Raw genomic sequence first — 245,539 nt, 5'->3', positions numbered from 1 at the left:
AAGTCATTTCGTCAATAAGTTAGATAGCACCATTAATATTTTCTTATAATTAAATTCGTCATAATCCAATAAAACTTACTAAGTAAGAATATTTTTAGATTTTAGAATGATAAAATGAAATAAGATAATTATTTCACAGTAATTATATTTTCATTGCTTAAATAAAACCATAATAATAAATTCTGGTTATTTAATTTTAATAAAAATATTATTATTTAAGGTTTAAAATTAAAATAATTTAACCACCATTTAAATTTAATTTCTACTTTATTTAAATTATATAATATATATATATTATTTCAACAATATAATATTAAATTATTTGGTGATTTAATAAAAGCCCTTTCACGCCATTTTCATAAAATAATAATAAAAGAGTTATAAATTCAAAATCAAAATAAGATATTATTATTTATGAGAGATTTTTTGGCGTAAATCACATGATATTTCATTTGTCAATGGGTTTCGAACCAACCAGTGTGGTTCATCGTCAGGACAAGTTGAAGAATCAGATCTAGATTGCATTTTAAATAGTCAGAGGAGAACCTCCAACGGCTATAATTTTTTACGAGGCAACGGCTATATTGACTAACTAACGGTTATATTAGACTAGGAAACGGCTAGTTGGACCGGACTCAAGGAAAAGGGGGGCAAAACTATATTTTAAATTAAGTTAAAGTTATGGATTTAAATAATTATTAAATTAATAGTTAGTTATATTATTATTAAATTAAAAGTAAATGGGACTTATGAAATTACAAAAGGTATTAACTATTCTATATTTATTTTAATTTTTAATATATATATATATATATATATATATATATATATATAGATATATATTAAAATTAATTAATTTAAGTAACTTAGGCTTCTTAAGGATTTCTGCTCTACCATGGGTATGACTGTTAACACTGACAAAACAAAAGTTATGATTATCAAATCCAAGAAGGACACTCACGCTAATTTTATGTATGACAATAATAACTTCGAGGAAGTGTATTCTTACAAGTACCTAGGAATTCATATTCATCACAAGCTCAACTGGAACCATAGCATTGAGAAAATGATTAATGGGGGGTGGAAAGCTTATTTTGGTCTTGTAAATAATTGTAAAATAGCAAACTTCGTAATGTGGGATAAAAAGAAGTTCCTCTTTGAAACTTTAGTCACTCCTGTTATCTTATATGGCTATGAGGTTTGGGGTTGCAGCATCTCCAGAGAATCATGGAGAAAGATTGAGCAAATCCAGAAGCGTTTTATAACTTATAACCTGAAAATTAAAAGTAATACACCCTATCCTATTCTCCTTATAGAAGCAGGTCTTTCTCAATAACATAGACGATCACAGACTTCCTAAGCTAGCTTTAAATTCCAGCCAAAACCACTTAAGGCTCAATCTGGGGTGGCATAAAGACACAAGGGCCTGGTTAAACTATTAGGAGATCAACGAGAATGATGCATTGCAAAACATAAATAACATCAAAGATATTGTTACTTCTAAGTTCAAAGAAAAAATGTGGTGTAAGGAAGATTTAGCGCCTAAAAGAAAATTAAGTTATTATAAGAAGGTCATCAACCCCACCCTAGAAGATCAAAAGTATCTCTCTATTTTAACTAGCTCAAAGAAGAAAATTAATATAGCAAAGATTAGAATGAATTCTCATGAGCTCCATAGTGAAACAAGTCGTTGGGCAGTTCCTAAAACACCATGGATGGAAAGGATCTGCCATATATGTGAGAATAGGAACATCGAGGATGAAAACCACTTCCTCTTAGAGTGCCTCACGTACAACCACATTAGATCTCAGTTTCAAAATATTTGTTACAATACTGACCTTCCTAGCCTTTTACAATGTCAAATCTATAGTGAGCTCGGGAGGCTTCTCTCCAAGCTTTTTGAGCATAGGAATAAAATCTTAAATTAAAATAAATAATTTGTTTCTTTAGGTCCAATAGACCAATGTTTGGTCTCAGCGGATGTTAACTATCATCATCATCATCATCATCAGTAGTAAGAATAAATCTTTAATATTTTAAATTTTAAATATATTTAATTCTTTATTTAATTGTTAAATTGTTTAATTATTTTAATAATAAACCAATAAAACATATTCTCATAGAACAATTTCAATATTAAAGAAATTGTTTTTTCTTATATTAATTAAGTTGAATTATTAGTATATAGCATAAATTAAATGCTATTAAAATATTTATATAATCAACCCATTAAAAAACAAAGGCAAAAGAGAGAGGGGATAACAAGGGGAACCTAACTAATAAGAAAATTAGAAAAAGCTATAAAAAGAGGGAAGGGAGGAAGTGAAGAACGATAGGACTGAGCAACTACCCATCTTCCAGTCGTGTTCTCTATTGAGATTACTTGGCCTTTTTTCAATCTCAAGGGCTTCCCTAAGCCTCAATTCAACAAGATATTATTATAATAAAGATATTTTTTGCAGTATTTATTGGCAATAACATTAATATGAAATTTTATATAAAATATGTGGTTCAAGGTTCAAATGGATAGAATTAATTTTACGGACAATTCATGGGTTCACTTAGACCTTATAGATGTAGCAAATCATAAGAGTAAAAAAATTATAGTAATAATAGTTGGAAATGACGGGATATCATACAAATAAGAGAGGTTATGATAGTAGTAATTGGAAATGACCCAATCTAGCCGATTTCATCTCGGAACTCAAGGAGCCCTCTCCACTTGATGGCTCCTACATCTCACGTTCCTTTGCGTTTATAAGGCCTTCGTGGCATGTGCTTTGCCTCAATTACTTGCTCTCCCATCTTTAAGAATTCTATGCAAGTGTATGGTTCGTACTGAGACACGGTATTGTTTGAAATTCGTTCACCCCCCTCCTTTTCTACTGTGCAACCTAGCTGACCTTTAAGGAATCTATTTAACTGTATGGTTGGTACTGAGCCATGCTGTTGTTTGAAATTCGTTCACCCCCTCCTTTCCTACTGTTAACCTAGCTGACCTTAAATATAAGGTTTTCTCTAATTTTTTGCTTGGTTTTACCAGGTGCCGAAGCTTTCGATTCACATATTGTACTTAGTAAGCTGCTCAGTATTCAGAAGCTTCGAATCAATAATATAACCGAAGGCCACAGTCGCTGAATTTGACTTAGATATCAATAATCTTATCATAATATCAATGGAGATGGATGAGATAACAGTTGTGTTGGGCCAGGCATCAGAACTGCATGCGAAAATTGAGGACGCCACAGAGAGGGTGTTACAGTGTGACACTGCAATCAACGGCGAAAACACACCACCTTCTGTGGATGGTGATAAAATAGGATGTGTGAATGGAGGTAAGTTCTCGCAGTCTGAAGTGGGCGTCGATAGATCCATGGAAGCGAGGAGCCTCTCCTGTAATCGAGAAGCTTTGGAGGTTCTTGAAGATCAACTCCATTGCTTGCAGGTTTCGATAAAGAAATTTGAAATAATTATGAATGAGATGCACAATAGACGCGTTATTATATCAGATTACTCTTCATGTTGAATCTGCTTTCAGTAAGTACGAGAACCATTTCCCATTTAGCTATCCATCCCCGACCATCTCCTATTTGGCTCTCCCTTCCCAATCCCATCCTTAATGTTATAGGTTTATCACATTTTTAAATATTTTAAAATTTAGAGTTAACTTTTCCATCTTCATAATATATAGGCTACATTAGCTCATATATATGAATATCCAATTTCTCGTAATACGCATTAAGAATATATATATATATATATTTTTTAAAATATGATTTTGACGTTTACTCACATGTCTTTTCACTATTACAAAAGGTTTATTATTATTTTCTTGAATGCTTTTTATTTATTATTTTCTTGAATGTTCTTTATATTGGTATGGATTCATTTTAATTTATATTTATTAATTATTAAAAAAATTTTTTATGGATATTTAAAAGATATATATATATTTTGAAAAATTAAAATTGGTGATCAAATTGGTTTACTTAATAAATTTGGTTTCAAAATCAACGGGTTAAAGGGAGACTTGTTAGATATTAATGAATAGGTTTTGGGCTGGTTAGATCTTAAAGAATAGGTTTTGATTCTGATTAAAAAATTGTAAACCAATAAACTCATGTTAAGATTTAAAAACATGATTTTAATAAATAGCTTAATTGTAAACCTAACTCATGTTCTTAGAATTGTATTGCTATAGGGTTATTTGTTGGAATACATTCTAAATATCCATGAGGGATAAACTCAATGAAGATGTTAGGATTTAAAACCATGATTACAATCCAATAGACACAAAATATGCACAGTTTTCTCTTATATATATACCATGTAAAGGTGAATATATCAAAATGGCACCAAGTGCAATACATATCAGCAACAAAACATATAATCAATGAGGCTCTAAATGGCCTCTAGAGTCCAAAAACAAAAACTACAAGCTATGGGCCACTAGCCTACTACAAGTCTACATATATGATATTAGTGATCAACATTATCACTTGAAAGTTGAAACTTCTCATCATGATCAAGCTAAGTTGGTTGAGTCTGGACTCCCAAACTTTGCAACTGAAATACTCTCCTTGTTCAATGGCTCATTCTCAAACTTCAGAAGGTACTTATGTCCTATTACTTCATTTGGTGCCCCACATGGATTTACATGACTTCCTATCCTAGCCAAGTGTTGCTTGAACCTGTTAATACCCCCTCATTCAATAGATTTGGCAATATTTGTAGATTATTTTTCCATCAATCATATGATAATGAGCTCATGCAGTATCCTTGGCTTGTGGAGGCATGATGACTAGTACTTAGCTCAAACTCTCTATTGTTCCACTACTGAGTAAGTAGGAAACCCATTTCCTATATCACTCTCCCTCTACTTGGTAAGTAAGAGAACCATTTCCCATTTTTCTCTCCCTTCACGTTCCCAATCCCATTCCTAAAGTTATCTAGGTTAGGTTTATCAAATTTCTAAAATATCCAAAATTTACAGCGAATATTTCTATCTCCATAGTACATTATCATATTAATACATGATATTTATGATATATCTTAAAAATCCAATTTCCATTTTCTTGTAATATGAACCAGAGATATAGCTTATTTTTTCAAATATGATCTTGATGTTTACTCACTTCTTGATGTCTTCCTAGAACTACAAAATATTTATTACTATTTTCTTGAATGCTCCTTTGGTATGGATTCATTTTAATCTACATTTATTAACTATTAAAAAGAAACTCTCTAGATATTTAAAAAATCCAAAATGGTCCACCTAATAAACCTGGTTCCAAACTAGGACTGGTTAAAGGGGCACTTGTTAGATCTTAATGAACATGTTTTGGATCCTGGCCTGATTCCAAAAGTCTAAACCAATAAACTCTTATTAAGATTTAAAACCATTATTCCAATAAATAACCTAATTGTAAACCTAATTCATGTCCTTAGAATTGTATTCCAATAGGGTTATTTATTGGAATTCATTCTAAATATCCATGAGGGTTAAAATCAATGAAGAGGTTAAGATTTAAAATCATGATTCCAAACCAATAGACACAAAATATGTAAATTTTGCTCATATATATGCCATGTAAAGGTGAATATATCAAAATGGCACCAAGTGCAATATATATCAGCAACAAAATATATAATCAATGAGCCTCTAAATGGCCTCTAGAGTCAAAAAATAAAGCCTACAAGCTAAGGGGCCATGAGCCTCTAAATGGCCTCTAGAGTCAAAAAATAAAGCCTACAAGCTAAGGGGCCACTAGCTTACTGCAAGTCTACATATATGATATTAACTATCAACATTATCGCTTGAATGTTGAAACTTCTCATCAAGTTCAAACTAAGTTGGTTGAGTCTGGGCTCCCAAACTTTGCAAGTGAAATTCTTTGCTCTTTCAATGACTGAGTCTCAAACTTCTGAAGGTATTCTGCACTAATATGCCCTATTGCTTCATTTGGTGCCCTTTATGAATTTACATGGCTTCCTTGCTTGAACATGTTAATACCCCTTCATTCAATAGATTTTTGGCAATATTTGCAGCTTATTTTGACATCAATCATATCACAATGAGCTCATGAAGTATCCTTGGTTTTTGGAGGCATGGTGGCTAGTACTTAGCTCAATCTCTATGCTATTGGACTATTCAATAAGTAGGAGAACCATTTCCCATTTTTCTCTCCTTTTACTTAGTATGTAGGAGAACCATTTCCCATTTTGGTTCCCTTTTACTCAGTAAGTAGGAGAACCATTTCCCATTTTTCTTCCCTTTTACTTAGTAAGTACCAGTACCATTTCCCATTTTTCTCTCCCTTCCGATTCCCAATCCCATTCCTAAAGTCATCTAGCTTAGGTTTGTCAAATTTCTAAAATATCCAAAATTTACAGTTAATCTTTTTATCTCCATAGTACATTATGATATTAATACATGATATGTATGATATATCCTGAAAATACAATTTCGAGTTTCCTGTAACATGAGTCAAAAATATAAATTTTTTTTCCAAATATGATCTTGATGTTTACTCACTTTTTGATCTCTTCCCAAGACTACAAAATGTTTATTATTATTTTCTTGAATGCTCCCTACATTGGCATAGATTCAGTTTAATCTACTTTTATTAATTATTTAAAAAAAACTTGTTATCTTTAACCATTTGAATATATATATATATATATATGATCTACTTATAAATATCATTTAATCCAAATTCATTCACATTTATTTGTAGATTACATTTAGATTCTCTTTCGAGAGACATAAACAGTTATTATAGAGTTCACAGAAGAGTTATGGTTATTCTATGACCCTACCATGTTGCATAATCAGGCTGGAAAAGCTGCACCCAAGGTGATCACTCTGGTTAAATTTATTTGGTTACCATATGTAGCTCCAAATGCAGAGTGGTCATTTTAATTATTATTTTGTGGAATGTTTAATATAGATGGTCATTTTTATTTAAAATTTCAGAATTAAATAATAAATTTTGAAAATATTTAGGAATCAGATAGAGGAGGGATAGTTATTTTTATCTATAATTTTAGAATAGAGACCAGATATTTGAAAATATTTTAGAATCATATAAATAAGAGCCAGGCGGGACGTAACTCCTGTCCTTAGGAGGGAGTATCGACTCATTGACACGGAGCGTGGTGCTTTGTTGATTTTTAAATCTTACTTATGGGCAATGGTTCCATGTATCCCAGCGGATTGGGAAGTTCCATGGGGTCTGCAGGTTTTCTTGCTAATTTGTTAATTTCCCGGGACATAAGTTTGTCCAAGATTTTAACATATGGGACACGACGGGTTTGGAAGGGTGATTTAATAGATTGTGTTTCTTAGGGATATGTTTCATGTTATTTTTTCATTTCCCGTGATCTGATTTCGATGTTGTGATATCAGTCCACTCTATCAGCTTTTTTTTGTCATTAAGGAAGGCATGTGGTTCGGATGCAAAGCAGCCCATTGGCTTGGAGAATAGCCTGGTTGAATCCTCGGCCTGTTTAATTTTTTCAACACATAAAACATTAAGTAAGTAATTGGAATAACGAAACCGATGAGATTTCTACTAGCTTGTTCAATCTTTTCAACACAAAAGACATTAAGCAAGTAATCGGAATAACAACAATGATGAGATTGGGTTTACGTGTTGGACCCATATAAATGTTTAAGAGGTGGTTGGAATAAGAACATGATGAGATTGGATTTTCGTGTTGGACCAATATCCATGTTTAAGAGGTCGTGTCCCCTCTCTGTCAGTTGTATGGTGTAACATAGAGGAAATATCATCTTGGCAATGGACTGCCTAAGCCTGCACATAAAAAGAGCAGTTATGGAGGAACATTTCCGGCCTCTGATGATAAGCAACAACAACAGTATATGACATATTGATTTTGGGTATGCTCTGCCACTTCTCTTGGTTATGTTTTTTTTAATATTCTAAAGAAATTTACAAGACTATAAACAAATGAAGGAAAATTTGTAATTTATTATGCGGAATGCGACATGGAAACCACTAAATATATTGAAGGATTATATTGTATGAAAGAAATACCTATTCAAAAGGGAATGAAGTATCTGGATACCACCTAAAACCTTGTTGCTATAATAGAGCTGACTGGCAATGGATCATTGATCGATATTATAAAAGGATATCTGGATGGGAGTTCAGATGTCTCTCAATGGGTGGGAGAGTTATTCTTGCACAAGCAGTCTTAGTACACCTAACTGTATATTAGGCCCACCTATTCCATATCTCTGCAAGCATTATCAAGGAGCTATATAGCCTCACAACAAATTTCATTTTGGGAGGCTGCCATGAAAGGAAGAAATATCATTAAACCAAATTGGCCAACATTACTCTTCCAAAAGCACTAGGGGATGGGGAATTATGGATCTCTACAGATTTGGAGGAGCTTTATTGATGAAAGGGGTTTATTTGCGAAAGGCACCTAGAGTAATACCATCCAAAAAGGTACTTTGGTAATAAAGACTTTGGATACTGGTAGAGGAAAGGAATCATAGGCATTTTTTCTTTCAACAACTTACATGGAGATTTCAGAATGGAAACAGTATTCTTATAGCACTGGATCCAATACTTGGAGCTGGGGAGGAATGCTCCATACCAGAGAACATTAAAAATATCCTTCATGGATTGGGCATATTTTTATGGGGCCAAGCTATAGTGGGCTGGCAAGGCCCTTTACTGATTTGGAAGGAAGCACACATCATTGGCCTATATGGTCAAGCGGTCCTACAATGGAACAAGATCATAGCAAATATAAAAAAAATTGGTATCTGCCATATGGAACCCTGAGATTATCTCACATGGAAAGGTAAGATGAAGACTGATAATATTATTGTAGCTGATACTTATCTCTCTCTCTAGAATACCAGCACTTCAATCTACATTTCCCCACAGTTTTTTGGAAAACAAGTATTCCAAACAAAATTATCATCTTTTCTTGGCTAGTTTTTCCAAACAAGAACTTCATCTCGGAGAATCTACAGAAAAGACACTGGCAAGGGCCGGGTATCTATTCTATTTGTAAATGCGAAGCTGAAAACAACAATCACATCTTCCTGCAATGTAAACTCACCACACAGGTATGGAAAAATTTATCTAAATATTTTGGCTTTCGTTTTATACTGCATTCATCCATCAAGGATTCACTGGAATGGTGGGGTACACAGAAGCCCTCCTAGAGACCCATTCCTTTAATCAGTATATGGGCAATCTGGAAATGGTGGAACAACTTCTTGTTCCAGAACACGAGAGAGGATTTCCAGTAGGTCTTTCACAGAATTGTAACAAATTATAGTGTTTTTTCCCCAGCCCAAATGGCCAAGTAACAATCCCCGTGGGCACATTAACTCACTGCTAATGTATCCAATGGGCTTTTTTGACAACGCACTGCACAAAAAGGGTTATGTGCTTGTGGGGTTTGGATATCCATAACTGAACAACTAACCTGCTTTTTTGACAACACACTGCACAAAAAGGGTTATGTGCTTGTGGGGTTTGGATATCCATAACTGAACAACTAACCTATAGTATTCTCTGGAATGGAGGAAATGGCACCAACAATAAGGCGGAAGAAATGGCTCTTTGGGGCCTATTGTGGTTCAGCAATTTCTTAAATATCCCTTTCCTACATGTATATGGAGACTCCAAGATCATAATCGACCATGTTTTAGGAAAGGCTTCCATCAACACCCCTTCTTTACTAGGATGGATGAAGAGAATAGAGGTCCTTTGGCAACTTCAAAATGGCTACACAATCCAGCACATAGGCAGATCCCAAAATATGCAAGCTGACAGCCTATCAAAAAAAGGTATGTTCCAAGAATCTGGTAAATGGTACATGGAAATCAACTGGGAGAACAACACCTATGTCATGGAGGACCTTCTTTTTCCAGGAATATAGGCTCTCTCCTGGGCACTACTGAAGTCTGGTTTTGTTTCTGTTGGAGATTATTCGGCTGCCTGGCCACTGGGCATAAAACAGTGTCCTCTACGAGGAGGGATTTTCTTCCCCATCGTAGATGGTGTATTTTTCAACAAGACCATACAGTATCCTAAAACAGGCATACCACTGCTGGCTGTAATTTTGTGTATTTTTGTATCTAGCTTATATCCTTTCAGTTCCCTATACATAGTTTAATCAGAGAATAGCTGTATCACTTGCTATTTCTTATTGAGGTTTTGAGGTACCTGCAATTACAGCCTGTTTTAATTAACAGACAATGCCAAAATGGCTTATGCTTTGAACAACAGATGACTTTTGTAAATTTCTACTCTGATATTAATACAAATTGTGCTTTTTTTGTACTGAAAGAGGAAATATGTGCTAAAACAAGCTAGGGAGCACAGCAACCTCTTGTTTCCTGGTTTCGAAATCCTGTTTTACTGCACCTTAGAATAGTTTCGTTGCAGATTCAGAAATATTCAGGAAATTTGAGCAAGTGAAGTTAGCTTTGTTCATAACTTCAAACAGTTAATTCGCTTATGTAAGCTTATGTCCACCAAATTTATGAATTTTACCTACAAAAGGTTTGCAACTTGCATCGTTGTCTGTAGCAACCAAACTATTTAAATTTCGGAAATTTTCCTACAAAAGGTTTGCATCATGCATCTTTCCCTGTGTAACATGCATCTTTGTCTGAAGCATCCAAACTATTTATAATAAGCAGTTGTTGCAAATTCATGAATGACTGAAAATGTGGGGGAGCAGGTATAAAGTGAGTTACAAATAAGATTCAAATTGAATATTCAGTTGTTGCAAATTCAATATTCAGTGTCTGTACATATGATGAAAGCATTGAAATGGACATACGAATAAGTCAGATACGGGAATAAGATTATGGAGTGCTCACATATCAATTTATGAATTAACAGTTCAAGTGGATTGCTGGATTATGCAAATAATATATATTGTTTCTTTGTAGATTTTTCTGCAGCAGCAGCAAGCTGATAGGGAGGAAGCATTGTATGATCTTGAGGGATGTAAGAGTTTTTTCTTGGAGCGGTTGAGGCGGCATCAGGGAAGTGAACGGGAGTAGTGTACTTGTGGTTTTACCTGAATTTCAATTCTTCCTCACTCGTCAAATGATGTTCACTAATAGGGTAAGCTCAAGTTGCAGACTGGCAACTGTATTCCTACTTTTTATCTTTTCAATAAACTCTCAATGACCAGTGACAGATTCCTCCAATGTTCACAAATATGTCAGAATTTCGAGTAAAAAGTACTGTATATGGGACATTATAATCAATGGACACGGGTCGTCTTTATCAGGTGCGATGGCGAAGGCGTAATTAAGTCTACAACTGAATATAGCTGTTAACATGCTCGTCTTCACAGATCGATCTGAAGTACTTCAATTATTAAACCCTTTTTTTCATGGACTAAGCGATGGACTAAGCGAATGAACAATCGTCAACCGTCGACAGTGATGTTTAACGTTAACTAACCTAAATTTCTTTAAACCCTTTTGATAAACTCTCTTTCCTTTTTTTAAAGTATTTGATGGGCCTTATCATAATCTCTTATTTTTCTCTCATATATATATATATTCAAGATTGTGGAAATTTTATATTATGAAAGGTTACTTTTTAGAACTTAATTTAAGAACAAAGTAAAAATATATATATTTATAACTGATATTAGGGAAATTTAGGAATTATAAGAGTGTTGCTTTGGGGTTACCTTCGAAGTACATTATTAGTTTTTTTTTTCCCCGCCCAATTTTATATTATGAAAGGGTTACTTTTTAGAACTTAATTTGAGAACAAAGTAAAAATACATATATTTATAACTGATATTAGGGAAATTTAGGAATTATAAGAGTGTTGCTTTGGGGTTACCTTCGAAGTACACTATTAGTTTTTTTTTTTTTTTTTTCTCTGCCAATTCTATAAAAATGCAGTTGTATTTTAAGAAGTGTCTTGAAAGTATGGGTAAGGATTGGACATAATATATTAAAATTTAATTATACAAAAGGTTTGAGGAGAGTATAAATATGAAAGTACATTTAAAATTTAGGAGGAAGAGTCAATTATCACTAGTGGGTCTCATGTGTTGAGTTAGTAGTCTAGACATCCACCAAATGATAAAGTATTTTGGTATTCTTTTATTACTATTACTCATTATATTCTTTGGACAATTTCTCCATTTGAGTGAATAAACTATTAGGAGGACATCTTGATGTCGAGGGATGAAATTTGGATTGATTGATGGATTGTGTGAAGTGTTGAACTTTCTTTTCGATAACTAAAATGGATGAAGAAACTCATGACAGCTTCATTTGTCATGATTTTGAGTCACTAAAGATGAAGGTTGGCTACCAATCCCTCAAATTTTATAGAAATATTTTCCCAAATAACATACACCACAAACCAAGACAAGATAGTTAAATTAGATAGCTATGGAATTAGTTCCTTGGAGTGTAGAGGTGGTTAGAACAACCACCAATTTGAAGACCGACCCACTCAGTGTATTGTGAAAAAAAAATGAAGAACATGGACCTAATTCAACAATCCTAAAACTTATGGAAATGAACTAAACAGATATCGTCTTGCCACCAAAACAAAAACTCTTGTCAATTTTACCAAAGGAAGGAGCCAAGCCACCGAGACATGTTGAGTGTATCAGAATAGAGAACTATAATGATCCAGGTGGATATTGGTGGCCACCTACCTATTCCACTTGGACCCCCAACACTCTCTCTTTCATTTTTTCAGTTTCCCTAATTGTAGCACAATTTACTATTTTTGGTAGCTTTTCGGGTCATGAATTTCCAGAGATGTTTTGAGCCCCTAAACAATGTTTTTTGGGAAACCCAAGAAAACCAAAGTCTCTCATCAATGTGTGCATTCAAAGTTGTAGTCTTCAGATAAATATTTTTAGTGAAGTATTGTGCGTGTCAAGTGGAGATCGTATGCCAATGTTACGACCCTGGGAAGTTGATGTACCAATTTACCCAAATGGGGCCCATAGTTATGGTGCTTCATTTCCTAGGGTTAGGTTTTTGGATTTTTACTGTTTTGGATTGTTTATCAATAATAAATAGGTCTTCGAGCCTCATTGTAACATAGTTCAAAGGCATGTAGCCACCACATCTCTTCTTAGAGATAAGCTACCATCGCTTGAGCTACTTTATTTCCATTATGTTTGTAAGCATATTTCAGTGTTTGATATTAATGAAATGAAGTGTTATTTTTGCTACATCTCTAAATTTATGGTTATATTTTTTATTTGTTGTGTTTCTATTTAAGTTCATACCAGTGGTATCAAATTCATTTATTGTTTCTCTATTTTTCTTTGCATGTTCCCATCGAGGTCGGGATATATGGAGTTAGGGCTCGAACTGGTTGAACCTTTGCAAGACCATCATCACAAATCTCGATGGCCTCCCATGGAGGAAGAGAATAAAGAAAAGGGGGTAGGAGATCCTTTCAAAATCTTGCTCGAAGAAGCCCTTGAACGACAGAGGAACGCGATGATGGACAACTTTGCCCAAATCCTTCAACGACTACCCAAAGATGACACATCTTCTTCCAGCAGCCACTGTGGAAGCACCACACCCTTTAAGGTACAAGTTAACTTTGAAATCCCCATATTTAAATGTTAGATAGATGCAGATGCCATAGATAAATGGTTAAATATGCTAGAAGGATATTTTTTTGTTCATGAATTTTCCAACCAGGAAAAGATTACTTTTTCACTTCTTAAAGTTGCCCCCCACATCAAGGACTGGTGGAAAACCTACTGTGAAAAGAAGGATGGAAGTACACCCTCACTATTTTCAGTGGCACCCACTTGGAATTAGTTCTGGGATGCCATCAAGGAGTAATACTACCCCGTCAAGAGTTATGAGGATAAACACATAAATTGGACCATGCTGTGACAAGGAAAGGACCAAGACATTCTGGAGTTTACCAATGCTGTTCATACCCTTCACACAAAGTTGGGTATTAAGGATTCTAAGCGACATTTGGTACTCAAGTACCACATTTGTCTACATAGATACATCTAGGAAGATATGGAGTTCCTCGACATATCCTTGCTCAACACAACATACTGATATGCTGTTAAGATTGAGCAGAAGTTTAAACAAAAGAAGCGAGACTTTGGATTTGTGAATCCATAGCAAGGGAAAGGCGCCCCCAAACCACAGAGCAAAGGAAAAAGGCAAGGCGGGGTGACCCAAGAAAACCCTACGAGGCTGCAAGCAAAGAGCAACACCCCAAAGACAAAGAAGACACGTGAAAATGGTGTGAGTTTCATAAGAGCTCCACTCACAACACAAGTGAGTGTCGGGAAAAGCATTCACTAATGGTTGAGTTGAAGCCCTCCGTATCAGACACGTGTTCCGACTCTGAGTCAAAACCCTACAATGGGAACGTAAAAGGTAAGTAGATCATTGACACGAAGCCCAGTGTCACTGTGGACACCACCAAGATCCAAAAGAATGAGACTGAAGATCCACAGGAGTGGGAACACCTCTTCCACACACATATGTGGGTGAAGGGTTCTCTACTATAGTTCATTGTCGATAGTGGGAGTCAAAAGAATCTCATTTCAACACAGGTTATGAAGCGGTTGGGTCTACTGACTATAGTACATCTGCAGTTGTACGCCATCAGGTGGCTTCACCAAAGATGAGATATTTGTGTCAGCTAGTAGTGTTGCCTTCCCTACAACATCAAGCCCTTCACAGATGAGGTATTGTGTGATGTTGTTCCTCTTGAAGTTTGTGATGTATTATTAGGACAACCATACTTCTGGTAGTGGCATGTTGTATGTGAGTTTAGACCTTGATCTATGATTATTACTTTGGGAAATAAGTTGTACAGGATACCTCAAGTAGCCTTGCCTACCGCCATCTCTTTGATCTATCCAAATCAATCCAGTAAGATCATTTAACATACCAGGAAATTTTTTTCCTTATGGAATGATTAGTCATGCCTTTCGAGTTGACGAATGCACCAACAACCTTCATGAGGTTGATGGATGACATCTTGCGACCCTTCACCAATGCATTCATGGTGGTATATTTTGATGACATCTTGATCTTCAGCCAGACTCACGAAGAGAACCTCCACCATATTCGACAACTCGCTCAAACCCCATGTCAACACAAGCTATGTGTCAATCTGGAGAAATTCATTTTCCGCATGACCCAGGTTCAATATCTGGGGCACATCATTGATGAGTAGGGTGTGCATGTGGACCCAGCCAAGGTAAAATTCATTCGGGATTGGCCAACCCCAACCACTCTAACATAGCTCCACAGCTTTCTGGGCCTTGCCAATTTCTACTGTAGGTTCGTGTTAAGGTTCTCTCATATCACTTGGCCTTTAAGTCAAGTCACCAAGGGTGGAGTGAAAGCAAATTTATTTTGGTCTGAAACCCAACAGAAGGCGTTTGTTGAGTTGAAGCAACGCCTCTGCTCTGCAACAGTGCTCACATTACCAAACCTACAACAACCATTTGATATTGAGACAGATGCCTCTAACTATGCTATTGGTGCAATTCTTACTTAGTAGGAGCATCCAATGGCTTACCACAGTGAGACACTTTTAGACACAATATGAAAGTATCCCACCTATAACAAAGAAATGTATTCCATTATGTAGGCCTTCCGTCAATGGAAGCATTAAATTATGGGAAGGAAATAGTCATCTACACATACCACCGACCCCTACACTTCATACAGACACAAGGGAAGTTGGAGAATGATCGCCATCAGAAATGGTCCACATACCTACAACAATTCCATCTGAACATTAAGTACAAGAAAGGCAACACCAATAATGTTGTATGATGCCTCAGTCGATCATTAGTCATGGCGCTGATCATTGTACTCGACTCCCATGGGCACGATACTTTGGGGTGGCCACATATTTACAAGAGTGATCCAAAATTCAACAACACATACCAGACAATCTTGGAAGGTAAGAAAGTTCCAAATTTTCACCTCTATGATACATTGTTCTTGCAGTTGGGACACATTTGTGTTCCTTCAAGTGAGAATTCCAATATTATTTGGGAGGTGCACTATAGTTGGGTCATTTCACATTTCAGAGTAGAGAAAATAGTGGCAGTACTTCAGGAGTATTTTTATTGGTCAAACCTTTGTCGTGATGTTCGGAGGTACATTAAATATTGCACTACATGCGTCGTTTCCAAACCAACCATCAAGAAGCAAGGCCTATATTCTCCTCTACCTACTCCTAGTTGACCTTGGGAATCTATCCCCATGGATTACATGTCGGGCCTTCCTTCTACTAAGCACAACAACGACTGCATTTTCATTATTGTTGACAGATTATTTAAGATGGCCATTATGGCAGTGAGCAAGAAGAGTATCACAACAGAGGCCACTGCTAAGATATTCATTAAGCGAGTGTGAGTACACTTTAGGATCCCATTGTCCATTGTCTCAGATTGGGACAACAGATTCCTAAGTGAATTTTGGTCAAGTCTCTGGTCGATGCTGGATACCAAACTTAATAAGTCCATGAATTTCCATCCCTAAACTAATGGCCAAACATAGGTCATTAACATGATGATCATACATATTCGACACATGTACAACTCAAAGCATCCATGCACATGGGATGAAATTCTCCCGTATGCCTAAGATAGATGTTGGAAATAATACTGAGAGGGGGGGGGGTGAATCAGTATTATCAGATCAATCAAACTTTTCAATTTCATACTCAGAACCATATACGCTACTTTAATTAAGTGAAACCGCGTGTACACGCTACTGAGTCTAATGAAACTCGCGTATATCCAGAGATCTTATAATTCAGTTAGCTTAATCTTCAGTAAATGCATCAGATCATTATTAAGCATATTAACAGTAAACAGGTGCAGAATAACAGAACAGAACATCACACAAGAGCCACACACATGAACACAAAGATATAAGGTGGAGACCCAATGTGGGTGAAAACCACCTGCTGCAAGTCATCTCAATCTTCTTCTTAATAAGAAAATCCTTTTACAATATTTGTACTGGTGCAGTTTTATACCAGTACGGGAGCTACAACCCCCTTTGCTCTTGTACTAGCCGATCCATTTACTAGTACGCAGGCTGCTACCTGCTACAATGCTCCAAAGATCTCCTTTAGCTTTTGTACTAGCTTAGATACTAGTACGTAGGTGCTTGCCTACAATCTTCTCACCTCCAGGTACCACGTTTCATCAATTTTCAGACTGGATACACTGAAGCACAACACATAATCTGTAAGGCCACTTTTCATCCAATTTTCATACTGGACCCATAACTATCATTGAAGCTCAAACCAATCATCAAACTCTGAATCACTGAAACCCTGTTAACAACAGTCACCAGAACACAGAGCAGACACAGAACTCTGTAATAACCATCTGACCCATCTGCAACTTCAAATATCAAGCTTTACAATGTATACGCTACTTCGATGAATCAAATCCGCGTGTATACGCACTTTTACCAAAGACAACCCGCGTACAGATCTAAAAATAATTTCTCATAACTTGCAGCTGTACCAGACATCAGTTATACTCATAACACTTATAGAACTATACATGCGTCAGTATGTAGATCTAGAATAAGCATCATAAAGATAGTTCATTTCAAACCATTTGATCCCGATCTCTCCTTAGATCTAGTTCTCCATCAACTGGTGAGATCTCTCCTTAGCTCAGATCAAGCAATGCATCATCAACCCATAACCCTGTATATTGGATCTAATGCTTCATCAGATATTCAAGACATTTCAGATGCACTTGCCTAATGATTTCCTTCTCCTTATATAGCCTTAGGCCTTGTTCAATACCAAGAGCCAAAACCATAGAAACACAATACCATCAACTTCAAAACTAGGGATCGACACGCCCGTCGAGACACAATGGTCCGAAACCATAGGCACAACTTCCAAGGACTAACCGCCATGGACCAAAGGTACTTTTCCACATACACGCGCTTTTGCTGAAGCCAACCTGCGTGTACACGCGACTTGGGCTTAACGAACCTGCGTGTATGAACTTTCTCTTCTTCTTATAGTCTGATCATCAATTCCTTGCTGCTGACCTTCTGCACTATGATTTGTCATCAGTGTGGTTTGCCATCAAGGACAACACTTATCTCATAATGCCAACAATCTCCCCCTTTGGACTTGATGGCAAAGCTAACTTGTCACACTTAGAACTATCATTTGATTCCTTTGAGCTGTCCTCCATCAGTCACATCTGATATCTCTTCTGAAGATTCATCATCTGATTCCTTTGAGCTATCCTCCATCAGTCACATCTGATATCTCGTCTGAAGATTCATCCAGTTATACATAAGTGAGATATTCTTCCATCAGTCACATCTGATATCTCTTCTGAAGATTCATCATCTGATTCCTTTGAGCTGTCCTCCATCAGTTACATCTGATATCTCGTCTGAAGATTCATCCAGTTATACATAAGTGAGATATTCTTCTATGAGAGGGTTGCCATCAAGTACAACACATGCATCATAATGCCAACAATCTCCCCCTTTGGACTTGATGGCAACAACACCAAATCACTCTCCCCCTTTGACATCAAGGGCAAAGGGTGGACCAAGATATTCTCTTCCTTTGCTGAATCATTCCACTGTCCATACTCCCCCTGAGTACCTGCTGAAATCTCTGAATAATCTCCCCCTTTGTATATGCCAAGGTGTACCAATCTGTCAATGCTCCCCCTGAGTACATGCCAAGTCTCTGTATTGCTGAAGTGTGCTGTTCATGCTCTTCCTGACTATAGGCAAGATCTGCAAAAGATGTTCTTCAAGAAGAACATGACTCTATACATCATAAAAGACCTTCCTATCACCAAAGACTCATACATACATCCATCTCTCAACTAAGTGAGGATATACAAAAATTGACTCATCCACCCAACCAAGTGGGGATACATCAAAAGTTTACATATGACAACCAATCATATTGCATCAATCATCCCAGGCATAGTGGGGAAACCAAAATAGGCCGTTACATGACCTTGACACCATGAAAGAGATACCACAAAAGAGAAATATGACATAGAGACGAAATAACTAGACCAAGACTTATGAAAGTCACTAGCAGCATCTGATAATCACCATTCAGATCAGCAACCAAGAGATCCTTCTGTTCTTCTTTCGCCTTTGTTCCTCCTGAAATCAACACCAAATGTGAACTAGAACCAAAAGCTTTAAGATAATGCCAACAATGCATCATTGGAAGATTATCTGCTCCCCCTGAACCTGTGCCAGATGATCTCTGTCAGACCTATATCAGACTTTCTGCAACCAACATCTGTCCCTGCTGATTTCCTTCAAATCTCCATATACGCGTCTGTATACACATAAACTGGCGTATATACGCAGATATCCCTTACGCAACACGCGTACACCATATACGCGACTATCCCCTTGTAAAACGGCGTATGCACGCGGATATCCTTTAAACAACACACGTACACAAATTTCCATATCAGCAACCTGTAAATGTCCTGTAGAGAATAGGTCATCAACCTATAACAAGGTATGTATGCATCAATTCATCCCTTTGAACAGAATTCAGAGTCATTCACATTGTATCATGTGTGAAACCACCATAGCCATTTCATCAAGCTCTACATGATCCAAGTATCATTACTTGGGAACATCTGCATCAATTAACATATGTAAGTATAAACCTATCATCATATAGATAAGAACTCATCACCATGTCTCCAATAAAGCAACTTTGAGTAGTCATCCATGTATCAGCATTATGTATCTTGAGCTCAAGCTCATTTGACAAAACTTCTTGATATCATCAACAGCAACAATCCTTATCTACAAGAGTGCCTGCATCATAACTGTATGATTTTTATGCATATGACAACAGCAATATATGAGTGACCCATCATCAAGTGAAGATGTATATTCAAGCTTTGTACTTCTCCTTGTCCTTATGAAGATCACCATGTAAGCACCATATAGGCATCATCAAAGAATCAACCATAAATCTGATCTGATCATCAACTATGTAACCTCAAGAATCATATGAGATTTTATCATAGACAACTCACAACCACATCATAGCAAGGTATATCATTTAGCCATATAAGAATCATCACCAAGAATTATAAGCCATAATGCCAACAATGAATTACTAAAGGCATATGCTCCCCCTCAACCTGTGCCATCTGTTAGATTTGATCATGCATATATCAGCAGTAAGCATCAAGACATCATCATCATCATCATCATCAAGTTAGGATCAAAACACTTCTAGACATCTTACAAGTATCAAAACATTTTTCACACATCCTCAGCCGATTGTAACTATTAACCAATAGAGAAAATAATGGACTGAATCATATCAAATCCCTTTTCTGAGCCTGTCCCCACTGCTTTTCCTCAGACTGACATATACGCGACTTTGCAGTGTCTAACTCGCGTATATACGCGACTTCCCTTTAAGGAACTTGCGTATGAGATTCAGGATACTGAAGGTTTACACTTTCGGCTCCCCCTGAGTCTGATATGTCTGTGCTGTGCTGTGTCTCAGTACATTGTGCTGACTGTACTTCCTTCTTCCTCCATATCTTCAAGTGTGATGAGGTTTTCTCCTTTTGGTGTGATGTCCATCCTTTGTTCCTGCATTCCTTTGCTATATGTCCAAGCTTGTTACATGCATAACATCTTACATGTTTCATATTCCTCCTGTAGCAATTAGTAGCTTTGTGACCATACATATTGCAAGCAAAGCAATATCCATTAAAGTACCTTGATTGAGATGACCTGTCCGCATAATAGTCTTGAACTCTTCTTCTTCTACTTCTAGCTGCAACATGTCCAAGATTATAACATTCAATATTATTCATAGGAGGAGTAAAAGATTTTCTTTGAAGACTTTCTTTCCTTGGTTGATGATGAGATTGACCTTTCATCTCCTTGTTGATCATTTTGGATTTCTCTTTAGAGTTCCTTGCCTCACCTTGTGAACTAGATTCACCTTCAACAGATTCATGGAAACCAAGACCAGTCTTGATAGCAGGAGACCTTTGACTACTAAGAATATCATCCAAGACTTTAGAACTATCTTGAAATCGTAAAAGCTTATCCTTTTCTTCTATTTTACCTTTCAAGATATTTACCTCAACTTGAAGTTGTTCCTCCTTTTCTAGACATTGCTTATTCATGTCTTCTCCATCTTTCCTTCCTTCTTCCAACTGATGCCTTAGTTTGAGAATCTCCTTTTCTTGTTCTTCATTCAGATCCTGCTGCATTTGACGAACTCGGAAGGCACATTCTAGTTGAGATTTTAAGCTGGTGACTTCGTTTTCTTGTTTTGCAATAGCTTGGAGTAGATCTGTATTCTGCTTCTTTGATTCTTCAAGATCTCCTTTTAGTGAGGGGATTGTAGCTTCAAGATTTTCATAGTAGCTGGATCTATCTTTGAGTTTCTTGATGGTTGTGCTTCTTTCGTTGACTTCTTTTCTTAATGATGTCACTTCATGCTGCAATTTTTGACATTGGTCTTCCTTGTCCTTGAGTAGCTTTCTTACCTTGTTTCCTTCTTCTATTTGGGCCTTTAGTTTGGTAACTTCTTCTTTGAAAGCACATTCCCTTTTGTTCAATAGATCTTGTTGATCTTTAACTTTGTCTGCAAGCCTTCTAAACACTGCCTCTATTTGACACTTTTCTTGCTCACCCATAAAAGCATGTTCAGTAGTTTCACTATCACTTCCATCACTTTCACAAGGAAATATAGCAGGAACATCAGAGGATAACACATTCATACCTGATAATGATTCTGAATCTGATTCTGAATCTGAAGAGCTTCTTATACCTAATCCCCAATCGACTCTCCCACTGTCATAGTCCTTCTGAGATGTCTTCTTCTTCTTATGAGCTTTCTTCTTAAGCTTCTTTCCCATTGTTCCACGGATCTCCTTCAAGCGATCAAGCTTCTACCAAAGGACCTGCTCTGATACCAATTGTTGGAAATAATACTGAGAGGGGGGGGTGAATCAGTATTATCAGATCAATCAAACTTTTCAATTTCATACTCAGAACCATATACGCTACTTTAATTAAGTGAACCCGCGTGTACACGCTACTGAGTCTAATGAAACTCGCGTATATCCAGAGATCTTATAATTCAGTTAGCTTAATCTTCAGTAAATGCATCAGATCATTATTAAGCATATTAACAGTAAACAGGTGCAGAATAACAGAACAGAACATCACACAAGAGCCACACACATGAACACAAAGATATAAGGTGGAAACCCAATGTGGGTGAAAACCACCTGCTGCAAGTCATCTCAATCTTCTTCTTAATAAGAAAATCCTTTTACAATATTTGTACTGGTGCAGTCTTATACCAGTACGGGAGCTACAACCCCCTTTGCTCTTGTACTAGCCGATCCATTTACTAGTACGTAGGCTGCTACCTGCTACAATGCTCCAAAGATCTCCTTTAGCTTTTGTACTAGCTTAGATACTAGTACGTAGGTGCTTGCCTACAATCTTCTCACCTCCAGGTACCACGTTTCATCAATTTTCAGACTGGATACACTGAAGCACAACACATAATCTGTAAGGCCACTTTTCATCCAATTTTCATACTGGACCCATAACTATCATTGAAGCTCAAAACAATCATCAAACTCTGAATCACTGAAACCCTGTTAACAACAGTCACCAGAACACAGAGCAGACACAGAACTCTGTAATAACCATCTGACCCATCTGCAACTTCAAATATCAAGCTTTACAATGTATACGCTACTTCGATGAATCAAATCCGCGTGTATACGCACTTTTACCAAAGACAACCCGCGTACAGATCTAAAAATAATTTCTCATAACTTGCAGCTGTACCAGACATCAGTTATACTCATAACACTTATAGAACTATACATGCGTCAGTATGTAGATCTAGAATAAGCATCATAAAGATAGTTCATTTCAAACCATTTGATCCCGATCTCTCCTTAGATCTAGTTCTCCATCAACCGGTGAGATCTCTCCTTAGCTCAGATCAAGCAATGCATCATCAACCCATAACCCTGTATATTGGATCTAATGCTTCATCAGATATTCAAGACATTTCAGATGCACTTGCCTAATGATTTCCTTCTCCTTATATAGCCTTAGGCCTTGTTCAATACCAAGAGCCAAAACCATAGAAACACAATACCATCAACTTCAAAACTAGGGATCGACACGCCCGTCGAGACACAATGGTCCGAAACCATAGGCACAACTTCCAAGGACTAACCGCCATGGACCAAAGGTACTTTTCCACATACACGCGCTTTTGCTGAAGCCAACCTGCGTGTACACGCAACTTGGGCTTAACGAACCTGCGTGTATGAACTTTCTCTTCTTCTTATAGTCTGATCATCAATTCCTTGCTGCTGACCTTTTGCACTATGATTTGTCATCAGTGTGGTTTGCCATCAAGGACAACACTTATCTCATAATGCCAACAATAGATACAACCCAGCTCTTCACAGCTCAATGGGCCATAACCCCTTTCAGGTAGGACTAACGTCTTAGGTTTCTTCCATTATATCCCATTGACATGGCCATAAAATTTGCAGCTACTCAAGCAGATTCATCTCAAGTCCAGTCTAAAGCCAACATGGCTAACAACTTCACTGATCACATTCAAAAAATCCGCCAGCATGTCCATGATATATTGGACAGAGCCAATGTTAAGTAGAAGGAGCACCATGATCAACATTGGGTTTCACACAAGTTTTAGGTGGGCAACAATTTTTGGCTACATTTCCAGAAGGAGCACCTTGCTGGACCCCACTGCAAGCTTTGCCCATTACGATATAGACCTTACACCATTACCAATATTATGGGAGACAATAATCTTGATCTCATCATTTCCCCATTCCTTGGCCTACACCCAGTGTTCAATGTGGACCACCTTTGACCATACTCCCCACCATTACTGGACACATCAGACATTGCAGAACAGCTCACACCAACAAAGTTAAAGCCAAACTACATGGAACATGCAACAACTAATCAGATCATGGAAAAATAGATTAAAAAACTCACCAACAAAAGATCCAACTATATTTATTTGTCAAAGTTTGGCAATTCCTGCACTAAGATAAGTGGGTCACGAGGTACCAAGTTCAGCAAAAGTTTCCCCACCTCATGGAGGCACTCAACACAATGCGAATCATTATTTCCTAAGGGGGGGAGGACTAATCCACGTGGATATTGGTGGCCACCCACCTATTCCACTTGAACCCCTAACTTTGTCTCTTTCATTTTTCAGTTTCCTTATTTGTAGCACAGTTTACAATTTTTGGCAGTTTTTCGGGTCCTAAACTTTCAAAGCTCTTTTGAGGCCCTAAACGACATTTTTTTAGGAAAATTGGGAAATCATGAGACTTTAATTGATGTTTGCATTTGAAATTTGTAGTCCTCAGGTAGATACTTCTAACGAGGTATTGTGCACATCGAACGAAGATTGTATGCCAAATTTATGACCCCGGGAAGTTGATGTACCAATTTACCCAAACGGGGCCCATATCTTTGGCACTTCATCTCCTAGGGTTAGGTTTTTGGATGCTTGTGGTTTTCCATTGTTTCTCAATAATAAATAGGCCTTCTAGCCTCTTTGTAACATATTTCACAGGCATGTAGCCGCCACATCTATTCTCAGAGATAAGCTACCATCGCCCGAGCTAGTTTATTTCCATTCTGTTTGTAAGCATATTTCAGTACTCGATATTAATGAAATGAAGTGTTATTTCTCCTGCATCTTTGCATTTATTGTTATATCTGTGATTTGTTGCATTCTTTTTTAAGTTTAGATCACATAAGTAGCAAGGTGAGGAGGCCTCCTGCCCACCACCCCAGATAACATCGTACATTTACCACCCTTCAAATAACTCCATGCATTTATAATGAGAGGACGTGAGTTGATGACCTCAAGCAAGATATCATTTTTCATGACACACCAAGACCAAGAAGGGACATGTGTTAATCACGACACACATTTTGAAAAAAAGATTCCTCTCTTGGCTCATTCACTTGTTAATGAATACATAGGAACTGTCAAATTCACCAAAGGTTGGAGCCAATCTATCCAAACATACTTCTCTCATTGAAATGGAGAAAATATAAACCATGATGTGATAGATAACATCATACCTATGCCAAAACTCAACTACCCCCATGCATTTATAATGAGGGGATGTGAGTTGGTAATTCCAAGAGAACGGTTTCCATAACACGTGAGGACAAGGAAGAGACAAGTGTTGCTTGTGGCACATATTTTGAAATATACATCTCGCTCTTAGATCACACCCCCATGAGAGAGTGGTTCATGTTACTTTCAATTACATTAAAACTTGACGTTAAAATATTTTATAGTTAATATTTAGATTTTCTTTTGTTATTAATATATTTTTGAATGTCATATGTGAAATCCATAATGAGAAGGGAAGGAATTACACATTTCCTTCACACTAAATTGTAGAAATAACCTTTTATTGCAATAATCAAATAAATTACTCTAAAGAGAGACATGTCTTTTAAAAGACAAACAAAAGAGTTTTTTTTTTTAATCTTAATATTATTAAGACAAAAATTGATATTTTTAATTATGCATTTAATTAAAATAATAAAAATAAACCATTATAATACTATATAGATCCACAACATTGATCATTTATTTTCGATTGACAACATAGTAGCATAATCACATTAATAAAAAAATTAATATGCATTGATCACCATTATTTTCCAGCTTTTGAAATTAATGGCATCAATTGGTGTACAAAAGCTGGAAAATGATGTTGATGGGTGTATATCAACCATTTCATTAATATATGGTTGCAGTAGTTGATGGTTGAAGCCCATGAGGAGGATTAGTAGACCATGGTTAACCTTAGTTTACTATAGTTAAATATGATAAATTTATGGCTCACAAGTGTAGATTATGATCAAAAAATGGTTTCCTATGAGTGTCCATGACTATTCATGTTAAACTAAAGTTATTTATTATAGATTAGAATAGACAATGGTTTACCATGATTGATCATGTTGCGTATTGTGATTGTGGTTAAGCATGGGTGAAAATGGTTGACCACGTTTTGACAATCTTTGTTCGTGGTTAATTATAGTTATCCATGTTGATCGTGTATGAGCATGGTTGACTATGTTTGGCCATGTTGACCATACTTCAACGTGATGAGGATGGTTGCTAATGGTTTGAAATTTTTTCTCATGGTTCATCTTCATTAACTATGATTAAATATGGTCACTTTATAATGGATAATGATTGCAAATTTGTAGTTATAGTTGACTATGATTGGTTATGGTTCACTATGGTTGATCACGGTTGACCATGCTTGATGATATTCGACCATGGAGACCATATTTGGCCTTAGCTTGACTATGCTAACCTTGGTCGACCATAGGTGACCATGGTAGTGCATGTTGACCATTTGTGTCCATGGTTTGATGATGTTTGGCCATGGTCAATCATTTTGTCCATGGTTGAATATGGTTGACTAAGGATGAAAATGGTAGATCATGGTTAGTCTTGTTTGGTCATACATGAACAAGGTTGACCATGTTTTAATTTGATGGGAATGAGTATCATGGTAACCCATGGTTGACCATGTTGTCCATTGTTGATTATGGGTGACCATGTATGAAAGTGGTCAACCATGGTTGCGATTGTTTAACCATAGGGAAACAAGATTGACCATATTTGACCATGGTTAAGCTTATTCAACCATGGTTATATATGGTCAACATATGACTAACTATGGTTAAATATGGTGAAGCTATGCTTGACCATGGTTGTACTTGTATAACTATAGTTGACAATAAATGACTACTTTGGAGGGTGGCTGGAAATGCTAACCATGCTTAATGATTTTTTACCATGTAAACCATACTTTTCCTTGGTTTGAACATGTTTGACTTTGGTTGACCATAGGTGACCGTTGTTGTCTTTGTTGACCATAAGTCCATGGTTTGACAATGTGACCATGGTTAAGCATGGTTGACCATCTTGTCCATGGTTAATTATGATTGATCATTGGTGAACATGGTTGACTATTGTTGAGCTTGTATGGAAATGGTTAAACACAGTTGAAATTAGTGACCATGTTTGACCATGGTTGAGCTTATTCAACCATGGTTGAATATGGTCATCATATAGTTAACTCTTGTTGAACATGTTACTCTAGGTCTGTTAGCATTTACTTATAGATGATTGTGGTTGAGAACAGTTGACCATGACGCCCATGGTAGTCCATCTTAACCATATTAACCATGGTTTACCATAGTGAACCATAATCAACAACGTTGATCATGTACACAATTGTTGAATGTGGTTTTACCATGTTTGACCTTGATTGAACATAGTTGGCCATCTTGACCATGTCGATCAAGGTTGACTGTTTTGTTTATGGTTGACTATTTTCAACCATGTATGACCATGGTTGACTATGTTTGACCATGGTCAACCAAGAATTGGTCATGATTGACAATGGTTTTGTTGATCACATTGAGAAATCATTTTTTGTCTAATTGTGATGATGTTTAAAGTTTTTCACATTCTAATGGCATTTATTGGTCATCACATTGCAACACCAGTTATTGTTTGTCATGTTGTGACATTTTACATAATTTATCACATTGCAATGCCATTCATTATTTGTCAAATTGTGATGTCACTTGTTGTTCATCATGTTGTGACATTATTTGTTCTTTATCTGTCAAAATAATTTTTTGTTCATCACAATGTGGCTTTACAAGGTGAATCATTTATTATTCATCACACTATGTGATCAGATATTGATCAATGACCTTAGTGATAACTCAAATTTCAAAGTGTTCGAAAGAGTGTCAAACCTGAATGACCGGATAGATCTCATCTTCCTAATTTCGTCGCTGTGAATGGTTCGAAAAACCGACACCGTATGAAGGAGTTATCGCAATTTTAAAAGTCCAGTAAACTGCAATTTTTGGACATTTGACCAAGATTAATTTGGTTTTTGAAAATATTAAAAAAAGTATATTCCAAGGAATATTCCTTAGAATATTCCCTAGAATATTCCCTTTTGGGGTAAGCGCTAAACCTTTCCTTAAACGTCTTTCTTTAAGTTCCGTATTGAGCACGTGGGTAGTATTCAGAAAGTGGGAAACGATATCTTGTGCGGACAAAAAGTTGTAAATGGTATTCTATGATTTCATGTGATTAACCTTTCCGGTCGACATGTAGCACGAGAAAACTACTTTTCTCGCATGCTCTAGACCTGATATTGATCATGCAAGAATCTACACAAGATTGCGTGATAGCCGTTCGATTGGACTGCTCACATCAACGGTGGATATTCCGCTCTCTGAAATGCTTCTGATGCCAACGTAACCGCCAGTTGCAAACGGTTGACACACGGTTGCATGACCTCCAGCTCTATGGAGGATTATTGCTAACAGTCGGGATTATACCACCTCATACCGTTCCCAAATAGTTATTGTAACGGATTACCTTCGACGGTCAACCTAGCGGAGTGGAAAAATTTAGGTAGAATGCTAAGTTTAACTGGAGTTAGGGGTAGTTCACCAAGTTTGGTGGAGTATCCCTGGGGGATATTGATTAAATGCACTCAAGGAGCCGTTTTCGACCAAGGGGAGAGAGAGTGAAACAAGAGGCTAACTAGGCTAATTGGAGCCTTCTAAAACTAATGGAATAGTCCAGAGAAGCTGAAGAATTCATCTGCATAGAGATTTCATCTAGGGAGATGTTGGAGCTTAAGGCCACTAGGATTTGGAGGCAGTTGTAGGAGCTACCAGTACTCGTTCTTAGTGAACCAACAACCATTCTTGACTGTAATGAGCCTTATGAATCCATTATAGGGATTTGTGGAAGAATTTGGAGACTTCTAAAGGCTGAGATGCTACAGGGAAGTTTCAGGCAGCGTAGTGCGAACCGTGGAGGAAGGCCTAGTTTGGGGATACAATGCTCATTTTGAGCAAATGATCAGTCTATTTTCAGTGTTTGATATGTTTTGGAGATAGTAGATGAGGTTTCAGTGACAGTTAAAGTATTTTGAAGGAGTTAGTGCCATTGAGAAGCTCAGGGTAGCTCAAAGCACTAATTGAAGGAATCAAGTCTAAGGGAGCTTGGATCGGTTTTCAGAGTGATTACAACCATGATAGGGATATAGATGGTATTCTAAGCCCATTGGTTCAGTTCAGTAACCTTTGGAGTTAAGTGTGGAACTTGTAAAAGAAACTTTGCCATAATCCCAAAGAGCCAAGTCAAGATGACAAAAGCTCAAGGAGACATAGCCCACGATATTCGGGTGAACTCCTATATTAAATTTGTTGTTATGTGTGGTTGTTTATTTGCTGCATTATATGGCTGTTATATGTGTTTAATATCAGCAAAAAAAAATTGACTTAAAGCACTTAAACAATTAAAAGAAAACATACACCTGTTTTAGGTATTTAATTATGCAAATGTCATATATAAGCTAGATCATTTATTTGTTTAACTAAGTGGGAGGTTCTTGTAAGCAGAACAAGTTAAAAAACCCCCATTTCGGGTCAGGTTGTATCAGAGCGGGTTTCTTGATTGACAAAGTAGGTTGCTTGATTGAGAAAGAAATAGGTTTCTTGTTTGACTTGAAAGGTGTTTAAATAGTATAAAGAATTTGACTGTTTGATTGTTTGTAAACTGATTGTTTCTTGAGTTTATGAAGGAAGGGCTGACGGAATTCTTCTTACACAAAGGACCTCAAGGAAACCCTTGAAGCACAAGAGGGTTTGTTTGCAAAAGGCTGCTCAAATAAGAGTTTGACTCTATAGCCATTAGTTATTTGAAAGCTTTGTGAATTTTGTTGAAGTTCTTTTGTTCATTTTGATAATGACAACTTCTACAAGTGAGTTTTCAAAATCCCCCTCCTTCATAAGATTCTTTGATGAAGAAATTAAGCGATACTTTTTCATCATGATGGATATGGTGAAACAAATGTATGAAGATGAAAGGAAGAGTACAAAACTTCAAGAGAACTTGAATTCCATGAAGGAAGAGAAGCAGTTGCTTTTTGACAAATTGCAAGAAATGGAGAGCCAAATTCATATTGCAAATATGAACCTAGAAACGATGCATGAGTTGGATACACAACTCCTTGTTGCCAAAGAAGCCTTACTCAAGCATCAGTTTGAAGAAGAGGTAAACAATTCTAGTTTGTGTTCATTTCCTCTAAGAATGTTTATGTTGGTTCTTTTGAAAACAAGAGGTATAGGGTCCAAGTTGATGTCAAAAATGGGCTATGAAGGAAAAGGATTGGGAAAACATGCACAAGGCATTGTTGAGCCAATAATGGTTGAGGAAAGGCCTAATTATTTGGGTCTTGGCTATGGACAATCTTGTGGAGAAAGTTCCATGAAGGCAATTGAAACAGTTCCTAGAAGGAGTTTCATTTTAGGTTCTCTACCTCAAGTTTGCAAAGATTTTATTCATGGGGAATGAAACTGTTTGAAACATACTTTGCAGGAAGAAGGTGTTCATAAGCATGCACTCTAACAATGGAGTTGTGAAAGCTCTAAAATCATTGAAGAGATTGATTGTGTTCTGAAGGAAGCCACTTCTTCATTCGATTCACCTTCTCATGAAGGCAACAAAGGTGAAAGAGGAAGGTATAAATATGATTTCGATCACATTTATTTTGATTATGTTAAGCATGGTAAATTTCCACATAAGCATTGCAAAAAAGTTTCATGTTCCTTTTGTGGTTTGGTTAACCATAGTTTTCTAGCTGTTGGAAGAAAATGGCCACATACAGGAAACTTCTGAAGAAAAGGATGCAAGAAGCCAAAAGTCCATTGGAAAACGCAAATTATGTTGTAAAGAGGATGAAAATGTGTTGCACTTATTGCCATAAGCAAGGACATATTGCTGAAAAGTGTTAGATTTTGAATCCAACAATGCTTCCACGAAATTTGAAGAAGGTGGGAAAAGAAAATGCCAAGAATGGAAAGGAAGTTTCCATAATTGATGTGTTTCAGGATGACTCACATGTTGATTTCGATGTGCAGTTAAAGGAAGTGCCTTTGATGTGGATTGTTAAGAAATGGTCAGAAGTTTTATCCAATTAAAGGTTTCATGTCTTTTGATTTGATACATTTCTTTCCCAATGGAATGCAAGTTGCAGGGTTTTACCAAAAAGGTGAATGAAAAGTTGAGTATGAGACTCACTTTATTGCAGCAAAATTATGTTCATTTCAGATTTGTAAGTACATTTTTATATGATTGAGGATCTTGCATTGAGGATCTTGTACTTATGATTGTTCTTGAGAGAGTTGAAGAATGGAATACATGCATGAGAATGGTATGTATGAACAAAGGAATGTTCATGATTTCATTGTATTTGAACATGTATGTATAATTGACTTGATGGTCGATTGCTTTGTTTAAACATGCATGCAATGTCATATCGACTTGGAAAAGTTGATTTTGTCTCAAGATTAGAAAAGGGAGATAATGGTGAAGTTTTTCACAAGAGGTGGAATTCTTTCTAATTTGAAGAAAAATCGTCAAGTTCTTTTTGTACATGCTTGACTTGGAGAGTGAGTTGTTTGAAAAAGGTATGTTTTTGTCAGCTTATGATTTAGTCGAACATTTGTACACAAGATGTAAGAGACATGATGATCATTTACATGATGTGAATTTATGTCGTCAAGTTGTTTCATGCATTATGTTGTTTTTGACAAGATGTTAGAAGAAGATTTGTAGCAGCAAAAGTCGCCATAGAAGTGGCTTGGTAAGAAGTGGTTTGACTTCTTAACCTAGTAAAACATACATTCATTGGTACATATGCAAATTTTAGTTAAGTATGCATATATTTATGATGTAATTTCACATTTGTTTGAGCCACCTTGGGTCGATGATCAAGGAAGCGATGTTCAGTTGCCTTCTATAAACTTAATAGAAATTCTGAATGAGTTCAAGGAAGACAGTTCTTAACAGGAGGACAAGCGCATCCAAGAAGGGAAGTGTTGACTACCTTTGAGTTTTGGTTCAAAGGCACTATCCATGCAAGGCAAGTGTATGGAGGCTGAAAGAAGGGGGTGTTGTACTCTCATCTACTGTATAGATCATCATATCAGTCTTTTGGGGTCCAAAAGATTCCTAATGGGGAGGAGTGATCAGATATTGATCAATGACCTTAGAGATAGTTCAAATTTCAAAGTGTTCAAAATAGTGTATTTCCTGAATGACCAGATATATCTCGTCTTCCCAATTCTGGTGCCACAAACGATTTGAAAAAATGACACCATATGAAGGAGTTATCGCAATTTGAAAAGTCCAGTAAATTGCAATTTTTGGACATTTGACCAAGATTAATTTGGTTTTTGAAAGTATTAAAAAAAGTATATTCCAAGGAATATTCCTTGGAATATTCCCTATAATATTCCCTTTTGGGGTAAGCGTTAAACCTTTCCTTAAACGTCTTTCTTTAAGTTCCATATTGAGCACGTGGGTAGTATTCGGAAAGTGGGAAACGGTATCTCGCGTGGACAAAAAGTTGTAAATGGTATTCTACGATTTCACGCGATTAACCTTAGTGGTTGACACGTAGCATGGGAAAACTACTTTTCTTGCGCGCTCTCGACCTGATATCGGTCGTGCAAGAATCTGTGTGAGATTGTGCGACAACCGTTCGATTGGATGGGTCACATCGACGGTGGAGATCATCCGAGTTAGTTGGTGAGCAGACGATGCGATATCCGTTGCATTGAGCGGGATAGATCGATAGTGGATATTCTGCTATTTGAAATGCTTCTAATGCCAACGTAACTGCCAGTTGCAAACGGTTGACACCCGTTGCATGACCGCCAGCTCTACAAAGGATTATCCCTAACCATCAGGATTATACCGCCTCATATGCGCGCCCAAATAGTTATTGTAATAGTTCACCTCCGACGGTCCACTTGGCAGAGCAAAAAAAATTAGGTAGAATGCTAAGTTTAACTGGAGTTAGGTGCATTTCACCAAATTTGGTGGAGTATCCCTAGGGGATATTGATTAAATGCACTCCAGGGGCAGTTTTTGACCAGGGGGAGAGAGAGTGAAACAAGAGGCCAGCTAGGCTAAATGGAGCCTTCCAAAGCCAATGGAACAGTAGAGAGAAGCTGAAGAAGTCATCTCCATAGAGATTTTCATCCAGGGAGATTTTGGAGCTCAGGGCCACCAGGAGTTGGAGGCAGTGGTAGGAGCTACCAGTACTCGTTCTCAGTGAACCAACAATCATTCCTGACTCTAATGAGCCTTCTAAATCCATTGTAGGATTTGTAGAAGCATTTGGAGAACTTTAAAGGCCGAGATGGTAGAAGGAAGTTTCAAGCAATCCAGTGCCAACCGTGGAGGAAGGCCTAGTTTGGGGATGCAGTGCTTATTTTGAGAAAATGATCAGTCTATTTTTGGTGTCTGATATGTGTTGGAGACAGTAGATGAGCTTTCAGTGACAGTTAAAGTATTCTTAAGGAGTTAGTGCCATCGAGAAGCTCAGGGTAGCTCGGAGCATTGATTGAAGGAATCAAGTCTAAAGGAGCTTAGATATGTTTGTAGAGTGATGACAACCATGATAGGGATATAGATGGTATTCTAAGCCCATTGGTTCAGTTCAATAACCTTTGGAGTTAAATGTGGAACTTGTAAAAGAAACTTTGCCATAATCCCAAAGAGCCAAGTTAAGATGACAAAAGCTCAAGGAGACGTAGCCCACGATATTCGAATTAACTCCTAGATTAAATTTGTTGTTATGTGTGGTTGTTTATTTGCTGAATTATATGGTTTTTATATGTGTTTAATATTAGCAGAAACAAATGGACTTAAAGCACTTAAATAGTTAAAAGAAAACATACAACTCTTTCAAGTATTTAATTCCGCAAATGTCATATATAAGCTAGATCATTTATTTGTTTAACTGAGTGGGAGGTTCTTGTAAGAATAACAAGTTAACAAAACCCCATTTCAGATCACTATGACATCTATTATGTTTGTCACACTACAGTGTTGGTTTTATTTGTCAACATTTACATATAGTTGATGCCATTGTGATCTAATGATGGCTATGATCACTATGGTTCACCATGTCATCCATCATGGTTATGATTAGCTATGAAAACTATGTTGATGTCATTTAAACATGATTCCCACATTGACTACGATTGACTATGATTGATCATGTTGAGTATGGTTGACCATGTTAACTATGTGACATCATTTTCTTGTCCAATTCTAAACTTGTTTGTTATTTTTCATAGTGCAACATCATTTGTTGTTTATCACATTACAATAGCATTTGTTATTCATCACATTCCGACATTGTGTTGTTGTTCATCACATTGTGAATAGTATGAAAGTTAAAGTTAAAGTAATGTAAATGTTAATTTAGTCATTTATAATACAATTATTAATAATATGAATTTTTTAATGTTATAATATCATTACAAAAGTTACATTAAAAATTAAATATTGAATTTTTTTATATATCAAATAATATTAAAATTACATTAAATATTAAGTATTAAATTTATTAAAGTTAATAACTTCAAAGATTGTATTAATGTCTATTCCCATGTTGACTATGGGCATGAGGGTATAGCTGATTATGGGAATGTTGAAGACGATGAGTATGGTTGACTATGGGCATGTTGATGATGATACTTATAGTTATCTATGGTCTAACATGATGCCCATGTTGACTTCCATTGGCCATGTCAACAATAGTCAGCAATGTTGAGTACGGTTGACTATTGTTTATCGGTGTTTACTTGTAGATGATTGTGTCTGATCCATAGTTTTAAAACCAAAATCGGTGATTGGATTGGTCCACCTAATAAACTGGGTTTCAAACCGGATCTAGTCAAACCGGGACTAGTGAGGTCTAAATGAACCGGTTTTTTAAAAAATGCATTAAATAAATAATTTTTAATGAAAAAAACATTTTTTAAGATTTTAAACCATTATTCCAAGCCAATAGAGACAAAATATGCAAAGTTTTCTCATTTATATACCATGTAAAGATAAATATATCAAAATCGCACCGAGTGCGATACGTATGAGAAACAGAATACATAATCAATGAGGCTCTAAATGGCTTCTATAGTTTGAAAGCATTGCTCTAAGTTATGGGGCAACTGGCCTACTATAAGTGTACATATTAGTGATCAACAACATGATCACTCCTCATCATGATCAAATTCATCACCACTACTAGACAAGAGATCATCAAGATGAGCTACATAAATAATATGGCTAAGAGTTTGAGGATTCTTAAAACACTACAACTTTAGTAGTACTAGTAGTAGAAAAAATAGACATAAAAACTACAAATCACTTATCAACATGGTCACTCATGAAACTCATCATTGATTTAGCGCTACTAGAGATGGGAGCATCAACAAGAGATACATAAACATCATGTAGATCAAAGTCTTCAGACGTGATCGCTCAACCTTATAACATGATAGAAATTTAAAAGATTTAACATGCCTAACCAATGATTTTGGTTTGAGTGAAGGGCTCATCTCCTCAACCTTCTAATGTTGTAGAAAAACATTAGCATTCCTAACCAGTTGTTTTCCTTTGAGTGAACAATACATTCTTGTTAAGGCCATGGAAGAGGAGTTCAACAATTAATACCACCAACTTCAACAAAGTCCAACAATAAATGCCACCAACATCAAGGTTCTTAAAGGGTTGCATGCTCTTGATCAAATTCCAATCTCATACCACCATGCATGATAGAATCAAATGGAAACATTGTAAACCCCCAAACCATGAAATCCTGAAAACCATTAAGTCTGCTGAATTTTAAGTGAAATCTAAAATTCTAATTTCTCCATATCAAATCTAATGTTGTCGAAACCACTCTCAAACATCGTGAGTCATTTCATGGTAATGTTAAAAGTTTAAGTAAAAGGATGAAAATGAAAAATAAAATAAATGTTACTTTTACTTTAAGAATTTAACATTACCATTGATTATCAACATTACTAGGGTTATGCAGCGCCGGACCAGTGGGGGACGATCTATTTCATTGGCAGGCCACGATTATGGGTCCAGTGGACAGCCCATATGCCGGAGGAGTTTTCTTCATCGTCATCCATTTCCCTCCTGATTACCCCTTTAAGCCTCCGAAAGTTACTTTCAAGACTAAGGTTTACCAGGATAATTTCTGCATGCAAAGGGAAAAACCTAGCGGATCTCTCGCAGTTCTGGCTCGCCGCCTTCTCCCGCCAATGGAGAAACTCCCCAGACTTACCCGCAGCAAGTCTCACAAGCTGCTCTTCGGAAAATCGCTGCCAAATCGCTTGCAGAGGCACAGCAATGGCGGATACAAGAGGAAGGCGGATTTTCTCCCCCTTAGTGAAAGAAAGAAGAGAACCCACCGAAATGGCACCGAACCCTTCACGAACAGGTGCCCTTCTTCTCCCGCAGAAAGCACGAAGAAGCTATCGGATGAGAATGCCCATCTGGAGAACGGAACGCCTGTTTCGCCATCACTATCCTTGGATCTGGAGATTGTGGTGGCATTGCCTCTGACTCAGCCTTCAAGTTCGACACCTAATACTTCCAAAGCTGTTTCAGAAATTTCACATTCTGAAACCCCTGATAGTGTGAACCTGAAAATGAGATCTCTGTCAGAGTCTCCGGCTCGAGAGAATTCCTTTGCAGCGGATCTGGGCTGGAGCGAAAGCTTCCATCGGCAGAAGCCTTTTCCTCCCCCTTTGCCTCCAGTGCTTCAAGAGATAGGAGACCCTAAAGCCTCTGGCCCTGTGCTGCTTCAGAAAGCTTCAGAAAATTTCTCTGCCCCCTTTCAGGTTCAAATCACACAGATCTCAGGCAAGACCACTCTATAATGGGTACACCCTTCAGATCTGGTGCAGAATCTCAAAGTAAATCTAGAACGTCGATTCGGGATCCCATCTGCCCTACAGAGACTTATATTTCAAGGTAAACAACTCGATGATCCTCTTCCCCTCTCTTCTTACAGCATAAAAAATAATAGCTCTTTAGTGTTTTCCCTTCGTTTAAGAGGTGGCGCTGCAGGGCAATCTTCTTCTCCTCCTCCCTACTCCTACAAAGCTGCAGTTCGCTCTGAGATACCCATCTCCCCTGAACCTCCCAAACCTAAGCCTTTTCTGGTTGACAAGTTAGAGGAGGTCCCCTCTGTTGAGATCTCCCACCCTGACCTTGCAGATGACATTCAAAGATTTGCTGAAAGGGCCATCATTTGCAGATTCAATGGGCTTTGGCCTCGCTCTAAGGACCTTTATGACTGGATCAATGACAACTGGACTCACCATTGCAAGGTTTGCTTCTGCTCAAAAGGATATTTTATAGTTTTGTTCGACAGTCTTAAGCACTATGAAAAGGCCTTAGAAGAAGGTCCTTGGTTCATGGGTACAGCAGGACTCTTCATAACTCCATGGTTCTCAGACTTTGACCCAGCTTCCACAGTCATTACCAAAGCCCCTGTTTGGATCAGACTTCCAAACTTTCCAGTTCACCTGTGGCATACAGCAGTCTATAGAAGCATAGGCAACACCTTGGGCAGCTTTTTAATGGGAGATTACACGCGGGAACAACAAGGTCTCTACACATATGCTAGAATATGTGTGGAGCTAGATCTAAGCAAGGGACTGCCAGAGCAAATCAATCTCAAGATCAATGACTCTGTCTAGACCCAGAACCTGGATTACGAAAACACTGCCTTCCACTGCCGCCACTGTCACCTAACAGGGCACCTGCAGAATTCCTGCCCATCGCTGCCAGCAAAATCGAAAAAGGGCAACTTTGCAAAGTCCAAACCCAAGCGTTGGACCCCTTGCTCTCCGCCGCCAGCAGTAAGCTCGGATTCCTCAAGCTCGGAAGATGAGGAGAGCGATTCAGAGCCGGACCAGGCGCCTCAGACGATGGATCCGTCCACAGATACTCCTGCGCACAACTCTGTCACAGCAATCTCCCAGAAACGTGTCCATGAGACCTCCTCTTCTGAATCAGATAAGGAGATCCCCCTGATGGAGAATTCCAGTCTTCAAGTTGTTTTAGCTCATACTCCCCAGGATGGCTGGATAAAAGTCAATAAAAAGAAAGGGAAAAAACATCGTGCTGAGGTTACTGCCCCTGTGGGGTAATAGTCAGTTTTTTCTTTCAAGTTATTTGTTGTAGCTCTGTGATTGGTTTACTCCTTCTCCGGGACCGAGGTTGATAGCTTCATCATTTCCGGTCTGTCGGTTTCTTGTCTCTCATGATTGTACTATATTTTACTAAATAGAAATAGTTTAATTTTACTGAGAAAAAAAAAACATTACTAGGGTTGAGATGTGTCAGGCAAATGAGAGGTAGGCATGCTTTTTTCGCAGGGACTATTTTTGGAGGAAAACAACCACAAATTTCCCTCAAAACAACTCAAAAACTCAGAAAATTGCATTCTATGGGGTCTATAGCTTCCCTGGTAATAAACTGGTTGGTTTATGATGGAGCCGATTAGTTTGACCATAAATTGGCTCGTTCCTTCATAAACCAGTCGATTTGGTCTGGTTCTTGTGAAATTTTACTGAAATGGACCCTTAAACTGGGTTTTTTGGCTAGTTTGACCGGGTCACCTAATGAACCGGCAGGTTTGACCGGATTCGAGTTCAAGCCGACTGATTTTTAATAATATGGTTTGATCATGGTCGACCACAATGGCCATGGTCACTATAGTTTACCATGGCCCCAATGTTTCCTATGATTGACTATGGCAGAATGTAACGTACCTCTTGAGCCTACCCTGACATTTAGTTGTTAGGCTATCATCTAGACTTAATTTTTCCTTAATAAGTTAATACGTGTCCATTTCTAACTGTATATTTGGTCCTTCAAAGATATAAACATTGTTGTTATACAACTGTATTCATATTTTATCAATTGCATGACACCATAAGTGGGTCCACAATGTAGAATTGTATTTCAGGTTGACTATTACGCATAATTTATATTTGGGAAAGGATTTAATCCTATCATGCAAACATTCCATGAAACATTTATCAGAACTTGTATCTAGCATGGACATGAATCATAGTTATAGTATTACAGGCATAGCTAGAAGATGTTATTTTCATAACCTTTATGCATCATGCACTAGTAATTAAACCAATTTCATTGGATTCAATTCTTCGAACATGCATGGCATCCAAAATTATGAATTATCGACAATAGTATTTAAATCACCCCTCCATCACTGTTCCACATGCCTAAGTAACTAAATTAGCCTTGCTTGGAACAAATTGTTAGGACATGCATGTTGTAGATATCCTGAACCGTTGACTATGCATATTAGAAACATTAATTCCTAACTTTTATGTATGCATCAATATTATCATGTTGAGGTCAATCTCATACAGATGTTTTTGTAGAAGCATTAATGAGTAAGATGGCTCCATGGCCTCAATCAATATCAGCTACCTACTATACGTCTACTTCTTTGATGTAATAAGAATGAAATGCATAAAAATGAAATCATTCGTCATACATAATCCAGAAATCCTACTGCCACCATTTCACGTAAGGCTACCTATATTTAAATATTATGCACATAAATTTTCATAACAGTCACTATTGTTGAGCCTTAATCATAGCTAACCAAATTGCCTAGCTGTTAAGTACAACTAGTCTCCATTTTGTCAAGAGATAAGTTCACACCACTACAACATAAAAAATACATGTATCTTGTAACTAAAATCAAATCCATATAATCATCTCAAATATGTCCTACACAAACTAACTTTACTCATATATATAACGGCCACATGCATAATAGATCATGAGTAATATAGCTCTTTTATACAAGTAATTACTGGGATTCCATCACATGATTTAAAAATGCAAAAGTAAGAAGTAAAAATAAAAGTAAGAAACCACATACAATACATCTCATGCGAGAGTATCCCACTAGGAAAAAAGAAGAACATCACTTGGATAGCGGAGCACCACCACCCAACCATGAATCACCTCTGATTCCCCTCGAGCCGAGGTTATTACCATGGATCAACTGCCTCCAATTGATCTATGCAATGGGTATTTAATACCCTCTTTCATGATATAGTTTCCATTAGCGCAATCCCTCTTTTATGGATTCTTCCATTTGTTGGGTTGTGTTATATTCTTTCCATGACTAGCTCACGTAGTTAACCGGGGTTTAGAGGGGGGCCGAAGCACCCCCTTCGTTGCGTCAATTGTATAGCGAGGGGGGGTCACAGGGGGTTTGAGGTGTACCCGTAACCCCACTTTATGGGGTATGAGGCAGCGCCCCAGAAAATTTTGGTTTTGGACCCTATGTTAGGTTGGGCGGACCCACCTATGGTTTTGTGCATGAGTTTCGCACATGTTTTTTGGACGCGATGGTTTTCGGTCCATGGTATTGGATGCTTTGGCATGTATAAATATGTATTATAACATTGAAAGGAACATAATGAAAAATCAAGTTGGTAGTCTCGGTTTTGGGATCCCGAGGAAAATCTTTGTGTATATGTGTTTTATGTGTTATGCTGTCGAATTGTTTATTTTCTGTGTGTTTAGAATTCGTATGCAGGTAATTCTGTACGGGGTTAAAACCTACATTTGGTATTGGAGCAGATTTGGCTTCAAGGGGACGCCTTTGTTGTTGAGGGGTTTCGCTCAGGCCTGTGGTAGACCCTGTTCAGTGGGAGATCTGTGAGATCGATTCTAGTGGTGAAAGAAGATGGCGAGCAGTGGAAAGATAGAGATCGAGAAATTTAATGGTCAGAGTTTTGAGTTGTGGAAACTCAAGATGGAGGATCTGTTGGTGGATAAAGATTAGTGGATCGCGGTAGATCCGTGTACTAAACCAACGGTAGTGTCCGATGAAGAATGGAAGAAGTTGGATTAGAAGGCAAAGAGCACAATATGATTGTGTGTCCCAGATTTAGTATTGCTGAATGTATCAGGGGAAGCTACGACGAAGGCTTTGTGGGACAAGTTAGGGACTTTGTACTAATCTAAGTCTCTGGTGAATAAACTATTCCTGCAGGAAAATCTGTATAACCTGAGGATAAAAGATGAAGACTCAGTGACAGAGCATCTGAATGCATTTAATACTGTGGTAAGTCAGTTAGCATTTGTTGATGTTAAAATTTCAGATGAAGATAAGTGCATCAGTTTTTTGTGTTCTCTACCAGATTCGTGGGATAGTCTGGTCATTGCAATAGGTAGCAATGCAACTGCCTTGCAGTTTGATGAAATAGTCTCAGCCTTGCTGACGGAGGAGATGAGATGGAAAAATATGGAGAGCCAGAATGGTGATGCCTTGTCTATATGAGGATGGTCCCAGAACAGAAACAAAAATAAGTCATCGAGTGGGATATCTAAATCTAGAGGGATATCTAAATCTCCAGGAAAACCTGTAAAGGTGGTGTGCTGGAAATGCGGAAAGGAAGGCCACTTTAAAAGGGACTGTAAATCTAAATCTCCTGACACAGGAAAGGGATCTGATGAGGCTCCTTCTGCAGAGGCAAAAACCACATCAGATGAAGGTGGGGATGTGTACTTGGTTTCTTCAAGTACACATGTAGATCATGAGGCATGGTTGATTAACTCAGGTGCATCCTTTCACTTCACTCCCCATAGGGAGTGGTTCTGCAAATATGAGAAATATGATGGTGGTGATGTCTTCTTGGGGGATGACAGGAAGGCTAGAATCATTGGTCGCAGAAAAGTAAAGTTGAAGTTGCAAGGTGGAAGGGTTAGAACGCTTCCAAGTGTTCTACATATTCCTACATTAGCCAGAAATATGATTTCTGTAAGCAAGCTAGATGATGCATGTGTAAAAACAGTGTTCGAGAAGGATACCTACAAAATGGTTCGGGGAGCACTGGTATTGACGTGGGGAGTTCGGATTGGAACTCTGTACAAGATGCAAGGTAGCACTGTTCTTGATGGGTGCAATAGTTCTATGGTTCGTGAAAGTGGAGCAGAAAATCTAGTGGTCTCTGGAGAGAAGACCATGTTGTGGCATCAAAGGCTTGGACATATTGGAGAGAAGGGCCTTCGAATACTTCATGGTAAAGGTATGGTAGAAGGTATGAGTAATAGCTCTCTATATTTTGATTTCTGTGAAAATTGTGTTTATGGGAAGCTGAATCGAGTGAGTTTCCCCTCTGGTGGTAAGAGGGAAAAACAGATATTAGAGCTTGTGCACAGTGATGTGTTTGGACCTGTGAAGGCTCCATCACTGGGTAAGTCTGTGTACTATGTATCATTTATCGATGACTTCTCAAGGAATACATGAATATATTTCCTTAAGAAGAAATATGAAGTCTTTGATAGGTTTAAAGAATTTAAGGCTCTGGTGGAAAACCAGACAGAGAAGAAGATAAAGGTGCTAAGGACAGATAATGGTGGAGAGTTTTGCAGCAAGGAATTTGAAGAATTCTATAAGAAGTGTGGTATATCATGGCAGAAGACTACTCCATATACACCTCAACAAAATGGAGTTGCAGAAAGAATGAACAAGATGTTGATGGAAAGGGCAAGAAGCATGCTCAGTGGTGTTGGGTTAGGATAGGAATTCTGGGCAGAGGCGGTGGATACTGCATGTTACCTGGTCAACAGGTCACCTTCATCAGCGTTGGAGGATAAGACTCCACAAGAGGTATGGACTGGTAAGAAACCCTCTCTTTCACATCTAAGGGTATTTGGATGTGATGCATATGTACATGTTCCAAAGGAGAAATGAACCAAGTTGGATAGTAAATCTGAAAAGTGCATCTTTATTGGGTATAAGGATGGTTTAAAGGGTTATAAGCTTTGGAACCTAGTAACAAGGAAGGTTGTGTACAGCCGAGATGTGGTGTTCAGAGAGGTGAAAGATGTTATTAAACATGAAGTCCAACCAAAGGAACCTGAGAAGATAGAGCTTGAGCTAAAGGAGGAAGAATCAGACTCTACAGCAAAGGAGGAATCAGAAGATGAAGAGACACAAACTCTGGTTGTGAGAAGATCAGTTCGAGAAAGAAGGCAACCTGAAAGGTATAGTCCATCTACTTTCTATTCAAATTTTGCTTTATCTATTACCGATGATGATCCCAGAACTATGAAGGAAGTAGTAGATTCAAAGGATGGAAAACTCTGGAAAGAGGCCATGGTTGATGAAATGGCATCTTTGCACAAAAATGAGGCTTGGGATCTAGTGGAGTTCCCAGCTGGAAGGAAACCCATTGGTAGAAAATGGGTGTTCAAAAAGAAGAAAAATGCAGAAGGAAAAGTGGAGAAATACAAAGCTCGGTTGGTAGCAAAAGGTTATTCCCAAGTGTCGGGAATTGATTTTGGTTATATTTTTTCTCCTGTTGCCAAGGTAACTTCTATTAGATTACTTTTATCGGTTGCTGCTGCTTTTGATTTTGAGGTAGAATAGATGGATGTGAAGATAGCATTTCTTCACGGGGATCTGGAAGAGGAGATCTACATGAAGCAACCTGAAGGCTTTGCGGTGAAGGGTAAGAAAGAACTGGTATGCAAGTTAAAGAAGTCTCTGTATGGGTTAAAACAGTCACCAAGGATGTGGTATCTGAAATTTGATACATTTATATGGGGACTTGGCTTCACCAGAAGCAAAGGAGATCACTGTGTGTATTTTAAATTAATTGGTGACCGTGTTATTTATCTGATCTTGTATGTGGATGATATGTTGCTGGTTGGAAATGACAAAGAAATTATCCAGGATTTGAAGACCCAATTGTCCTCCAAATTCGACATGAAAAATCTTGGTGTTGCACACTATATTTTGGGCATGGAAATTAAAAGAGATCATACAAAGAGGAATCTCTGGTTAAACCAGAGGAAGTATGTCGAGACAATATTGCAGAGATTTAATATGCAGGATAGTAAACTGGTGAAGGTTCTTATTCCTATAGGTGTGAGGTTATCTGCTAAACAGTTTCCCAAGACATAAGAAGAGGAAGAGGACATGTCTTGTGTTCCATATGCAAGTGCAGTTGGTAGCCTAATGTATGCAATGGTTTGTACTAGACTAGACATTGCACATGCAGTGGGAGTATTGAGCAGGTTTATGTCAAAACTAGGGAAGGAGCACTGGATTGTAGTGAAGCGGGTTTTCAGGTATTTGTGTGGCACTATTGATTATGTTTTATGCTACCAAGGAAGACCAACATTGGATAGAGTGTTGGATATTCATAGCTTTGTTGATGTAGACTAGGCTAGAGATCTGGATCAGAGAAGATCTACAAGTGGGTATGTGTTTAACCTATTTGGACGTGCAGTCAGTTGGATGAGTAAGAAACAATATGTAGTGGCACTATCAACTACAGAGACAGAATACATGGCAGCCACTCATGCAAGCAAGGAAGCAGTTTGGTTGCAGAGATTGTGTTCAGGTATGGGGTTAGTACAGGAAGGTATAAGGATAGATTGTGACAGCCAAAGTGCAATTTTCTTGGCAAAGAACTCTGCATATCATTCAAAGACCAAGCACATTGATGTTCAGTATCACTTTGTGAGGGATATGATAGAAGACAAAAAGGTGTTGCTGGTAAAGGTGGACACTTTGAAGAATATTGTAGATGCACTGAAAAAATCTGTGACCTCTGAGAAGTTCTCTTGGTGTAGAGAAACAATGGGCGTTTTAGGGTTGGAAAAATGACTAAGCTCTCTTGTGGTCCCCTATGGAAAGAAAACAACAAGTGGGAGAATGTTGGGTTGTGTTATGTTCTTTCCACAACTTGCCCACATAGTTAACCGGAGGGTTAGAGGGGGGGCGGAGCACCCCCTTCGTTGCACCAATTGTGTAGTGAGGGGGGGTCATAGGGGGTTTGAGGTGTACCCATAACCCCACTTTATGGGGTCCCTATGTTAGGTTGGGCGGACCCACCTATGGTTTTGTGCATGATTTTCGCACATGTTTTTTGGATGCGATGGTTTTCAATCCATGGTATTGGACGTGATGGTTTTCGGTCCATGGTATTGGATGCTTCAGCATGTATAAATATGTATTATAACATTGAAAGGAACATAATGAAAAATCAAGCTGGTAGTCCCGGTTTTGGGATCTAGGAGAAAATCTCTGCGTATATGTGTTTTATGTGTTATGCTCTCACATTGTTTATTTTCTGTGTTTTAGAATTCGTATGTAGGTAATTTTTGTACGGGGTTAAAACCTACACCATTTTCCTAGCTCTTTTTTCGGAAAAGCTCGCCTTTATCTCCCACGAGGCTTTTCCTCATAAAATCTTGCCTTTATCTCCCACAAAGCTTTTATGTTTTTTCCTTGATGGATATTTATCTCCAATCCATCCAAGCTTATCTAGAATCACATCTAGATGCTTTATCATGAAATATATATCCCTATCCCATTCCTCATTAGGATTTCGCAAGAATATCATCTCTTGGTGTCTCGCTTTTCCAAGTGATTTATTAATTAATTAATTTAATAACATAATTGTTTTCCATATTACATATAACCCCTAGATTTTCTTAGCTTAGGTCAAAAATAGTTTAACACACAAGGGAGGGGTGTTACATACTCCCCCCCTTAACATTTACACCATCCTCGGTCTATCACTATATCATGACCTCATTCACAGGAAGATGGCTTATGAATCCACAGCTCTCATAGGCTTTCCATCTTATGCAAATATACCAACATATGTGAGTTACAAGTAGTGATCCCAGCACATCTCCTTCCATAACCACCTATAACATTGTTTTCAAATAATATGTAAGAAATATTAGATGCAGAAATTCAACTAGGTTTACCATGAGCAATATCATAATTTGTTAATCATATTATTACAGCAGATATGGCTTATATTGCCCATTATTCATTTTATTTTAAGAATGCATGTTCTCCCCCTGCATTCTTCCAAGCCTTCGTGTTCTTGCTGAACACTTTTTTTTTCTGTAGCTCCTCTACATATAACAAATCAATTGGCATATTTGCATAACATATCATAACAAGTTAGATTATATATAACCATCCTAATCATATTTTTTCATTGTAAACATATGTATGCCAAACTGAAATTAAACCATGGTTACTCATCCTTGAACCACTTCTTAATTTTCTTCCTCTGTGCAACCTTTAGGATGGTTGTCCTGTCAAACACCCACCTAGTGTCTTAATGCATACCTACACACAAGGTCTATTATACACATGGTTATACATATCATATTCTAATCATGTAATATATGTAGTCATAATGGTACCATATGTACTTCTTGTACATGGTACAATCTGTGCTACTGCCCATCATACCATGCTCATAGCATCACCTACATGACATAAACTTAATCCACATTTTTCCCACCATGTTAGTATCATGCCAACATTCCTTCTTCTTAAACTGGTAAATAGAACAACTATGCTCAATTTATAAGGAATTCTCATGAACATGGTTCAGTTCTACAACCAATGAATGTTTTTATATCCTACTGTTCAAGTGCCATTATTTAGCAATTTTTTCCTATGCTATGTGGTTGCAACAATATTAACATATTAGTATCATAACAAGCATCCTTCCCATTATTACTCAATCATACCCATAACTCTTAGTTTTGGGATTTGGTCTTTCACGTATACCAGGTTTAATAAAAATGAAATACATCATAAAGAAGACTATGATATTCAGCCTCTCATGGATACTTGAAGTCTCATGCCCATCAGAAAATTTTTGGTTAGTTCTTACTAATCATTCCATACTTAAATAATCATATCATAGAGTTTCTTTCTTCCAACACCTTGCTCGTTCATGTAGGCCTAACATTATGGTTAAACAGTATGCACCTGCATACAACTCCCATGTAGGAGTTATAATTGCAATTTATACTATTCTCCACTTCACATACTTAAGGCCAAGGAATTTGTTATCCTCTTTTACCTTGCATGTGTTATGTTAACATTAGATTTTTAGTTCGTTATGAGCGGTTATTTGGAAAAATATGTTTTTCCTCTCCCATTTTCTACTTACTATCTCAAATGCATTCTCGGAAGTAGCATCAACCTCAATTTTAGATTTCCACTATGTATGTACACTGGATGTGCTTTTGAGGTTAGTCCATTGACCTCCTTCTCATATTAAGTATGTATAAAATAGGTTGCACCATTTTTTTAATACCCACTTGAAAATCTCATTCTTGATTTAGGTTGTTTTAAGAATAACTTAATTTACTTGAGCTATGTTCTTTCTTAGACAGTATACACTCATAATTTGATTTCAGATGTGGATAAGATAAAATGACTTATCTCTATATTCCATTAATGAGTTGGTATTTTAGGATTTTCTCTTATGTGGCAACCCTACAGTCTTTAATTTTAATATGTTAGGTTGATCATGTCATCTATCAACCAATTAATGCTTACTGAATTAATTGTTTTTGACTTTATTTCAAATAACTTTTTTCAAGGGAGTCTCTCTTCCCCATACTATAACTAACCAACAACTGGTATGGTATCATTGGTATAATGCCTTTCTCATATATTCATTTAATGATTGTTGAGTCATTGCGGTTTAGTTCTGGATTTCTTATCCAAACTATTTAATTTTATTATAGTTTAGCTATAGGAATTTGTGATCCTTTCAAATACTAAGGCACATTCGTGCATCTCATTGTATCTCCCAATGAGTCCTTCCTATAAGTCACACTTGTGTATTATTCTCCTATATGCATTAATTGTTTAACAAGATTAATATTCTATTAATCTAATGACTATGTTTTGTTCATGACTGTCAATTATTAAATTATCACATTATAATCCTCTCCTTCCAATCATGTCATTGTATCCACATAAGAATGTTTATCCATAGTTTAAATTTTGTAAACTTTTAATATTACTAACCATGTTATTTTCCCACTTTAGCACTGCTTTAGGTAACACATCTAAGTACTTTCTGGTACCCATATACTAGATATGCTCCTTCCTAGAGAATCATCTTACCATCAATATAAAATCACAACAAATTGTGGATTGTTCTATATGATGGCAGTATTAGGTTAAACAATACCTTCATGAATTAATATCATCGTCATTCTCAAAGCAACAATATTATTTATCTAATCTGGATTGTTGGCATTATGACACAGAATTGGCACTATGACACAAGTGTTGTCCTTGATGGAAACTCACTAAGATGACAGATCACAGTTCAGACTCACAGAATGAAGAAAAAGAGGTATATGCAGGTTCTCCATTGACCATTTTGCATGTACACGCGGGTTCACATACCAAAAGGCACGTATAGTGTACACACACACTTTCACGGAAGGAAGGTGTGTACATGTTGGAAAACTTTGTTTTGATCCATGGTATTTGGTCCATGGTATTTTGATCCATGGTAGTGGTCCAAGTTATCTTGTCCGAAGTGTTGACCCCAGGTATTTGGTCTAAGGTATTGATTCTAAGTGGTTTTGGACCATGGTATTGAGTAAGTCCTAAGACTATAAAAGGAGGAGAAGATCATTAGGCAAAGGCACTCATGAATTGAGTATCTAATGAAAAGCAAGATCTAGAATACAGGTTATTGGGTTATGGTGCACAGCTGGATCTGAATCAAGGATGAACCTAAGCGCTTGATGAATGATAAGTTCTATTGATGGGTCAAGATCTTAAGGCTTGAAGAGAAGTATCTTTGTGTGGTTTTGATCTTTTATCTGAATAACTGGCGCATGTTGTAATCTGTAAATATGATGATGTGGGTATAACTGATGTCTGGAATTTTCGTAAAGATTAAATCATCATTTACAAATCTGTACACATGTTCACTTTAGTAGAGGCGTCTATACACACCGGTTCTACATATCAAAACAGCGTATCGCAGGTTCGCCTTGAGAAAACGACGTATGTATGCAGGTTCGACACATTGAAGTAGCGTATACCTAATAAAATATACTTTAGCTACTTCTGTTTGTTGTTGCAGTGTTCTGGGTTCTAGCTTGGGTTCTGGTTACTGTTACTGTATTCTAGTCATAGCATTCTGAGAAGTGACTGATTGATTCAGTTTTGTTTGGTGCAAAGGAGATTGATTGATGTAGATATATTTGATGTTTGATTGATGTTATTGATGGATCCAGTCTGAAAATTTATGAAACGTGGTCCTTGGAAGAAAAGAGAAGGTTGTAGCCTTCTATAGGCCAGCACCTATGTACTAGTAATCATATCAGCTAGTACAAGAGCTAGGGGGTTGTAGCTCCCTTCCAGGAGAAGCTAGAGAATGAGAGAAGGTTGTAGCCTTCTGTAGGTAGAAGCCTGCGTACTGGTATAAGACTGCACCAATACAAAAATTGTAAAAGGAAGTTTCTTATTAAAAAGAAGATAGAGACGATTGCAGCAGGTGGTTTTCACCCACATTGGGTTTCCACCTTATATCTTGTGTTCATGTGTGTGTGATTGTCTGTTCTATTTTACTGCACCTGGTTACTGTTTATATGGTTCTGATGCACTGATTAAAGATCAACATATGAAAAATTAACTGAATCAAAAGTTTGCAGGATATATGCTAGTTGCCTTAAGAAAAGTTGCGTATACATGCAAGTTCCATTAACTGAAGTAGCATATATGAATCTGAGTATGGAAATGAAATATTATTGACTTGCTAATACTGATTCACCCCCCCCCCCCTTCTTAGTATTATTTCCAACAATTGGTATCAGAGTAGGTCCTTCAGAAGAAGCTTGATCGCTTGAAGGAAGATCTATCATCATGAGTAACTACGATAGAGAGGGATCCATTAGACCACCGATATTTGGTGGGAGTAACTTCATTTTTTGGAAGGTAAGAACTACAACCTATCTTCAATCTGTTGGCACAGATGTCTAGGAAATCATGGAAGGAGGATATACATTTCCATTAGCAATTCCTACAGATACGGCAGGTGAAAAGCAATATGAAACCAATGCCAAGGCTTTCAATACATTATTTGGGAGTCTATCACAATCATAATTTGTCAAAGTTATGCAGCTCAAAACTGCCAAAGAAATATGGGACAAGAACTGCAATATCTCAGAATTCAATATGAAACTCTCAAAATGCATAATGATGAAAGTATAGCTAATTACTTCTTACGTATAGATGATATTGCTACATGAAGAACCTGGGTGAAGAGATAAAAGAAGTTACTTTAGTTGAAAAGGTTTTAAGATCCTTGTCTACCAAGTTTGAATCAAAAGTTTCTGCCATAGAAGAAAAGCAGGATCTTCAGAGTATCACTATGACACAGCTACACGAAATCTTAACTACTTTTGAAATGAGAAAAGGAGGTCCATCAAACATGAGAGAAGCCGCATTCAAAGCTTTAGGAAGAGAAGAAATCAATGAATCAGGACATATTTCAAAAGAAGAGAAAGAAGCAAACTTTGTCAAGAACCTTCAACGGGGTTCTGGAAGATTCAAAGGTAAACTACTTTTCAAATGTTTTGCTTGTGGAAGAGTCGGTCACTATGCTGCCAAATGTCCTCATAAATATAAGCTTGATAAAGGTAAGGAATCAGCAAAATGGAATGGAAAACAAAGTGTAAGTAAGAAGAGCTACTATATGGATGAAGATAATGATGGTTTATCAAATAGTGATGAAGATAATAATGACTATAGAGTTCTGATGGCTTTTGAAGATGATGATTTCTTGGATGCTTTAGATGAAGATAATCTTTATGAAGAAATCTCTGAACTCAAAATCTGTTTAGAAAAAAAGAACATGATTATAGATACTCTGACATTCCAACTTGCTGAAAGAGAAAAACATAATGAAAAACTAGAATGTGAAATTGTGGGTCTAAGGAAAGATATTGAGAAAACAAAAGCTCTCAATCTCAGATTTGCTAAAGGATTAGAAACTTTAGATGAAATTATCAAAGTTCAACATTCTCCTCTGATAAAGATAGGTCTTGGATATACTAAAGAAGCATCTCAAGCAGAAAAGCCATCAATCTCCACTAAAAGATATCTTGATGCAGCAAAGAGCAGTGAACAGTTTGACAATCGTCAGTAAAGGCATAAAGCAGTTCACCAAGTAAATCGAGTTCAATCTACTTCAAGGATGAACAGAAGTTACAACCAACCTCAGGTAAATCATACTCAATTTGCTTCAAGAATGAATGTCAATGGAAACTACAATCACCAGGTCAATAGATTCGATAATCGCAGGATCTTCTTTAATGGCCAATGTTTTTCATGTCATAACTTTGGACACAAAGCTGCTCAATGTGTTGCCTACAAGACCATCATGAATAGAGAAGCATGAAATCAAACGAATGTGACAGGGATCATGAAAATGACCTACAATAACTTTTCTCTTCTTGAAAATGAAATAGAATGCTCTATTTGTAACAACTTCAGTCATGAAGATTTTGAATGCAGGAGTAAATTTCAGGAAACATCTTAGAAGGAGCAAACTTCATTGAGTCCCAAAATATGGTGAAAGAAAGAACCACAAACAGAAACATGTGTTATAGCCTTGCATGTAGAAGGACAAGAAAATTAGTGGTACATTGACAGTGGATGCTCGAAACACATGACAGGTGATAAAGAAAAACTTTAGTCATACAATGCCTTAGAAAAGGAAAAGAAGGTCTCATTTGGAAATGACAATCCTGCTGTCATAAAAGGTAAAGATTTTGTTCTCTTAACAGAAAACGTTAAAGCTCCGAATGTTATGTATGTTGATGGTCTAAAGCATAACCTATTGAGTGTCAGTCAAATGTGTGATCAAGGAAATGAAGTAGTATTTCGATCAAATGGATGTGTTGTTCGTGAGCTTGATACAGGAGAAACCATGATCAAAGGCATAAGAACTCCAAACAACTTATACATACTCAAGGGAGGAAAACAACAATGCTATCTAAGAAAAAATGATGAACACTGGCTATGGCACAGAAGATTGGGGCATCTAAGCTTCCCACAAATAAGGAAAGCATGCAAATTCCAGGTTGTTTGTGATCTTCTTGATATCAACATTCCAGAAAATACAATATGCAAATCATGTCAATTTGGTAAGAAAACTAGAGCACATTTCCCTGAGAAGGAAGGATCAACTAGTAAGCCTATTGAACTTGTTCATATTGATTTATGTGGTCCATCAAGGAAAAAGTCACCTCGTGGAGAAGAATATTTATATTGTTTATTGACAATTTTTCCAGAATGTGTTGGATAGGACTTCTAAAGCATAAAGGTGAAGCATTTTAAAAGTTCAAAGCCTTCAAACCTTTGGTTGAAAATGAATCAGATCGCAAAATCAAATGCTTCAGATCTGATCGATGAGGGGAATTTACCTCAGATGAATTCTTCAACTTTTGTGAAGAACATGGAATAAAAAGATAATTCTCCACTATAAGGACTCCTCAGCAAAATGGAGTGGTAGAAAGGATGAACAGAACTGTTCAACAAATGGCTCGTGCCATGCTAGATGAGTCTGGAACTCTTGCAACCTTTTGGGGTGAAGCTGCATTTACTGCCGTCACTATCCTCAATAAAGAAAACGTACGGGTAAACAGCACTCAAACTCCACATGAACTTTGGTATGGTAAGACTCCTACTGTAAAATACTTCAAAGTTTTTGGAAGCAAATTTTACATCAAAAGGACTGATGAAAAACTTGGAAAGTTTGAACCTAGAGTAGATGAAGGCATTCTCCTTGGTTACTCTTCCCGAAGTAAAGGATATAAGTGTTATAATAAAAGACTTGGAAAAATTATTGAAAGTATTGATGTTGTGGTTGATGAAGTAGGAAAAAATCCAAAGCAGGTAAAAACCGAAGAGTGTGAAGAAGATGAGGATTATCCTTCCACTTTAAATCAGACTAATTCTGAAGAAGAAGTACCAATGAAGCACCAGAAGAACAGATAACGGTAAAAGAAAAGACTCCATCTAGGTATGTTTAGAAAAATCATCCAGAGACTCAAATTTTGGGATAGAAAGAGGGAGGTGTGCAGACAAGAAGCACTATTACAGAAGCTTCAAGCTATCTAGCATTGATTTCCTCCATCGAACCTCAAAATGAAAATGAAGCATGCAAAGATGAATGGTGGGTCAAGGCCATAAATTAAGAACTTGAGCAAATTGAAAATAATAATACTTGGGAATTAGTTCCTAGACCTCATGATAAGAATATCATAGGAACCAAATGGATATTCAAAAACAAGCTGAATGAAAATGGTGAAGTTATTAGAAACAAGGCCAGACTTGTGTGAAAAGGATATGCTCAACAAGAAGGTATAGATTTTGAAGAAACTTTTGCACCTGTTGCTAGACTTGAAGCCATAAGAATGTTCCTTACTCTTTCTAGTTTTCAGAAAATCAAAGTATACCAAATGGATGTACAATTTTCCTTTCTTAATGGGGACTTAAAAGAAGAAGTATATATTCAGCAACCAGACGGATTCATCCTTGGAAATGATCCAAAACTTGTATGCAGATTCAGAAAGGCTCTCTATGGTCTAAAACAATCTCCAAGGGCCTGGTATTACCACCTTGAAAAATACCTCCATCAATAAGGTTTTACAAAAGGATCAGCTGATAGCAATCTATATACAAAGATTGACAATAATAAATTGCTAATACTTGTTGTGTATGTTGATGATATCATTTTTGGTAGAAATGAAGAAGCCATGAGTCAAAACTTTGCTTTGGTAATGCAACAAGAATTTGAAATGTCCCTACTTGGTGAGCTCACATATTTTCTTGGTTTACAAGTTCAACAAAATAAAGCTAGTATTTTTCTATCACAAACCAAGTATCTCAAGCAGATCTTGAAAAAATATGGCATGGAAGATTCTAATCCAATATGTACCCCCATGGTAACAGGATGCAGTCTCAGCTCAAATGATGAATCAACAGTAGTACATCAACCAACCTACAGATCCATGATTGGCAGTTTGGTTTATCTAACAGGTACCCGACTAGACATCATGCATGCAGTGGGAATAGTTGGAAGATTCCAAGCAAATCCAAAGGAATCACACCTTCAGGCAGTCAAAAGGATCTTCAAATATCTTCAAGGAACTCAGAATTTTGGTTTATGGTATCCTAGGGATACGGATCTTACACTTCATGCATATATAGATGCATATTGGGCAGGAAGTGTGGATGACAGAAAAAGCACTAGTGGTGCTACATTCTATATGGGTTCCAAATTAGTGTCTTGGTTTAGCAAGAAAGAAAGTTCAATTGCATTATCTACAACTGAAGCCGAATATGTGGCTGCTGCATCTTGCTGCACACAACTCCTTTGGATGATGCAAACATTGCAAGACATTCAGATCAAATGTACTCCACCCATCTCCATTCTATGTGATAATACAAGTGCAATCAGTATTTCAAAGAATCCAGTCATGCATTCCAAGACCAAGCACATACCCATCAAATATCATTTTCTACGTGAACAAATGCTTGAACAAAAGGTCAAATTGGAGTACGTTCCCTCTAAAGAACAAGTTACTGATATATTCACCAAACCACTACCCATAGAGACATTTGAATATCTCAGACAAAAGCTGGGAGTAGTTGATGCATCATCTTGCTGTTGAAACTTATCTGTTTTAGAGAAAAGTGGTTATACGTGAGTTTCATGAAGCGTATCCATGTTCATACGCAGGTTGATGTGGATACAGATGCGTATATGTTGGTTTGAGGAAAAATAGTGGGCTAGACTTAGGATGAAAGGATTCTGATATGGGTCTGACAGTGATCATCTAGCATAGGTTTAGGGGGAGCATATACTTCTAATAATGCATTGTTGACATTATCATAGAAGATCTTGGTACAAATTCATAGTTTTTTTTTATTCAGGTGGAACAGGTTTAGGGGGAGATCATGGTTGCTGGTCTAGATGGTGATTGACAGATGCTACTGATAATAGTTGCTGATAACTATCATAGTCTTGTTTCAGATATTTGGACTCTATGTCATGTATATCTTTTAATGTCACGGTCATGAAATGACCTATTTGTTTCCCCACTATGCATGGGATCGACGATGTAATGCTCTTGTTTTGACATGTATAATCATTTGGTATATACCCACCTAGTTGGGTGAATGAGTCAAACTAGGCATATCCCTACTTGGTTGGGAGATGGATGTATGTATGAGTCATTAGTGATAGGAAGGTCATTTATGATGTATGTATACATTCATCTTTTTGTAGACCTTGCTTATATTCAGGGGGAGCATAACCCTTTTCCCTTGATGACAAAGGGGGAGAGTGACTTGAGGTTGCCATCAAATCCAAAGGGGGAGATTGTTGGAATTATGACACAGATTTGGCACTATGACAGAGGTGTTGTCCTTGATGGAAACTCACTCAGATGACAGATCACAATTCAGACTCACAGAATGAAGAAAAAGACGTATACGCAGGTTCTCCATTGACCAAGCCGCATGTACACGCGGGTTCGCAGACCAAAAGGCGCGTATAGTGTACACACACACTTTTATGGAAGGAAAGGTGCGTACATGTTGGAAAACTTAGTTTTGGTTCGTGGTATTTGGTCCATGGTATTTTGATCCATGGTATTGGTCCAAGGTATCTTGTCCGAAGTGTTGACCCCAGGTATTTGGTCCAAGGTATTGATTCTAAGTGGTTTTGGACAATGGTATTGAGTAAGGCCTAAGAATATAAAAGGAGGAGAAGATCATTAGGCAAAGGCACTCATGAATTGAATATCTAATGAAGAGCAAGTTATAGAATACAGGTTATTGGGTTATGGTGCACAACTAGATCTGAATCAAAGATGAACCTGAGTGCTTGATGAAGGATAAGTTCTATTGATGGGTCAAGATCTTAAGGCTTGAAGAGAAGTATCTTTGTGCGGTTTTGATCTTTTATCTGAATAACTGGTGCATGTTGTAATCTGTAAATATGATGATTTGGATATAACTGATGTCTGGAATTGTTGTAAAGTTTAAATCATCATTTACAGATCTGTACGCAGATTCACTTTAGCAGAGGCGCATATACACACCGGTTCTGCATATCAAAACAACGTATATGCAGGTTTGCCTTGAGAAAACAGCGAATGTACATAGGTTTGACACATTGAAGTAGAGTATACCTAATAAAAAATTCTTTAGCTACTTCTAGTTGTTGTTGCAGTGTTCTGGGTTCTGGTTACTTTTACTATATTCTGGTTACAGCATTCTGAGAAGTGACTGATTTATTCAGTTTTGGTTGGTGAAAAAGAGATTGATTGATGTAGATATGTTTGATGTTTGATTGATGTTATTGATGGATCCAGTCTGAAAATTTATGAAACGTGGTCCCTGGAAGAAAAGAGAAGGTTGTAGCCTTCTGTAGGCCGGCACCTACGTACTAGTAATCATATCAGCTAGTACAATAGCTAGGGGGTTGTAACTCCCTTCCAGGAGAAGCTGGAGAACAAGAGAAGGTTGTAACCTTCTGCAGGTAGAAGCCTGCGTACTGGTATAAGACTGCACCAGTACAAAAATTGTAAAAGGAAGTTTCTTATTAAAAAGAAGATAGAGACGATTTCAATAGGTGGTTTTCACCCACATTGGGTTTCCACCTTATATCTTGTGTTCATGTGTGTGTGATTGTCTGTTCTATTTCAGTGCACCTAGTTACTGTTTATATGGTTCTGATGCACTAATTAAAGATCAACATATGAAAAATTAACTGAATCAAAAGTTTGCGGGATATACGCTAGTTGCCTTAAGAAATGTTGTGTATACACGCAAGTTCCATTAACTGAAGTAGCGTATATGAATCTGAGTATGGAAATGAAATATTATTGAGTTGCTAATACTGATTCACCCCCCTCTCAGTATTATTTCCAACATGGATCACATTCTAATAGCCATATGCATCATCGCATAGCATCAATTCTTCATGCCATATATGTATATTTAATCATACTTAAACAAAATTTAACATCATCAATTTAAATCAACTTATTCATTATGGCAGATAGCCTACAATAACAACTTATTTATATGATTTTTCACATGACAGTAAGGATTAATATCCTTTAGTTTCCTTATCTAGTCTGACTCTTAAACATAATCATAAGTTGTTCATGCATACTTTGCATGTTTATCATCGGCACATAACAACCCATGCATGTATGCTAAAAAATATAACCTCAAATATAGTTCAAGCAACTCAAATCCCATACATGGATGAAAAGGTCAAATATCTACATGCTATGCATATTTGTAACCATCACTATTCAAAACTTAATTAATTTTTGACAACCTATAATAATAGATAAAAAAATTTGATTCCTCATTTATGAGGAACCTCCATAAAACTACTTATTAGCATATTAATTCACATGCCACTACTATCACCACATGGTATTACAACACCCATCTCATGGAGTACAAGTCTCTGAATGTTATTACCACAAGTCCTAATTTTCAAGCAAGGTTAAAGAACTATACATCAATTTAAACAACATTGATTCTATAAGTCACAAACCATCAATCCTCCCACAAAACAAATCTGTCCAACATCTATGCAACAAAAACATACAGTCTATCACAACAGGTTCTCATAAATACAATTTTTTGAACACAACAATATGCCACCCTCAACAACTCAATGACTCCACAGTATACTTTACCAACATAATCATTTTGTCAATCATGCTCTTCCCTTTTGCAGAACATACTCCCCCTAAATAGGCATTCGGTTGGCCACCATCTTCATGGTTGTTGTAAAATGAGTCCTATATAAGAGAACATAAAATTGACTAATGAATCCAAGACCAATAGAGGGCATATGGTTAGTACATAACATTGATAATCCCTCACTCCATAACAAACTCTACATTAAGATTCTATTACAAAAACACAATAGCGAATAAACTATGTTAAAGGAGTCTTATTTCAACACACAATTACAATTTGTGTACAACCTTTGGCATGATGAGAATTATCAACCATTATACCATGTTATCTTCATTGTATCTACAACTCTTATGCTATGGGACATTTTAGAGTGGATGATGATCACACCATCATCACACATCCCATACCACAATCATCACACACCAACATACTATGTCATTTGCAAAAATCTTAACGTACCACTAATTACTTGATCCATTGCTCACTCTTTCTTTTGTGCACACAAGATATCACACATTTTCAGAATCTATTATCGACTAACTAGCTTTGTAAGCCATGCACACTTAAACACACTCATCCTCTCTCCATCGTTTTGCACTTTTGAACATTATGCGCACTGGTCTCTCAAATGAAAATTTCTAAACCATGTTGTGTGTACTAACTCTACAAAACATCTCTCTAATCACTCCATTACACCGACAACTTTCTAGCCATCATAAGTTTTTCAAGGAGTTGCAATCTTGTCCATAGTGATTTGTTGAAGCTCTCATCAATTATTTTGTAATTTTGTATAACACTGAGTTCTCTTTCTCTTCAACTCCAAGAATTATAAACAATCATTATTAATGTTGAATTGGCCATTTCAAAAGCAAACTCTATGAAAATTAGTGGACATCGTCAAATTGGATGCGCAGATGTAGAAAATAAATCAAAACAGCCTAGACAAAACACTCAAATCCTCAACAATGAGTGATGCAATGCTGAAAATTATGGAATATTTGAAGGCAGAGGGTGTAGACCAAATGAGAGTCTAGCATATCCAACACTATTCCATGAGCTAGATCAGTTACAGATCGACGATAAAAATAACATGTTATGCCAGATCGAATCAACCACTACAACAATCAATGCGGTTTCAACTTCTTGGACTAGATCGAAAACAACTACGTAAAGGATCTCAACACAATATCAATGCCATTATCTCCAAAATTAATTCAATAGTTACTCCATGATTGAGTCCATGCAACAAACCAATGACTAAGAAATAAATTCACTCACAAGAATTGGTATGATCTAGCCGATTTAATAAAGAGTGGAGTCTACGAATGAAAAACTTTCGTCAACAATAGTCGTTCTACTCTCTGCTCACGAGAAACGTGTTTTCATTTACAAATTTGTTATTGACAGTCATAGTTACAGGCATAGGAACAAAGGCTTTATGGGCTTCTTCTTTGTCTTTGACAGGTTTGAGCCAGTGGCTCTGCTAGTATGTGTAGGATACTGGAAGTTTGGTCGATCCACCATGGTTTGAAAACAACCCATTGGGCCCGGCTAACGAAGAAGTGGGACGATCCTATACTTTGAATTTGGAACTGTAAAGAGTAGGAGTTACTTGAACATGATGGCATTTTATTGAGTCTAAAATTTTGTGCAAAGCCAAGGCTCACAAGAAGAAAGTATCTAACTCACATTTCTCATTCATTCAGACTGCGATTTTTACTTGCGCGTCGAGTGATGGAGCACATAGTTAAGAGTTTGGATAACATTATATCCAGGCTTTTCTCTTATAAATTTATTGTATGGATAAGGCTGAGCATCTTCCAACTCATCTATGTTTTTTAGATGGATAAGATGGGTAAATTAATCTGACTGAGGTGATGGATAATCATTATCCCAACGTTTTTATCACACAGTAAATAAAAGGAAAACAGCTGAGTCCTTTTTTTTGGCTTTTTTTCAATATTTTGATGGGAACAGTGTCGTTGGCATGTAGCCAACTAAACTACCTCCAACTGGTGATAAATCAAGCACCCGCAGTGTTGCGGCCCCTTTCCCGTGACTTTCAGTATGTATTTCTTCTTTTATTCATAAACATGATTTGTAGTCACCCCCAAGCAACATTTATTCCAATCCTATTGAAAAACACTATTTTTTTAATAGAGCATGGGAAGTAAGACATCCCATCATGGATGACAACCAACACATCCAAGCTAATCCACAAGGAAGGAGCCTACACATACATGTGATTGATCTCTTGTCAGCATCTAATTCGAGCCATCATTCGCAGAGCATCATTCTCGTGCCTCAATGAACAACTCCAATAACCACTCTTGCTTGATTTACATCCTCTTTTGAGGGAATGAAAAACATTGTTGGACTCGGTCACTGTAAGAGAGTCTTCCTTCGACCATTCTGATTGGATAACCTATGGTTCCACGTCCTCACCATGTGCGAGGAGAGGCAAATATTTGCATGACTTAGAGATATATGATGTTATGTGAGGGAAACAACCAGGTTCTCATCTTGAACCATATTCAAATCATATACAACAATAGTCGAATACTACAGAAAGGTTTGGTAATGGGCTAAACCTAGAAATAATAGAGCCAGGTGTAAAACGACATGCCCAAAAAAAAAGGGTCCATCAATCGATTATGCAATGTTCCCAATCGGTCTCTTGTCCTTCAAATTAGCAATTTGCACATCCAAATTTGGAAGCGTAGTATTAGAAATCTATATATTTTTACCCTGATATCAATTTTGAGTGAAAAAAAGGTCGAATTGACCTAATACTAAAATTTTGAACCCTAAAGTCTTTAAAGAAGTCATGTTTCGATACATCATCTAGAAATAGTCAATCTCTTCCCATAATAAATAGAATTCTCCATTAAATTTAATTTCTTTATTCAATTAAAATATCATACATATGTTATGATTCCTCCATAAACCATGTTAATAATTGGAGTTAGGCTTATGAAATCATAATTTCAGAGATCAGTATGATATTAACATGTTATAAGTTTGAATATTCAATTTCATATTTATGGATCTTGGGTTATTTTCCTTATAAATATTTTATAATTAAAATCAGTCAAAAAATGCTATGGAGGTGGATTAGTCCATAGGCCTCAGTGTTTAAACTGTTTTCTCATACCATTGGTAATGAACCTCTTGATCCTACCTTGACATTTAGCTGCTATGCTCTTATCTACACTTAAGTTAATACGTGTCCATTTCTAACTATATATTTGGTCTGTCAAAGATATAAACACTAATGTTATACAACTATATTCATATTTTATCAATTGCATGACACCATAAGTGGGTCCACAATGTGGAATTGTATGTCAGCTTGACTATTAAGCATAATTTATATTTGGCAAAGGATTTAATCCTATCATGCAAACATTCCACGCAACATCTATCAGAACTTGTATCTAGCATGGACATGAATCATAGTTACAGTATTACAGGCACGGCCAGAAGATGTTACTGTCATAAGCTTTATGCATCATGCACTAATAATTAAACTAGTTTCATTGGATTCAATTCTTAAAACATGCATCACATTCAAAATTCTAAATTTTTGACAATACTATTTAAAGCACCCCTCCATCACTCTTCTACATGCCTAACTAACTAAATTAGTCTTGCTGAGAACAAATTGTTATGACATGCAGGTTGTAGATATCCTGAACTGTTGACTATTCAGATTAGAAACATTAATTCCTAATTGTTCTATATGCATCAATATTATCATGCCAAGGTCAATCTCAAACAAATGTTTTTGTACAAGCATTAATGAGTAAGATGGCTCCATGGCCTCAGCCAATGTCAGCTACCTACTATACAACTACTTCTTTGATGTAATAAGAATGACATGCATAAAAATGAAATCATTCTTCATACATAATCCATAAATCCTACTACAACCATTTCATGTAAGGCTACCTACATTTAAATATTATGCACATAAATCTGCGTAGGAGTCACTATTGTTGAGCCTTAACCATAGTTAACCAAATTGCCTATCGGTTAAGTACAACTAGTCTCCATTTTGTCAAGAGATAAGTTCACACCACTACATCATAAAAACTACATGTATCTCGTAACTAAAATCACATGCATCCATATAATCATCTCAAATATGTCCTACACAAACTAACTTTACTTATATATATAATAGCCACATGCATAATCGATAATGAGTAATCTAGCTCTTTGGCACAAGTATTAACAACTAATTACCATGATTCCATCACATGATTTAACAACACAAAAGTAGCAAGTAAACATAAAAGTAAGAAACAACATGCAGTACATCTCATGCGAGAGTATCCCCCTAGAAAAGAAGAAGAACATCACTTGGACAGTGGAGCACCACCACCCAACCATGAATCACCTATGATTCCCCCCGATTCGAGGTTCTTGCCATAGATCAACTGCCTCCAATTGATCTATGCAATGGGTATCTAATGCCCTCTTTCATGATATAGTTTCCATTAGTGGCATCCCACTTTTATGGATTTTTCCATTTTCCTAGGTCTTTTTCCGGAAAATCTCACCTTTATCTCCCATGAGGATTTTCCTCATAAAAGCTTGCCTTTATCTCCCGGAAAGGTTTTGTGTTTTTTCCTTGATTGATATTTATCTCCAATAATTTTTATCACTTTATTTTCCGATGTCTTAGTACACTCATGCAAGGGGCCTATATAATTTCTTCTTTCACTTGAAGTGAAAGAATCTCTTTCAATCAAATTTCTATCAAAACATTCTGTCACAAGCAATGGAACCAACTTCCATGTTATTGATAACAAAGTATATCAATAGTTTTCTTCTTTTTTATTTTTTCAGTAAGAAAAAAACATTGTTTTTATATATGATAAAAAAATAGTACATATATCTAGTAATATACATAGAATATACCTTTTTGCTCTAATTTCTATTCTGTTCAGTATCAGTACATACATTTATGCCAACTGTACATAGACATTTCTAATGTAACTTCCTCTGTATTGAGAGGAAATTTAAAACATACAAACCTGCAACATTTTTAGATGTCCCATTTTTATCAAAAACATATTCAAACCATCTATAATCTTATAATATAAACTATGTAAATACAAAAGACAAAAAACCAGCCTCAAAGCCGCCTTTTGGAGAAAGTAAAAAAACCAAATTTCAATTGATAAAATCCCATCCATGATGGAATGTTATCCCGAGAGTGGAAGGATCCCAGCATCCACTATGTTGTCATCCAACTTAATCTCAATACGCATCCCGTTTAGTGCATCCAATAACCCCTTTTTTGACATGTTGTCTTCATTTTGGTTAAATTCCCATCCAATGTGCTGAATCGTTGAGTCTCTGAGAGATCCCCAAATGATCTCAATTTGTCTAAGCCATCCATGTAGCATTGGTTGATTTATTTTCGTGGTTCCTCATACATGGTCAATGATAGTCTGTGAGTCTCCATAATGTGGATGGAGGGAATGTTCAGATAAGAAGAGAACCAAAGGAGACCCCATAAAGCCATAGGTTCTGCCTTCATATTAGTGCCCCTACCAAAACCCAAGTGGACCGAGTATTCATGCTCCTTTGATATAATGATCTAGAAACCACACCTGCATGTGCCCCTTTGTGTCGCGCCATCAAAGAAACCCATGAGGTAATCATTTCCTGGGCCTATCTTCCTACTTATTGACCTATTGGGGCCACTTTTGTGGTCATTTTCAATGGTATACCGTTCAATAATGTGGTCAATCACATGTGTTTCATTTTCCTTATAATCCTCAAAAATAATTCTATTGTGCCATCTCCATATTTCCAAAAAAAAGATAATAGGATTGTCCTCCATTGGGATTTTTGTTTGCTCCACCAACACAAACAGTCAATAAATCTGCTATCATATTGATTATATGGAAAAACCAATGTTCCGAGAAATATAACTCCAGATTTGAATAGTTACGAGGCATCTCATAAATATATGGACATTGTCTTTTGTCACGTTCCTACATAGTACACATACCCCCGGCCCCTAACTATTCCTCTTTCGTACTTTTTCCCATGTTAGGTTGTTGTCTTTCCAAACAATCCAAAGACATAAAATGAACTTAATAGGAATTCTAGATTTCCAAAACTTATAAAACCAACATACCTCTGAGTTGTGTATCTTTTGGTTACAGAGAGTATTATAGACATCCACCACCACTACGTCTCCTTCCTTAACTTTTTCCAAACTAGGCAATCTGATCTTGACCTGGCTCCTGACTGACACCAAACAATTTAATCTCTGACCATATATGCTCCCATTCCCGTGCCATCGGGCCCTCCAGGCCCATCTCCCATGATCTTTTCGAGATAGGTAAATAAACATGCCATTGCCTAATGGCTTAGTTCCAATAGAAAACACCCTTTTGTTTATAGATTGGATAAGTCCATCAGATGGACATACTTCCATTCCCATAACCAGAATATCGTCTTCTCTGATTAATATCTTGTGTGAAGATCCAAAGCCCCAACACAAGTTCTGCATAAAACTATGCCTGATTTTGTATAAACTGAGCCATATGGCCGATCCCAAGGTAGTCCCAATGGGCTCCCTACGCATCTAAACAATAAAATATTTATATTTGAAGTATTTATGTCTAATAGTACTCCCCCATATGCCATCCCCAAAAATACCTTTCCACAATGTTTTTTGTAGCAACGCCCATCCAAAACGGATCAAATCCAGGATCCCCCAACCACCCAGTATTTTTGGAATGGTAATGGAGGCCAACTTAACCAGATTGTATTTGTATATGGTAGTCAATCCAGACTAGATATATTTTTCCATAATCCGATTTATATATTTGATAATGGTACCTGAGAGATAGTATAGATGGGCCCAATACACTCCCAACTATGTGATCACTGATTGGGTGAGAGTAATGCATCCACCCAAGGATAGAAATATGTATTCCCACCCAAAGATCTTTTTATAGTACCTATCCACTAACCACATCAAGTCATTTATCCTATATTTGTTGGGTTTGATATGATACCCCAAGTATTTCATGCCCCCCGCCAATATGTCACTCCCCACCCCAAATAATCTTTGGATGTATGCAATGTCCTCCGGATCACAACTGCCATATAGAATGATAGACTTCTATAGATTCATGATTTGTCCCGTGGAATTCCAAAATTTGGCGAAGATGTGCAATAAAGCCAACCATGCAAACCTATTGATCATGCCCATAATCAGCACATCATCGAAAAAGAAACTGTGTGAAACCATGATTTCTTGTCCCAGAACCAAAGAACAAAAATCACCCTCCTCCACCACTTTTTTGATATGTAAACTAAGTCCATCCATTGCCAATATGAATAATAAAGGTGAAAGGGAGCAACCTTTTTTGAGCCCCCATCCAACCCTAGAAAAAAAAGTGAGGTATCCATTTATAATAACAACATACGTGACATTAGTGATGCAAGCGATGATCCATTCCGCATTTCTCACCTGCAGTCCAATTTTTTGTGATACCATCCTCAAATATCCCCAATCTAGGTAGTCATATGCCTTATGTAGATCGACCTTCATAACAACAACATTTAGTTTTTTTGTATGGATCGAATGTATACATTTTTGACAAATAGCCACAACATCATGGATCTGTCTGTTCTGTAAAAAGTCGAACTGTTCAGGAGATATATATTTTGATAGGGTGTGCTTAATCCTTCTCGCAGTAATATGGGATATAATCTAATATATAAGATTACAAAGTGAAATGGGCTGATAATACGAGAATGATTCAGAGGATGCCCTTTTGGGATGAGGGCAATGTATGTTGAATTTATATGAGGATGGATATATCCTCTGATTCTCGATTCTTCCACCATAGCTAGGAGATTCCCCTGAAAAATGTCAAAAAAATGTGTAAATAGTTCGACCCTCCATCCATCAGGTCCCGGGCACTTGCCTCATTTAAAAGATTTGAGCACCCCCATTATTTTCTCCCCTGTGGCCTCCTTATATAGGGCCACATTTTCATCATCATCAAACATGGTGGTATACACATCCACCCCCAAATCTGATCCTCAGCATAGTCTGTCCCTTTGCAACTATAAGCCTTTTCAAAACGTTGAACAACCGCTTTACATATATCCTGTTGAGTTTGTATCCGGTTCCCTTATGAGTGACCAATCTCCCATATGGAATTTATCTTTCTTCTGTGATTGGAAAATCTGTGGAAAATTTTTGTATTTCTATCCCCTTCCTGGATCCATATGGCCCTACTCTTTAGGCGCCATGTAGTCTCCTGAATTTTTAGAATATGTTTTCCTTTTTGTTCTAGAGAGTGTATTTCAACCCTTAGTGATGATGGGGGATTATGCATTAACAATTGTGGACTTAGTATATCCAATGCCGCAGATATATCTTTTAAATATTTTTTCATTTGGGATTTCTTCCTCCTATCCCATTCTTTTACCACCACATTTACGGCCCATATTTTTTCCAGAATATTCACCATGGGCGAGATATCCTATGCCTTGTCCATATTCCAAACATCCTACACCATAGTATTAAATTATGGGTCCTCGAACGACATGTGATTGAATTTGAATGGAATCCCATTCCGAGATCCCCTCACCTCCATTGGAGAATAATGGGTCTGTGGTTAGAAATAAAATTATTCATGATGCCCGATTTGATGGATTCAAGCCTCTCAACTAATTATTCATGCCGAAGAAATCTATCCAGCCTTTTTGCCACATATCCATCACCCATCCTTCCATTGTCCTAGATAGGAACAATCTTAGAGGGACATATATCCACAAAATTGTAATCGACAATGATTTCTTTTATCAAATCAGCCACGACATCTAATTTTTTTGGATCTCCCTAAAACCTCATCCATTGCAATCGTATAGTTTAGATCCCTAGCCATGATAAGGGATTTTGGTACCAAAATCCCATATGCCACCAGTTTTCTCCAGAATGTGTTTCGGTCTCTGTATGGGGTATAAATATTTAGTATATGAACTTTTCCTGGGAGTCCTCTGATATTTCCATCTAGTAATATGCCTGCAAAACACAAAAAAGCCTTCATATAGACCCATTTTGGGTCCCATAGAGTAACCAAACCCCCTGAGAGGCTTGCAACATCTGTCGCCGCCATATGCCAGTTAGTGAGCATCTTCCTAAAATATATAATCACCTGTTGAGCTAAGTGCATAGTTTCCTGAAGAATGATGATAGAGGGATGAGTCAAAAGGAAGAGTTCTTTGAGGGCCAAGTATTTTGGAGCAGCCCTGAGACCCTGAATATTCATAGATTAAGGAAAACTCAAGATACTATCAAATCATAATCCCGAATATGATTTGAGCTTTTCCAATTCTTCTTCCACCACTTCCATTATAAGATACTTCTCATTTAAGTTATTTTACCATAAGGGAAACTCAAGATACTATCAAATCGTAAGCCCGAATATGATTTTAGTTTTTTCAATTCTTCTTCCACCAATTCCATTGTAGGATGCTTCTAATTTTTTTAAGGAGGGTAGATCCCTCTGGTTTTTCACAACAACAACTACATTGAAGAATAACAAAATGGTCCTATATGCCATTTTTTCATAAGTGATAATCAATTGCTACAATATGTCAAATCAATAGTATCATCCATGTCAATTTTTTATCCATTGTTGGATGGAAACTTTCCTTTTTTTCCTTTTGTGTTCACCCATATTAATGAGCTTTCCTGTAAATATACAAAAATGAAGTCATCATCAAAGGAGGTATCCTTGAATAAGTACTTGAGATAATGAAATTATAGAAAGCGTAGAAGCTCCATCTATTATTTTTGACATTAAAAAAAATGACATTGTTCATTTTTTAATGTTAGCAGCAATAGTTGTTCAAACTCCCAACCATAGCTAGCCACTTGTTCTCAGTAGAGAGTTTACTCTCAAGAGACACGTACGCGTAGAGGAAGTAAAGAGAGCTAGCCTGATAGGCCATGTCTGCTTGATTGCCTAATATTCGATGAATCAACAATCGAGGTAAGGATGCCCAACTGATAGTCCCCCACCAAATCATTCAATTAGGAAGGCAGGATATGCACGAGTAGGCGACACCAGAGGAAACACGATTGAGTGAAGGAAATAAAGATGATGGATGGAATAATATGAAATGCATGAAATCATCGATGTGGCTCTATCAAAATGTGAGTTATCGAACACACGAGGTTCTTTCTTTCTTAAATGTGTGAGTGCCATTCAAGAATTTCTTTGGTATATATTCATTATTAGTAACATGATCTTTGCTCGAAAGAAGCTAAGTGACGTATGGCTCAAGATTCAAGGTATCCTCTAGCTTAGTAATCCTCCTTTACAACATAATATTATTTTATTGCTTCCTATACACAAAATGTGCTAATACATCTCTAGTTGTATGTTATATTTTAAGAGCTCAAGTGAATTATAATCCCTTGATGTCTCAAAAAAACATCCTATTTTTATAAAATAGTTTTTCCTCTAACTTGATCACTTCATATTTGGAGTTTTTTGGATTTTTTAATGTAAGGAATATGATGTAGGGTTACATAGTTGTTTTCTATCTCTACTTCTCTCACTTCCCCCTTTTTATTCTCCTTTTTCTCTCTATCACTCTCCCTTTGTCTTTTTTTTATCTCTACCTCCCTCACTTCCTCTCCCTCTCTCATTTTCTTCCACGACATGCCATCTCGTCATCTATCACTCTTCCTTTCTCTTCAACCTCCACTCTCTCCCTCTCTCTTCTTATCTGCCACCACTCTCACTCATTCTCATAATGTCTCTCTCTCCTCCCCCTCTCCGTCTATCTCATTAACAATATCCCCCTCCAACTTTTTCTATCTCACGTTTTTACTCTTGCTCACTCTCTCTCCTCACTCATCAAGTTATTCTTCCCCATCCCCTCTCTCACAAATAATAATATTAATATAAATAATATTAAAAACATAATATTAACATTAGCATTAATATGCTTATATCAGTACTATTCATGTTAATAGTATTTATTAATATTATTAGCAAATGTTACTTGTTTTGTTATTATTATTAGCAAATGTTACTTGTTTTGTTATTATTATTAACACTACTAATATGTTTATATTATTATTATTAATGTTAACATGATTAACAATAATATTAAGATGTATTTTAATAGTAACATTAATAATATTTGCATTTTAATAATTTTTATCAAACATGGTAAAACAAACTCAATCACGGTCAACCATGGTTCACCGTGGTCCATCATGATTAACCATGGTTAACCATGATCAAGCATGGTCATTTTTGGTCAACCATAGTTAACCTAGAACATTCCATCCTCTTTGAAATTGACTTTCGGATTAATCACATCATCAATATTTGTTGGTGAAAGTTTCAAACCCTCTAATGTGGTTCATCCAAAGGATCAAGTTGAAAAAACCAGTCTAACCCTTAGGATTAAACAACAGAGATGCATCTTGTTCCAAAATTAGCACTTAAAAAATATAAATTATTTTAATCAACATAAGAATGTGGTTCATCCAAAGGACCAAGTTGAAAAAACTGGTCTAACCCTTAGGATTAAGCATTAGAGATGCATCTTGTTCCATAATTAGCAGTGAAAAAAAATATAAATTATTTTAATCAACATAAGAACATTAAGTCAATATTTAATAAAATATTACAAATATTAAAAATAATCTGGTATATATTACAAATAATTATATAATATTATTATATAGGCTCCTAACTTATAAAGAAAAGATTAATAAATTGAGTAAAAGTTAAAAATAAAAATAATAAAGTTAATATAAAGATAAACAAGATTAAAATATAATTAAAAGTTAAACTAAAATATAATATGATCATTAAAAAACCAAACTATATAAAATTAAAAAAAAATAATAATAATAATAATATCATTAGGGAAAAATTATAGTAGGATATTATATATAACTTGGTCGTGAGGATGAACCACATTAGAGGGTTCAAAAGGTCGGCAAACAAATATTAATCATATGATTAATCCGAAAGTCAATTTCAATGAATCAATGTGGATCACAAAAGTCCTAAATAAAAAATTATCAGAAATTCATGCTCTATTGTCTGTTAATGGCCAACCATGGTCAACATTGGTTAGAATGATCAAACATAGTCAACCAAGGTCTCTATGGGTGAATATAGTCAACCATAATCATCAATCAAGATCTCTATGGTTAAATATGATCAACAATGGTCAACCATCTTCAACCATGGTTAACCCCATCAACCATGTCAAACATTAATGATAACCATTTTTGTAACATTAATGTAACATTAGCACTACCATTATCATAAACTTGACTATAGTCAATCTCGATCAACCTCGTCAACCCTCATCAACCATGGTCAACCACGTGAATAAATCCACCCCACCGAGATTAGTTGTAACTAGCACAACCACGTTTACTAATTTAGTTGATGTACATTGATTAGCGACATTTTCCACCATTTATATGCTAATGAACATATAAAAATAAGATTAATCCACATTTATCAACAACATTAATAAATGTAATTGTGTTTATTAAGTTAAAAATAAATGTTGTTACACCATATAATAGTTATATGGTTCATATTAACTAATTCAATTGACTAGTTGAATTTGCTCTTAGTAAAAATAATAAAAATCATGTTACCAAAAGTCGTAAATAAAAAGCCCATTTCCCAATTCATTCATGCTTTAGCTTCTGTTACCATTCCCATCTTGACATGAGTGGTGATTGGATTCCCATTCTCATCTAACCGCTACATTGTAAGTTGGTTCCCATTCCCATCTTGATATTACATTGCATTAGTAACTTAGTAACTTACAAATTACTTCCATATTCATGTTATATCCTAAAAATCCAGTTTCTTGTTTTTCGTAACATGTATTAGAGGTATGTCTATTAACTAGAAGAATGGCGTTCTTTTTCCCAAAACAGATAGCGATATTTACTCACAATAACGAAATGTTTTTAATGATTCTCTTAAATGTTTCTTATATCATAATAGATTCAAGTTAACTCATAATTATTCAATGAAAATTCTTAAATGGTTCTATGTGTAAATCTTCGGATATTTAAAAAATATTTGGCAATGGTCATTTTACTATCAATGTATGGTGAACCGAGTTACCTATATCATTTCAATAGATTAAAATTAATTCATATTTATTAAGCAATGAAAATTCTTAATTCTTAAATGGTTCTATGTGTAAATGTTTGGATATTTAAAAAATATTTGGCAATGGTCATTTTATTACCAATGTAGGGTGAACCAAGTTACATATATCATTTCATCCATATTCAACTGCAAAATGTATTTCATTACCATTAGTTATATCCCAGTCATACGAGTTGAACGTATAAGTAATAGTGATACTAAACTATCTATCAGTAATGAAAGGTTAGCTAGTACTACCTTAAACTATCTGCCATGAAAGGTTAACTAGTACTAGCTTAGTGATTCCACTTCCTTAACCCATTCCTTGTAAGGTACCATGAAAGGTTAGCTATTACTAGCTTAGTGATTCCACTTCCTTAACCCATTCCTTATAAGGAATATATTAGAAAATATAGTATTATAAAATATAACAATTTTGATTATGAATTATATAGATTTATTTTAAAATTTGGATATATTAAGTACGAAGAGGAATCAAATTCCACAAAAGTAGATTTTTTTTTTTTTTTTTTAATACGGAGAAATGTTGACTTGATTTTATTCCTCTTTAACTTTTGGTAAATTCAATGCTATATATGTATATATATAACGGTTTCGGAAAATCAGTGACAACTATATCCACAAAATATTTGTACCAAGCATATCTATCACTATGGGAACTACCAGCTAATGGATCAACCACAGAACTTGATATTAAAGATGTTTTAATGATGGAAACTCGACCATTTGAACTAACTCTTGAGGCTACCAATTTTTAATAATATTATTTTATATTTTTAAAATTTTATATCTCTATATATAAAAATATTCTTGTTTTTAATTTTATTAAAATCCATGTAACATATATATATAACACTTTTCTTTCACATGTTTTTAATTTCTTTTCAATTTAACTGTTTATTCTTTATATGTTAATTAATTACACTTAAATATAAATCTTTCAATTATAATAATTGCAATTTTAATTTATATGGTCAAATGAACATATTTCTGTGTATCTGTGTTTTCACATTTTTATATTTAGAAATAGTTATATTAATTAAAGTTATTAATTATTTATATGTTTATTTACTATATGTTCTTAAGTATTATGATTATGAATCTTTATTGTTTAAATTTATTTTAACATGTATTTGGGAAAAAATGTTTTAAATTTTATTAATTAAAATAAAATCACAATATAAAAATATAAAATATAAATTGAGTGGATTTATTAATTTTATTATCTTGTCTTTTTATTACATTTTTAATTGAGTCTATATTATATTTTATTATTATTTTATTCCTTATTATTTTTTATGGACACAACATCTCTTTCATATTGACCTGATAGCACAATTAAAATTGAGCATCTATTGGAGGTTCTATTTTTATGAGCAGATGGCCTTGCATAATAAGGATCTGTGTGCCTTAATTTATATGGCAACAATTTTTAATAAATTGTAAATTATGAGAATATTTTCGATTCTGAACAACAAAAATTAAAGTCAGTTGTTTGACCCCACTCATATTCATCAAATTCTGGAATATTCTAAAAATCTACAATCCAGGTAAAGTTGACCCTTTTTATTAGGATTAATACTTAAATTAGTAGTTTTGGTTTGTTGGAGATTGTTGAGACATTCTCTCAATCTCTCTCCTCCCACTTTTGAAATAGTTGGATCTTGCTCCAACTATATAAATGTATTGTGTAGAAAATTTAATATATGAATAATTTTGTGTGTTTCTGCAAACAAATTTTTAAGTTGGTAGCTCTCGGTTTACTCCCTCATGGGAGGGATGATGGACATGAGAGAAATTCGAGAATAGGAAAGTAAATTAATTTTTTGTGAATAAATTATTAGTGTCGTAAGATTATTTTATTTTTGGGTCAATTGTTTTATGCGATAGTTTGGTGTTGTGTAGAGAATCGTTGTTTAGTGGATGATTGTGTCATTGTTGAAGCCCTCATATCACTGTTTTTCTTTAACCTGAGTACAAACCAGGTGGATATACACTGTGAGAATTTGCTGAGCACTGAATCTCGATTACTCCTCCTTTATCCAATCATGTTGATGACTTCGATGTCATTTCCCCTTGGATCAGCTGGTTCCAACTTCAAACACATTCCTTTGTCTCAATTTGTTTATGAGAAGACTTCTATCTAAGTTTTCATACATATGGTGGAAGTCAAGTGGGGATGCACACATTATACATGTGTGCTTGTATTTTATCGCACTTCCTGTTGTTGGCTTTTGAGTGCTTAATATCAAGGAACCATAATGTGAAAGCAACAGAAAATAAAGATTCCACGCGAACATGTTCATAGGCTTGGGGAAATTATCAATTATTCGTCACGTGGAATATACCTAAGAAAAATTATATAGGAGAGGCGATATTTAATCAAGGACTATCAGTTTTATCTGTACCCGGGAGCACATAATACAAACCCCTGTTCACTTTTATCCTCAAATGAAGAGGAATGGAAAAATGATTTTACTTCACCTCTCAAAGATTTTCAGTTCTATTTAGGAGAGATCGAGAACAGTAGCCAAGAAAACAAATTTATCTAAAAGGAGACCAACCAGAAATCCAACAAGACTAGCATCATAATGAAACTATTAAATATAGAAGACAAAGTTTCGAGGCAATGATAGGAAGGTTTTGTGATGGTTGGTTTCAATGTGTTATGCACTCATTTCATGTTTAGCCTCAATGTGCTATACACCCATTTCATGTTTCATGTTAAATGTTGATTTCGATGAACATGAAAGCCATGACGATTTCTTCTTCGATGATGGCTCTGCTTAGCTAACAATAAGTGGAATATGTATGCTTTCATAATATTTCAATTTATATTTGGTAATTTATTATATTCATTTTGTAAAATTATATAAAGAAGAACCAATCATTGAACAATGTAACATAATTTAAATTAGTTGTTCTTGGAGCTCAAAAACCCTAAAATATGTTATTAGTTTGATTATGTTTATAGTCTATTACAATTTATGGTACTTCGAATTTGGAAATCCAAGAACAAAAACAACTGGTGATTCCTATGTGTTAGTAAGATTGTGTAAAACATGTCACTTTTTAAGATTAATTATTGGACACATTCATTATTCATTGCTTTTCTATATAACTAATGAATGTAGTGCACTTTGTCTTCGTCGGATCGGAGTTCGAAAATAGAGTGATTTAGTATTGTGACTTCCTCTTCGGCATAACAAAAGATGAAATTAAGTCAATAACCATAGATCCTACATATAAGTCAATGATGGTGAGAAGCAATTGTATTGTAAATGGGTCAAGTTGTAGCTAAAAGTTGGTGCCGAAGAAAGAGTGTATTCTAATAGATCCTAAAGTGGATAAAAGTGTTGATGAAGACTAGACCAACTAAGATCAAAGTGAATTATGGTCATGTGATGTAGTATTTTTATTTGTAATGTAAGCATTAAGGGAGGGTGTTAGAATTAATGGTTACATTAGTAGATTTGACTTGTTGATTTGGTTTGGGTTTGTTGGAAGCTGTTGAGATATTTTCTCAATCTCTCTCACTAAATTTGGAAATAGCTGGATCTCACTCCAACTACATAAATATATCATATATTAAAATGAATATATATACATAATTTTATGCATATGCAAACAAATTTTTAAGTCTATTCAACTCCAAATCTGGTGTAGACATTCTAATGATTATGTTATGTAGACTAATTTAAGTGAAGTGTGTTTTTTTATTGTATGGATCTTACGTGTGGACCATGATTCCATATATTTCAGAAGATTTGGAAGTTATGGGGACTTTGAGGCCAAGATTTGAAATTTTCGTGGAATCTGATGTTATCTTTGATATCTCATATGGAGAAAAAGATGAGATATTTGTTCGTTTGTGATAGACTCCCCCAATCCCTTTATGGTCATTTTATCTTTTTGCAAGGTTTATTGATAATTTTTTTCGTCGAGAGGCATTCTACAACCCAATATAGGGGTCGATGTATAGGAGTAAATGTTTAAAATTTAACATAAACATTTAACATTTATATGTTAGCTCAATTAAAAAATAATAAAAGGTTAAAAGTAATATAGAGCCAAGTATGGTGGATATGTTGTAGTGTAAACATTTAAATATTCACTCTACTAATAATTAAAAGTGAAAATTTAATAAAAATAATAAAATAAAATTTGTATATTGTAATTTTGTTTTGCAAGGAAACTTAGCCCCTCTAACTCAAGTTAGAAATTATGCTCTAGAAAAAATTGCATAATTAATTATAAGTTACATTGATCAATGCTAAACAAAAAATGGTTGATAGATAAATGATCCTATATTCTTTCTTTGGAAGTAACTAATAAATTGAGATGTGAAGTGGATAAGTAAATTGCTTGTTGAAGCAAGAAATTGCATAAATTTTGATGGATAGTAACCATTAGTAAGTCTAGACATTTTAAATTTTTCTCCTCCATAATTGTTGAAGAAAACACAAATAATGGTGGGAAGTAACTCCTCTAAGTATATTATCCAAAGACATGCCTAAATTATGGTGGGAAGTAATTGATGGTAAATATGTTATTTACTTGAGTATAATTTATTTTCAAGTCTTTTATTTTTGGATGGTTTTCCTGTAAATCTTAAAATAAATATCTACAAATAATGCATTAATGTTGCAACCATATCCATAAATTATGGCATAAAATATGTAAGGTAGTTATCCACATGGTGTGAAAAGACTACAATGAGACCTTCAAGTTACAGTACAATCATATGTTCAAAAACTATTTTTTTAATAAGATTGAAAAATAAATGTTTCTGTTTCAAAATTAAACATTATAATTTACATTAGTGAATGTTAAACTAATAGTGATCAACGGAAAAATTGCTTTCGAGAGTCCTGCCTTACCAGGGACTAATAATGATTCCATAACCATATTTAAATTTAATTAATCACTACATAAAAAATTAATGCTTACAATAAATTTACAATATAACAAGTTTCTTAATCATGGATATCCAACCCCACTTGTAAATAGGTTTGGTTACAATAACGTGGATTATCAATACCATGTGTCTAACAACCATAACTCATTTCACAATAAAAAATTAAATTGTAAAATATTTTAGACAATACATATAGCATTGATTACATGGAGTGAAATTTTTTCATCATATGGAGAGAGAGGGAGATATAGGCCTGGAGGGGGGAGAGAAGAAGAGAGGGAGGGAGATAGTGATAGAGTTGGAGGGTAGAGAGAGAGATTGGGGGAGAGACAGAGGGAGGTGGGAGAGAAAGGGAGAGAGAGGACTTGAGAGAGAGAAGGAGAGATGGAGGGAGAGAGTAGAGTAAGAGGGAAGAGAGAGAGAGAGGAGAGAGTGGTAGAGATGCATCTAACCTAGATATGGTATGTGTGTATATATAAACTAGCTTAGATCCATCTTAACCCCAGATCTATGAAGCGCCGAGAGGGATCAAATCTATTTTTGCTTTTAAAAAGGTTTATATCTTAAGAGATTTTATCCCTCCAAATGCTAGGGGGTTAAATTGGATGTAGGATGGTTAAATTATAGCACCAATTTTCTCTTATATGGACATCGGGTAACAAAGAGAGTTCTAGAGCGATGATTTGATAGATTGTGTTTTCTAGGATATGTTTCTTGTCATTTTTTCTTTTCAAAAATCTATTTTGACCAGGGTCATTGTGATATGAACATCCATTCTCAAGTTGTCTTCTCCCTCACTATGGAAGGCATGTAGCTTAGAGTTGTAAAATCCCACTGGGACGGTCTTGGATAATCCTTTTAAATCTTGTTAACCCTTCAACATTGGACAAGTAATTGGAATAACAAAAACTAATGATATTAAATATTCATGTTGGATTCACATTAATGTCTGAGATGATGTTTGTCTCTTTTTTTAGATGTAGTACTATACCATAGTATAGATTAATGATAAATGTTCTAAAAGAAGCAAAGGAAGACCACAACCTTTCATTCTCTGGTTTCCAAATCCCGTTGTGTTTTAGACGAAGAGTTTTCTTATGAATAAAATATTGATATAAATAATACATCATATATAATGAATAATTAGTAATTATTGAATAAAGAGGTATGTACCTAAGGACATGACAATTCATAAAGGGACACCTGCCTAGGATATATAAGAATACCCTCACTCTCATTTGTAACATCATTCTCATTCATACGTTTCTATATTCTTGTATCTTCAATGGTGATCTACATATTCCAGGTCTTTTGGAGTGCTTAACCCACTATAATGAACCTTGTTTGTTATATTGGTATTAGAGAATTCATTTGAGTATACAAACTGTGTTCGTTACATTGGTATTAGAGTCATTCAATCCTCTGGTTGTTTAATCACTGCACAAAGGCACATTCTCTGATCCTAACCTTTGGCCATTAATATTCGTCAACCTTGTTGCCTTTGAAGTGTTTTGCTACAAAATTTGGAGTTTCTCACCACAAATTAGTAACTAGGCGACTAAAAAAGTTAGTCACCACAAATTTTCCAAGTGAAATACTACCAAAAATGAGCAATCTTAAGTGACCGAACTAACAACAACTAACATAAATCACTATTTTATTCATGGGTTAAAATATGTGACTAGCTAATACGTAATGCAACTAAAAATGACTAACATGAATAAGTAATTTAGTCTAAGAACAAAAATACAACTACCTAACAAGTACTACAATAATATGAATCATGTTTTTATGTTAGGCATCTGAATTGTGTCAAGTAATCTAAACTTACAAGTGATAGGGGATTGAAAGGTTGTTAAAGATTGGTTGAAAGGTTATCCTTAAACGTTGCAGAGATTCCTCGGTTATTCTTGCAATATAGCCGTTGGAGTCTCTGCACACTCTATTTAATCAAGCTTAGCCAGATTAGTTCTTCAACTTGTCCTGACGATGAACCACACTGGTTGGTTTGAAACGCGTCGACAAAAGATTGATTATGTGATTTTGCCGAAGATTATCTAAACAAGGTTATCCTTCCTTAAACACTTCTTCATCCTCACATGGTGTATAGGTGAGCCAACTTTGAATTATTTATCTCTAATATCCCTAAGATATGTAAAAGACCCTGTTGATCCCAAGGACATGAAAGGTGTTTATGTTATTCCTTGTTCCTGTGGGACCGCCTATGTTGGTCAAACGGGGCGCTCTGTTAATTAGAGGATTCATGAGCATGTCGTCAACATCAAACATGGGAGGACCTGGGCTTCAGCCCTAGAAAAACACATGGAGAAGACTAAGCATCATATATGTATTGAGGATGCCTAGGTTATTGCTAAGATTGCTCCTTTTCATCACCGAAAATTTTGGGAGGCCATTGAAATTGAAACAAGGTCAATCAATCTCAATACAGATGATTACTGGAAGATTAGCAGTTGTTGAGATGATGGCTGGAAGATTAACAACTATTGGATCCCTACCCTTTCCTCCTAGGTGCCCCTCCCCACTTTCTCCCCCTGTTTGGTTCCATTTTGGCCCTTTTTCTCTGGTTTTTACTCCCTCATCTTCTGGGTTGTTTAATTTCCCCTTTATTCCCTTCGTTATTGATTTTTTTTTCCTTTGGTTCTCATTAGCTTTTTATTAGGCTAAATTTCTTAGTTTTAGTTCTAAAATAGTTTTACACTTTACCTAGTTTTTATTATTTATGATAGATATAAAAATTTAAATATAAAACATATTAACTAATTAGTTGATTAATCAATAAACAATTAGGATTAATCCCTATTTATCCCATGATACCTTTAGTAAAGGAAAATAAATAAATTCAATATTTAAATTAACTAATTAATTATAAACAATTTATCCCATAATTATTCTTAGAATTAACACTTATTTTATTACATATTTAGTTACATATATAGTGAAAATGAATAAACTTAGTAATCAAGTTAACTAATTAACAAACTATTTATTCTTTTTATAAATTCCTATAATAATTCAAATATTTGGGTAGTTTATTTAGTTTTAAAATAATAAAGAGGAGATTAAATTATTTATGTTTTAGATTCTGAGCTTATGTTCATTAAAACAATTTAGTTAAATATAAAGAAATTTATTTGTTTCAAATAAAAATAATAATTAATTCATTTAACAAACTAATTGTTTAATTAATTGGAACTTTTCTAAGAGGTAGAGGGTATCCGCATAGATCGAAAAAATGGCGAGCACAGTGGAAGATGCCCAAGTTTCGTGCCCCGCCATGGCCGTAGCGGTGCAGGCCTCAGCCGTTGCAAAGGTCGTGGAGCTTCCAGCTCCTAAAGGCTGGTCAAAGATGCAAGCTGTTTTATATGGGGAGGAGGCGAGAACAAAACGTAGAGCTCGTAACTCCACAGGCGGGAAGGTGCCGAGGAAGCAACTGGCTACCAAGGCGACTCGGAAGTTTGCCCCGACGACGGGAGGAGTGAGAAAACCCCACAGTCTCAAGCCTTGCACGGTTGCCCTTCGTGGAACACGAAAGCACCAGAAGAGCACTGAGCTGCTAACGCGGAAGTTGCCCTTCCAGCGATGGATGCGGAAGCTCGCCCAGGACTTCAAGACAGATTTGAGGTTGCCGACGTCAGTAGTTGCTGCGCTGCGAGAAGCGGCGGAGGCATATCTGGCTGGTTTGTCTGAGGACACTAACCTGCATGCAATCCAGGCCAGGCGATTCTCCATCATGCCCAAGGTCATTATCGGAACCAAGGAGGATGAGTGGCATCTGTTTGACAAAATGCCACTTCGAGACTTTTTCCCAAACAGAGCCCTAGGCTCTGTTTCAGATCAAACGGAATGCGCTGATAGTTGCGTGCATTCAAGTATTCTTGGCTTTCAGGGTCACAGCAGCCCGCAGAGTACAGAAGTCTCAAAACCATTCCAGGTTCTGATTGTACTTTTTTCCGGCAAGACATTACTGCAATGGGTGAGATCTTCAGATCTGGTGCAGCACCTCAAGCTACTCCTGGAAAATAAGGCGGGGATTCCTACAGGGTTTCACCGTCTCATCTATGAAGGCAAACAACTGGAGGATTCCTGTCCCCTGTCCTATTATAACATTCAGAGAAATGCATCCATCACTCTTTCCCTTCGACTAAGAGGGGGAGCTGTTGGACAGTCTTCCTCTACTGTAGCATTTTCTTATAAGGATGCCGTCCATGCTCAGAAGCCCAAGAATAAAATCCCACCAGCTCAAGTTCCTAAGCCTTTCTTAGTAGACAAGCTGGAGGAAGTCCCATCCATTGAAGTAAATGATCCTTCGCTGGAAATAAATCACCAGGTGTATGCAGAAACAGGCATCATAGGCAGGTTCAATGGTCTCTGGCCTCGCACAGCAGATCTGTATCAGTGGATTCACTCAAATTGGACCAAGAATTGCAGGATCATTCTTTGTTCAAAAGGATTTTTCATCACCCTGTTTGGTGAGAGCGCGGACTACCAAAGAGTCCTCACAGAAGGCCCTTGGTTTTGGAATTCTGCGGGTTTATTCCTAACTCCATGGTTCCCAGATTTCGATCCATCCACAACAGTCATTACCAAACTGCCAATCTGGGTTAGACTTCACAACCTTCCAGCGCACCTATGGCACTATGCTGTCTTTGAAGGAATCGGTAATTCTTTAGGATGTTTCCTCAACGCAGACTACTCAAGAGTGGAAAAAGGAATTTACACCTACGCCAGAATCTGCGCAGAGATAGACATAAGCAAAGGACTCCCCGATCAAATCATTCTTAAAATAGGAGACTTCCATTGGACCCAATCCCTGGATTTCGAGAATACAGCCTTTCGTTGCCGAATTTGTCATCTCACAGGGCACCTTCAAAATTCGTGTCCTTCCATGCCCCCCCAAAAAAAGAAGGCCAACTCCAAGCCAAAGTCAAAAAAATGGATACCTCATGATCCTCCCCCATTGGATGTCTCTTCCAGCTCTGATGAAGAGGATGAGGAGCCAGATGAGGAAATCTTGGCCGAAAAGCCAGCACAGGTCTCAACTTCAGTTTGTCATAAGGAAGTCTCAGTCCCTCCTATTTCTCAGAAGCGTTCTCATGAGACTTCTCCTTCGGATTCAGACAAGGAGCTTTCTCCCTCAGCCCAACGCAGTCTACAGATCATCCCAAACCAGCAAAGTCCAGGTGGCTGGGTCAAAGTAGGCAAAAAGAAAGGGAAAAAAGGACGACCAAATGATTCCACCCTAGTTGTGTAGAATCTTTGGTTTTGGCCGGTTCTCCCTCTTTTTCTAGTTTCTGTTAGCCTAGCTGTAATCTTTTCTCTGCCTCTCCTGGGAGCCGAGGTGGATTTTTTATCCTTTCCGGCTGCCCTTTCAGCCTAAGTGTTTCTCTGCCGCCCTGCGTGGTGGGCCGTCTTTTCCTTTAGTCTACTGTGGCTAGGCCTGCTGTTTAGCGGCCCGTTTTCTGCAGCTGCAGAAGTCTTGTACTATATTTTCTTTATAATACATATTCTAACTTACACAAAAAAAAAAACAAACTAATTGTTTAATTAATTAATTAACTAATTAATATTCCTTTCCCTGTCTCTTGGTCCAGTCAAATGTAGTTGTTGCACAGTCCTTTGTAGCCGTTTCCTTGGTCAAAAGTAGTTGTTTCTTTATAGTCATTGAATGACGGGTCTCACTATTTAATGTGTTTCCATGATCTGATTCTTCATCTCGTCCTGACCATGAACCACAATTGTTTGTTCGAATGCATCGACAAATAAATTTTGATGTGATTATCGTCGAAAACCTTCTCAATAAAATTGATCTGGATCACAGAAGCCTAAATTCAATAAAAAAAATTATTATATGTATTTTTTTAAATTCTACTCATTGAATCCAATTGGATCTAGTTCCAATTTGAAATTAATTTGAAGAGAAATTTTAATTTTTAAGACTATCATATCAAATAAAAACTACTTTAATTTCATATTAACCGACCTAGATCCATATTAACCCCCAATATATCAAGTGTCGAGGGGGATCCAATCTCTCGAGGTGAAAACATTTTTTCTAATGCAAAACTTGAGGAAATGTTTGCACCTTGAGAGATTGGATCCCTCTCGGCACTTGATAGTTATAGGGTTAATATGGATCTAGGTTGGTTATATAATACTATATAATATCTATATCTGTATTCGTTTCTCTTTGTTGTTCCCTCTCTCTATCTCACCCCTCAAACATACACACACTCTCTCTCCCTCTCTTCTCCTTCTCTCTCTATCTCTCTCTTCCCCTCCTCTTCCTCTCTATCCATATCCTTCTCTCTATTTCCTCACGCTCTCATCTCTCCCACACCCTCTCTCCACCTTTCTCCCTCTATGTTTTTCTTGTTCCCTTCCTCTGCTGCCCCCTCCAATTCCATCTCTCTCTTCTCATCTCTATAACCCTTCATCTATATCCCTTATCTCCCACCCCTTCTATCTCTCCCCCCAAATCACTCTCCCTCTCTCTCTCTTTATCTTCCATCCAACTCTATCACTATCTCCCCCACTCCGTGTCCTTCTCCATATCTATGTATCCATCTCTCTCCCTTCCCCTTCTATCCCTATCTCTATCCTCTCCTCTTCTTTCTCTTACCTCCTCTCCTCTCTCCCTCACTCTCTCTCCATCTCTCCCTTCTCACTCCTCTCTCTCTCCAACTCTATCTCTCTATGTCTTTGTTCTTTCCTCCCTCTCTCTCCCACTCCAACTCTCTCTCTCTCTCTCTCTCTCTCTCTCTCTCTCTCTCTCTTGCTCTCTTTCTTGCTCCCCCTCTCCCACCTCACTCTCTCGCCCCCCCATCACTCTCTCTTTCTCTCTCTCTCTCTGCCCTCCAACTTTTTCATTATCTCCCTCCCTCTCTCCGCCCCCTCCCCAACTCTGTCTTAAATTTGATCACATTGTATTGTGTTTAAGAAATTATCTAAATTAAAAAAATTTAATTGGTTGTAAAATATTAAACCTGTATTTTGGATCAATCACATCAGAGAAAATAAAATAATGAAAAACTTTAAAAAATCATGCACTATATTTAATATATCATAATTAGTCAATTTTCTTTCTCTCATCCATTGGATCCTTTGCTAAGATGGATATCTATATATATATATATATATATATATATATATATATATATATATATATATATATATATATAGATATATATATATATATATATATATATATATATCTAGAATCGGCATAGATCCATCTTAGATTAATTTTGTTAAAACCTTAATTTAATTTCTATCGGAATATTTTTAGTAGTCGCGAGGATAGAGGGTTTAGATATATCTCAAATTGTAACATTTTCCCTTTTAGGTTTAATTTAAAAATGTTGTAAAATAAAATATTTTTACTATGAAATAAGTTTTGGTTTTTTGGCATGTGGTATTGATAAGCCATGGTATTGTAACAAAGTCGATTTACAAGTTAATATCCATGGGAAAGTGAGGGTGAATATCCATGGTTAACAATCTTGTCATATTGTTATAAAATATTTTGATTGTGAAATAATTTATGTTTTTTTGTGCATGTGGTATTGATAATCCATGATATTGTAACAAAGGCTATTTTTTACAAGTTAATAATGTCTACGGTAATGTGGGGATGAATATCCACGGTTAAGAATCTTGTCATATTGTTATAAAATATTTTCGTTGTGAAATAAGTTATTTTTTTGGATTTGTAGTATTGATAAGCCATGATATTATAACAAAGCCTATTCACAAGTTAATAACAAAATCAAAATATAACAAATTGAATTTTATTATTTTTATTAATTTAGCTTTTTATTATTAATTGAGGTCATATTTAAATGTTTACACTCATCCCAATATCATATTTAACTTCTTATTCTTCTTTTTAATTTAGCATCTTACAAAAAATAACAAATTCTTATTAAAAATAAATCATTTAAGCAATTACAATTTATATATTTTATTTTATATTATAAATATTTCTTTTATTTTTTCCATTATAAATATTTATTTTCTTTTTCATTTCTAGTTTAGCACTAGGTTCAAATAAAATATTCACAGATTACAACATCACATTGTAGCACTGCATTTTTCTCTTCCTTGTTGATATCTGTGTGGAAATGCTAGAAGAAGGAAGACCATCAATGTGATCTATGAATTTCATGGGATTCAAACCCTAGATGAAGTTTGCATGGGAAACACCTTACGAGAGCATCAACGATTAGAGGGAGGAAGGGCAAGGTAATTGGGCATGGAGATTTTGGCCATTTGTACATGGGTATGAATTTGGACTCTGGAGAGTTCCTTCTTTCTACTAAAGATGATTTTTGTTCTTATAGGTAAACAATTTCGAGGGTTTATATGATCAAAGCATAAATTTCATCTAGGGTTGAGGGTTTAATGATTATGATAATGCAAATCTCGATTGGAGCCAACAATTCATCAAAAGACAATGCACAAGTAAGCATTTTTCATGTCCTTATTGTGAAAAGGGTTTAATGATTATGATAATACAGATCTTGATTGTGACCAACAATTCTTCAAAAGACAATGGACAAGTAAACATTTTGCATGACCTTATTGTAGATCAGTTTTCTCATCCCAACCTTTTCTAGGGTCAAAATGCATGAAAATTTATTTTTTCTTTTCTCCTTTTTTTTTTAGTGGTCATTGTTCATGTAATGGAATCTACCATGCCAAAATTCAAAGGGCTCGAGTGATGAAAGCAATTTTTCTGGTAGGATGCAAATACTAGAACTTCCTCGAACTTTGTTACATGAAATTAAACTTTCTTGTAATCATGAACATAAAATATTTTATGTTTCATCCTTAGATTTGGATCTCAATACCTTCAATTTTAAACCATGTTATTATATTTTAAGTAGAATATACTTAGATCCAATAAAGCTTACAACTCTCCAAAGCTTAGGTTAATTTTAGCTAAAAAGAAGGAACCTGAATGGATTTTGCAATTTAGACTCAATGCTTACAGACAATGATTAAAAATGGAAAAACCCAAATGGTCTGATAACTTTTACCCACCCACCAATTTCCAAGACCTTTGCTAATATTCTAAACCTAAACATATAGAGTAGAAGAAGAAGAAGAGGAGTCTGGATGAGGTGGACCCTGACCTGCTTGATACTTTTCAAAAGTTGGGCATGCCCTTGACTAGAGGAAGAGATTGACCAACTCTGTTGTAGACGTTATTTTTGACAATGTTTTCATTACTACCATGCATAGGTAGACTCTATAGACAGTTGAGGTTATCTTCTGTTCGTTACAAGAGGTAATTCAGGAGTATCTTGATCTAGTTAGGAAGGAGCTTGGTAGGGTTGTTCCTCCTACTCATAACTATTATACATTGTATTTTTTTTTAGTGATAGTTCCTTCTATTAAATCCCCAAGCACAATTTGTCACCCATGGAAATATCCACTTATTTCAGGATGAATGAGATAGATACTAGGCAGTTTCAGAGGACTCTTATTATTGTAGATGAGAGGAGTTTTGTGATGTATACTGAATGATGCACTGCACCATTTTATGACACCAATCATATCCATGCCATAGTAGTGGATCTCTATTGCACGAGGGATCAATGATAAATTATTCCACTATAAATAATTGGTATGTCGGGGATGAGAAATGCAGACATGGGATTTATAATTTTATTACGAAAAGAGGTTTGTGTGATTGAGATAAATCAAGGTTTTCATGGACCTAGGTAGAGATTGGTTCAACAATAATCTAGAAATACTCAAGCATTGTTTTGAAAGGTGATGATTCAATTGGAGAGTTTCATTCTGTTGCCTTGAAAAATAACTATCAATAAGGGGGACAAAGATGATCCATATAGGGAAGAATTGCAGGAGTAGGATTGTTTCTAAAATTATATCTATAGGCAAGTCAAGGAACTACTACAGAGGATTAGTACAGGTGCAACCAAATTCTCATAATGCAAGGAATTTTTCACAGTGTGATTCGATGCTCATCAATGACCAGGTAGCTACAAATACTTATCATTTCATTCAGGTACAATTTGAGTTGCATTATGAAGTCTCTAATTTCATTTATTGATAGCCCTTATTCTGTCCTTGTCTCTCTTAATTTCATTGTGGTAGAATTGGAATGGGTTAAAAATAAATCATATCATTGACTAAAATAGAAACCCACATGTCACTACATGTCATTATCCGTACTCTTTGTTTTTCATAAAATTAGAAGTGAGAAATATGATTTGTGCACACCTAAAAATCCTAGCATGCATGATGAATCCAGCATGGAAATCGAAACCAAGAATCATAAAATATCAATAAGTTTGTGAGACAGAGTAACAAAAACAATAAAACATTTTATGACAACATTGTCTATTTAGTGCAAGATACCACTAATATTTCATGATTTTCAGAGATGGTGGATGTCATGAAGATTCCCTCAAGCAAAGTTACTGACTTGAAGATAAGATGGTCATTGCAACTATTTACTTTAAATAGGCTAAATTTAGGTAATTAAAACAGGTTTGAAAACAACTAGAAACACCAGCCATGTTTATTTTAAATAGGCTAAATTTAGGTAATCAAAACAAGTTTGAAAATCACTAGAAACACCACCCCACATTATTAAAACAAGTTTGAAAATAACTAGAAACACCACCCCTATTTATTTTAAATAGGCTAAATTTAGGTAATTAAAACAAGTTTTAAAATCACTAGAAACACCACCCCCACATTATTTTATTTCCAGTTGTACAAGATAATATTTAATAAAATTATGAGTACGTCCATTAAAATTGACAGTACATAAAATAACAAATAAGGTTGACGCTTTTACAAGCTATATCCATCATTAAATATAACATATGACAAGGATGACTCATAATTTTAAAGCCTATATCCATCACCAATTATAAGATAAGTGTTAATGAGATGAGAAAAAGTTTGTCTTGATATAACATCTAAGTGTCATATTACTTATAACTCATGTATGTTGTATCTTATTGTGCATAGAAATATGTAAGGGGAATGAGTAAGAATTTTCATAGTGGTTTAAAATTTCCCCTTGGTTGGTGAAAAACCAATTCAATGCGATTTTTGGTGGAGTATTAAGTTATTAACCAAATATAAAAAGATGTTAGTCTCTTAAATGACTGAAAAAGTATATTTAGAATGTTATATAGAAGTTACATTTCGCATAGCTCTATCTACCCTGGTGTAACTATAATATTCCAACTCTATTTTTTATGTAGAAGTTACATTTCATGTAGCTATAGAAGTTACATTTACGTGTTTTAGATAGAAGTTACATTTTACATAGCTATATCTACCCTGACATAACTATAATATTCCAACTCCATTTTTTTCACACTTTTCAACATTTTAAAGATTTGTCTATTTTAGTGTGATTATGCAATTAAATAGTTGATATTGTTTAAGACATCTCCTATTTGCAACATTTTGAATTCTTAAGTGGGATCTTGGGTAGGTTTTTGTTACTACCATATATCATTTTTTAAGTAGATGATGTATTATAATTCACCCAAGAGACTTTAGGAGCAACCTTGAATTAAATGCTTGTTTCCATTATACATCTAATATTTGCAACCTTTTCCACGTGAAGAACCCAATAGTCCATGTTGAACATGAAACAAGTACCTCAAAAATTGGGGAATATCAGTTATTCTATTTCCAAAGAGGAATAGATCCAGAGAAGGCAATGACAACTATCATAAATGGCTTTTGTCAGGTTGTCTTTAATGAAATCCCACTAGAATTTGCTACTAAAGTAAATCAACTGATGAATTTGAAGCTTGAAGGTAGTGTTGAATAGGTGTTGCCAGGTATCTCTATAACACTATCTATCTACATCATTCTAATGTTATGAGATGATATCTCAATAACAATACTGTCCAATGACAAGTGCTAGATGTAGATAGCTTTCTCTTGTCCTACAGGTAAATCGTATCATTATATTTCTATCAATTCTCAGAATTTGTTCAAAGTTTGTCTTAGATAAGGAAATATGTATGCACTCTTGGATTTATCTCTGTTGTAATAAGATCAAGAATAAAGTTTTCATTGCAAATAATTGGGATCTACCATGTAAGTTTACTTTACTACATGAAATTCTTGATTTGTTAGATCCCAACTAGTTAGGGTTGGATTTATTTTTGTTGTAATCAGATTAAGAATGAAGTTGTCATTTTAGTCATTGAAATCTACCATGTAAGATTTATTCACTACATGAAATTTTTAATTTGTTAGAGCCCAACCTATTAGGATTATGAAGAGTCCTCTTTGATGACAATATTTAAGAATACTCTATTCTTTCTCAAAGAATTACATATTACATAAAGGTGGAAAATAAATGAGATGCAGCTAAATGGTTTCTGTTTTAAAATGTGTCGAGGGAGTATAAAATCATTTTCAGTTGCATTCAAATATTTTGGAGCACCCATTAAAGTGCTTCATTTTCCTCCTAGTTAATTCCATTTCTAGTATCCCAATTCTTCTAGAAGTCCTTCTCTAGAGTGATCTCTTAACTATCTTGGAGGGAAATTGATTACTTTATTTGAACCCATGGATTACAATTTGATCAGGAGAAAGGGATGAGAAAGCTTCATATTCTTCAATATATTTCGCAAGTTAAAAGCATATCGAATGATTGCCTTTTTATTTAATTGATACGACAATCACTCGAGCATTTTTAGGATTTTGATACCTTTTTCAATGAATTTTCAATGAAGAAAAGGTGAAAATGATGCAATGGAAGGATTTTATGTTTTAGTGCCTAAGCATGCCTTGCTAATGTGAAGGGCTTGGTATTTTTTTGACTCAAGATTAGTCGCATTTGACTTCCTAGCATTTCTTTTAATTTAATGTTTGTTGTGTTTATATTGTTATCCTTGAAGTTGGTGATCTACTGTGTGTGTAATAGGAGGTATTAACTACTAAGCGCTCTCAAAGGTGATTTTGATGGATGACTAACTTTAAATTTCCCTACTTGACACTTTAGTATTACATGATCATGTAAAGAAATTATTAATCAATACTAAAGGGAAGATGATTAACGTTCAGTGTTTCTTGGCTTGTCATATAATTAATGCATTTTTCCCCCCAATAATATAGTTGAGGCTACTTTTTGGTTGTTACTTGTGGAGCTTCCCTTTGGCTCAGAAAAACATTGAGGATAAATGTCCATTGCATGGGCATTAATTCACCAAAAGAATTAGAGGACATGGGAGCAATTGGTACAATGAGCGGATAACTGCTAGAAAAAACCAAGGAACTGTAATTTCTTGTGTATTTAGATTCACTCGAAATTAACTAGTCACAAAAAGTACATTTTTTTTCCAAATGTTTTCATCTATACAAAAATACTAAAAACGCAATTTTAGACTAATTATTCAAACTAATAATTATCTGATAGTGATAATTTATACTTAAATAGTATAATATGGTTCATATTATGGGACACAACTATAGGGTCTGATTGTGAGGGGAATTGTGACAATATATGTACACTTCTCAGTGTATTAGACAATCATCTCTTAGAGTGTGATATCCATCCAACGAAATGTACTCCCAAAGGCCATTGTGGGATTGAAATTATTTCTTTTAGTGGATAACTGGTGATATATTTTCTTAGGCCTTAGTGTTCTTCTTCCCTAAGGTTTTGACACTCCTCACAACTAGCACCTTCATTCAACCAAGTGAGGTACTCATCTTGGAATGTTGAATCATTTTGTCTCCACAACCCAATATGATGTTGGATCAATCTCATGATCCTAAAAACATAGGTCATAATAGCAAGGAACTTTTACTGTGGGCAAAAGAATATCCAAATTTAAGGAACATGACTCTTTTAGAATAAGCAATAACGATATTTTTAACACTGATCGTTTTTTTTTACATTTGTTTTCACAAGTTATCTATTTCCTGATATTTTTACCATGTAACTTAGTTGGTATGATTTTTCCTAAGGTTTTGTTGAAGGTTGAATACTAATTTCCTAACGTTTTATTTTCTATGGTGATCTTTTATTTGCTTTGTTTATATAGGTCATCTAGCCTCATAGTGGCCACTATCGAATGTTGAGGTATATGTCGTATAAATATTTTATAGTCTACTTTATTTTATATTCAAGTATTCATCATTTTTCATGTCTTATACGCTCCATTGTATCTTCTTTCATTTTCAGGAGAGGAACTCAATATTGATGATACGAAGCAGCAATTGAAGAAAGAGGAGAACAATAACATTGAAGCGACAAATGCAAAATGAGAGAGAGAAGATAATCTATCTAGTCATACCCTTAGAGCCAATATCTTGCATAAGACAGACTCATAGAGACTGATGATCAAGCCTTCAGAGTTGGTGAATTCACTTGCAATGATTTTGTAACACAGTGATAATGTTTGGAAATGATGAAATAATATTTCATGTTTAAATTGTAGTCCAACCGATATTAAGTTAGAAGCTCATATTGTAATACTTGATATTTTATAAAATAAAATTTATATGGTTGAAATAATTTTTATTTGCACTTGATATTATTTAGTTTTGTAATAAACATATGTAACTTTTTGTTATCATATTAGATAAACGTGCACATTGTATGGCATTTTTTTTTTAAATTTAATTGAAAAATCTTACTAATTAATTTATGTTGATTAATAGTGAACACATAAAATTAATCTAAAACTAATAAATTAGTAGTTTATATTAATTAATGATGAACACGAATAAAATCAATATATGAATAATTAGTCGTTTATAATGATTATGTATGAAATTAAACGAAATCAATAGAAGCTACTAAGTCAATCGTTTATATAATGAATACAAAAATAACAAAAAATTATAAATGAATAATGCAAATGATAATTTTTTTTATTAAAATGATGACTAAATTTTGCATATATATGACTATTAGTAGCTAATTTACAGTATCTTACAACACAACTAAAATTTAATCATATTTCTTTGGTCATTAATTGGTTTCAAATGATGACTAAAATTTGCATATATATGACTATTGGTAGCTAATTTACAGTATCTTATAACACAACCAACATTTTGGTCATATTTCTTTGGTCATTAATTAATTTTCTCGAGGATTCATATAGTAATATATTTTGTTGTATATTTGGTCATTAATTGCGACAATTAATGACTAAACCAATGAAAAATTAATGACCAAAATTGTGACTAAATATACTACTAGATGATAAAATTGAGGAAACTAATTAATGACTAAGCTAAAAATGACTTAAAGTTGGTCACATTATAAGATACTATAAACTAGCTACTATTGGTCACCGACTGAAAAATAATCATTAATATGAAAATTTGAGTTTTTTTAGTAACTAATTATTCATTTTGTACTAGTATTTAAAATAATAATAATAATAATTAAAATAAAAAATATTAAAATATATATATATATATATATATATATATATATATTTAAAAAATAATTAATAAAAAAAAAAAAAAAATTAAAAGAAAAGAGAGGAAAAAAGATATATAAAAATATATACCTATAAAAAAGAAAAAGTTATATATTAAAAAAAATAGTTGTATATAAAAAAAAAGCAAAATCAAAATATATAATATAAAAATAAATATAATGTATATAAGAGATTAAAAAAATATAAAAAAATTAATTAAAAAAAAAAAAATATTGCTGTCGTCCAACATCAGATTATCGTAAGCAGCCACCATCCCTACTATCTACCCCTGCAATCACAGCGCTGTTCAATACCCTGCCCCATACCACTCTCTTTCGCAATGTTTTATTCCCACCTGTTGTTTGCAACACTAGCCGCAACTAACAAACTGTCATTTCAAATCACTTAGTGATTGAATGATATTATTGTCGTTTATACAATAATGATGTACTAAGTAAGGTATTTTTTATTGCTTTTCTTTGGTGCTGGAAAATTAAATTACAGCACTGCTTCTGTACGGTTGTACCACCAACCCATCTGTCGCACCATTGTGGTACAGTCAAATCTTTTTACCATCATTTTATATATTATATTAATATGAAAAGTAATGTATTATCATACAATATAAGGGAAAGAAAAAAAAAAACGATATTACTTAAATTGTTATTAGAGTTTCTTAGTTTTAATTAAGTTATAAAAGGTAAATACTACAACAAGATAAAGGGTAGCAACAACCAAGATAACATGTGGGATTTGAAAAAAATAAAATTCAAGTGATACATCTTAAATTGGGGTTATTATAAAGTAAAAAATAATATTCAAATTTAAAAAAAATAAAAAAAATGAAGAATTAAAATAGGAAGGAATGGAAGCAATAATTTTTCAAGAAAAGTCAAAAGTTAGATTTGAGGGTTTTGTTTTTGGAGTTAATTAAAATTATTATTATATTAAGTGAGGTGATAAAGGAATTTTGAGGTCTTCATTAAAAGGGGAAAGTGATATACCTCACTTCATAAAGACAAATACATCAAAGTGGTATGGTATTACAAATAAGGAAAAAAATAAAAAAGTATTTTAGGTTGATAAGTTGAAGATCTCAAAATTTATTAAAGGAAGAGTAAGTTACAAAAAAGTGTATACTTTACAATTTTAAAAGTCATAAAAATCATAGAAGTTGGAAAAAGGGAAATTCCCAAAAAAAAAAAAGAGATATGTAAGCTTCATAAAGAAAAGTATAATTTGACGAAAAATAAAGTCAATCATTGAAGGGGAAAAAAGAGAGAGAAGTAAAAGGATGATTTCCACAAAGAACAATGATTTCTTTTCAAAATGTCATTTTTTGTTCAAACGAATATTCTAATTTTCAAGAGTCATTCAGAAATCAAAATGTGTTTTGCACAAAATGTTACAAAACTTTTACCTTAGTTGAATCTTTAAGTGATGCACAAAAACAATCAATAGAAAGAGATATAAAACAATTAATGACAATATATGAGTAACAACAAGCAATTTTTAATAAGGAACTGAAAAAAATGGAATCCAAATTACAATTTGAATGTCTATCATCACTCTTACAAAGTGATTTAATCCAGTGTACCAAGAAATTATAGCTAGAAGATCAAGAGAAAGACAAAATAGCTAAACTTAAGAAAAATAGGAAAGTGTTACAATAAGGATATAAATATATTGTGGATATGAATTACAAGGAAGTTATGGAAAGGGATGAGGAACTTTCTTGCCTTAAAGATCGCATTGAAAAATTACTTGCACAAGTGAAGAATACTAAGGTCATAAAGAAGGAACTGAAAAAGCACTTATCAGAATAAGAAGAGGAAAATTTATGTTTAAACAACTTTACAAAAAACTTATTAGAACAAATCAAAAGTTTAAAAGATGAGGAGAAGAATATTAAGGATAAAGTCAACAATTCAGAAAATGAAAAACTTTAATGTCTAAGGAATTATAATAAAAACCTTCTTACATAAATAAATAAGCTTAAAAATAACAAGAAGTTGCTAAAAGACAAGTTAGAACAACTTACTCAAGAAGAAGTATCGAAATCTCTAGTTGTAATAGTCCAAGTTGATGATAAGGGAACAAGCACCGATCCAATCAATATCACAACTCAAGAAAATTAAAAACCAGTTGAAGGAAAAACATATTCAAATGTTGCAATTCAGACAATGGAAATTCTTAGTGAAGATTTTGTATCCAAATTAGCAGCATTGGTACCAGAAGTAAATATGGAAATTGCGACAAACATGATAAGGGAAAGTCAAAACAGAAGAACCCTTTATGGACATCTAAAACAAAAGACCATACCCTTAAATAAATTTATGTACCAGTATCACGCAGAACATAAAAAACAAACTTATATTCCAAGGAATACTAAAGTTTGTACAATCGACTCATGTGATAACAATTCAACACAAGTTTCCAGCTACCGTAAGATTCCACAAAAAATTAACTTAGGATGGTCTGATCCCTTCTCAGTGTGATAATTTTGTTTATCACTTAGAAGATCATATCAACTTGTATCAACAAATATGATAGTTCCAAGATGATAAGACATTCGAAATAGAAAAAGAGATAAATCATTTTCATCAACAAGCTTTGACGACAAATCTTTTTTTGGAGTAAAGTAATGTTATGAATAAAATATAGATATAAATAATGTCAATAAAAATAATAATAACACATTATAAATAATGATTAATTAGTAATCACTGAATAAAGAGGTATGTCCCTAAGGACATGACCATTCATAAAGGGACACCTACCTAGGCTATATAAGCAAGCCCTCACTCTCATTTGTAACATCATTATCATTCATACATTTAATATATATTCTTGTATCTTCAATGGATATCTACATATTCCATGTCTTTTGGATAGTTTAACCCACTATAACGAACCTTATTCGTTACATTGGTATTAGAGAACTCCTCTGAGTATACAACTTTGTTCATTACAAGTTTACAACGTGCATGTTTGTCTGAACCATCCAAACTCTTTTTAATAAGTAGTTTTTGAAAATTCATGCATTGGTCAAATCATGAGGGAGTAGATGTAAAATGGGTTTCAATCTTCAGTGTTTTTAGAGAAGAAGAAAGGACAAGCAAGGGAGTTAACAAACAACTCAGATCTAGGACTAGGATTAAACAGTGCTCACACATTCATTTATTAATTCACTATTCGTGCAGATTGCTTTATTGTGAAAATAATATATTTAGTTTCTTTGTAGATTTCACAATTGAAGAAGGAACCAGATAGGGAGTTCGCATTGTCCTCTTCGTAGAATTTTCTTGTAGCGATTGAGGCGACATTAGGGGAGTTTTACAGGAGGCATCTACATTTGTAGGGGAGCAATTGCTAAAAATCATAACTCACATGAACCATCCTCTTACCATAAAGTCCCTCATTCACTAGATCATATGAAAAGTATGCCAAATACTATAAAGATCTTGACCTTTTTAACTATCATCATGATAATATTATTAATTTTTTTAATTTAAGGTCCTACTCTAGTCAACATAAAAATTGTAATTTGTCCTTTCTCCTAGACAAATATTGTATGTGATGATGTCTGGAATATTTTCTGATTAGTCTCTGCAAGAATTATATCTAATTGCAGATTATGTTATTATGCCATCTAATAGAATGTTTATGAAGTTTTCTGTTTAGATAGGTGATCCTATTTTCACGCATTATGTATGATTTGGACGTATAGGGTTTATATTAACGTATCGACTTGAAATATATGGCTAGTCAACATGCTCTTTGAAGTTGTTATAACATGACATGCAATGTCAATGAAATCATTCATTTCAAGGCCGTCTGTAATTCAACACCTTCAAAAAAGAAGTAATGTATTTTTCTTTTTCACTTGATTATCATATAGTTTTCACTAAATGAGGAAGCTTAAAGTTGTGAAATATACTCCTATGGTTCAGATCCTTCTTCTTGACATGAAGAAACCATAAATGACCTGTGACAGTTTCCTCTAGAGTTACCCATTATGTCAGCTTTTCGAGAATATAAAACTTAATTTTAGCACATTATGGATTGACCTCGAGATTTTCCATCGAGCGGGGTTTTAATTTTGATATGATGATATTAATGTCATAGTGTAACAAGGCTTCATTTTTGCTTATAAAACAATGGAAATTTCAAAATGATTTTGATAAAATATGGCAGAAATTTTTGGAAATCCAGGTTAGAGTTGTCAAGCATTCAGATTTTGTGTGCAACAAGGATTTTTTATTGTGTGAATATATTTCCACCATCAAAAACATGATTCAAGCACTCCTAATGTCATATTTTTTTTTAAAGGTTAGATTCCAACAATTTTTTACCATTCAGGCAAAACTAACCCTTAGATAATGTCAATATGAATTGTATCGATCATATTGATAAATATATTATTTTTTAATTTATTTCAAAGTTTTTTATATTCTGAAAATTTTCAAAATAAATTGGAAGATAATTTTTATGTTGATTGTAGATTTGAAAATATTTTGAAAATTTGATTAATATTAATGGTTTGATTTCAATCATGTTCATCAAACATTTTAACTATTTAAAATTTACAATTAAATTTACTAGCATATTCAATATTAACTATTTCAAATCGGTAGAAAATACAAACATGTTTTCAAAAAGAAAATTAATTAAAGTTTATTTTTTCCACCAACATTATAACTGTTGAATTTAAGCTTATGTGATCCATATCAAGTTTTTGAGAAGATTTTTCGGTGGAAATCACATTATAATACTTTTGTCGATGTGTTTCGAACCAATGAGTGTGGTTCATCGTGAGGACAAGTTGAAGAATCAGATCATGGCTGCATATTAAATAGGGAGAGCAGATCTTCCAATGGCTAATTTTGACTAGCCAACCTGACTGGACCAAGGGAAAGGAAAAGCTATTTTTGTTATAATTTTTACCAAAATTATTGTTATATTTATTACCAATATTTGAATAAAAGGTAAAGTTTGTATTTAAAAATCAAGAGAATGAATAAATTAGTTATTACTAGGCCTTTTTTCCAATTATAATCATATAAATAAATGGTTAGTTAATTATTATGAAAGTTAGTTTTTGTTATATTTATTACCAAAAATTGTAAGCACTAAATCAAACATAATCATTAATAACCTAAAAATTACTAATATGGAATACTAATTAAATATCTATGTATATTATGAAATAGCTATATATCAAAAACCTTAAATCATTAATATAATATGTAATAATATGTAAATATATATTTTCCGAATTAAATATAAATATATAAATAAATAGTTAATTAGTTATTATGCAAGTTAGTTTCTTGTAATATTATTATCATAAATAGAAATTGTAAGAATTAACTCACAAGACCCTAATCTATTAATAGACCTATCTAAAATAAAAACAAAAATCAATGATATATCTATATATATATATATATATATATATATATCTATATATATATATATATATATATATATATATATATATATATATATATCCTAGAGGCTTATTAAACCTAATAAGTTAAATAAAGGACCAATAATTAAGATTAAGGAATCTAAAAGAATTGAGAATTGGAAAAATCCTTAAAAACCTTAAAGAAGAATAGGGTTGGTTAATTCCTAAAAAAGGGGAGGGGCAGAGGGATTTACAGTTAAAATCAATGACTAGGAACATAAGAAATGTTCATAATTCATTTGTTCATACAATAAGGTTAATGAAAAGGATAATTCATCAGGAGGGAGAGAAAGAAACTAAAAATAGAGAGATGAGAAGGGAAAAAAGGAAAACGATCGGTCAAGGTGAGGAGAGGGAAAATAAGGAAGATCCGAGGCGGGGACAGGGGGGAGAGGGCGAAAGACGACGGGGAAGTGGGTAGGAGGAGAGGGAAAGGATCCAACAACTACTAATTATAACTCTTTTCATAAAATTAAATCAAATAATAATAATAATAATATAAATCAATCAATCAATAATTTTAAATATTCTAATTAAATAATAATAAAATTATTTTTAATACTATATATGTATTTTTTCTTTTCATATTTTATCAAGTATTAATAAAACTACTATATAGATCGATAATTTTTATCTAGTTTCCCTTTTCAAAATTTAATATTTACTAAAAATTAAATATCTGCCTCGCAAGCATTCAGCTAGCCATCAAAGTGCATTGACTTCCCATTATTTTCCTAACTTTATGCAATTTTAGCCAAAGGAAAATGTTGAATATCTCTATTTTCGTGTAGACTTAAAAATCATTTTCTAATTTATGAAAATATTATTTCTAATTTTCCATTGGTTGAGCGGGGCTTGATGGCTCATAATTACCTTGGAGGAGGGAGATTTATTTTTTATACAAATCATTTAGAAAAAAAGACTAATATTGTAACTGGTCATTGCATTGGTGAGTGGTCTGACACTGTTGTGTTTGACACTACTATTGCTTTGTCCAAATATGTCAGAATTGACGATGTTGTGGGTCTCTTACGTAATTCAGAGCGGGGGGGCGGGCGAGGAGGGAGCGACTAAATGTTATTATCTATAGGTGTAAAGAAAGGGTGTGTGGGAAGTGCAAGATAAAGGGTGTGCGTCAAGTGTGGGAGCAAGTGAAATATGAAACTAGTAACATTGATACATTGTGCAGAGTGCTTAGTGTCATTGATGGACGCATGTAGTGAATCCAGAGTTGCAAGGATGAATGTTTCATTGTGGAGAGCTTACAATGAATGTTTCATTGTGCAGAGCTTATAATGAAATCTTTCATAGTGTAGAATCAATAAATTTTTATCGCGAGGCAAATGCCATTAAGATCTATAATATGTAATAATTTTAAGAAAAAATGATTAGAATTACTAAGCAAGGTATGAATTAATGATTTGCGACTTTTTGTGTGGAGAGACACTCTTTGTAATGCAATGTAATGCACATTATGGTAGAGATGTTTTAATGTAACTTGTTAGATCCATCTTAACTTTGAACCTACCAACAACTAAGAGAGTTTCAAAATAATATGAAAATTTGATTTTTGTGGGATCGTATTTGTTATATGATTTATTGTATATGTCAATGTAAATACAAAATAATATAAGTCTTTCATATTTGAAAATTTTATTTATGTTTACAAAATCAAATTACATAATTAAATAAATAATAATAATAATAATTCAACCAATATTTAAATATTTTAAATAAAATAATAAAAAAAATTCTTTAATAAAGATCAATAACTTTTATCAAGGTTTTACTTTTTAAAATTTCTATGTTTTCAAAAGATAAATTTAAGTTTAATAATTTAGGTTTTCCTTTTTAAAATTTCTGAGTTTTCAAAAAAAAAATTAAGTTTAATTTATATTTATCTAACTGTCACTCAATACATTATGATCTATATTAATATCCAAGATTTTTTTTTTTAAATCTACCTTTTCTATCAATTTAGGAAAATAATTACATCGTGTTGTGATTTTAATCAAAATACCATTGGTCTCATTCCTACCAGGATTATTCCCCAAATGGAATTGATATAAATATAAAGATAACAACATAAGAAAGTTAGCCGAACAAATAGGAATTGCCCAATGGGACCAAAATAGACCTAGAATCAAAATACAACCAAATTTCATATCTAACTAGTGAGATCACTTGACCATGGTTCGTCAATTGCATCTGCATGTGGTTGATGGAAGGCTTCATGAAAATGAGCCTCTATATCGGCCATTCATCCTTCAATGTTGTCGACCCTCACCAGAAGCCTCCTATGCCCCTCTGGAGAAGAACCATAATGTCTAACACGTTCCATTGGTTATGTGGGAGATCATCCATGAAATAAATGATCTCGTTACAATCGTCGTGTCTGTCACGAGCTAGTTATTCCTTCATTGATGCCAACTAATAAATTTGAGCTTCAAGTACATTAAAGGGTGGCGACAGGTCAACCCCTCCTGGTCAGTTACTTGGTTAATATGCAAGCTCCTCACTGTCATCCATCTTCCCATAGCATTGACCCTCCTCTTGGCCTCTTTAACAAGTACCACGATGAGATGGCCAATGCTATCGAATCATGGCTACCTCACTGACCACTAAGTGGTGTTGGCTTCCTATGAACCAAAGACCTTACTCGCACTTTGTGTTGACCTCAGCAGATCACTTTCTTTCACTTCCTATATAGTTAGACGCTTAAAACAACAAAATGTCTGCCAAATGTCTCCACAACTCTTTGGGCGCATGTCTTCCCTTTACAAAGTTCCAACAACACCTTACCCACAACCATTTAATATCCAAAAAAAAAAAATTGAAGAAAAAAAGTGATAGGAACTACTAAGAAAGGCATGTTTTAATGACTCCAACATTTTTCATACTAATATGAGAATATCATATTGATGATTTCATATTATTATATTATTTATCTTATATTCTAATGTTAAATTACATTAGTATAGCTCAATTTTCTTATATTTAGAAATAAATAAACTGGCAATTGCCGGAGATGTTGCAAATGAAACGCCATAAGGAAATAGTATATAACACTAATTAATGTTCTTTTGGCAACTGTTGAAAGACGTAAAAATATCAACAAAAGGAAAGTGTCATACTATAATGAAATATCACTGCAACAATGCTTACTTGAGCCTCAGAAATCATGAGGCCTATGTTGAAGTTAAATACCTTGTCTGATTATGCCATCATAAATGCATCGTAAATAAAGAAATAGATCATGATTTTCTACCCTTGAAATCAGAGGTCGTTTTGCTACAATTCCTCCATATTTCTTCTTGATCACTTCCTCTTATTGTAGACAACCTTAATCAGTACAAAGAAAATTTGTTATAGTTTGAAACATTTGTTTACAAAGGACTATAACAATTTTGTAAATAAATTTTGAATTTCTATGTGAATTAAGATCTACCCTTAAATTAAAATGCACATATCTCCAATATGGAAATTGAACCTAAGAATAGCATCAACTACACCTCTTGTTGAGAAAATTTTCTGTCTTTCTCTTTTGAATGTTGACTCACCTCTGTATTATTTCCTTCATTATTCTTGAAACTAATAAAAAGATCATACTACTCTTTCCCACTAATCTCCATGGTGTTTGCCATGTTCTTGTTTTAATCCTACATATTCTGCTTATGTAAATCTAATCCATGTCATGCAGTTGAAAATAATGTAGAGATCATTCAACAACATTCAAATGATTTTATCTTGAAAATAAAGCAAGTGTGGTCCATAAGCACGACACATCAAAAGACCGTGCTTCACCTTGGTTTTAAAATAATTCCCACAACATTTATATAACCTACTCGTCTATCTGATGGTAAAAACATGAAAGAGTTATTGCTAATTTTTCATTTTACACAAGAAACATATGGATAAATTTTACAAAAAATGCATGTGGAAATTACACATAGTGACCTTTGTTGTCCCATGAGAATTTACTCATTGGAAAGTCCAACTTATTTTACGATATCCATTGACCATGATACAATCAAATCTTACTGCAATATTGCTTCCTTAAGGCTTACAAATCATGAGGCCTATGTTGAAGTTAAAGACCTTGTATGATTACGCCAACATAAATGCCTCATAAATAAAGAAAAAGATTGTGATTTTCTACCTTTGGAATCAAAGGTTGTTTTCATACAATTCCTCCATATTTCTTCTTGATCACTTCCTTCTGGTATAGACAACCTTAATCAATACAAAGAATTTTTTTAGAGTTTGAAATATGTGTCAACAATGGACTATAACAATCTTGTAAATAAATTTTAAATTTTTATGTCAATTAAGATCTACCCTTGAATAAAACTGCACATATCTCCCACTTGAAATTGAACACAAGAATAGCATCAACTACACTTCTTCTTGAGAAAATTTCAATTTTTTCCTTCCAAGAAAAATTTGGTTCTCCTTTCTCAAGTACAAGTCATTAGATCTGAAGTTAAAACCAATATTATTATACATCATAAAATCAAATAGATATTATCTCAAAGAATGCATAATATCCAAACCTTTCTCAAAACATTTTGACGCTAAAAAAAATGCCATTTGACAATTTACAATCAATAAATTAGTTGTCCCATGTGAACCAATAAAAATGTACACTAGCAGTCATGTCATGAATATGCAACGTGGGATATTCTTTGTATATACAACATAACCTGGTGCATTTTAGGGTTCACAAGGCATTTAGAGTGAATATCAAGTCCAACACACTTAATCTAAACTCATAACATATAAAAGGTCTCTCCAGATATTCAAATTGATTACTAATTGAGAAGGCACTCCAAATTCACAAAATATCAAGAGAAACTCAAATATCGATCACCTTTGCCAATCAACCTAAACAAGGATTTCCTTTTCTAAAATAAAAAAGACAAAATATCAGCATTTAAAGAAATTTCTCTAAAGAAATATGAAGAAAGGCAAATCTCCAAATCATGAGAGAATTGAAATTGTGGCAACAATCTATGAGTCCTTGGTGATATAGAATTGTGTTTCCCATTAGGAGATGTTGGAAGAGAATGTCTCCTTATTATAGGGGCTCCCTTCTCCTGAAAATCTCGACTCAGCCTTGGGGAATGACCAGGAAGATTTGATTTTTTCGACTGAGTAGCAGTCATGTAACTTGGAATCGATGGAATACCTTGAGAAGCATGTTCAATATGCTCAATTTTAACTAATGCAAATGAACTGTGTATTTTTTGTTCCTCCTTCTATAACAATATTTTTCCTATCTTCCTACCCTAATAGTAATTTACACTTAATAATAGGAACATTGTGAGTTATATTAAATAGAGTATCTAAATGCCATTACACTTTAAAGATAATCTTCAATACTTGTACCACCCACCTTCGCATCCACTCTAGACATCCTAGGTTATTCTTATTTGATCAAGAGTATAGAATTTTTAAGGTGGTGTTCTTTCTGTAATCACATACCTGTGAGGTCCAATGCTATGTATGTGGGTTCATTGTAGCCTTGGATATATTCTATGAGGTGATGTGATGTTTTTCTTGTGGTTGTAACTTATTTTTGGTTGTCACCTAGTTATCATGATTCAAAAAGAAATCATCATCTCAAACCATTGCATGATTGGATATATTTTGTGAACTAATGTGATGTTTTGTTTGTCACAATGATTCGAAACCCAATTATTATATCTCAATATTGACTTTCTCAATGTTTTTTTGTATATGAACCCTTTAAAAAATCATAGGAACATTTGATTTTACATTGTGATCTCCCCAGCATGGGGGGGTTTCAGAAATTGGAGAGCAACTTGAGTGGTTATTGTTAGAATTTTTTATATAGGACGAGAAAGTTGGATGGTCTATATGCAATTTGGATGCTATAACAGATATCTAGCTCAAATTTTTTAGTGTCTCTAGCCACTGTGTAGATAGTAGGATCCATTTCAACTGAGAATGTCAATACATCACTGCACCACTGATAAAGACCATTTATTTTAGCTTGTGACATCCCTAGCCCTTTTCTTTGATTGTGAATCAAGTTATAGACTAGAATAGACTAATTATTCAAAAGGCTCTACAGTATCTATTGGATGAAGGGAAAGGTTATAATAAAATTTGTACAAAAATATCCTCAAGGTTGTCTCAACATACTCTGTGTGTGTTGTAAATACTTAGTTCTAATACATTCTTCATATAACTTCTCACTTGCTTAGAGGAAAAATTGAAAAAGCTATGTAAACTTTAAACCACTTAGATCTTTAGGGTCTTTTTCTATTTTTCCTTGTTTATTATCAATCCTCATCTTTTAAAGTTGTAAAACATTTTTGATATAACTACTTGTTTAGAGGCCAAACACAATGTGCTATATAACCTATTAAAATCTTCATCCTTTATTAATTTTTTTTCCTTCGTGATACATCATAGAGCCACATGCACTTCATCATCAATATTTTATTTCCTATAAAGGAATCATATACTTTTCTTGATTTATATCTTTATATCTTCTTGTTTCCAATGATAGGTGATGAGAGTTTGGTTGGAAAGGAAGCATAGAATTTTCTTGATTTATATCTTTCTATCTCCTTATTTCCAATGCTAGGAGATGAGAGTTTAGAATGAAATAACATATTTTTTGGTATTCATGCATGAATATTTTTTCTCTTGAGAATATGTTGTTCTATGTTATCTTTTATTTACATACTCTTCTTTACAACCCGAAGAATTTTAAGATTGTACTATAATGAACCTATCTTTCGTAGAAATGCTACTTCCATATTGATTATGATTTTATATGGATGTCATTAACCATTTTATCTTGATTTGATTTCATACTCACTGTGTATGTTTTTTCTTTGTGGGTTCTTGACCTATAAAAGATTGTTTAATATACTAAGTTTTCATTGTATTTCTGAGTGTCCTAAAAGGAACTGATTTATATGTTAGTAGCTGATATAAATTTGGTCACTTTTGTTCTTTGTGCAGATAGTAAAAATACATGGAGCATGAAAAATATATCCAGGGCACACTTGTCATCACATTTGTAGAGAAAATTATAACACAGTATCACACTTTTCTTATCAAATCTAAATGCTCCTATATGAGACACTTTTCTTATTATATCTAAATGCTCCTATATGCAACAATGATGGATTTCATCCCATTCAAGAGAAATAAAAATAAGATTATTGAGAAAAAATATCCAACACTTAAAGAGATTTGGTAGCAACTGTGGAATTGGTGAACATATCTTGCTATGTTGTTTTGCCTATTGGGCATAGCTTTCTTGATATTGTATAGAAGACTGTAAATTTGCATTTAGATTATACTACATTAACCATGAAATTACCAGCATTCAGGTCACACTTTAAAGATAATTACAATAGAGTATCACACTTTTCTTATTACATTTAAACGCTCTTATATGTAACAACTACATATCACATTTGTAGAGAAAATTAAAATAGAGTATCACACTTTTCTTATCAGGTTAAAATGCTCCTCTATGTAACAATACCTAGGGAGTAGATTTATCATGGAAGATTATGTCAAGATAGGCTGAGGTTCAATCAATCTGTTCAATTATTATTTATAAGATATTTTGTTAATAAAAATAGATGTACAAGTCATCTAGGTAATTGCTATTATATATGCCACCATGTTATGGAATATTATTTTAAGGTTTATTGCTTTTAATTTTAAAAGAAGGCTCAGGGAAACAAATCTCCATTTATGTTAAAATTGTTAAATGTAGAGGCATAAATTTATGTTGCAAAGGAAACAGATCCAAACTGTGACAAATTTAGATCGCATAACATATCAGATCTCTCTTCATATATGCTTTTCTTCCATATGCTATGATTGGCATTTCCTTTGCAACATGTGGTGCAATTGCTACTTTTATTATTTTATGTTTTTGTCTTTTCAGCTACTATTGTCCATGATGTTTGAATGCAACAACATTAAATCTAACTTTAATTTAAATGTAAAAAGTATTTTCATATAAATAAAATAATGTCAATCTTGAAATACCCATTGAAATAGTTTATTTTTCCATAAACGCATTCTCATCTCTTTTCAATTTTTTAAATAAAAACCAAACAAATCTATGAAAAAGTTCACTACTACATAGGAATCATAATCATCACAGAACAAGAAATCAAATGGATGCAAAATTTCATTAACACATACATTTAACGTGATCAAAATGATAGAAGCGATTTTGAGGAAGGAGTTGTTGCAGAGTTAGTTCTATTCTAGTTTTCATCTAATAAATACATTTCTGAAGGTAGGCGTGGCGTTGGAATCTCTTCCAGTGGCACCGCCTTTGCCGGTGTGAGTCTAAACGTGTTGCCCATGTCCACTTTTTCAGCACTGATTCCTCGAGGAAGAACCTAGTCAAATGGATGGAGGATGGATGCCAATAGTAGATGGATCATCTGACTAGCCAAAGGAAATGCCATGCACATTCTCCTTCACGCACCAAATGGAACTAGCTCAAAGTTTCATCACCTATAATCCACACTACTCATCTCCTAATCAAAAAATCTCTTTGGCATAAATTTCAAGGGTTCCTTCCAGATTGAAGGATCCCTTCCAAATGGCCACATGTTAACTATTATTTGAGTGTACATCAGTGTCATGAATACCACAACCTCACAATCATTATCGAATCTGTGAGGGGTGAGGAAAGGAGTCACCGAGTGCAATCATAGCACTTCTTTAACCTTGGCATGAAGATAAGGAAGATGCTCTGCATCACTTTCTTCCACCATTCGGTCATGCCCCACTAAGTCCTCCAATTTAGCTTGGACATGTTTCATATTTTCTGGATTGCAGATGAGGTATGTCATCACCCATTCTATTGTTGTTGTAGTGGTGTCACTCCCGGCCCAAAATATGTCCTGCAATATAATAAAAACTGAACATGGGAAAGAGGACTATAAATACATTTTCCATCAAAATTGAATCAAGGCGATCAATACAATGAAAATGATGTTTGCTTAATTGATTATTTGATTTTTCAAATTCAAATGAAGCGTCAAAAATACAATATGACCCTATAGGCCTCAAATCCTCACAACTCTGACACAAATATCACCAGCTGAAATTAAGATGTGGACATGATGAATAATTCTTATCCCTTCGTTTGTGATTCATCTTCCCAAACGGAGCACAGACAAAATATTTACTTGACTAATATACAGATAACTTAGGTTTATGACTATGAAACTCCCTCAACATAGGCCTTTTGCTATGCTTCCAAGTTAAATTACAGAAGAATGAAGAAAATAAATTCCACCTTTGCCTCCAACTCTAACTTCCCCCTTCTGTTGCATAGTCTTGACAAATATTATGAGAGATTTGCAATAACTGCCAAATAGAAAACGCCTCCAAATGGGGTTTGTGTTGAAGAACTTTAAAATCTGGAAGGGATTAATTTCTCACCAGCGAAGCACCTGCAATATGTTCATGGGTTATAATAAAGATTAACAAGTTGAATGGTTTCACAAATCAAGATTCAGTTGATAGTTAAAGCAGTGGGATGTAACGGTATAAGGACTTTCAATCGTCTAACATTGGATCTGATAGTACATAAGAGTGTAGATTGGCCACTGGGGGAGTTCTTTCGATAGGGAATGCCTTACGGTGTAAATACATAAAATTTACAATCTATATAAAAATGACAATCTAGCTTAAATATATTATTATAATTTTAATATGTAAATAAGAGATTAATTGTGACTCTTTAATATGTTATTTCTATGATAAAAAACAAGGGAAATATGCTCTTAGATCACTATAGTTTTGCTAACTTAACAATTCAACAAAGTTGGTAGTGGTAAATGTTTTGGAAATGATAACGGATGTGAATAAAAGTCATACAATCAAAGGAAAGTTGTCTTTCATTTTCAACCGTACAAATTCTTTTATATCCCAAAATATTTTAGAAATAAACCAACCCAAAATTTCACTTGATAAAACATATCTAAACGGAGTTGCCGGGTGGAAACTTTAAGGTGAAACCTTGATTTGTTTTATTTAAACTGGTTTTTTGACTATATATATGGATTCAGCGCCCTCAAAAACCCCTAAGCCACTTCGATTGTGGGTTTACCCATCAAACTTGAGATTTCAATAAATTCTTGCAGGATTTTAGAGAAATTAGACCAAAAAACCCACCAAAAAAACTTCCAAAAAATCACCCAAAACAACTCATATCTAAACAATATTCATAAAAATATCCTTCAAAACAAAACACTCGTTACATACTTATAATCGGTGATATCAAATTACTAAGGACACTTCCCTGTTATAAAAGGGTTTATTGTCACTAGATTGTCATCGTGTACAGTAATACCGACCGAATCGCCATTAAAATACTGCGAACCGATGTAGCAGGAACATCGATTCCATTCATTCAGGTGTGTACCTCTCATTTTTATATAATCACGTGTTGAACTCTCGTGCAGAAGGCCGCAACAAATGGAAAATAAATTTACCTTTATTTTGAAAAGTCATAATTTGAAACCTTTTTCTCTTTATCGGAACACAGATTCCAATCACAGTTGAGAATTACCATTTAAAGCCAATCAATTAAAAATATCTAACAAGTGGAACAAATGAAAATGAAGATAAATTCCATTTCCAAAACAAATATATGAAGAACATTTATTTAAAAGATAAAATAAGGCATCACAGTTGCACCTAATTCAAAAATAATATTTGTTTTAGTAATTCGATTTTTTTAATTAAAAATATAAATTTTAATTAATATTAAATGAGTATAATTTAACATTAATTAATCAAAGATAATTTGTAAAATGTAAAATTAATCAACAAATAAAAGTAAAATTTTATTTTATTTTTCAGATAATTGTTTTAATAATTTATTTTTTTTCCATTTATTTCGTCCATTTGACTTAAGGCAAAACAATTTTGTGCATCCTTTTTTCCCAAATGTAGTCGAAGAATGTCTTCTTGCTTTTTCCAAGACACTTTTGGGAATCGAAGCAAGGGCTATACAATAGACAGGGATGGCTTTTAAAACTGATTTGGCCAAAACCAATCTTTCAACCCAAGAGAGCCATTTGCGATTCGAGTTTGAGAGCCTCTTCTCTAGTTTTGCAATGAGCCAGTGCCAATCTTCGACTTTGTAGAAGTTTTCCTTGAAATGAAAGCCTAAGTATTTCAGGCCTGCGTGAAAGGTCGGGATAACATATGGGAAAAAAATATTTTATATTTAGAATGTCTTGGTACTCAACATTATGAATGGTTACTAATGATTTTGAAACATTGATGATCATACCAATAGCTCTATAAAATAACCCCAAAATAGCATGAAGGCATTTAAGATCATTGAAAGTGACATTACAAGGATTAAAACATCACTGACAAAAAGAAGATGGGAGATGTGCAAGTTCTGAATAATTCTCATGCCTTGGAAATGTCCTCTTCTCTTTTCCACCTCAAGCATTCTACTCAGCCCTTCAACAACAAGAAGAAAAAGAAGCAAAGTTAGAGGGCACCCGTGATGCAACCCTCTCTCGGCTTTAAAAAATGGGGAAGTTGCCCCATTGATAAGGACTGAAATGATACTGAGGACCTGCATCCCATAATCCAATTAATGAAAGGAAATTTAAACCCAACCTAAGTGAGAATAAGGCGGATAAAGAGTTAGCTCACACAGTTATAGGACTTGGATAAGTCGAGCTTGAAAATCGCCCCCTTCGAATTCTTAGTCTTGATGTTGTGTAATTCTTCTTGGGTCACCCTATAGCTTCATAGATTTGTCTACCATCTAGGAAGCTTAACTGTTCAAAGGAAATAAATTGGGAAAGGATATGTTTAATCCTCATGGAAATCACTTTGACAATGATTTTGTAGATGCAATTGCAAAGAGAGATAGGTCTGAAATCTTCAAAGGTGGAAGCGTTGGTATATTTTGGGATTGGGGAAATGAAAGTTGAATTGAAAGCTAGAAGAATGTGTCCCTCCCACCCGGATTCATTAATTACCTGCAAGAGGTCCCCACCAAGGCGATCAAAGAATTACTGAAAAAAATTGATAATCCACCCATCATGAAAAAGGCTCTTGTCTTTCTAGAAACTGGACAAGACACCTTTAAGTCCATCAATATAAACTTCCTCCATGAGATTAAGGCTTTCCTCCTTAGCCACAAACCTATGAATGTGGTATGCAACTCTGAGAACTTCGGCAATTGTGGTTCCCCTTATTGTAGAAAATAAGCCTTGAAAGTGATCATTTCCTAGTTTTTACAAACCATTGAAATATGACACCTCCCTTCCAAGGGGGTCTTTTAGCTTCCACATAGTATTTACCATCCTCTAATTCTTGGCATATGCTTGGAACAATCTTGTGTTTTCATCCCCTTTCTTAAGCCAAATGGCTCTAATTTTTAGCCTCCATTCAACTTCTTTTACAGCCAGAAGATCCTTCCTTCTTGTGAAAAGCCTTCCTAATTCTTACCTAGAATCATGGTCACCAAATCATTTATATAATGATTTTGAAATAAGAAGAAGTTGTTTTTTAATTATTTGCAATCCCTCCTCCTCCCTGAGTTTCTTTAATAAGACCAAGTCTTTGTCAGGGATTTTATGTGTTTCAAATTAGAAGCAAATAGTTGCATCGCTGAAGAGTGTACACTTGCATCAAATGGCCTCCAATTTTATTTTACTAGGGATAGGAAGGATTTGTCTTTGAGCCACTCAACATTTAATTTCAAAGGACTAGTAGACTTTGAGAAGTTCCCTTTTAACTCCATGATGATAGGTGAGTGATCCAAAGCACCCCCAACTCCCACCCAATGTCGAAGAAGGTTGAGATGAGTCACCAAGGCATCGAAATTTAGGAATTTTTCTATACGTTTGCCACTCTATCATCCCCAACCCTATGGTTCCTCCAAGTGGGCTTCAGTTGAATACGATGCATATCTATCAAGTTTGACGAAGAAAGATGATGAAAGAAAAAATATACAAAGAATCTGGTTTGGTCCGCGCACCATAAGATTCAGTAGCACCAATGGAGAAATTGAGATCTCCTCCCATAATTAAGTTGTTTCTCTTTGTGATTGAGGAATTGAAGAGCATAGTCCAAAACCCACCTAGTCTTCACGCATCTAATAGATGTTTAGAAATATAAAACTCCTCCCTAATTCCACTGATAATCTTTCCATCCCAAGACCACAGGGGATACTCCATATGTTATCAACCTGTATTTCTCAAGAAAATTCATAATACAATCGTATTCCCCCAGTGTTTTCTACAAAAAAAGAACGTCAGTATGCTGCCCCTGAATGAGTCCTTTCAGAGCAAGATTTTTGAGGGGCCTTGCTAACCCACAACAATTGAAAGAGACTATAATCATTGTCTCAAACCACACTGGGACTTCAAAGCTCTAAGGGCCAGGTCCATGGATGATTGTTTTCCATATACTAATTCCTCCCTAGCTCTAGCTTGGGTAAGAGATATGTTTGATTTTCTACCCTTGCCACACCTAGGGAGGGGCAAGCCAAGAATAAGACCAAGACCCCGGGGGGAGGGTCAGGAAAAGGGTTGATATAAATTTTTTTTATTAGCTATTTAGGTTAAAATTGTCGATGTTTATGGAAGATTGTTTTAGTTTGAAAAATGTACGTATATGAATGTAATCTTTGTGAATACAAGTTTTGTATCACGATATTAAGAATGAAAAAAAATTAATAAATATTTATAGTGTTTTTATTTTAGTAAAATGACTTTATTAATATAGTATTTATTTCTTGTAATTTTTTATAAATATAAAAATAATAAAATAAATATAGTTAATATTTTATTTTTTAAATAAATTTATCAAAAAATTAGTAAAATAATTTAAAAAATTAACGTTCAACAAAATATCACATCATGAACTTTCAAATTTTAAAAATTATTCTGGTCAATGCAAATAGATTTGTTGTAGCTCAAAAAAATAGTTTTGAGATTTGAGATGGTATAATGTATTATGTTATTGATGTTTTTATTTTCATGCATAACCACACATTATTAATTATTTATTTTTGTAAATATAGTGGGCAACATATCAAGATTTTTAAATATTCAACAAAATATTTACATTATTAATTTTTTATTCTTTTGAATATTTGTTTAACAAGTTTATTTATGCCAATATTATTCTTATAAATAAAATGACATGTTATGAATTTTATATTTTAATGAATAAAGTGTTTTATTTAAGGTTTAATAAAATAATTCATATAAATTATTTTTATTAGAGGAAAGTAGTTTTGACACACACACATATATAATTAATATAATATAATATAATGTTATCATGATCTATAATGATTTTGAAAATTGATTGTTCAATAAAATATTTATTATTTATTAATTATAAAAATTATTTATTATTTAATTTTATAAATATAGTATTAAGTTTTTCAAAGTGAATAAATTATTTCAAATTCTTGAAGTAAAATGAAAAGAAGAATAGATGATTAATATCAAATCATTATTTTTTTAATTATTATTTTATCTCCATAAAATATTTATATTCAATTTATTAATTTAATAATTTGTTCACCATTTAAAAATGTCTTTTTCCATATAATTGATTTAATAAAATATTATAATATCGAAATATAAAATATTTTTATTAAAGTATTATTTATTTATTAAATATAAATTATTTATCAATTTAATATTTAATCGAATATATATTATGAATTATATATTATTTCTATCATTTATCCAATGAATTTGTGAAAATTTAAACAAATATTTCTTAATTATAAGGTTAACATATATAAGTTTATCCTAAAATGAATAAATATTTTTAATTTAATAGTATTTACATATTATATATATATATATAGAGAGAGAGAGATAAATAATTTAATAGTATTCACATTTTATATATATAGATATGGATAGATAAAATAATATATATTAATAGCAAAATCCGGCAATACCTTTTAAGATTTTTGATGTTGTTTAAAATACAATTTTGAATATATAAATGGATTCAACACCCAAAAAAAACCTCTGGGCACTCAAATTCTACAAATTAAACAATTTAAACTCATTTTTTTTAAATTATGTGCGGGATTTTGATTAAAACTAACAAAAAAAATATCCTCAAAAACCATTTCATCTATAAGTTAGACTACACCATTAATATTTTCTTATAATTAAATTCATCACAATCCAATAAAATTTACAAAATGATAATATTTTAATTTTTTAGAATGATAAAATAAAATAAGATAATTATTTGACAATATTTATTTTTTCATTGTTTAAATCAAACACTAATAATGATTTTTGATTATATAATTTTAATAAAAATATTATTATCTAAAGTTTAAGATTTAAACATCATTAAAATTAAATTTCTCCTTTATTTAAATTATATAATTTCTTTACTCATTTTATTTTCTAATTTTAATAAAAATATTATTATTTAAAATTTAAAATTTCAATGATTTAACGAACATTAAAGTTAAATTTTTACTTTATTTAAATTATATAATATCTTTTTAATCATTTTAAGCAGGGGCTTCTGTCACAAGCTTGCTACTTGTTGCATCTATTCGATTATCTCTGATGGCCAACTCTTGGTGAACCAGTGGTGAACTCAGCGTGAACCTACTCAGAACTTTCGCGCTCTCATGGCCTCAACCAACGGCGTCCTCGCCTAACAACGGCCTTGGCGTCCCTTCGTTCCTTTGGCGAACCTCTGATGAACTTCCTGTGAACTTCAGATGAAAGCTCAAAGATAACTACTACCACAATAGACAATATAATGCACAAGGTATTCAAATGCGGAATGGTATACTCATATTATTACAGAATGGATTTCAAAAATTTTACAGAGAGATTCTTGATGAGAGATTGACTATCTTCACATTTATCAGACTTTATGCTGTTCGCAAGGAACAAGCAATACCAAAGGCTACCTGGCGAAAGGTAGACTCTGCCTCAGAATATGACTTGACTCAAATATAGACTCAAAGACTTCTAAAATGATCCGGCCACTTTAGATTCTTACCAGTGTCGTGTGCACTGATACGTAGGCTTCTCAGATCAGATTGACTCTCTAAGACCTTCTCAGACTCGATGAGCTAAGACCTGATGCCTCATTAATGAGCCTTACCCTCATTATATAGAAATGAGAGGGGACAAGCATTACTATAGGTCATCAGTAAATTGTCCTAAAAGTGGATGGAATCATTGCTTTCGAGTAATGCCAGAACGACATTCGCACAAAGATTCTAGTCTGGGAAAGCAAATATTAAGGAAAAGATTCCGACAAAACAAAGTGGATGTTTTTATCTATCAAAGCCCACGAGAAAAGATGCTTCATGAATTATTTACACAGTGGAGGCTTTAGTACAGCAAAGCCCACGGGAAATCTGGCCATAATTAGGTCCTTATGACTGGACATCATTATTACACTATGGATGCTTTTTACGGAAAGCCCATGTGAACCATCAAAATACAGTCAGTTCTGGGAATCTATTTCTTTTATATAATAATTCATCCCAGGCCTTTGTGTATATCCTGCGGACAATCATTGGTTTTCCTAAAACAATTTGATGTTTAATTTTGGTTAAGCCTAACCACTCTAGATGCTCATGCATGTATTCCTGGAGTGAATAATTTACATCATGAAAGGGGGACCATTCTTGATCTGTCATTTCTTTGACAGTCCTATAGATAGGATGAAAGCATTCTACAATATTCTGTTCAAAACATAAATCACAATGCTTTCTACAATATTCTGTATGGTATATCGGATCCATTGCAGTACTATTTACACCATAGTCAATCCACCAATCTCTGAACCATTTGCATTGTTGATTCTTTTGAAAATTCAGTGCACTAAATTTTAACTTTGTATAGTGAGTTTCTACTTTGTCGTCGACATTTAGGAAATCCCACCAAAGTTTTTTATAACCCGCAAAATCATACACAGTGTGAGGAAAAATAATTGTTGGATCACCTCTTGGCCAGAGGGCAGAGGGCTGGACTGGCCGGTGTCTCAGTTCATTCAAGGCAAGATCTCTTGTTCGGTAGATACAAAAGTATCTTTCATGTATGCCCATGCTTCGTCCTCCATGGTACCAAATACTAGCAATGTCATGGAAATTCTGTTGCAAAACAGCTTCTGCAATACCGACATCTCTTCTTGCTTTTTCATAGACCATATCATGGATCCACTTACTGCCTTTAGGATATATTCTTCGTTCTGGCACAAGGTGCTATATGTCCATATGAGTCTGCAGGTTGGCGTCTAGTACCTTTGTATTTCTGAGTTGCCATGTGGGTTTCCAACTTGCTTTATACTCTTCCCAATCTTGATTATCTGGGATAGTGCGTAGGACTTCTTGCTTTTGATTTTGGTCCCACTCAGTGACAATCATCATAACATGATCTTGGGGCTCGAGATATTCCCTACTCATGAAATCTGGAAGATTATTTTCTTTTCCCTTGATATGCTCAACTTTGAAATCAAAATTGGCAAATAATGCTTGCCATCTGGCAAACTTTGCTTCTCCTGCCTTTCTGATATCTTTTGTCAGTAATTTCTGTAGAGCTGATGCATCATTCCTTAGCAAAAATGGTTTATTGATAAGATATACCTCAAACTTACTGATGTAATTCCATGCTGCTTTAACTTCTTTTTTCTATTGTGGAATAATTTTGTTCAACTGGATTCCACACTCCTGAAGCGAACTGCACAATCTGTTTAGCATCTCCATTCTTCTGCTTTAAAATACCTCCCCATCCGATGTTGCTGGCATCTGTTTCCACAATTTTTAATGCAAGATCATCAACGACATAAAAAATTGGCAGAGTTTTTACCTTGGCCTTAATATTTTGTACTGCCTTGGTATGGACTTCTGTCCAATCTGGAGGATTCATCTTCAATCTTTTATTCAGTATTCTTTTGTCAGTTTCACAGTCTTGGTAGAAGTTACTGACATAATTGAGGCATCCCAGAAATCTTTGCAACTGGTTTTTATCTGTTATGACATCAGGGAATTTATCTGCGAACTCTAATGCATGCTTTTGTAATAAGATCTGTCCATTGGAGATTGTATCTCCCAAAAATTTGATAGTGGTCTGAAAGACCTCTATATTTTTCTTACTGAGCACGAGATCATTGTGCTTCAGCAGATTTTTAAAAATATTTACATGCTTGAAGTGTTCTTGAATGTTCTTGGAAAATATTAACACATCATCTATATACACAATAAGCCAATCAAAATAGGGCTTAAAAATATTATTCATTACCTTTTGGAATTTGGATGGCACATTCTTCAATCCAAAAGGCATCATGTTCCACTCGTATTGGCCTGCTGGTATGCTGAAAGTGGTTTTGAATTTGTCCTTTTCTGATATGGTGACCTGCCAGAATCCTGCTTTCAAGTCAAATTTGGAGAAAATCTTAGCTCCTGCTATCCTTCTGATGAAATCACCTTTGTGGGGTATTAGATAGGTATCATCAACTAGGACTGAATTCAGACGCTTATAATTTATTACCAATCTTGGTATTCCTTTGATCTGTTTGGCTCTCTTATTGACATAGAAACCATAACAGTTCCAAGGACTATCTAATTTTCTGATAAGCTTTCTGTCAAGGAGCTGCTTGATCTCTTTTTCGCAGAGATCTCTGTATTCCTTATTCATAGGAATGGCTCTGCTCTTACAAGGTTTACCAGCATAACCTTCTTTGTAAGGGAGCTCAATTGTATGCTACTTCCTATGCCAAAATGCATTAGGCTCTTCTGAGTATCATTCTTCTTCAATCTGCTTTCTCAAATCCTCAATCTTGCCTTTCACCTCAGGATATTTGAGCTATTCCTCAATTCTGAGAGTGGATTTCAGATCCTTTACATCTGACAGCCTTGCTTCAGCTTTTTCCAAACATTGCACAGTTTGGACCATTGTTGAAATTCTCTGATTTGAAATATATGGCAATTCAATTTTCTTTCTTGTTCCTTTTGATGTGGGAACCAATATAAAATATCCAGCTTTTCCATTTTTTAACCTCACTGAGCCATGAGGTTCAACTGCTGCTAGGAAGACATTGCCAAGTATGCAATCAACATGAATATCAGCAACTACAAATTTTAAATTGATGCAGTGGTGCTCAAAGCATAAGGATGCTTTGGGTACTTCATATTTAAGCATCTTGTTGCCTAAACCCACCACTTTTCTTTCTGCAGCAACCCAATATTTTGCTGGAATGGTTTTGATATTGAGAATATTAATATCTACTCCTGAATCAAGAAGAGAAATTAATTCAAACATTTCACCTTGAATACATATACTTACCTTAATATGATGCTGCTGATAAGAAATGGTCACCAGCCTCATCTCTTTGAATCCAAAATTTGGATCTTTGAATCCTTCAGCAATTTCAATTTGTTGATGACTGTTATATTGTGTAGTCTCCCATGACTGATCTTATTTTTCTTCCTTTTCTCTGCCAGTCACCTGTTTTCCTTTTTTCAATTCTGCAATCTAGGACTTTATAGTAGAGATTTTTGATTTGATGTTGTGAATCTCACGACTCACTTCTCCCAATGTGAGAGATCTTACTCTGTCAGGTTTCTCTTGATGCCTTTGATATGATTTAGTATGTCTTTCAAATGAATCATCAATAAACAGAGATTTCTTACCTGAGTCTTTTGAAGCATTAACTTTAAGTTGTTCCATAAATGCTTCGGTCAGGTGATTCTTCTGGGGATCAGAGGCTTTGGATTTTGGACTACCCAGTGTTCAGGGAAAGTCAAGTCTTCCCATCGGATTGTTTGATGCTCAATTTTCTGATTTTTAGCATCAGTCATAATAACAACACTTGACTTGGAGTCACGACTGGGAGTGTGGCGGATGGTTGGCCATAATGTATTTGTATGGCGAAAGCAACCTTTTGTATGTATGGCAATATTATTTCTCTTTTGATGCATATTGAAACCAGTATTTTGGACTTGAAGCTAGAGGATTTGGTCAATGGTTTCATCAAAAAACATATATAGAGAAATTCGGAAAACAGTCAAAATAGACTGGGCCATTGGAAAGAGGTGCAACAATTCCGCCAATCAAAGAATCAGTATACTTATTGTGTGTGAGGTCACGAACAATAGCTAACACAAAAGTATTTAACCCTTGATGGACTAAGGGACTGATTCCTACTCTTATGCATCCTAAATGCAGGTATTTGGTATTTAATCTTTTGGCCTCTGCCTGTAAAGCTTTCAGATTTAATAAGGAAATAGTCTGGATTACATCAAAATTTTCTTGGATTTGACTTATAGACTCCTTTATGCTAATCCTAGTTACAGATTTTAAGTGAAACATGGATATATCATTATAGACTTCTGAGGGAGCTATGGCAGGTAATTCCCAATGGGCAGCTGGTTGACTTTCTTCATACTCAAGTTCAGCTTGGTTCAGGACACAATTGGAACTTTAAGCAAACATATCTCTCAATGGATTTTCTTCAGCCAAAGATTCTCTCTCTTCTAATTCACGGAATGAAACAGATTTATGAAATGAATCCATTCTATATGAGTTTAAGAATAGAATACCGACCTTAAGAACCATACGTTACTGGCTCTGATACCAATTTTACGCAGGGGCTTCTGTCACAAGCTTGCTACTTGCTACGTCTCTTCGATTATCTCTGATAGCCAACTCCTGGTGAACGAGTAGTGAACTCAGCGCGAACCTACGTAGAAATTTCACGCTCTCATGGCCTCAACCATAATATGAGTATACCATTCCGCATTTGAATACCTTGCGCATTATATTGTCTGCTGTGGTAGTAGTTATCTTTGAGCTTTCATCCGAATTTCACAGGAAGTTCATCAGAGGTTTGCCAAAGGAACGAAGGGATGCCAAGGCCATTGTTAGGTAAGGAAGCCATTCGTTGAGGCTGTGAGAGCGTGAACGTTCTGAGTAGGTTCGCACTGAGTTCACTACTGGTTCACAAGGAGTTGGCTATCAGAGATAATCGAAGAGACGCAGCAGGTAGCAAGCTTGTGACAGAAGTCCCTACTTAAAATTGGATGATGGATGGAATAATATCTAATGCATGAAATAATAGATTTGGCTTAATAAAAATGCTACTTATCGATCCCAATGGAATATGCCTCAGACCCCCACGGGGTTTTTTCTTTCTTAAACGTGTGAGTATCGTTCAAGAATTTCTTAGATATATCTTCATTATTAGCAACATGATACTTAAAGGAAAGAGGCTATGTGAATAATGGCTCAATACCAAGGTATCCCTAGCTTAGTAATCCTCCTTTACAATGTAATATTATTTGATTGCTTCCCACTATTTCTATAAAATAGTTTTTCCTCTAACTTGATCACTTCATATTTGGAGTTTTTTTAGATTCCTTATTGTAAGGTACTGATGTAGGGTAACATAGCTATTTTTGGAAGTGGTTAATTAATTGTACAATAGAGTATCTAGCTATTAACATGTTTTCTTTAATTTATATAATTTACTAATTGGAAAAACTCAAAGTAATCATCAACTTCATCAACTTTCATGCTATTGGAATTGTTCTTATGTGTTTTAGATTGTCCACCTTTGTTAAATATCCTATAAATGTTTATGGGGATCATTCTGAATGTTACCGTATGGAGTTTTTTTAGATTCCTTATTGTAAGGAACATGATGTAGGGTGACATAGCTATTTTTGGAAGTGGTTAATTAATTGCACAATAGAGTATCTAGCTATTAACATGTTTTCTTTAATTTATATAATTTCCTAATCGGAAAAACTCTCGTAATCATCAACTTTCATGCTATTGGAATTGTTCTTATGTGTTTTAGATTGTCCACCTTTGTCAAATATCCTATAAATTTTTATGGGGATCATTCCCAATGTTACCATATGAGAGTAAAAATATGAATGATCATGAATGGATGTTCCTCTCATGTGAGAAAGAGATGAATATAATTTTACATTTCCTACGAACATTAAGGAACTCTTACTTGGGAAAACAGTTTATAGTCAATATGAAAAATGTGGCAATAAGTTACTTGTTCATTCAAGCAAATTTGTCACTAAGAAAGAACATTGGAAAAACTTACAAAAATATAACATGACCATTATGTATTCACCATGCAAACTAAAAATAACATTAAATGCTTTGAGTAGGAAGGTGTAGCATGCAATCTTAGAGGAGGAATCAATGATTTGTGGGTGCATATGGGTAGTTAAGTTGAGGTTTTCAAAAACGTGTATGAAAATACCAAAAAGGGAGTGCACAAAGATCTCATAGATTTTAAAATCATGAAGTAGGTGATGGTGGGAAAAAATGAAATTATGTAAGGATAGTGGATGTCTTGAAATCATTGATAAAATATATGTGCCTAACTCATCTAATTTTCAAAAGGAATTGTTGAGTGAGTTCAATTACTTTGATTGGAAGGCTACCTAGGAAAATGAAGGATAATGCAATTTCTAGAATGAGGTTACTATTGGGAACATATGAAGATAAATAAGGAATAATACATCCAAAACTCTCTCTCTCTCTCTCTCTCTCTTCATATCTATCTATCTCTTTCTCACTGCCTCCTTATCCCCCTTCCTCCCACTCTCTATCATGTCTCTATTTCCCTCTCTCCTTCCCATTCCTCTATTTCTCTATCCCTCCCTCCCTCACTAAGTCCATTGTTCACAACAACCCCCCTCCAAATCTCTCTCTCTCTCTAGCTTTGTCTCTCTCACCCTCCTTTTGTCCTTCTCTCTCGCTCTCTCTCTCTCTCTCTCTCTCTCTCTCTCTCTCTCTCTATTTTAGTCACCCTCCCTTTGTCCATTTCTGTATCTTCCTCCCTCACTTCCACCCCCTCTCTCATTTTCTTCCCCTACGTGCCATCTCACTATCTATCACCCTTCCTCTCTCTTCAACCTTGACTTTATCCCTCCCTCTCTTCCTCTCCCCTTCCACTCTCACTTATTCTCATAATGCCTCTCTCTCCTCCCCCTCTCTCTATCTCATTCATCATGTCCCCCTCCAACTTTTTCTCTCTCTTTCTCCACATATCAACAAAAAGTATCTTCCTCCCTTCCTCTTCCCATTGCCCTTCCCCACCCTTTTTCGTCCCTTCCCCACCCTCTTTATTTTTCTATCTAACGTTTTTACTCACAGTCACTCTCTTCCCTCACTCATCAACTCATTCTTGCCCATCCCCTCTCTCTCTCTCATTAATAATAATATTAAAATCATAATATTAGCATTAATATTAATATGTTTATATTAGTATTATTAATGTTAATATCATTAATAATAATATTTATTAATATTATTAACAAATGTTGCTACTTTTTTTATTAGTAACGCTACTAATATGCTTATAATGTGACAACGCTACTAATGTTAACACTACTAATATGTTTATATTATTATTATTAATGTTAACATAATTAATAATAACATTTATTAATATTATTAACAATAATAATACTACTATTGAATACTATTAATATAGTATTCAAAATATTAAGATAATACTAAAGGTATAACATTTTTAGTATTAAATAATAATAATAATAATAAAATATTAACATTAAATATTATTAGTAATCCAAATAAATTTGTAAAATTATTAACATTTACCGTATTAACATAATAATATTAATACTAGTAATTGTCTCTAAAGGCTTAAAAGTACACTGGAAATTATCTTGTTACAAATCCACAAATAAAACCCGCTACTACTAAATATAAGAGAACAAATATTTTTCTGGTCAAACGATTTATAAAAATACAAATAAATCCAAGCATTTTGAAATGACTCAATCTAATCTAATTAGTTAAAATTAACAAAGTGACTAGTATTGAATAGGCAATGAGTTAGAGAAGTGGAAAAACATATAAAGCAAACATTTTTGTCTGTCGAAAACTTCTTGGCAAATGTTTACAACACAGAGATGCAAGATGGAGAGATTACCTTAAAAAAAAATGCAATTAATGGAAAACCATTTAAAATTTTATTATTACATCAAACACATATTAACGGAATTATACTTTTATCTTAGAGAAACCTAATAAATTCATATTACTTTAGTTTTCAAATTTAAATTTATTTCTGATGAAGTGTGAAACTAACCCTAACATTAACAGATTGGAAATCCAAAATATAGGCCGACAAAGTTAATTCAGAAATTTTAGTGTAGAGGATCCTCACATAATGGCTATAGCTATAACATAGCAATGCTCACTTCATATTCGAATAAAACAATCTTTTAAGGTAGGTTTTACTGCATTCTTAGTATAGAATACAGTAAATGTTTTAAGATATACATTTTTAATTATATCATTTGGGGACGATTTAGTGTTTCTTTATATTACACTATTTTAATTTAAATAAAAAAGGAAAAAAAAAGAAAAGGAGCTTTGTATGAATACAAGTGATTTTTTATTGAACCAGTGTTTAATAGTTACAAAGGTTTGGATTCAAAATGTTGAGTCAAAATAATATTTATAAATTTAGACCAAAAAAAACAATGTTATGATGAATTGACCACTCATTCAGGACAACAGCGATTGAAAGAACCAAATGCACAAGGATTGGAAGATCTTGATACTCACATAAAAGGTAATTAAGAAAGTAAAGGCAAACTTCCCTGGACAAAAAAGTGAGGAGGATGCACATATAAACTGAATTGAATCCAAGAGAAGCAGTAAAGAGAATAGAGAGACATACAAAAACACGAGGTAAAATCCATCTTTAGATCTCTGCAACTACTACTCTTTGAGAATACACATTAAATCCATCAAGAAAGAATTATATATTTTAAGCGGTGGAATATAAAACCTGCAATTTTATTTTTCCAATATGGTGATGATTTTCTCTTGGTTTAGATATTTGAGGATTTTTTCCTTGACAATGAATCCAAGGTTGGAGAATCTAATCCCAACCACATGTTAGGTGTCAAAACCGTCTCTCCAAGTGTCCCAGTTCAGTTTATGTGAGTCGAGTTTAAGTTGAGTTTAACTGTAGTCAATTATTACTAATGTTTCCAATGTAATGTTATTTAAATGATTTGTAATACTCATAAGAGCAAATCCTCTGCTCCAAGTTTTGTTCTTTTCAATTTTTATCATGGTATCATACTCTTTGACAGAGCAGTGGAGATCATAGTAGTTTGCATAAGACTCCCTTAGAGAACAACAACATGAGTGAAGAGAGAGAAGCAAAGAGAATAGGAGAGCCAGCATAAGACTCTCTCACAGAGCAGTAGAAGTTTGAAGAAGCCTACTTTGAAGAAGCACAGAGAGAGTGTGAGACTCTTTGAGAGAGCAGCAAAATTAGAGTAATGTTGCATAAGACTCATTCCGAGCATCATTTCATATGTGTGTATTCACCAGAAAAGAGCAGAGATTCACTATAGAGATTGTAGCAAAGTAAAACAGCTGTGAGACGAAGGTTGTTGCAAAGTCTGCATTGAAGACATTTCTTTTGGAGATTAACGCTTTCCATTAATCGAACCAGTGTGTTAGTGACACCACTAACACTCAGAGGAGAAAGCGCGTTAATCTAGTTTCCTTGCATCGATTTCCAATTGACGGGAGTTAATTGTGATGGAAAGTACGTTAGAGCAATAAGGCTGCCCTTCAAGGTCGATAGAAGAGTTAGCACGCGCCCTTTTCTCATCCCACAGAGCGTTAGCGTTACCCGTGATATTTAAAAAAAAGTCCAGAAAGCACGAGAGGACAAAGGTGACGCACGAAGCGGACTGGGAGTGCGATTCGCTGGAAAGAGTCAAGATACATGACCAGAAATCATATGCGTAATGACCAGAAATCATATGCGTCGGTTTTTTAATATCTTAAACGGAATTTGGTATCATGATAAACAAATGCGCATGTGTTAAAAAAGCCTCGTGTAATTTTTGAGAGCGTTGTTATCGTTTTGTAAAAGGCCTAAGTAATTTAAAAAAAAATCGTTTCAAAGGAGGCCTTATGCCATAAAGGTTATAAAAGAGGTATTTTTTAAAACAAGAAGGTGAATTAAAAAAAAAAAAAAAAACAAGGGAGCCCTTCATTTTTTTAAGAGGTATTTTTTTTTAAATATGAGATTTAGAAAAAGGCATTGTTCTAAGTTAGCTCTTGGCATTGTAATATTTTTGTAAAAGCCTTGTGAAAGTTTTGTTTTAGTAAAGAATTTTTGGAAGCAAGGTTTTTGTAGAGTAATTTGTAGACTCATTTGTTTGTGGAAGCCAAGCAACAACGATAGTTTTATTGCAGTTAGATGCGATGTCTATAATTTGTTTTGCTTATTAAGTTGTAGTGAGTGAACACTCAACAAATGGGAATAGCCAAGAGGCTGACAAAGTTAAAACGACAGCAAGAAATGTTTGAGATACTTTTAGATCTCGAAATGAAGAGAAAAAAGGATGCCTTTGCATTGAAATGCATAAAAGAATATGTTCATGACAACATTCTTCCCCTCATTTAAGAAGCAAAGACAGTCAAGGAGGCTTGGGATACTCTTGAGAGGAGTTTTTGTGTAAAGGCGAGAACTGAAGTTGAAGGTGGATCTACAGCAGTAGATCTACATCGACATGAAATGATTGTTGAATCGCACTATGCTTAGCCACAAGTGGATGATGTCTGTGAAGAAGTCGCACCATTGTACATAATCACAAGTAGATGAAGATATGTTGATTCTAGACAGAGATCTTCTTGATAACAATATGGTGATTCCAACAACAGAGCTTGCTCATGACAATATGGTGATTCCAGCAACAAAACTTGCTAATGAAGGTTTGGTGAATCCACCAATAGAGCTTGTTGAGTACAATGAAACTGCAATTGGAGCACTCTATACTATGGTGAATCTAGCAATTAATATTGTTGATCTAAAATTTCATGAAAAATTGTTGGCTAATGATGAATGGCTCCAGGTGATGCAACAAAAACATCATATAGACATGATGCTATTTAGTGAGAAAATCCCACTTGAAGCAGTGGAAGACAACGTGTTTGTAGCAACACATGTTAGTAAAGAAGTCGAAGAGATAGAGACGAAAACAGAGGAAACGAAACCTAGAAAGAGAAAACAGAGACACATATAGAAGCAAAGGTGGAAGTGCAACAACTCGAACTACAACAAGAAAAAATCTCTCATTGTAGAGTAGAAAGAATAGAACCAATGTGGTTCTCTAGATTTTTTTAAACTTACCATTGATTTCCAATGTGAAGGTACATAGAATAATTATGAAGAAGAGTTAAATTTCCTTGTAGCATGGCTTGCAACACCATGCCTTTATGAGGTCTATATAGAAGATGCAGAAATGAATGTTGTAGACAACATCAATGAAGAGGAAATTTTAAAATTTTGAGGTATTGGAGTCCTAAAGAAATATTATTTTATTATAATCTTATGTTGCACGAGATTGATGATGAAAACAAGGCATTTTTTTGAAGGATATGCTTATACAGCCTCAAAGAATGGAAGAACTACACCAACAAAAGAAAAAACTGAAGTTTGAAGGATATAACAAGAAGAAAAAGTTGAAACATGTTAGAGGCTACAGAATATGGAAGAAGAGAAGAAGAAAAGTAATTTGTTTTTGTAAAGCCTAGCTGAGACATAGACCAACAGGGATCTTAATTAAATTTTTATGTGGTTGTAATTAAGGGGGAGTGTTGGAGAATCTAATCCTAACGACATGTTAGGTGTCAAAACAGTGCCTCCAAGTGTCTAAGTTCAGTTTAAGTTAGTCGAGTTTAAGTTGAGTTTAACTTTCCAATGTAATCTTATTTAAATGATTTGTAATACTCAAAAGAGCAAGTTCTCTGCCCTACATTTGGTTCTCTTCAATTTTTGTCATCCAAAACCATGTATACGGAATTGAGCATTTGAAAGAGTAAAAAAAAAGTAGGGAGAGTTCTCAGACTTTGCATTGTTAGTGATAACTGACTTTCCCTCTCTCAATCTGTGTCAACATAACTTTTATATTTAAAACCCACAAAAAACTCTGATGTGCAAAGTCTCGGTTTAAACTAACACAGAATAATTTTAATCCACATCATAATATAAGACATTCTGAATGTTCAAACCTCACTTTGTTTTCAAACTCCATTGATTTAGAAAAGCCAATAGTGTCTTTTATGGATATCTCCCCTAAATAGGGTAGTTGCGCTTCTGTGGATTTCATGAGAAAGCCAACTAAAAATTACTTTCTCAATACCCAAGGCGTCAAGCAGGCCAACGATGTCTTCAACGAGGTCAAAATATGCAATTTTCTCTGGTTTAGAGGGTTGATGAGAGGGTCCATAGCCTCTGAAGTCGGGAGCAGTTGCATGAAACCCTGTCGCTACCAATGCTATCATCTGATAACGCCATGAATACCATATCTATGGAAATCCATGCAGTAAAAGCGCAGGAGGACCTGCACATTAGGTTAACAACAAAAATAGTTTAATTTTGTTATTCAAAATAGGAAAAGAATTACAAAAGCCATTATCTTAGATTTATCTCAATTAGTTTTAAAAAATGGTTATATCTATATCTATATATGCCCCAGTTTTATTGCAAGAAAATAGACAGTTGTGAAAAACGTCTTCCCTTTAGGACTGTAGTTGTAAGCTACATGGCTTTCTCAGGATACCAAGGAAAATAACTAAGATAGCAATTTGTTTGGGATGAGAATTAGTACATGATCCAATCTCCGCAATGTGTAAATTGAGCTCTCCAACATGAACTCGCTTTTGCTGTATTTTGTTCATTGCTCAATGTTAGGAGATACCGCTCAAACGGGTTAGGGGAACATATAAAGAACTTGCCTCTAGAACAGGTTATATAATTTTCTCACTGCCATCTATGCACTCAGAGAAGGGGGTTTTGCAGGTAGTTTAGTCCGCCCCTAGCTAAAATTTGATTAGAAAATAACCATCCAATTCAACTTTGGAATTTATAAAGTGATTTTTATTGAGTTTTTACAATCAAATTTCGTATTTTCTCATTTGTGCACTTTTATACCGGTTAGATTCAGAGTCGTCAAATAATTTATCTAACATTCTTGTTCGTTGAGAAACTTGATAGAATCCGATATTGAAAGCTCACATTTTTGTCAGTAAAAATTTGCAATTTAAGAAATTCTCAGATCTGAAGTGGATTTCTCAGCTCTCATTTTCAATGGTGTGACTGGACACTGTAATTTTAATAATCAACAATCTGACCTGAAATTTGAAAATTTCCGTGCAAAGGCAATGGAAAAGGGAATTTGCTTTGCTACACGAGTAGCTTATCCTAAGTGATGTTTACAGATAGACCTGGGACCTAGCCTTCTTCTAGATTGGGTATCAATTGAGTGACGGTTTCGGTATTACTTGTGTTATATATATATTCTTGAAGGGGGTTAGTTTCTGTTTTCCTATTTTGAAGATCCAAAATGTCCCAAATTTAACAGTAAAATTCCAACCCTGATTTCATTTAAATGGGTTCGATTTCATTTCAAAATAGTTAATGAAGACAGATAAGTAATAAAGAGCAAGTTAGAGGGTGTTAACAACAGTAAATGTGGAACTTAATGGTCCTATTCAAGTTTTTGCTTCGATTTTTGGATTATGATTCTATTTCGAAGGGATTAAAAATTTCAAATAAATCCCAAATATCTTGAAAAATAATTGCAGTTATATAAAAAATTCATCTCAATTATGATTCTTCACTGTATCACAGAGTTTAACGGTTTCTACACCATTATTTCCCATTGAAATCTCAAGAGTACACAATTCAAGATATTGTTCTACCTGTCACAAGGTGCGTTGAATTTCCGCTATGATCCTTATTTTTCTATCCTCAATGAAGTGACGGGGCCTCCACTTTCCCTGACAGTATCTTGACCACCTCAGTCATAGTGGAACTCATTGCTGGCAATCTCTGCAGGCAGAGAAGAGCAACGATGATGCAAATCAGAGTTTGGATTTTATCATAGTCCTCACCAAGCGTGGTGGTCTCGCTGTTGGCAATCTCTGCAAGCAGAGGAGCAATTGTGATCCAAAGTAGAGCCTGTATTTTATCATAGTTCTCACAAAGCGTGGCCTCCACGAGGTCCAAGACGTTTCCCGAACGAGCCAAGTGTCTCGCCCACTATGCTATCTCGAATTCAGTCATGGGAGACGCCATCACATGGAGAGGCCTCCGACCGGAGATAATTACCAACAGAAAACCCCAAAAATGTAAAAATTGCCTCTCTCCGAGAGAACACTGCCATCACCATACTTACAAGTCACACCAAGGTAATCCTACAAACCATAATTCATTTGGCGAAGGAACTCCTTTTCATGCCTCGGATGCACTTCAGAAACATTTCCACTACAAGGAAACAACGACGCATGCACTTCAGAAACATTTCCACGTCAAGTAAACAACGAATTCCATGACATCCTCTGTAGGGCCACGTGTCAACTTTTAATCTTATATTTGGAGGGAGAGGATTAAAATACATACATCACAACGAATTCCATGACATCCTCTGTAGGGCCACGTGTCAACTTTGATTTTTTATTTGAGGGGAGGATTAAAATACATAGATCTTAGTGATGTTATTGGCCAAATCTGCCCAGTCAAACCCATTCTAAGAACACTTTCTCTGTAATTATTATTAACATTTAAATTATAATAATAACATTAATATGGTTGGATTAATAATATTAATATTATTAATTATATTAATACAAAAATAAAATTCAAAATTCTATTCACTCTAACCATATGACTTAGAGTATTAATGATAGTATTAATACAATTAACATTATTATTGTTAATATAAATAGTATTAAGATATATATATATATATATATATATTTTCTAGTTAAGAATAATCTAAGTACCCACGGGGGATTTGAACTGGTGACCTATCACAAAGAGTGCCTTAACAAGGCACCCATTCACCGTCAATCCAAAGCCCCGTGGGCAATATTAAGATATATATTAATGATAATATTAATAATATATATATTCTAATCATTTTTATTAAACATGACAAAACAAACTAAACCATGGTAAAATTATTAATTCATTAGAATTTTTGGAAAAATTCACATAGAAAGTATTTGGTCGACGCATTTCGATCCAGCCAGTGTGATTCATCTTCAGGACAAGATAAAACGATGGTTTATTGATGTGGTTGACTTTTTTTGATAGTTCAAACATAATCACTTATTATTATAATTGATTAATATTAGTAGTCAAACATAGTCAAAGGCAGTGAAACAAAGCTAATGTTGTTGACCATGTTGGACTATGTTTGACTGTGTTTATGAGTAAAAATTCTTCAACTTCGGTCAAACATAATCACCTTTTCATATTATTGCTTATTATTAATAGTCAAAATAATAAAACACACTACTGAAATGGAGTCAAACATTATAAAAAAAGTCAACCATAGTGGTCAATCAAGGTCTCTATGGTCAAATATGCTCAACCATTGTCAACCAAGATCAACAATGGCCAACCATGGTCAACTATAGCCAACCGTGATCAACAACGGTCATCCAAGGTCAACATGGTTAGAATGGACAACCAAGATCAACTAAGGTCGACCATGACTGACCATGGTCAACCATGATGAAGCATAGTTAACCATGGTCAACCATAGTTAATCAAGGTCAACCAAGATCAACCATGGTCAACTGAGGTCAACCAAGATCAACATGGTTAAAATGGTCAAACGTGATCAAATAGGCTCAGCCTTAGTTAACCATGGTCAAATATAATTGTCAACCATGATAGTCAACTAAGATTAATCGTTGTCAACCAAGATTAACCATGATCAACCATGGTCAACCAAGGTCAAGATGGTCAACCATGGCCTACCGTGATCGACCAAGATCAACCATGGTGAACCATGGTCAAACATGGTCAAGCATGGTCAAGCAAGATCAACTATGGTAAACCAAGGTCAAGTATGGTCAACCATCATGAGCATGGTTAGAATGGTCAAACATGGTCAACCACGGTCGACCATTGTCAACCATGATTAGCCATGATTAATCATAATGCTCAATCAAAACCTCAATGTTAGAATGGTCAAATATTGCCAACTAATGTCTCTGTGGTTGAATATGATAACCATAAGGGTCAATCAAGGTTTCTATGGTCAACCACGCTCAATCGTGATCAACCATGGTTCACCATGGTCCATCATGATTAACCATGGTTAACCATGATCAACCATGGCCAACCATGATCAACCATTGCCAACCATGCTCAAACATGGTTGAATATGGTCAACAATGGTCAACCATGATAAAGCATGGTCATTGTTGGTCAACTATGGTCAACCATGATTAAGCATGGTCATGGTTGGTCTATCAGAGTTTACCTAGAACATTCCATGTTCTTTGAAATTGACTTTCAGAATAATCACATCATCAATATTTGTTGGTTGACATTTCCAACCCTCTAATGTGGTTCATCCTCACAACCATGAAAAAAAAATAGGTCTAACCATTAGGATTAAATAATAGAGATGGATCTTGTTCCAAAATTAGTCATTAAAAAATATAAATTATTTTAGTCAACATAAAAATGTTAAGTGAGCGTTTAGGTCAATATTTAATAAAATATTAAAATGATTTGGTAAATATAAATTACTTTAAATAAATTAACGTTAAGGGAGAATTTAGGTAAATAATTAATAAAATATTACAAATATTATATATATATATATATAAACTAATTGATAGAAATAGAAAAACCGAAAATAGAGAAAATTAATAGATAAAAAAGAAAAGAACAAATACAATTACCAAATTAATAATAAATTATCAATTTTTGTATTCAAGCTTTTGTGACCCATAATGAATTAAACAAAGTCTTTCGGTAGAAAACACATAAAAGAATTTTTTTTTTGGCTAACGTGTTCTGAACCAACAAGTGTGGTTCATGATAAGGACTAGATGAAGAGGCAGACCATGTCATAGGCTTAAATAGAGAGCAATGTAGAGACATAATTTCAAATAACGGTTATATTTGAACATAATATTTAAATTATAATATTAATTTATTAATATATTAAAAAAAATATTATTAAGTAACAGCCATATTAAAACACTAGTTTTTGAAAAATAATATTTAAATAATGATATTATTTCATTAAAATATTAATAGTTAATGGTTATATTAAACGGCTAGTTTTTGAAGAATAATATTTAAATTAATTTATTAAAACCAAATATTACTAGTTTTTTAAAAATAATATTTAAATTGTGATATTAGTTTATTAATCTATTAAAAACAAATAGTAATAAGTAACTGCTATATTAAACAGCTAGTTTTTGAGAAATTATATATATATATATATATATATATATATATCAAAGTCAAACTTTAAAGGAGCGGAGTCAAAAAGTATAAAAACGAGTAAAGACCCTAATCGAGACAAGATCATTTGATAAATAAAATAACTAATGGAAATAAAATAAAATAAAATAAATTAAAAATAATTAATGGAAAAATAAATAAAATAAAACAAAAATATACACAAGTCAAAAGAAATATATATATATATATATATATCCAAAGAAAAATAATCAATAAATAAAGCAGGGTCAACAATAAAATATGGGGCTTAGGCCCATTAAATAAATAACAAGAATACTAAAAGGAGTTAAGAACGAGTAGGATGATAAAATACATAAAAAACACAAGGATCAAGAAAATAAACTCTAATGGAGAATAAATCAACAACAAATACTATAAAAAGGATGCCAATACCTACATAGATAAACAAACAAACAAAATAAATCCCAAAAAAAAGCCTAGAAAATTAGGAGGACACGATAGGGACCCAACTTCTACTAATATTCCAACCGTCATCTCTATTCAAATTATTGGGTCTTCTTTCAATTTCTAGGGCCTCCCTCAATTTACTATGATGGAAATGACTAACCCTAGCAACAACTTGGGCCTCCTCAATGCAGATGTGATGCTTAGATTTATCTGCATGCTCCACCAAAGCATAGGAGCGGATCCTGCCATGCTTGATGTCTGCAGCATGTTCACGAATCATTTGATTAATCGAGCGACCAGTCTCACCAAAGTAGGGAGTCCCAAAAGAGCATGGGATAACGTAAACACCCTTCATATGCTTGGGGTCCACTAGGTCTTTTACAGATCTAAGGGAGCTCCGGATGGTATTTAAAGGCCAAAAGGTTGAAGCCACCTTATGCTTCTGTAGGATCCTTGCTGTAAGGCCTCGAGAGTCATTGTGCGATGTGAGAGTCGGTGAAGGGTGCACAACGGGTGAGCAACGAGCTTGGAGGCAACTAGTGAGTTGGGGCGCGCTCGCACGATCCAACGAGCTGGCCGAATGGAGGAAACGAGCTTGTGTGACCGCAAAAAGGGTCAGCATAAAAGTGACTAAGTGTTCGAAGCTTGGCGAGTTTATATGGAGGGTGGTCCCATGTACGGGCGCCTACACCATGGGCCAATACGACGGAGGGGCGAGTTGGACAAAATGGTGGGTCATCTTGGTGGGCCAACACCCCAACGAAAGGGCCAACCGCTATATAAGTAGAGCGATAGAATGGTGGGATAAAATATCAAGCAAATTCTCCAAGTGTTCATGCAAACAAAGGGTGCGAGCAACTTGGAGGGCAACTGAAACTTGGCGAAGTGTAGGCAAACTCTTGGGCCGAAGCACGAAGTTGCAGCAAACAGACCGAACATAATTCGAGTATCTGCAGGCAGGGCGAAGACCATATGGTGGGTCAGTGAGTTCTTATCGTAGGTAGGACGAGTTAGGCAAGCTCGCAGTTTGGGACAACGGGTGGAATGAGAGTCAGGTCATAGGGTGGGCCACAGGCTAGGCGAGCACATACAAGGTGCCATGGTTAGACTGCGGGCGAGTGCGCCGAGCACGCTGGGCGAGCTCAGGCAAGGGCGCTGGGTAGGTTCAAATAGTGAACGAGTGTGGTGACTCAGCCGGGTGAGGCGAGTCAGGTTGAATGCACTCGGGCGAAGGTGAATAGGATTTGGCGAGTTGGGTCAGCCGGGCGTGTGACACGATAGTTTGGTGGGCAGGTGAGATTGGATGGTGAGTGCCCGGTGTGAACGAACGACGAGTTGGTGGAGCGTGCGCAGGGGATTGACATGGCAAGTCGGGGCGACTGTGAACGAAGGTTGAACGGGTGCACGGTGAAGCGTGGGTAGGTGTGAAGGAGGAACAGTGGGCTCGCCCAAGGTCAAGTTGGGTGACCTGCGAGTCAGGCAGCACGGCACGACAAGCCTATGCGACGGTGAACGGTGCGAGGGGTTGAACGGTTGAACACAGAGTGAGGTGCGACGGTGTGGACGAGATGCGGTTGTGCGCCAGGTGAGTGACACGACCGGGCAGAGCTACACGAAGGTAGCTGAACGATGAGCGCTGGCTGAACGATGAGGTTGCACGGTTGTGGCAGAAATTGTAAGGAGGAAACTTGGGGTTTCCCGGTAGATACTATAACTTGTTTATCTTGTAAAATATTGTTATTATCATCGGGCAGACTCATATTTCAGGGATTTGCCTCTCCTATTAAAATATTCATTGTGCATATATGTAAATGGTAATAACGATGAAGATGAATAATTGAATGTTTCTGCTGTGTATGTGAATGTTATACTTAGAAAAGTGAAAAATAAACTAACTATAGAAAGTAGGCATAGTCCACACCGTGTGAGTATTGTTAAAAAGAAAATGGGTGGTGGTGCCGCACCCCCCTTTGTGTGGTTGAAAGACTACTGCTAGGGTAGGGGCATGACACTCGCAATCTTGCTAGTGGTCCTTATGTGATTTCTACCGAAAGAATTTGCTTAATAAATTATCATATTATATTCTAAATTAAGGAAAAGAAGAAGAACAAAAATTATAATTTTATTGTTTTATTACTACAAATAATTATATAATATTATTATATAAGCTATTAAATTCTAAAGAAAAGATTAGTAAATTGATTAATAGTCAAAAAGAAAAATAATAAGGTTAATATAGAGATAAATAAGATTAAAAAGTAATTAAAAGTTAAACTAAAATTTAATGTAAAAAAAACTATACCATATTTTAAAGATAATAATATTAATAATACTAATACTAATAATAATAAAATAAATAAATATATAAAAATTAATATGATTAGGGACGAATTATACTAGGATATTATATATAACAATCATTATATATAACTTGGTCCTGAGGATGAACCACATTAGAGGGTTGGAAACTTCAATCAACAAATATTAATGATGTGATTATCTGAAAGTCAATTTGAAAGAATCAATGTAGATCACAAAAGTCCGAGATGAAAAATTTCATGCTCTATCGTGTGCTAAGACCAGCCACCGTCAGCGATGGATAGAATGGTCGAACATGGTCAACCAAGGTCTCTATGGGGGAATATAGTGAACCATAATCATCAATCAAGATCTCTATGGTTAAATATGGTCAATAATGGTCAACCATTTTCAACCATGGTTAACCCCATCAACCATGTCAACATTAATGATAACCATTTTTATAACATTAATGTAACATTAGCATTAACATTATCATAAGCTTGACCATGGTCAACCTTGATCTACCTCATCAACCCTCATGAACCATGGTCAATGAATCAACCCCACCCACATCAGTTGTAACTAGCATAACCACATTTACTAATTTGGCTGATATATTTACTAATTTGGTTGATAAATATCGATTAGTAACATTTTTCACCATTTATATGCTAATCGACATATGATAATAACGCCTATCATCATTTATTAACCACATTAGTAAATTTGATTGTGCTTGTTAAGCTAAAAATAGATATTATTATACCAAATAATAATTTAGTTATACTAACCACTTAAATTGACTTGTTGAATTTACTCTTAGTAATAAATAGTAAAGTCTATGTTACCAAAGTCTTAAATTAAAAACCCATTTCCTAATTCATTCATGCTTCAGCTCCAGTTACCATTCCCATCTTGACAGTAGTAGTGATTGAATTCACATTATCATCTCACCGCTACATTCTAAGTTGGTTTCCATTCCCATCTTGATACTACATCGCATTAGTAACTTACAAATTAGGTCCATATGCATATTATACCCTGAAAATCCAATTTCTTGTTTTTTGTAACATGTATTAGAAGTATGTCTCTTAACTAGAAGAATGGCGCCTTTTTTACCACAACTAATAGTGATATTTACTCACAATAACGAAATGTTTATTATATCATAATAGATTCAAGTTAATTCATGTTTATTAAACAATGAAATTTTTTAAAAGGTTTAATGTGTAAATATTTGGATATTTAAAAAATCTTTGACGACGTCACGTTATTTTATTATCAATGGCGTGTGAACCAAGTTACAACTAGCATTTGCACCTGATGTTGCAAAGGAAACACCGTAAGGCATAGAGTGTGGAAGAATAGGGACATGTGAATGGGCATTGTTGAAAGCAAGGGTGGATGATAATGAGTTGCAATTGAAATTGTTAGTTTTGTGTATGCTGAATATAGATATTTTGTAAATAATAGTGTGTAGAAGAATAGTGACATGTGAATGGGCATTGTTGAAAGCAAGGGTGGATGATATTGAATTACACTTGAAACTATTAGTTATGTGTGTTTTGAATATGGATAAGTAATAGTAGTGTGTGGAACAATAGAAACATGTGAATGGACATTCTTGAAAGCAAGGGTGGATGATAATGAGTTATAGTTAATGAAATATAGAGGTTATCCATTATTCATGTAGCAGTTGTTGTTTATGTGAACATGTTTTTTTGTATTTGGAGATTTTGTCTTTCCATATGTTACATATTTAAGAATGAATTGTCACTTTTAAAGAGGGCACATAAGGTTGCTAGCTATCACAAAATATTCCACTGACTATAAATATGGTTTTATTTGTTGTATAATTCGATTTACCATCGTGTGAGTAAAAATTAAATGTCCTTTTCATACTACATGATTCTGTCAACTAGGGGTTTCCAAAAATACAAGTGAATGCCATCAAACTCCTCACTGAAATCAAACTCTCGGTGAAATTTTCGTAAATATAGGGATGCACAAATTCCTTAACTTGCAAAAACTCTATTAAAGTGATATTTTTCACTACTAACTTCATATGATATGTCATGAACTTTCTTTTGGATAAAACCTCGAATGTTTTTTTAATATCCCAATTCATGTTCTGTAACGCTTGCTTTTAAAGGCTTGAAATGCAAATTATGGTTCAAGCCACAACTTTATAAGGAACATATGCACAAAACATGCTTAGGACAACCAATGAAAATTATATCTGCATTATTTAGCAAATCCTGCTTAGCAAAAACACTTGTGACAGCTATCAAATTGCCAATTTTTCTATCTTCAACTAAACCCCTCTGACAATACTGAGATTGCCCAAGAAAGAGAAACTAGCATGAAATAACAAGTTGAAATATCATCGAAAATCTATACCTCTGATTGTATATGATGGCTGAAATGTATCATAAAGATACACTTTTGTCAAAGATAATTAAAAATAATGCTACAAAGTAGCAACCACAAGCTTAACTGACAACCTCTGCCCACTCATTTCCATTCAAAGCCCATGGCAGCAAGGCCTAAAGTGCCTACCAATAACAAAATTGCTTCGATGAAATAAGTTGAAAAAGACCCCATCCGAGAACATACGATATGAATACTATCTTCCCCTGCTTGTCACAGACCAAAAAATGCCACATATCATATACAGTAAATGTAAATGTGTCAGCTGAGAGACCCAATTACCCAATATTATAGATCAAGTCCTAACACAACTCCAAAAAAAGGCCACATATCATATACAGTAAATGTGTCAGCTGAGAGACCCAATTACCCAGTATTACAGATGAAGTCCTAACACAACTCCATTGTTCTACGAGCTCGGTAGAATGGGAATGGACACTGCACCAAACCGCTTTTTCTTGAGTACAATATATCCATTATAGTAAGTTGTAGATTAAATTTAAAACATGTTAATTAAATTTTAATATGAAATTTTGATGGTTATGAAGATGAATCATTAATAATATGATTCCTTTCTAAAAAATTGTTTATAATTTTGTTAATATAAAAATGAAAAATTAATATAATAAATTGAATTAAACTGTTTTATTATTATTATTTTAATTTAATGTTGCGTTATGCATACTAAATCTTTTTTTCATATAAAACTAAATTTTAAATGTTTACTCATTTACAAATACTACAACACATACCCCTTTTTCGGATTGATGTTTATGAGTAGTAGGCCAAAACTTGCCAAATGCTTCAATTTCTTTTCCAAAATTTCAAAGATTCCTATTTGAAAACCCTTGATATATTAGTGTTTGATCCGAACAGGTTTCGAACATAGTGGTTGTTGGGTTATAGAGATTTCTGTAAATTGCTACCAAGCAAGGAAGAAGTCAAAAGCGGATTGGTATTAAAACCATGACTGCAGCTCAAGGACTTGTGTTCTTGTCCCCAAATAAGACACTGCAACTGACATATGAGGGTGAGTTTTATGAGGTACTCATATCAAAAGCCCAACTCTCCACCATAGCAGACAAAGGGGGCATACCCTCATCTACATATACTGTAAAGCAAATGTAGCCATATTTTGAATATTGCTACAGGGGCTTAGAGCATACTATATTGCAGGCTGTAAAGACTCCACATTCAAAACAAAATGGAAAGATAAGATGAGAAAAATATTGGATCGTAAAGCAATAGAGAGTATAGTGGAAGCATGGGATCCTTATAGTTATTGTTGGTCCTCCTTAGGCCTTGCTAGGATTGGTGGCTTAGGCAAGAAGAGTGATTTTCTAGGTATCATTTTCATTTTGTTGCTCCTATGGGGCTTCTTAGATTCAGAATTTGAAGGGACCCAACATGGGAAAAGTGTTGTTTGGTGGCTTGGGCCTGTAACACATGAACTGGTACTTAGCCCCAGACAACTTGAGAGTGTACAAATTTCAGAGGACAAAGGATAAAAAGGAGTTACTATTAGAATTTAAAATACCCTCTTAACAAACTCTACCTGGGATTTCTTGAAAATTTTAATTTACCAGGCTGTGCATTTCATCAAAAGATAAGAGCCTTAGTGTAAAAGAAGGATTGAAACTGAAAAGTAATGAACTGTTATCATTTTTTTCCATTCTACCAGAGTCAGAAAACATGTATGTACTAGTTCACTCTAAATGATGCATGATTTATTGCAGAGATGGTAAAAAACTCAATGCTCATTTCTTTTGATCTCACCGGAAATTCGCATTTTGAAATCTTCTAAATCTATTAAAATAGTAACAATAGTACAAAATTGTATCCTATTTTCCAGTGATCAGGAACTTTACGGCCCTAAAAGCTTTATTATGAGTAAAAGCTTCTGATTTCATTGTCTTCTAATAGTTTTGTGTTAATGAACTCCAAATTTCTTGCACCATTCCGACTTGAAGTAAATGCGCAGGTGGTATATGGTAGGTAGACAGAGTAAACCTGCAATTGTTTTGCAGAAATTTGTAGAGCTTGTCAATCAGTAATCCTTCAAAAGGACCAGTGCTCTTATTAGTCTTCAATGTGATTTTTCCTAGAACATACACAACCCTTGTATTCTTTGCCAATTCAAGCTACTGCAATTCCTCATCTACAGAGTAGTTACTTTCTGCCACTGTATTTTTGCTTGCATAACTTTTGTCATGTGAGGAGGAATAAGTTCCTCTAAGCTTGAGATAGTCTTTTATGCTTTCAACAACATAGTTGATAAATTCAGATCCTTCAATGTTTGGGGCATCTTTGTAACCATATTGGGCTACACATTTATATACACCCTTTGGCTCTAGTTTTCCAACCATAAATCTCTCCGACAAGAGCATTGTCTTAACTGGAATCATTCTTATGATGACAATGACAAGAACTTCATGCAGAGACCCCACAATCTTTTCATAATGTTCAATAATCAGTGGTAAGCCAGAAATAAGTTCACTGCAGAAGAAACAAGTTCCTGGTACATGTGAATTCACTCGGATAACCAATCCATTCAAAACTTCTATGCTGAGTTTTCTTTGTGCTAACTATTTATACTTTTTCTTCCTTCCATAGTTCGAAGAGAACATTATGGTCAGAAAATTAGGAAGGGACACCAACCTCACTGTGGAAACTTATTCAATACAGATGATAGATAAACGCCTTCAAAGATAGCAAAAAAATAGAGTGAAGGGTAGCATAAGCAAAACATGTATGTTCGAAACCATAAGCATGACCAAGGTTACTATGCACATTGTAATGAACATAAACCCAACAACTGCAACCCCTGCACCACCAAATACCTAAAATTATCCTTGGAAACTCAAAATAATCCATAAAAACTACCAAATTCTATTGTCAGATATAAATTTGGATATTCTTACCATGTGCATTACCAATTTGTGTTCCATCCCAGAATCCTACAATAATTGCAATGTAGATAACCATGAGAACATAGTTAACTTCAGCTGAATAGATTTGACCCTCGTAATTTTTGGAGGTATGCACAATCTTCACTCGAGGGAAGCAGCTAAGAGCCATGGACTATTTTATGATTGAGAATGTTGTTGTAATCAATGCTTTACTGGCTACAATGGTTGCTAAAGTGGCAACAATGAACATTGACCAATACACAGGCTGTGGTATTTCTTTGTAAAATGTAGAGCTTATGTCCCCTAGGTTTTTTATCAAATAAGCTGCTTGTCTCGTATATGTGTTAAGTAGAGATGGGTAAACCAACACACAGAAAGCAGGCTGCAACAAAAAACCCAAATTTCTCATTATGTTACTAAAACTTAAGGAGGATGAAGCACACAGGTATGATGAAATACTAATAATTTTGTCCTTGACATATAGCTTGGACCTGGATTGATTTCCTGTTGAAAAGGCCCAAGTCTGCAAACATGGCCTTGGCACTTGGATCCAGTCAAAACAAAGAACTGATGTTAGTGTTTCTATTTGTATAGCTTTAGCATAAATAATTGGGATGAAGTTATGAATTTTGTTTGAGAAAATCATTGGTATGGATTTATCAATTGAGTTAGAAAACAGTTCCAAGTATACTATATGATAAAATGAGACACATATCATCAGTCAATACCTGTTATACATAGGACTACACCTCCAAGAATCACCCATCCTTATTAGTGATATTCATGAAAGTAACAGTATATATAATATGGGTTGAATGCTTTGAATGCTCAAGGATAATATTTCACAATATTATACTGTCCTATCATGATGTTGGTCACGAACTAGGCAATCATTATGGGTGAGAACATGAAGCTAACTTTACTTGTACCAAGTTTTTGAAAAAGGAACAGTAGTAACAGGTTAAAAAATGACACGAGTACAACAATGCCTGCATGAGTTAACATACGAAAACATAAATTATGTCAGGAAGTGGGATGCCATAATTCACATTATACACACAGATGATATCATGTTTATGATAGGGAGCTACATCCCTCCTTCAAAATAAACTAACCCATACTGAAAAACTTGATTACATCCCAATATACTCATGGAAGCCAAGCTAATAGTGTCTACTTCGCATTCTTGTATCATCTTACCTTGGCTCATGTTACTGTTCCTTGACTGAATTCCTTGCATAGCTGACAACACTGCAGGATTAAGAACTGATCTATTGCAAATAGTGCTAAAAACACGAAGTTGGCTGCTTCTTTTTTTTTAGATGAAAAAAGCGATATATTTATTTTGTATAGAAATTACATATGTTTCAAAGTCTGCATCTCATAGGAGCATATCAAAATTATATATCCAAGCTAATCAACAAACATGCATAAAAATGAACCTTATAACTAGACCAGGATACATAAAAGATTTTCTATGCTAATTCTAGGTTGTTTGTTGTATCTAGATAAATCAGCATAGCATATTGTAGCATATGTTAGGCATACATCTGTATTTTTTCACAAACATGAAGAGCAAGATGTAATGCAGCGTAGTTACTCTGCAATAAAAAAAGAGTATGTATGGGTGTAGTTATCCTGGTAAAGGCATAATCTCGGTCTCCAACCAAGTCTCATCCATCTTAATCTCTATGTGGAGTCCATCTAGATATTCCATGATGCCTTTTTTGGAGAGGCAGTCCGCTTCTACATTGAAGTCCTTGTTGTATGGTGGAGTATTGGAGGGGGTTCCAGAGAGTAGAGATTTGTTTTAGCCAACACTGAAGAGAGGATTTGTTGATGTTGGCATTCCCACAGACATAATCAATGATGACCTTTGAGTCCCCATAAATGTGGATAGTAGGAATATTCAGATAATGTATGAACTAGAGGAGTCCCCATAATACCATGGCCTCAGCCTTCGTGTTGGAGCCCTTTCCTGCCCCCTAGTGTACTAGATCTGTTAACACTGGCAAATATCGGATAATGAATCCACATCCACAACTGCTATACTATGATGCTCCATCAAAAAAACTCGTAGGGAAGGAGATCTGCGGCCAGAATTGGGGTTTTTGCGCAGTTTATTAGATGTACCAGCATGTATTTCAGCCGAGATTGTGCTTTGAATTTTTTCCATCACCACTGCTCAGCTTTCACGGTACTCATTGAAAATAATATTGTTCCTCCACCTCCAGATCTCCCAAAGAACAATGGGTGGAATGAAGCCCATAGTTCCATGCTACGAACTCCACCATTCAAGACACTCTGGAATATAAGACAACAGTGGGAGCTGTAACCCAAATGAGACATCCAAGGTATTCCAAATTTTTGTAACCTTGAGGTAGCTTATGAACAGATTCAAATTGTCTTTTGGAGGGGGCGATGGGGTCAGCGTATGAGTAGATAATGCAAGTGGGCCCTTGTGGCCTGGGACAAACTCTTCCTTCCCAAATCTTGGGGAAGCCTTATGATCGAGACTCTAAAACTTTCAGTAAGGATGTTATGGGTGCCAAATTGTGGTGGTGTTGGATTCAAAAGCGCCAATATCTCTAGAAAATTTTATGGCATGAAAAATGCATACCTCACCACTCTCTAATCCAAAAACTAAAGTTGGATTGTTGAAAATAACAAATCTCTCATACAGACCCATAGCTTTTGGGAAATATGCACGCACTTGTGGTAGGACTCATGAAAACAAATGCCTAAATTGGACCAGCAAGTGCATCTCAATGATCTAAAAATATTCTTGGTAGGCAATGGTTACATGCAAGTAAATCAGCATTGTTGGCCTCAACACAAAAGATCTTCATGGTGTGCTCAGAAAACAATATATGATTGGCCCTCGGGAATCCCCTCATGGTTATGGCAAACACTACAATGTCATCTTGAGCAATGTCTTATCCTAATCACAGATGGCATTGACACACTGTGTTGGGGTTATCATTCAAAGGGCATATTCACTATGATGGAAGCGTACTCCTTGGCCACTAATACCATCTAAGCCCGCAATGCTAACATGTGGCCCACGATTTCTCACTTCCTATGGCTATTGGCTTAGAAGAGAGCCGTGACTTGGGATAAAATCATCAAAAGGGACTACGAAATATCCTCTATTTTCTATATGCGTAGAGCTAGTCTCGAAAGTGTTGAGCATTTGTTTATTGATTGTTCATTTGTGGATCAATTTTGGACAAAATTATATTCCTACTTAAGGAAGTAGGAAGATAGACACAACTCACTCTTGGAAACAATCTCAGCTTGGAAGCCCTTCGATTTCAAAAGCGAAATCCTTAATAAAGCATGGTCTCTCTTCCCTTCATTCATATTTTGGTTGATTTGGAAAGAAAGAAATAGCCAAATTTTCAAGTAATGCCCTTTCAAAAGGGAAATCCTTAATAAATCATGGCCTCTCTTCCCTTGATTCATATTTTGGTTGATTTGGAAGAAAGAAATAGCCAATTTTTCAAGTAATGTCCATCCTCTTCTAATTCTGTTTGGTATAATGTATCATTTAGTGTAATAGAGACCACCCTCCTCTCCTCGTGGACTGCCAACAACTAGTAGATCTCTCCATCTAAAGCACCATTCTATTCTACATTTTAATTTTTCAACCAACATCCACCTACCCAACCTCTCTCTCCCCTCATCCCCCCTTCCCCCCTTACTTGGTCCCCTTTTCTTCTCCGCTTTATCAAATATAAATTCGACAGTGCATCCAAAGTCAACCTAGGACAAACAAGTTATGGAGGCACCCTTAGGGATGACAAAGACAATCTATTATTTGTGGTTGTTGGCATTTTAGGCCACCCCACCAATAATGTAGTTTAATTCTATGCAGAGGAAGTGGGATTGTAAATTGCCAACCAGAAGGGTTTCAATAGGCTCATGGTGGAAGGAGACTCTATGTTAGTCATCTCCACCATCAAGAAAATTTTATCGAACACTTCTATTGACAAGTTACCCAAACGTTTGTGCCTGGAGAATTTCCTACACAACAAAGCCATTCTTCTAGCTTCCAATAGCTCTGTCATCCTCATTCATGTTTTTCTCTCTAGTAATAAACCTACTAAGAATTCACCCAACTTAGCATGCTCACAAAACAAGCTTCAGCTTTCTAGACCCAAGTCAACCATCACCTCCTCCCCATCAATCTCCCCATGCAACTCCATGGTTCTTTCAGACCTCTCCACCTAGGCTCCTTCAGATACTTCTGACCCCCCCATCGGGTTGCCCCGCCTAAAGACCTTACAACACCCATTGGTGTGTCTACTACAATATGATTGACATTGGTTTCTTTGTGTCTTACAACAGTTCCATCATTTTTTAATGAAGTCTCTTTTAGCACTTATATACTTTCAGCAGGGTTACAACAACCTAGTTACTCAATTGTTTTTTTGTTATACTTTATGTTCTAATGACTTTGGTCATACTCTTATCTATTATTTGTAGTCTCTTGGATTTGTAGTCTACATTTAGCACTTATATACTTTCAGCAGGGTTACAACAACCTAGTTACTCAATTGTTTTTTTGTTATACTTTATGTTCTAATGACTTTGGTCATACTCTTATCTATTACAATATGTACGTAATTTCTTAGATTTGTAGTCTCTTGGATTTGTAGTCTACATTTCCGTTACTAGTCTAGTTTCTCTAATAATAAATCGTAGTAAAAATAATTTTAACCATATTATATATTTTTTTATTTTAATGTCGATGAAAACGATTTGGTTAAGATTAGAAAATGCCGGCTGATGCCATTAATGGTCAATACCATCCACCCACATCTTAAAATCTATGTGATGAGCAAGCCAACGAGAAGATGATCTGGTCGTCTGAATCTTTCCTGCCTTTCCAAGGAAATGTCACCGGCTTCATCGTGGTGTAAGGAGACACAATGTTAATTCTGTACCAAAAAAATTCATCCTTTTAATACACATTTGCCTACTCAGTCATCTAAATTTACACTAAATATAATTATCGTAATTGATTTAAATGCTGGATTTGCTATTCAATCTTCTGAATATACATCATTTTTAAAAATGATATAAAGTTTATTTACCTCTCCGTTCACTTTTGGAGGAAGTGTTGCATAGATAATTTCGGGGTAATTTCCAGGCCTGCGCGCGAAAAAAGTTAAAAAAATAATGTTAAAAACACAATTTTCAATCTTGAAAACCTTTCTATACTTTTTACTTTCTGTCGAATAGTATGAAGTTATGAACCACATTTGTCAATATAAAATATTTCACGATCCGCGTCTTACCTACGGAAAGTCTTTCAGGCTGATCTTCGTTGTGAGCATTCGATGCAGGCTTATGATGCAGCGGTTTCAATATCTGTTGGATTTTGCGGATATTAATCTGAGGTCTTCTTGTCTTCCTCGAACTTATAGAGCCGGCAAGCCTAATAATGGCTTCTGCCTGCCACGAAAATGACGAAATAAGCCTGCGAATAAATTAAAGAACGCGAAGAGGACTAAAGATGAAAATGTTTCGTCAAAAATATATACGAAATTTGTTGTGAATGTATTAAATTTGTTGCTGAGATCAATATAATACCTTCTCAGCCGGCACATTGTAAACATTCACCATTCCGTTATAAAAAATAACAAATTGACCTGTGGACTGCTGCTCGGGGGTTTTTGCTGGAACTGATCTGCTTCAAATAGTGCGAAAAACACAAAGTTAGCCTTATCATACATTTAAGCTTGCTCAGCTATCAAGAATTAGTAAATATATCAAATTACAAATGTCTGGAGATGAAAATACCTCGAAACCGGATCAGTTTGGCTGATTGCAAAGGGCATAATAATGTTTCTTTCTGCAACTCTGTTTGAACTGAAACTGGTGCATACGGGAAATAATTCCATCAATTCCGCGTGACTGGATGCCTCAGAGCGTCCACTAAATCCCTTGGCCCGATGATTGACATGAGCCAAATCGCCTTGCTTCTCATGTGAAAGCTTGATTGACGAAAGCACCTTTTGCATCATCTGCAGTTTTATCCGTGACAGATCTTGCACTGTTACATTCATCAAAATAAATACGATATCAGCCAAAAAATTCTGCTAAAACAAGAATAGTTTCATAAGTTAGTGCTCCATCACATGAACACCCTCGTGGCAGTCCGTCCATCCCACACATTTCAATTTTTCGAGCAGGAGTGCTAAGTTTGAGGGTTTCGGCTGCTGATAATCTTGCAACTGATCCAGCTTGAAATTAGTTTCATGAGTTAGTGCCCCATCACATTCTATCAAGAAACGAGAACCGCCGGTTACAACCGCCCGCGTCTAGCCTACGCAAGTTTCTAGCTAGTCACAATTGTCACATGTAAATCAACGGATGATTATAATTCAATCGTCTAACGAAAGATCGAATGGTGTATAGTGAAGACAGGTAGACAGCAGGGGAGTTCGTCTCAGAGGGAAACGCCTTACGGCGTAAATATCATTTCATACATATTCAACTACAAAATATACTTGATTACCATTAGTTCTATCGCAGTCATAGAACTAAGTAACAATTATACTACACTATCTATTAGGAATGAAAGGTTAGCTCGTACTACTGACCCATTCTATATAAGGAATATAATTAGAAAATATACTATTATAAAATATAATAATTTTGATTATAATTTGTATAGATTTATTTTAAATTTAGTTTTATAATTTTTTTTTTTTATAACTCGTATCAATTTATTTTAAATTTAGTTTTATAATATTTTTTATTATAATTTGCATAGATTTATTTTAAATTTAGATATGTTAAGTGAAAAAAAGAATCTAACCTCACAAAAAGTAAATATGTTTTTTTTTAATAAAAAATGGGAAATGTATATATATCTTTCTATATATAGACAAGAATTATATATATATATATATATTCCACAATGACAAGTATATCCACGAAATATTTGTATAGAACTTGATAATAAGGGTGTCGAGAGAATTGAACGAGTGACCTCTCAATAATAAAAATGTTTTAATGACTGAGAAACTCCACCATTTGAGCTAACTCTCAAGGCTCTTGGTTATTAATAATATTATTTTTATTTATAAAATTCAACATCTCTATATATAAAATTATTTTTGTTTTTAATTTTATCCACGAAATATTTGTATAGAACTTGATAATAAGGGTGTCGAGAGAATTGAACCAGTGACCTCTCAATAATAAAAATGTTTTAATGACTGAGAAACTCCACCATTTGAGCTAACTCTCAAGGCTCTTGGTTATTAATAATATTATTTTTATTTATAAAATTCAACATCTCTATATATAAAATTATTTTTGTTTTTAATTTTATTATAATCCTGGTTATATATATATATATATATATATATATATATATATATATATATATATATATTCTTTCACATCTTTTTAACTTTTTTTCAATTTAATTGTTTATTTTACTATACATAGTATTAATGATATACATTTTTATATGCTTATTAATTAAACTTAAATATAAAGCTTTCAATTATAATACTTGCAATTTTAATTTATATGATCAAATAGACATATATTTGTGTATATGTATGTTTTCACATTTTTATATTTAGAAATACTTATATTAATTAAATTTATTAATTATTTATATCTTATTTAATATATGTTCTTAAATATTATGATTATGAATCTTTATTATTTAAATTTATTTTAACATGTATACATATTATAATTTTTTTGGGAAAAATTGTTTTAAATTTTATTAATTAAAATAAAATCACAACATAACAATATAAATTGAATTGATTTATTAATTTCATTATCTTTTTTTTTATTACATTTTTAATTGAGTTTATAGTATGTTTTAATATTATTGTATTCCTTATTAATTTTTATGGACACTACAACATCTTTTTCATATTGACGTGATAGCACAATTAAAATTAAGCATCTAGTGGAAGTTTTATTTTTATGACCATATGGCCTTGCATAATCACGGTCTGTGTGTTTTAATTTATATGGTAACCATTTTTAACTTGCTAAATTTAAATAAATTGTAAATTATGAGAATATTTTGGATTCTTAACAACAAAAAATAAAGTGAGTTGTTTGACCTAACTTCTATTCATCAAATTTTGGAATATTCTAAAAATCTACAATCAAGGTAAAGTTGGATCCTTTTATTAGGACTAATTTTTACATTAGTAGTTTTGGTTAGCTTGTTTGGTTTCAGTTTGTTGGAAGTTTTCGAGACATTCTCTCAATCTCTCTCCTCCCATTTTGGGAATAGTTGGACCTCGCTCCAACTATATAAATGTATTATATAGAAAATTGAATATATGAATAATTTTGTGTGTGTTTGCAAACAAATTTTTAAGTTGGTATCAAAGCTAGTAGCTCTAGGTTTACTCCCTCATGGGAGGGCCTGAGGATATGAGGGAAATGTGAGAATAGGAAAGTAAATTATTTGTTTTTTGAATAAATTGTTAGTGTCATAGATTATTTTATTTTTGGGCCAATTATTTATGTGATAGTTTATTGTTGTGTAGAGAACCAGTGTTTAGTGGATCGTTGTATCATTGTTGACGCCCTCGTATCACTATTTTTATTTGACCTTAGCGCAAACTAGGTGGATATACACTGTGAGAACTTCTTGAGTGCTCAATCTCGCTTACTCCTCCTTTATTCAATCATGTTGATGACTTCAATGTCAATTCCCCTTGGATCAGTTGGTTCCAACTTCAACACATCCCTTTTTTTCAATTTGTATATGAGAAAATTTTTATCTAAGTTGTCATACATATGGTCACAGTCAAGTGGGGATGCACAGATTATACAAGTGTTTTCACTTAATGTTGTTTGTATTTGAGTGCTTAATATGAAGGAACCATATTGTGAATAAATAAATAAAAAAATTCCACCCTAACATGTTCATAGGCTTGAGGTAATTATCAATTAGTCATCACGTGGACTAGACCTGAGAAACATTATAAATGAGAGGAAATATTTAATTAAGGACTATTAGTTTTATCTGTACCCCATAGCACATAATACAAACCCTTGCTCACTTTTGTCCTCCAATGAAGAGAAATCAAACAATGATTCTACATCCCCTCTCAAAGATATTTAGTGCTATTTAGTAGAGATCAAGATCAGTATCCAAGACAACAACTTTATATGAAAGGAGTCCAACAAGATTGGAATAAGAATGAAACTATGAAATCTAGAAGTCAAAGTTTTGAGGCTATGATAGGTAGGTTTTGTGTTGGTTGGGTTCAATGTGCTATGCACTCATTTCATGCTCACCCTCAATGTGTTATGCACTCATTTCATGCTTCATGTTCAATGTTGATTTCAATGAACAAGAAAGCCATCACGGTTTCTTCTTCGATAATGGCTCTTCTTAGCTAATAGTAAGTGGAATGTGTATGCTTTCATATTATCTCAATTTATATTTGGTAATGTATGTTATATTTATTTTGTAAAATTATATAAAGAAGAACCAATCATAGAACAACGTAACATAATTTAAATTGATGGTTCTTGGAGCTTAGAAACCCTAGAATATGTCACTAGTTTGATTATATCTATAGTCCATTACAGTTTATGGTGCTTGGAATTTGGAAATCCAAGAATAAAAACTAATGATTCCTATGTGTTAGTAAGATTGTGTAAAACGGGTCACTTTGTAAGATTGATTAAAGGATACATTCCTTATTCAGTGTTCTTTTCTATATAATGATGATTTTGATATTCTGAGTGATTTAGTATTGTGACTTCTTCTTTGGCATAGTGACAAATGAAATTAAGTCAAGAACCATTGATCCTACAAATAAGTCAATGATATTGAGTGCTAAATTAATAATGGTTGATCGATAAATCATCCTATATTCTTTCTTTGGAAGTAACTCATAAATTGAGATGTGAAGTGGATAAGTAAATTGCTTGCTGAAGTAGGAACTTACATAAATTTTCTTGGGTAGTATCCATTAGTAAGTCTACACATTTATAATTTTACTCCTCGATAAGTTCTGAAGAAAACATAAATAATGGTGGGATGAAACTCCTATAAGTATATTTTGTATACCTTATTCCTATATGCAAAGACTTACCTAAATTATGGTGGAAAGTAATGGCTGGTAGATATGTTATTTACTTGAGTATAAGTTATTTTCAAGCATTTTATTTTTGGATGGTTTTCCTGCAAAGCTTAAAATAAATATCTACAAATCATTGATGAATATTGCAACCATATGCATAAATTATGGCATAAAATATGTAAGGTAGTCATCCACATGGTGCACAAAGACTACAATAAGACCTTCAAGTTAGAGTACAATCAAATGTTTGAAATCTATTTTGTTTTAATAATATTTAAAAATAAATGTTTATTTCTCAAAATTAAACATTATAATTTACATTGGTAAATGTTAAACTAATAAATGATCAACAGAAAAATCTATTGTTAGAGCTCTGCCTTGGCAGAGACTAATAATGAGTCCATAACAATATTTAAATTTAATTAGTAACAACATAAAAACTTAATACTTACAATACATTTACAATATAACAAGTTTCTTAACCATGGATATCCAACCCTACTTTACCATGGATATTATTAACTTGTAAATAAGTTTTGTTACAATATCATGGCTTATTAGTAGCACCTATCTAAAAACCATAATTCATTTCACAATAAAAAAATAAATTGTAAAATATTTGAGACATTACATATAGCATTGATTACATAGGCTGAAAATTTTTCACCATATGGAGAGAGAGGAGGGTGAGGGGGAGAGGAGAGAGGGAGGGAGAGAGAGGTGGAGGGGGAGAGAGATCGAGGGAAGAACAAAGACATAGAGAGATAAAGGTAGAAATAGAGTAAGTGACAAGGGAGAGATGGAAAAAGAGGGAGAGAGGAGAGAAGGCAAGACAGAGAGAGGGAGAGGAGAAAGAGAGGGAGAGAAAAGGAAGCGAGAGAGAGGGAGACATAGATATGGAGAGGGGAGAGTGTGAGGGAGAGAAAAGGAAGAGAGATAGGGAGATAGTGACAAAGTTGGAGGATATAGAGAGAGATGGGGGGAGAGACAAAATAAGGTGGGAGAGAAAGGGAAAGAGAGGAAGGAGAGAGAGGACTTGAGAGAGAGAGAGAGAGAGAGAGAGAGAGAGAGAGAGAGAGGAGATATAGGGAGAGTTGAATCCATCCTAGATATGGTATGTGTGTATATAAAAGCCATTCTAGATCCATCTGAACCCTATATCTATCAAGCGCCGAGAGGGATCAAATCTATTTTTGTTGAAAATAGCAACAACAAATGTTAAAAATAGAATCTAGAAATTCAAATTTAATTTGTCCTTGAATTAAATTGTAATTCTTTTCTCATAGAAACTTGTAAATAGTTAATTTAATTTAATTAACTTAATTAAATTAGGAATTTCGAGTTGGAAGTCTTTATGAAGTCATGTATATGTTATCCCTATATTATAGGGGTCCATGATGAGTTAAGTATGAGTTGTAATTAGTTAACTTAGTTTACTGAGTTAAGTCCAGTTAAATTAGTTCCAAACACGTTGAGGAACTAATAGTGAGTTAATAGTCACTTGATGCATTAGTGCACTCAACTAGTGCTTCTCTAGTTAATTGAATATTTACTCATCAGAAACTCATGCATGTCGATTCTGAGAAAGATCTAGTTGAGACTAGAGTGGAAGGACAATGTACTATTTGTTCTAGATTTTTCTGAGTTTCACTGATAGTGCATGCAATTAGGAACTGAACCTAGAAGGGATTGCGCAGTTATGGATGAGGAATTTTCATTTAAATACAGGTTAATTCTCTTAGGAATTGTGCAAATAATTAGAAGCTTGGAGGCTTGGAAATTTGGCTAAGTATTTGCCAAAGGAAGTCATCAAGCGGAGGATAGGAAATAATTTTGCATGTTAAGCTCAAGTTTGAGCAAATCATATTGTATTCATCCAAATTATTTGACCAAGGGTGCAAGGAAATAAGGATCTTGGAGAGAAGACAAGAGGCATAGATTTGGGTTGATCTTGCTTGTGAGCTGGGAGATTGATTTTACTGAGTGTTGGGATTTTTCTTGTGAGAACAAGCATTGTAATCTCATATTCATTTTCCAAATTAATGCAATATAGTTAGCGAGGTTTTGAGCTATGGATTTCCCTGGATATTTATTGTGTTATGTGCCATCGATGATATTGCTCTTGTCAATTATTGTTTTTATCGATCTTTATGTGCTTATATTGTAAAGAGTAGAAGTGGATTCTTGTTTCTTGTTTTAGTCGATTACATGAGCTTGTGAATCGACAGGATTTTCTAAATGGTATCAGAGTAGGTTTTTTTTTTTGGGCCGCGAGTGTGCAGAGTAGATATGAAATTTTTTGTGCAAAATTTTCAGAAACAAATAGAATATATGGATTCCTTGCGGAAAAATACCCAAATTCAAAAAAAAAATCAGCTAAATCGGAGTTCATATGAGGGAGATATCATTGATTGAAAATCGTCTCTTTTTCCAGAAAATTTTGTGATGGTGGGATAGATGAAACAAATTGGGCTGCTAGCCAAGAACCTACATGCCCTTGAGATTCAATATGCGTGCAAACCCTTGAGAAGCAAGGAAACGGTTAGAGACTTGGTGGTTGAGAGGGAGAGTAAATTACCTCTCAACATGCATCCCGAGAAGAAGCCTCCGACGCAGCTTCAGGAAGTTGTGGACCCGCCACAAATAGATAAGCTGAGAGGAGATCGAGTGGAGATATCCACTCAATCAGAGAAGAAGTAGTCTCAAACAATTATGGAGAAGACAAAATTGAATAAGCCGAGAGGAGTCCGAGTGGAAGCATCAATACAGAGACCTCCAATAGGGGGAAATTTCGAGCCAAATGGGTAGAGGGATCACATGCAGCCATACCTCTAGGTGTGAGGTGGGGCGATTTGAAGTGATAGTACCAAGAGGGTCGATATTGGACAGGGTCCACTGAGTGATTTTATCTCATGGATTGTACCTTGCTATGGGAGCCCAAAGTACATAGTAGCGGGAGGAATCAATGGGATTGATGCAGTTAGAGATCAAAGTGACAAAGAATAGAGCAGTCAGATACTGAAAAGCGTAGAGAGGGTTGAAAACAAGTGCAGAAATGTAGAGTCAATAGAAGCACAGAGTTTTCAGTCGACAGAGGCAATAGTAATTAGAGACTTTGATGATAGAGGCATCATTCTGATTCAGGTTGGATGTTTTTTGTTTCTGGAGTTGCTGGAGCAACAACACTCGAGAGAAGTGTTGCATGCAGAACATTCCAAAGGTTCAGGATTGGGATAGAGTTAAATTCCTTTATTGTTGAGAGGGATTGTTGAAAATAGCAACAAGAAATGTTAAAAAGAAAATCCAGAAATTCCAATTTAATTTTTCCTTGAATTAAATTGTAATTCTTTTCTCATAGCAAACTTGTAAATAGTTAATTAAGTTTAATTAACTTAATTAACTCAGGAATTTCGAGTTGGAAGTCCTTCTAAAGTCATGTATATGTTCTCCCTATATTATAGGTGTCCACGATGAGTTAAGTATGAGTTGTAATTAGTTAACTCAGTTGACTGAGTTAAGTCTAGTTAAATTAGCTCCAAACTCTTTGAGGAATTAATAATGAGTTAACAATCATTTGATGCATTAGTGCACTCAGCTAGTGCTACTCTAGTTAACTGAATATTTACTCATCAGAAACTCATGCATGTCTATTGTGAGAAATACCCAATTGAGACTACAGTACAGGGACAATATGCTATGTGTTCTAAATTTTTATGAGTTTCACTAATAGTGCATGCAAGAAGGAATTGAACCTAGAAGGGATTGCATAATTATGGATGAGGAATTTACCTTTAAATACGGGCTAATTCTCTTAGGAATTGTACAAAGAATTAGAATCTTGGAGGCTTGGAAATTTGGCTAAGTAATGGCCAAAGGAATTCATCAAGCGGAGGATAGGAAATGCTTGTGTAGGTTAAGCTCAAGGTTGAGCAGAGCATATTGTATTTGTCTGAATTCTTTGAACAAGGGTGCAAGGAAATAGGGAACTTGGAGAGAAGACAAGAGGCCTCGATTTGGCTTGAGCTTGCTTGTGAGCTGGGAGATTGATTTTATTGAGTGATGGGATTGTTCTTGTGAGAACAAGCATTGTAATTTCATCTTGATTTTCTGGATTAATCCAATACAAATAGTGGGGTTTTGAGCTGTGGGTTTCCCCGAATATTTATTGTGTTATGTGCCATTGATGTTCTTCCTCTTATTGATTATTGCTTTTATCGATCTTTATGTGCTTCCCCTGTAAAGAGTAGAAGTAGATAGTTGTCTCTTGTTTTAGTAGATTACATGAGCTTGTGAATCTACATGATTTTATACAATTTTCACTTTAAAAGAGGTTTATATCTATTTGAAGCAATGCTTCCATGTGTTGTGAGTTGTCATTGGGAGTTCCCAAGCACCAATCTAGAAGTTGTTGTTTCCTATATATGAGTTGTAGTCGTTATCTAGATGTGTCGAAGTCATTGTTTTATGTCCTATATACTTGTAACTATTGTGATCAATAAAGATATCAAGTGATTAGTGTGTGTCATAATGTGCTCTCTATTTTTCTAATATGGTATCAGAGTTTGTTTTGGCTTGATTCTCTTATGGGAAGGCTAGGAAAATGAAAGATATTTCAAGGTTGATATTTTGTAAATGTATTAGTCTAATAGAGTGTTTGATTTATTGTTTGTGTGAATATTTGATTTTTGTGTGGATTGTGGATAGTTGCATGCAAAGGAGAATTGAGAAGATCGAGTCTTATTGTTGTTGTGTGAAGTTCCAATGTGGAAAAATATTTGTAAAAGAAGAGGAGATCTTCTTGTGAAGAAAATGGATCAACATTGATTTGGTTTGATCTAGTGTGGATGTGCAATTGAGAGAAATGTCTACATGTTTTAAATGGTGGTTCTCGAGATTATCGGATGGTGCAAGATGTACAATTGCGACATGCAGGTGGAATGTTGGCATTTCTCACTACTAGATATGAACTAATAAAATATTGTGGTATTGTTTATCTAGAGATCAAGATCCAAATGTTGCAGATTTGATGAAAATTACTAATATGAAAAATTATTATTATTATATTTGATATGATTTGCATAGATCAATAAAGAGCATTCATTGATTTTGTCTCTTTACGTTTTGGTGGTTGATGTTTTTGTTTTTATTGGTTATAAAAAGGGTTGGTGGTTCTTAAATTCGAAGCCTCGATGTCTAAAACATCAATTCTTGTGTGTCTTTATTGGTTATAAAAAGGGTTGGTGTTTCTTAAACTTGAAGCCTCGGTGTCCAAAACATCAATTCTTTGTGGTAGTAAAGTCAAGTTGTTTGATCAAATTTTGAACACATTCAGTATCTAGACCTCCATCCTAGCAACTAATAGATAGCCAAAATAGAAATATCTAAAAGATGGTGGTTGTTCGATAGAATGGTTCATTACTTGACGACTCTTATCAAGGAAGCCCCGATGAGATGAGGTTTCAATACTGTTGATCTTGCAAATTTCATCAACGATGGTGAGAGGTGGTCACGTTTTAAATGGAGGTCAAGTGACAACTCGAAGATGTGGTGGTGAAAGCGCAGTGTTTAAGAGATTCTAGAGTGGATGTGTGTGCTGATAAAGGTTTTGTCAGACATAGATTATCCTTGTTGTTGTAATATTTTTTTTGAATGTTATCCATGTAAGTATTAAGGGAGGGTGTTGGAATTAATTCTTCCATGTGTTACGAGTTGTCATTCTGAGTTCTGAAGTGTCAATCTAGAAGTTGTTGTTTCCTATGTATGAGTTATAGTCGTGATCCATATGTGTCGAAGTAAGTGTTTTATGTCCTATATATGTCCTATATATGTCTTAAGAGAATTGATCCCTATGGGGGCTTGATAAATCCGGGATTAAGATGGATCTATGCTGGTTAAATTCTAGCACCACTTTTCTCTTGTTTGAACATCGCGGCAACAAAGAGGATTCTGGAATTGTGATCTGACATATTGTGTTTTCTAATATTCGTTTCTTGTCATTTTCTATTCCAGATTATCTGTTTTGACCCAAGTCATTGTATTATGAATATGCACTTTCAAATTCTCTTGTCCCTCATGAAGGAAGGCATGTAGCCCAGAGTTGGAAAATCCCACTAGGAAAGTCTTGGTTAATCGTGTTAAATATTTTCAACCCTTCGGCATTGAACAAGTAATTGGAAAAACAAAAAATAATGATGTCGGTTATTCGCATTGGATCCATATCAATGTGAGACGAGGTTTGTCTTTTCTATCAGATGTAGTACGATACCATAATATAGATTAATGAGAAATGTGCTAAAACTAGCTGAGGAAGACCGGAACTTCTCATTCCCTGGTTTCCAATTCCTATTTTGTTTCAAACAGAGAGTTTACATTATGTCAAAACACTTTTTAATTAGTTGTTGCAAATTCATCCATTGGTCAAATTATGAGGGAGTAGATGTAAAATGGGTTTCAATCTTTAGTGTTTTTACAGAAGAAGAAATGATGGGAAAGGGAGTTAACAAATAACTCAGATAGCAGATTAGGATTAAGCAGTGCTCACACATTCATTTATTGAATTCACTGTTCATGCAGATTGATTTATTATGAAAATAATATATTCATTTTCTTTGTAGATTTCAGAGTGGTAAAAGGAACCACATAGGGAATCCTCTTTGTAGAATTTTCTTACAGTGGTTGTTGAGGCAGCATTAGGGAAGATAACGGGGAGTTGTATAGGAGGCATCTGCATTTGCAGGGGAGCCAGTTGCTAAAAATGATAACTCACATGAACTATCCCATGCAATTCTCTTACCATAAAGTCCCTCATTCACTAGATCAAATGAGAAGTATGCCAAATACCGTGAAGATCCTGACCTTTTTAACTATCATCGTGATAGTATTAATAATTATTTTAATTTAAGGTCTAGTCTATTTCAACATCAAATTGTAATTTCTCCATTCTCCTAGACAATGTTGATATGTGATGATGTCTGGGATATTTTCTGATTAGTTGCTGCAAGCTGTATATCCGATTGCAGATTACATTTTTACGCTGTCTAATAGAATGTTTTTGAAGTTGTCTGTTTAGATAGGTGATCCTCTTTTCTGGCATTATGTACGATTCAAACGTAGAAGGTCTATATTAACATATCGACTTGAAATATATGGCTAGTCGGTATGCTCTTATAATATGGTATGCAATGTGAATGAAATCATTTATTTCAATGCCGCCTATAATTTAGCGCCTTCAAAAAAGAAGGAAGCTCAAAGTTGTGAACTATATTCCTATCATTCAAATTCTTCTTCTTCACACACAAAAACCGTAAATGACTCGTGACAGTTTCCTCCAGAGTTACCCATTATGTCACCTTTTCGAGAATATAGGACTGTATTTTTGTACATTATGCATTGACATGGAGATTGTCCATCGAGCACGGTTTGAATCTTGATATGATGATATTAATGTCTTAGTGTAACAAGGCTTCATTTTCTCTCATAAAAGAATGGAAATTTCAATATGATTTTGATCAAATATGATCATTTTTTTGGAAAATCTAGGTTACAGCAAGTTTCCAGATTTTAGGTGCAGCAAGGATTTTTTATGATGTTAATCAATTTCCACAGTCAAAAACATGATTCAAGCACTCTTACTCTCGATGTTTTTTTTAAGTAAGATTCCAAGATTTTTTACCATTCAACCCAAATTGGCCCTTGGATAATGCCAATATGAATTGTATCGATCATATTGATACAAATATTTTTTTGTTTATTTATTTATTTATTTCAGAATTGACTATATTCTGATAAATTTTCAAATTAAATTAGAAGATAATTTTTATGTTGATTGTAGATTTGAAAATATTTTGAAATTTAATTAATATTAATGATTTGATTTCAATCATATTAACCAAGCTTTTCAATTATTTAAAATTTACAATTAAATTTACTCCCATATTCAATATTAATTATTTTAAATGTATAGAAAATACAAACTTTTTTAAAAGGAAAATTTAAAAAAAAAAAATTCCACCAATTTTATAACTTTTTTCATAAAATTAAATCAAATAATAATAATAGTACTATAAATAAATAAATAAATCTAAATATGGTAATTAAACTAATAATAAAAGTCTTTTTAATGTTATATATTTATTTTCCTTCTCATATTTTATATTTTATCAAGTATTAATAAAAATAATATATAAATCGATACTTTTTATCGAGTTTCCCTTTTCAAAATTTAGTAGTTTCTAAAAAATAAATCTCTGCCTCGTCAGCATTGGCGTAGCCATCAAAGTGCATTGACTTCCCATTATTTTTCCAACTTTATGTAATTTTAACTAAAGTTTGGAGAAAATGTTGAATATCTAAATTTTTGTGTAAATTCAAAAAGGATTTTCTAATTTCTGGAAATCTTATTTCTAATTATCCATTGGCTGAGCAAGGCATGATGGGACATAATTACCTTGGAGGATAGAGATTTATTTTCTCTAAACATCATTTTAAAAAAAGGATTAATATTGTGAGTGGTCATTGCATACATAATTACCTTGGAGGAGAGAGATTTATTTTCACTACAAATCATTCTAAAAAAAGGCTAATATTGTGAGTGGTCCTTATGTTGGTGAGTGCTCTAATACTCTTATGCCTGACACTTCTATTGCTTCGTCCAAATATGTCAGAACTGACGAGGTTGCATGTCACTTACTTAAGCAAGAGCAGGGAGGGGACGGTGACTAACATCTATTATTGCTATTATTTGGTTGCGCAGAGAAAGGGTGTTTGGGAGGTACCAGAGAAAGAGTATGCGTGAAGTGCAGGAGAAAGTGAAATGTGAAACAAGTAACATTGGTACACTGTGTAGAGTGATTAGTGTAATTTATGGATGCATGCATGGAACCCAGAGTCACAGGAATGAATGTTTCATTGTGGAGAGCTTACAATGAAATATTTCATTATTTAGAATCAATGCATTTTGATCGTTAGGTGAATGCCATTATGATCTATAATATGTAATAATTTTAAGGAAAAAAGTGTTTAGAACTATTAAGCAAGGTATGGCTTAATGATTTGCGACTTTTTATGTCAAGAGACACTCTTCATAATGCAATCTAATGCCCATGATGGTAGAGATGTTGTAATGTAAATAAAAAAAACAATAAAAAAAGCTATAAAACTAAAATAATAATAATAATAAATATGATCCATGATATTGACAACTCATGGTATTCATATAGAATATAGCTTATTTAAACGAAGATACTAAACCTATTTAGATCCATCTTAACTTTGAATCTACCAACAATTTAGAGAGTTTCAAAATAATATGAAAATTTGATTTTGGCTGGTTCATATTTATCATATAATTTATGAAAAATAAAATAATATAAGTAATTCATTTTTTTTTTAATTTAATCAAATTACATAATTAAATGAATAATAATAATAATTAAATCAATATTTAAATATTTTAAATAAAAGAATAATTAAAAAATTCTTTAATAAAGATCGATAATTTTTATCCAAGTTTTACTTTTTTAAATTTCTCCGTTTTCAAAAAATTAATTTAAGTTTAATTATCTAGGTTTTCCTTTTAAAAATTTCTTAGTTTTCAAAAAAATAAATTTAAGTTTTATTTACTTCTATCTAAACTTCATTTAATACATTATGATCTATATTAATATCCAAGATTTTTTTAAAATGTGTTTTTACTACTAATTTATTACATTTTGATCTATATTAATATCCAGGAATTTTTTTTAAATCTATATTTTCTATTAATATAGGAAAATATTAGATTGTGTTCGGCTTTTAATCAAAGTACCATTGGTCTCATTCCTACCAGATGTATTCACAAAATCGTATTGACAAGAATATAAAGATAACAACATAACAAAGCTAGTCGACCACATAGGAACTGCCCACTAAGACCAAAACAAACCTAGAATCAAAATACACCCAATTTACGTGTCTAGCTAGTGAGATTACTCGACCACAGTTCATCAATTATGTCTCCATGTGGTTGACGGAAGGCTTCATGAATATGAGCCTCCGTATAGGCCAATCGTCCTTCAATGTTGTTGACCTTCACCTGAAGCCTCCTATGACCCTGCCAGAGAGAAACCATTTTGTCTAACATGTTGCATTGGTTATGTTGGAGATCATCCATGCAAGAAATGATCTCGTTACTATCATTGTGTCTGTCACAAGCCAGTTACTCTGTCATGTATGACAACTCACAAATTTGAGCTTTAAGAACATCAAAGGGTGGTGGCTGGTGAAACTATTTTGGTGAGTTATTTGGTTGATCTGGAAGCTCCTCACTATCATCCATCTTCCCACAACTTTGATCATCCTCCTGGCCTCTCTGAACACCATCGTGATGGCCTGTCCCATGGTGTCGAATCATGCCTACCTCACTAACCATGAAGTGGCATTGCCTTCCCTCTGAACTAGAGACCTTACTCGCGCTTTGCGTCCACTTGGGTAGATCACTAGCTTTCACTTCCTATCCAGCTAGATGCTTAATTCCCCACACTATCTGCAAAATGTCTCCACTACTCTTTCTGCTCATGTCTTCCCTTGACAAAGTCCCAACAACACCTAACCCACAACTATTTAATATCCAAAATTTTGAAAAATGAAGAAAAACGTGATAGGGACTACTAAGCAAGGCATGGTTTAATGACTCCAACATTTTTCATACTAATATTGGAATATCATATTGATTATTTCATAGTGTTATATTATTTATCTTATATTTTAATGTTAAATTAGACTAGTATAGTTCAATTGTATTTTATTTGAAAAAAATAAACTAGTAATTTCCCCACATGTTGGAAAGGAAATTCCATAAGGCAATAGCATATAACACTGATTAATGCTTCTTTGACAATTGTTGAAAGGCATAAAACTATCAAAAAAAGGCAAGGACCATGATACAATGAAATCTTGGATAAATAATCCTTCCTTGAGCCTTAGAAATCATGAGGACTATGTTGAAGTTAAATACCTTGTATAATTATGCCAACATGAATGCCTCGTAAATAAAGAAATATATTGTGATTTTCGACCCTTGAAATCAAAGGTCATTTTGGTACAATTCCTCCATATTTCTTCTTGATCACTTCTTCTTGTTGTAGAAAACCTTAATTAGTACAAAGAATTTTTTTTATAGTTTGAAACATGTGTCTACATAAGACTAACAATTTTGTACATAAATTTTGATTTTCTATGTGAATTAAGATCTACCCTTGAATAAAAATGCACATATCTCCAATCTGGAAATTGAACCCAAGAATAACATCAACTACACCTCTTCTTGAGAAAATTACTTTTGTTTCTCTTTTGAATGTTGACTCACCTCTGTATTATTTCCTTCATGATCCTTGAAACTATTCAAAAGATCACACTACTCTTTACCACTAATCATCTTAGTGTCTTCCATGTTATTTTTGTAATCCAACATATTTTTCTTATGTAAATCTAGCCCATGTCATGTAGTTGGAAATAATGTAGAGATCATTCAACAACATTTAAATGATTTTATCTTAAAATCAAGCAAGTGTGGCCCATAAGCACGACACATCAAAAGAAAACACCTCACCTTGGTTTTAAAATAATCGCCCAAAATTTGTATAACCGACTCGTCTATTTGAACGGTAAAAACATGAAAGAGTTTTTGTGAATTTTTCATTTTGGACAAGAAAGGTAGGGATAAATTTGAAAAAAAAATTGGATGAATAAAAAACATACATGTGCAAATTTCACATAGTGACCTTTGTGTTCTTATGAGAATTTAGTCATTGGAAAGTCCAAATTATTGTATGGCATCCATTGACCATGCTACAAAGAAATATTACTGCAATACTCTACCCTTGATCTTTACAAATCATGAATCCTATGTTGTGGTTAAAGACCTTGTATTATTATGCCAACATGAATGCATCATAAATAATAAATAGATCATGATCTTCTATCTTTGATATCAGAGGTTTTTTTGGTACAATTCCTCCATATTTCTTCTTTATCACTTCCTTCTACTACAAACAACCTTAATCAATACAAAGCGATTTTTTTATAGTTTGAAACATGTGTCAACAAAGGACTATAACAATTTTGTAAATAAAATTTTTATGTGAATTAATATCCACCCTTGAATAAAATTGCACATATCTCCCATCTGGAAATTAAACCCAAGAATAACATCTACTACACTTCTTCTTGAGAAAATTTAATGTGTTTCATTCCAAGAAAAATTTGGTTCTCCTTTCTCAAGTACAATTCGTTAGATCTAATGTCAAAACCCATATTATTATACATCATAAAATCAAACAAATATTAGCTCAAAGTATGCATAATATCCAAACACTTCTCAAAACATTTTTAAGCTAAAAAAAATATGCAATCTCACAATTTATAGTCAATGAATTAGTTGTCCCATGTGAACTGATAAAAATGCAAACTCGTAGTCCCATCATGAATATGAAATGTGGTATATTCTTTGCGTATAAAACATAATTTGGTGCATTTTAGGGTTCACAAGACATTTAGAGTGAATATCAAATCCAAAACACTTAATCTAAAACCATAACATATAAAAGGTCTCTCCAAAGATTCACATTCATTACTAACTGAGAAGACACTCTAAATGCACAAAATATCGAGAAAATCTCAAATAACGATCACCTTCACCAATCAACCTAAACAATGATTGCCTTTTCTGAACTAAAAAAGAAAAAATGTCACCATTTAAAGAAATTTCTCCAAAGAAAGATTAAAGGAGATAAATCTCCAAATCATGAGTTAATGAACTTCCTACCAATGCCATAGATCGATCACTTTTTATGTGCCTCCTAGTTGATTGAACTTGTGGCATCAATCTTTGAGTCCTTGGTGATATAGAATTGGGTTCCCATTATGAGCTGCTAGAAGAGAATGTCTCCATATTACAGGAGTTCCCTTCTCCTGAACATCTAGCATCAACCTTGGAGAATGACCACAAATGTTTTCTTTTGCCAACTCAGTAGCAATTACTTAACTTGGAATCAATGGACTACCTTGAGAAGCATGTTCAATATGTTGAATTTTAATCGATGCAAATGAAATTTTTATTTTGGGTTCTTACTTCTATAACGTTACTTTGCTTATCTTCCTACCTTAAGAGTCATTGATGCCTAATAATAGCATGATCGTGATTTATATCAAATAGAGTATCTAAATTCCATTACACTTTAAAGATCATCCTCAATTCTTGTACTGCCTACTTTGGAATCCACTCTAGAAATCCTAGGTTATTCTTATTTGATCAAGAGTATAGAATTTTTAGGGTGGTGTTCTATGTGAAATAAAATACCTGTGAGGTCTAGCACTATGTATGGGGGTTCATTGTAGCCTTGGATATATTCTATGAGCCGATGTAATGTTTTTCTTATGGATACACCATAGTTTTGGTTGTCATCTAGTTATCATGATTCAAAAATCAGTCATCATCTTAGGCCCTTGCATCATTCGATATATTTTGTGAGCTAATGTGATGTTTTATTTTGTCACAATGATTCAAAACTCAGTTATTATATCTCAATATTGACTTCCTCTCTATTTGTTCTGTATATGAACCCTTTAAAAAAAGCACGGGAACATTTGATTTTACATTATGATCTCCCTAGCATGGGTCGAGGTTTCAAAAATTGGAGAGAAGCGTGAGTGGTTATTGTTAGAAATTTCTATATAGGATGGGAAAGTTGGATGATCTGTAGGAAATCTGGACGCCATACTAGATTTCTAGTTCGAATTTTCTAGTGTCTCTAGCCACCATGTAACTAATAGGATCCATTTCAACTGAGAATGTCAATACATCAATGCGCCACTGAAAAATACCATTTATTTTATCTTGTGACATCCCTAGCCATTTTCTTTGATTTTGGATCAAGTTATGGACTAGAATAAACTCTTTCTTCAAAAGGGTGTAGTATCTATTGGATGAAGGGAAAGGTTATAATAAAATTGTACAAAAAACTACTCAAGGTTGTCCCAACATACTCGGTGTGTGTTGGAAATACCCAGTTCTAAAAAAAATGCATATCGTTGCTCACTTTCTTAGAAGAAAAATTGAACAAACTATGTAAACTTTAAACCATTTAGATCTTCAAGTTCTATTTTTATTTTTCCTTGTTTATAGTCAATCCTAATCTTTTAAAGCTGTAAAACATTTTTGTTATAACTACTTGTTTAGAGGCCAAACTCAACGTGCTATATAAACTATTCAAATCTTCATCCTTTATTAATCTTTCATCCTTCTTGATATATAATACATCACATCATCACATTCACTTCATCATCAACATCTCCTTGGATAGAAAGGAACCATAGACGTTTCTTGATTTATATATTTCTATCTCTGTATTTCCAATGCTAGGTGATGAGAGTTCACCTGGAAAGGAAGCATAGACATTTCTTGATTTATATCGTTCTATCTCCTTGTTTCCAATGCTAGGTCATGAGAGTTTAGACAAAATTAACATATTTTGTGTCATTCACGCATGAAGATTTTTTCTCTTGATAATATGTTTTTCTATTTTATCTTTTCTTTAGGTACTCTTCTTTCCAACCTGAAGAATCTTAAGATTGTATTGTAATGAAACTATATTTTGTATAAATCCTACTTCCATATTGATGACAATTCTATATGTATGTTGTTAACCATTTTATGTTGATTTGATTTCATACTCACAGAGTATGATTTTTTCTTTATGGGTTCTTGACCTATTAAATATTGTTTAATCTACATAGTTTTAATTGTATTTCTAAGTATCTTAAAAGGAACTGACATATATTTCAGTAGCTGATATGAAGTTGGTCACTTTTTTTCTTTGTTAAGATAGTGAAAATATATGGAGCGTGAAAAATGTATTTAGGGCACACTTGTCATCACATTTGTAGAGAAAATTATAACATAGTATCACACGTTTCTTATCAAATATAAATGCTCCTACATGAAACATTTTTCTTATTAGATATATATTCTCCTATATGTAACAACGGCGGCTTTCATCACTTCAATAGAAATAAAAACAAGTTTGTTGAGAAAACAACTCCAAGACTAGTGCACGTTAGTTTGATAACGTTGCGTGGGGTGCGAAAGCACTCGGGCCCTTGCGGCAGCATTCGGATTGCTTAAATGCATCTCTGTGGAATGTTTACTCATTCCTTTTTGTAGCTTTTTTATCTCTGATTAATAGAAAAGCGCGGTTTTTTTCCTCGGAAAAAAAAACAACTCCAAGACTAAGAGAGACTTGGTAGAAACTGTGGAATTGGTGAACATGTATTACTCTGTGGTGTTGGCTATTGGGCATAGATTTATTGGTCTTATATAGAAGACTGTAAATTTGTATTTACTTTATACTACATTAAACATGAAATCGCCAACATTCAGGGCACACTTTCCATCACATTTGTAAAGAAAATTAGAACAGAGTATCACACTTTTCTTATTATATTTAAATGCTCCGATATGAAACAACTACCTATAAAATTTTTAGAGAAAATTACAATAGAGTATCACACTTTTCTTATCAGATTTAAATGCTCCTATATTCAACAACTACCTAGGGAGTAAATTTATCATGGAAGATTGTGTCAAGAGAGGTTGAAGTCCAATCAATTTGTTCAATTATTATTTATTAGATCTTTTGTTAATAAAAATCGATGCATAGGTCATCTAGGTAATTGTTATTACCTATGCCACCGTGTTATGGAATATTATTTTAAGGTTTATTTCTTTTCATTTTAAAACAACACTAATGGAAACAAATCTTAATTTATGTAAACATTGTTAAATGTAGAGGTAGAAATTTATGTTGCAAAGGAAACAATTCCAAACTAGGAAAAATTTAGATCACATAACATATCACATCTCTCTTCACTTACGCTTTTCTTCCATATGCTACCATTGATGTTTCCTTTACAACATGTGGTACGATTGCTAGTTTTATTATTTTATGTCTTTGTCTTTTCAGCTACTATTGTCCATGATGTTTGAATGCAACAACATTAAAGCTAACTTTAATTTAAATGTAAAAATTATTTGCATATAAATAAGATAATGTCAATCTTGAAATACCCATTGAAATAATTTATTTTTTGATAAACCCATTCTCACCTCTTTTCGAATTTTTAAATAAACACCACACAAATCTATGAAAAAGTTCATTACTACATAGGCATCATAATCATCACAGAACAACGAATCAAATGGATTCAGTAATTCATTACCACATACAATTAAAGTGATCAAAATGATAGAAGCTATGCCATGGAAGGAGCTGACGCAGAGTCAGTTTCGTTATAGTTTTAATCTAATAAATACATTTCTGAGGGTAGGTGTGGAGTTGGAATCTCTTCTAGTGGTATCACCGTTTCCGATGTGAGTTCAAACATGTCGCCCTTGTCCACTTTGTCATCATTGATTCCTCAGGGAAGAACCTAGACAATTAGATGGGGGAGGGATGGAAGCAACAGATGGACCATCTGACTCGCCAACGAAAACCCCATGCACATTCTCCTACTATAATGAACCTAGATATTTTACAAATCCTACTTCAATATTGATGACAATTTTATATGGATGTTGTTAAGAATTTTATGTTGATTTGATTTCATACTCACTAAGTATGTTTTTTTCTTTGTGGGTTCTTTATCTATTAAAGATTGTTTAATCTACTAAGTTTTCATTGTATTTCCTAGTGTATTAAAAGAAACTAATTTATATTTTAGTAGTTGATATGAAGTTGGTCACTTTTGTTCTTTGTGCAGATAGTACAAATATATGGAACGTGAAAAATATATTCAGGGCATACTTGTCATCACAATTGTAGAGAAAATTATAATAAAGTATCACACTTTCCTTATCAAATCTAAATGATCCTATATGCAACAGTTTTCTTATAATATCTAAATGCCCCTATATACAACAATGGTGGCCTTCATCACTTCAAGAGAAATAAAAGAAAGTCTATTGAGAAAACAGCTCCAACACTAAGAGAGATTCTGTAGAAACTATGGAATTGGTGAACATGTCTTTCTATGTTGTGTTGGATATTGGGCATAGCTTTCTTGATATTCTATAGAAGGTTGTAAATTTTCATTTAGCTTATACTATATTAATTATGAAATTTCCAGCATTCAGGGCACACTTGCCATTGTATTTGTAAATAAAATTACAACAGAGTATCATACTTTTCTTATCATATTTAAATGCTCCTATATGCAACCACTACTTATCACATTCGTAGAGAAAATTACATTAGAATATCACACTTTTCTTATCAGATTTAAATGCTCCTATATTCAACAACTACCTAGGCAGTATAGTTATCATGGAATATTGCAAAGGTCCAATCAATCAGTTCAATTATTATTTATAAGATAGTTTGTTAATAAACATATATGTACATGACATCTAGGTAATTGTTATTATCTATGCCACCATATTATGGAATATTATTTCAAGGTTTATTGCTTTTAATTTTTAAACAAGACCGAGGGAAACAAATCTCCATTTATGTAAACATTGTTAAATGTAGAGGAAAAAAAATTATGTTGCAAAGGAAACAGTTCCAAACTGGAAAAAATTTAGATCACATAGCATATCACATATCTCTTCATCTATTTTTTTCTTCCATATTCTATCGTCAATGTTTCCTTTGCAACATGTGGTGAAATTTCTAGTTTTATTATTTTATGTTTTTGTCTTTTCAGCTACTATTGGCCATGATGTTTGAATGCAACAACATTAAAGCTAGCTTTAATTTAAATGTAAAAATTATTTGCATATAAATAAAATAATGTCAATCTTGAAATACCCATTGAAATAGTTTATTTTTTCATCAACCCATTCTCATCTCTTTTCAAATTTTTAAATAAACACCACACAAATATATGAAAAATTTCATGAATACATAGGCATCATAATCATCAAAAAAGAACAAATCGAATGTATGTAGAAGTTAATTACCACATAAAATTAAAAAAATCAAAATGATAGAAGCTATGTTGAGGAAGGAGCTGCTGCAAATTTAGTTATGTTCTAGTTTTAATTTAATAAATACATTTCCGAAGGTAGGCGCAGCATTGGAATCTATTCCGGTGGCAACGCCTTCACCAGTGTGAGTCCAAACTTGTCGCCCATGTCCACTTTGTCAATACTCATGCCTAAGAGAGGAACCCAGTCAAATGGATGGAGGATGGATGCCAACAATAGATGGATCATATGACTGGCTAAAGGAAGTACCATGCACATTCTCCTTCTTGCACCGAATGGACTTAACTCAAATTTTTTCCCCTCCAATCCACATTGCTCATCTCCACACAAGAAATCTATCTGGCATAAATTTCAAGGGTTCCTTCTAGATTGAAGGGTCCCTTCCAATTGCCCACATATTGACTATAATTTGAAAGTACTTCGGTGTCACAAATCATGCAACCCCACAATGGTTATTGGCTCTATGAGGGATGAGGAAAGGAGTCATCGGGTACAATCAAAGTACTTATTTGACCATGGCACGAAGACAAGAAACATGCTCTGCATCACTTTCTTCCACCATCTGGTCATGCCCCACTACCTCCTCCAATTCGCCTTCGATGTGTTTCATATTTTTAGGATTACATCACATATTCTATTTTCAATGCAGTGGTGTAACTCCCAACCCTAAATATGTCCTACAATAAAAAAGGAGACTGGACATCAAAAGGAGGACCATAAATACATTTTCCATCAACATTGAATCGAGGCAAGGGAATCAATACAGTGAAAATGATGTTTGCTTGATTAATTATTTGATTATTGAAATACAAATGAAGGGTGATAAATGCGATATGACCCTCTAGGCCTCAAATCCCCACAACTTTGACATGCATCTCATTAGCTGAAATTTAGAGGTTGACAAGATGAACAATTATTGTCGCTCAATTTGCAATTCATCTTCCCAGATGGAGCATGCACTAAATAATTACTTGACTAATCCATAAATAAATTAGGTTTCCAACTACGAAACTCACTCAACAGAGGTCTTCTGCTATGCCAACAAGTTAAATTACAAACAAGTGAAAAATAAATAAAAAAACTCAACCTCTCCCTCCAACTCTAACTTCCCTCTTCTCTTGTGCAGCCTCGACAAATATTATGAGAGATTTGCAACAACTGCCCCATAGACAATGCCTCCAAATGGGGTTTTCCTTGAATAATTTTAATAGCTGGAGGGGATTAATTTCTTACCAGTGAAGTACCCGCAATATGTTCATGGGTTATAATAAATATTACGTAGTTGAACGGTTTCACAAATCAATGTTCAATTTATAGGTAAAGCAGTGGGATGTAACGATAGAAGAACTTTTAATCATCTAACATTGGATCTAATAGTGTAGAAGAGTGCAGAGTGGCAATTAATGGAGTTCTTTCGTAAGAGAACCCTTACGGAGTAAATATATAAAATTTACAATCTATATAAAAATCAAAATCTATCTTAAATATATTATTATAATTTTGTATAAAATTTATAAATAATTAAAAAAAATCCATTTCTATTATATCTTTTATATTTTCATTTTTTTATTTATTTTTTATATATGATAAAGGAGAATAATAAATAATAAACCATAAACAATAATGATGATTTTGTATGAGACCATTTTTTATTTAGAAAGTAGTTTATATAGTTAAAAAAATAAATATGAGTATATCACACCCATTTACAAATGTGTAACACTATTTTATGTTAAATAGTAAAATTTACTAATTGTTGTTTTAGAAATTTATTATAATAGAGCTAAAAATTAATATTTAAGTTAATATATATATCTTTAGGAAAACATATAACAAAATAATATAATAAATAATAAAAATTGAATGATATAAATGAAAATCAAATCTAATTCAATACTTGTGAATATGATATTTTTTCAACTAAATTAAAAGTAAAAGACATAAATACCTTTAAAGTAAATCTCAATACTTTACTTCTAACCAATATAAGCAATACTAAAAAAATTAAAGAAATTAAATTTGTATCATTAGTTAATAATTATTAATAATACACTCGTAATTAAATGTCTAAAATTTCATATCACATATTATTAGCTCTACTAATACACTTGTACTTAATAATCTAAAATTCCATAGTAGCTCTACTCTAGGATTGTTTTGTAAATTTAATTTGAAATCCTACACTATGTTTGTTCCACATATTTTAGATATTTTTATTAATACAAAATAAATGAATTAAATGGCGAGATTTCATTAAATAATTTTTGAATCCGATCACCTACTGTCATTTATCCTAATGGCAGGTTATAATAGTGAAAATATGTGCATAAGAGAAAGATTTAGATTTCTAGACTAGTTAAATTTTTTGTAAAGAAGGAAGAAAATTTCAGTAACATAGATTTTCAATTTAATTCTATCCCCACATGAATTAACATAGACCTATATACGTCCAACTTACAAAACTAAATCAAAGTTTTGATTTCATGATAGTCCAATGGAAATTACAACACAACTTTCATGTTGTTACTCTATAATTGTGAATGAAATATATAAACTATGAGATGTGGCCAGTATATAATATCCAATTTTGAGAGATAATCACGGTTCATGGTTCCTTTTTTACCCTTTTACTTGGGCGACCTTGTGCAGATGTTGTGGCAATTGAGATTTTGTGCATCTTCTGTATTTCTTTAACAAAAGATGGAAGGTCATTGTAAGAAGGTTCGTCATTACCACAACAATTTTGGCAAGCCTGCTCAGTTGCTACACAAAAAGAATGTTCACTGCATTTTTCATGTCCTCTTCATCCAACACTATAGTGTCATCCATGCACATTTTCATGGTTATACCCAGGTGTTCTACGAGCTTCGAGTTAAACGGTTGTTTTGCGAACATGGGCCATGTGATCACGAGAACTCTCGTGTTTATGCTCTCCAATGTATAGTTCCAACCACAGTGAGTGAGGAATGCACCAATGGAACGATGAGAGAATGAGGAGTTGAGGCGCCTATCCCCGTATAATGAGCCCCACTTGCAATATGTTCATAGGCTATAATAAAGATCAACAAGTTGAACATTTGCACAAATCAAGATTCAGTTGACAATGAAACCAGTGGGAGCTAATGGTGGAAGAACTTTTAATCATCTAACATTGGATCGGATAATGCACAAGAGTGCAAAGTGGTAGCTAGGGGAGTTCTTCCGAGAGGGAAACCCTTACGGTGTAAATATTTTGTAACGTTTAAATTATATATATTTAATTTTTTAACTAAATCATGATTATGATTATTAACATCAAGTGAGATCATTGTGGTCTATTGGACTTTCAAAAAATAAGAGATTAATTGTGACTCTTTAATATGTTATTTCTCTGATAATAAACAAGGGAAAGAAGCTCTTGGATCACTATTAGTCAAAAAAATTGGTAGTGGGTAAATGTTTTGGAAATGATAACAAATGTGAGTAAATGCAATCCAAGAGAAAAAATGTTTCATTTTCATTTTCAACCCTATTAATATAAAAAAAAATGTCTAATTCTTTTATCCCAAAATATTTTAAATATAAACCCACCAAAAATTAAAAAAAAACATAAGAATTAATTATTATCTAAACAATATTCATAAAAATATCCTTAAAAACAAAACACTCTGTATATCAAATTACTATCTAAGGACACTCCCCCTGTTATAAAAGCGTTTATTGTCATGAGATTGTCATCGTGTACAGTAATACTAACCGAACCTATGTAGCAGGAACATCGAGATTGTCATTAAAATACTGCCAACCAATGTAGTAGGAACATTATTCTCTCTCTCTCTCTCTCACTCTTGGACACTTAGATTTTTCTTGGAGCACCTTGGCATTGGATCAAGAAAACAAAATGAGGCAAGAGGAAGGAAGGATCAAGCAAGGAAGAGTAGGATCAAGTAGCTACAATAAGATTCTTTGCAGGTATCGATTTGCATGTGTGTTTTCCTTGCTAGTTTTGGCATGCATGATATTGTAGGTGATTCTTTGTTGTCATGGAATGGGTTTTGTTAGGTGTGACCATGTTTTCAGTCTAGCCTTTCCATTTCCTAATATCCATGGTGTGATGGGGTTCTCATGTTTAGGTTGAGCTGGATTTTCAGATGGATTCGAAGCTGAGTGAGATGAATCTTCGATTGAAAGAACACATAGCCTAGTGACCCCTGAGCTAGACCATATATTATGGTAAAGCCACTAGCCAAGTAATCCTTGACCGGTTAATGTGGGATATACAGTAAAGCCTCGAGGTGGTTTCCCTTTATCAGGCCTAGGAATCCTTGTTGTTTAATGGTAGAATATACAGTAAATCCTAGAGGGTGGAGTCTCGGTTTAGGGCCTAGTGATATGGTGTGGATTATGGTAAAGCCTAAGCAACTAGGAGACAGGAAAATTCCTCACAGTGTAGGTGGAGAAATATGGTGGCATCCATGCTTGTTTTGGCCTAGTGATCTGGTGGAGGTAATGGTAAACCCTATTATTACATGTTTATTGTGTTGGCCTAGTGATTCGGTGTGAATTGAGGTAAATCCTAGTTTTTATTGATGAGGGTCAGGTGGTTTATCCTCAGGATACCTTGGTTGGTTCTTTTGGTTTGAGTCCCACATTCATGCTTGGAATATGGCACGAAGATGTTTGGATGAAGAGGGTTTTGGCTCAGCCAACCCACGGTCAGGTGGAACGTGGTAGTCCCATCTCGGGTCAGATTTTGCATTCATTAATAAGAGCTTCTCTTCTTGATATCTTATGTGTAAATGTGATGGTTTATATGTGGGTTCTATGGCTGTTGTATCCTTGATATTTCTATTGTTATTATGTTGGTTATAGGCATGTATTATGACAATGATGATGTATAGCTCTCCTCATGTTTTGATTTGTAAATGAATGAATAATTTATCTATGGTATAATAGATGAAATTGAAGATAATGTGTTGAGACATCAATGCTTCTTAGCATTCTCAGATAAGTATGAGACCCTATGCTTAGATTTGTTGTTTAAACTTGTAGATTTCATATTTTTGACATGTTTGACGAAATTTCTGTGATGGATAGTAGGGGTCCAATCTAGACCTTGTCAATGTTTTTGCAAATGTATCATTTCTCTGTTGTGTAAATTCATTTATGAACCTGTCATTTAGTTCTCGGAAGTGACCTGGGCTCTAGGCCTTAAAAAGTGGCACAGATCCCAGAGTTACATGCATAGGTCTGAGGAGAAAAGTCCCTGGATGCATGCATACCCTTGTTGTGGGAGCATCTGGGGCTTTAATGGTTTAAAATTTTAGTTAGTATTAAGGGGTGGTTACCTGAGTGGTTGGGATGTCTCATGGGAGCTTTGTTTTTGATGTTCAAGGTGTGCGTTGGGTGCAGTATAGGGCTTATAAATGTACCAACATTTAATTTGTTAATCTGGAAAGTTTGTGAACTTCAACACCCAACACTGGAAATGCTAGAGAAAGCCCCTGGTAACATGCAAAGAAAATGCTAATCTATCTTGCGTATTAATCTCATCAATAAATGAAATCCTGCACTAAAAGAGAATTCGAGAAAACACCAATCCAAACAATTAAATCATGTGGGAAATAAAAGGAAATTAACAATGCGAAAGGAAATTCAAAAAGGAAATCATAACTAGAAACCAAACAGTGTCGACATAATATCGAGAGACTATAAATGTTGGAAGGAATTCAAAAGAAATTCAAAATCATTCTGCCTGTACTAATTCTGTGTGAAATTAACTTGAAAGCATCGACAAGTAAATCTACTGTGTAAATAACTTATGAAAGAAATTAAATTAATATGAATCTCTCGCCTTCCTTGTCCCTGAAAATGAATCACATAGAATTGTCCAAAAGTTAAAGGGAAACTACAATAGCAATTCAAGATTATCATAGTGCAATTTCCCTTTTATACATGTTGGCTTTACATTATAAGAATTGCAGCTTTAGATAATATAAACTCATATGTGATTGCTGCTTAATGATGCACGAGTTAATGAGTAAATGATTTCACCATTTCATAATTATTCAAATGCATAACGTGAAACCGATCAAAGCACAAACCAGTCGATTCTCGACCAGAGCAGAGGATTCTTTTAAAATTTGTAAAGGTAAGATCTTGCAGAATAAGCCAATATTGTAAGTTCAGATAATCTAGAGGACGCAATCGTTATTTAAAATATTGCAAGTGCAAATATAATTAACAATGCAGTAAATGAAATAATGTGTAGAGGAACACGTTACAACAAATTAACTTTAAATCTGAGAATAAAATATTGCAGCAAATCGAATTAATTCTAGAACTGGAAATAAAACATCTGCAACAAATTAAATAACATCAATTGAGGGCAGAAAGAAACTATAAATAAACAAATAAAATTCACACAACAAATAAGAATTGAAATGCTATTTAGTTTAAAATATGAGAGTGGTGTCGAGTTGGTCTAGTGGCCAACCTAGCCAGCTCGCACCCTCTTTGAGTGCCTGGTTCACACAGAAATTAACACCATTAGATGCAAAAAATGAATAGGAAGTTCACGGATAAAAATCACTTCAATTAACTCCTGAAAACAATATTTTACATGATGCAGACCTCGGCTTAACTCCAACAAGCAGGAGAAGTGATCCCCAACTAGAATTTGCATGTTGCTACATTGGGACAACTTCTCCTCCCTTCTCCACTTCCTTTAGTCCCTGTTCCTGTCTCTAAAGCTCTCTTGATCAATTAGCTGACGAATTAATCTCCCTCCTTGCTGCTCCAGGAAATCTATTATATATGCACCATATTACAATTTGGGACTATTAATTAGCCAATTAAAAACACAAGAGGTAGATCATCAATCATAACAATTTTCCGTGAATAAAATTAGTTTGCAACTAAATGTTGAAACAGTGATGATTCTGGCGAATCATTCCTCTTTTCCTGGAATGGTGTTATTGCTAGAATCCACATACAATGGGCGCAATTTTGTCTCTATGAAAAGCACAAAATCCCTTCACATAACTTGTAGTCATTCCCATGCTTCTTAATCAGTCAAACCTGAATAAATCTCTGTCACCTGGAAGAGGATCTCGCTTTATGCAACTAGCAGAAAGAGCAAGAATGTCACGATGATGGTCATGATCATCATAGTCTCGTTATGAAGACAATAAAGCCCGTCCCTCTGTGCGAAGAGACCTATAGGAGCCAGTTCATGATCTGTGACTCAAAAAGTGCTCCAGAATTCAGCAATCCCATTGTCGTGCTTAATAGAGCTATATTGTTTCTCCTGGACTGTAAGGAGATATATTGTTGATGATTGAACATAGGCCTTCTGCTATTTCCATTTCCATTTCCCACAAATACACCGTTGATGAATATGCAAATAGCATGACCTCGCGATTCAATGTGAAGCACTGGTCGAACATTACTTCTCAAAAATGGTTCATCGTTGCCAACATCAATACTGACTGTGTACCATAGGTAATCTGATAAGTCCTTAGTTGTATTGATATGTTCCAAAATATCCGCTGCCTAAAAATAATCATTTCCCAAAACTCCAATCTGCTCCTTGAATGATTCCCACCTTTCACCCTCATAAAGTTCCCCAGTTGGTAGCATTTCCATAATGTTCGATTGAGAACTTACCTTTTCAATATTGAATGCAACAGCCTTGCAATCAGGGAGTATGCTAATTGACCATGCGGGCAGGACATATATTAAGTTTCCGAATTGGACAGTCACATCAGATTTAAAATCCATATTTGAAAGGAATGTTGTACATTCTCCTTTCCTCGTTTCAAAAACATGTGTCTCTTGTAATAAACCCAATGTGTAATAGTTGGGCTTTCTTGAGTTTATTATAGCGTCCTCGGTAATCACATGTATTTTGGCAGTTTCCTTGGACAAAACAAGAAGAAATCCAATAGTGTCCAATGTGTTCTCCATTGATCCATGCCTGGCCTTTTCCCATACTGCTTAGATCTAAAGCAAGATGATCTAAAGCAAGAGCGCATATTTACCATTATTTGGATGTGTGGCAACTCTTCACAATCATCTTTCTGAGAGAACCGCTCACGCAAACCATCAGCACTATTTAACATTTGAAGTAGGCAATGTTGCTGGAAGCTAGGTAAATAACCAACGCCCCAATCCTTATTCCATAATGTGCAGAGATAGCAGAAATATTATCACAGGATTACCAATAACATTTGGCATAATTCGAGCCCCATGAACTAGAGGGTTTGAGTATAGGTACAACTTCAAACACAATGATATTAGTGTAAGAGTTTGCATGCTGCTAACAAAATACCACTGCCTTCATGAACAGATCATAATACTGGGTTTGAGTTCAACATGGTGCAGGAAGCCATAAAATGGTGCAGGCACATCCCAAAGTATGATCAAACTGGTTTTAAGCCTACAACATACAACCTGTAATTAAAGTCTCAGTAATGACATTTTAATCTTGTTAAAACAAAGAAGTTACAAATACTCTTCGAAAATAATCATTTAGCCAATCGATAGCATGAGAGAAATAAACAAATGCCGATGCTGACCATATTGCTTTTCCTCATGCAAGGAAATCTGGTACTATTACTTCCTCACAAAAAAAACAATATTAGAAACATTTGTAGGTATTCAAAATGATGTTCCTGCAATTTTGTGTGGTCACACTTCCTGCGCTAGTTAAAGCTTGCTCTAAAAATAGAGTGTGTGCTCGAACCTTTATTTTCTTAGACTGATTTCAAGAAAGCCTAAAATGAAAACTGCCATAAAAACTAAATTGCACGCATGGTGTTATGACCTGAATAAAATAGCTAACTTTTAAAATTTCCAAAAGAAAATCTCGCAGGCATCCCTGATTAGAAGTTTCACTTTTAATATCATCATTGGAAATATGAGTGACATGATTTAAAAGCCATGGTGTTAAAAGTAGACATAGTAATGCCTTCCCACAGTGACCATTTTACCTTTATCCATGTATATTTGAAGCTCCTCTTGTCTGGGAACAATGAATTACTTGCACTAAGGGTCCGACATCCATAAAAATCATTCCAAAAAGATAGAACTCCAAGGGTTAACAATAGAAGGATTTTAAAGCCATTCTCAAAGAGATTGATAATGAGTTCAGGGAAAGCAAAAACAACTAAGTAAATTATAGTGTAGAGTTAACTTTAATACCACAAGCATGGCCCTGCTGCCAACAGGAATCTATAGCCTCGACATGGATACCTTTTAACCTTATGAAATGCTTTTGTCCCACCTATTAGATATAGATTCAGAGTCGTTTAAGAACATTTTACTTTTTCTCTTTTTAGAAGTTAATTGAAGGCCGTTGTCCTGGCTTGGTAATCATCTATCGATAATGCCATTCACGAGAACTAACAAGAACGAACAAGATAGCTCGCGATGAGACCTCTCGTCTTCCAGTTTTTCAATTGAAATTCATTACCCTGGCTTTGTGACTAGTGCGATAATGCCATTCTCCTTAGGACCTATGATCATAGTAGGTCGGCTATCAATGAGATGTCCTATCCCTCAATTAATTCGTTTATGTTTTTTTTTTAACTCTGATTATGATTTGTTAGTGTTAGCCTTTGCAGCCTTCCTCCAGTGATCAAACATGCTCTTACAAAGTGATTTTAAGGTGTCAAGGTCAAATTTTGTCATTTCAGTGAGTCTTCAAGCAAAATTTAGTCACTAGGTATTAGGCCTAGGGTTTGCTTTTACTCCTTTCAAAGTTGTCCAAATGTTTCCATGTCACCATTCAGCTGAGTGCACTATCATTCACAGCGTTGTAATCATCATGTCAAGTTCCACTGGGTCATTTTACACCTTGTTCATGTTTCAGTTGCGCCTAGGTAAAGTTCATTTCCCTCTCCTAGGGTTTTGAAGGTAATTTCTTTTGGAAGATTAAATCATTAGCAAAACTTGTATTTGGATGTTCATACACCTTCCCCTATCCTTAATGTACCTTATTAAACACTTCCCATCACTGAGATCCCCTGAATTCCTCATTTTTGCACAAACCCTAGTTTCTTGCTACAACTTGACAATTTTCTAGACTAGGCCTGTGTTTTTCCCTTTTGGACCCCTTCCCCTCACTCAATATTTGAAATTCCACTTTCCCCTACTTCCTAACATCCCTCCCTACTTCCCAAAATTTTCTCAAGAATTTATAAGCCACTTATCCCCTTCATTTCACTTCATTTCGACAAATCCCCTGTTCCACACATCGGGATAGGTTTTACTCCAATGATGTTTCTGAGCAATAAAAGATGAATTTGGGAAAACTGAGAGAGGTTTTTGTCCATAATAGGCCAAGGAAGAAAAAACTCCTTCACTTTTTACACAAGTGTCATGGTTTCAGAGAAATGTCAAAAATACAGTTTCCTCGGGAGAATTGATGCACCTCTTAAGTGACCTTGGGAAAATCAAGTTTTCTCATATCTTGGTTGGAAAAATGACTTGCTTGATGAGTCAAACGATAACTCGACACAAATAGATTTCCAATGAGCTATCATGAGCTCAATTTTGAGTTCAGGAAGACCTTCCAAAGTTGACTGCAACAGCACTCTGCCTTTAGGCAGCCTCATTCTGCACATTTTGACCAGTCTTGGGAGATTTGATATTTGATAAGGCAAATGAACTCCAAATTGAAAAATTCCAGTTGGGTTGGAAAGTAGACAGGAAAACCTTTCCAACAAGTACACCTAGAGCGCATTTGGACACCGGGAAGGCCTCCAAAAGTGGGTCCAAACAGGTGCGACACATAGAGAATCAAACGCGGCGCATAGAGGAAAAATTGCTAGTTTGACCAAGTTTTGCTCTGTTTTTCGCCTAGCTTTGCCTAGTTTGACTTTTTTACTTTCCTAATGGAAAATTTGTGATGTAATTTGATGAAAACTGATCGATCATGATGTAAATATGTTAAATTTTCACTTGTAGAGGTATATTCATCAGTTTAAAGGTTGTTTGAAACTGAATGAATCAGTTCCCTTTTTTCTAGAGGCATGTTGTTATGTTGCCTATTTTTTAGTTCTCAGTTTAGAATCAGTTAGATCAGCTCCTAAACATGTGAGCTCAACCCCTAGAGGCAAGGATGAGTTTTTGTTTGCCTATATCTTATGTTTTTTCAGTCATTAGCATGGTTGGACTCTTGAGAAAGCAAGGAGCTTCATTGTACATTCATATCAGCATTTTGGCTAAGGATTTGAGACCAGGGTTTGTAGCACTCTTTGCGATTCATGTGGAAATTTGTCTTGGTACAGTGCTTTTCTTTGTAATTGTGAATTTGCTTATATTTCATGTATGCCATTCTCTATCTTGTTTCTTCTGAACTAAACAAACAAGAGTGTAAGTAGAATCCATTGAAATTGCAGTGCTCTACTTGAAGTTTGCTTTAGTTTCTTGATGTTTTCAGTTGTTTGGGGAGGATCCATGATTTCTCTTGCCCTATTCAACACCTCACCTATCTATTCCTTCCATCTCATTCAATTATAAGTGCCAAAAACAATTGCCTACATTGCCCCATTGAAATCTCCGCAGGACTGAGCCTCAATCCCCGCACCCAAAATTTGCCTTTCCATCTGAGCCAACAAAATCATCATTTTATTCAATCAAACTCTCTTGCACATATACCTAGCCTAATATCAGAAGATATTTCAATCATCTCAAGCCCTCATCGATCATGATTTGCTGATATTGACCCGGAGAGAGCCCTCTCCTGACCTGGTAGGGCTAGCTACCAGGTTGAGCGTGGTTTGATGTTGGCCCTGGATCCTACCTTTTCAGCCTGAGGTATATCTAGGCACTAACTTAGTGGAGACCATATTGGGGAAGAAAAGTTTATTTGTTTGTTAGTGTTATTGCTTATAAACTATAGACGGAGTCTGAAGATTAGCCAGGTAGCCTTCGAAATGCTTTTGCTTTGCATTAGCGCAAGTAAATAAAAGCTACTTCAGTCAATCTCCAGTCTAGTCTTCTAAGCTGAATATCTGACTTGCAAATTGCCCCAGTAACATGTATCAAGTTTAGATCTTATTGTTGATGGTGGACAACGATCAGACACCAGAAAGGCTGAAATCATTCACCTGGCGATTCCAAATCATTTTCAAGATCAGATCCAAAGACTCCACTGGAGGATGCACCCGACCAGCAAAAACATGAAAGGACAATATGGATAGATCAGGTATTCAAGTTGGAATTTCATCCAAGACATTTTGTTCTTTGTTCTAAATTATTTCTTCTCTTTTCCTGAGAATGTCAAGAAGGCTTTGCAAAGTATATTGTATTTGAGAAAAGATCCTCGGCTTGCATTTGATTCCTTCCCTTTGAAGATTGTGAATACCAAAGATTTGCATGCCTTTGAGCTTGATCAAGACCCTTTTTCTGAATCGTGAGATGACCGTCTTCAAACTTATGAGCCTCAAGAGAGAAAGATTGATTCTATACCTTCTGTACATACCCCACTAACTTGTAAAATTCCAGATCGATACAAGCCCCTGATTTTACCTTCTATATCCCATGCTTTCCCTAAAAATCATGACCTATATCTACCAATATTTGATGGTGAACGTGACAATATCACTACTGAGAGACATGTATTGAATTTTGAGTCCTCTCTTGACCTTTTTGAATTTGATGAAGAAGATGTCAGTATTAGGCTTTTTGCTCTTTCTTTGCAAGGCAAAGTCAAGAGTTGGTTCAAAACCCTGACTGATGCAAGCATCTCAGATTTCCCGCAGTTCGTCAAAGTTTTCCTCGATAGGTGGGTGGTCAGATAGAACCCTTTCTTGATTATAGAAGAGTATAACCAACTAAAAAGACTGCTAGGGGGGACAGTACAACAATTTTCTGCCAGATTTAACCAAGTTTATTTTTCGATGCCGGTTAATATAAGATTTCCTCTTGGATCTGCTCTCTTGCACTACCTGGGTGCCTTTGATCCGGAAATGGAGTTTCACCTGAGGGAAAGGAACCTAGCAACACTTGAAGAGATGTAGAATAGTGCAGTAGATGTAGAGGCTCATTTGCTTATCCGAAGGGCAAAGTTGAAGGAAGAAGAGATGAAAAACATAGATCCGGAGGAATCAACATCTCTAGAGGTAAAGCTTGACATTTTGGTAAGTGCAGTGGAAGAGATGATGCAAAGGATAACCACAAGGAATCATTATGATGTTCACGATCATGGCTTACTGATTGAAAAGGAGCAAGTTGCTGATCCAAAACATCTTCTTTCTTACCCCAGTTGTCATAGATCTGATAATGATTGTTTTATAGATCATCTTGGAGAAGAGAGATCTGTTGATATGACATGTATGATTGATAATGTGTTTTATACTGATGATTTGCCTCAGTTTGATCAGTATGACAATGATTATGTTCTCCAAACAGAGACTAATCTTGCAGACAAATCAACATCTAGTTTGTGGAAGGAGGAAGTTCATTTTCAGCAACTCGAGTACTGTGATTGACAGATACATATCAGCTATGGAAGTGAGGAGGAAAGTGAAGAAAATTTTGAAGTAAGTGAAGGATCTTTGCCTTTTTGTTTTGCTTCGTTTCAGTTCATCAGAGACAACATTCATGCACTCAGAAATCAATTGTCGACAAGCCTTGATCTGGATCATCTTGAGGACAATGAAAACCTTGTTCAAGACTTCTCATATCTAGATTTGCAGCCCTCGAATTCCATTGATTGTCAAGTTGCAGATGAAGACTTGGAAGCTGGCACATATGATCAAATGATACAAGATGATTCTGTACCTTTCTATTTTGAATCATTTCAGTTTCTGAAGAGAAAACTACATAGTATATCTTCAAATGAGCAGTCTGTAGGAAATCATGTAATCTCATCGGAAACAATAGAAAATGGGTTGCAACAGTATTTTTAAGTTTTTCACGATCCAATAGCTGATGTGTTGGATGATGTCTGCAGTCAAATCCCTTCTCCATTGACTACATGTGAGCTTGAAATGTGTATTGATACAAACTTGATCTGGCAGCCAGTTTCTTTATCATTTTTAGCAGGAGTCTCGTCACAAAGTTCAGTTCAAAGTTTGTATTCATGGTATGAAGAGAAGAGAAGTCATCCATTGGATGAGATAAGTCCCAGTGTGCATGAATTTCGAGATCCTTATGTAGTGTTTTTGGAGGCGGATAGAGAATCCATAGTATTCAACGGATCTGTTCACAAGTTTTCATGGGAGTTGTCGTTCAGTAGTTCTGTCTTGTTGTTCATAAGCAAGCACTTGTGGAGAATTCAAACAACAGCTAGAATACTTACTTGGTTGCATTGGTTGTTTCATTTCACTTGATCAGGTGATGAATGGAACTGTTAGAGTAGGTTTTGATGAATAAGCTTTATTTTGAGCATTATTTTCTAGTTTGTCGATTGTGTTTAAGTATCGAGTCAGTTTTTAGTTGAGTGAGAGTCAATTTGTGTCGTCGAGTCATCAGTTTTCAGTCATGCATTTCAGCTTGAGTTTTTGACTCCATTGCCTAATGGATGAAGGCACTTGTCTGCTCTTCCAAAGATTTGTAGTTCTTGGCACCTCCAAGGAGCTACCATCCCCATTGGAGCCAATGTTAGTGTCAGTCTTTGCAGCCTTCCTCCAGTGATCAAACATGCTCTTACAAAGTGATTTTAAGGTGTCAAGGTCAAATTTTGTCATTTCAGTGAGTCTTCAAGCAAAATTTAGTCACTAGGTATTAGGCCTAGGGTTTGATTTTACTCCTTTCAAAGTTGTCCAAATGTCGGTCCATGTCACCATTCAGCTGAGTGCACCATCATTCAGAGGGTTGTCATCATCATGTCAAGTTCCACTGGGTCATTTCACACCTTGTTCATGTTTCAGTTGCGCCTAGGTAAAGTTCATTTCCCTCTCCTAGGGTTTTGAAGGTAATTTCTCTTGGATGATCAAATCATTAGAAAAAATTTTATCCGGATGTTCATACACCTTCCCCTATCCTTAATGTACCTTATTAAACACTTCCCATCACTGAGATCCCCTGAATTCCTCATTTTTGCACAAACCCTAGTTTCTCGCTACAACTTGACAATTTTCTAGACTAGGCCTGTGTTTGTCCCCTTTGGACCCCTTCCCCTCACTCAATATTTGAAATTCCACTTTCCCCTACTTCATAACATCCCTCCCTACTTCCCAAAATTTTCTCAAGAATTTAGAAGCCACTTATCCCCTTCATTTCACTTCATTTCGACAAATCCCCTGTTCCACACATCGGGATAGGTTTTACTCCAATGATGTTTCTGAGCAATAAAAGATGAATTTGGGAAAAATGAGAGACGTTTTGTCCATAATATGCCAAGGAATAAAAATGTCCTTCACTTTTTACACAGGTGTTATGGTTTCAGAGAAATGTCAAAAATACAGTTGCCTCGGGATAATTGATGCACCTCTGAAGTGACCTTGGGAAAATCAAGTTTTCTCCCATCTTGGTTGTCCAAATGATTTTCTTGATGCGTCAAGTGATAACTAGACACAAATATCTTTCCAATGAGATATCATGAGCTCAATTTGGAGTTGCGGAAGACCTTCAAACATTGACTGCAACAGCACTCTGCCTTTAGGAAGCCTCATTCTGCACCTTTTCACCAGTCTTGGGATATTTGATTTTTGATAGGGAAAATGAACTCAAAATTTAAAAATTCTAGTTGGGTTGGAAACTAGACTCAAATACCTTTCTAACAAGCTATCTCGTGCCCAATTTGGACACCAGGAAGGCCTCCAAATGTCTCTTTCAAAAAGTGCTACGCATTGGGTGGTGGCGCAGTGCATTGGGCAACTAGCGCGGCACATTGGGCTGCAATTTCCAGTGCAAATTTACACTGGCGCGGTGCATAGAGAAGGCGTGGCGTGTTGGGTTTTAGGCGTGGCGCGTAGAGCTACCAAGTCCAAAATCTTTACCAATTCATTCCAAATTTTCAAATATGCTTGGATCATCATTTTTGCAAGTAGGTTGAGCCTCTATCACTGCTTTTCATCCAATTTTGGTGCTTGTTTGATGGTGGTTGGCTAAGAAAATCAAACCCTACCTCTCTCTCTAAAGAAAATAGCTCTAGGGTTTGTATCAATTATTTGGTTGCCAAGTTATTCCCTCACTTTTCTACTCCCTCACTCCATTTTTCCTCATTTGCCTATTCCTTAATCCTACATATCCCTAAATTTACTAACCCCTTATCCCATTTCCCAAAATCCCACATGCAAATTCCCAAACCCTATTCCTATACTAAAAACTCCCAAACTATTCTCTAATTCCCTATTCCCTTAACTAAACCCTACCCCAACAATCCCTAAATCCCTCACTGTTTTCTCCCTCCACAATCCCTTATCTCACTTTTCCCTTGGTGGCAAAAGTCAAGAAACATCACAATCACTTACTTCTCATCAAGGTAGCTCCAAGACAGTTCATCCACTAGAAGAGATGGCATCTGATCCTTCATATGACCGTGATGAAGAGACATACATTGGAGCAAAGAAATAAGCAGCTTGAAGATTAGCAAGCAATCATGGAGTTACAAAACATACGCGAAAATTGCCAAGCTCCCCAAAGGAGCAGGGTGGAGTTCACTTCACTTGAACGAGAGATCAATGCTGATCGGGAGTCATGGCTTGAAAGAGCCAACATCCACTTAGAGAGATTGTTGGAGAAGGCCAACAAGGAGAAAAACTTGTTGAGACACATGGCTATTCATTACATGGCGTGAAACAAAGTTTGCAAGGCGAGAATCAAGAATTTGAGAGCAAAATTGAAGAAGGCATCAAAGAGGCAAAAGGTGCATGATCGACTTCAAATATTGGATGAGGCTTCCTTGGCCCAACATAGCTCTTGATAGAGAAGACTTAGCCCAAATTTCAAAAAAATTTGGAGCAATTTTTGCATTTTGGAAATTTTTTGGCACAAAAACAGGATTTTTTTCCCTATGCGCGAGCCACATGGTGCTCGCTTTTTCTAGGAGCCTCCAAATCACAAAAAATCAGAATTTTTGGATTTGGCATGAAAAATTATGCTTGACTACCTATGGCCAAGAAATTTGGGGAGGTTTTGAACCCTTAAAGAGGTCAAAAACACTCAAAAAATGACCTCACTGCCCCTATTTTGACACACAGGAAGCAATGTTGGGAGAATGGACTTTTGGAATGGCAAATGGAGGCGAAATTGAAAAATTCCACTTGCGCGAGAGATTGGACAGGTAGACCTTTCCAACAAGCACACCTAGAGCTCATTTGGACACCGGGAAGGCCCCCAAAAGTGGGTCCAAATGGGCATGACGCATAGAGATACAGGCGCAGCGCATAGAGGAAAAATTGTCGGTTTGACCAAGTTTTGCTCTGTTTTTCACCCAGCTTTGCCTAGTTTGAATTTTTTACTTTCCTAATGGCAAATTTGTGATGTAATTTGATGAAAATTGATAGATCATGATGTAAATATGTTAAATTCTCACTTGTAGAGGTAGATTCATCAGTTTAAAGGTTGTTTGAAATTGAATGAATCAGTTCCCTTGTTTCTAGAGGCATGCTGTTATGTTGCCTATTTTTTAGTTCTTAGTTTAGAATCAATTGGATCAGCTCCTAAACATGTGAGCTCGACCCCTAGAGGCAAGGATGAGTTGTTTTTTGCCTATATCTTATGTTTTTTCAGTCATTAGCATAGTTGGACTCTTGAGAAAGCAAGGAGCTTCATTGTACATTCGTATCAACATTTTGGCTAAGGATTTGAGACCAAGGTTTGTAGCACTCTTTGCGATTCATGTGGCAATTTGTCTTGGTACAGTGCTTTTCTTTGTAATTGTGAATTTTCTTATATTTCATGTATGCCATTCTCTATCTTGTTTCTTCTGAACTAAACAAACAAGAGTGTAAGTAGAATCCATTGAAATTGCAGTGCTCTACTTGAAGTTTGCTTTAGTTTCTTGATGTTTTTAGCTGTTTGGGGAGGATCCATGATTGCTCTTGCCCTCTTCAACACCTCACTTGTCTATTCCTTCCATCTCATTCAATTTTAAGTGCCAAAAACAATTTCCTACCTTGCCCCATTGAGATCTCTGCAGGACTGAGCCTCAATCCCCACACCCAAAATTTTCCTTTCCATCTGAGCCAAAAAAATCATCATTTTATTCAATCAAACTCTCTTGCACATATACCTAGCCTAAGATCAGAAGATATTTCAGTCATCTCAAGCCCTCATCGATCATAATTTGCTGAGATTGACCCGGAGAGAGCCCTCTCCTGACCTGGTAGGGCTAGCTACCAGGCTGAGCATGGTTTGATGTTGGCCCTGGATCCTACCTTTTCAGCTTGAGGTAAATCTAGGCACTAACACGATTAACCTCAGATGGGTTACTTAATAGGTGGGGAAGCAAATATACTCTTTAAGAGTGTAGGATGGCATGAAAAGTTTTTAATTACTATTCTTTACTGGTTGGTCATGCTACCCTAAGAACTTATTTAAAAAACATCTCGGATAATGTCCAAAAATATTCCTTGAGTTGATCATGTCAGGGTTCTTTATGAAAGCTTATTAGAGTTTTGTAGGCATGGTCCACCATATGAGGTTTTTAACCGATCCCTTTGAAGAGGAATTTGAAATGATTTTCTGGATGACAGTTTGTTAGAATAGGAAAAAGTATTACATGTAACTGAAAACAATATCCTTGACTGACATGTTAATCCATAATCAAAGTCACTTTAAAATATGAGGTATTAAATGTAAATTTCTTTTGACAAGTCTTACCATGAGAGTGCATGATAATATAAATTTCAAAAGTTGTGCTTTTAGGGAATCACAAGTTTAAGAGCGTTGTTATGCATCTTTATTCATTATTCTCCTATTATCCTACCCTATTTTTAAAGAAAGAAATATCACCTTTAAGTGAAGGCATACTTCCAATGAAGCCATGTGCATAAAAAAATGTTCATTATACTCACACTTAGTTTTAAATAATAGACTTCAGGACATACCAAAGCATGAGAAACCAACTGCCTCAATTGATATGGTACCAAGAGTTTCTGAGTAATGAGGAAATAAGATGGCTTGATGACTGCTCAAAACCAGGATTCAATGGAATCCACATATTTATGATTCTCCAAGTGATGCAAGTCTTCCATAGTTTGATAGTCACTTTCCTGCAAGCACAAAGAATCTGGTGAAAGACAAAAGATAAATCCCTCAAATTCAGGCTCAAACATTTGATTTTCATATTGACAAGAATGGTTGAGAGAGATTCCAGGGTTTCGAGTTTCAACAAAAATTTTAGAACAAGCTCTAATGAAATTGCTCCTATGGTGGTCTTTGAATTATCTCTTCCCGGGGTAAATGCTCTGTAGTAATGGGGGAAGTTTCCAAATTCATTCCCTTTCCAAACATGGAAGATGTAGCATTTTGTTCAATAGCGGGAAGAATAAGTGTTTCGAACGGTTGTGCAACCGAATGGTTTATATTAGGGTTTAGAAGATGATTTGGGCTAGGGTTTTGGTTAAGGCTTGGACTAAGATTTCGATTTGGATTGGCGTTAGGATTTGAACTAGGGTTAGATCTAGGGTATGGATTAGGGTATGGAGTAGGGTTAGGCTTAGGACTAGGGTATAGATTATGTTATGGATTAGGGTTAGGTCTAGGGTATGGATCGGGGTATGGACTAGGGTTAGGGTATGGACTAGGGTCAGGGTGTGGATGAGGGTATGGACTAGGGTTAGGGCAAGGATTAGGGTAAGGTTGCACATGAAGCTAGGACCATGGAGGAGGATGACTTGATGGTGCATTGGAAAAAAATTGTGGTTGTTGTTGGTGCTCATATGATTGAATTTTCATGGGAGATTGCCCTAGAGAGAAGGATCCAAATGATTCTTGAGGCCATGGAGATATCTGGCTCAAGGATGAAGTCTAAGGAGAAGGCCAATGTGACCATGAAGTAGGATATTTGATTGGAGGAGGATTAAAAGTTTTCCATGAAACTGGAGGATTATAGACATGTTGACAAACCTACTCAAGATAATAAACATTATTCCAAGTATCAAATGATAAGGGGTTTTGAGTTATACCTGGTAGTTGATTCGATTCCTTACTTGATTTCCTGAGTGCCTGCAGTAATCTTGGTAGTGATGGGAAATGTTTTGTTAGATGATCCTCTTCAAAAATTTTGTAAATTTTTAGGCTACTAAGTGGACAGTTTCCAAGGAAGTGTTTCTTTGTACAGTTGGCGCAAAATATAAGCGGTGGGTTTTCATCCTGCTCCCAGTCATCATGCAAATCATCTAATTTCAAAATCAAAGATTTAATAATATCATTTTTATGTTCAATCAAAATATTAAAATTTTCAATTGTTAATTCTTCATTGGATGAATTGTATGTCTCTATACTAGCATAAAAATTCTTCATTAGATGATTCCTCAAAATACCATTTTCCTGTTTTAACAAGTCAACTGGTACATTCGCTAGCACATGAATGGTGTATATATATATATATATATATATATATATATATATATATATATATATATATATATATATATATATATATATATATATATATATATATATATATATATATATAGATAGATATATATGTATGTATGTATGTATGTATGTATGTATGTATGTATGATGGGGAGTTCTTACAACATTAAAGAAAATGGGAACCCTTAAAGCAATAGTGCAAAAAATAAATAAATTCAAAGAACATAAAATTGCAAGAGAAACTAGGTGAAGGAAAAAACAAATGCATGAGGTCACCAAGGTCAATCCCCTAAGCGCCTCCCCGGCAATGACACCAAAATTTTGGGTGCGGTATAGGGATTATAAATGTACCAACATTTAATTTGTTAATCCATAAAGTTTGTGAACTTCGAGAAGCAACACTGGAAATGCGAGAGAAAGTCCCTAGCAACCTGCAAAACAAATGCTAGTCTATCTTGCATATTAATCTCATCAATAAATGAAATCCTACACTAAAAGAGAATTCTAGAAAACACCAATCCAAACAATTAAATCACGTGGGAAATAAAAGGCAATTAACAATGCGAATGGTAATCATAACTGGAAACCAAATAGTGTCGACACAATATGGAGAGACTGTAAATGTTGGAAGGAATTCAAAAGCAGTTCGAAATCATTTTGCCTGTACTAATTCTGTGTGAAATTAACTTGAAATAATCGACAAGTAAATATACTTCGTAAATAACTAATGAAAGAAAATAAATTAATATGAATCTCTCACCTTCCTTGTCCCTAAAAATGAATCATGTAGAATTGTACAGAAGTTAAAGGGAAACTAAAATAGCAATTAAACATTATCATAGTGCAATTTCCCTTTTATACATGTTGGCTTTGCATTATAAGAATCACAACTTTAGATAATATAAACTTATATGCAATAGCTTCTTAATGATGTACGAGTTAATGATTAAATTATTTCACCATTTCATAATTATTCAAATGCATAACATGAAACTAATCAAAGCACAAACCTGTCCATTCTCGACCAGAGCAGAGGATTCTTATTAAAACTTGTAAAGGCGGGATATTGCAGCATAAGCGAATATTGTAAGTTCGGCTAATTTGGAGGACACAGTCGTTATTTAAAATATTTCAAGTGAAAATATAATTAACAATGCAGCAAATGAAATAGTGTGTAGAGGAAAAACTTGCAACAAATTAACTTTAAAACCGAGAATAAAAGATTGCAGAAAATCAAATTAATTCTAGAATTGGAAATAAAACATCTGCAGCAAATTAACTAACATCAATTGAGGGTAGAAAGAAACTGTAAATAAACAAATAAAATTCACACAACAAGTAAGAATTGAAATGCCATTTAGTTTAAAAGATGAGAGTTGTGTCGAGTTGGTCTGGCGGCCAACCCAATTAGCTCGCACCCTTGTTGAGTGCCTGGTTCACACATAAATTAACACCATTAGATGCAGAAAATGAATAGATAGTTCATGGATAAAGATCGCTTCAATTAACTCCTGAAAATAATCTTTTACATAATGCATACCTCAGCTTAATTCTAGCAAGCAGGAGAAGTGATCCACAACTAGAATCTGTGTGCTGCTACATTGGGACAACTTCTCCTCCCTTCTACACTTCCTTTAGTCCCTGTGCCTGTCTCTAAAGCTCTCTTGATCGATTAGCTGACTAATTAAGCTCCCCCCTTGCCACTCCAGGCAATCTATTATATATGCATCATATTACAATTTGGGATTCTTAATTAGCCAATTAAAAACACAAAGATCATCAATCATAACAATTTTCCATGAATAAAATTAGTTTGCAACTGAATGTCGAAACAGGGATGATTCTGGTGAATCATTCCTCTTTTCCTGGAACGGTGTTGTTGCTGGACTCCATGTAGGATGGGCCCAATACTATCTCTATGCAAAGTACGAAATCCCTTGGCATAACTTGTAGTCATTCCCATGCTTCTTAATCAGTCAACCCTGAATAAATCTCTGCCACCTGCAAGAGGATCTCTCTTTCTCCAACTACGAGAAAGAGAAAGAATGTCACGATCACAGTCACGATCATCATAGTCTCATTCTGAAGACAATAAAACCCATCCCTTTGTGGGAAGAGACCTGTAGGATCCAGTTCATGATCTCTAACTCAAAAAGTGCTCTAGAATTCAATAATACCATTATTGTGCTTAATAGACCTGTATTGTTTCTCCCAGGCTGTAAGGAGATATATTGTCAATGATTGAACATAGGCCTTCTGCTATTTCCATTTCCATTTCCCACAAATACACCATTGATGAATATGCAAATAGCATGACCTCAAAATTCAATGTGAAGCACTCGTCGAACATAACTTCTCAAAAATGGTTCATCTTTGCCAACATCAATACTGATCATGTACCATAGGTAATTTGATAAGCCCTTAGTTGTATTGATATGTTCCAAAAGGTCCGCTGCCTGGAAATAATTATTTCCCAAAACTCCAATCTACTCCTTGAACGATTCCCACCTTCCACCCTCATAAAGTTCCCTAGTTGGTAGCATTTCCATATTGTTCGATTGAGAACTTACCTTTGCAGTATTGAATGCAACAACCTTGCAATCAAGAAGTACGCTAATTGACCATGCGGGTAGGACATATATTAAGTTTCAGAACTGGAAAATCACATTAGATTTAAAATCTATATTTGAAAGGAATGTTGTGCATTCTCCTTTCTTCGTTTCAAAAACATGTGTCCCTTGTAATAAAGCCAATGAGTAATAGATGGGCTTTCTTGAGTTTATTATAGCATCCTCGGGAATCACATGTATTTGGGCAGTTTCCTAGGACAGAATGAAAAGAAATCCAATAGCATCCAATGTGTTTGCCATTGATCCATGCTTGGAATTTTCCCATACTGCTTAGTTATAAAGAAACAGGATATTTCTTTGATACAAGATCAGAGTGCATATACCATTATTTGGATGCGTGGAAACTCATCACAATCATCTTTTTGAGAGAACCACTCACACAAACCATCAACACTATTTAACATTTGAAATAGGAAATATTACTGGAAGCTAGGAAAGTAACCAACGCCCCAATCCTTCTTCCATAATGTGGAGAGATAGCAGAAATGTTATCATAGGATTACCCATAACATTTTCCACAGTTCGAGCCCCATGAATGGGAGGGTTTGAGTATAGGTACAACTTCAAACACAATGATATTAGTGTAAGAGTTTGCATGCTACTATCAAAATACCACTTCCTTCATGAACAGAGCATAAGACCAGGTTTGAGTTCAACATAGTGCAGGAAGCCATAAAATGGTGCAGGAAGGTAAATGAAATGGTGCAGGCATGTCCCAAAGTATGATCAAACTGGTTTTAATCCTCCCACATACAACCCGTAACTAAACTCTCATTAATTCTATTTTAATCCTATTAAAACAAAGAGGTTACAAATACTCTTCGAAAATAATCATTTAGCCAATCGACAACATGAGAGAAATAAATAAAAAAATAAGAGAAAATGGAGATCCAATAGTGTGTGTGATGTATTTCCATCAAGTCTAGTTCCTTAAGGTGACTTAGGAGGTTGAATGCCATTATAGTTGCCTCTCATCAAATATTTACCCTGATTGGTCGATTACTTGGGTAGATGTGGGATGAGGGTGTTACAAAGTGGTATCAGATCATAGTTCACCACTCAAATTTGATGGGCAGTGTGTGTTGATAATGGATTCATGTCAATTACACATGTGTTAATCATCCTTGTGTTCTATGTGCTTGTTGCATAGGCTTAGTGTTGGTCATGGTTGTAGTGATGTCACAGTGTGCAAGAAGTTGTTGTTGTTGTGAAGTGTGTCTTCATGAGTTTATGACTAGTTACATGTTGTTTATGCTTGGATATTGTCAATGTATATTTGCATGGTTGTTGTTTTCAGGCATAAGGTCATGGTATGTGTAGTTGATATGGTCATGCATTGATGACTAGACTCTAGCTAGAATGATGGTTATATGGTTCTGTGTTTATGTATTATATGTATATATGTTGTCATGATTATGTTATACATGTATTACGCTGATTGGTTGATCTTGTAGATGAAATATCCTCCCCGAATTTTGCTAAGGTACATTGGTTATGTTGATTTGGTTTAGCTGACATAGTATCCCCTCCAGGAAAGAGTTAAAAAATAACTAGAAATATGGTAGACTACAAAGATCCCCCCTATGAATCAAATGAGCAGTGTGGTGTTGTGTTATGCAACCAACTCACAAAATAGAAGAAACGATAGATCAACGACTTCAAAATCATCCTCTTCGAGGGGGCAACCTCCTTTACATTACACAAATGAACAATTCTTGGATGATACAAATGAAAATACCTCCTTTCTATATATAGGAGTCTAAGGGGTCACAATATAATCAGAGTTGGCACAACAATAATAATGTAATGGCACAACAATAACAATAGTGGGCTTCTATGGGGCACAATAATAACAATATGGGGACAACATGGGCACAAAAATAACAATAAGGAGCTACAATGACAATAATAATGAGGGAATACACTAGTATTATAGGGACCTCACATGCCTCTCTCCTTCAAAAATGTGTTGTCCTCAACGCTTGAGTAGCTCCAGATACTTCTGCATAAAATTCTCTTCCTCTCATGTGGAATCTTTAGCAGGTACATTCTTCAACTTAATGAAATACTATGAAATTGATCGATTTCGTCGCTGTTGAGTTCTTGTTTCAATGATTGCTTCAGGTTCCAATATGATTTTTCCTTCCTCGTCAAGTTTTAGAAAAATTGTTTGAACCGGGATCTTATCACCTATAACCTTCTTTAAGCATGAAACATGGAAAATTGGGTGCACTCAAGAAGATGCAAGAAGTTCCAATTTGTATGCCATAGTATCAATCTTTTGCAACACCTTATATGAACCATAACACTTTGGTGATAGTTTATTATCCTTTTTAGCTTGCTCGAGGAACATTTGTTTGTATGGTTGTAGTCATAGAAATACCAAGTCATCTACCTCAAAACTTCTTGCACTGCAATGTTTATATGCTTGTTGTTTCATTCTATTATGCAGAGAAGTCAGGTTATCCTTTAAGAGTTGGAGAACTTTTTGTTGATGCTTGATGTGATCTTCCATTGCTTGAACCTCAGAATTTTCTCTTAAATATGTTGCGATGGACGGCGGATGATATCCATAAAGTACCACAAATGGGGTCATTTTTGCTGCAGTATGGAAGGAAGTGTTATACTATCATTCAGCCAGAGGAAACCATTTGAACCATTGTGTCTATTTATAAGATACAAAGCAACGAATATATCCTTACAAACATTTGTTTACTATCTCACTTTTCCCATCAGATTGAGGATGATAAGATGACCTATGAGCTAACTAAGTACTAAGACAAGAAAATAATTTTGTCCAAAAATTTTCAGTGAAAATAGGATCTTTGTCACTTACAATAAATTTGGGTTTCCATGTAGCTTTTGAATTGTTTTCATAAATGCATTAGCAATTGTACTCACTTTAAATGGATGAGATAATGCACAAAAGTGTGCATACTTGGTAAGTCTATCAACTACCACCATGATGACACTCTTTCCTTCGGACTTGGGTAAACATGTGATAAAATCCATTGAAACCTCCTCCCAACGTTGACTTGGAATGGATAAAAGTTGTAATAGACTTGGGGTCTTAATTATCTCAACTTTATTTTGTTGGCCAACCAAACATTTCGCCAAAAAATTTTGAGGATCAGATTTAAGGCCATCCCAAAAAAATTCCTTCTTAACCCTGTGGTAAGTTTTTAAAAATCCCGAGGACAAGTGTGCAATTCCAGAAGAATCTTTTGTTTGAGTTTGGAATTCTTACAGATGTATAAGTGATCTCTGTACCATAACAAATCATTTTTCCAACTAAATGTATTAGATGTACTGGGAACTTGCTGCAACCTTTGAATGAGTTCCCACACTTCTTCATCATTCTTCCATTCATCCCTTGCTTCGTTTATCCATTCTGGTTGGATAATAGAAATGGCACAAAGCAATTCTTCCACATCCTCATCCTTTCTTGAGAGTGCATCTGCAACAACATTTTTCTTCCCTTTTTTGTAGATGATTTCAAAGTCATAACCCAACATCTTTGTGACCCATTTTTGCTTCTCTTCTAAAGATAATATTTGTTCTAAGAAGTATTTAAGACTATCACGATCCTTTTTTACCTTGAAGTGTATTCCCATTAGGTAAGGTTGCCATTTCTTAAGTGCATGTAGTATTGCTAACATTTCCTTCTCATAAATAGCTTTGTGTAAATAATTTCCTTTGATTGGACGACTTTCAAAAGTAATGGGTCTTTCTTCTTGCATTAAAACAACACCAATTCCATTTCCTGAGGCATCACGTTCCACAATAAATTTTTTTGTGAAGCCTGGCGTAGCTAAGACTGGTGCTTGGCACATTGCCTCTTTAAGATGTTCAAAGGATTTCGTTTCTTCTAGAGTCCAAGAAAATGCATCTTTCTTCAACAATGTTTTAGAGGTGCTCCTATTCTCCCATAATTCTTAACAAACTTGTGATAATACCCTGTCAACTCGAGAAATCCTCGTAGATGCTTTATGGATGTGGAGATTTTCTATTCCTTAATCGCTTTAATTTTGCTAGGATCTACCTTAACACCTTCATGAGATACAATATGACCCAAATATTCCACCTCTTGTAATCCAAAGAAACATTTGGAGGTTTTTGCATATAATTATTTCTCCTCCAATAGTTTGAGAACTGTATCAACATGTTGAACATGATCCTTCCAAGACTTGTTGTAGATTAGTATATCATCAAAAAATACTAACACAAATTTTCTTAGGAAGGGTTTGAAAATGGAATTCATCAAACCTTGAAATGTAGAAGGTGCATTGGCAAGGGCAAAAGGTGTTGGCCCTCAGTTTTGGTCTACTTTTGCTTAGGGAAACCTACTTAATCCTTATATTTTCCGTCCATTTTCCATCACATCCATCTCATTTTGATGTATTTTATGCATATTCAGGTGTTTAATTTTAATTTTTCAATTCTAGAAGTTTTTATATAAATTGAATTTCAAGTGCAATTTTGGACTGAATCAGAAATTCTTGTAATAGCTATGTGGATGACATGTTTGCAGGACACTTGGGCTCGAGTTTGATGCATGGATGGAAAGTGTGGGAACTAGGACTAAGCTAACTCCACTTGGTTTGGCCAGAACAAGCTTTATTAGGCCCAGTCAAGGCTGGTCAAACATGACTAGTCACCAGAAAATCCCTAGGAAATAGGGCAGTTTTGAGATTTTATGGGATTGACCATATTTCTTGGGATGAATTGGATGAGTTTGACTTAGATAGGTGGATATTAGTGTTAGAGATAATATAGATCAGTGTGTTTCATTAAACCTCTATTTAAAGTCAAGACTTTGATGGCTTTTGTAATGGAATTTGTATGTAACTTTTGTATAATTGGAGTTGGGAGCTAATTTGAAGAACTTGTTTCATTCCAATTTGTTGTTCATGCTTGGTTGATCTACTGGAGTTGTTGTAGCTGAGATTTCTTCAAGTGTGCAAGGCAAGGGTGGAGGGCCCCCACACCAAGCTAAGTACACTTCTTGGTTCAATTTTCATAGTTTTCATAGACTAGTTTTTGTTTCAAATGTATTTAGATGTGTGATGATTGTTGAATGAATATTGGTTTAATTCTAATCTACATATGAAGGAACACACAGGAATTGAAGTTAAATTCCCCTTCTATTTGATCTTGAATTAAAACTAAATTTCATTCTCCTTTTCTTATTTGAAGTTATTTATGCATTTCTATTTTGAAGCAATGGTGATTGTGATATAGTAGGATTGTGAAGGAGGACAATCTGGACCTCCTTAGTTAGGAGCCTCTTCTTTTACATTTTCTGCATCATAAACCATTGTTAATTAGTGCTCTTAGATTTATCTTCATGAAAATAGTATTGTAGGGAAGGACAACCTGGTTCTCCTAAGTTAGGAGCCTCTTCCCTCATATATTACATAAATGAAGTAGAAATTGTTAAAATAGATTTATATTTGTAATATGTACTTCCTTAATTCTTCAAATTTTATCTTCTAAACTTGATTATATCTGATGTCCATATACAGTGGATTTGCCTCCAAGTTTTACAAACCCGGATTGATAATTAAATACTTGTGTTAATTTAGTCAATAAATTAGCTCAACATTTTGGCGCCGTTGCCGGGGAGGTAATTATCAGCATAGTCAAATAGAAGATAAACAAAAACACTAAAAATTTAGTTAAGATACATTTCTCTTAGTTACGTTTCTTTATGCCTAGAAATAGAGATCCTAAAATTAGGTTTCCAAAACAAAACCCCCCAACAAAAACATAAAATAAAAAAAAATAACTACAAAATCCATTTTCAACAACAAGATCTAAAAGATGATGTTAAAGAATAGGCTACAACACTACTCCATTCTTCAACATTCTTTCTCATCAAATCTTTATGATCAAATAAATTTTCATGTCCAAAATTTCATTAAAGTATATTTTTCAAATTTGGATATGAGTTTACTTATGATCTTGTTATGAAAATGGATGCACTGGAAATTCTCTTATACTTGAGAGAATGAATTATTTTTCTAAAATAGAATAGGATAGAATAGAATAAATAAACAAGTAGAATAAATTCGCAATAAGACTTCCATAATAAATTTGTTTCAAACAATTTCTTCAAATCATTGTTCAATATTCATTTGAAAGGACTACATGGCAAAATGCAGTAAGAACAAGCCTATTTTGGGTAACCATATAGGATCATTTTGAAATCATGTTGTTTTTTTTACATATCACTTGAAATCTAGTTTTGGAATCCATTTTGAAGTTCTCAATTTATATCACAAATAAAAATGTGATCAAAATCAAAACTAGGTCTCAAGTGAAATGTTGAGGACAGAGTTAGTTTAGCCTATATCTGAAGTGTCTAATGGAACAAATTTTATCTGAAATTCATGGGGAAGATAGCCCTTTGAATCTAGTTTCCAAATCAATTTGAATCACTTCAATCAAGTATTATATGAAAAAGTTATTCTTGAAATACTAACTGCTTGTCGAAAAATCTGCATGGTGACAATTCTAGGTCTTGACTTTTCATTGGCATATTTGAAATACCAAATCATCTTCTTTTCAAAACCTGTTTATATGGGGGGATATATATTCAAGTATAGTTTAAGACAAAATTTTAATCATTCCATTTGGAGGTGAAATGAAAAAGTTATGCCACATTTAATGACTGCATGTCTTCAAACCAGCATAGCAAAACTCTGCCTCCTAGGTCTGTTCATCACCAATTTTGTGATATCAAGCCTAAGAATTTTTAAAACCTGTTTCTACTAGAAATACAAAAATTGAATTTAATTTAATCTCCAAGTGGAATTACATTGATCTGATCTTTATCGAAGAAGTTACACTTCAAATAGTTACTGTTGGTCTAGTTAAAAATTAACAAGAAGCTCTATCAAACATGGCACTCCTTATAATTTTTACTATATCATTTTAAACCATTTTGAAAACCTATTTATAATAGAGATAGCCATATGAATTCACTTAAACATGGCTTTGGAATCACTCTAATTGGATATAAAACAAATATTTTGTAAACAAAATACCACTAGGAGGTCTAGGCTGGCCACCATTCCTCAAAGGGGTAAATAAATGCATTATGTTTGTCTATCATATTTGGACTTGTTTTCTAAGCAATGCTTGTAATGATTTACATGTTTATTGGAAGAAGAGAGACTGTACACCTCTCTTCCTCCATCATCTAATGTTGTATTGCAGGCAAGTGCTATGTTTTTGCAGGTCATAGGAAGAATGAAGGAGTGAACTCCATGGATGAAGTAATTTTCCAAATCAAATTCATATTTCAGAATATGAATACAAATGTTCAAGTCAAAGAAAAGTGAAGATACACCTGATGTTGAGTTCATTCAATGAAACTCAAATTCTTGAAGCTTGCTCTTAGATGTTGACCAACAACACCAACAAACCCTACAACATGATCGAGATCAAAGACAAAAAGACATGAAGATAATCATCAGAAGAAACAGTCAAGTTCAGTACCATGTCAAGTCACATCAATCTTCAAAGAAGCCTTTCATATTGAATTCATATTGTTCATCATCCATACTGTATGTTAAGCTCCGTGACCATGCATGTTGAAGTCCAGATTTACTACTACATCATGACTTCAATATCACCTATTTTCATAAGCTTTCATACTTTCATACTCCATTACACCCCACCTCCATTCAGAAAAGAAAAAAAAAATAGAAAAAAGATCAAAAATAATAAAGGAGTTTGGTTGTGAAAATCCACGAAAGTGGCACAATACAAACTCGAATTCATATTGGAAAACCAACCAGCTTGGCCAATATGAATTCTCTATTTTGTTTTACCATTTCTTCAGTTTGAGTTTGTAGGAATCATCCTCCACAATAAACAAGACTTGAGGACAAGTCTTCCCATCAGCAAGGGGGAAGGTTTGCAAAAAAGAAACTTAGTTGTGCAACTGAATTGACGATGGAACTTGTATTGTTGGCAGTTGGGACCTGAAATATTTTTGAAATCAATTGCAGAGGGACCTGAAATGTTAGCAAAAACATGTATATATTGCATAAAAATGTACATGACAAAAGGGACCTGAGTTATCATAAATCAATTGCAGAGGGACTTGAACGACATCAACAATCAATGGACCAGAATCAATGAAGGATGCTAGAACAGAAGGCATAAATAAGCTCTATCTATCTACGATATTTGATCAAGACAACTTCATCCAATCTTGTTAAAGAACAACAACATTCATCCAATACTACAGGGAAGTACAAGAATAGTAAGTGCACAATTTTGCTCTTGTAAATTCAAAGTTTTGTAGAAATTTTTAGACTTTGTTAAAATCGAGTTAATACCTGAATGCATATTTTATACATTTTCCTCATCCTATACCTAATCCAATGTACATATGTACATCTTACATTCATTCCATAACCCTAACATTTCATAACCCTAAATATCATTCTCTATTTACCTATATTTATTTTCTATATTCCATATTCATTTCAAAACCCTAACCCTAAGTATTTTTCTTCTAAGCAAAAAGGATCAAAGTGAGAATTTAATAGGTTGAACCTGCACAAACAAAGCAAGCATTAGCCTTCTTGAAACAATTTTAAAACATGACCTAAAAATGGTCATTTTAAAATTAAGGAGATATATTGCAATACATATGGAATAGGTGCATTTTGAGAAATAATCAAATCAAACAAATCGAAATGATTTATGTATTGAGGTTATCATGGAAAATGCAATATGATGGCAAGTGAGAGCATGACTCTTGAAGGTTTCACAATGAAGTGAGATACATAGTATCAAAATCCAGAGGGCTCCATGCAAATAATGTGCATCATGGTTAAAATAATGTGCATTATTCTATTGAAAGAATAATAGTTTGCATTTGAAACATTTACCCATGTTCTTGAAAGAAAATAAAAGAATGCATGTGAAGGACTGCATAAAATATTAGCCACGTTTATGGGCATCCAATAGAATGAGTTACGACCTTATGAAACAAATTTTTAAATTACAGCAGCAAACAAAACGGTCAAATTTTCAACAAGAAGTCTGCAGTTCTGAAACTTTAAAAAATTACGCAGTTATGAAATGATGTGGGTTGTGGAGCAATGCTGATTAGCTGTAAAGGATACTCTGGGGCTGTAGAAGGATATCCGTAGTAAAAATTGTGAGACTCTGAGCCGTGGAAAGAAGAAATTACGAAGAAGACTGCAATCAAACACAATGCATAAAACATAAACCAGTACTCAAAGAGAAAATACGATGGTATTGTGGGTTGGTTGCAGGAAACCCACAACGGATTGGAGGACAGCCATGGTGGAAACACAATGCAAACTTAAACGATGAATGCAAAATAGTCGTAAGTAATGGCAAAAGTACCATGATTCATGCAACAACGTGGAAATCAAAACAAATAAAATATACAACAGTCAAAGGTATGGTGATTTGATATGCAACAAAGCTTAATGGTCTGTGCACGGTATAATGGTCAAAGGACAACAACCAAACAATGGAATGGTCAAAACGTTTTGGTAAAAAAAAACCCTGTACAGCTACAGTCAATTGTAAAAACGTTTTGAAACAAGCAGAAATAAACCCTGTGCGTATTAACAGCAAAGAGCTCTGCCATTGTGGATGCTCAGAACCGTAAGTTTGTTCCCATCACAGCCGTTTGAGGCTCAGGCAAGACGATAGATGCGAGAAGCAAAACGTTTTGACAGCGGATGATAAAAATAGCTGAGACCGTGGAGAGATAAGTAGGTAAATTAATGGAGATAATGCCAAGCCGTAATTTATGCAAAGAATCCCAGATTTTATGTTCCAGATTTCGTATGCATAAAATCCTCTGCCACCTGTAGATTTTGAGATACGCTGCCACATGCTGCCTTCTTGTTTTGAAATGCCGAGAGAAGATTTTAAATTGAAATTGTCTTGCCTACACGATAAGCCAACAAATTCCAGGAAATTCGTAGAATGAGGAGGAACGTAGGTTAATTGAGCCACGTTGCAGAGGAAATCACTACAGTTCATCACAGCTAGGTAAATCGATTCTCCATGCAATCGCCGAGTTTATTAGATAAAACAGAGTGTTTGCATAGTAAAGTTGATTGCTTACATGATGACATCTTCAGATTAATTGCACGAGGAATGAGTTGTTAGCTGTGATTCCGGTTCTCCACGCAATAAAATGTTTATTACGGTTTGACTGCATGCTGGAAGTAATGAACAAAAAGTTTGAGTGCAGTTTTGAAAACATGTAGTTCGCTGAGCCTAAACTACACCTGTACATGCATTTCTATGATCAAACAGTCAAGTTTCAGCTTCAATGCGTGAAGGAATGGGTCTTTAAAAACACAGTGTGGGCTGATGTTTAAAGATTTGCGTTCATATTTGCTAACGGTTTTCAATAAATTTGTAGAATCCATGGCCTCGAGCCTCATTTGGATATTGGATATTTTTTAATGGATTTCAGCCTTGATCCATACATTGACACTATAAATAAAAATAGTTTTTGAAGGGAAAACTTCAATACGTTTGTTGGAGTCCCTAAATACTCACAATGGAATTTCTAAGATTTTGGTTTATTTGTGTCAGTGTGGCACTCACTACGTTGGTTGGGGTTGTAGCCATTGCCTATGGAAAAGAAGGAATTATCTCCATTAGATGCCAATGGACATTGTAGTAGGTGCAATTGATTGTCATATTTTGATTGAATTAAACAGTGCAGTGGTGTATATAGATCATGGAGCAATGAAATGACATATGACGATTGTATAAACAATGCAATGGTTTATATTGGTCATTGGAACAGTGAATGGAAAATTGTCATATGACGATTGATATGCTGAAGATTAGGCTTGCATAAAGATTTATACAGAGAACATAATTTTTCCTTCTTTCTTTTTACACACAGTGGGCAAAATGCGTTTCATCCATGTATGGGCACAGTGAAAAAAATTCGAAACAGAGAGGGGATTTTTGATGAATTTTGGCAAGACACAGAAATTGAAGGCAGAGAAGAATGATTTTTATTTTCTAGATTTCGATTTTTGGGGAATATTATGTAGCTGAGCATAATTATGATTGCCTTGTAGGTTGATTTTCATTTTCCAAGAATCAATTACTCAAAAGGTAGTGAATGAATGAGTGGTTATGTTGCATGCAGTGGTTACCTTGAGTAAATCTCCAGCTTTTAATTTTTGAGAAGGCGCAGAAGGTGAATTTGAAAACGATTATTCAGATTTGTGAAAATTGTTCATTTCAATAATTTGATTTCAATTGATTTCAAATCTAAGGATCATGAAATTTTATTCAGTCCCAGAAAGGCATTTCGATTTTTGAAATCCAATATTTTTCGTTGCCTTTTTCTAAGTAAAATAACATGAAATTTGAAAAACGAAAACATGGGTTTTCTTCAGAATGAGCCTAATTAGACTCCATGCAAGCAGTTTTCTCAAATTCATTTTTATTTGGGATTATTTTATGGTTCTTCCAACCCATATTTTGCAGATTGCATGGGTAAATCAGTGGCTAAATTGAGAGTGAATGCCTAGACATAAAATTTTTTTGCTTCTTTTAATGAGATGTAAGGGAAACTGAATATTGGATCGTTTGAGTAAAATTGTTGATTTGAGAGGGACATGAATCCTGTGTTGGAATGTATTGCAAAATTCAAGTTTTATTTGTCGTCTGAAGCTGCTCATCCAGAATGATATATTGGTAAAGAACGTCATCCACAAGAAAAGAGAAGAAGTACATGAAAGCATAGATATCCTTTTACAAGTATCTCAAGAGAAAGCTTCATCTTCAAGGGACAGAGCCATTGGTAGAACAGCAAGGGAGGTTAGCATACAGAGGCAGAAGATCAATGAGACAAAGACAAGCATGAGGACATGCTTGAAGATCAGCAAGGGGGAGATGTTGGCCCTCAGTTTTGGTCTATTTTTGCTTGGGGAAACCTACTTAATACTTATATTTTCCATCCATTTTCCATCACATCCATCTCATTTTGATTTATTTTATGCATATTCAGGTGTTTAATTTTAATTTTGCAATTTCTAGAAGTTTTTATGAAAATTGAGTTTCAAGTGCAATTTTGGATTGAATCAGAAATTCTCGTAATAGCTTTGTGGATGACATGTTTGCAGGACACTTGGGCTCGAGTTTGATGCAGGGATGGATAGCGTGGGAACTAGGACTAATCTAACTCCACTTGGTTCGGCCAGAATAAGTTTTATTAGGCCCGGTCAAGGTTGGTCAAACATGACTAGTCACCAGAAAATCCCTAGGAAATAGGGCAGTTTTGAGATTTTATGGGATTGACCATATTTCTTGGGATGAATTGGATGAGTTCGACTTAGATAGGTGGATATGAGTGTTAGAGATAATATAGATCAGTGTGTTTCATTAAAACTCTATTTAAAGCCAAGGCTTTGATGGCTTTTGTAATGGAATTTGTATGTAACTTTTGTATAATTGGAGTTGGGAGCTAATTTGAAGAACTTGTTTCATTCCAATTTGTTGTTCATGCTTGGTTGATCTACTGAAGTTGTTGTAGCTGAGATTTCTTCAAGTGTGCAAGGCAAGGATGGAGGGCCCCCACACCAAGCTAAGTACACTTCTTGGTTCAATTTTCATAGTTTTCATAGACTAGTTTTTGTTTCAAATGTATTTAGATGTGTGATGATTGTTGAATGAATATTGGTTTAATTCTAATCTACATATGAAGGAACACACAGGAATTTAAGTTAAATTCCCCTTCTATTTGATCTTGAACTAAAACTAAATTTCATTCTCCTTTTCTTATTTGAAGTTATTTATGCATTTCTGGTTTGAAGCAATGGTGATTGTGATATAGTAGGATTGTGAAGGAGGACAATCTGGACCTCCTTAGTTAGGAGCCTCTTCTTTTACATCTTCTGCATCATAAACCATTGTCAATTAGTGCTCTTAGATTTATCTTCATGAAAGTAGTATTGTAGGGAAGGACAACCTGGTTCTCTTAAGTTAGGAGCCTCTTTCCTCATATATTACATAAATGAAGTAGAAATTGTTAAAATAGGTTTATATTTGTAATATGTACTTCCTTAATTCTTCAAATTTTATCTTCTAAACTTGATTATATCTTATGTCCATATACAGTGGATTTGCCTCCAAGTTTTACAAACCCGGATTGATAATTAAATACTTGTGTTAATTTAGTCAATAAATTAGCTCAACAAAAGGCATGACCAAAAATTCATAATGACCCTCATGAATTCTAAATGTTGTTTTCATAATGTCTTCAGTCTTCATTCTGATTTGATGATATCCTGAATGAAGTTCCAACTTCGTGAAGTAAATTGCTCCATGCAATTCATCCAATAATTCATCAATGACAAGAATGGGAAATTTATCTTTAATAGCGAGATTGTTAAGCTCCCTATAATCCAGCACATGCACCATGATCCATCCTTCATGTGCACCAATACTACAGGCATAGAGAAAGAACTTTGACTAGGTTGAATTATACCAGTGTCTAGCATTTCTACAACCATACGTTCAATTTCACTCTTTTGGGCATAGGGATATCTCTATGGCCTGATGTTTGGAGGAACACTTCCTGGAATCAAATGAATAGCATGATCATGATCATGAATAGGTGAGAGGCCTTTGGGAGTCTCAAATACCTTGGAATGATTGTCCAAGAATTTTTGGAGATATGGAGAAGTAGATGATTTTGATGTGGGAACCTCTAGCGAACATATTTGTGCAATTACGCCACATTGTTCTTTCTTTAGAAGCTTTTTCATGTCGTTAGAGCTGATTAAATTTCCTCGTTTCCATGCGATACCCATTAATTCAAATTCCTTTCCTTCTAAAAAAATAAATCATGAAAGGTTCTTGAAAATTAAAATCTATCCTACCCAAAGATTGTAGCCATTAGACTCCTAGTACAACATCAACACTACCCATTCGAATCGAAAGCATTGGACTATTCAACACATATTCTACCATGGATAGCTTGATATTATGGCACTTTCCAGATAAATTTATGGTTCCTCCATTTGCAACCATCACTTGACACTTTGGTGTTGGATATAGGAAGCAATTCAATTCTTTCGCTATCTTACAATGAATAAAATTATGGGTATTGCCTGAATCAATAAACACCATTGCATTTTACTTCTTGATATGTCCTTCTATCTTGATAGTTTGAGAAGTGGTAATTCCCACCAATGCATTACAAGATATGGTCGGATTCATTTATTATTTCTGTAGGGTTTGTTCTTGGTGTGTATCCTCTTGTTTTGATGTTTCTTGTTATTTTTCTTCTTCCTCTTCACAATCTATGTAAAATAATTTCTTCTCAGCACACTTATTACCTTTAGTGTATTTTCTATCACAACTGTAACAAAGCCCTTTTTCTCTTTTTTCTTCCAATTGTTGTAGTGTCAACCTTGTGGGTTGTGGAAGGCTGGGGCAACAACACTTCCATATATATAGTTGTGATTGGTAGGCTTCCTTGTTGCCATAATTTTTCTTTCAATTTTTCTTTCCAACTTGAATGCCTTCTCCAATGAATTAGTTCCCAAAGGCGAACCTCATGTTGGATGTTATCCTTTGAATTCCCTATGACCACATCAATCCTATGCTCCTTTGGAATATATTTTACCCTTATATTCAACTTTTGGAAGTCCTCAATGTGCTCCACCATTGAACCCTTTTGTTTGAGATTTATCAATTGGCTAAAAAAGGTGTTGCTTTTTGTATCCTCATAATGCACTATCATTTCTTCCATAAAAATTTCCCAAGTGAAATTTTTTTTACGAGAGCAAAGCCATCGATACCATACAAACTGATTGGGTTCCAAATATAAAGTCACAATGTGTACCTTTTGTGTGTTTTGCACATTATGGAGATCAAAATATTGCTCCATCTATAGTATCCATGTTACGAGATCCTTGCCATCAAACTTGCTCATATCGATCTTTGGAACTTGGTGGGTCTTCAATCCAACTTTAGAGTCTATAAAATCATGACTAACGTTTGATTTGTTCTCATTATGAGTTTCCTCTACTACCTTTTCACCATTAGGAAGCATTTTTTTGTAGAAAGTTTGCCAAACCTCCTTTCAAACCTTCCATGTCCTTGTTCAAATCTTCAATGTTTACTTCTAAACCATCCATCTTAGCTTCCACACCTTTCTTTAAACCATCCATCTTAGCTTCTGTTACTTTTGTGAGAGTGAAATTTGTTGCACTTGGTCTCGTAATTTTGATATATCATGTTGCATTTCTTCCTCTTCTTCACGAGTCATGCTAGATATTTAAGGTTTCTCACCAGGTGCTTCAATTTTCTTTCCTCGAGTCATCAATTAATGATAATTATGCTTCACAATAACCTTTGAATTCCTTCAAACTAATTTTTCAAACCAAACTTACGCAAAATTTTGAGAAGACTACACACCTTTTTTTGCTTGTAGGAGCTCGATATTGAATCTGTTGTATCTCTATAATTTCATATCTCCAAGGTTTGAAATTTCGTCCTGAGGTGGCCCTCTGATTACTCTTTCCAACTCCGCAAGTCTGATCAATATTGGATTCTCCAAGAAAGATTTATTCAAAATCTCCCACGATGACTTGATTATACATTGGTTCCATAGAGTGAACTTGTATGAAGTGTCATGTGTCACTGTTTCGACCTTCGGACCTGGAAACGATACATAGAAAACTATAGTCCGTCTTCCTTCTACACCTTTTTATTAAATTTCAATTTGATCCTCAGAGAGAAAGTTATGACGATTTTCCACAGGTCACCTATTTGAGATATAATCCGGGAGCCAGCGAAAACCCTAACTTCTTTGGATCATATCTCTGAAAATATAGCGATACAATATCTAAAATTCATACTTGAGGTTCATCAAGATTTCAGCTCAAATGGTTTTAAATTCCACTTCTAAAACTTCGTAGAAAAAAAGTTATAGGGAAAAGGCCACGATGACATATTTGAAGCAGTGAAACACTAGAATCAAAAGCTCTGATACTAAATGTTAGGCAACCAACTCACATAATAGAAGAAAATATAGATTGACTTCAAATTTAGCCTCTTCGATGGGGAAACCTCCTTTACATTATACAAATGAACAATTATTGGATGATACAAATGACAAGACCTCCTTTCTATATAAAGGAGTCTAAGGGGTCACAATATAATCAGAGTTGACATAACAATAATAATGTAATGGCACAAAAATAACAATAGTGGGCTTCTATGGGGCACAATAATAACAATATGGGGACAACATGGGCACAACAATAACAATAAGGGGTTACAATGACAATAATAATAAGGGAATATACTAGTATTATAGGGACCTAACATGTTTGGAATTCTTCTGATTTAGCAGACACATTGAGAAGCTTGAAGGAAGAAATAAGGAGTTGTAATGCAGACAATGACAAAATAATGCTGGAATAATAGAAACAAGCAGAGGTTAATGCAATACTCCTTCAAAGTTTGTCAAAATTATTGTGACAGAGGACACTTTGGATCAACCATGGAAAGAAGGACATAAGTAATGGGGCCTATGGCAGTAGATCTCTGGTGGGCACATGTGAGATAGAGATGAAATGGTTAGAGATGGAAAATTGTTGGATAGTCGAGATAGGAGAGGTGATGGATACATGTATTATTCTAGTTCTGGTTCTGATAGGCATCATGATCGTCATCATTATCACCCTTACAGGAGGAGTGATAGAGGATACTTGCCAGATGAATTTAAGAAAGAAAAGACACCTACTTTTGATGGAGACTTAAAGAAACCAGAAGATGCAGAGGCTTGGATACTTGGGATGAACAAGTTCTTTGAGTTGCATGAGTACACAAAAAACATGAATGACAGAATTTATATCTTTAGCCTTAATGTTAAAGCATATATCTAGTGGGAAGGTGTGAAGTGGGTAAGATACATCAGGACAAAGGAATTGAGTTGGCATGAGTTCAAGAGGCATTTTAGGAAGAAGTACTTGTCAGAAAGGTACTACGACGGTAAGATCAAAGAATTCTATGAGAAAAATATGGGATCAATGAAATATTAAGAGTACATGACTAAGTTCCTAGAGCTATTGAGGTATGTACTATATCTTAAATATGAGAATGCCAAAGTTCAACGATTTTTTAGTGGTTTTCCATTAGAATTTAGAGATCGGATTGAGTATGATGAGCCCCGGTCACTTGAGGAAGTTATTGAGAATTTGAAGGATTTCTATGAACAGTTAAATCATAAGAATGAATCTGTGCAAATATGGAAATGGAAGGAAAAGGATAAAGGTAAGGGTAAATGGCAGTCGAAAAGAACAAGACCTTAGAATGCAGAGGATAAAGAAAATGTGGCACCACCAAAGAAGTTTAATGGAGATAGACACAAACATGGATCACAATAGTAGCATAGAGGTGATGGTACTAAATGGTTGGACTATTGTACATGCTGTAAGGAACACCTTACAAGAGATTCTCCACAAAATTAGGGTGGTAGGTCTTAGATATATAGTTCACAAGAGGTGTAGATTGTTGGGGATGCTTGTCAAAGCCTTCCTCTTATCTATGCAATACTAGACAACAAAGAGGCATACCATCATGTATCTATTATTGAGATGGATGATCAACTTTGTGATCTACTTGTTTCTATTTTGATTGACCCTCGATCTAATTATAGTTATGTTAGTATTGAGTTGGTGGATAAGTGTGGTTTGAATAAAGAAGTGAATGCATAATGTTCCTTATTGCAGTTTCCTATAAGTACAAAGAAGAGAGTTAAACATTGGGTAAGAGCTTGTGCATTTGAGTTAAATAGTATGCCTACAACAACACATTTGAATGTATTTTCGTTGGGTTCATATAATATGCTATTGGGTATGGACTAACTATACCTTCATAGAACCAAGGTGGATTGTTACAACATAGCCATTAAGTGCTTGGATAACAATGGGGAACCAAGAGTCTTACAGGGAAGGAAGAAAACCACATTAGTTAGGATGGTGACTACTATGCAGGCCTAGCCTAGTCACACGAAGTACATATCTCTAGTGAAAAAGGTAAGGGAGTTGAGGATATAGATTTTTTGAGAAGGTACCCAGTTCTACAATAGTTTCATGATGCATTTCCTACAGATATTTTAAATTTTCCACCTCATAGGGAAGTAGAATTTTTTATTGAGTTGGTGCGAGGGGCACCTCCAACATCAAAATCACCTTACGAGATGAGCACACCTCAGTTGGTAGAGTTAATGTTGTAGATGAAAGGCACACTTGACAAAGGGTACATTAGGCCAAGTGTATTTCCATGGGGTGCACTGGTACTATTTGTGAAGAAGAAGGATGGTACTCTTACATTATGCATTGACTACAGAAAGTTGAACAAAGTTACCATCAAGAATAGGTATCTGTTACTGAGGATTGATGACTTGTTCGATTAGTTGAAGGGAGTTGCAGTTTTCTCGAAGATTGATCTAAGATCCAAATATCATCAGGTACACATTGAAGAAGAGGAAGTTTACAAGACAAGTTTCCAAACCAGGTATGGGCATTATGTGTTTGTTGTAGTTCCATTCTGTTTGACTAATGCTCCAGCTACCTTTATGTGTTCGATGAATAGTGTGTTGCATCCCTATTTGGATAAGTTTGTTATCGTGTGCATTGATGACATATTGGTATATTATAAAAATGAAGAAGAGCATACCAAACATTTAGTAGCGGTGTTGACGTTGTTGAGAGAGAATTGGTTGTATGCTAAGCTCAACAAGTGCAGTTTCTTTCAGATTGAGGTACATTAATTGGGACATGTTGTCTCCAAGGAGGGCATAACAATGGATCCATAAAAGGTAAGAGCTATCATGGAGTGGGCAGCTCCTAGAAATGTAGATGAGGTGATATCCTTCATGAGATTGGCATGTTATTATAGGATGTTCATCAGGAACGCCTCACAATTTTTTTATCCTATTACATCATTGGAGAAGAAAGGTAAGAAGTTTGAATGGACAAAGGAATGTGAGGCCATTTGTGAGCATCTTAAGCAGTTGTTGACACATGCTCCAGCGTTAAAGATTGTAGATCCGAACAAAGAATTTGTAGTATGTAAAGATACTTGCAAGAGAGGAGTTGGTGGAGTCCTTATGCAGGAAGGACATGTAGTGTGCTATGAGTCACGGAAACTAAATGAACATCAGTAGAACTACTTGACACATGATCTTGACTTGGAAGCAATCATTCATGCATTGAAGATGTGGAGCCACTATCTTCTTAGCAGGAGGTTTGCACTGATGAGTGATCACATCGGATTGAGGTATCTATTTGACTAGCCAAATCTGAATGCCAGGCAAGCTAGATGGTTGACCATGATGAGTGAGTTTGACATTGAGATTAGGTACATCAAAGGAAAGGAGAACAAAGTTGTAGATACTCTAACCAGGTGGATACATGTAAATCATATAGAAACTATGAGTTCCTATGGGATAGATCTACATGATAGGATCATGCAGGTAGGTCAATAAGATGTCAGGTACATGGAGCTAGGCACATGTTACAACAGGGTACAGGTAGTGGTACAGGTGTAGGTGTACAAGGTGTGGACTATCATCTCACGATAGGCAGATTGGTTAGATTTAGCGATAGGATATATGTGTCAGACAACAGTGAGCTCAAGAAGGTGGTCTTGAGGGAGTTTCATGCGAAACCATATTCAGGTCACTGAGGTTATTAGAAGACACTGACCATAGTGAAGAAGTTTTATTATTGGACAAATCTAAAGAAGGATGTGGCAGGGTTTGTGGCTAGATGCTTGGATTGTTAGAAGGTGAAGGCAGAGTGTAAGCATCCAGCTGGACTGCTACAACAGATTGCAATCCCATAATGGAAATGGGAGGTCATTTCCATGGACTTTATCACGGGTTTTCCGAGGACAATGAGACAACATGATTCCATCATTGTAGTGGTGGACATCTTGACAAAGGTAGCACACTTCATTCCAGTGAAGTCTGCATTCTCAAAGAGTGATGTAGGATAAGTCTTCATTAGGGATGTGGTTAGATTGCATGGAGTTCTGAAGAAGACTATGTCAGACAGGGATGCGAAGTTCACTTCCAAGTTTTAGAAGGAGTTGTTTGCAGGATTAAGTACAGATTTGGCCTTCAGCACAACTTATCATCCAAAAACAGATGGACAGTCTCAGAGGGTCAACATGATATTGGAGGACATTTTGAGGATGTATGTGATGCATCAACAATGGAAGTGGGAGGAGTATCTTCTATTGGTAGCGTCCACATACAACAATGGGTATCTGGAATCCTTAAGGATGAGTCTATTTGAGGCATTGTATGGGCGAAGTTGTCATACTCCAATCATTTGGAATAATCCAGTTAACATTGTGTTGATTGGACCAGACAAGTTGGCAAACATGGAGTGAGAAATGCAGGTAATCAAGAAGAATTTGAAAGCAACACAGGATAGGCATAAGACCTATGCATATCAGAATAGGTTGTTCAAGGAGTTCTAGGTTGGGGAACATGTGTACTTCCGCATCAAATCGAAGAAGAGCTCTTTGTGGATTGGATCATGTGCCAAGATGGCACCTCAGCTTTGTGAACCTTTCAAGATTATTAAGAGGAATGGGCCAATAGCCTGTCGAATTACACGGACTTAGATAATGAAAATCCATGATGTTTTATATGTGTTATTTCTTGAGAAGTATTTTAAATATGTTGATCATGTGTTTGACTCGTATGTATTGTAGGTGGAGCCAGATGGATAATTCCAGCCGAAACCTTAGTGTATATTGCAGAGAAAGGTTCTCATTCTCTGGAACCGAGCAATTGAGTAGGTTAAAGTGTAGTGGAAGAACTTTGGGCCGGATGAAGATACATGGGAGATGCTAGACCAGATGCGGGATATGTATCCTTCATTGTTGCGGGTTGAGGAAAAGAAAATTTGGTATCATGTTTGGTATATGTTTTGGCATATGATTTGGTGTGATGTTTAGGTATATGTACATATTTATATGGATGTAAATACCACCATGATCTATGTTATAAAGCTCCAATAAGCAGTATGGGTGTCATGTCATTATAGTTGTCATGTTATTATGTTGCCATGTTAGTTTTCTTCTCAGTAGGGTGATCATTGTAAATAGTGCAACCGGCTAAGTTATAAAGCTCCATGGGCAGTATGTTTTCTTTTCAACAGTTTTACTGAGGTATAAGTGTGGTTGAACACCGAGGATGGCGTCCGCCAAGGGGGAGGGTTTTGTAATAGCCCTAGTGGAAATTCCATGTAATAAAAGTTAAAAAAGGAAAAATAATAACAACGGTTGATGGGACACTTATTCCAAATTGAATGTTAGGAAAAACATCTTAGTGTGGGTGTTCATTGGTCTATTATGAGCAAGGAAGTTGACAAAGGAAATGGTAAAGGATTTGGAAAGGAAAAATGACATTTTTGGCACATTTATTTACGAAAATAATGGAAATTAGGAGAAAAGGAAGGTAAAATGTCACACGTTGCATGTGAGGAGGAAAATGAATGAAAATAATGGAAAATGAAGAAAATAGAGGCCTTATTGATAAAAAGGCTTATGAGGATCAGTTGGTACCTTTTGTCAGTTTAGTTGTGGAGGTCTCTCATTATTCTCTCTCTCACTCTCAATCTTAGACACTTAGAGTTTTCTTGGAGCACTTTGTCATTCGACCTAGAAAGGCAAAGGAGGCAAGAGGAAGGAAGGATTAAGCAAGGAAGAGTAGGATCAAACAGATACAACATGATTCTTTGTAGGTATTGATTTGCATGTGTGTTTTCCTTTGCTAGTTTTGGCATGCATGGTATTGCATGTGGTTATTTGTTGTCATCACATGGGTTTTCTTAGGTGTGATAGTTTTTTCATCCTAGCCTTACCATTTCTGGATAGCCATGGTGTGATGGGGTTCTCATGTTTTAGTTGAGTTGGACTGTTGGATAGATTCAAAGCTGAGTGAGGTGGATCTTCGAAAGAAAGAACACATGGCCTAGTGATCCTTGAATTGGACTGTGGATTCTGGTAAATTCACTGACCCAGTGACCCTTGAACCACACTGTGGGTTGTGGTAAAGCTAGGTATTGTGTGCATCGGTGGGCCTAGGAATCCTTAATTGGTTAATGCTTGGATATATGGTAAAGCCTAGAGGTGCTTGACCTTGATTAGGCCTAAGAATCCTTGGCAATGAATGGCAAGATATATGGTAAATCTTAGAGGGTGGAGTCTTGGTTTAGGGCCTGGTGATCTGGTGTGGATTGCGGTAAAGCCTCAGATACTAGGAGATAGGAAGATTCCTCACGATGTAGGTGGAGAAATACGGTGGCATCCATGCTTGTTTTGGCCCAGTGATCTGGTGGAGATCATGGTAAAGCCTGTTATTACATTTTTATTGTGTTGGCTTAGTGATCCGGTGTCGATTGCGGTAAAGCTTGGTTTATATTGATGAGGATGAGGTGCTTTAGCATCGGGATGCCCTGGTTGGTTCTTTTGGTTTGAGTCCCACATTCATGCTAGGAATATGACACAAGGGTGATTGGTTGAAGAGAGATTTGGCTCAACCAATCTATGGTCAAGTGGAACATGGTCCCATCCGGGATTGGCTTTTGCATTCATTAATAAGAGGTTCTCTCCTTGATATCTTTTTTGGAAATGTACTGGTTTATGTCTGGACTCTATTTCTGATGTGTCCTTGATATTTTTGTTGTTATTATGCTGGTTATAAGCATGTATTATGACAGTGATGATGCATGACTCTCCTCATGTTTTTATTTGTAAATGAATTGATAATGTATATATGGCCTAATAGATGAAATTGCAGCTAATGTGTTGAGGCGTCAATGCTTCTTAGAGATTCTCAGATAAGTATGAGACCACTATGCTCAGATATGTTTTTTAAACTTGTAGACTACATATTTGTGACATGTTTGACAAAATGCCTTTCATGGCTAGTAGGGGTCCAGTCTAGACCTTGTCAATATTTTTGCAAATGTATCATTGTTCTGTTTTGTAAATTCATTTATGAACTTGTCATTGAGTTCTGGGTAGTGACCCGGGCTCTGGTCTTGAAAAAGTTGCACAAATATCAGAGTCGCAGGCACAGGTCTTAGGAGAAATATCCTGAGATGCATGCACACGCATGCTGTGGGAGCGTCTGGGAATTTAATGTTCTAAAACATAGCTTGGTCTTAGGGGTTGGTTACCTGAGTAGTTGGAATGGCTCCTGAGAGTTCTGTTGCCGATGTGGAAGGTCTGTGTGATGTGCTTCCATTGATTCCACTTCCTTAAGGTGACTTAGGAGGTTGAATCCCATTATACTAGCCTCTTGTCACATATTTACCCCGGTTGCCTGGTTACTTGGGTAGATGTGGGATGAGGGTTTTACACATGCCCTCATGCTTAGTGAGTCACTAAGGATCTAATGTGAAAACCCCTTGACTTTCGACAACTCCCTGACCTACTTCACTAGGGAGAGTACCCCGAGACCCAAATATGTCTGAAAGATTCCCCTCTCTTAGAGAAGAATCGACCCCTTTGCTCACAGTCGTGTATTCTTCCCACAAAAAACTATCTTCAAAAACATTGCCTTAGACAGGGTTAAATGGAAAAAGGACTCAGAGGGTCTGACCGAGGATGAAATACTTAATAATAAATTTGAGCCTGCAAAGCAAACGACTGGCTCGTTGCACATTCAATGATATGTGCGACAGAACCAAGAGGCGAGTCCAGTTGTGGGTAAAAACACCAATGTGAAAGCAAGTTTAAATCCTCAAGAGAGCACAGAGCCCTAGGAAAAACTGGCATGGAAAGTAGAGACCCCTCCATTGGACTTTCAAGTTTATAGTCCACAAGGTCGAAATCCATCAACATCAAAACAAAATATGCCAACTCAGTGGAAAACAATGAATAAGGAAAAAAATCCAAAGGCACCAAGAATACGTGAAGATGATAGACAGTCCATGAAAAATCTTGGTGAAAACAATGAAAACCTTAATGGTGAAAACCAAAGCGATTGTGCATTGACCCGAAACCCCTACGAGATAACAACTAAGGGATATCACACCTACTGGTCTAAGGCATCACTGGGTGAGACCCTTCTCGACCCTAGCCTCCTTCCATGCATTCAAACCCTAACACCTGAAATTTGTCATTGCCTCCCCCTCCTAGTATGACCATATCAATCATATAATTATCACATTAAATAAATAATCATCACTTTTTCAAACCAAAAAAAACTTATATAATAACAACTTTTATATTATGACAAGATTGACAACATATATGAGATGAGTGGTTTGCTTTCTAAATTTTGAGTAGACAGCATGAAATCCATAGTTGTCAGAGATGTGTTTTGCCTATTAAGGAAAGAGGTGAATAATTTCACTTGCAACAATATAGTCTAAGTGGTCGTACAAATACAGAAAAATTAAAACACCTAAACGCAAAATACAAATGGGACAATTGAATCGGGATTGAGAATGGTGCGCATTTCAATCTTTTTCCACTTTGCATTGCCGTTTGGCCGACCTTGTAGGCACGCCAAGACAAAGTACAATATTCAAATATCATTAAAAACATTACGAATTATGGGTGTTCGTTTTTAACCATAACATCGTATTAAGGTAATCCACTAATATTTGTGCTTCTAATCTTTTGTTTATGTTCGGCCTTAGACATGGTAGCATGTCAGTATAATTGTTTTTTATTAGCTATTATGAGTATTTAGGATAAAATTGTCGATGTTTAGGTAAGATTGTTTTAGAGATGTTTTAGTTTGAAAAAAAAATTACATATATGAATGTAATATCTGTGAATAAAAGTTCTTATCATTGTATTAAGAATTGAAAAAAACAAAAAAAAAATTATAATGTTTTTATTTTAATAAAATAATATTTTATTAATATAGTATTTTGTTTTCTTAATTTTTCATAAATATAAAGTTAATAAATAAAATTTGATTAATATTTTATTTTTTAAATGAATTTATATGGTAAAATAATTTAAAAATCAATGTTTAACAAAATATCACATCATGTACTTTTAATTTTTAAAAACTATTCTTGTTAATGCAAATAAATTTGTTGTATCCAACAAAATTATTTTTAGATTTGAAATGGTGTAAGGTATTATGTTATTAGATTTGAGATGGTGTAAAGTATTATGTTATTGTTGTTTTTATTTTTATGCATAACAATACATTATTAATTATTTATTTTTGTGTATATAGTTGCTAATGTATCAAAAATATTAAACATTCAACAAAATATTTACACTATTAATTTTCTTCTAAAGTATTTGTTATATTTACATTTTATTTTTTTATTCTTTTGAATATTTATTTAACAAAATTATTTATGTAAATATTATTCTTATAAATAAAGGTATCATGTCATGAATTTTATATTTCAATTAATAGTGTTATATTTGATGTTTGATAAAATAATTCATATAAATTATTTTTATTACAGGAAAGTAGTTTTGACATTATTATATACATATATTTTTTTAATATATATAAAGTTGTGATGATTTATAATGATTTTGAAAATTTATTTTTCAATAAAATATTTATTATTTATTATAAATATTTTATTATTTAATTTTATAAATATAGTACTAAGTTTTGAAAGTGGATAAAGTAATTTTGAATTAAATTGAAAAGAAAAGAAAAAAAATGATTAATATCAAACCATTATGTTTTTTATTATTAATTTATTATAATATTATAATATCAAAATATAAAATATTTTTATTAAATTATTATTTATTTACTAAATATAACTTATTTATCAATTTGATATTTAATAAAATATATATTATTAATCATTTACTATTTCTATCACTTAATCAATAAATACATTTTTTTAAATTAATAGTATTTACATCTTATATGTCTAAATATAAATATAAATAAATAAAATGATATATATTATTAGCAAAAATACTTAATATGTGAAATTTGAAATTTAAAATTTAACCTAACATCGTTCTTAATTTATATATTTTTATAATTAAATTTGTCACAATAATTTATATACTCTTATAATAAAATTCGATACAATCCAATAAAACTTATTAAGTGATATTTTTTTTTTGGTATGTTTTATGTTTTGAGGTGTTAAAATGAAATAAGATAATTAATTAACAATAATTATATTTTCATTATTTAAATAAAACAATAATAATAAATTTTGATTATTTAATTTTAATAAAAGTATTATTAATAATAAGATTGTTTTTCGGATTAATCACATTATTGAGACAAAATCTCAATAGCATGATTAATCCAAAAAACAATCTTATTATCAATATAGACCACACAAGTCTAAGATCTAAAAGTATTACTATTTAAAATTTGAAATTAAAATGATTTAATCATTATTGAAATTTAATTTCTAGTTTATTTAAATTATATATATATATATATAACTTTTTTATTTCAACAATATAATATTAAATTATTTGGTGATTTAATAAAAACATTTTCACACTTTCTTCATAAAGTAATAATAAAAGAGCTATAAATTGAAAATCAAATTAAGATAGTATTATAATAAAGGAAAACCTTGTTGTATTTATTGGCAATAATAGTGATATGAAGTCTTATATGAAGTGTGTGGTTTAAGGTTCAAATCCCTCCAGTTAACCTTGTGGACACTTCATGGGTCACACTAGTGTGTGCTCACTCAGATGTTATAGATGTGGAAAATCATGCAAGTAAGAGAGGTTATAGTAATAGTAGTTGGAAATGACCTGATATCATGCAAGTAAGAGCTCGATCAAGTTCTTGATTCCTCTAAATAAAAAAGAAATAAAAAATAAAGTTAATATTAAAGGGAAGGGAATAAATAGAATGGAAGGGTTGGATAGGAGGGTAAATAAAAGCACAATGAAGGAAATAGAAAAATATATGCCTTGAAAATCAGAGAATAAGATTAATGAAGAATATAATTAGAAATATAAGAAAAAAGAAGAGGGTCAAAAAGAGAAATGTTTAGAAGAAAAAGAGGAAAGCAACGAGAAATAGATACATGATGAAGAAAATAAAAAGAAAGGATAAAATCAAAGAATGAGAAGAGATGAAAAATGAAAATTATTTATAAAATGTATTATTAATTATAGAAAAAGTTAAAAAAATAAAATCTAAGAATTCTAGAGGATAATACAAAAATAATTTAATAACATAATTAATGGATATTAAGTTTTTTAAAATATCTAACATTGTTACCCAAATTATTGTAGCATTCTTCCCTATAGAACTGACTAACAATGTAGTAATCTTTCTTATAGACATTCAAATATTAAAAGAAATTTTTTAATTTAACTAAAATAAATGAATTATTTAAAATTGTAAAAATGTTTACATAATATAAGATATAAAAGGTCCATGAGGTCTTGGATAGAGGTGACTAGGTGCTCTTATTAAGCATTTTTTGATACTTCTTGATGTGAAGTTACTAGTTCAATTATGTATCCTTATTTAAGTGATATATTGGATATGATAAAAATGGAGTCCACCTTGTCCTACTGAAAATATATATACGATTATAAAAAATAGTAGGTTATAGTCCATATATTAGGTTATAGTCCATTTTCGTAGTTAGATCGACCTAATGACAACGTTGATAATAATAGAACCTAGTTGACATTTCCAGTCAAATCGAGAGAAGGGCGATCCTTCTTGACGTTTCTAGCTAAATCTAGAGAATACATGATCGTTGCTGCGGTACCAAAAAATGCACGGTAACCCTCGCAAAGTCTTCTAGACTTGTCTAATCAGGCGAGCAAAACGTAAGGGGTGATCGAATTCTGAAGCGTTGGGATCGTAGCCTCTGCGAAGTTCAAGAATAAAATACGTATCGAGCCAAGGAGCCCTCTCCACTTGATGGCTCCTACGTCTCACCTTCCTTTGCGTTTCTAAGGTCTTCGTGGCATGTGCTTTGCCTCAATTCCTTGCTCTCCCGTCTTTAAAAATTCTATGCAAGTACTGAGACAGGCTATTGTTTGAAATTCGTTCACCCCCCTCCTTTTCTACTGTGCAACCGAGCTGAACTTTAAGGAATGTATGAAGTGTATGGTTGATACTGAGCCACGCTGTTTTTTGAGATTCATTAACCCCCGCTCCTTTCCTACTGTTAAGCTAGCAACATAGCTAACCTTAAATATAAGGTTTTCTCTTCATTTTTTGCGTAGTTTTACCAGGTGCCGAAGCTTTCGATTCCCATATTGTACTTGGTCAGTTGCTCAGTATTTATCGGCTTTGAATCAATTATATAACCGAAGGCCACAGTCACTGACTTTCACTTGGATATTAATAATTTTATCATAATATCAATGGAGATGGAAGAGATAACAGTTGTGTTGGGCCAGGCATTAGAGCTGCATGCGAAAATTGAGGACGCCATAGAGAGGGTGTTACAGTGTGACTCTGAAATCAACGGCGAAAACATGGCACCTTTTGTGGAGGGTGATAAAAGAGGATGTGTGAATGGAGGTAAGTTCTCGCAGTCTGAAGTAGGCGTCGATAGATCCATGGAAGCGAGGAGGCTTTCTTCCATTCGAGATGCTTTGGAGGTTATTGAAGATCAACTTGATTGCTTGCAGGTTTGGATATAAAAATGTGAAATGATTATGAATGAGATGCACAATAGAGGTTATTCTAGCAGATTACTCTTCACGTTGAATCTGCTTTCCCATTTCTCTTTCCATCTCGCTCCCAATTCCATTCTTAATGTCATCTAGGTTAGGTTTGTGAAATGGTGGAAATATTTCAAAGTTTATTTTGTGAAATGGTTGAAATATTTCAAAGTTTATTGTTAATTTTTTTTATTTTTATCATAGTGTTTTTTTTTCCAATTATAGAAATCAGTTAATTTTTCTATCTTCATAGTATTTTTTTTTTCAACTGTAGAAATTATGTTTTGAGTAATTTTTAGACATACATAGTCTTGCCCAAGATTGGAACAGAAGACTTGGGGAACCAAACCTCCCCACCTATCAGTTGGACCACATCCTAGGGACTTATCTCCATAGTACATTATACGCTACATTAACATATTACTACATGATATTTATGATATATCCACCCCAACATAAACTTTTGACCACATCTTTGAGACTTATCTATAAGTATAGTTTACACTACATTAACATATTACTACAAAATATATATATATATATATATAAAATATGAAAATCCAATTTCCAGTTTCTCGTAACATTAATCAGAAATATAGCTTTTTTTTTTCAAAATATGATCTTGATGTTGACTCACTTGGTGCTCAATTCCCAAGACTACAAAACGTTTATTATTATTTTCTTTATTGCTTCTTACATTGATATGGATTCAATTTAATCTACATTTATTGACTAAAAAAACTTTATGGATATTTAAAAAAATCTTTGATTGATTATATATATATATATATATATATATATATATATATATATATATATATCATAGTTTTGAAAATCAGAATAGGTGCAGAACATGTGCCAAATTTGAAGAGTTAAATTGGGTCTAGTTAGATCTCAATGAACATGTTTTAAAAAAACACATGAAATAATATTTTTTAATGGAAAAGACTGTTTTTAAGATTTAAAACAGTGATTCCAAACCAATAAACACAAAATATGCAAAGTTTGCTCATATATATACCATGTAAAGGTGAATATGTCAAAATAGAACCAAGTGCAATACATATCAACAACAAAATATATAATCAATCAAGCTCTAAATGACCTCTAGAGTCAAAAAACAAAACCTACAAGCTATGCGGCCACTGGCCTACTACAAGTCTACATATATGATATTAGTGACCAACATTATCACTTGAAAGTTGAAAATTCTCATCATGATCAAACTCAGTTGGTTGAGTCTCAACTCCCAAACTTTGCAATTATTTGAGTCACAAACTTCTCCCAAACTTTGCAACTACTTGAGCCACAAACTTCTATGCTGGTGGTTCAGTGACTTGAGTCTCAAACTTCTGAAAGTATTATGCCCTAATAGGTCATATTACTTCATTTAGTGCTCCACATGGCTTTCTCACTTGAGTCTCAAACTTGTGAAAGTATTATGCCCTAATAGGCCCTATTACTTCATTTAGTGCTCCACATGGCTTTACAATGCCTCCTATCCCAACAAGTGTTGCTTGAACCTGTTAATACCCCCTCCTTCAATAGATTTTTGGCAATATTTGCATATAATTTTTTCATCAGTCATATCACAATGAACCCTGAACCCTTATAGTATCCTCTGATTTTGGAGGCATGATAGCTACTATTTAGCTCAAACTCTCTACTGTTCAGCTTCTTAGTAAATAGGAGAACCAAAGAAAACCAAAAGATTTTTGCTCTCCCTCCACTCCCTTCCCATACCCAATCTCATTCCTAATGTCATCTAGGCTAGATTTATCAAATTTCTAAATTGTTCCAAATTTTACAGTTAATATTTTTATCTCTCTAGTACATTATCATATTACTACATGATATATTCTGAAAATCTAACTTCCACTTTCTTATAAGATGAATTATAAATATGATTTTTTTTCAAATATTATCTTGATGTTTACTATTTCTTGATCTCTTCCCATTACCACAAAATATTTATTATTATTTTTTTTAAATTCCTTATCTTGTTATAAATTCACTTTAATCTACATTTATTAGCTATTAAAAAAACCTAAAATATTTAAAAAATTCTTAAAAAATTATATATATATATATATATATATATATATATTCATTCATATTTATTTGTGGAGTACATTTAGATTTTCTTTCCAATGCTATAAACAGTTATTATAGAGTTCACAGAGGAGTTATGGTTCTTCTATGTCCAGTTATTATAGAGTTCACAGAGGAGTTATGGTTCTTCTATGTCCATACCATGTTGCATAATCACGCTGGAAAAGTTGTACCCAAGGTGATTCATATTTATTTGTGGAGTACATTTAGATTTTCTTTCCAATGCCATAAACAGTTACTATAGAGTTCACAGAGGAGTTATGGTTCTTCTATGACCATACCATGTTGCATAATCAGACTAGAAAAGTTGTACCCAAGGTGATCAATCTGGTTAAATTTATCTGGTCACCATATGCAGCTCCAAATGCAGAGTAGTGGAATTTTTTTAATATAGACGGTTATTTTTATTTAGAATTTCAGAATTAAATACTTTTCGATTTGAATATATATAGAGATAAAATATGATTTACTTATAAATATCAGTTAATCAAATTCGTTTTTATTTATTTGTAGAGTACATTTAGCTTCTTCTTTCAGTGCCATAAACAGTTATTATAGAGTTCACAGAAGAGGTATGGTTTTTCTATGACCATACCATGTTGCATAATCAGGCTGGAAAAGCTGCACCCATGGTGATCAGTCTGGTTAAATTTATCTGGTCACCAAATGCAGCTCCAAATTCAGAGTAGTGGACATTTTTATTTAAAATTTCAGAATCAGATAGTAGATTTGGAAGATATTTTAGAATCATATCGAAGAGGGATAGTTATTTTTATTGAGAATTTTAGAATGAGAAAGCAGATATTTGATATTTGAGAATATTTTAGAATCAGATAAATAATGATTTGAGAATATTTTAGAATCAGAGCCAGGTCTGACCTAAATCCTGTCCTTAGAATTGTAAAATATTTCCAAAATTCACAAATCAAGTTAAGTTGAGGGAGTATGGACTCATTTACACCGAGCGTGGTGCTTTGTTGATTTTTAAATCTTACTTCTGGGCAATGGTTCCATGTATCGCAGCGGATTGGGAAGTTGCATGGACTCTGTAGGTTTTCTTGTTAATTTGTTAAATTCCGGGGACATAAGTTTCTCCAAGATTTTAACAAATGGGACACTAGGGGTTTGGAACTGTGATTTAATAGATTGTGTTTTACAGGGATATGTTTCTTGTTATTTTTTCCTTTCCTGTGATCTGGTTTGACGGGGGATGTTGTGATATCAGTCCACTCTGTCAGCTTCTCCTTCATTCAGGAAGGCATGTGGCTCGGATGTAAAGCAGTCCATTGGCTTGGAGAATAACCTGGTTGAATCCTCTGCCTCCTCTGCCTGTTCATTTTTTTCAACACATAAAACATTAAGCAAGTAATTGGAATAACAAAACCGATGAGATTCCTACTAGCCTGTTCAATATTTTCAGCACATAAGACATGGAATAACAACAATGATGAGGTTGGGTGTTCGTGTTGGATTCATATCAATGTTTAAGAGGTAGTTTCCCCTCTCTGTCAGTTGTAGTATCATACCATAACATAGATCGATGAAATATGTGCTAAAACAAGTTGGGGAACACAGCAACCTCTTATTGCCTGGTTTCTAATTCCTGTTTTACTGCAACTTAGCATAATTTCGTTGCAGATTCAGAAATATTCTGGAAATTTGAGAGAGATGTAAGTGAAGTTAGCTTTGTTGAAACAGTTGAATTGGCTCATGTCATCTTATGTACACTAAATTTATGATTTTTTCCTACAAAGTTTTGCAACATGCATTTTTGTCTGAAGCATCCAAACTATTTAAATTTCAGAAATTTTCCTACAAAAGGTGTGCATCATGAATCTTTCCCTGTGTAACATGCATGTTTGTCTGAAGCATCCAAACTATTTATAATAAGCAGTTATTGCAAATTCATGAATGAGTGAAAATGTGAGGACGCAGATATATAGTGGGTTACAAATAAGATTCAAATTGAATATTCAGTTGTTGCAAATTCAATATTCAGTGTCTGTATATAAGATGAAAACATTGAAAAGGACTTACAAATAAGTTAGAAACGGGACTAAGATTAAGGAGTGCTCACATATAAATTTATGAATTAACAGTTCATGTGGATTGCTTGATTATGCAAATAATATATATTGTTTCTTTGTAGATTTTGCTGCAGCAGCAGCAAGCTGACAGGGAGGCAGCATTGTCTGATCTTGAGGAATGTAAGAGAATTTTCGTGGAGCGGTTGAGGCGGCATCAGGGAAGAGAACGGGACGTTGTTCTGGAGGCACTTGCATTCGCAGGGGAGGCAGTTGTTGAAAATGATAATTCGCATCAACCATCTCACCCCATGCTCTTACCAGAATGCCTTTCATTCGCTAGGTCAGATGAGGAGCACGCCAAAAAATATGAAGATCCCAACCTTTTGTTGAAGAATGATGCCATGAGGTTGCAGGGATGGAGAACAGAGACTGAAGATGGAATGGATTCTGGTTTGGAAAACTCCCAAACATGCAGGGGATTAGTTCCTGATGAATACATGGAAAATGAACAGACAGACTGCATGGGAAATTTTTTCAAAGTTTTATGCCACAGCATACAAAGGCTTCAAAAGTCAATAGGTCATGCTGTTTCTTCGGCAGCAAAAACTGCTCTTGTAGTCACCAGTGTTGTCACCGTCGTGGTTTCGACTACTTCGGTAAAGAACAAGCTCAGCAGAAAAGGTATTCGTAAAGTGCATTCTGCTCCTTCAGCTAGGATTCTTTCCTCCCCATCCACTGGTCAGAACCTTAACTTGTCAGAACAGTGATAACCTGGTAATGTTACATGATAGTTTGAAGAACTGGCTGATAATAATAACAACAATAATACAGATGTCAGGTCGAATAAATATAATTTATTTCTTTCTTTACAAGATGAAAGGTTTACGATGTTCTCGTTTGTCTTCCAGAGATATGTAATGTTCTACTGGTATTCGATGATTCGCTGCCAATTATGTTTTTATGTTTAATCGATTATATTGTAAGAGTTCCGGAGGGTTTAATGATAATTAATATATATATATATACATATATATATATATTTATGTTTAATCAATTATATTGTAAGAGTTTAGGAGGGTTTAATGATAATATATATATTTTATAAAATGAAAATTTTATAATGTTTTTTTTTTTCTAAAAATATGTAATATTAGGATTTGCTATAAATTATGTTTTTTTGAAATTCATTATTTAAATATTAATCAATTATATAATATTTTATAATTTACTACCAATTATGTTTTTATAAAATCTATTATTTAAATGTTAATCAATTATACTACACAGAGGGTTTTATAATAACCTCCCAAAGTTTCAAATCTCATAGTAATCTGATGTTTGATGTTTCATTTGGAAGGGCTTGAAGGGCTTTTATACGGATTATCTTAACTTTTCTTTTCTTTTGTAGTGATTATACTCTTCCTTCATTCTTTGTGTAGAAAGAAAAACTCAAGAAAAAATTCCTCGTTTAAAGGCCGGTTGTAATTCAATGCCTTAAAAAAGGAAGTAGTGCACTTGTGGTTTTACCTCAATTTCATCCTTCACTCACTTTTCAAAGGATGTTCACTGATAGAGTAAGCTCAGGTCACTGACTGTATTCTATGGTTTATCTTTGCATTATACCCTCTATGACTAGCGACAGGCTCCTGCAATGTTTACAAATATGTCAGAATTTCGAGTAAAAAGTACTGTATATGGGACATTACCAATGGACACGGGTAGTATTATCAGGTGCGATGGTGAAGGCGTAATTATGCTTTCCAAGAATTGAGAAAATAAAAGAGATTCTTCTATGTCTTCCTGGAAAATAAGACAGATTCTTCTGTCTCCAACTGAATATAACTGTTAACATGTTCACCTTGTAGGATTTGAATCCTCATAGATCGATCCGAAATAATTCAACTATTAGATCATTGTTTTCATGGATTGAGATAATGAACAATCATCCATGGTCGACAGTGAAGTAACGTCACTACTACAGGGTATTTTTAAGACCATTTTTTTAAGATTTTTTTTGATCTTAAAAAATCACTTTTAGTTATTTTACATTAAAAATTAATATCAATTGAATTGTTTTAAATATAAACTTTAAGACAAAAAGATTCTCAAACAAAAATATTTTAAGACAAAACTTTATATTTAAGACAAAACTAGACAAAAACATTTTAAGACAAAACTTTATATTTAAGATAATGGCCACTTTAAATGAAACCTATTTAATACAATTAACAATTAAGACACAAACATATCAATTTAAGGCAATATTATCTAACAACTGCAAAATTGACTTTGACAGTATGCCCTAAGTCCGCCAGCTTGCAGGCAACTATTGTCTTGCGCCTATACCAAGGTTGTTATTTTACTTACCATTCACGTTATCTTATATAAAGACAATGGTTTGTTGGGTTCTTTGTTTTGTGGGGGTAGTCAACTAAGAAGAACGCGACAACTTTTACTCACAAGATTTCTCGAACATCAATTCCTCTTCTATCCCTTTCATATTTGATGATACGATTAGAGACAACTTGTCTATCATTGCATTCGGCACTACTACACGGAGGGGGATTTTAAGACAATTTTTTAAGAGAAAAGAAATATTTTGTCTTCAAATTTTCAATATGAGGCGCTAGTAAAAAAAGGTAAAGGAAAAGCATTAGGGGTCGGTCTATTAGCATTCACCAAGTGGTTGGTTTACAGTGGTTGTGAAGTGATATTCAACAAAGGAAAATTTTTCCTGAGACACATAACCACGGGACAAGTGACGCAGACCGAGGGTCTTGTGAAGAACCTGTATAAGCTAGATGTGGAAGACTATGTTGCATTAAGCACTAAGGCGAAGAAGGTGCAGGTTGCGATGTCGATGAACTTTGGCACAAAATACTTGGTCATTTGCATCATGGTACCTCAAATATTATACAACAAATAACCATTGGCCTCCCTAAAGGAGCACTTAAGCAGTAGGATGTATGCAAAGGATGTACGTTGCGGAAGTACATAAAATCCACATTCCATGATTGGGACAACAAAGCACATGCAGTCCTAGAAAGGATCCACTATGATGTTTATGGACCTTTCTCGACAACCTACACTATCAGACACAAATATTTTGTCATTTTTATTGATGACTTCTCACGAAAGTGTTGAATCTTCTTCATGTGGAAGAAATATGAGACACTCTCCAAGTTCGTAGAATTCAAGGCATTGGTTGAAAAAGAAGCTAGCAAGAAGGTGATGGCTCTTCTATAGCAGCAACAACAACCTCCAAAATTTTGGCTTACACTTAAATTTCGGAGCCTACTATGGATATTGTGATCAATCTTTCCTTAGTCACTTATTGGTTAGTTGATGATCTGAAGCTCCCCTTTTTGATGTTAAGAGTCGTTCATGCTTTTATTTTTACATAGAACGTGTCATCTTTGGGCATGTGGGTTATCGCTTGTCATGCAAAGGGAGGTTTGTTTTGATTCAAGGGGAAATATTTATGAGAATGGGTTGTCCTCACCACATAGACATGTTTCACACTCATTTCACACACTCTTACACAAGTGTTTCCTTTATACTCCCAAAGTATATCATTGAAACCGCACTTGTTGTAAGATGCCACAAAGGTTCTTGCATTAAGCGAAGTATGTGTTATATGTTCTAGATGGTCTATGTTGTATCGCTAAGTTTTCAAGTGTGTGATCGTAGTCAAATTTTATCATTGTTCACATCAGTTCCACTAATCCCACACTTCGCCAAATTTCAGAGTTTCCTTATCAACCTAGCCTCATGTAACTTTCCAGAGCTACGCACTTCACATATGTAACCCTCAAGATTTTCCCTTACCTATTTGAACTGTGCAATGCGCAGAAATCACAACCTCCCTTAGCATTCAAAACTGCGAAGTGGTTTCCTCCAATGTCCTTCCCTCAGCTGGAATCCAATGTCTCCAAAAACTATGTAGTTTTGTCCCTTGACTACCGAGTCTACCTTGCATCCTAAAATTGAGTAGATGTGTCCTCCCAGGGCCTCATCCCATAGAAGTGCCTTTCATCCAGCTAAAACAATGTAAATGTGTCCTCTCAGGGCCTCATCCCGCAATAGTCACTGCTCGCTGAAACTACACAATTATGTCTCTCAGGGGCCACAAAGAAAGATGACATGATAGATGACTCTCAAGGAGCTGAGGAGAAAAATAAGAAGACCAAGGAATCTAAGGTATGATAGGATATCAGGACCGCATGAAGACTCCATCTGATACATAACCCTTTGGAGGCTAGCTATGGAAAACAAAGCACATCTTTTAAAATAGACCTCTTACTATAGTTTAAAAGTTTGCTTATCATTGTCGTATCATTCTATCTTCAATGACATGCATGGTTGAAAGAACTGATAGTCATTCCATGTGTTTCCTCTACGTGTCTTGCTCTCTTTCACTTGTTTACTACATAGCTTAGAAGATGAAGAGCAATACCACTTGTTTATTTAAGTTACAGAGGTTGTGACCAACATGATATTATGACTAACCAAGCATGATGCAAGGCATACTAAGTGGGATGAAAGATGTTTGATGATATGTATATAGTAAGTACACTCATTTGCATTAATCCTTGTTTTTTATCTTGCATGTACCCTCACTGCTTGTCAGATTTTGCTACTTGCTACTAGTAGTCTCTTAGCTCTTTCCTGAAAAAAACAGGGGAAGGAATTTCCTTCAACCTAATTTCTTCAAGGCTCTTCATAGAAAGTATAGAGCTAAGAGAAGGAGATGTGGAATATCACTATCAAACTCTTGAAAATACTTTAAATGTTTGAATCTATCCAAACGATTAAGCTGCCACTCAACAACATTGTCAATCTTGGAAGACTCAAGAAAGATCACATCTCTAGATATCATAAACTTATTATTCATTTCATCATAGAGATGGTATTCTTTGGAGGTATGAGTACCAAAAGAAGATACATTTGGAGCTCCTTTCACTGAGTTTTTTAATCTCCTCCTTAGGTATGAAGGCATAACAGGAGGAACCAAAAACCTTGAGATGCCTCACCGGAGGAATGTGGCCATACCACATTTCATAGGGAGTCTTTTTTATAATAGCAAGAGATGGACACATATTTTTTATATACACAACACATAGAACCACATCAGACCAAAACCTTATAAACTTAACATGTGAACTATGCTAAGTTCATAGTGAAAGTAACATATTCCAGTGAAATATGTGTTGAAAAATGCAGCAATAAATTCTCAATTTGATTTTTCCTTGATTAAATTGAAAACATTTGAATTTCCATATCAACAAACAAGTTGGACGATGTTAACTTATGTGACATGGCTTGTGTCACCTAGTTTACTCAATAAATTCAAGTTGGAGGAGTTAGAGTTCAGTTCTTCATATGCGATTGCTAATTTCTAGCAATAAAGGTCTATTATCTCAGGTTGTTGTCAGTTAAACTAGTTCTGACTTTTGGTGGAGCTAGTGGAAGGTCATTTAAGCAGTGGGACTTCATTCAAACTCAGTGATCATCCAGTTAACTAATCAATCAACCCAAAATAGTTGGGGCATGCAGAGAAGTCGAGTTCCCTAACATTGGTGGAGATTCCAAGGTAGTTTTAATTTCTTATAGCTCACACATTTGCAAGAACTTACTATAACCATAGTGGAGGAGGTAGCTTGAGTAGGATCTTATTGTGAAATTGGAGAGGGAATGATTGTTCGTAGCATTAATAGCATACCAGCAATTTTTTTTGCACCACACTTCAATGTTTTGGCCAGGGTTTTTGAGGGTGGATAATTTTTTCTGATGCTTTTTGGCCATGCACGTCCTCACTAAGTTCTTGGGAGGTCTATAATAGTTCCTTGCATGCATTTCATTACTAAATATGTTTTGGGATGTCTCTACTAGTTCCTTGCAAATTTCTATTTGTCAAGGCGTAACTACTTATGATCTTAAGTGCTCACAACAGTCTAATAGTTTATGGCACTCTCCAAATCACCACTACTGAAAGGATCCAACAAAACGACTTGATAGGAAGATGAGAAGGGCACACTCTTATTGAAACTAGCCTAGAACTAGTGGATTTGTTAGTCCCAATGGTTTAAGAGTTGTACTAGTCTAGTTTGGTGGTTCAGATTGGCTAAGACTGGTCTTGTATTGAACTGACCTTAAGACACCAAAGTGACTAGTTCTCTACTAAATTGACCAATTCTGAAGAATGTAGCACAACATAACTAATGACCACCAAATATTAATTTTTTAATAAAAATAATTAAAAGGAAAAAAAATATCTTAACCCAGGGCCCTACAAAACCTAACACTAGTAATTAATGGTAATATTTAATTTTTAAAGTTAAAGTAAAAGTTGACATTCTCCTTATCTTTCCTTTTTGAAAAGGAAAGATAAGGATAATACCAAATTTTACTTAAATTTTAAATATTAACATTAATTGTTTAGGGTTGTTTTAGAATGGTTCCAACATCATTCAATTTTGAGAAAGTTAAATTTTAGATCCCATTCAAAACTTAGTGGTGACTGTTTGAACCGCTCCTTTGTAATGAGTCCTAGACTTTGACTTCCAATTTTTCATGTGCATTTATTGCATAATCATATTCCTCGTGAGAATTTGCAGTAGAAGTTGACCTTTAATCCATTACAAGCACCTGAACTAGCCTAGGGAACCACCAGCTACCCCTCCCAAGTTGCTCCTCAACATTGAAATTTTCTTTGGAAGTAGACATTCATTTTATCCATTAGATCACTTTTTCCACTATGAAAATCCAACAACACCCCTACCAACATATGCTTGACAATCCATCTCATCTTTACTATTTACCTTATAAACACTCTTAAATATTGTGTCTCCAATCTAAAACAGGAAGAACCAGAAAGGGCCTTCTTGGCCCTCTTCTCAACCCACAATATGTTTAGTGTCTCTCTTGTGCTTACACTCTAGTCTTCTCGTAGCTTCAAAATGGCGAATCTTAAACACGGTCTCATGATGTGCATTCAGAGAGGCATAATTCACCCTTGCTTTGTATAAAATTAGCCCCCTAGCATTCCCTTTACCTTTACATGCAAGCATATATTTTCCTTGTGGAGTATTGTTAAGCTTCCCATCCCTATTTCACCTCCCTCCCCTACTATCATGAACCTGCTAAGCTGAATTTAACCAATCTCCCTGTATCTAAGATTAACAACCCATCCAATTGGATAGATTGGGTTGAGACACATTTAGAAACTAAATCCATCCCTCCACAATGATATGTCCCTCTCCAACGACATCAGCCTGTTTTCTTCGAGATCTATCATTCCCATCATCACCATAAATTTCCCAGTCCTTCACTTACATCTTTGGTAACGTCATCGTTCAGATCACTTATACTTTGTTGTATTGTTTCTTGTGTTATGATTTCCTTTAATGGAAATATCTCCCTAATAGACACGAGTAACCAAATTCATGTTCTTATTGAACTCTTGTGTTAAGATGCTTAATTTTCATTTTTACCTATTCGGTTTCAAATTCTAGTATGGATGGTTTACTGGTTGACTACTAGCATTCACCAAGCGGTTATTGATGATCATAGTTAATTTAGAGTGAACGTTGGACTTTGCCTTGAAAATCGAGCCCCGAGAATATGAAATTATCATGGAACATTTCAGAGCTCATACTTTTCAACAAAGGAATACACTATTTTCATTCATCAAGAAAAGTTATATGAGAAAGAACCAAGTTGTTATGCTTTTCAACATTTCCACCTACATTTCCTATCTATCGTTTTCTTATTGAATGGGAAAGTTGGGCTTTTGGGGTTTTCAAATTAAAGTTCTATGTTGGTGGTGTTCATCTCGCATTTTGGTCTCCTTCTAAAATCTTGTTTAGTATGTGAAAAATGAGCATTGGTGCATTTGTTAGTGGTGACATTTTTAAAGATGTGAAAATTCTATATTGATTTAAGACATGCAATGTTCAATATCTACATGATACCTTTTCTTGACATTCCATTCATAAATTTGAAATTTGTAACAAGTATAAATTTTACTAATTAATTATTATATTGATTATTACAAAATTGAAGATAAAGGAAGAGTAATATATAATGTAGGTTGAAGTGAATGGAAAATGTTAAGACAAAGGAATAATTATATAATGATAGGTGGACCATAGGGTTTGGGTTCCTTACCATCAATGTATTCTATATAAAGAGGGAGAAGAAGGAGAAGATGGCATCACTTTTGCCTATGTAAATGAGGACAAGGCTAAGAAGATACAACATAGTAATGGGTTGATGGCTCATGCATGACTTGTTTTTGAAATATCTGGAGCAATAAGGTCTATGGCTAGGTGAAGAGTAGAACTCCAAATATTTTTTGCAATAATCAATCTTGAGTGAATAGAATGTCATATCTACATAGACCTTTGCGAGAGTACTCTATTCTAGGTGACGATAGAGTACATCATTTCCTTATTGGAAGTAATGAAACTTTTATCATGGTGTAATTTAATTATAAATATTTAAAATATTAGATGTTTACAATCAATTTTATAAAGGGTTATGGGCTTCTTAATATTTTTGCTGGAATTTTAAATATTGAGATAGAAATTTGTAATGAGAATATAATGACCTCAATTCCTTGTGAATGCTATAAGTATCTACTATGTGTATTTTTTCAAATCGAATAGAAATATGATCAACTTTGTTTTTGCTAACGAAAAAACACAAACACATTCTATTATATAATATTTTTTGTCATTGTTAACAAAATTTTTGTCAACCATGGTTTATTTACAAAATAACATATATTAAATTATATAATGAATTATTAAATTGATAACTATTTAATATGGTTGACTTTTAGTGATGTTTCTATGCATCATCTTATGATGTTGTGGATTATTTAGAGGTCACGTCACTAGTAAGTCAAGTTTTCATGTCTCCTTCTCATGTTTATACAAAATAAAGTAGAGAATCGATGGGAATATTTAATTCATGATACTAAAAATGGGATCACAAATTATCTTAGGTTTACACACAATATATTCACAACATATCCATGTGAGAAGTACTCGAGTAGAGGGATTGCATCAACCAAGACTTTTCAATATATGAAAATATTAGGCTTCAAGAGTTCATGTGTTGTAGTGATGGATGCATTAAAGAGGGACAATCAAACTAACTCAAACTACTAGAATGGGATATTGATGGGTGGGGGTTAAGTTGTACCTATTATGGGAGCTTCATCTTTAGTATCTCCTTCATCTATATGTTCTCCTTAGGTGATAGAAAATTTTCCCAAAACTATGGTGAGCATTAACATTTGTTGATTACATAGTCATCTTGTTTCATTAATAGAATTATATTTCTTAATAAAACAAGTAGCAAAAATCCTATTTGTGTGTTAGGATTCAAAATAATTTTTCCTTCCCCTAATATTATTTTTTAACTTGAGGAGGTGGAGGATTTCGAGGATGGAATGTTATGTTCTTCTAAGCAATGTGAGTAGGTCTCGACGAAATTGAGGGCCTCAATCGAGAAACCTAGTGAAAGAGATAGTTTTTTGGTAAAATCTGTTGATATTGCTGTCAGGATCTCAGATGACGCCTCTTACCTAACCTAGTCACGGTTACACAAAAATAAACTTTGAAGTTCCACTTTAATTCTTCCCGCTAACCTTTTACCACATTCTTAAGGGACCTTGGTAAAATAAGTCTGTTGATGATTAGTCATGACATTTTGGTGTAATAATACTTATACATACCATAGAGTACATAACTCCATATCAATAACTAACCTTGTGTATCTATGTGGATGATATTTTGGTTATGGATGACATAGTATCTTGGTGGAAATATGTTTGGATCCATATGAACGTGGTGATAATATCTAAAAAAATCCTCATGTTTATTCATCAATTTCATATGTGATTAGTGAGGACCCAACATGCACACTTGTACCTAGGATATAAGATTATGTAATCCTTTCTTGGATGACTTCATTGTCAACATTGAAGGAAACATTTATACCCGGAGCAACAAACAGGGTGCATGGATGGCTTCCGTAGGTCCACTAGAATGAACAAAATACCACCCTCCAAAAATGTTTCCTTCAATGTTGACAATGAAGTCATCCAAGAAAGGATTACATAATCTTATATCCTATGGTTAAATAACTGATAATTATATATTTGAAATGTTTCAAATATATAATTATTAGTTATTTAACCATAGTCAGCTATAAAAACTGTTAAATCACAACAAATCTCAAAAAACCATATATAATACCACTTTAAATCAATATTTGCCCACACCAAAACTTATATGCGCAGCGGATGGTGGTGGCCTATGTCAGATTGAATTCCATCTCTACATTATTCGAGGGTTCTCTAAATTCTACACTGAGATTTGAATTAGGTAAAATCAACATAATGGATGAGAGGGTCATAGAAGCTGATATCAACATGCAAAGGTACAGAGACACAGTAAGTAATAGAGAATTAGTTCTCAATATTATGAGGAGTGTGGAAGCTGAGGTAAACGTAGGTGTTATTTCTGATTCCATGACAACCCAAACAACGTTGTATCTCGACAAGAAGTCATCATACTGATCCATATCTTGTGAACCATGCCGTTTATCACAATGACGTTTGGAACAATGGAGAGGTTTTCCACAGTTATTGTCGTAAGTTTTCCTGGTCTATTAAACTAAGGATTACATTTTCAGTGCTAGAGGAGTATCGAAATTTATATGCGGAAGGAGGGCCTCGTTTGCCCCATTGCAATGGAGGGTTTGTCGAGAAAATGGAGAGACCAACACCAATGTTTGAGAGCTACAATATGAGGGTTTGAGATCCGCTTAGGGTTTGAGAGACACGAGACGATGGTTTGACAGCCATGAGACGAGTGTTTCTCTAATGAGTATTTAGGGCAACAAGCCCAACGGTTATACCCCTTACGAGCATTCAGGGCAGCAGAGCACATAATCCTTTATTGGTGGGTGGCGGGCGATAGGTATTAAGACCCTAATTCATAGGAAAAGTGGGAGACACGGGCACGGACTAAGTGGGAAACAATAGGAAACAATGGGCTAGGCCAGCTGAAAATGGAAACAGGTCGGCTTAAAATGGAAACAACCTGGTTAAAACCACTGAAATTTGTTAAGTGTAGAGGCTGAAAATCATTTTTCCACCAAATTGTTTTAGTTTTTATATGCTAGGGCTTTCATTGAGATTTTGCAAAGGCACTGGAAGCTGAGCTAGATGTTTCAAGGAACACAACAAAGGGTTTATTTTCCACAGGTATTTTCCTTTCAATTTGATGTATTTTCCTTGCATAGCTGAAGGCATTGGTATTGAGGTGTTTGGCATTGGTATTGGTTTGGATGGACAGGGGAATGCAGTCTTATGTCTCTCTTCTGGTTTAATTTGAATTTGATAATAGCCTAATTTCATATCAAACTTTGAGAAGATTTGACTATTATGAATCTTTTTCATAATGACTTCTTGCCTCGGTAATGGATAATTAAAATCTTTTGTGATACCATTTAATATATTGTAATTTATCACCATTCTTACTTTTCCCCTTAACATTTCTACATGATTTCCAACCACAAATGCAGAACAACAATAATGATATTTGGATACAGATATCAAGTTTAGATCTATTAATTCTTTCACCTGATTTTTAATCTCCTATTCATATTGAGGTGTATAAGGTATGAGTTTTCCTTTAACTCCATTATCATGTAAAGTCTCAATTTCTTGTTGTGGGCTTGTCGTATCCCAAAATTATTAAGGATTGTTTGAACATAATTTTTTTAATTCATTATATACTTCTTTTAATTCAACATACCATGATTCATCTTTTAAAGATCTATTTCTATGACTGACTCTTTCTTCATATTTTTGTAAAACTTCTTTCCAATCTATGGATTCATTTTCAGTCTTTCTTGATGAACTAATTTTGTTTTGATTTATTATTTTTCCCTTAATTTCAAAATATGCTAATGTTAGTCTTTTTACACGAACAAATTTTTTCTTGATGTTGAAAATAATTCTATCTTCTGAAATTGTTACTGGTAGTACATAAGAGATAAAAGGCATACCCAATAATAGACTACTAGTTGAATCATAATGTTGAATTGCACTAATATTTATGATTTGTCTCGCCAAATTCATCTTGATATCATCAAAATTATGTGTAAGAGTAATCTTTCCTCCAATAGTCTCAGAGGTGAGAATACTCCTTAATGGTTGCCATTGTTTTTTGAATAAATTGGGACGAGCCAAATTATTAGAACCACCTATATCAATAAATCCATCCAACTCCAACCATTATTTTCCAACTTAATTTTCAATAGGTATATATAGAAGATTATTTGTTCTGACAATTTCCATTAAGCAATTTGACTTTGAAACTTTATCAATTTAATTGGGAACAATAGTATATCAAGATTCAATTTGTTTTGGCCTTGGACATAGACCAGGAGCTAGAGAAAAAATATCAGTTTTATTTTCTATTGTTTTTCTTCTTCTGAGATTTCTGTTTATTGAGAATCTATTTCAGTTTCTTCAGAACATTCTTCTGTTTCTTTTGTAATTTCATATTCACATTCTTCACATTTAGAAAAATATGAATCATATTTTTTCATTTTTAAATTGTTATGCACTTCAATTTCCTTTTCTTCTTTCTCAGTTTCTGTCAACATATATACATCAAAAACTTCATCTTCTCACTCGACAACTCGCCAGTTATCTACAAATTCATCTATTTTTGTACATTTTTTTAGCCTTGAAGACTTTCTTTTTGGACATTTTGCCAAAAAATGACTGTTTTCTTTACATATGAACTAACAACCTTCTTTTATAGCATTTTGTCCTCTTTTAATGTACTTGTATTTTTTAAATGGTTTTCTAAGATTAGATATCTTCTTGATCTTATGTTTTTCATATCTTTTCTTATGATTTTTCTTCTTCATTGGCATCCATGGAAGCACTTCTCTACAACATTCTTGAGAAGGATTTTATAGCATTATATTGAGCATTCTTTTACCAACAAATACATTTTAACTTTTCTTTGCATAAGTGGATTAAATCAACCCAATAAATTGAACTCAATTTCTTGCCTTCTTTTTCTAGATCTTTCATAACCAGTTCGCATATATTATGAGGAAGTTTATAACAAAATGTAACTCTAGTCATGAAATCATCTTGAATATTTTCTTTCATTACCACTCTAAAATATTCTTGGGAAAATCTTTCTAGTTTTCTGGAATCGCTGATTTCCATTCTGGACAAATCAGACATGGCTTGTTTCTTTGTATCATGTGGTTCAACACAAAATTGTGTATTGAGCAGTTTTTCTAATATATCTAACCCTGTTGAGATGATTACATCTATTTTTTCTTGATATGGAGACATCCACCAATCATATACTATTCCAGTCATTCTTTTTTTAGCTATCCAAAATATGGTGTTGTTATATAATTTAGTTGTATATTGCATTTTCCATAATGGACCGATCCATACCGTCATTGCATTTCTTGGATTATCTGTTTCATATAAGTCTAAAATATAGCCATTATTGTTGGCTTCCATCATAATTTCTTCAACTTTTGGGTATTTAGGAACATATTGAAAAATGTGGGCTTTGTTGAGGCTAGGTCTTATAAAATCAAGACACAACTTTGCATCTTTAGTCATACTCAACTGACACTCTTTTAATTCTGGTTTAATTTCAAACTTAGTTCGTTTTTCTTTATTTCTACTACTTTCCCCCTCTAAAAGTGAAAGGTACTTTTCTGGTTCTTTCTTTAAGAAACAAGTTGATTCACTATCATCTTCAGAGTCATATGTCATTCTTGCGAAAGATCTTAAGTTATCAAACTTTTATCTTTCTCATTTATTCTTTTTTTTTTCTTCTCTGATTCTTCTTCGTTCTTCTTTTTCTATTTTGGCTTGAGTTTGTTCATCATGAATTAGCTTTAAATTCTGCAATATTAAGTCTCCTTGTGATCCCAAATCATCTATTGCACTTTCGGCATGATGACACCAGTTGGCTATGTTATTGTTGATTTGATAAAGTTCATTAAGATCCTTTGGATCACTGGCATATTTTCTATCATTGGAGCACAATCAACTCTTGTAGTTGTTTGTTTATAGTTTGTTGAACTTATAGTAGTATATTTTGATTTGGGAGGCCATTTTCCACCATGGCAAAATTTATGATTATTACAATTCCATTCTTATGATGTAGCTTTAGATGAGTTCAAAATTTGAAAGGCTTTTAATGGAAAACTATCTTCTTTTCATGAACCAAGTAAAGATTTATAAAGTTTTGGAACATTTGGTTCATCTGCAATTCGTATTGAGCTGATCCTGAAAGCCTTAACCAAAAATGGTTTTTCATATAAAACATACTGTCTCTTGTCTTCTGGAATATACAACTTGGACTCACTATTACTAGATGATGCCTCTATATTTATAATTTGGGCTTTATTCATATGATTAGAAAAACTATATCTTGGTGTCTTAATGATTTTTTTTGGAATTTCTTGCCTATCTTGTAGAAACTACATTTGACCATTCTTAATCACAATTTTTCTTGGATATTTTTCTCATTTTTTATGACCCTCTAAAGATTGATATTGAAAATACCAATCGGAAGGAAGACCAACTTGTTCATAACCAACTCCCTCTACCTCATTATTTGAATTACTAGTTTCTATGCAATCTTTTAACACATGTTGTTTTAGTTTTGGATGAGAAATATCATTAAACTTGAATGAAGTTTGTACCATTACTGAAAGATATTTAGCTTCATCAACCATAATAAGTCCTTGGACTCCGAATAGTAGTTTCCATACATGGTTAATATGTTTATTTGTTAAGTTATCAACATAGTCTGGATATATAGTACCATACAGACAACTAGTAGCTACATTTCACATTATTGTGCCTATTCTTGCATGTTCATATTCCTTATGATGGATATCAAACAGTTCAACCATGAAAGGAGTATTAAGTCCTCTTCGGAAAAGGGGTTCCAACACTATTCTTATACCTCCAAAATGGAGATAGGATTACCTTTTTTCTTGGACATATTTTTGAAATTTTTGTATATCTTCATCAGTGAAAAATATTAAGTGCAACTATTTGAGTAGCAAGTCCAAACACATTGATTTTTACTTTGACTTGTTTTAACAAAACTTTATTCCTTAAGATCTAGATAATATTATTCTTATATACATCATTACTGGATAGTTCAGGAGGATTCCATTTAGTAGGGTCAATGATTTCTTCCTCTTTTTCTAACTCTTTGATCTCTACTTCAGATATACATTTCTTATCTACTAGAGAAAAATTTCTAGCCATAACCTTATCCATAATAAAAACACATAGAGCTTTATATATGCTTCTTGGACATTTCACTTTTGAGGGGTTATAGAAGATGATGCTCCCAATTCTTTGCTTCTAAAAAATTCTCCCACTTCGTGTAATCTTGCTTTTGATTATCTCAGTATGTTTGTTAGTTTGGGGATGGAATGAGGTGGACAACCTCAATTGAAAACCAAGAAGCTTCCACAATGTCTTCTATATTTACCTCATAAATCAAGAGTCACGCTCTGAAATAATGAGCAATATGTCTTGCATCATTTTGGCTTGAAACTTGTTTTCTTGTTGTTATTTACAACGGTTGCTCCAACAAGAATTGGATTTATTGGAAACATTGCCATTGGATCTTCTTTGCCAAGAGCTGAATGGTACAAGGGTCTTGTGACTTATCTGAGTCTCTAGAGTTATGAAGAGTCATGATGCAGTACTGAAACAAAAAGTTATGTTGCTTTGAAGTAGTTTTCGTCTGTGGTAAGGTACATTTCCTTGAAATATATAGTACATGCAACAAGAATATGTGGTAGAAAAAAATAGTAGTGGGATTGCAGGTCATGAAAATGTATTGTGACTTGAGAAAATCTGCAGAAGAATGAAAAATGGACTGAGAAACTTTGAGTGACAAGGTGTTACCTGTGTTAATTACATACAAATAGGATGAGTGGGTACTAATGCATTGTGGATCTCTCAAGCATCTTGGAGTTGAGATTTCAAGGAAAAGTGGATGTGGGAGTCCCTATGGAAGTAAATTGTTGATATCCAAAAGCCCTAAAACATTGCATATATGTAAGGATCTAAACAATCTCTGCAAATATTTGTATACAATCTATGCAAAATGTGCTTGTGTAATATATTTCATTCTTGAAATCTCTTTGAATAGTGGACTTTAGAACGTCATTCCATTCTACATTTTCGCACATTTAAGTTATGATAATAAGAGAATCACCAAAAGTTACTAAATTTAGAACTTATTCCTTTGAAGTTAAATATATAAATAATTTTAGTGTTATAAGAACTAAACAAAAAAATTAGAATAGCTCCCTAATCTTATTTTGAACCAAATAAAATGACTTCTCAATCCCTTTTTAAAGATAATGAAATGAGTATAAAATAAGAAAGTGGTTCCCTTGCTTCGTAGCCAAGAAGGCCTCTTTCGATGGCTCCATTGGAATAACCCCATTCCCTTGACTTTTTAATGGGCGAGTGGATGAGTTTCCTCTATTGCAACATTTAAGCTAATGGATTTACAGGAGAAGGTACATTGCAGAATAATCCATTAAGGGCTGCAGGCGGAGTGGAGCAACCGATAGCATTTGAATATGCCAATCACGACGACGGTGGCAACAACAGACCAACAGTGGACATGTTTAGGTCGAGTTATTCAATTTGGCAAAAGAATAGTTACCTGGGCTCATATCAAATTCCCGCCTCTTCTTCACTTCAAAATCTGCCATCACGCCCATTTCCGGGAATGGGCCCGAAGCTCATGCTTAATCCAACCCCAGTAAACCCTCCTGATAATCGTAATCACGATGATGCGAACAAACCCCGATCAGTGAACCAATTGAGGTTAAATTCTGAACATTCAATTGGGCAACAGTGTAATTATGTGGGGTCATATGGAATTCCTGCATCTGTGTCAATAGAAAATCTGCCAGCATACCCGTTTCCAGGTATGGGGCCGAAGCTGTTTAATCGAAAAAGAATTATAGTTGATGATGATAAGATAATTAGGGTGTCGTGATTAGAGGATCGATATAGATATCAACCACCTGATGGTAGTAATGCATTGAATTTTCAAATATGTCCCTCGAATCGGCCCGGAAACCTTCCGTTAAGAAAGATGAGCTCTCAAATTGTATGAGCTCCCAAGATGGGATATCTTCATTGCGATTGTGCTTTCGGGCACCCCATCCTGTCCGCAAACGGGCCATAAATGAATTTGTCCTTATAATTCCTTAAAATGTAAACATTGCATTGTTGTTCAAATGTTAGATTTCAATAATAATTTGATTAAATAATTTATATACAAAATGATCCTTGTTTGTTAGGAACAATACTTGTTTGTTGAGAACCATATATGCAACCTGGTTGGTTTCACTAGTGTGAATATCTAGTGGGTTGGGTTGGGTTGGGTTGGGTTGGGTGGTGTGTTCACAGTGGAAGCTACCCTTCACGATGGATGTTACATCCATGGCTGCCCAGTAACGATGTTAATTAAAGTCAAGAAGTTATGGAGAGCGGGTTATAAATAAAATATTTATGTTGGGAGATTTGACCCCTCTCAACACTTGATACATCTTAAATTAAGATGGACCTATTCTAATTATAAAAATTTCATTATAGTATAAAAAATATATTAGCAAAAAGACAAAATTTATTATAAAAATACATTATTATGAATGCACCGTAACATACTCATCTCTGCATATAATACAACTATCTCTAGCTATGTATACAATCTTTGCAAGTAAATCTAACACTCATGTTTAGATCCTCACATATTTTGATCCTAACCTATTAATTCGGCTTGAAATCAGAGGTGCCTTGAAGAAGTATCTGCAGGGGACTCTGATTTTGATCTCTGGACCTTATGTAGAATAATTTTATAAACACTTAAATGCTACTCATTAAGATAGTATTGTCTACACATATTATCCTCCTCATTATCTGGCATAATAAATTCCTTTAATTATACACACAGTGGTACTCGTGATATATCATAAATGCTGAGGGATAGGTGTTACTATGTCTTCAAGGCCATTAGTATGCCCTCTTCTTTTGTAAATCTAGGGAGCATCTAGCCCTTGCCTTCAAAGAAATATTCCCATTCATTGTTTAGGTGGACGCTAGAATATAGAATTGGGCAGCGGATTTAACACCACCTTCATTGATCATTTGATAACTGAACTTCTTGTGCATCAAAGGGATGTAGTGTACATCTTCTAACACTTGCTAACTTCTTATGGAATCATTTGACCATGATGAAAGAAAAGCGACACAGGTAATACATATTGTCATAATTATTGGATCTCTGGGCATAAATATCTACAAGATCAATAATTTCACAGTGGCATAGGCTCATTGTAACAAGGTTTTTTTTTTAGCACATTCATTTCTCATCAATCCTATTCCTTCCTCCCCATCAAGCAAAGCAAAGGAGCCATGAAGGACATTGTGTTTTCCTCTGTCATGTTGTACCTTCAGGAAGTGAAAGCGTGAAAGCTCATGGCCCAAAAAGGAACGTTCTTCTTTACTTTTTAAGAGCATGATTAAAAGGTAGAGTCAATCATGTATCTAGGCTACTCAAGAAGACAACTAGCACCACCAAAAATCCCACAAGGCTGACTCCAGCTACAAAAACTGTAGTCCTCCCTATCTTCATTTTGCTCAATGAGTTGGGCATGATTAATTCTCTTTTAAATATGGATCTCAGTTGTGTAATATTTTCAATCCATAATTGCAGAGAGTCAACCAACTGGACTTTCATTTAATTTTCTGTAATCTCTCACTTTAATCCAACTTTTGAATGTTGTTATATAAATCCTAAAAAAAAGAATAGGGAGAGCTTGCCCTGATACTGTTTCTTAGGTAGAATTCTCCATATGATTTAGAGTCCTGGGAAGCGAATGGTGTCAATCACTGTCACACCACATCTCAACCCTCAATTGGCAACAATGTTGATGATGGCTATGGACTCCAAAAGTGGAGGAAACATTTAATCTACTGTGTGTATGCACTTTCTCCACTATCCTGAATATAGACAAATCAATTCTCTTAGTGTTATTATCATCAACCTTGCAGATCTGACTGCTACTGGCATGGACACAAGGTTTACATTTTGCAATTTAAAAACCAAATGTGCCTTTCCCATCACCAACTTATTAATGCGCTCCCATTGTTTTTCATGGTGTTTGTGGAGGATGAACAAAAGAATTGAAAAAAAAAACATGAGTTGACACAAATGTATATTATTATTATACAAAGAGAAGGTGGAGTGGAATGATATCTATAAAGTTATTTATCATGCATAATCAGTTTGTGATTTCTGTAGATATTCACAACATTAAAGTCCTAGATCTCATCTTTTATATTTATAAAAATGCCTTTGTCTACATCGTGTACCACGCAATACCAGATCTCGTTCTCACTCCTCAATATTTTCATCATATTCAAAAACATTGGCCTTTTAATATGATGATTTAAAAAATAAATGCACCAACTTTATAGAAAGGACATTTGACTTGTTTTAATATTCTGATCCCAATGAAGTTTTTATGCTTCCAACCCAAAGTTTTGATGCTTCCAACTATGCTATATTAATCTGAATTTAAGTTACTAACAACATTTAGCAACACCCATACTGTACTCTAATATGTAATTACACATTTTTCATATATTTTCATCCTAGCCTATTAATTCTGCTTGAAATCAGAGGTGCCTTGAAGAAGTATCTGCACGGGACTCTGATTTTGATATCCAGATCTTATGTAGAATAGTGTTATAAACACCTGAATGCTACTCATTAAGATAGTATTATCTACACAGATTATCCTCCTCAGTATCTGGCATAATAAATTCCTTTAATTCTACACACAGTGGTACTCGTGATATATCATAAATGTTGAGGGATAGGTGTTACTCTATCTTCAGGGCCTTTAGTATGCCCTCTTCTTTTGTAAAGCTAGGGAGCATCTATCCCTTGCCATCAAAGGCATATTCCCATTCATTGTTTAGGTGGATGCTAGAATATAGAACTGGGTAGCGGCTTTAACACCACCTTCATTGATCATTTGATAACTAAACTTCTTGTGCATCAAAGGGGTGTAGTGTACCTCTGCTAACACTTGCTATATTTTTCAGGTTGTCTTGCTCATCAAATTCATGAAATAAATTGACAGAGGTCGAATTGTGACATACAAACTGCAACGCCTATCAGGAATCTTGATCACAACAAACTCCTTCAATTTTAGACAATTGTTTGGGTAATATCAAGATCATCATTGCCATGATCCTGGAGAACATGTCTCAGTTTGCATCTCTCTCATGATAGCACAAGTATCCTTCAGACCTACCATAAATTTAGTTAGGGATGTGATTAGACTTCATCCCCAATAGTCTTCATTATTTTTTTCAATTTTGAAGCCCCTTTCCAAATCTGCAACATGTTCTTGTTCTCTTCCTACATCATAAAACGGGTGCTCATCAGAAAACACAGAGGGGACTTTCTTTAATTTGAATGCAATGAACTCATTGAGATTTCATTATCAAAGATCAATTGTCCGCAAAAATAAGAAATATGAGATGGTTCAGAATTTTATTTTTCACAATCAAATTTTTCAAAGATCAATTGTCAGTAACAGTAAGTAGCCTGTAGGTACTTTTTCACTAAGATATATGAATATTAAGATATAAGTGTCTGGTCATTAAATACATTTAAATTTAATTAAAGGAATAGACTAAAGTTTAGTATTAGTCATATATTAGTTTGTATTATTATAGATATCAATCTATATAGTATGGAAATATGATAAAGAAAATTGTACATTAAAATGAAATAAAGAATGTATTTATATATATATAAGTTTTTGAGAAATATTATAGAGATATTAATAAATTTAGTAAGACTACATCATGTGAATTTAGTAGCTTGTAAAGTTTGAATTGGTGTACATTCACTACATGAATCTTAATGACAAAACTGCCTCAATGAAACTAGTATTACATGCATAAAAGTTTAAACCAACATATTTTAGAATAATTTTATGGTTTTACACATTGTCATATATTTCAACATTTATTTATGTAATGATCCTAACTAGTCTCCACAAACATTTCTTCACAGATTTCTATTATGTTATTCTATACAAAATGGCATACTAGGTATTTATGTTGCTTTTGGTATTTGTAGTATTTATTGTGTTGGTTTAGTTAGAGGTTGGATTTATTTTTAGAAATAACTCTAAAACGATACTTCAAAAGTTTGTTTGTGACTATTTAGATGCTTTTTGGAACACTCTGATAAGCTTGCCTCAAAGTGTTGGACAGATCTTCAATGCTCACTCAACACATTGGTAGAGTTTTGTTTAGGGTTTTGAACCTAGATCTCAATTTTTTTCATATCTAATTCCTACATAAGCACTAAACACTACCTTGAAACAAAAAAAACAAAAGTACAAACAATCAAATGATCAAAGAACCAAAAAATACACTGAGAAACTACATATTCATAGTTTCACTCCCTAGGTTGATTCAGTGGTCATGTTCTCTTGAAAAATAAGTAATACTTAAGCTAAAAATTGCAGTCTTATTGTTTAAAAAACATGGTGCATTCAGGGAAATGGCACATCATCATCAGAATATTCAGATGAACGGGCAATAAGACCTACTCTAGGTACAGATGAATACTTTAATGAAATGATATATTGCAGTTGCAAAATGTGCCAAAATAGGAAACTAAAGAAGCGAAGGCTTGTTGGTATCCATATATTGGACCATGGAGTTTATATAGGATAGGTACATTATAGTTAACAAATCGTTATTCTTATAATAAATAAATATGAACATTATTCAATACATTATTATTGATCATTTCATTTGAATATTTTATTTATGAAAAGTCACTTCCGGTTCCCAATATTCCTGAAGAACCAACAGATGATATTGATAATAGCGACTCTCAAGATGAAGGACAAGACACATTTATGGATGAAGCCACTTCACAGATAAATGAGGCTGGTGTCAATGAATTTATCCAAGACTTCTACACATCTTTTGAAGAAGTTTTTTATTCACCCCTAGCTCATTTGGCTATGGCACTTCTTTATGCAAATGTTGAATCTTGTATATTGGCGACATTTATGTTGTTGTTGAACTTGAAGGTTACAAATGGATTGAAAAACACATGCTTTAATGATATATTAAGGCTAGATTGATATTCCTATAAATTAATGCTCTAGATGTCTTAAAAGTTTTGAATATTGTGTATACTTATAAAAATCATTTGTTGCACTATGCAGACTTTTGGCAAACAAAATACTTCCAAAGGACAATAAGTTGATTGATTCTCATAGAGAAGTATCTTCAATAATGAAAGACATTGGAATGGAGTACAAGACATATGATGCATGTCCAAATGACCATTTATTGTACTATGGAAATAAAACAAATTTACAACAATGCCTAATGTGTCACAAAAACAGGTATCGTCAAGATCAAGTATCCAAGAAGGTTCCTTATAAAGTATTACAACACATTCCACTAAAGCCAAGGTTTTAGAGAATGTTCAAATGCAAGGAGTTGGAAAAATATATGGATCATCATACACAAGGGAGGAGCTAGGATGGTGTCATGCGTATGGTTGTGAATAGTAAATATTGGAAAGAGATTGAGGTAAAATGGCCACATTTAAGAAATGATCCAAGGGATGCAAGAATTTCTATAGCAATGGATGGTGTCAATCCTTTTGGAGATATTAGAACAACATATTTTGTTTGGCCAGTGATAATTATAAACAACAATCTTCCCCCTTCTATGGCAATGAAAAAGGAACATGCAATGTTAACTCTTATCATACCAGGTACTAGAACATATGAATGCAATTCTTTCTTGAAGATTATATAAAAATATTTCAATTTAGTTAATCCTAATAAAGAACTCTTTGTTCACTTAGGGAAATATCAGATAAAGGATATGGATGTATACATGGAGCCCCTCATTGATGAGCTTCATGAATTATGGGATGGTGTGAATATGTTTGATGTATCAAGACCTATCAATGATAGAAAATTCTTATTTCATATGATTCTTATCTAGACAATTCACGACGCCCCAGGGCTCTCTATTTGTTGTGCTAATATAATACAAATTACATTTATAATTATTGTGTTCATTTTAGAATTTACTAAATATGGTTTCCAATCTTATTTT

The 245,539-nt window shown here is 34.5% G+C and overlaps 2 pseudogenes; both read left to right on the top strand.

The window, feature by feature from the left end:
• The first annotated feature begins 3,175 nt into the window (after window positions 1-3,175).
• On the top strand, window positions 3,176-155,345 carry LOC149160599 (plastid division protein PDV2-like; annotated as a pseudogene).
• A 62,450-nt stretch (window positions 155,346-217,795) lies between these two features.
• On the top strand, window positions 217,796-239,354 carry LOC149160598 (uncharacterized; annotated as a pseudogene).
• Window positions 239,355-245,539: the final 6,185 nt, after the last annotated feature.

This window comes from Pinus tabuliformis, chromosome 5_2 (genome assembly GCF_031772625.1).
Source record: "Pinus tabuliformis cultivar Carrire ecotype Pingquan chromosome 5_2, CPIR1, whole genome shotgun sequence".
NCBI classification, from domain to species: Eukaryota; Viridiplantae; Streptophyta; class Pinopsida; order Pinales; family Pinaceae; genus Pinus; species Pinus tabuliformis.
The sequence above is the reverse complement of the archived record's forward strand: the minus strand, read 5'-3'. Positions and strand labels throughout refer to the sequence as shown.